Source organism: Bos grunniens, chromosome 9 (genome assembly GCF_055505025.1).
Source record: "Bos grunniens cultivar Pamir isolate PY7600 chromosome 9, Bosgru_T2T1.0, whole genome shotgun sequence".
Classification (NCBI taxonomy): domain Eukaryota; kingdom Metazoa; phylum Chordata; class Mammalia; order Artiodactyla; family Bovidae; genus Bos; species Bos grunniens.
Window position 1 is genome coordinate 69,946,774 of NC_141173.1, and position 278,590 is coordinate 70,225,363.

A 278,590-nucleotide genomic window follows, 5' to 3' on the forward strand; every position below is an offset into this window, starting at 1 on the left:
AGAATTTAGAGCAAGGTCCTTCAGTACTTGTCTCAAGCTTTATTCTTTAGGAACTTTCTCTTTTTACCAGCAGCAGACCCAGATAATGCAGGTCTATAGCATATATGTTTTGAAAGTCCCCAGAGAAAAGAATACAAAATTGCAAATACAAAATACTGGGTGAAAGTGAATATTTCATAGACTGGGAAATGAGATAAATTACAGATTTTAAAAAGCTAACAAACTTTGTTTTTTTTTTTTTTTTAATATTCTGAAGCTTCTGTCAATCCTTCACTTTTTTTTTTTGGCCTTCACTGGGAAGCTTCCTTTTCATCATATTTGAATTTTGGTATAATCCATCATTTTGAAACACACAAAAATAATCTGAAAATAAGGCTTTCCATGAGGAATTAAATGTGCTTTTAAATTGCCATTATACTGTGCTATATAATCATATAATCAAATTTCCTTATATTACATACTTTGAACTTTCATGAAGATATATTTTTGTTATTGGATATCTAAGGTTTCCTTAGATCCCAATTCAGTGCTCTCTTTTGACCCAAACTGCCACACTTTGTCAAGATAAGATCTATCATACACCCTAAAATGTAACGCAATGCTTTGGGATCTTTAAAATGTACAATATCACACAAAGATGCACTTACTGTTTGTAGTACTACTGCAAACACAGGAGCTCTGGCAAATTCTACTCTCCTCAATTAACACCAAAATGTAGCTGAATACATTGCACGAGAAATTTTTCATTTTGACAGAGCAGGAGTGAAATTCAATCTTGCACTTATAATTCTACATGCCTGAGGTTTGGAAGAATTTTCTACAACAGAATCTGACTCCTAACATTTCAAATCTGATTGCTCTCCCACTTCCCACACACTGATGAAGTTGAATGCATAAGACATGTTTAAATTGTGATACGACCTTTTGCCCCTGAAAATTTGGGTCACAAGGTGAATTATAGTACAGGCAGTGGTATGAGTATCCCTGAAAGTCATTGCTGCCCTAAGACAACTAGTTACAACTTAACTATATACAGAAATGGCTGCAAAACACACAAATATTCCCCTAAATCAAAATTAAATGTCCCTAACTCATCTTTCAGAGAAGGCAATGGCAACCCACTCCAGTACTCTTGTCTGGAAAATCCCATGGATGGAGGAGCCTGATTGGCTGCAGTCCATGGGGTCGCTAAGAGTCGGGCATGACTGAGCGACTTCACTTTCACTTTCACTTTCATGCATTGGAGAAGGAAATGGCAACCCACTCCAGTATTCTTGCCTGGAGAATCCCAGGGACAGTGGAGCCTGGTGGGCTGTCGTCTATGGGGTCACACAGAGTCGGACAGGAGTGAAGCGACTTAGCAACAGCAGCAGCAGCAATGCATCTTTTCCCTAGATCTGCCACCAAAATTTCCATGACTGCTCTAACACTTCCTGACACAAAGAGTGTGACAGACAGGAATTTGAAGTGGAAAGATATAAATTACAGTTAATATATCTTTCTTTTGCAAACTTGACAAAACATGTGACCACGTGTATATATTTTCAGTGTCCCTCCCTGGGTCTTGGAAGGATCCATGAAAATAAGGGGTGCTGAAATGTAAACTTCACTAGCTCTCAAATTAGCATAAATCAGTCTCTATTCTTATCACTTATTTTATAATTGTGTTGATTGACCAAAGCATAATGGATGAAGGGAAAGAAAAGCTGCATTGAACAGAACTTTCATCTCTTATGCCCCAAATTTATTCAAGCAACAAGTAATTTGGGGTGTCAAAGTGCCCTCTTTTCCCTGGAGACCCTGGGGTGCAAACATTCACCCTTAAACAATTCCCAGAGAGCCACTCAGTCCTGTCATAGCCTGTTAGTGACCAGAAACATCAAATTGTTATCACCATCCCAGATATGATGGGATTATAGGGAATCTATTTCAAGGACCATTTTCCTGTGAACAAACTAACCGTAAAAAAAAGTTCATGAATGAAACAAGAACATTTCCCTATCAACAAAATAACTGTAAAGTAGGGTGGGCTGGGCTGATACTTGGAGAATTTAATGAATAAGACATTGTTGATGCTTCTTGAACTGCTGGGGTCAATCTTTACTAGTACAATCACAAAAACAAAAGCAAAAAAAAAAAAAACCAACATACTTTTTCAGAATAATTTGATTCCTATCTATTGTTCTGTACCTAAGAATAGCAATCCTGTGTGATGATACTTGGGCTTTCCCAGTGGCTCAGCAGTAAAGAATCTGCCTGCAATGCAGAAAACGCAAGAGACACTGGTTCAATCCCTGGGTTGGAAAGGGTTCCCTGGAGGAGGCCATGACAACCCACTCCAATATCTTGCCTGGAGAATCCCATGGACAGAGGAGCCTGGCAGGCTACAGTCCATAGGGTCACAAAGAGTTGGACACTACTGAAGCAACTTAGAATACATGCACAAATGATGCTTAGGGGAAGGCTTTATGTTCAGAGCGCCTGGAAAAATCTCCTTACCTGGTGGCCAATACCCAGAAGCATATTCTGCAAGCCATAATCTCCTGAGATTCTTCTGGCAAAAAAAACCCTCAATGGTCCAGTAAGTCTGAAAAGACTCATACTGTATCCCTCTTGGAGATTCACAATGCACTCTGTTGAATTAAAGTCTCTAAGAAACCTTGCAGTAATCTACTTACCCGACTGAGCTATGAGGAAAGCCCCCAAAGTGTATCCTCTACCAGTTTCCCCCTTTCTCAGTGTGACCCAGCCACAATAGGTCTATTTCTGCACCTCCTTTCAAGCTGAAAACAGTCCTAACTCAGGGATTTTGTACTCAACGCTCCCTCTGCCTAGAACTCCATGCTTCTACGTATGCACACGGGCTCCATCTTTCATTTCATTCAAGCCTCTGCTCAAAAGCCTGCATTTCAGAGACATCTTCTATAATGGACTGAATTGAGTACCCCACCTAAACTCATATGTTGAAGCCATAGCCCCCAGTGAGTTTATTTGAAGATAGGGCCTTATAGAGAGGTAACTAAGGTTAAATGAGGTTGTAAGGGTGAGACTCTAATCCAATCCTTATAAGGAAAGGAAGAGACACATCGGTTGCCTGAGCTCAGAGAAGAGGCCATGTGAGGACAAAGCAAGAAGACAGCCAGCCATCTACAAGCCAATGAGAGATCTCAAGAGAAACCAGCCCCGCGGGCACCTCGGTTTTGGATGTCCAGTCTTCAGAACTGAAAAGATTAATTTCTGTTGTTTAAGCCACCCAGTCGGCCGGATTTTGTTACAGTAGCTCTAGAAGGCTAATACTCCTTCCCTGACCGCCCACCTAATTCTCTTCTCTCCTTGTCCTGCCTTCTCTCTCTCTTTTTTTTTTTTTCCTGCAGAGTGCTTATCATGACTTGACACTATATCTCTAGGAGGTTGAGAGGCAGTAGAGTATAGTGGATAAGTGTTTGGGGTCTGGGTTGAAATTTCAACCCTACCACTTCATAGTGGTGTGGTCATTGATGAGTTATGGAAGTTTCATGAGCTTTACAGAATTGATATTGCTTCAAAGGCATTGTTATAAGACTGTAATGAGATAGAACATGGGAGGGAATTCCCTGGTGGTCCTAATGGACCCCAGGCTTCCACTGCAGGGGGCCTGGGTTCAATCCCTTGTCTGGAAACTAAGATCCCACAAGCCATGCAGTGCAGCCAAAAAAGAGAAAAAGACAAAATACAAGTTAAAAAAAAGAGAACACAACTACTATTCTCTGGAACAACACACATGTTCAAAAATTGTTACCTACTTTGCTTATGGTCTGTCTACCCTACTGGAATGTACAAGGACAGGGAGTTTGTCTTACCCATGGTTATGCTCACAGTGCCTCCAAAGCACATATTAAGCCCTCAATAAATATTAGTTACATGAAATATAAATAAATGAAGTCCTATGGACCTTGTCTCAAAGTTCGCAAAGAATTTAAATTCTTTATTGTCACTTCCATGTCTATCTTTTTTGCTGAATGAACACCTTATAATCTGCTACTACCACATGATTTCAGAGTCCTTATTTTGTGTTGACTGTTGTACTGGTGCCAAGTGACACTACTTTAATTGACATGCACTAATGAGCCAAGTTCAGAAGGGCAGTTAACAAGGGGCAGAGGCTATAGGCTTTCCAACCCAAAAGACTCACATTGAAGTAGTCATGACTACATTTATAGTGAGTGATGCTTCATCAGCAAAACATCACCCATATAATCAAATCAGAGCACTTCATTTAAAGTGTGTCCGTTTCATTTGTATTTAATTTTTTTGTATTGGTTTTGCTGCTCTATGTAATTGGATTCTCTAGATATCAGCAATGGCACTTTGGCGTCCTCCACTGATGGACTTCAGAACCTTCACTGCCCTATGGCATGTCGTTGAAATGAGTCATCCTTTATGACTTATTCAGATGAATGCCGAATTCAAGTCAGAGGCCTGGGGGGTTTGGTATCACCTTCAGTAGGTCACAACTATGTAAAAAAGGCTTTGTCCATCTGTCACTAAGTCATCCTCTAGAAGTTTTATATCAACATCTGCGATCACTTGTGCCTGAAATTGTCAAGGAAATCAACAATGGGCTCATTTACTACTAAGGAAATAACAGGAGAATTTAACCCCTAATGTAACATGTCCCTCTGTTTTCACAGATATACATCTTCCAATGACATTAATGATTATTCCCACCACATGCTGAAAAGAATTTTAAATTGAAATGTAAGTAAAGAATTTGCTCTCGTTATGGTAGTTAATTGAACTACCATATTGAACTACCCATTGAACTGGGGTAGTTTATTGAACCCCACCCCAGATTCTGGTTAGTAAAATAGGCTGATTACCAGTGTTTCATCTCCATCCTTCTATCTGCTAGACCTACTTAGCATAACCCAAGCAACCAGAGTGAATTTGGAAAAGAGCCTTTATTGAAAAAAGTTCTTAAGCTCTAAAGGATGTTTAACAAATCCTAATATCTAATCTTCTAAAAGTTCCCAGTGATGTGGTATTTTTCATAAATGAAGAAAACTGTTAATACCAGCCACAACCAGGAATCAAAATTTTAAAAGCAATATCCTTTATAATAAAATATGAAATACTCAGGGAGAGGTCTGTCAGAAGTCTATTTACTGTTTACTGCTTAGGAAGCCAGCTAAGCATCCCAGAGACCCTCCCCATTCTACTGTTTTATAGATCAGGGTGAAGACTTTACAGCTGTGACAGAGACTCTGCATAGCCACATGAAACCCTTGGTGAGATAATTCCGGAAGCGGTGACAACAGCTTGTCCTTGGTAGAGTCTGCCAGCCACTCACTAAGGCAGGCACCAAGTGGCCATGGGGAAGGTTAGAACATGAAAAGAGAAATCACCCCAAGGAGTGGCTACCAATCTCCCTCCCCAAATTTTCCACATTCTCTAGGAGACTTTTCATTATTGAAGTGACTTTTTAGTTGCTTTTAGTTTAGTAGACCGGTATCTTCAATTTTTTTTTTTTTCCCACTAAAGCTTCAGTTGATGGCAACTCAACTCAGTGTATGAGCCAATGTCAACACAGTCTCCTACCCTTGCCCTTTTAGTCTTTTCTGAGAAACTTGGTAGTTACCACATAAGCCACATCACTGTCATTCAGGGGGCACCTTCTACTGCCAATGGAGGGCCACAGGAATGTGCGAGCAGAGGACAGCGGAGGGTGCCAGCTGCTAAAGCAGCAAGCACAAACTGATGCACCAAGGGGAGAAGGACCGGGGACCGTACTGCCATCCATTCCATCATCGTGTCTTGTGGCCATTCTCTCCTTCTGTGTCCATCTCCACTCTCAGAGGGCAGGTACCATGATTTTTTCTTATACATCCAGCATCTAGTCAAGAGGTTGGGTTATAGCAGAATTAAGTATTTGTCAAATAACTGAACAAACCAGTGTACTGCTTGGAAAAGCATTCAGAGCAGGACATACTGGGAAGAGTTTTTATAAATGGAAAGAACTCTGTATGAAGGAAATTTCAGGTTTTCTAGACACAGGTATATTGACATGGTGATTTTTTTCTCTGAAATTTAGAGAATGTAGGAAAAGTTCTTTTCTACATCTGGGAATTTATTGGTAGTGTAAGGAAATGGCAGTATTCCCAGTATTCTTGCCTGGAGGATTCCATGGACAGAAGAGCCTGGCAGGCTACAGTGTAGGGGGTTGCAAAGAGTTGGATGTGAATGAACAACTAACACATACACACACACATATATATACACATATGTATAACAAACAGGTTTGCTTGAAGTCAGGTACTTTTCAAATCAAATAAACTGGCTACAAAGAAATTTAGGCCTCCTAGTGTCATTCCCAACCTCACCAAATAAACAGTCATCTCTGGAATGGCCTGGGAGAATCAACTCTCAATTCCACTATACTTTGAGTTACAGAGTAACCTGCCAGCAATCCTCTCAGAATTCATGGGGCTGTTTAAATAGAGCAAAGTCCACAAAAAGTTCCACCGAGATGTGCTGAGCAAAGGCCAGAGCCCCAGGAGAAAACAAGTGTAGCCTCTGAGCGAAGCTGACCTCACCTGGAGTGCAAACCCCACTGGCCCGGGGTAGGGGATCTGTGTGATTGGCAATGAGCCCTGTGCTGTCAGAGCTCCTGAGCAAGCTTCCAGGCTGGTTCCTGTTCTCTGGCATCTTCCTGCCTGTGACTTTGCTGCTGCTCCTTCTCATTGCCTACTTCAGGATCAAGCTGATGGAGGGTAAGTGAGAAGCCAGCCAGGGCAGGGGTTAGAGGTCCTTTCCCACGGCACACATCTGAACAAGTCCATGGACTATCCGTCTTTCTGGGAGGCCTGGAATCACATCTTTTTTGAGTGTGCAGGGACCCCTCAATAAATGCCCTCTTAAGATACCTTCACGGGTGAACATGGCAAGTTTGATCTCACCAGCAGTGTGGATGGTACACTAGGCCCTGAAGACTTGATGCAGGGATCCTTCACTGCAGCCCCTCAAAGACAGATGAACTGTGAATCAGCAATTTGGACACATGACTGCTTGTCTCTCTCAGGCCAATAGATTCACAAACAATACACGGTGTTACATGGTCTGCTGTGTCTGCCTGACAGGGGTGCATGTATGTGTAAGTCCTTGTGAGTGTGTGTGCACACACTTCTTTCTCCATTAAACTTCTATTAAGGAAACATGCCATCATTGTGCTATCAGAGTGTTAGTAAATGTCAAGCTCTAATAGATATCTGATGGCTTGGTGTGACTTTACTATGAAACTGTGGTCTTAAGGTGGGGAGAAAAAAGAAACCTCAGGAAGCTTAAAGTGGTTGGGCCACAGGCTGCTGGGTCCTGGATTGAGACTATTTATTCTGCTGTAACTGAAAAGAATGAAACTGCATTATAGTTTGACTGACTAAGCGTTAATAATGTACCCAAATGTTAGACTAATATGAGAGGTTAATAGTTATTTTAGTAATATCAACAAAAACCAGTAATATTCCTTAAGTTGGATGATGTCGTGTTAACCAAAAATCAAATTTGAAGTACGTCTTCCTACCCTCCTTTGCTTCTCTCTGCTCCCATTTAGGATCTGCATATCCTTTTTTGGAGTCATTTCTGATTACATTTTCCAGTGTGAGCAGACAACCTTAAACTAGGCATGCCTTCATTTTTATGTGGATCCAATCCCCCTAATTCCAAATTTCCCTTTCTTATTAAAAAAAAAAAAACCTCTGAGAACATATAGCTTTAAAAATTATAGTTCTTTCTGTAACTGTTTTCCTAAGGGCAGGCAGTTATATATCTTCTCTCCAGTTTGAGGGCAAAAGAGATCACTTGGCCCAAATAAAATATCACCAGTTTGAATCTCTATTTAGCAGCTCCCACTTAAAAACTGTAAACAGATGGTCAAATGTCATTTCATCAATCTTGCAACCAGGGTTATGGCAAGTGTAATCATTCCTATTTTGTCCTGTGAAGAAAGGGACATTGACAGATTAACTAGTGTGTTCACAGAACCCCAGTCTTGCATCCTGAAACAGAAACTTATCTTGCTTGCCTCATACATCCTAGTTCATCAGGCAAGAGATGCATTTTAAGATGTGATGGAAAGTATGTGGCGGTATCATAATCATTAATCCCACATTTCAAGCCTTAGGAGGTAACAGTGCATGAAAATTTAATTAGTATGTAGAGAACATCAATTTTTTCACAAAGGAAGAAAGGAAATTCCCTAACATCCTGCACTCTTCAATCTATTTCCATTGCCTTGAGTAAGCTCTTGAGGTAGAGGTCCAATTCTTGAACTTTCCATCACCAAACCCTTCATCAGCCTCTACCAGGGACATGTCACCTCTCCGTGGGTGAAAGTTTTGATGATCTTACCTCCCCAGGGCCTGAGATTTCTAAACTGCTAGTTTCAGTGCCACTCAAAATACCATCACCCTGATCACGAACAAACTGCTTGCTAAAATAACCAACATTGCCAAAAACAGTCACTATGAAAAACAAATTGTGTCTCTCGAAAGTCTGAAAGTTTTGTATGGAGTTAGATGTAAATAAGGTCAGGAAAAGTGACCAGGTTCTGACCTTCAGCAACTGACATTCTCAAACAGGTAACTGAAGTATTGAAAATGTGCAGTGTGTCTAGGCGTCTCTCACTGAACTTTTTGGAGAAGGAAATGGCAACCCACTCCAGTACTCTTGCCTGGAGAATCCCATGGACAAAGGAGCCTGGTGGGCTATAGTCCATGGGGTCGCAAAGAGTCCAACATGACTGAGCAACTAACACAAACACACACACACGTATATATACACGCTTTGGTGGTTGGCAATAGAAAAAAAAGAAAGGATTTCGAGAAATCAGAGTAAGTTAAGGGTTAACAGGTGAAACTGTTAAGATCTCAGGCAAAAGGGTCAAACCAAATGGGAGTTTAATTTCAGCTCTGTAACAATGGTCACACTACCTAACCTTTTGTTGTTGTCTTTTAACATATGCAATTTATCTTACAGGTTGGGCATTTAAAAATAAAACATATTTGGTAACAATTAGTTGAAGAAAAACATAGCTAAAATTGAGGGCTTTAAAGAAAAATTGTTAAGTATGTACTCTAATCTTCAATAGATCATAACATATACATTTGTCAAAAGATTCCATTGAGGGAGCGGTGATTCTTGACTGGTCTGTCAAAGCATGAATAAATCAACTGTGTAAAAGCTCTCTTAACATATCAAACAATCTTTACAGAAAGTGATTAGAGTCCTCAATCAGTTCAGTCACTCAGTCGTGCCTGACTCTGCAACCCCATGAACCAAAGCACGCCAGGCCTCCCTGTCCATCACCAACTCCCGGAGTTTACCCAAACTCACATCTATTGAGTCAGTGATGCCATCTAACCATCTCATCCTCTGTCATCCCCTTCTCCTCCTGCCTTAAATCCTTCCCAACATCAGGGTCTTTTCAATGAGTTAGCTCTTCACATCAGGTGGCCAAAATACTGGTTTCAGCTTCAACATCAGTCCTTCCAATGAACACCCAGGACTGATTTCTTTAGGATGGACTGGTTGGATTTCTTTGCAGTCCAAGGGACTCTCAAGAGTCTTCTCCAACACCACATTTCAAAAGCATCAATTCTTCGGCGCCCAGCATTCTTTATAGTCCAACCCTCACATCCATACGTGACTACTGGTAAAACCATAGCCTTGACTAGACGGACCTTTGTTGACAAAGTAATGTCTCTGCTTTTTAATATGCTGTCTAGGTTGGTCATAACTTTCCATCCAAGGAGTAAGCGTCTTTTAATTTCATGGCTGCAATCACCATTTGCAGTGATTTTGGAGCCCAGAAAAATAGTCAGCCACTGTTTGCACTGTTTCCCCATCTATTTCCCACGATGTGATGGGACCAGATGCCATGATCTTCGTTTTCTGAATGTTGAGTTTTAAGCCAACTTTTTCACTCTCCTCTTTCGCTTTCATCAAGAGGCTTTTTAGTTCCTCTTCACTTTCTGCCATAAAGGTGGTGTCATCTGCATATCTGAGGTTACTGATATTTCTCCTGGCAATCTTGATTCCAGCTTGTGCTTCATCCAGCCCAGCGTTTCTCATGATGTACTCTGCATAGAGTTAAATAAGCAGGGTGACAATATACAGCCTTGAAGTACTCCTTTTCTTATTTGAAACCAGTCTGTTGTTCCATGTCTAGTTTGAACTGTTGTTTCCTGACCTTTATGCAGGTTTCTCAAGAGGCAGGTCAGGTGGTCTAGTATTCCCATCTCTTTTAGAATTTTCCACAGTTCATTGTGATCCACACAGTCAAAGGCTTTGGCATAGTCAATAAAGCAGAAATAGATGTTTTTTCTGGAACTCTAGCTTTTTTGATGATCCAGCGAATGTTGGCAATTTGATCTCTGGTTCCTCTGCCTTTTCTTTTTTTTAATTTTATTTTATTTTTAAACTTTACATAATTGTATTAGTTTTGCCCTCTGCCATTTCTAAAACCAGCTTGAACATTTGTAAGTTCACGGTTCATGTATTGCTGAAGCCTGTCTTGGAGAATTTTGAGCATTACCTTACCAGCGTATGAGATGAGTGCAACTGTGTGGTAGTTTGAGCATTCTTTGGCATTGCCTTTCCATAAAATAATCCATTTACATTCACTGTCCCAGGGTGCTAGTGGTAAAGAACCCATCTGCCAATGTAGGAGACATAAGAGAAACTGGTTCAATCCCTGGGTTGAGAAGATCCCCTGGAGGAAGGCATGGCAACTCACTCCAGTATTATTGCCTGGAGAATTCCATGGACAGAGGAGCCTGGTGGGCTACAGTCCATGGGGTCGCACAGAGTTGGACACAACTAAGGCTGCAGTCCCTGGGGTCGCCAAGAGTCGGACAGACTGAGCGACTTCACTTTCACTTTTCACTTTCACGCATTGGAGAAGGCAATGGCACCCCATTCCAGTGTTCTTGCCTGGAGAATCCCATGGACAGAGGAGCCTGGTGGGCTGCGGTCCATGGGGTCGCACAGAGTCGGACACAACTGAGCGACTTCACTTTCACTTTTCACTTTCAGGCATTGGAGAAGGAAATGGCAACCCACTGCAGTGTTCTTGCCTGGAGAATCCCAGGGACGGGGGAGCCTGGTGGGCTGCCGTCTATGGGGTTGCACAGAATCGGACACGACTGAAGAGACTTAGCAGAAGCAGCATCATCAGCAGCTGCAGCAATGTGACTTAAGATGCATGTCCAATTAAGTGGCATACTACCTAACCTCTTGAAGCTTCAGTTTCTTCACTTGTAAAGTAGAATTAATAGCAGGATGTAGCTGTAGGGTTGGTGTGGGGATTAAGTGAGGTAATACATGTAAGGTTTTTAACAGTGCCTTTTCTTAACAACGTTCAGTCATTATGACCCCTGCTGATTTATTAATATGAATTCTCAGAAGACAGCGTTTGTGTCATTATAATAACCATCATTAAAATATACCTGCACTAAAAATACTGGAGTGGGCTGTTATATCCTCCCCCAGGGGATCTTCCTGACCCAGGGATCGAACCCATGTCTCTCATATCTCCTGCATTGGCAGGCGGGTTCTTTACCACCAGCGCCACCTGGGAAGCCAATAGCCATATTAAACTTCAAGACAAATTTACCTTTACTTAAAAATAAATTCTAAAAATTTTACTTAAAATTAAGTAAGTTTCCCAAGGTCACTCACTTAGAAAATGGTAGCGACAGGTTATCTGGCTCCAGAAATAGTCCTCTCAGCTAAAACACCACCCCTGGAGTATTGAACACAGAGTAGGTGTTCAGTAAGTATCTGCTGAATGGAGGAATACTTTCAGCCCAGGCAAAGAAGCTTATCACCAACGTGGGAGAATTTAAAGGCAAGAATTTTACAAAAATTTTGAGGGGATGGATCAACCTCTTTAACAGGGTAATTATTGATGATGGTGATTCCTCAGCATGAAGATTTATCTCTGAATCAAGGAGACTACATTTCTTCACCTGTGGCCCAACAGAGACAATGTCATTGCCTGAAGAATAATCTTCAATTACAAACTCCGATGTTCTATGTTCTCATGGCCACTTGCCTATTCTCACCTAATCTCTCTATGCTCTCCTAAAAGTTCCATTAAAACGAAATAATGGCCAAATTACAAGCTCTTTCAGTATTACGAGCTATTTCTCTTGCTCTCTGCATTGAGCCTGGCACAGACACTTGGTTTACAGGATAGATAGCTCATTGAGGAATGATGGATTTCCTTTTGGTCTCTCCCCACTAGTTTTCCATGCTTCTAGTTCTCTTCTTTCAGTGTCATTATTCAGATCACCCATTCTCAGTTCTAGTTTGTATCCTGGCTCCTCATTCAAAGCATCTTTGGTAATGAAGAATGAGGGAAGCAATTACTCATATTGCAATGAGTCTATAACCTAAGGCATGGGCTATCTGAAGCACTACCTTTGAACTAGCAATAATCTATGTGGGAAGGCAGTGAAACTGAGTGGCTGAGAGTATGGCCTCTGGAGTCAAGACTGCTGCTGCTGCTGCTAAGTCGCTTCAGTCGTGTCCGACTCTGTGTGACCCCATAGATGGCAGCCTGCCAGGCTCCCCCGTCCCTGGGATTCTCCAGGCAAGAGTACTGGAGGGGGTTGCCATTGCCTTCTCCGGAGTCAAGACTGCCTGGGATCAAATCCTAAATCCATCAGTTTCTATGATCTTGGGCAAACTGCCTCATTTTGATTCTCTACACCTTCTTTTGTTCATCTGTGAATTAAGAGTAAGTGACTACAACATAAGAATTAAATAAGACCCACAAAGGTCTTTTCACAGTGTATGGCACCAAAGTGATCAACAAACATTAGCTGTTAAAACTTGAGGCTTGTGTAACCTAAGACCTGATAGCCTCCAACTCAAACGTACCCTCTCTCGACTAAGATGACAAGCAATGTGGAATCACAGAAAGTCAGAGAGAGTGCTCATGTCCTGGGGTACATGGCATATAAAGTGCCTGGCAAGGAATAAATTGCTAGGATTTGACCTGTGGGCCAAAAAGAATATTTTCAGGTTCAATGCTATAAACATGCATTATCTCCTATGAGATTATAAACTCCTTGTCTCTGGCTTCGATAATTTGACTAATTATAATTCTGAAAATAAACTTTTAAGAGTAACAATAGTTTCTGTTATGCGTGTTGGTGGTAGTCAGAAAGAAAGCTGTTTTTTTTTTTTTGATGTATCAGGAAGATCTCAAAGGATAACTGTCAGGATTTCAGGGCTAAAGATCAAATGTATTATTGCAAGAGAGGTAATGGGTGAAAGTACCAGAGCAGATAAGGATATACAGAAATATGCTACATCATAAAAGCCAAGGGGAAGAGCCTGATTAGCGTGGGGGTCATGGGAAGGGAGCTCATGTCAAATGCTACAGAGGGAGGAAACTGGGGATTAGAAAATGACACCAGTTTGTAATTACGATGTCACTGATAAGTTTTAATATTTCTGTAGCTTTAAGTGAAGTTATATTTTAAGGGATTAAGGAGTAAGTGAAAATTAGCATCTCAGTTTTCAGTCAAAGGTACCAAAAGGTAAAGCGGAGACAAATATGATTTATCTAAAGACTAAATGCTGAAACACATTTTTGGTGGGGAGGAGCAGGACAGAAACCCTCTCTTACTCATTTCCATATCCCTAGGCCTTACATTAGACAGGCTTAATAAATGTTTATTGAATGTGGAAATCTTAATACATTTAATCAACATTTAATCTACTGAATATAAATATACTTAACATGTAACGATCTTTATTACAGTGGTAATTTGCCCAGTCTAACCATGACCATTCTTTAGAAATAAGCATTTACATTTCTTTTGGGAGAGGCTGAGAAGCAAAGGAGAGATCCTGCAGTAGTAGTTGCTCTGACGGCCATGACTTCTGTAACCGCCAGGATAGAAGTGCTGGCCAATTACATCTTAGGAGCTGTAAGTGACCAGTGGCGCTCAGCTGCCTTTGAAGTATTAACTAGTATTTTTCCTTTCAGTTAATGAAGAACTGTCACAGACTCCTGATCACCAACACAGTCTCAACGCTGGCTCTTCCCCCTACCAGAGAAAGAAGCGGACATGACTGTCAGGGACTGATCAGTGGCCAAAGCACAGTGGATTTCCGCTGGTCAGAGAGTAACAGTCAATGGCTTAGCAATAAAGTAGGTGAATAAACCAGATCCACAGCGAGATAGAAAGAATATTAAGATGCTTGGTCCAAACTATATTGAAAAGTGGCAGCTATTGTCCAAGAAGACAGCTATGAGACTCAGCTTAATCAGCAGTTCTTCAGAGTCCCAAGATTGTGCTGGATGGGTCCATGGACTGGATACTTAAAAACTTTTGTAACAAACTTTTATAGAACCATGTCTACTCTGAAGGGCATTATTTTCAAACTAAAATTCTTCAACATCATTATTATGTCATTTCGTGGAAGCTGGCATTATTCTGACTTTGGAGGTGAAGAAACTCTGGTAGAGAGAAAATGAATAGCAAAAGATGAGTGCCTGTGGATTCCCACTGTGAGTTCCCACTTCCTCTTCTTGACATTCAGCAAGGCATAAATGTCACCTTTTCAGGCATTATTTCTGGCTGTTGGTTTGCTTCTCCCCCTTTTCCAGTTGCTTTTGCAAATCACATCATCGTTGTGAGAACCCACAATAAGAGCCTCTCTTCACTGGATATGGATCATCATGAAGGTAGCTTTCAGCATGACACCACTTGGAAATACTGGCCATTTGGTGAGAAAAGTAAAGAACACAATGTTCATGGAACTCATATGGAGAATAACTCAAGACCTTGTCTCGAAAACCAAACATCAGGGAGCATTTCTAAATATGCAAAGAAGTCAACATTTCCCTAGCAGTAACCACCAAGCTGAGCCCCTGTGCTATACAGCAGCTTCTCACTAGCTAGCTATTTTACACGTGGTAGTGTATAAATGTCAATGCTACTCTCTGTGATGATCTAGAGAGGTGGAATGGGGGTGGGATGGGGTGGGAGGCAGGCAAAAAATAAAGAGAGAGAGAAATTTCACTAGCAGGATTCTTTCAGTGAGAGCCCCAAAGAGCCAATCTAGGTAATTGAGAAGAAACATTCAATTCAAAGTAGTAGTTAAAATTACTACCTTGCTCATCACAGTTTCCTAGTTAATGTTAGCAAAAGACACTTAACATGTCCTAAGTCTGGTTATATACCGATGTTTGCATATGAATCCAACAGGCTATTAGACTGATTATAAAACAATGAATTTGTTCACCTGAAAGAAATGCATTTATGTAGTGACACAGAAATCATGTGGCTGACGCAAAGCGAGAATGCTGTTCTCTGCTTCTCTCCCCTCGCCTCCCTCACTCTCCAAATCCTCATATACATCCAATGACTTATCAGTCTCCACTTGCACTTACTGCATAATATGAAATTCACTGTTCAACTGGAGACACTCATTTCTGGGTTTTATTGTATTTGATTACAAGGAAAATATCTGCTGGGACTTCCAGCCTGAGGTAATTTAGCATAAGTGTGCATGCCATCTGGAAGGAGTAACAATATTCCTTCAATTCTGGGAGGGATCTCGTTACAGCCTCTGGCGGAAATCAGCTTTTGTAAAAATGCTTTCTTTGACAGAAGGTGTAGAAGTTTCAGCCACCAAGGTTTGCTCCAACTTCTCTTGGCAACAGGCACTTGTGAAGCCTGACTGATGAGTCTGGTGGGTGCATTCCACCACCGTTGTCCTAGCAGAGAAAATGCATGTCAACTACTATGGGAACAGAGGAGCTCTAAACATACGGATTTTTAGCATAACCTAGTTGTGCAATGCAGGACCTGACTTCTCTGTTGCTGTTGGGTAAGATGAGAGTGCAAGGAATTTCTAAAGAAATCATGAGTCATGAATGCTTTTATATGCAGAGAGAAATAGAAACATTAGTCTTCTCATGGAGAGACCAAGGCCAAGCGTTTTACTACCATCTGCTTGAAGGCACTGTACTGGATTTCATGAGTCCCTCACAGACTGCAGCCAATCAGCTGCCCAGTCACATCTTTGCTCGCCACCTGCTAAGAGTCTAGCAGGTTCCTGTTCATGGCTGCTCTCCCCGAGACCAGGCTGGTGGTCTCCTTCATATTTCATTCTATATTGCTTCTTCCTATACACCAAAGCATTTCATTAGGGGCCAAACATGCTCCTAAGTGGTCTCCCTTCAATAGTTACTAACCTTATTTCTAATGTTCTAGTATCTGAATGAACTCTCAATTCTGTTTCCCCGACATGAGACTTTCAATAAAACAATGGATGCTGTAAGTGCTGTTATATTGCCACCTATTCAACAACAATGACAACAAACTTGTTTTACAGAGCAAATCTAAAGCTGTTGATATCATCCATCTTGTTAACTGTGTTGGTAATTTGGAAATGTGGCATTGGGACACTACAAGTCCATGACCGTTTCTTCACATTCTAAGCTTAGACATGTTGGTAAAACAGAAAATGGGGCAGGGAAGGGCACACATCATGTTCGCTAGTGTTATTCACAATCCTTTAAAGAAAAAACTTATTTATAAGTAGTGTGACCAGGTAACAACCTCCAGTATTTTCTATATATCTTATAGTAGCAACTGGAAAATAAAGAATAGATATACACTTTCACACACCAACAACAGTTTTTCTTTGAAATCTAAGTCCTTTGGCAAAACTATAGCTCAGAAATCAGTCATAACTGTTAAACACATTTTGTAAATCAATTTTCTGACTTGTTTATAAAAAGTTAGAATTTTTCCAAACAAATGTTCCTGAGTCTTGCTTTCTGAATTTATAATTAGTGTGCTCATCAGAAGCAGCCTCTGTTTATCAACATTTATGCAAAGGCATTCACCCTGGCAAATGAGTCACAGAACATAAACAGGAAGTACATATCTAAAAATTTTATTTATAATTAGGAGACCAAACCAGACGATCCTAAAGGACATCAACCCTGAATATTCATTGGAAGGACTGGTGCTAAGCTGAAGTTCCAATACTTTGGCCACCTGATGCAAAGATCTGACTCATTGGAAAAGACCCTGATGCTGGGAAAGGTTGAGGCCAAGAGGAGAAGGGGACAACAGAGAATGAGATGGTTGGATGGCATCACCAACTCAATGGACATGAGTTTGAGCAAACTCAAAGAAACACTGAAGGACGGGGAAGATTGATGTGCTGCAGTTCATGGGGTTGCAGAGTTAGACACAACTTAGCAACTGAACAAAAACCACCATCACCACCAGATTGAAATTGTTAAGAAAATTCAAATCTATATTCCAAAACCCAGATTGTTAAGAGCAGAAATTTCAAACCTCTATTGAGGTAACAGAGAGCCTTTTGAGAATTTAATGAGAGCCAGGAATAATTTTTTTAATCTCTAGGAAAAATGAGTATACCTGTAAATTTGCATATATTGGGAGAAAGCCTAGACCCTTGAAGTCCATCAAGGAGTCTGTGGTAAGGAAGCCTGTAGTCAAGAATCTTAGGAAAAAACTGTGTTGCCTCTTACACTGGCCACCTTACTTACGATGGATGAGTAGACCATATCGGGTTCCTGACATTGCAGGGCTCACAGGAAAGTTGCATCTATACAATCCGAAGTCAAAACTTTCCATACGGGCTTCCCAAGTAACTTAGTTCATAATGGTACAGAATTCTATCCTGCAAGTTCTCACAAGAACACAGCTCAGCCTGGCAGAATCTCCCATTACTTACCTTTGGTGGATTAATTCACACAGTGCTGTTAATACTCACAGCGGTAAACTTTTTGGAGGGCATTTTTGTGCCAGGAGCTCCACTAGGCACATTACACATTTTTACTTTATCTAACCATGAGAATCACGGAGAAGGCAATGGCACCCCACTCCAGTACTCCTGCCTGGAAAATCCCATGGATGGAGGAGCCTGGTAGGCTGCAGTCCATGGGGTCGCTGAGGGTCAGACACAACTGAGCGACTTCACTTTCACTTTCATGCATTGGAGAAGGAAATGGCAACCCACTCCAGTGCTCTTGCCTGGAGAATCCCAGGGACGGGGGAGCCTGGTGGGCTTCTGTCTATGGGGTCACACAGAGTCGGACACGACTGAAGTGACTTAGCAGCAGTAGCAGCAACCTTGAGAATATGCCTGGTGTGGGATGTATTACTACCCTCACTTCATAGAGAAGTACCTTCATTGAAGTCACATGGTTCAGTTACTCAGCATAAGGCACCGCAAGCCTGTGTTTCTGAAGCAAAACATTTTATACAACTTGAAGCTACTATTAACCCAATTTGGCATCATGACTATTCAGAGGGTCAGTGTTTTGGGCCCTGGCCAAGGATCAAGAGTTGGACACCTCAGATTTGTCAGCCGACTGTGTTCTTTTGGGGTCAACTCCCCGCTATGGCCTGATCCCAGCACACACATGAACAGGTGCATGCGAGGATCCATATGCAAACCTATGTGGACTCCTGCAAATATAGTTAAGCCTATGCTCACTGTGTCAGCAGGGACATGCATATGTCCTGTGCAAGTGTGTAAGACTCTACTGGAAACTGACCAGAGCACCATACTCAGAAGAGCAATGTTCTCATGACTGGACTTGTTTTAAATTATGGGGCTTTTACGGGATTTCTTAGTCTTTCATCATGGAATATTTTAACAGAATGAAATAACCAGCCCCTACTTACCACCTCCTGGCTTTAGCAATTATCAATTCACAGCCAATCTCATTTCACCTAAAGCACAACTCACTCCTCCCTATCCCCATATTATTTTGAATTCTCAGATAATTATATGATGTTTCACAGACATCATACAATTTTATCCATAAGTAAGGGGAAAACTTAAAAGTCCACCCTGGGCAGTAGTTATGCTACTTTGCCTTATGACTGGGGTCCTGGTGATGATCACTCCATGAACTGTGGTCTATGCAGTGAGGAATGCTGTGCGCATCACAAAGGGAAACAGAAACTACTCACAACAGCGATGTGCCCAAAATTCACCAGCTCTCTGCTGTTTTTAAACAAGATCATTTCCCATCCTGCTGTGGCCTGTGGAATATGCATTATTCTGTTTCCTGTGTTCCACACAAGATCACTGGAAGGTGCATGTGATAGAGTCATAAAAACCCTATATAACTAAAAGGAATTATTGCTTGTCACCCTCAAATTATATTGCTTTTTGACTTAAGATAAACAATTAGCACCTGGATGTCTCATAGCAATGAACCCTGTTGACCTACATTCTTATTCTACCTCTTGGGATTTTAGAAGCTCAGTTCACACAATGAAATTTTAACATTCTGAGAATTATTTTGCAAGAAACACAAAATACTAAAATAGAAGGTCTTGCTGCCATCATCACAGGTGGCATGATCAACATGATTCCCAGATGCTTCTTGGGTACCAAGCCCCCACAGATATTCCGAATATCTCTGGGACCCCAAACTCTGTCCTTGCCACCTGCTAAAACTGAGCCCTGACTGAACATGGCATTTCTGGAGCTGCCAGAGACATACTTAGTCTCCTATCACTGTAGCTATCATTAGAAATTTAGAAGGATGTGGTTCTCAAAAAAACTCTGGCAAGTTCAACCTCTGCTTTAAATAAAAATGCTACATATACATACTTTCTGATGCAAATTATATTTACAGAGTCGTATTTGGTTCCATTATATCTCTATGGCTTGGCTTGCTGAGACAGGTTTCCCCAGAGAGGAGGAGTTGTTTATGTAAAAATTCTAGAGAAAGCAAGAAAGATCTTTCACAAGGTGAGAGAGAATTCCGTGGGAACTGATCCCAAAGAAGACAGCCACGCAAATTATATTTAACACGCTCACTTTAAGTAACTAGGGACAGACATTCTTCAGAGTATTTTGAATGAAATATACCATACTCTGTTGGTCATTTGCTGTATAATGCTTTTAACATTTGAAAGAAAATGAGTCTGGGCAAAAGCTTCACAGTGAACCATCCTGCTCAGACACGGGTGCAGCCCTCGGCAGAGCCCGTTCTGCCTGATGCATTAAGGGTCAGTGGACTGTTAAGCAAAACTGAAGCAGAGGACCAGATTTTAGACGGTGCAGCTAAAACATTTCCTGAAACAAAACAAAAAATACACAAAGAAAACAAGCAAAAATATGCCTTGGAGAACTTGTACAAGCTGGGGGTGGATTATGTAACCAGGCAGAAGGAATGGGCATTCTAAAGAGTAGATTTACAAACATTTGACATTGTTTTAGCCATTTGAAATTGGTGAAGCTGGCAGCAGCATGAAATTATAAAATATCTGAATAACAGATTTAAAAAATGCTACATCCCACAAAATACTAGAACCTCTGACTGACAGGAGGACTCGAGCTTATTTTTTAAAACCTTCATAAAAAGAGAAGTGATAAGTTTAGAGAATAAACAAACTTTATTTTATAACAGTATTACAGAAAGCAAAATATCATTTAATACAACTTGAAGCTTCTAGAAATCTAATCTGGCATCATAACTATACATGGGGGCAAAGCAAAGGAAAGAATGTTCAATACAGTTAATACGTCCCTATCAGGTCTCTGGCATCGGCTTTACTGGTGTAACTTTCTTACAACTGTCAAAAAAAAACCCCACCATGGCCCTACTCCTCCATCCCAGCATCCTCACACCTGTGAATCATCACGCTATCTGAAAGAGATAACACCTGCTTGATAAACAAAAGGTCAGTTTTTACATGGAGACAAGGGGGTTTAATACAAAGCCAAGTGTTCTACACAAGTGTTCAAATAATAGAAAGTATGGAAATTTGGACATGTTAAGAAAGAAAGCACTAAGGTTTTTAAGCTGCCTGAATATTTTAGTAGGAGGGAAGAAATCACTCTCTCTCCCCTCCTGTTTCTGGAATGCTGCCGAAGAGCCCGTGTCTGAGGAGGATCGGCACTGTGGTGCGACAGGGTCTCTGAACACAGTGCGTGGTCAGTGAACTTCATCGTAGTTCTCCAGTCTGCAGATTCCTGGACTTTCTGCTCCAAAGTAAAAAGTCACAGGACTGGAAAGTCAAAAGGGTTCATCATCAAAAAATAGCCCCAGTGAAATTTTCAAAACATTAGAAAATTTTCATAATGTAAGAAACACTTTTAAATCTGCATTAACGTTTTCTCATACAGTGTATTTACCGCAAACTGAAAACTCTGTAAATATTGACTTCTAAGAACCCAATGGGAAGCATCCGGAAGAAGGAAAGCCACTATCAAAATTAGTCACAGAGTCTCCTTTCCGCACAACAGCACCTGTTCCAGTGAACAGCACCTACCAGCTGTGGCTGGCTTTGTTCACTATCATTTGATCAAAATGAGTCACAAAAAGCAGGTAGTTGTACACAAAGTAAACAGGAAACAAAAAACAAAACTCTCTAACTGAAAAAAAAAAAAAGGAAAGAAAAGAAATAATATTTAGAAGTGGTTATAAAACAAAACAATATATTAAAATGCAAGGGAATGGTATAGACCAGAGCTGTTAAGGTAAGGTTTGGTGTTGGCATTTTAATTCTTCAGGCTTCTGGCCATTGTAACCAGTCGTAGTATAAATTCGCTGGAGCAGTGGTGTGGCATTAAGACTTGGAATGGTCAAAATTCTTCAGGTTCACAAAGTTGAATGTTGTCTATAAAATGAATTTCTAGAAGGAAAATAAAAGAGAAAGAGAAGGCTTAAATATTCCAAAGACAGAGGCTTGGGGAAAAAATGTAAGATTCATTAAATTCCAAATGAAGTAACCAGACAATTCCTATCTGCCTGGTTCTATAGTAAATAGTACTTTACCGGAAGATAAGTATGAGACTCTGATTCGCTCTTGAGGGCCTTAAAATATCTGGAGGATTGACAAGCATGCTGGAAACTACTTGAGAAGTTGCCCAAGAACTCAACGTTGACCATTCTATAGTTGTTTGGCGTTTGAAGCAAATTGGAAAGGTGAAAAAGCTCTATAAATTGGTGCCTCATGAGCTGACCAAAAATCAACAAAATCGTCATTTTGAAGTGTTGTCTTAATTCTGTGCAACTGCAATGAACCATGTCTCAATCCAGTTGTGAGATGAGATGAAAAGTGGATTGTATACCACTACTAGCTACTACTACCTCAGTGGCTGGACAGAGAAGAAGCTGCAAAGCACTTCCCAAAAAGCCAAACTTGCACCCCCCAAAAAGGTCATGGTCATTGTTTAGTGGTCTGCTGCCAGGCTGATCCACTACAGCTTTTTGAATCCTAGTAAAACCATTACATCTGAGAAATATGCTCAGCAAATTGATGAGATGAACCAAAAAGGGCAATGCCCGCAGCCAGCATTGGTCAACAGAATAGGCCCAATTCTTCTCTACTACAATGCCCAACCATACATCACACAACCAGTGCTTCAAAAGTTGAACGAATTGGCCTACCAAGTTCTGCCTCATCTGCCATATTCACCTGACCTCTTGCCAACTGACTACCACGTTTTCAAGTCTCTTGACAACTTTTTGCAGGGAAAATGCTTCCACAACTAGGATACCGAAAATGATTTCCAAGAGTTTGTAGAATCCAAAGGCACGGATTTTTATGCTATAGGAATAAACAATCTTATTTCTCATTGGCAAAAATGTGTTGATTGTAATGGTTCCTTTTTTGATTAATAAAGATGTGTTTCAGCCTAGTTATAACAATTTAAAATTCAGGGCCTGAAACCACATATTACTTTTGCACCAACATAACAGTTGAGTATACAGATTATGGGGTGGAGGACAGGAATGAATGAGGTGGGCGGTGGGTGGGGGAGACAGGACAATGGAGAAATGGAAGTGATGGAGGCTAAGCATTGGTATGGTGAGTAATCAAAGGCAAGAAAAAAACATGAGATCTACTTTTTTAATAACAGACTGAGAAGTATGAGCTTGATTTACTGGGTTGGTGGCAAAGTTAGTTTGGGTTTTTCCAAAAAGGTACTTTGTGGCCAATACAATAAAACATAAAAATAATGAATTCAGAAACAGCACTCAGACAAAAAATAAAAAACAGTCAACTGTCCATCTACTGCAATGACTTCAGTATGAGTCAGGGAACCAGAAGAGGAGGAGCTTGGATCTGACTGCAGACACCAGAGGAGACTAACAGGTGTGGAATCTGGGACCTCAAAAATGGGAGGATGAGAGGCCTGGAGCCTGGGCGAGGTCATAGGATTAGGGATGTAGATCCGCAAGTTGGCACCAACGGACGCACGAGACCAACAGACGGAACTAGTCTCACGTGAGCATGTCTTGAGGAAGCCAACTATCAGAGGCAGGTAGGTAGGAGAGTGGGCTAAAATAGAAGTGGACAGGGAGGCAGACAAAATGTAAGGATGGTGCATTGTCTCTACAAGAGAAAGGAGTTTTAAGAAGGCAATTGTTTCACTTTCTATTTCAGCTTGGTTGAAATTTTTCGCAAATGGTAGGTGATTGGAGAGGGCAGTGGAGAGCAGTAATTAATGTCCTTTCCAAGCGGCATTGGTCCAAAGTCAATTAAATTGTACATTCTTTTGATTAGATAAAATTGCCTTGTTTAATGAAAAAATTCCCCACCAATTAGATTTATCACAGATATTAGTATAGCCTCTTGATTATTCAGGACAGATTGCCTAATCGAATTCACTGTTTCCCACCTTGCTGTCTGCTCTAGGCTATTTCATTACTCAATAGGACTTCTGCTCAATTCTAGGCAGGGGAAAAAAAAATCAATGGAGAAAACAGTCTTCTTTTTTTTTAGGTTAGTAATCATGAACAGAAATGTGGGGGGCGGTAAAGGGGTCAGCTAAAACTACCAATCAAACTTATTAGAGCGTAATGTGACCTTTAGTTGTGCGGTTTGTCTATTCCTATTTTTTTTTTTTTTTTGAGAGCTTGTAACTCTGTTTTGATAGTGAACATGTATCATTTGTTGAACACAACTTCCACTCTGCCTAGCTTATGTTACAGAAAATGAACCCCTGACTGGACACTACTTGGAAATCTTCATAAAGAATGAGAAGTAGTATTGTATTCTCCACTTCCTTCACACATTTCCAGGACACTTTATTTCACTGAATCTGTTTTCACCAAAGATTAAATTTTTAATTTGTAAAAGAAAGCTAAAATTAAGTCTGCTTCAGTCATTAGCAGACAAATAAGAATCTAGGAATATGGAGAAACTGCATCAAAGAGATCTTGGTTTCAAAGAGCTTCAACATTTCTTAAAATATATGTAGATAAAATTAGTTACCCATGTAAATCCAAATATCATGTACTTTCATTTATTCACAATCAAACCATTAGAAAGTAAAATAAATCCATTTTTTTCTGGTTAATAAGTATTACAAATGACAGCCTTAATGTACTCTTAGTGTTCCCAACAACTTTCAGAATCAAAGAAAATTATTTTTATTGTAATTTTAATGTTCACTATATTTTTTTCTCATTCTTTAAAAAACTATAAATTGAGTAACTGAGTTAATTAGATATTCAATGTATCAGAACATCCCAGTTCCTTACTGTTCCGGATGAACAGGAAGTAATTCATTTACACATTCATCTATCTTTTTAATAATTTTATTTATTCATTTTTGCTGGGTCCTTGTTGCTGCTTCTCATTGCAGTGGCTCCTCTTATTGTGGAGTGTGGGCTCTTGGGCACTTGTGACTCCTGGGCTCTAGAGCACAGGTTCAATGGCTGTGGTGCACTGGGGCTTAGCTGCTCCATGGCATGTGGGATCTTCCCAGATCAGGGATCAAATCTGTATCTCTTGCACTGGCAGGTGACTTCTTTACCACTGAGCCCACCAGGGAAGCCCTTGTTTATCCTTTTTTATTGTGTTTTGCATTTAAACACAAGAGAAATATATTCCCAAGTACTGAACATCCAGCTATTGAGCTGGGAAGGAGGAAAGGTGGGGATCACCAACGCCATTAATACACAAGCATCTGACATTTAAATTTTTTCTGTCTTTTTAGCAGGGGGGAAAAAAATATCATATTATTTAGCCATTTTAAGCAAACTACATTTTGGGTCTAAATAATTTATTACATAGCCCAATCAATCTGAAACTAGGCATGGTTCTTCATGAAAACCTGTACAAGTTTTAAAAGCTTTCTTAATTTCGACTACCTCACAGACACAGAATTCTGGTTGTCAATGCAAACTGACACACATTAATTACAGCATTAATTCAACCCGCTTTCACTTTTTGACAGTGTCATAACATTCACCTTGAGTTTGGATGTGGTTCTAACAGTTAAGTATGAGCTATACTTTATGTATTTGAATTTTGGTCAAGTAAAAACAAAAAACCAAACTGCTATTTCCTTGCTTCAGTTTCCCACCCCTGGACTATACAATGTCAGTGAACATGTCTAAGTCACATTCCCTAGCCTGTGTCCCCCTCTATCAGGCAATGAGAGAATAGATCAATACAGCCTTTTCACCTGATTACAGGTCTAATTCTGCATCTCAATTTTTCAAGCATACACACTGGTTGCCTACTTTACCTTAAGTCTTCATGTAGGGTCCAGAGAATTCTTAAATTTATCTTTCTCAGTGTGCCTGATGAGTGTGGGCAATCAGTCAAGCATGGTGCTACAAAATTATCTGAAAAGCACAAACTTAAGAGTTTCCAGAGACGGGGGTTCACATGGCCTCAATCTTGAGCACGTTCTACTCCAGAAATGGATTCAGTACATAGCAAATATGCACTTTAAAAAGATCATCCTAAATGATGGGCAGTAAAGCACTCATCCAGAGGGGAGTCTTAATAAAAATGCAAAACTGTGGCTTTTATATAACACAAAATAATGCAAGAAAATATAAAACCTTTCAGGATAATGATGATTCAATTATTATACCATAGGGCAGTAATACAGCTGAGATTTTAAAAACATGAGTAAATTATTTCTGTAAGGTACATGCAACTATTTCAATAAAAATGAGGTGCATGTACTCAAGTGTGAAACAGTTTTAAATATGATAGTTTATGAATTTCAGTTATTTCTAAAGTTTCATTTTAGTCTTCCTTGGCTCTCAATTTGCATTTTTAAATTTTAAAACAGAATTTTCATTGTAAGACTATAAAACCCTAGAGCCAAAAAACACAAGTATGATAGATAATCTATTTGGTTAGACCAAGAAATAGTCAATTCTTACAATGCTTGTATTATCACTATAATTTAGACCCGCCAGTTCTCAAAGTGTGGTCTGTAGACCTTGGGGGTCACCATGATTCTTTCAGAGGGTTATAAAATCAAAGCTATTTCATAATCATCCTAAGACACTATTTGCCCCTTTCACGGTGTGAACACCTCCACTGATGATGCAGAAACAATGGTGAGTAAACCTGCCGACATCTTAACACAGGTCAAGGGAGTGACACCAAACTGTACCCAAAGTCACTGCATTCTTTACCACCAAGCATTCACAGTGAAATAAAAAGCAAGCCAGTCAGTTTCTCTCAAGGTTGTCCTTGGTGAAACGGGAAAAAAATATCATTTTTTCTTACATCTCCACCCGAGAGTACATCTTTTTAATATTCTGTGTGATGAAATGGGAAGTACACATAATACATTCCCTCTGCATACAAACGTGCAGCGGATGTCGAGAAGGAAACTGAATTCATATGAATGCATGAACTGTGAGCAGAAACCACTCTGGCATTGGATTTCTGGCCCGTGTTTGCTTGAAAATGAGATGAGCCTGTCACTTCAAGAAAAACAGTTGACAGAACTTGATACCAATGATAAAATTCAAGTTTTCACGTGAAAATGATAATTTTGGAAAACTGTATTTTGGGCCCCTTGAGCTTGATAGCTTCTCTACATTTAAAGACTCTTCTAATGAGATCAGCGGCAACCACAGATCTTTTTACTGTCTTAATCATTTTGCCTTTTCCAGGATGGCATATAGTTAGAATCATACAGTCGGAGAAGGCAATAGCACCCCACTCCAGTACTCTTGCCTGGAAAATCCCATGGACGGAGGAGCCTGGTGGGCTGCAGTCCATGGGGTCGCTAAGAGTCGGAGATGACTGAGCAACTTTACTTTCACTTTTCCCTTTCATGCATTGGAGAAGGAAATGGCAACCCACTCCAATGTTCTTGCCTGGAGAATCCCAGGGATGGGGTAGCCTGGTGGGCTGCTCTCTATGGGGTCGCACAGAGTCTGACACAACTGAAGCGACTTAGCAGCAGCAGCAGAATCATACAGTACATGGTACCTTCTCAGACAGGCTTCTTTCACTAGGTGATTATTTTTAACTTAATATTTTGAAAACTATTTGATTTGTGAATGGCAAATTTTAATCAATAAAATTCACATAAAACACTCTTTGGACTACTTTAATAATTTTTGTGTGTTCCCGAGACCTTTGCTTGAGAACTACATCTATGGAATCTGCTTCCTGACCTACTGCTGTTTCCTCCTCTCACAGATATTTGTGTGACTGCTGAACAGAGAAGGAAAAATGAAATCTAGTGTCTTTTCCTTTTCAGTCAAAGGGTGCAAAATACCTCTTCCACAAATAATTTGCATCTTTTGGTTTGCCTGAATACATTAATGCTGTGTGAAGGCCACTTTTCTCATGAGGCTCGCATGAGGGTTTTCTTCAAAGCTAACAGTAATCTTCTGTTAGAGCCTTTATGCACATTCCAGTCACTCTCCCTAAAGAATTACTACACATGGCAATTGTGGAATATCCTCTCAAATGAAAGCAACATCAATTCTACCTCATTTCTAAACATAATTATTCTATAAAATCTATAAAAGTTTTACTTGTGCACTTAGCTACATATTGTAGCTGCAGCCTCAAAGAAATTCTGTCCAAAATATATTTTTCTAAAATGAGGTATGCTTCAATTACTGAATCAGCCAAAAGTTCATTCAGGTTTTCCTATGACATCTTACGGAAAAACTCAAACAAATTTTTTGGTCAATGCAATCCACTGGTGGGAGTCTATACTTCAAAGATTCCCATGGTGAATCCCTCAGAGCACAGCAATATGCAGTGTGGAGTCAAACTGACTGAAGATCAGCTCTGGCTTTGCCAGGCATCGACGGTATGACTGGGTGAGGGACAACCTCTTTAGGCCTTAGTGTCATCATCTACATCCAAGTGACTGTAAGAACTAACTGAAATGATACATGGTAAAGTCCTTCAATAAAGCTCAGCATAGAGTAGGCCCTCAGTAAATGTGAGCTAATAATATTACTATGGATTTTCACATATATCTTATTTCTGGTTTTACTTTCAAACTTAATTCAATTCTACTTTTTTTTTAATATAAATTTATTTATTTTAATTGGAGGCTAATTACTTTACAATATTGTATTGGTTTTGTCATACATCAACATGAATCCACCACAGACATACACGTGTTCCCCATCCTGAACCCTCCTCCCTCCTCCCTCCCTGTACCATCCCTCTGGGTCGTCCCAGTGTACCAGCCCAAACCAACCAGTATCATGCATCGAACCTGGACTGGTGATTCGTTTCATATATGATATTATACATGTTTCAATGTCATTCTCCCAAATCATCCCACCCTCACCCTCTCCCACAGAGTCCAAAAGACTGTTCTATACATCTGTGTCTCTTTTGCTCTCTCGCATACAGGGTTATTGTTACCATCTTTCTAAATTCCATATATATGCATTAGTATACTGTATTGGTGTTTTTCTTTCTGGCTTACTTCACTCTGTATAATAGGCTCCAGTTTCATCCACCTCATTGGAACTGATTCAAATGTATTCTTTTTAATGGCTGATTAATACTCCATTGTGTATATGTACCACAGCTTTCTTATCCATTAATCTGCTGATGGACCTCTAGGTTGCTTCCATGTCCTGGCTATTATAAACAGTGCTGCGATGAACATTGGGGTACACGTGTCTCTTTCCCTTCTGGTTTCCTCAGTGTGTATGCCCAGCAGTGGGACTGCTGGGTCATAAGGCAGTTCTATTTCCAGTTTTTTAAGGAATCTCCACACTGTTCTCCATAGTGACTGTACTAGTTTGCATTCCCACCAACAGTGTAAGAGGGTTCCCTTTTCTCCACACCCTCTCCAGCATTTATTGCTTACAGACTTTTGGATAGCAGCCATTCTGACTGGTGTGAAATGGTACCTCATTGTGATTTTGATTTGCATTTCTCTGATAATGAGTGATGTTGAACATCTTTTCATATGTTTGTTAGCCATCTGTATGTCTTCTTTGGAGAAATGTCTATTTAGTTCTTTGGCCCATTTTTTGATTGCGTCGTTTATTTTTCTGGAATTGAGCTGCAGGAGTTGCTTGTATATTTTTGAGATTAGTTGTTTGTCAGTTGCTTCATTTGCTATTATTTTCTCCCATTCTGAAGGCTGCCTTTTCACCTTGCTAATAGTTTCCTTTGTTGTTCAGAAGCTTTTAAGTTTAATTAGGTCCCATTTGTTTATTTTTGCTTTTATTTCCAATATTCTGGGAGGTGGGTCATAGAGGATCCTGCTGTGATTTATGTTGGAGAGTGTTTTGCCTATGTTCTCCTCTAGGAGTTTTATAGTTTCTAGTCTTACGTTTAGGTCTTTAATCCATTTTGAGTTTATTTTTGTATATGGTGTTAGAAAGTGTTCTAGTTTCATTCTTTTACAAGTGGTTGACCAGTTTTCCCAGCACCACTTGTTAAAGAGATTGTCTTTAATCCATTGTATATTCTTGCCTTTGTCAAAAATAAGGTGTCCATATGTGCATGGATTTATCTCTGGGCTTTCTATTTTGTTCCATTGATCTATATTTCTGTCTTTGTGCCAGTACCATACTGTCTTGATGACTGTGGCTTTGTAGTAGAGCCTGAAGTCAGGTAGGTTGATTCCTCCAGTTCCATTCTTCTTTCTCAAGATTGCTTTGGCTATTCGAGGTTTTTTGTATTCTACTCTTAAAGACAGATGTCCAGTTCTGTTTTTCCATTAATAATTGCCTGAACCAATATAATGATTTCTTTACAGAATATTTCATTCAGTCAAATATTCATTCAATCTAATCCTGCACACCACTGATAAAGGATGGTGCTAAAAATGCTCTTCTTCTTTGCAAACGACCAACAGAGCAAAGTCTAAACTAAGATACTCACGTGTAGTACCCTTGTCATTTGCCTTTGACAATCTGTCCAGCCCCTGCTGGGAACTCAACCCCCAGCCACAATGCAGGATCTGCTTATCCTGATGTCTGGCCCATGGTTTTCCTACGTGCTCTTTCCTCTCTGCCCAATACGTGTGCCAATCGTCCCCACACTCAGCACATAGGAAGTGTCCCGCTGCCTTCAGGGGGAGGTCTTCCCTGACCTGCCAGTCAGAAACAGTTTCTCCTGTCAACTTTCACAGCCCTTTCTCAAGGCTTCTCTTAAAACACTTTTTTTTTTTTTTATCATGTATGTTATTTGCCTACTTGTTCCTATGCGTTTACTTTTCTCACAACTATTACAGTCCCTTGAATGTGGTATGTTCCCAATATACATTAATGAATCCATGAATGAAGTAACAGGGACTAACCCACAAGGCAAGGCTGAAAGGCAAGAGCTTGGGAGGGAAAACACAAACAGAATGGTATTATATCTCCGGGAACAAAGCATTACTGGCCTGTCCTCACCATCAGTTTCATCTGCTGACTTAAGTGGAAAAATTTCAGGCTCATTTTCCTGCTCTCTTTTGTTGAATAACTACTTCTGAAATATCCCAGGAGGACTCTCAGTTCTTTAAAAAATGGTGTTCCTGAATCTCTGAAGCTTTGACAAAGATTTCTAAGAGTAGTTAGTATTTGGCCCTAAAGGGAGAGGCAGGTCTTTTGGTTCACTCTGCCGACTTCAAATCTTGTAAGAACTTGATTTGAAAGCATTCCACAAAATCTTAAAGCTTCTTTTAAATAACAAGTGGACTATGGTAAGGTTACATCAATATTGTCAATCATAGGTTCACAAGTGGGGATGAGAAAAATTTCTCTAATCAAATCAAACAAAATAAAAGTTGTACTTAAAAAAAAACCGTAACAAAACTCTTTTATTGTTTAGAAAAACAGTTTTGAAATATATATGACTAAAACTCACTCAGTATTTGTTTTGTATTTTCCTTAAATAGGAAAGTTAATGGGAATCAAAAGAATTCATCTCCAGACTCAACTCCCTCATTTACTAACATTCTTTTTTTTTTTTTACCTTTTCAGCATTCCGTCTGTTATTTTACACTTACAGGACAGCTCAATTGGGAATAGCCACATTTCAAATGCTCAAGAGCCACATGTGCCCTAGCAGACAGAACAAGACCAGATTCTCATTTTGCTCTAATGCTAATAACTAAAGTATTTTGATGTATGACAGTAAAATAAATGTAGGGCCAACATGTCCTGGGAATATAATCCTCATGAACACAGGAATATCTTAAGAACATACAGAGACTTATTAATTTATCCCCCCAGCAAAATTCCCTCCTAAGCCACCCACAAAATTACATTAAAATTTAAAATTACTATTTAAAAACTAGTATCTGGGATGTCTAACATTAGACAAATGAAAATATACTCAGCTCTACACATGATGGTATTTTATGATTCTTGCCTAGAACTGACCTATGACAAATTACTTCAATCTCTAGGGTTGTGGGGGAAAAGAAGATGCTCTATGTGAAGTTTTAGATTAAATATTCTTTTAATTTCTATCCTCTACAATACACCCCTGCACTAGGGTATAATAAAGTCACCACCTCCATATTTCTCAAAGGCTGGGTTGGGGGTGGGTAACATCTAAGTAGGGAGACAGGTACCAGGACCCCAAAATGAAGAGATGGGAAGGAGACCTGGAGGGCTTGTCCTCCCCCTAAAGTGGCAGCACCTACTGAGCCACTGTGGCCTTGAGAGAAAGCAGGCTCTGATGTTTTTAGAATCACTGGGTATCTTCCCATTTTAAGCATCAATAATTCAAGTTCTATAACATGCTAAACATTCAAGTTTGTTTGGGATGAAAAACAAACCAAAACTCTGGATATGGTCTGTGTGTCTCCAATTTGTTAATTTTGTCTTGTCCTCACCCTCTCTTTTTAGAGCCATTTAAAATTCTCAATTATAATGAAAAACTGGAGAAAACATGCAGCATTTGTGACTAAGGGATTAATATTCTTAACAGTTCTGTAAGAGATCAAAGATGATAAACACTTGAATAGAAGGGAATGCCTATCCACTCCAGTATTCTTGCCTGGAGAATTCCATGGAAAGGGGAGCCTGGTGGGCTACAGTTCATGGGGTCACAAAGGGTTGGACAAAGGACACAAAATGGCAATTCAAAGAAATGCAAATTGTGTTCATGTGCACATATGTATACACATATATGTGCAAATACGTGTATTCCCTAGCAATGAAAAATAGTGATTTAAAAATACTCTATCCTCACAGTTTAAAAAAGGGAGGGCACAAATGCTCTTTCCTCACCAGGTTGGCAAAGACTTTTTAAATATCATACAATCTTTAGTGTTGGTGAGTGTGCGGGGAAACCGGGAGACTCTTAAGCTGCTAATGGGTGTCTAACTCTGCAGAACCTCTAAGGAAGACAGATGGGAAAGATGTCAAGAAGAAACTTGGTGTTTGGTGGCACACCAACTCTAATTTCTAAAAATTTGTCCTAGAGAAACAATGAAATTAATGGCCTCAAAATGTACATACAACTACAATATTTGTAGCTGTGCATTTACTCATGAAAACTGAGAAATTAGTCTAAATAGCCATTAATGAGGGTCAAGGAAGCTGTCCTGTGTCCATTCGATGGCTGTTGGAAATTAATAAGATAATGATGGGCAAAGTTACCTACAATGTACTGTGAAGACCCTGTACCATGGAGAAAAACGCCAGATAGATAGGATAGACAGAATCAACAGGATTGACCTAAATGCACAGAGACATGAAAACACACGAGCGAGTGCATCTGAGCGTGTTCACACACATATACACTGTGGAAAGGGACTGTGTCTCCAGGAGCGGAATGATCATGGGTCACTTACATTTTCTACCATCTTCCCCTTTCAAAAAATTATGATTGCCTCTCCTTTTTTATTACCAGAAAAAACACAGAGCTTCATTTGGAAAAACAACAGTCAATGATGATTCTGTCCTAGAGCAAACCCTGGGGAATCAAGACTCCCAGGTGCTAATGTATGCACAGTGGCAGAGGCACCCACTGCCCCTCTGTGGGGAAGTTCAAATATACTGCAAGTAACTCATTGGTAGCACCTGCCGGATTCACAAATGTTAAATGGAACATTCTACAGCGTTCCACAGTGAAAACTGGCAGTGCCTGAAACACACTAAATCCAAACTGACTTTTCATTTCTATGTAGAAGTCTCCATTTTAGGTTTAACTTGCATTGAAAACTAAGCTGTAATAAAACGCTAATTTGGGGGTGTAAGACTAGTACAACTAGGTAAACAGAATAAAATAAGAACGCAATAAATACAATGGAAACTGATATGCCTGAAACATCCCTGGCTCTTGAACTGAGAAGAGTCATCTGGAAGCTAATAGGCTGGTGCTTCTCTTTCAAGGACAGAGAGACACTCACATGTAGGTGAGTAGCTTGTGATCCGTTGGAGCTCTGTTCAGCCAGCACTGTCACTCTCTCCTGTCCAGGTAGTTAGACACTTGATGCTAATTTCCTGTTTGGATTTTCAAGTTCATTTTGAAACCGTGAACATCACCCTGACTCTGAAATGCTGGTTGGAACACAATATCATCTTGCTTAGAAACTGGTGTTCATGGATGCATGCCAGCCCAGAGAGCAACACCGCTAACTCAGAGTTATTTATTGTGGGTCGGTCGGGGCCTGGAACTCAGGGGCCATCGGACAGGCTCAAAGGAATGAGGCATGTGCCAGGTTTTTAGTGAGCACCGCACTAGCTTTGGTGGCTCTGTCAGACCGACACTCTCTGGCTTCTCAGATGAAGGCAGGCAAGGTGGATGGAAAAGCAAAAGGCCCAATTACTGAGCTTTCCCACTTCCTGAAATCACTCTGTGTAAATCCTGTTTCCTCAACCTGTTATCGGCTCCCTCTCCACTACGTGACTGAAGTAGCGCTGACAAAGCCCTCAGGCTGACTCTGGACCACCAATTCCAAAGGAACATGTATGTGCCTGGTTTCTTTGCCATATTTAATGCTTGGTTACGCTCTCCTTCTTGGAGTTAGCTTCTCTTGCAGCTTTTGTGGCACCCTTTCCTCCCTGTTCCTATCTTCTTGCCATCTGATTCCTCCTCCTAGAGCTCCTCTGGTCCCCAGGCCCCAACTCTCTGACCTGGTCCTGGGTAGCGACACTCAAACCAAAGGCTTCATCAGTGGACGACACATTCAGATGTGTCCACTTCCTGTTTTGAAGCCTGCAGTGGTCTGTCTCTCTCTGAAAGCTCTTGGCTACTTCCTGGACCTCTCCATGGAGATATTCCACATGCATCTCAAACTCAGCATTTCTGGGGTTGAAAATTCTAAATTGTTATTTGACTTTTTAAGAACAAAAGGATTCATGGCTGGCCTTCTGCATTACAAAAAGTTCTTACAATGTGTCTTATTAACAAATTCTACATCTGTAACTTCTATTGTCTCCCCCAGTTTACAGATGGCAGAACTGAGACACAGTGAAATAAAATAAGCTGTCCACATCACACAACTATGATTGGATTTGAGCCCTGCAAAGCTGCTGTTACACTTTCTCTTGACACTCAGACTATCTGGTAAATTTCCAATTAAGCATATCCTATGTGTGTACATGTAAATCGGAGCCTTATACATTCACATCCAAGCTTCCACTATAATTTCCATGACAGTTGGCCTCTCCTACAGTACCCGACAATGACAACAAGAACATACGCTTTTGCTTTAAGACAACTACATGGAGAGAACCGGCCATATTGCACATGACAAATGAAAAATAAAACTCATGTGTTCTATGACTAAAATTACAGGTACCACCAACCACGCATTTGCCCAAGACAGAAACCTGGGCATTATCTGGGATTCTCCCCAGCTCCTGCATCCTCCCAACTCACTAACTTCCATATCCTCATGCAGTCAACAAGTCACAAACTTTATCTCCTTACTGTTTCTCAAATACAAAGGAATACCCCATAGCTTTTCAGGATAAACTTCAGCCTCTTCTGATTGGCTACTACGACTATTTATGATCAGGCCTCTGCCTCTCTGCCCCGCTCATCTCCCATGACTCTCCTACAAGTGCCCTGCAAGGCAGCTGCACAGCATTTTGCACAATTCCTGGAGTGCTGGGTTCACAAAATCAGATCATGCTGGCTCGTGGATGGCCCCCTTCCACTCCTTTCTTCATTGGGCCAATTCTGATTCACCGTGACATTCAAGAGAAGCCATCTCTGATGCCCCATCCTGATTCTGAGATCTTGTCTCTGTTCCCACCAAATCCAGTGCAGAACCTATCAGAAAACTTGAGACTATTCTGCTGTGAGTGCAGACCTTGTTTGATTTGAAATCTCCATGGTAAAACAGCAGTTAACACTAACGAGCCTTCCAGCATATGTGAATAATGAACAACAACAGAGAGAACAAAATGAGTGAATAGATGAGAGACAGCTCCATCATTTCATCCTTTGGCTATCCACTGCTGTCAGCAAAAAGGAGGTGTCATTCACTTTTTCATCCTACATCAATGATTACTCAAGGAGTCTCAGAGGCTCATTTGAAGTCTGAGTTCACAGAGCTGATGGTGCCAGCTGAAGCAGGATTGGGAGCTCCCCCTCCTGGGGCTCATTCTTTCTGAGTCCACACAGATCACCCCACCAAGCCTGGGTTCTTCTCCCTCCTCATTAGGACCATTTTCGGACATCATTCTAGTGGAGACAAGGTCAGTAACACTGTGTATCTATCCGAAACCTCATAAGTACGCAGTTAGGATAAGATGGTAAGGGAGAGTAGTCCTTAAGAGGACATAAAAACAATGCAAAGATTTAGGGAAGTGCTCCTCTGAAGTATTTTCTTGTTCATGGAGCTGCATTTAGCTCCTCAGCCTCAAATGTCCGGCTAGGGGAGGCAGACTGGGAGTTCTGTCTGCATGTTGTTCTTTGACCATCTTTCCATCCTCCACAGCCCATTTTCAATGCTTGATCAAGAGGTCAGACTACTCCAAAGGAAGAGGTCAGGTTAAATCAGGAGGAGAGCTTTTCACACCTGAAAAGGGAGACGGGGCCAATACATCACAAACAATACTTTCTTCTTCTCTGATGTTGAAACACTGTCTTGGTCTTGCTCTTTGTCCCCACTGACCTGCTGCCTCTGTGGGATTCTGGCAGGGCAGCCAGAGGGTAGCTGAAGCAGTGGAAACACATTCTTCCCAGCCCCGACAGTCATCAGCAAAGGAAATTGTTCAGGAACAAGTGGTGTGGCCAGTTGGGAATGGAGGTGCTAAAATGACTTTGAGACACACTGAGGTAGCTCTCATTTGTCCTTCAGATTTCAACTCAAAGCTGAGCTTCCCAAGTAATTGCCTAATCTGGTAACAGTTCAAACCCTCTACTTTGTTCCCTCATATTATTTCCTTCAGAGCATCTGTGAGATATGCAATTACACTTTGTTTATTTGTTAATATTGATGCCTCCCCTCCTGGAGTGGACCCTTCCGAAGGAAGGGGACCATGACTCTTGTCTAACAATGGACAATCCGAACTCTCACTGCCTAAGCTACCCTAGCACCTTTTGGCACTTGTTAAATATCTTTTCAATGACTGAATGAATCTTCCTAAATTTGTCTAGCTTACCCACCTTACATGTGAATTTATACTTTAACCGCCTAAATCTGTTTAACGAGGATGCTTATAAAAGATGACCTCTGAGACAGGCATACTTCAAAGGCTGTGTGTGTGTGTGTGTGTGTGCAGTGTATTCACTGCACAAGTGAATACAAGGTACCAAGAATAATCCAGAACAGCCAAGATATTCTTGAAGAAAAAGAACTGGGGGGGTGTTATCCTACCAGATATAAATTCTAATTTTAAAGCTATATGGCACTGGAGTAGGGGTAGGCACAGACTGATGGAAATGAGTGTGCTCAGAAACACACCCACGCTTGTAAAAAACCTGCTCTCTGACCTGCAGACTACATGGGGGCAAGGGTCGGCTGTTCAGTAGAGGGCTGGACCATTGGCTACAAACAAATCAGTTTTCTAATCACACAGAAAAAATTTCAGATAGATTAAGGACTGATTCATGAAAGGCAACATTGAAATTTCTGAATTGAAAATATCTTTAACACCTCAGGGTATGCAAAAAGCATACGCCATAAAGGAAAGTGTGATGGCTCAATTACATTAATATATTAAATGCTACATTCAGTATATTAACATATTGACCTCTATTAATAATAAAAGATAAACCACAAACCTGAAGATTCTTGCAACACATAAAATTGATGGAAGATTAGTATTCAGAATCTATTCAGAAGCAGTAAAACCAAGAAAGTTATATGGCATTAAGTTACACGTCACTATATGTCGTAAGTTGTACATCGTTTCATATCTATCTACCACATTGGCAAAAATGAGTAAGTCAGAAGGGAGGCTGTGTTCTGGTAGGACCCCTCACTTCCCGCGATGGGAGAACATTTGGCCTTGCCACGATGAGGAAGACGTGGTCTGTGACACGCCCTTCCTGTGGGGACCTCTCTCTCAATTGATCAGTGTATGGATCACTTTAAAAACAAAAATTCAATCTCAGTTATATGTGCTGTATAATAAAACCTGTTTTTCAAAATCCTAATACATACACAATTAGGAACACTTACCCCTTTTTTAAGAATTCTTTAACACTGCTTTTAATGGCAATATGCATTTTTGTCATCACATGGAAGCAGCACAATGTATAACCACGCCCTACTGCTGGCCATTTAGATGGCTTCAAATTTCTTGCTAGCATATATAAAAATGTGATAGTCCTGAAGATAAGTATTTGTATACATCCCTGATTATTTAAGAAACTCCTCACAGTAGTTCAAGTGGTAAGCAGGTTTAATATAAGGTTTTGTCAAATTGCCCTCCAGGAGATATTACTAATTTATACACCAGCGTAAGTATAGTTTCCCTCCCACAACCTCCCTAACTCTCGCTAATATAAACTTTGCCACATTTAGAAGTGAATTTTTCATTTGTACTGATTTAGGAAATAATGAGACTAAACACTTTTTGCTTATGTTTCTACATGGTTTACTTGCTTAATCCTCTGCTCTTTTTTTTTTTACTTAAGTGAGTGAAGTGAAAGTCACTCAGTTGTGTCCAACTCTCTCTGACCCCATAGATTATACAATCCATGGAATTCTCCAGGCCAGAACACTGGAGTGGATAGCCGTTCCCTTCTCCAGGGGATCTTCCCAACCCAGGGATCCAACCCGGGTCTCCCACATTGCAGGCAGATTCGTTACCAGCTGAGCCACAAGGGAAGGCCTTTTCCCCTAAGTGTTGACATTTTTTGATGACACATAAATGACAATATGTTCCTTTCTCTGCCAAGCATACTGAACTGTATCACTTACCCTTTACTTTTGTTTTTGCTGGTTTGGCTCAAATTGTACATATTTCTATAGTCAAAGCAAGCCTTCACTTTATGGTTCCTTCTCTGATACACAATTATTCTTAATGTCCACATTTAAAAGACTTAACTCATCTTGCCCTTGGGCCCCTACAATAAAAGTCCCTCATCTAAACAATGGCAATAGTGTCTTTCTCAGAGGGTCACTGTGAACATTCAGATAACTTATACTAATGTGCTTTACAAAATAGGACAGAAACATATAAATGTTGACTATCAGCAGCTCTCGACACATGGCGGTTATCAACACCACATGATGCCCATTGATCCCCAGAGTTTATAATTAACTGAATGCAGGTCACCTGAGCAGGTGAACTTGGGGACGATTAAGACTGAAGGAGTGGACAGACTGTAGGAGACAGGCACCGTGATGCAAACAGGCCTTCGGCATTACTCAGCAGGGACACAGCACAGGCGACAGGCTCTTACCTTACTCTTCCCCCTCCTCCAACTCGGTTTCTTTGTGCACCACCACCCTCGTGACCGACATGTCGGGGTGCTGCTCCCTGGCTTCCCTGATGGCCTGGGCCAGCGCCTGCAGGGTCAGGAGAGAGCGTGGTGAGCAGAGAAAGAGGTTCTTTTTCGGGGTAGCAATGCACGAGCATACCCATCACCTGCGTTCCAGCCTCCAGCAAAAAGCGATGCTTTCACTGCTTTATCTGAGGAAGCAAGAAGATCTGCAATGGCCTCCTTGTTCATTTTAGAGAGTCCATCTCATTTCCCCAGATTTCCCATTTCTCCCATCCATTTCCAGATAACAATTCATGGAGGAGAAACACTCAGGCCCTGAATTCCACCCAGCCTGGCATTGACAGCATGAGACATGGAGAAAACAGATCTTCTCTGACCTCAGAATTTTCATCCATTACCTGACACTGACGCTGAGATTGTAAAGATCACGTTAAGGCCTGCTGTATGGACTGAAGGAATGAGGTAAAGCCTCCGGCATGCTGTCTGCCCTCCACACTCTAGTGATACTTGTAGTTATCTAGTTGCCTTACCCACCCACCCACCCACCCACCCCCAACACGCCCCCCAGCACAGGACCAGGCTCAGCTCATCTTTTCCCTCTTAGGCTCTCAGTAATTGCTTGAGGAACGTTGTGGGAAAAATATCTATCAACTTCCAGGACACAGAACGATTAACACTGCAAGCAACAATGACAACAATCAGTTAAAAGCTAAAGAGAGAGACTAATCTTTAGATAAGAAAATATGGCTCCCTCTTTTACATGCAAACAGCGAAGGTGCAAAGATTAATCGGCTCTCTCAGGGCCATCCTCCTGGGGGGCTGCAGGGCCGGAGAAGGACCTGAGCTGCCATTCCATTGGTTCATGGGCTCTTTCCTAGACCTGGCTATGAGAACGCAGACAAGGTTTCTCTGTGCTTGATCAGAAAGTAAACTGTATATATACATTATATACAAAGTGGAAAGATCCTATTTTTCAGAGGGAAAGGTGTTTAAAGAGGTCTTAGGGAGAAAGTAAAAGAAAACCCACACAGAACAGTACTCTTCTAGCACAGAACTGGAAAACAAAAAAAGAAGTCCTACTAGGAGAGAGAGAGTTGTATCTCATCAGGAAAACAGGCCTTTGAAAAAAGCAGCAGAATTTTCTTGTGACTCTGTCACCTGCCTTCAAGGACAACTGCATTTCTTGTTTGCAACACTGTTTCTGTCAGCTGGAAGGTTACAGAACAAAACCCTGAGCCTCTGTCCACAAAGAAAGATAAAGCTAACAAAAGATTGTTTTTCACTCTGCAAATTTTTACTCAGCTTGGAAGGCACTTGAAGGTGCTTCAGTTCATACTGGGGAACAAATTCTGGCAACTCACCTGTGTTGGGACAAGAGAGAACTAAGGGGATCAGGCTTCCATTTGAGCCGCAGCACAGCTGCTTGTCACATGGGGAGAGCAGGCAGCTGGGAGGGTGAGAGTGAAGTGGGGACCTGGTCTCAGAGCAGGACAGAAAGTGCTGCCGTGTGCCGACTGCCATGTGAATGGGGAAGGATACCCAGTACAGCAGGGGGCCTCTAAGTCTGTGTGCCTGTGCAGAGGGAAGGGAGAGACTCAACAATGAACACCTGATCTACTCCCGGCTGGTGTGGAATCCCATCTGAGAAAGGCCAACTCTGATGGGGGCCAACGTGGCTACAACCAACTTCTCAGACACTTTGAATTTATGTTCATTACAAAGGTCTGTCTGGGCTTCCCTGGTGGCTCAGATGATAAAGAATCTGTCTGCAATGCAGGAAACCCAAGTTTGATCCCTGGTTCGGGAAGATCCCCTGGAGAAGGAAATGGCAACCCACTCCAGTATTCTTGCCAGGAGAATTCCATGGACAGAGAAGCCTGGAGGGCCTCAGTCCATGGGATTGCAAAGAATCGGATGCAACTGAGCAACCAACACTTTCACTTTCTTTCACAAAGATCTGCCTACATTAAACCAGTGCACTTGTTAAAGAGGAAATATACATGATACCCAAGAGAAAGTGGAATACACGAAACACACTTTAATTAGCCTAAAAGAATGGAAAATGGAAAACTGCTATTATCATCTTCAAATGCATTTGAAATCAGTCTTCCTTTAGTTCCTTTCCTTCCATAACATCAGTACATATAATAAAGTACTGTAAAATGTTAGTGTATTATAGCAACAATCAAGACTGAGAAAGCTATCACATCACATTGCCAATTTGAGAAGTTATTTTATTAGAAAGGAAACTCTGCCATCTTGTTTCTCTCTCCCTGGTTCAGAGCTGAGAGCCATCAGGTGTAGAACTTGCAAAGCGAGTTTCTATAGAAGCATGCCTCTTTCATTTGCCAACACAAAAAAAGATTCCTTTTTTTCCTATCTTGCTCAGATGAAGGATTTCCTTCCACTATTAAAATTCTTCTAATGTGGGCAAGGAACTGAAAAAGGTGCCAATGACATGAAAGTCACTGCATGATCAACCTCAGTTTTTGCCAGGGAAGTGATTTTCCTCCTTTACTTTTAAATAGCTTCTCAGTCTCATTCACAGGCTTTAAGGGGAAAGCAAATACACCATGAGCTTTGGATAACAAGCACAGCAGAAGCCACAATTACATTTACTCAAAAAAGTTTAAAACTTTTAACTTTTTCATCAAAAGTTATGAAAAGGCTAAATTTCTCTTCATTTGGATATCTGACCTCATTTTCAGGGTTTTTTTTTTTTTTTTAAACTGGAGTATATAGCTGGTTTACAATGTTGTGTTAGTTTCAGATGTACAGAAAGTGATATATATATCCATTCTTTTTCAGATTCTTATTAGTGTTAGTTTCAGATGTACAGAAAGTGATATATATATCCATTCTTTTTCAGATTCTTATTTTTCAGATTGCTTATTACAAGACACAATATAGTTCCCTGTGCTATACAGCAGATCCTTGTTGTTTATCTGTTTATATAAAGTAATGTGTGTGTGTTAATCCCGACCTAATTTATCCTTCCCCCTCCCTCCTCTGTTTTAAAATGGGCTAAAACCGAACATCATACACACAAGGTGTGTGTCCTCAGAGCAACATCTAAAGCTGTGATGCATCATCAGGACTCTTTTTTAACGGAAGAGTTAGGAATGTGTGTTATTTTGGAACTGACATTTCATGCTGTGTTTTTAATATCTGCTGTTCAGAAGCAGTATCATCTAGATTTTAGTTTTCAAGTTAAAACAGGACAAAGAAACACACATAAAATAAAACCTGAGAGTAATCTATCACGAGAAAAAGTGGCATTTTAAAGCCTGAAAGGCCTAGTTCAGTGGAGAGAGAGCACAGAAGAAACAAAAGCTGAGAGAAGGCACGGATTCCCACCTTCCATCATGCCAAAGAATGTAGGCTCCTGCCCAGCACACATTCAGCAAAGGCTGAGTAGGAGTCCCAGGGGGAAACAGACTAAGCACAGGGTTTATTCAAACTTAAGGTCAGAGCAATTCAACACTATCCTAGTGAAGAGAAGCAGAATTAGTCCTCTATATAGGAAACCAGAGGCTTGGTCTCCACACAGGTAATTCAATTCCCAGTAATGAAGAGACATATACGGTCATATACGAGGAATCCCCACTACTAAGTCAAAATAAGAGTCAGGGCCTCTAAGAACTCTCATGGAATTTTAAAAAATACATTAGGAAATATGTAAGTAAAATTATGTATACAGTAGTTTTTAAAAAAAGAATAATTTTCTTTCTAGGCATAGAAGAAAACCTACTCCTCTTTTGCCACATACAGTGAGCCCTTCTTAAACGAGACATTTTGTTCTCTAAAATGCTCTTTCCCAAGTCCAATAGTGTTCAAAGCTGGGTTAACTATCATTTGTTCCTACTTCTCAACTGAGATGGCCAATTGAACATTTCCTTTTCCTCAAATTATTGTAAAAGGAAAAAAGCTTGGTCTCCTCTAAAGTTGAGATAAAAATCACTCAGAATATAATAAGACAAAAAATTCTCAAAACCACTTGGCACTGCAGTCTAAAATTAAAACAACTCTCCAAGTCACAGTGGTTCCATTGACTGCCTGCTTTTTAAAAGCATGCATTCTGCTCAACAATAGAACGGAAGCACTATGATTCTTTTAAAAAGTCTTTTCTGAGTACATGTAAATTTTTACTTTGTAAGAGACCTTATACTACCTTCTCCTACCCCTCAATAATGGTAATGACTAGAGGAAAACACCTAGAGGTAAACAGCCCAACTTTTCTAATGCTATTTAAAGTGTTTGATAAGTTCCTAAAGACAGGCATAAGTCAAACTTAGCAGCTTTCCTTATTTTTTGAAGCCAAGGTCATGAAAATGCCATTTATTTTCTTATAACTGGTGACTTACCGTTAAATCAGGCGCACATGAATGCCTGAAGGTTGCCAAAATTTTTTAATATTTAGACGCAAAGGTGTGTGTAAAGCTAGTGGGAAATGAAAAAGCAACCCATGTTTTATGCAATTCAGTGTTAGGAAGGCTGAAAGGACAGGCTGTGTCTAGGCTGTGAGGTGTCCTTATGCCAAGCTTAGGAGGTGGATTCATCCAGGAGGTACTGGGAGAAGGGATGTGACACAGGAATGTGACATAACAGAAACTCAGAAAATAAGCATGGTCAAAGAAGCAGATACTGTGATCTTTACCTGGTCATGATCAATATCTGCATCTCCTGTGATCACGATGCGTTTCTCAATTCTTGTTTCAGATATTCCACCTTTTACAGTCTAGAGGTCATAAAGGAAAAGGGAGGGGGTTAGCAATCACTAAAACATGTTTACACAAAATGGAGCACACCTAGACCTTCTGATAATCATTAGGCAATTGACACTGAGTGGGGAACACTGATGCTCCAGAAATGTCTTTATTTATACGCTCAATGTAGAATTCTATCATCCAATTTGAAAGCAACCTTAAAAACTCTCTCAGCATAATTCAGGTGAGATCAGGATGCAATAGATGTCATTTAATCCAAACAGTTCCACTGGAACATTTCAGTACAGTTTCCTGAGTTTCTTCATTTCCCATTGGCCATTATTTTGAAAAGAAGCAAGCAGGGAAGAAATAGTTGTTTGCTTTATGTAGACTTTACAGGGACTCCTAATCATTTAGACATCTGGTTTAGTTAGGTTTGGAAAATTGCTTGATGTTATAGCTCTGATTGTTCTACTGGATTCATACAAATCCATAGCAATTTTGTTCATTTAGTTTAGTGCAATAACAGAAAGAGAACTTGGATTTGCTTTAAGATATGTAAGATGGGTGAGGGTGATAGAAAGACTTCCATCCAATGTTTGATTTGATTCCGCATGTGGTTGTGACATGAACACAGAACGTGGCTGAACAAAGGCTGGAGGGGACCCGGGAGCAGGAGCTTCTGGGTAAACTGCCGAACAGAGTCACTGGCTTGGAGCAAGGTGACAGAGCCTCAGGCATGATAGAGGCTGAGAGATCATATGCTCCGACACTCTAAACCATCAGTAAATAGCACAGTCCTGAGAAAGCACAGACCCAACCTCTACAACACTGATAAATTTACACAGTCACGGGTGAGTACACCTAAGTATAAGACACAGGGCTGACCACAGAGATCATTAGGTTTTAACAGCTAGATACACTTTAAAATGAACACCAATACCATCATGCATTTGGGGGACTTTTTTAATTTACAAAGTTTTTTTTGTTGTTGAAATATTGAGTGAGGAGGGCAAAAGGGATACATTTGGGACCTTCAGTCTCTAGTAGAAGCAGCAGGCATTACTGGAAAATAATGCTTGGTTAGAAATGTGGTGACCACAGCATACACTGGAATCACTTGGAGGGCTTCCTAAACACTCCTGGGGTTTAGAAGATCTGGACCGGGGCCACAGTATTCACACTGCTAGCAAGCCCCTGGATGAGACCGTTGCTGCCAGTGCAGAGACCACATTTTAAGAATCACTGGTCATCACACGTTAAACGCTTAAGAGAATGATCTGGAAAAAATGCCCCAAATCCACATACTAGAACCTTAAATCAACGGGGGAAACTTACATTATTTGAATAAGTTGGTGAAAATTTCCAATGGCGGTCTCCACTCATTTGCTTCAGTCAGGAGAGCTAACTGGTACTTACCAAACCTATGCTTATATTTTATTAAGTTTCTTCTGCTCTTATAGCTCTCTCAGGTATAGCTATTTTGAACATATTTTTACCCCATGTACTTTACAAATTTGCAATTTGGTTTAAATACAAATGTCAGTGGAGCCCAATTTCTTGCATACTTTAAATCTATGCATGTTTATTCCAGAGCACTGTGTGTAAAAATTTGAAGAGTGAATAGGAACAAAGAAACAATTCAGAAAAGATTTTGTTGGCAATGTACATTCTCTGGATTGCTTTACCTTGGTGATGTGTGTGGTTGTTGTTGTCGACACGGACTCAGATGTGATGGTCTGTGCGGTCAGTAACGTGCCTGAGTCACCACCAGCCCCGCCATCAATCTTTGGAGATTTAGGGGGAAAATACAAAGTAATGCTTAACTTCCGTTCTGTTTTCAGAGAAGACCCCTCCCCGTCAAACACTCATCTTTTAAGATTTATGCAGTTGGCAGAAAATGCTAGCTGCCAATCCCCTGCATGTTTGTAATGGTGATTTACTGATCATAGATTGGCTAGCATTTAAAGAGTAAAGGGAAGGATTAAATGCACATGCATGAGCAGAGAGAAAAAAGAATGGAAGTAGAAGATGGGACTGAGAACGACAGGGGAGTCATGAGAAAATCTGACTGAGGGCCATTTGCAGAATCTAGAAGAAGAAACCAGAGAACCAAGCAGAGAAGTTTCCACAGTGACCAGAAGTACTGGCTTTGTTGTTTTTAAGCACAGGTGGGTAAAAATAAATGTTTTCTCATATTACTAAGCAACAGAGCCTGCCTAGCATAGACTAAGCTTAAGTGATTTGGTTAATTGCTTATCTTTAGATTTCTTTTTTAAATGACACTGTTCCTGTAATAGTTTGTGCATATACACAGCTACAATGCATATGGCACACATGCACACCTGCGCATGCACTCTATGTGTGTGTGTGCATATATCGCTCATACATAAATCTTATATATATATGTATATAGATACATATACATAGATACACAGATACAGATACATATATGGACATATACATATGTCTATATATGGTTTAACTTCTTTGCTTTGATACTAGAAAATTCTAGAGTTTACTAGGGGAAATAATGAAGCACATTAATGGCCTACAAGTTTATGCTAAGACCACCAAACATATTTGTCTCCAGTTTCCTGAAACTGACACAGGAAATAACTGGAAGGTTCAGAGTCTTTCTTACTATAAGTTAGGAGGAAATCTTTCGAGGTTAGGTCATGTTCCTGTATTTCTTTACAAGGGCACTTACCACAATAGAAACACATGAATACAGGCTCTCCCACCACACCCATTCGTAAGAAACCTAGTTGTGCTTATAGGGGAATCTATGCACATTTACAGAGAGCATATCTTAAAAAAAAATTTTTAAAGACTGTTTCACACATAAATGCATTACAGCTTGGAAAAAAATATTTTGAGAGGACAATAATCTGCAATCCTCTAGGATGGTACCTTCTAGAACACTAAATTTCTCAGTTGAGAAAAGAGTTGTCTGGGTTTCTAAATGGTTCCACTTTCAAATGATGACTATTTCCCCCTTTTCGTTACTCTTAAGGTTAAATATCTTAATTCTTACTTCAAATCGTTACAGAATCAATGTGTGAATACCAAAAATCAAACACACAAATGTGATATTTAGACGCACAGTATCATATTTATGTAAGAATGGCGACATATGTTTTCAGAAAATAATCAACTGTGAGGAGAAGCACAGATGTGTACGTGAATACGCAAACAAAAGTGAGTTGATTGGCTCTGTCTTCATGAAGTCAGGGGTGGGAGGGTGGCAGGGATAAAAGCCTAATTCTATGAATCCACAAATTACATCAGATCCAATCAACTTTGTAAGATGATGTATTCCCCAAGTATACATAAACATTCCTGGATATATCAAGCCAGAAATGGTTTATAAGAATAATAAGAGCAACACTGGTACAGCCTGTCCTAAAAAAATCACATATACTCTTACCCCATAATTACTGGGTCAGCAATTCAATTGCAGCATGGTATGTGGCTAAAGTACAGTTACAAAATGAAAATATAAAAAGCTATGTCAAAGTCAGAAATGTAAACTAGGAGCAGACAGAATGAAAACAGAAACAAAGTAAAAAAGAACTCAAACTGTCCAAGTCTAGAGCTTTTGTACCTGTGGAGACTCATATGTGATGGTTTTGGTCTCCGTTTGGACAATAGGGACTTCCTTGGTGGAGATTTCTGTCCTTTGTGAGGCATCAGAAATTGTTACCATCTCTGTTTTTACCACTGGTGGCTGAAGTGAAAAGGAAGGGAAACATAAATTCTAGAGGTAATAAAATAAATGTGCTTAATGGAGCCTTCAAAAATAACTGAAATATATCCAAACACACACTCATACACAAATGAAAAGAGCAAAAGGAAATAATAAGAATGACACAAAAGAAAAACACTTTCCTTCAAAATCATATATATGTGTATAGATATATATATGAAGAATAAGCTAGCATAATGGCTCCTGAAATTGTGGTAGGTTTCCAATTACGACGGTCCCAAATTACTTACGTGTCAAGCCTGGCGTACAGTGATATAGAAACTTTAGCTTTAAGCAAGTAGTGATCAAATTGAAAAGAAAACAAAACAGAATTAATGATGAGAAGTGACCTGCCTCTGTTTTTATTACAGTTTAAAGAACCACATGGTCTGTGTGAAGGCTCATGGTCTTTAATTGGCACACCCGGTCGGTAGACTAAGCAGCACTCTGTCCCCAAAAAGCCCTTGCTGCCCTGCTGATACAGAGATTTCACTTTCAGAAAGAATATCTTCAAGCAGCATTGTTTTCAGTTATACTCATCTAAATCTTACAGTGTTTCTTCTGTATTACATAAGTTAAAATGTGATACATCTCTAGAGTTACTCCACCACTGATGCATTAATGCTCTGAACTATTTAAAACATCCAAACAGAGGGTCACAGGCTGTTAACACTGGAGTCTGCCGAGCATGTATGCTTAATACAGACTATACTGCTACCAAAACACTAGAGTGCTTTCCTTGAGAGAAAATTCCCAAGTGTAATAATTTAAAGAGGAAATCTCTGCAGAAAGCAATAGTTCAAAGCATTCAAAGACTTTCAAAATGTCATCTGCTGAAGTGAAATCAGAAATTTAAAAGTAACATAAATCCAGTTAATTATTTCAAGACAAAGTCAGTTCAAAATTTTCCACCCCATGAATGAGAGCAAACATGGAAAACCCCCTACTTTCGGCATTTAACTTTAGAATCGAGGAACATTCACATAGAAGTAAATCTTTCCTCAGCATAACTTTAACTCCCAAATCAGGAACCCTGCATCTAAATGGCCAAGACTTTATCTCAGAGGAGTGTGGAAAGTTCTGTTTCTTGAAGAGAAAAAAGGGAAAGCCTCATGCTTGATCGAGACAAGTCACAAAACATATAACCAAACTTGCAAATAATCCAGAATTGACTAAAGGACAGAATGCAAAGCAAAGGGTATCCTCTGCTTAGCTTTTCACTGCCCAGAAGGAAAGCTAAGTCCCTTGACCAGACCGTACAATCCCTGGAATCTAAAACCTGAAATGCCAGTGGTATTCAAGAAATAACGTTTTCATCATTGCTAGATGCTGAATTCTGAGCACCACGGTAATAGGAGCCTGCTGCCATTCCTGAAAATCTTATATTGAAGAGAGAATGAGCCAGAAGGTCAAACCCAGTCGTGACACCAGCAACACTCACACTGATCATTTTTCAACAATACACACACAATTTCCTAATGAACAGAATTCAGGCATTTAGTATGAGGAGGCAGTGCAACTTAAAGATAAGCCTTGAAAAAAATCTGAAAACGTGCAAAGAAAAATTTCAGTATGAAATGAGAAGGGAAAAAAAAAAAAAAACGAAGTGGCTGCTGTCGGAAAGTTTACTCTATCAATCAGGAGATCCAGTTGCAGTAAAGATGCCAGAAACTGTGACCCCAGAGGGCAGAAAAATCGACAGAGCAGGGCCATCCCCCTTCCTCCCTGAAGAGATCAAATTCAGAATCTTGTCGGAAAAGCTGAAGGAGAACGGGGAGGACAGGAGGAGGAGAGGCAGGTGCTCTCCACCTGAGAAACAGCTCTAGAGTTGAGCTCCCATTTACCTCTGAACAACAAATAATCTGTGGCAAAACATCAGTGTCAACATGAGCCACCTCTCCGTTAACCTTCTGCGGCTCCTCCTCTGTTTCTTCGCCGGTGTCTTGCTTAACAGCGCCTTCGTTTACACTCTTCTCAGCAGGGATCTGGGGGGCCACTACCTTTTCCTGGGGCACTGTTTCTACTGGGCCGACACTGGCCCCTGCGTGTGTGACTGGGCTGGCTGCTGGCACTGGGTCCTCCCTGTCTACTACCTTGGCTGCTTGGCCGGGTGCCTCCTCCACCTCCTCTTCGTCCTCCTCCTGCTCCTCCCTGATGGTGCCCTCAGTCACCCGGTGGTGGGGCCGGTACTCCCCCACGTCCTCCTCCTCCTCGCTCTCGCTGCTGCTGCTGCTGCTCTCAGAAGACAGGGAGGTGGAGTCTTTCTGCGTCCCTGGCTCCACCTTCCGCATCTCCCCAGGACCACGCCCAGGGGACAGCTCTTTACCGTTCATTTCTTCGGGGATTACTCTTTCGTCTTTCCCAACCTCTGCCTGCTTCTTCTCCTCCACTACATTCAGAGTCTCAAGTGAACTCTGCACAGAAACAAAAATGGATGAGGGGAAACAAAAATAGATGAATAAATCAAAAACGACGGCAACCCAAATTAACCGATGGCAGGTTTCATGTCATGGAGAAAAGCAAAGATGATGATGATGATGGCGGACTGAAAGGGAAGCGGGGGGGAAACGTGAGCAGGATTGGAAACGTCGAGCAATGGTGTTAACATGGTAAAGGGGAGAACCTTAACAGCATCAGTGGCTCCGGCGCAAGGCCCTTCGGACTCAGGAGCACGTCTCTGCGGAACAAAAAGCAACCGAGGACACAAAATCAATAAAGGTTTACCTCGACACCCACCAAGACAAACATCTGACACTGCAAAGCAGAGCAGCAAGAATCAACAGCTTTAAAAGCCTTTTGTTCAAGGTCACGTGAAGGACAATCCAGACAAATGCAAGAAGCTTAGGGAAGGAAACAAAAACACAAAAATAGCCAGCATCCTCCCAAAGAAATGAAATGCTTTTATTATACTTAGATCTATAAGCTCCTTCCTGTTGAAAAGGTGTGGGGGAGGGGTGGGGGTGGGGAATGGAATTATACCAAAGCTTACTCATTATTTTAAAGTTTATATGTTAAGACTTTTAAAATCTATTGACAGCTTGATTTTAATCAGACTTGAGGGAAAAAAAAAAACACCACAGCATGGCCTGAACATGATTCCTAAATGAATTATCAATAAGATGATATTTTTATATTTTGCTGGCTTATTTAAAAGTCAGTTTTAATTGGCAAAATTATAGTTGGTCTCAGATAGTTATTAACACAAAAGTGTTGCCATTTCAGAAATGGTTATTAGCATCCCAAACTGTGTTATAGATTAGCAAAAAGGGATATTATAACATTAGGGTGGGTGTCAGTGATGGCTCCAAGTGTTTTCGCTTAGAATTTAGCTCCTCCATTTGAAAATTGAAATGAACCAAGTTTATTATCTGAGATGCTCATTGCTGACCCCCTACAGATATCTACTTTGGGGGTGTAAATTTACTTTCGCTAAGTACAGCACCTAAATGTTCAAATAAATGCTTGAAGATCATATACATTAGAAATATAACTTGCTATACTACAGAATTGATACTCAGGGTAGAAACTTTCTTTAAAAGCAATCTGTTTTTAAAGATTAAAATTTTCCTTATTTTTTGAAAAGGTAATTTATACTGATACAAATAATTCCTAGCCAAGTTTTTGGCATTCCAGTAGCACTAATGCTTTGTGCTCTGACTTTACAAATTCAGCTAGAGACAGTAGCCCTACTTATTTAGGAAGGTATCTCAGTGCTGAATGAAGAGCACTGCACCTCTGAACCCTCTGGGCAGAAACAACCACACTGTGAAGCTGCCAAGACACTAACTGGACTGGAGCTGCTTCCTACAGTAAATAACACAAGCTCATGTTTATCTGCTCCAGCAACATGGAAAACCATGAGCAATAGATCCTAAAAGGTTACCTATCAACATATACTCACAGACCATCTTTGACCTGCACTGTTATTCTTACATGTATGGTAAGGGAACATTTTCAAAGCTCAACATTAATACCATGTAAATCATGTCACTGACAGAAAAGCTGAGGTTTCGCATGTTAAACTGGAAACCTCTAAATAGACTGTGCTACTTAGGCAACATTCAACTGTAACTCCTTACAAACTTCTTTATAAATAAAGATATCCAGTGATCAGAACATTTCTAAAGGAGATATTTCACTATTATTACTTTTATTACTGAACCTCAAATGGCCAGATGGATTCTGCCCAAGTTCAGGGAATCCCTTAGGGGTCATTCCCCCCAAAATCAAAACTGACTATGGCAAGCACTTCAACTTTTTCCCTATGAGCAGAATTTTTAAAATAATAAGCCATCTGAAGATGTTTAAAAGACATTTTGGCTTTGAAAACTTCTGCAAAAAATGCTTTAGCTTCTACGTGGTTGAGGGTTTCCCTCCACATAACACCCCAGACTCTGTACCTTTGTGACTGGTTTAAATGATTCTCTCAATTTAGGCAGACTGGACAGGGGAGAATAGAAAGCAAGAGAAACATCCAATCGGTATCTTTTCCTCGTGTTCAAATTCACTCATTATTTCTTGAATGTTTCTCCCAGGAAGAGTTAATTTCACCAATGAAAGCACTGGAGGAAAGGGTTCCTTAATACTCAAAAAATAAAAATCACTCTTAAATGTGACTTTTAAAAAATGGGAAACAAATCAAAATGCACCTCAGGCAACCGTGAGAAGGGCGAGGAAAGCTTTTCAGAAGGTGCATTAGAGTTCACAACAGTGCCCTCTGCTGTCCAAGTGGTGGCTGAGCTGAAGGAGGCCTTCATGCTATCAGAAAAGCCCTTTTCACTAAACAAAATGGATGTTATCTCCTCTTCTAGGCTCTGGAGAGGTCAGAAAAGGAAGAGCAAAGAATTAGCAATGAGTCAGAACAGACAGCGGTGACCTATTGAAAGAAAGGGAAGGTTAGGCAAGAAAGAATCACAGAGCAGCATACATTGAAAGAAAGGCAAGGATTCTAAAGATGCTGCAGCAGGCATCTGTGGCCATTTGCCTGAATGCTGGCTTTCCACCCTGTTTGAGGGTTGTTCATAGCGCTAACCTCCAGAAATGCACTAAACTCTCTGGTTTCTCACTGAAACTTTATCACAAGCTGAGCATGACTGACCCACCTGCCCATCAAACGCTACTTCATATAATCTTGAGGGAGCTTCTGGGCATGGGCCTTTCTGAATATAACAGCCTCTTCCGGGGCCCCTCCACTTGCTACACTTATTTCAGTGTTAGACCTTATGTCCCTAACCCCTGCCTCCAACGCTCTTAACTAGGCACTCTGGGCCTTGCCAATTCTGTCGTCACTCTGAGGTCCACTCCACGCTCTGTGTATGGCCTTCATGAACTATTTCAGCTCCTATGATCTCTCCCTTCCGTATACCTCTTTGTCCATACCACAAGCACTGTGACAGTAACCCACTGAAGTTCCCTCAGATATGCTAGATATGCTGTGGAATAAAGAAACAGTGTCTCTTTTTCTTTCAGTAAGAAATGGGTAAAGGAAAAAATTCTAAACAGGAAGACAAACCTCAGAGGGTAAACACTAAGCAATGTGAAAAAAATCTGTCTCTGAAAAGCTACTAAGGTGAATTTAATCTTCGCCTTTCTAGCCCTTAAATGATGGTCCCTAATCTGCCTGAGGGTACAACAGGGAAGCTGGGGACTATCTCAGATATTATACCTAGAATACCGATGGTAAGGAATTATCAGGTAGCTCCCTCTCACGTTAGATGTGTGCAATAATATGTCCTAACAAACCCCACAGCTCAGAGATCAGAGACGAATGAATGAATAAATGAATGGCACTCTGGGGTGCTTCGTGGGACAGTGCCCTAACCGGGATGAGTGGTAGCTACAAGGAGATGCAGAGCATGCTAAATTGTTTCAGAGATGAGGAGAGCAAGGTGCATAAGCAATTACAATAGTCAGGAGAGAAAAAAGCTTCTGGACAATTTCAGCTGAATTAACAGTCTCCATAATTATATCATCCCTAGGGTCAGATAGGTGGAGATGGTGTCCTACTAGGTAAAAGATCACTGGGGAATTTAAATAAGTATCATGCATCTAAGTATTCAATAAAATATCTCCAAAAGTACCTTAAAACTAGTCTGTGTAATCTCTACTAGACTCTTGAGAGAAATTTTATACAAGTTCAAAGAAAGTGAAGTCATTCAGTCATTTCTGACTCTTTGCAACCCCATGGGCTGTATAGCCTGCCAGGCTCCTCCATCCATGGGATTTTCCAGGCAAGAATACTGGAGTGGGTTACATTTCCTTCTCCAGGGCATCTTCCCGACCCAGGGATCAAACCTGGGTCTCCTCCACTGCAGACAGGCTCTTTACTGTCTGGGCCACCAGGGAAACCCTATACAAGTATGTCATAATTCTCACAATATATGAGAATATATTTATACCAAAAAATTAATAATATTTAATAATAATAATTAGCCTATATGTATGTATGCCTGTCGCTCAGTCATGTCCACTCTTTGTAACCCCATGGACTGAAGCCCATCAGACTCCTCTGTCCATGGAATTCTTCAGGCAAGAAGACTGGAGTGGGCTGCCATTCCCTTCTCCAGGGGATCTTCCTGACCCAGGGATTGAACCTGGGTCTAACTGCATTGTAGGCATCTTTACCATCTGAGCTGCCAGGGAAGCCCCAATTTGCCTATTAAAGACTAAGTAATTTGATTTCAAATTTTCTGCCCTATTCTCAAAATCATTCATAATATACTGAAGTCATTTTGAAAGTTTGATGTATTGATTTCTAAACAAGAAACAATTATTTTTTTTTAATCTATAAAACCCCTTATAGACATTTGGAAATCTGGAGAAAGTATACATATGTATAATTTTTATTTTGCATTTTATTAAGGACTGCAATTTAAAGAAAATCAAGAAACTCTGAAAAATTAAGTAGCAAAATGAAGTTGGAAGAAAGATAGCAATTTAAAAGATACTCTGTTAAAAGTCAAAATACTCCAGTAGACTTACTTAACTTTCAACTAATAGTAATGATGTGTTGAGGAGTGGGAGAGGAAGTACATTGTAAGTGGTCAAAAAATGTTTATTGGGTGAATGGATGATTGCAGTTACAACAACCCATACATGTGTCAAATAAGTGCACATTTTCTATCATGTGCTACAGAGGAGAAGAATAAGAAAAAAGCAATAACTTCAATTGCAGATAAACCATTTAGGAGTTTAAGAGTGGGTGAATTCCAGATGTAAATTTCACATGACATCATTTTAATGTTAACTTCTACAATAATGGATAGTTTTCACTGTACACGGTTTATATTGTACACTCCTAAATGATGACATCCAGAAAATATAATGTTAAAACATCTTTACCAAAATCCCAAAGTTTCCTACTGTAAGGACATCACTTTAAATTGATCAAATGATGTCATCTGACTCACTTCTCAGGAGGATACATTTTCAAAACTATATAATATTTCAAAGCATTATGGTATTAAAATAATCATTTGATACAGAGTCTGATTTGCTTTAGATTTCAAACTAATCTTTCAAGTATATAAAGATGCTACTTGGTTTAACTTTATGATGTTATCTTTCACATCTGTGGCGTTCCAAAAATATTTCATCTCACCTAGACCTCAAATCCTTTTAGCGCAAAGCTTCATCTTCTGCTTATTCTGCCTCCTCCACCACCCCCAGTGTACGTTCTGATGAGTAATACTCTCTACTGATTAACAAAATCAGATGAGGTGGGAGGGAAACACATTCTCCTTATTCCAATCTGTGCTCTCATTCACATCCCCTATAATCCATTCCTCATTCAGTACCAGAGGGATTTTGGTCAGACACGTGGGATTATATCACTACTCAGCTTCAAGCTCTCCAATGGCTTCCCCTCACTCACTCCTGTAACAATTCCAAATTGTTACTATGCTCTTAAAGATCCTGCCAAGATCTGGGGTCTGACCTCTATGACTCTTCTAAGACCTTGTCATTTGGTCTTTCAGTCCTTTAAAGAAATTCCTGTCTTGGGGCTGTTGCATCTGCTCTTCCTTACACATGGAAGAAACTTCACATGTCCACCTTCTTTTTCATCATTAAGGCCTCAACTCAAATGTTATCTCTTCACCTGCCTTCTCAATCCTCCTATAATATATAATAAGTATTTCATCTCCCTAATACTTCTTTGTACCCCAAATTTTCCGGTCACTAATTTGCATGTCTGCTATCTCCCACACTAGACTCTAGGCATTCTAGTCCCAACAAACAGCAGGTTGATCAGCTGGCTAAACAAACTCAGAAACAGAGGAATAAGAATGGAAAAGCAACAGAAAGCTAACTTCTCTAGAAATGCCAGATACTTCATATACGCAGGAGCACAGAGAGATCTGAGGGGCTGCTTGTCTGCACCAAAATCTTTTGCCCCATTAAAAATGGGTCTACCTATGGCTGATTCTTGTTGATGTATAACAGAAAACCACAAAATTCTGTAAAGCAATTTTCCTTCAATTAAAAAATTTTTTTTAAATCTTAAAAATAAAAATTCAAAAGGATTCCAAATGTAGTAAAACAGTAATCTAAGTCACACAGAGTTTGTTATTTTAACACCACCACAGTGTGCCTTCTGCAAACAGTGCATTTTCATGAAATCATGGTTTCCCAACTGCCAGCCACATGCATTGAAATTAGGGGTCACTTATCACCTAAATCGGTTGAGATGTCTGCATTTCAAATTGTGGAGTTTCAAATCAAGTCCTTCTGCAATATGGTGATTCTCATCTAATAATCCCATGTTTCTATCTTACATGGAGTTACCTTTTCAAGCACTCAAAAATTATTTTTAAAAATTCATGTTGATACACAAGGGAAAAGACCTATCTCATGGCTGTGGACAGAAATCAAGGAAAAGAGGGAAAAAGCAAGAGTAGATCCAAGGATGCAAGGTGAACACCTTGTCTGCCTCCTGGGTCTTTTCTTCAACTGTCCGTGCTGCCACCATCTGATGCTTCTCCTTCATGGATAAAATATCCTTGAAAAGATGGTCTCCTTTGCTCTATTGTTTTAAACAATAGACATAATCAACAAATAAGACAAACACGTTACACCTACAGCAACACAAACATAAAATGGCGGTGTGGGTCAGCGAAACAAACCAGACGAAGCGGCACATAAAAGGGGGACCCAGTCTCAGCACATCGTCAGTTTCCCCAGAACACACAACACTCTAGGATTGATTCTGGAATATGGACATTAATATCTTCAGAAAAGCTGAAAACAAGAACGTAAAAGTAGTACAACTTCAGAAGATGCCGCTATGGTGTTTTAAATCTTAATATTGTCAAAAATCTTTGCGGTTTACCGGTTTTTCTTTTGCTCGTCTGCTTTAAAGAGATTTGTCCCTTCCACTGTCACACAGAAATTTAAAGCAAATAACAGCTTTGCTTTTTAAGAAAAGGGTGAATAAAAAAGCATGAGAATAGCGAATTCAAATGCCTACAATTTGGCAACATTCAAAGTCAGACTAGATGATGAATTTAAGGAGAAGAGAGGGGTGAAAGGAAAAGGAGAGAAACTGTTGGGTAACACCTGAACATACTTTTAAAACTGTGTATTAAACATAGGATGATCACAATTTCCTCAAGCAAAACAGATGAGCTGATGAAGTTCTTGGTTGACAAAAGGAGAGACTTTGGAGCATCAGAAAAGAACAGATGCAGACGCAAATGAAGAAACATTGTAAGAATGTATTTTAAGGGCAATGCTTATGTTGGTGGCGGAGAGAAATAAACCATGGAAAGAAAAAGGATGAGTTTGGAAAGACGGGTGAAAATATTTTTAAAACATTAATCTGGATTTTATTACTAAGAAGTTTCAATGTAAGTTATATAATTAACATTTTGCCAGTTTTCAACAGAGCTCAGCAGTCTTCAAAGCTAAATTTAACTCTTTATCCTCACAGTAATAACCTTAAACCATTCTAAATATGGTCTACATTACTACATCCCTTTAATTACTAATTCTTTAATTATTAAACAAACTCTTACTTCAGACGTCAATAATTTAAAAACTTATTAAATACAGTATACATTGGTTTTTAAGTCACTTGATGTAACAGCTCATTACTACCAATTTACTCGAGTAAAATAGTGAAATTATTTTGAAGGTAGTTGAAAAGTGTTTTGAAACTCATACAATTTACCCAAGAACTATGTCAATAAGTATTACACGCTGTTAATAAATATTTAGTATTTAAAAAATTGTTAGCAGTTACATTTTAAAAACGGGAATATTTTCTAACTTCTCATAAGAATCAACATAACAGATTAACAACCTAAGTTTTATGAACAGCTGGAGTGAGACATACAGCCAACAAATAGCTAGTCACATACCCCTTGTGTCTGTAGGGACAGAGGTGTGATACGTCGTTTTTCCCATTCATTAGGGCGTGGTTCAGGTGTGGATTCCATAAAATTGCGCTTGAGTTCACTAATGCTAGCCTGGTGTTTCAGTATTTCCTCCTGGGCCTTATCCAGGTCCTAGCAGTATGTAACGTAATAAAAGGGGGAAAATCCAAAAGGAAGAAAAAAAAAAAAAAACCCAATAGGATAAAAATAAAAAATGAAACCAAAAATAAGACAAAGCAAACTTATGATTAAAAAAACATAATAAAGCAAGAAAAATGCCAAGTCTCAAAAGCCATATCACCACCTACAAATATGAGTTTGTCCAAATTTGAAAATTAAAGCCAATGTGTAATTTTTTTATGATTCACGCCTTAAAGGGTTCTGATTTCTTTGTTCAGAGTTGTTTAAGAAATCATGAAGAGGAGGCCATGGAACTCAACATGGCCAATAAACCTTCTTTCTCATAGTTACATTTAAAATGCATTTTGTTCCTGCAAATTCACCTTTCAGATTTGGGCTACTACTAGAGTTGCATTCTGTGAATATAATGAAGAAAGTAAAATTAGAGAAAGGTGGACTCAGAGCATATTGGGCCTCATGGGAAATCCGGTCCAGGATCATATAAAAAGAGGAGGGAATGGTGGTAGGGGAAAAAACAGTTGACTTTTTTCAGGAAATTCCAGCAATGGTTTTTAATCCTTATAGAATAAACATAACAGCTGCCAGAAGCGGCTTCTATTTGGTCTTTCTCTAAAATAAATGAACGTCATCTTGGTTTCACGTCCTTGCCAAGCATAAATGTGGGACCCAGCCACCCACATATCAAATGGTCCTTAAAAGAAGATGTGAGAAAAACTACCAGGTCAATTTTCATTGAAATAGGCCCTGACAAATGTTGCTTGTGGGGTTTTTTTTTAGATTGGTCCTGATAAATGGTATTTGTAGGAATAAAAGGTAGTATTCAAAAAAGTTTTAACTGAACTTTAAGTGCTTTCTTACATTTCAAAAATCATAGGGCCACCTGTGGATTATAGCTTTCAATTACACTACTCCTTGAGAAATAGGTCATGCATCTGAGTAAATGAAATATTCCATATGCATGCACAAGCATAGTACGGATAGCTCATCTAGGAGCTTCTATTGCCATCTGCAAAAACTCAGGAAAATCTAAAAATCTTTGCATGGCATGGAAAAATGACTGTGGCTTGAGATCAGGCACATTTCTTGCATTTGTTCAAAGCGCTGTTATGTATTATTCTTTAGAGCATTTTAGTAAGTTATGCAAAAATACATCTCCAACAGTTATTAAAGCTGGCCAAAGCAACCCAACAGATTAGTCAAATTACTGAGGACCGGAGTTTTCCATTGAATACATTGCTATATCCTATCCTAAAAGAAGGGGGAAAAAGAAACAAAAAACCATTCTCGTGTGACATGGGGAATACATTTCACCTTCCTAATTGGGCAGCTAGGCTTCTTTTTCCTCTTTTCTTTCTCACTTTATTTCACTGCTTCTCTCTTTTTAATCAAAACAATCCCATTAATTAGCATCTTCTCAAAAGGAAGATTTTTAAGTGGACCACATTCCTAATTGCAGGGATTTTGGTACTTCTTCACTTTACCAAAAAAAAAAAAAACAAAACACGGACACCTATCTAGGGCCAAATGAATTAATGCCAGATTGACAAATATTTTTTGCAGTTTAATATATATTAAGGATGGATCATGTCCATTAGGAGAAAACAGGTTTACTTGCAGAACCTTAAGATTAATGAATAAAAACTTTATTCATTTGATTACACAGAATCTTTTCTTTTTTTCCCAGTTGTCACTTTGAGAACTTCTCATAGACATATTGCTACCTAAGCCACTTTAACAGAACAAAGTCAGAATGCTAACATGCACTCCCACGTTGAATTTTCCCCATGCATTTCGTGCACCGTGCTTGAAAGCTGCCAGCCAGCCAGCCTGTGCGTGACCCCCCGTCCACAGCAGCCTGGGCAGCCATTCGGACAGAGTTGTTTTCTTAAATTATACAAACCTCCAACATTAAATTGCTATGTCTGACATAAATATTATCTCCTTCTACTCTCAAGGAATTTTTCTGTGAAATTAAATCACACATAGGGAGGGAGGGGGAAGGCAAATAAACATAAGTGTATCAATCAGCAAGCACCAGAAATGACCCAGAGTTGGACAGTCTAAGACATTAAAATAAAAGAGAAATAAAAATCTTAAGAACCTAAAGCCACAATGAGCAAAAGTCACAAATAAATCCTAAATGTGCACCACCCCACCCCCGTGCAATCATAATGGCAGGCAGCAACTACCAGGAATTTAATTTGGGGGGAATAGTATCCACCTCCTCCAGCTGTGTTTCGTCCTCTTCCATCTTCGCCTGAAGTCACCCAGCAAGCGGCCAGAGAGAAGGGGAGTATTATTGGAAACGCTATCACCGGTGCAAGGAAGCTGTATTTGAACTTAAAATGGTGAACCAGCATTACCAACCTTTATTGTCTGGCCCTCAGAAGATGCAGAATATTAAGCCACTTTGGTCTTTCTTCACCTACAATGTTGTACAAATGATGGAAATGGTCCTTTGCAAAGGTGGAATAGAGAAGGGAAGCTTCACTCTTTCTCAGTCACCAGATATGTGTTGCTTTTTAATATGTTTTGACTCAGGAATGAAAATATGAGAGTGTAAAAATGGCATAATTCAGTCTGTTCTAACCTGAAATATTTAAGTCAACTGGCTGTGAGGGCAAAGTGTAATGATGCAAATTTTAGCTTTCACTTTCTATCAGGGACAAATGTTCACCCTACGTAGATTTCTTTCCTTGGGGAGGAACCGGTTTATTTTGCTACTTTCATTTAAAATGGTGGAGAGTAAAAACTATTCTTGAGTTTTATAGTCACTTTTCTGTCATAAAATTTTTCAAACAAGCATATTTATTCCTAGTTGGACAATTCTCAGTTATCTAATGATCCAAAGAATAAATCTGTGTATTTGAAACTAACAGAAACACTGATGACTACTGACTCATGGAAGGGAAGAGCGTAAAAGAAAAATATTGATTCAGATACCAAAGGAAAATAGTTTAACTTTCACATCTTGATTTAGAGCAGGATCATATACATTATTTTTCTTCTTTACTGTGCTTTTTTTTTTTTAACCATTCAAGCATTTTTGAGAGGTAAACCGGGAACTCAGAGTATCTTTTGATCAAGAGGGAAAAACAGAATACAACCGCTCAACAATTTGTTAAGAATAATCTTCTAATTCCTTGGTCAACATTTTTCTAAAATGTCAATCTTTGGCATCCCTTGGGTAACCTTTAGGAATCATGGATTCTCCCCCTATGCTTAATTATCTTCACATTTTTCCTTAGGTTTGCTCTAAATTTTGTGATTTATTCTATGTAGGAATAGTACCTACAGGATATGGGACCCTAGGTCCCCAGACCACATTTAGCAAAACAATAAAAAAAAAAAAACTACTGCACATGTGAGCACAGCTTAGTACTGCAGAGGTAGCCTTATAAGGGGCAGAAATCCTCAAACCAGATACTTAATGTTAAATAAAAGGACACTAAGAGGTCTCACCCAACCTTAGGGCTACAGAGTCTAAATTTTCAAAACGCTGAGGTTCATTTTTCATAAGTATTTTTTAAAGATAACAGAAGAGTATCTTCCTTAAAAATACCTGACAGTGACTCCCAGATATGATTTTGAGTAAAAAAAAAAAAAAGTAAAAGAAAATAAACTACATGCACTTCATATCTGGGTCCCAAATGCTATAATAATAGGGAGACAAAGAGGTTCTGAGATTAGACCTACACACACATCAGGAGTAACTGTCACAGGTGCATTCTCCTAAGTGAAGAACAAGCTTGGCTTTCTAACAGTGAAATAGTAACACTAAGGAATTCTACTAATATATATCAATCAGTTATGTCCACTGTATTCGAAATTCTATACCAAAATAAAGTTTCCGTCCTAAAGGAACAGCATTCACATGTATGTGCAAAATGGATAGACCCAAATCAGACTATTAAGGGCAATGGAGGGCCCCCTCTCCTTTTTTTGTGGCCTAGTATGGTTCAGATATTTATTTTAAAAACCTATAACTTTGCACTCAACGTAGACTGTGTGGACCTAGTCAATGAATATCAGTGAGGGGAAACGCTTAATTACACTTATTTCTCATGCACTAAAGCTGTGTGTGTGTATGAAAGTGTGCAGATCATACTGTTTTGAGGGCAACCCATGATGAGATTTATGCACATGTTTACACTCTACATTAGGAAGGGTATTAGATGAAGTGGAGCTTTGTTGCCCGCACAGATTTAAAGCTTATGGAGGAGAGCTAGTAACTGCTTCCTCTTCCTCTGTTTTGTCACTCAAGTCACAGTCGTAAGAAACAGTCAGGGAGGCAGCTTTCGCCTCCAGATAGCAGAGGGATAGAGCCAGAGGAAGGGAAAAGGTGAGAGAAAAAGGCACTGACTGAGAAGCAGAGAGAAGGAGCCCAAAGATGAGGATGAGAGAGGGGAAGAACGAAGGGGAGGTGATGGGAACGTAATGCTGGACATCTGCGGGCAGGAAGGAGACCCAGACCTTGGGGAGGCTGGGGAAGGCAAGGTACCCATTGTCACTGAGGAACGAGGGGAAGCGAGGCAGAAAGCACCTGCAGAAACTGAAGGAGAAGGACCCACACTCGGAATCTGTGTGGTCAGCCTCTTTTAGAGGCTTCTCGGGTGCAGGGGGGCAGTCAGGCTCAGGAGGGGCTTCAAGAGGACCCAAGCCAGGATCACAGGGCCCCTGCTCTGACGTCTCGCCTGTGGAAAGGCACTCTAAGCTGTCCAGAGTGATACGATCGGCCTCCCCAAAGGGGTCTTCCTCTGAAATGTCAGAAAGGAAGTCCATTTCAGGGACTGGCAATAGGTTTGGGGAAAGAGATGAAGCACAGTGGATGAGTGGTGAAGGTGGGCACAAGGAAATAGGCTGTTCTCAAAAGCAAACCCATGGTTGAATGTGAAGTTACACAGCGGATACAATCAAAGGAGAAGCAAAGGTAAAAGAAAGAAAGAGGAGAGAAGAAGAAAGTTAGTGAAAACTTTTACTCAGAAGTAACGACTGTATTAACAGTATCATTAGAAAATTAATTAAATGATCCATTTTTAAAAGAGGAAAACTGGACTACTTTCATCACATACAACTTAACAGGTATAGCCTGATTCAATTAGTATTTCCTGACTGGTTGCAAATGGATCCTATGAAACTCAGATAGCATTATTTTTAAACCTGGTTGCTGCCAAACATTGAAAGCATCAGTGAAAAGGCACACTGAGTCATTTGCCAAAAACAGGCAGAATTTCCCTTGGAATTTAAGAGAACTTTTCTTTTGTATCATATTAACTATGCAGAATGGAATAGAGGCTTCCCATGATGCTGAGCTCTCCCGTTTCTGATGGAAGTAGCCACTCTACTGGGTACACTGGTGTTGTTGTTCAGTCGCTAAGTCGTGTCTGACTCATTGAGACTCCGCAGACTGCAGCACGCCAGGCTTTCCTGCCCTTCACTATCTCCCGGAGTTTGCTAAAACTCATGTCCATTGAGTCGGTGATGCCATCCAACCATCTCATCCTCTGTCACCCCCTTCTCCTCCTGCCTTCCATCTTCCCCAGCATCAGGGTCTTTTCCAATAAGTTGGTAGCATAATCATAAACTCTCCTGACAACTATTCAGTTATTGATGGATATTGTTTGATGTGATATCTGTTATTTTTAGTAAATTTTTAACCAAATCCTTTGTAGAATATGATAATTAAAGATTTTTTAACAAAGCAATGAAAAGGATTTCATGGCTCGCTCTGCCTGAGGCACTTGTTCCTGCCGCATAAGGCAGGGCCCCCATGGTGCCTGAGCCCTTCTCTCCGCTGGGGTTGGGAGCTATCACTGCAGGAATTCCCGGGACCCTGGCAGTTATCTCTTCTAGCAGGTTCTTTATAAATTCATGTTACACATCTTTAACATTTTCAATGTTAAAAGTTTTAAAACATTATAAATTTTCAAAGTTAAATTTCTGGAAATATTATAAACCCACAGGATGATTTTATTTCTTTTTCATGTTTACTTCCAATGTTACCTATTCTAAAGTTTCTCTGTGGGATATGGAAAAGAGATCTGAAGGACTCAAAGCCACTTCAGATCAACTTCTAAGTGACTATACTTACACTTGCCCATGGTAATATAAAATAACCCAAACAAGTCTGAAAACACAATATAGGTTACTTCTCCATCCATTATGGCACGTACACCAAATAAGACCGAAAGCCACACACCATCTTCTCACATAGTATTCACAAAACAATTACTTTTTGCTTGAGAATTTCTTCTTCAGTAACAGACTATTAATGAAAAACCATAAAGACCATCTTTCTTCATTTCAAAATATTCAAGTCAATATCATAATAAAATTACCAAGACATAGGCTACATCTTAAAATTTACTTGAAACAAATCAAATATGAATTTCAAATCATAGCTTTTATAATTGGGGGGCTTAATGAAATAGGATGATTATAAAGATGGACAAAAGGTCAATAAATTACTTACTTGGATTAAAGTAATTTATGTTGAAATATTTTGCTTTGAACAACAACCAGAAAAAGGTTAGCGACTCAGTCTAAAACAGCAAGAGTCTACACACATATGAAAGGCGGAAATTTTTATCAACAGAGAAATACAATGACTGGTTTTAAATGATACTTGAGTTCTGAAACAAATGCAATAGACAGCCTCTGATCTAAGTACACATTTAAAACCATATATTCCACTAATTCACCATACCTTTCCTTCAATGAGCGGCATATGCGGGACTTTAGCTGGGCTTCTCAGGTCCCTTCTGCCATCACCATCTTGTACCACGGCAGTGCTCACAACTCCAGGGCCTGGTGCTGAAACCTCCCCAGCAGGGCCAGGAAAATCCTTCATAAGACTTTGGTCCACAGCATCAATCGGAGCTAGTGACGAGTGATTATAGGGATCACGTTAGGATGTTTAAACAAGAAAATGTTATGAAAACCTCCCTTTCCAGATAAATAGGCAGCTTACAGACAATTAATAGAAACCGGAAGATTCTTTGATCATGAAAATAACAAATCAAATAAACTCACGATTATACTTAAAAAAAAACAAAACTCTGAATTGTAACCCATTAAGTCTCTCAAGTCACAGATATTTGAAGGAGAGATACTGATCATGGAATTGGCCAGTAGGAGGAGCTCTAAGACCAGATGAAACACCAGAGTTAGGGAAGTACAGCAGAATTACAATGTGAGCAGTACTTCAGTTCTCTGGGGTTTCTTTAATCTTGCCTGCACTTATTTCTGAATCTATCTATTGCAACAAATAATTACCTAGTTATTAAAATGGTTTGCTTTAATAAGTTTTAATAATTCCTCCATAAAGGAACCTTTAATTAGAACACTAGTCAAAATTGTGCCAAGACAGGAAAGGTAGATTTTAGAGAATTAACTTCTGTATTTATGTTTACTGTTTTTTATTTTTCTAACCTCCCTCCTGAATGCCTCGACTTGACCTGCAGCAAGCCTAATACATAGAAACCTTCTGCCTTAGCAAATCTGGCCTTTTGGGTCCCTTCATCTATCATACAGATGGGCAGGAACATGTACTGTGTTGACATTTCTGTCATATGCCAGAGCAACCCAAGATGGCCTCAGATCTCAACAAGGCCAAGTGAGCAGCAACTGGCAAAAGCCTCTATCTTTAGATTCTCCCCCAAAGAGTGGGACAACCACTGCAGTCATTTCACCTGCATAAAAAGCATCTTCCTGACACAGTAGGGTTGGCTCTGGTCCCAGGCTCCCAGGGAAGCACAACAAAGACAGGCCTTTAGGCTGCAAGCTCTTGAAGGGCAGGAATGTGTGTGACCCACCACACTGAACTTGGGCAACCTCTAGACCCCTAATTCATGTGTTACAAGAAGCCTCTTAATCCATACCCCTCACACACCCTGTCCAAACTTCCTTTTCTAGTCTCACCATTCACCAAATTACTGAAGTCAGAAACCTGGAGGTCTTTTCCTTTACCCCTCAACAATCAGTACGTCCAACAGAATCCTCATATGTATTTCTAAACATGGCAAATTTCCTTCCATCTCTATTTTACCATTCAGGTACCTTTTAAGAGTTTCATGGATTTAAACACTCATACTTTGGAAAGCCTGCACCAAATCCAATTAAACATTAAAACAAATTCACATCATACATAAAGTATAATTATTTTCTACAGTTTTTTTTTTTGAACTTTTAAAAAATTTTAATAATTCTTCCTTGAAAAGTATATGGCTTGAGTTTTTAGCTTTAACTTAAGATTATGGTCCCTAAGCACTCATTATGCATACTCAGAAACTTACTGCAAAATGAGAAAATCTGACCTAGAAATGGTTTTAAATATAATGATATCAAATTTTAATGAATATCAAATTTAAAGTTACATAATGAAGTTGGCAAGATGTTCACACTGCATACTTTTATTAAACAGTTACTGATTTCAGTTTGCTATTAACTTTTGTCAGGTCTTACACCTTTGTAGAACCCTGAGATTATAAGCCCAAGGAGCTGAACCTACAGTGCCAAATGGCTAATTGGTCTACCACCATCTGAGACAAAACCACCATGACTCTCACCAGGACTATGCCTAACCAGTTGGCCTCAACTTCTTCCCTCATCCTCTCCAATTGTTCTAGACACGGCATTAATCAAGTGACTGTTTTTTTTTTTTTTAGAACAGCACTGTACACTTCATGGCGTGCCAAATAGATGGGGAAACAATGGAAACAGTGAGAGACTTTTATTTTCTTGGGCTCCAAAGTCACTACAGATAGGAACTTCAGCCATGAATTTCAAAGATGCTTGCTCCTTGGAAGAAAAGCTATGACCAATCTAGACAGTATTAAAAAGCAGAGACGTTACTTTGCTGACAAAGGTCCCTCTAGTCAAAGCTATGGTTTTTCCAGTAGTCATGTATGGATGTGAGAGTTGGACCATAAAGAAACCTGAGCACCGAAGAACTGAACTGTGGTGTTGGAGAAGACTCTTGAGAGTCTCTTGCACTGCAAGGAGATTCAACCAGTCCGTCCTAAAGGAAATTAGTCCTGAATATTCATTGGAAGGACTGATGCTGAAGTTGAAACTCCAATACTTTTGATGTGAAGAACTGACTCATTGGAAAAGACCCTGATGCTGGGAAAGATTGAAGGCAGGAAGAGAAGGGGATGACAGAGGCTGAGCTGGTTGGATGGCATCACCGACTCAGTGGACATGAGTTTGAGTAGTAAGCTCTGGGAGTTGGTGATGGACAGGGATCCTGGCGTGCTGCAGTCCATGGGGTCGCAAAGAGTTGGATACAACTGAGTGACTGAACTGACCTGTAAACGTGTGCTGGCACAAGTGTGTACACATGTGTACATATGAACACATACAGTCTTCAGTGCTTCCCTAAAATAAAAACCACATTCCCCACAATAGCCTGCAAGCTCCTGTGTGATCTGTTCCCAGCCTACCTCTCCCCATCACTAATCAGCTCTGACTACATTTGCCTTCCTTCTGTTCCTGGAATGTATCAAGCTGTCCCCAAACTTATGACCTTCAGACTTGCTACTACTACTAGTGCTACCTGGAATCTTTATCTCCTGTTCTACTCTTTCTCATCCCTTAAGTCTCAACCCAAATGGTTCTTCCTCAGACAGACCTTACCTAGTCTGTAATGTCCTTGATTACACTTTCCACTTTCGGGAAATCACGAGTTCCCTGTTCTCACATGCATCCTGGGTGTTAGCACTCTCAATGACTGATTTGTCTCATTTCAGGTTTTATTGTGCAATCCTAGAATCTCACTGTTCTAAAATAGCTATCTAGGTTGATTTTTATTTGATATTTTATCTTTAGATATCACATAGAAAGTAAAAACCAATGTAATCACTAGTAAATTTAATTTTTCAATCCTTAAATTGAAGAATATTTATATATCTAAATAGTCTGTTTAAAAACAGAAAAAAGAAACTACAATACATGTAAACAACAACAACAACAAAAAAAGGTATATTGATGGTGTGGTGGGGAAAATAAAGCTCAGTACCAGGTTACAGCCTAGCTTTGCTCTGAAGGGGAAAAAAAAAGAACATAAGCCCTCACCAAATAGTTCCCTAGCTGTCTGGTCATGTATTGGCATGAAAAGCCTCCTATTTTTCACAATAACACAATAATCCTTTTGATGACTTGCCCATCTGATGAATTACAGTGTCCAAAACACAAAAGGAAAAATAATGGATTACTGTGCCATGTTTGTTGCTTTTACTTGTGAAAATCATTGTTTTCAGATACAGACCCACTATAACCCACTGCGGTAACTGCCCATACAAGACGGTGGGTTTCCTCGAGCACAGTTTATATACCTCCAAGAAAAGGCACTGCTTTACTGCTCTTTTTAAACTCTAAAAACTCACAACATATGAGTTATAAAAACCTCATAGTTCGAAAACAAAGGCTGAAACAGACAGTGTTACAGAAAGAGGAATGATTTCTCTCAAGGCATGAAATAACACTGATCGCATTTATTCAGCACTTGTATAAATTCACTGTGGCAAGGGGCAAGGCTTGTGAAATATTTACACAAGCGGGCACATTCTTCGGATTTACTTGGAAAAAAGTGCTCAGTTGTTGATGAACTGAAAGATACTCTTAACAACTATCATACAGCAATAATTCATTAAATGTAAATCACTACATTTGGGGATGTGGACATTTATTCAAACCACAATTTATGATCCCATTGCACATTTTTTCTGTGGCCTCATAAATTGTATGAAAGATTCTCCAGAAAATTCAGTAACTATATATACCAAAATGTCCACTAACAAATATTATTAACTATCTCTGTGTGTCTGCCCAGATCTGTTTCCTAAGTTTATTCCAGGAAAAATAGATCTAAGGCATGAATGTCAATCCTTCACTAATGAGAGAAGATTTTCTATCTATTAGCATATCCAGCCTGCTTTAGCTAATTATATGAAACATAAGCCGTTCGAGTTTGTATTTCAGAATGATTAACAGCAATATTAATAACAATGAAAAATAGGTTTTTACTGATAAACAGCAGTAAAATAGAACTTATCCAGTTCAACATTAAAGGATCTTTTGCATGTATGTTTTGAGATTAAGCAACCAAAAAATGTTGGGAAACTACTTTAGGTAGAAAAGCATCCACACCAGTTACTTGCTAGTAGGTAGAAAGGAAAACATTTTTTTAAATATCTTAAAAAAAATAACCTCAGCTCTTTTATAGAAAACCTGCTATTAACCCAAAATTAGGGTAATAAGATATACACATATATATACGTAAAATGAAGGGAAGCAACATCAATTTATTTCCATGTGTAATTTATTTAAAAACTACAAATATGTAGCTAATTAGAATTCGAATAGAAAAAATGTATACAAATTTATAAATGTCTCTCCTGGGGTGTAAGAATAGATGAATACATATTTCCTTTCTTGTTGTTAGAACACTGTCCTTTAACTAATCCTTGAAGCTGTGAATGGTTTCCTATATGCTAGAATGTCTGTTAAGCTTTAATAAGAGTTTTTAAACCTAAAATTGTGATGATGCAATGAAGTTTTGCATTCCTTTGAATAAAGGGTCTATGTATACTGCTGCTGCGGCTCCAAAAACCCAAGTTTGCCATTAATTAGTAAGTTCAAGAAATCAAATCACATAAAATACATCACAATTAAGAAGTCTGTCCAACATCTCATCAAAAACTCTAACATCTGTGTGTTTTGACAGTGCCAAGAAAATTTAGGTTCAGAACGACAACTTCAAAACACTATAAAATGATTTTCAAGTAAGTGTAATTAATAGTATTTTATTTACTCACGGAAAAAAAATATCTAGAGGCTATCCCTCTAGGTATTTCTAGGGGTCTTGTTAATAACTAGTTCAATATTTTCTAATCCCACTGGATTAGAAAAAGACGACTGGAATCCAGAATCCTAATACAATAAATGTGTTTACCTCCATCTAGACTCCTGGAGACCCGTTTACTAGAAGTGCGTTCGAAGTGTGGCGCCGGCCGGTCAATCAGGCTGCTGGCCTGGCGGGTCTGCGCCTGTGTACGGCCACTGTAGCGGAATTTGGACCCTAAGGTCAAGAACTTGGCCTTTGGTGGCTGCTCTGGAGACACAAGCCTATGAAGGTGGGGGAAGGGGAACAAAATTAGACTTCAGGGATGTTTTTTAACTTTGAAACTATATAATATCTCACTTCATTACGTATGATTATTTGGTCCAAAAACGCTGCTTACACTAATAAAAGTGAACACTGTTTATAAACCCTCCTATATACAGAGCTTTATGATCATGATAAGATGAATAACTCCTCATTCATATATTCATGAGTAATATGTTTTCCTCAACCTGAGCAAAAACGCAGCTGTTCTTTGTGTGTACCAAAGGTTATTTATTTGTATTAACTTAAATCATTTATATAAACACATATGCCTGAATTCTTGCTCCTAGCTTTAAGTGCCAAGCAGCAATCCATTACCATTAGCAATTCTTAATATTTATGTCTATTTCTCTGGGAAAGAACATTAACTCAAGAATCTGTTCCATCAAGTGATGCTCTCGCATGAAGTACACAGCAGATCTGCAGAGATGACTAACACCCTTTATTGGCAGCGCGACTGTACTGCTTAAACCCCGGGTCTGTAATGAATGAGGTAAAACTTTACTGATGTCAAGTACTTCCAGACTTATGTGAAAACACATTTTTAGTAAATGAGCCAATCTTGTCTGGTATACAACCGAAATGATCTTGCTTTCACTGCCTGATCAAAAGCTGTCAAAGCATTTTAACAAAACAGATAATCCCAGAGCTCTCAGAGAATGTATTAAATAAGAAGACTTCAGTTGACAGTTTCAGAATATGGAGAACTCCACCAAAACTTTTCTTATTATTCTCCAGAGAAGCGTGATTTCTTAAAGGGTTCTTTACCATATCAAGTATGTCAGGCATTTCTGCTCAATTTTTAGAAATCTTGTGCTTAACAAGCAATGAAGAGAGATTCAAGTCTAGGGTAAAGCCACATATAGTAATTCAAGAGGTGGCTTCCCATCGATTCAGAATTCTCAATCGTATTAACCCAGAAATACAATGAGTTAGAATGAAACTGATGAAAAAAGAACTGATACATTCTTGGCTTGAGTCTTGTCGTGGAGGGTGGCAGAAGTGTTTCTTGAGAACATCCATTTTATGCCAACAGATCTTCAAAGGAGACACAGATGATACTGCTGAGAAAGCAAAATCTGAAGACATCGGTGCCTTAAACTATACTTTGGAAAAAGCTCTATATCCTTAAATTAGAAAGCCAGAATGTTAAGACATTTAGACAGGAAATGAACTCTTATCTGTGCTCTGTATTCTCTTTCTCTACATGGAAGAAGCTGAGGCTCTGAAAGTCTAAACCAACCATGAGGACCAGAGGCAAGGTGAGAAAGGCAGTCACTTACCATGTACTGCCTTCTGACTGCCTGAATATGGTAGGTTTCCCTACCTTGCAATCCACCTATGGTCAAAGAACGCTATGTAAGAAAGCAGTTATGTATAGAGAAAAAGGGTCATTGACAAGCTCATCGGTGCAGTAATTAACAAATGCTCATTCTCCTTGAAAAACAAGTTGACTAAATCGCATTTATTTTCATCATCTATTCGTGAAGTATGCTCTGTAGGTACTGAGAGACCAGTACCTACAAAAAAAGAGACATTTCTAAAAAATATCTCAAATAAGAAATATGCATTGATGACCCCAAAGGAAATACACCCTGCTCCACAAAAATTGTTAAACTAAAGACAACCAATGCTGGAGAGAATGTGAAAAAGCCGGGACCCCTCCATACTGTTGGTAGAAATACAAAATGGTGCAGAAGCTGTGTAAGACAGTTGGGAGGCTCCTTAAAAAATTAAAAATAGAAATATCACATGATTCATCAATCCCACACATGGGTATTTTTCTAAAAGAACTGAAATCAGGATCTCAAAGAGGTATGAGCATTCCCATATTCAATATAGCAACGGTCACAATAATTAAGATGTGGAAACAACCTAACCATCCATTGATAAGTAAACGGATAAAGGAATTACAGGATACACATAAAATGGAACACTGCTGCTGCTGCTGCTGCTGCTAAGTCGCTTCAGTCGTGTCTGACTCTGTGCGACCCCATAGACGGCAGCCCACCAGGCTCCCCCGTCCCTGGGATTCTCCAGGCAAGAACACTGGAGTGGGTTGCCATTTCCTTCTCCAATGCATGAAAGTGAAAAGTGGAAGTGAAATCATGCAGTCGTGTATGACTCTTCACGACCCCATGGACTGCAGCCTACCAGGCTCCTCCGTCCATGGGATTTTCCAAGCAAGAGTACTAGAGTGGGGTGCCATTGCCTTCTCCGAAAATGGAACACTATTCATCCTTAAAAAAAAAAAGAAGGAAAGTCTGCATTATGTGACAATAGGGATAGATCTTGAGAAAATTATGCTAAGGTGAAACAAGCCAGACACAGAAGACAAGTACTACACAATTCTGCCTATATGGGGTATCCAAAATAGTCATATTCACAGACTCAAATACTTGAATGGTGGTTCCCAGGGGGTGGGAGAGGGGGCAATGGGGACTTGTTAATCACTGAGGAAAAACTTTCAACTAAATAGGATAACATTTGCTCAGTCATGTCCAACTCCTTGCAACTCCATGAACTATACAGTCCATGGAATTCTCCAGGCCAGAATACTAGAGTGGGTAGCCTATCCTTCTCCAGTGGATCGTCCGGACCCAGGAATCGAACCAGGGTCTCCTGCATTGCAAGTGAATTCTTTAATAGCTGAGTTATAAGGGAAGCCCCACTGTACCTACAGTCAGTAATAATACTTAAAATGTGTTAAGCGACCCTGCCACTATAAAATAAAAGTATTTTAAAAGGAGAAAAAAAGACTAGAGGCAAAGAGGAGGGTGAGACTGGACTATCTGGCAGCCTCTGCAGGTTCTCTTCTGCTAACTGTAATTCAACCACAGGCCACATCTTCCCAGAATGAGCAGCTCCATTTGAGCATTTTCTCTTATGTCCAGTTTGCAAAAAATATAAATTCAAGAAATATAAGAAAAATATTTTAAATCTAAGAAATATAAGATATAAGTCATAATGCAAAAGGGGGAAAGTCATTAACCAGAGGATAAAAGGGCTTTCTTGCCCAACTAACTGACAGCTGTGACCACATACGCAAAGTATTAGCTTACAGACTAATTTCCTGATCACAAAGAAATCTTTAAGCAATTAAGCTACAATTAAACAGAAACAGAAATCAAAACAAAACAAAACAAAAAAGAGTTGAACACAAGCATTTATGAGTTTTCTCCAAAAGAATTTTTTGGTGACTTAAGTCAGTGGTAATGTGACTCCTCTGAAATGAGTGTATTAGAGCAGTCTTGAAAGTAGATAAACAGCACACTATGCTACCAAACTAAGAATAATGATAAGAGTGACAAACATTATTACATACCAGAAACAGTTCTGAGTTTGTTTCATGCGGGCTATATATACTCTCAAGGCAGAGGAATGACTCCTCTTCCTTGAGACAAGAGAAGAAAGAGGAGAGGGAAATGATGCTTAGGTAAACACAAAAAGAGAAGATCATGAAACCAAGAACACTCATGACCCACAGTGTCTACTATCAGCATACCCCATGATGGAGGGCATCTGAGCAGTAGGGCAGGGGGCCGAAGAAGACCATGCACATTTGTGATGGTGGCCCTGAGGATCCAGCCAATGTAGGCAACGGTCACTCTGCAATAGCATCAATCCACAGGGTTGTGCAAGTGTGTCTATGAGAATAGTTATGCTACTGAAGGGACTGTGTGGCAGCACAGGAATAGAAATGATGAGATCAGGACACAGGATTAACCCAGAGGCAGGAGACTAGAGGCTGATGTGCAACAATGACCAGGGCTAAGGGGGCTAGAACACTCCTGACAAACTAGCAAAGGGGCAGGTCCAGAGCTGGTTTTGTTGGGGAAGAAGTGAAAGCAGAGGGAGCTGGTAAGAGCAATTAAGTGAAACCTAAGGTGAGTGACAGCGGAAGAACAGCCAAGGCGGGAGGGTAGAAGGAAGAGCAACTGGAGTTTTGGACCATGGCAGAAGATCAGTTCCAAGCCATGAGGAGCACGGCCAGGTGACAGAAACAGACACACGAATGGGGAGCCCGCAGAACCGTAAGGTGCGGCTGTGTCTGCCGCTCTATGCACTGCCACCGCCTCGGATCTCGAGGGTACCCAGAGCTGCTCACATGAATCCCAAGCTGTTTTCTCAAAATTACCTGTAGAAAGTATGATGTTCCACACACACCTTCCATAGCCTTTTTGCTGCCCGATGGTTCGGCAGCTTAAAGCCAATGGTGCTCTCGAACTGTTCCAGCTAGAATAAATCCATAAGACAAATCAGCCATGTCTCCTTAAGAGCTGATTGGAAGTTACTAAAAATCATGGGCTCAGATATCGCACTAAAAACTAATTGTTCCTCTTGAAAAAAAGGCAAATATCAACCACTGACATAAACCAGCTATCCTTTAATGTCCACTAAAATTCATCTTCCCACCTGCCCATCCATGGATCTCGCCCACTTAGCTGATTCAAAAGAAAAATGAACCCCCATGGTGTGGCAGGCGCATAGTACTTTCTCTTTTCTGTGAAATTGTGGCTGATACTGGTTTTCTTACCAACAGGAATATATATGTAAGTTTATCATCAAAACCCTGACTTGACTTTTTTTTTTAACCACAGAGGAATAAATAATAGTTCATTTTCTTAAAACTCAATGGAAAAGAATTCTGCTAGCTCACAGCCATAAAAGAGAACACTGACAAAACCCAGTTAGACACGCCCAGGGCTACGTGCCTTTGCTTACCTCTGCTGGCCTAACTTTAATGTAGAAGTTACTGCGCTTATAGGAGATTTTCAGGATTTTCGGCCAAGCAAAACGATTGATTCTCAGCCTGTCTTTGTAGATGAGGAGTCCATTAGCACATACACCCAGCTTGATGTCCACGCCTTCTGAGTCCTGCCAAGAGAAGGCCATTTGACCATGATTAAAGCTGTGGAAGTTACACAGGTTGGAAAACCTACTATCTCCCTCAACCCATGATCAAGAATGCCAATCTAACGGGTCTGTGTTTCAATTTCAGCAACAGAACATGTGTTAATAGAAGCAGTAAGATACATGACACCTCTTAAATCTAGATACTTCACTCGAGGGGCCAGATTTTAGGTATAGCAACATGACTACAGGACGCAGTATTCTTCAAAAGGCCTAACTCATATGTTCTCAAGCTTGGCTGCAAAACCCAAAAGGGAGGAAACAGACCTCGATTTAGACATCCTGAAGCGAGGGAGATAAAACTTGTTTTGTGAGAGGCTATTTCAGCTCCGGACAGCGTGTCAGCCTGCCCTAAGGTGCAGTCAGCCATTTTACTGTAGGCAAATTTATCTCAGATGGACTATGCCAGCTAATGGCTGTTAAATAACGCCTATATTCTGCAAAACACTAACCTCGCAGACAGTTTCTATTCTAGGATGACAGTGTTGAAATCTTTGAATTCTTTCAAGCAGTTTTCCAATAACTCTTAAGTGCTGACATCTAGTTCTCATTACAACATTCCTTCAGCTGCATGTTTCAAAGGATGGTAGACTATTCTTAAACTTATTAATACTGTTTTCTTCCCTCAATGTTTTAATGTGAAAAAGATAACCATCTAGAATAATTTTCAGCCTGAAAGACATTTTTAAAGATCAAATAAATTTACAGACAAAAGTAAAAAAAAAAAAAAAAATTGTCTCCTCACATTTCAAGTAGGGCTGGAAGATCTAATACATATAATACTCAAGGATCTTTAAGAGAAGAACTAGATCTCACTCAAGATATGAAAAATCATTCAGAGATATTCACATATTCAGAAATCATTAATAACATAGAAAAATTCTCACAAAATATGCTAAAACAAACCTCATACAGTCTAGGTTCAAATCAATAAATGTGTAACATTTCAACTGCCTTGTTACTGAGAACAATTAAATGCAATTTTTATCTGTTTTTTAAAAACAGAAGTACAGTACTAGGGGTGTTTGTGTGTGTGTTTGAGTCGCTCAGTCGTGTCCGACTCTTTGTGACCCCGTGGACTGCAGCCTGCCAGGGTCCTCTGTCCACGGAATTCTCCAGATAAGATTACTGGAGTGGGTAGCCATTCCCTTCTTCAGGGGATCTTTCCAACCTAGGGGTTGAATCATGCTGCAAGCAGATTCTTTACCCTCCGAGCCACCAGGGAAGTACATAGTGCTAGGTAACTGATGCCAACTGTATTCACTGCTGTGATGTGTGAGTAATTCATGTATAAAAATAATATCACATTAAACCATCTGAACAGGTTTAAAAATCTCATCTATCAGGTGCTTTTATTCACCGATATCCAGACAGTCACAGTTCTCTCTAGGAACAGAGTGAAAGGTGGAGTGAACCAGTCACAGGCACCCAAGCAATGTGGCACCAGACACAAAAGATGCATCTGCTCAAAACATCACTGACCAAGGCACAGGGAGCGGGCCGGAAGAGTGCCCAAGACAGCATGTACTCTGCACGAAGAGGGAGGCACCCTTCATTTGAAACATTCAACAAAGCCATCACTAATGTGAGGTAATCTTTCAACAGGACACTGAAGCTATTTTATCTGACTTAAAAATAAACACAATCTGGATCCAAGTTAATCAGTTGATTTTTGATTGTTCCACACATTGTTTTAGAATTATCAGTATCTGTATGAACAGAAATTACAGATAAAGAAGCTGAAGGGAAAAAAGTCCTAGTTCTCCATGGTTGACTTCTGCCACTCAGCAACAAAGTCAGTAAAATAAACTAATAAAAAGGGAGCACTTTGCTTCCTTCCTTCCATCCGCTGTGCTTACTGCCTCAGGAAGCCGCCCCACGAGGGACATCAACAGGATCCCACGCCCACCGACTTCCAATGGGTTCGGCCAATGGGAAGTTCTCAGATAAGATCAGAGAGGAAGAAGTTGGGAAGGTCTGGGGTTTTAACACCCAGACTCCCTCCCCGTGTAGTCGCATGAGGGTGGCTCTGTCCTCGACAATCGCAGCTCCTGTCAAGCCCTCTCCACACAGATCTCTCCCCTGAGTTCTGACAGCTACTCTCTGCCTAACCAATCCACACCCAGGTTAGGAGAGCTGCTGTTAACAGCTCACAGGCATCATTCTACTCTCATGCTTTCCGTCTGCCTTTGTCCAGAGCCCTTTCATTCAACATCCCCACCTTGTCCTGACATAAGTGTGCCGTTAAAAACTCTTTTGACAATAAAATATTAATTAAAAACTTTTAAACATGATCTCAAGGCAATGAAAAATGTGTAAACACACAAAAGTTTAAACTACATGAAAGGTGTTTTTAAATTGCTACAGACTTTTTTTTCAATGAGCTACAAATATCTTGCTCATCAGGTATTATCTAACAAGTCCACCAGATGATATATTGAATATATGCATGTTATTCTGACTTTTCTAAAGTGATCTACTCTTAACCACACAGTAAGAACTGAAATTATAACAAAACCAGCAACTTTTTAACTTTTCTAACATCAGTTCAGTTCAGTTGCTCAGTCATGTCTGAATCTTTGAGACCCCATGGAATGCAGCACGCCAGGCTTCCCTGTCCATCACCGACTCCCAGTTTGTGCTCAAACTCATCTCCATCAGGTTGATGATGTCATCCAGCCATCTCATCCTCTGACATCCCCTTCTCCATAACTTCAAAAACAAGAATCTGGAAACCTTCCAGGATTACCATCTAAAAACTGGTTTCTCACTAATGATCAACAAAAGCAGCAGATGGAAGATTCATGTGTGACAAGAATAACAGGGCTTACAGGAGACATGGGCTCTAGGGGCCTTTAGGATACCAAACATCTCTTTCCTCGCTCCCTTAGTTCGGTGTGTCTGCTGACTCCGTCTGTCCCCATCATACAGAGAAATGAGCTACAAGACACTGAAGTGTGGAAAAGATCTGTTTCACTTCCTAGCAGGATATATCAGCAGACATCACACAGATGGGACTGCTTTACACTATGTGGCTGGAGGCAACAAGCCAGTTAGTGTAACAAGCCATCTGCATTCTGTTTTATGTAGTTTTTGTAAAAATAAAAACATCCAAACCATAAATAAGATAGTATATGTGGAAGTGCTTTTAAAAATTAAGAGTATATAGCATTTAGCAGTTAAAAATGTTGCTGTCAGAGACTATTTACTAACATGGAGCAGTGTTTTCTAAGAGCAAGTTAAAAAAATTACAAAATAATACTCATAGTATAATCCCATTTTAAAAATGTGACATTGCTCAGATTTTTTTTAATAAAACAAGAAAATTTAAAAAAAATCAACAGTGCCTATTTCTGCATAAATCGATTTCAGTCTTTTTACATTCTATTCACCTCTATTTTCTATGATGAATGTGCACTTCTCTCGTAATAACAAAAAGCATTTAAAGAATGGAGGAAGACACAGAGGAAAAGGCAATTCTTTGCAAATATGAAGTACTATTAACACAAAAGCAAGAATTCATAATCTGAGGCCAAGAGAGAGAGGATATCTTTGAGTGAGGGGCTTTCCTAGAGATTTCTCAAATCCTATTAACTCCTATAACTTGCACTTCCTAACACGGAAGGATTAGCAGGGTGTTTTAAAAACAGACAATAGGTTCCCGACTCATGTTGAGTTGACTCTGGACATATTGCTCAAAACCAAATACATCTTTCACCTTATCTTTTGTACCCCCAACCCCACTCTCCATCCCGACTCTTCCTACTACCTGATCATGAAAACTAGAATCATTAAGTAGGAGATGTTTTTTTAGACACGAGGCAGCACTTGGCAGAGCAAAAGCTGGGACACAGAATAAAGACAGGATGAGGAGTAAAGAAGGCTGATCAGGTGAGTCTTATAGTAAGTATATATGAGAAGGGATCAACTCATAACATTGAGAAAAGAAGGAAGAATTCGGGGAGAATCACTGGTCCCACCCCACAACCAGAAACCCCAAGGAACTATTACAGAGCCCCTCAGGTGAGGAGGAGTAGCCTTTGCTAAAAGTGAAGTGGGTTCATTTAAAACTGAAGCCTTCTCAGAACTGTAGCCAACAGACCAGAAAGAGGCACCTCCCCGTCACACTCTCAGTACCTTGGCATGGTGCAGGTCAACACCGTACATGGAAAGCCTCTTGGCGTTTTCTAGGAACTGAGAATCAGCTTGTGCTGGAGATAAGCCCCTAAGGATCAAACGAAACAACATTATCTTATTGGTGGATGCAAAGCAGATATAGCCAAAATGGGGAAAGGAGTACATAAGCTTAGAGTTTAGGATGAAGGGATTGGTCCAGCTAAATGCGCAGACAACAAAGAAACAGGTAAGAAGGCTCAACCCTCAACCTCCAGCAATTTTTTTCTTGTTGTTGTTCAGTCACCATGTCATGTCCAACTCTTCAAGACCCCATGGACTGCAGTATGCCAGGCCTCCTTGCCCCTCACCATCTCCTGGAGTTTGCCCAAGTTCATGTCCATTGCATTGGTGATGCCACCCAACCATCTCATCCTCTGTCACCCCCTTCTCCTCCTGCCCTCAATCCTTCCCAGCATCAGGGTCTGTTCCAATGAGTCGGCTGTTTGCATTCTCATTAGGAACCTACTCATTGCAAAGAGGTGTCCCTCCACCCCTCACCCTTTTTATCTTAGAAAGTTGCTTTCATTTTTTTTCTACTAGGGAAAAAACCCCAGCAGTAATGGGTACAATATAAATTAACTTTAAAAATAAAAGAATATAAAGTCATTGTGTCTTTCTGAATAGACAAATTCTCTCATAAATTTGATTTCACTAGGATTGATCACACTAAAGATCAGAAGTACCTGTACTTGATTTTACAGCTGACATACCCCAACTAAACAAATCTTAAGCTCCTAGAAAGCAGGCTTCCATTAATCTTCATATTCCCCATGGCATTTCAGCACCTGATATTTCAGTTTCAAACTATATGATACATGTCTACTGAACAAAATTGGAATAAAGTTAATAAGAAAATATTTAAAGTCAAATATTGCATTTATTTTTTTAAAGACAAGTCAGTGAAGGTGGTTTTTTAAAAGCCTCTAATCTCTTAAATTTCCTTTCAAGTCACTTCAATCAAATTTTTTGAAAAATTCAATTTTGCAATATGGGACAAGTTAGAACTTGGTCACTGGGAGTTTTAAAAACTTGTGCTTAAGAAAGCCATTTGTTTTCACACAGATGTAAACATTCTCAAAGTGCAACATGGTATTTAAGTAATTAATAATCCTCAGCTAAACCAAAGTCATCTTCTGTGGACAGAGAAACCAACTGTAGATTCATTCCTTTTGTGTCCATTGTCACTCACATTTCTGATCCAAATCCTGATGCTTCATTATCTCCTTGGCTTTCACAAATATGGTGATAAAAACAATTAAAAGGCAGAAGAAATGCATAATAAATGCCAAACAAGTACATATGTTTGTGTCAAGGGTGTGTGTGTGTGTGTGCATGTGCACACGTGTATATGAAGGGAGAAGACTGGGATAGGGCAAGGAGATGTCATAGGGAAATGTAAATTTTTCTAATAAATGAAAACAGTTAGACCCGTGAGCACAGTTCCTCGTATTATAGTCATAAAGACAATGAAAGGATATCTCAGTGCTCCATGCTGTCTTGACCAATCCTAGGTGAAGCTTCACAAGGGCAAACTGATCAACCCTGTCAGCTATACTCAGATGTCTAGCCAGCGCTAAGGGAAGCAATTTGAACCCACCACGGCCACTGTCTCCCCAATAAGCAAGTCTACAGACCTGTGGGTCTTATGCAGCTCTGCCACCTTCTCTTCCAGCTCTTTTGTCTGGGTGGGGGCAAACTGGAAGTCGCTGAGGTCATGACTGGCATGCTCTTCTGGGTCATAGTCCCCAAGTTCAGCCTGCAGTGTATAAGACCCCAGGAGGGCGTGAGTCACAAAAGAGCAGGGCAGGCGACCTGAGGCAATGTCCTGCCGGAGCTGAAGGCACAAAAAGTATCTGTGAAGAACAAGGAAGAAAGAGTAGAGAGAACAATTAGTCAAGACTGTAACACTCATAATTCTGATATTCCTTTGAAAAAAAAAATGTACAATATGGCACTCTTCAAATCCAGAGCAAAAAGTCTTCTGTAACAAGAAGCCTGCCATCCTCCATGGATTCCTAATTTTGTGACTTATTTACAGAAACTGAATCAGGAGGGCAAAGTAATAGATGGAAATTCTGAATGGCTATTCTGGCAACAGTGTATTTTTACTATTACAATAAAGAGTTTTGTGACTGTAGGTGAAATTCTAATCACTTAGTCTCCTTGGATTTAAAACTAATCAAAATTAGCATGCCCTTCAAAAGTTGTAGAGCTTAATAAAATTTAAGAAATAGCTGCAGTTTTTAAGCATTTGCAAGAAAAGCTAAGGTCAGCCACCCTTTATTCTCTCTACCCTTTTCATACAAATTTCTTTTCCTCAGATCCTTTAATAATAATTACAAATTAGTCTATACTTGGAAGCCCTCACCTGCCCATTTACCCCATCCAAAGAGGCAACTAACTCAGTTTACAGTAGAAGGGGCATGAGTTTGAGAGTCAGGCAGAGCTGACTATTAATTTACATGCCTAAGACTAACTTCTGGTCTGTAAAATGGGAAGAACTTCAATTTCCCTTTGAAGGTAAGGGCAAAAAATTGGATAATGTAAATAAAACACATGGCATGGTATCTGGGAATCAGTGACTAGTAGCCATAATCATAATATTGTATCATTCAAGGTTCCAAGTGGATTATTATACAGTTATAAAAAATGCTGGCTTTTACAAAATAACATGCAGAAACACGTTATTTATACTCTGTGAGGATCTGGGTTGGGGAGGGGGGTATCTCCCTATCAACTCTTTGTGGTAACATTTTAAAACCCAATTTCTACTCTTAAATTTAACTACTTGCAAAGGTTACCACCAACCCCACCCAACAAAATGGCAGGATCCTCCCTCCTCCTTGAAGATGGTTGAGAGACTGCCATTCCTCAGGGCTGCTGGCTTCTTCCTGTGGATTATTTTGCCTGGCATGAGTGTCATGGCCCTGCCCTCCTCTTGCCTCTACCCAATGCATTCAGACAAGCCGCTTCCGATCCAGGATTCTTGTTGAGTCGGAAAACATGGCCCAGTACATGGAATCAGCCATCCCCCAATTCAGTGACACCTGTATTACCCCCTAATCTCCTGTCAGGCAAGGCAAGGACTCTGTTTATCATGATCATAATTCCATAGTAAACAAAGTACTTGTGCTCCTTAATTTTCCAGGAATGATAAGTGCTCCATAATTTTCTTAAGGATGAAAGTCAGCTGACTATCAGTGTCAGCATGGGATTCAGGACAGGGTAGAGGGGGAAGCTGGGCTGTCCAGAGAGAAGGGCGGGGTGGGGGTGGGGTAAAAAAAAATCATAGTTCAACAGACTTCCAAAACTAAATTTTAAAAAGTTTTTCATTTTTCTACCTTTGCATCACCTTTGTAATATAAGATCATTACACAGGCACACATGGGTTACACAATAAAAACCATCTTAGTGTTAAAATTTAAAATATTAAGTACCAGTAATTTTTGACAGTATAACATAGGAAACAAAATTGCTGCAGTTAAAAAAAAAAATCCATTACTTGAATGTAAGTGGGGAATTACAGAAACGTGAACAAAATTTTTGAAACTAGAAACATTTCAAAGTATTTTGGAATATTCACTTCCCAGGAAACTTCTAAAACTCTACTCAAGAATAAATATTTTTGTTTTAATGCTGAAATTACCACCATTCCCCCAGGGCACAGAAATGAGAGCTATAAGTAAAGAATCATTTTTAATATAAACATAAAGTACCTGGTGATATCTTCAGTCAATTGAGAAGGATCAGGAGGATAAAACTTCACATTAAAGCTGAACAGCCAAGGAAGATCTGTGATTATTAAAGATTATGATTATTTTTCTGACCAAGACAATGATGATTTACAGATAAAACTTAAAGGTCAATCGGCATTCATATAGTATAAATCAGTCCCAACATAAATCAGTTTGGAGAATTTTGGTTTTAATTAAAGAAAATATCATTGACAAAGCAAAAATGAAGTAAAAAATAAAATAATTTCCATAAATAACCCATCATTAAAGAATAATAAGGTTCATTTTTTTATAAATGTTCACTGGTACCCGCACATGTGAGGTACCTTTACATGGTGAGCTAGAATGCAAAAATTTTAATATAACCTTCACATAATAGTTTAAGATCTGTTTTAACCACAGAATCTCTAGATGCCAAATCTCCACACTTAAAAACAAAAAGAAATCTAAGATTTCTACATTGTTGGGGTTTCAAATGATCAATGTAACCATTCAAGAAATGATTTGGGCTATTTGAGAGAGTGATAAAACATCATAATACTTAAAGATAATAAAAGTATTTCCCAGGTTTTATAAAGTAGGCTTAAAAATATGCATAGATAATAGAGGAAAACAACAGAATGGGCAAGACTAGAGATCTCTTCAAGAAAATTAGAGATACCAAGGGAACATTTCATGCAAAGATGGGCTTGATAAAGGAAGAAATGGTATGGACCTAACAGAAGCAGAAGATATTAAGAAGAGAAGGCAAGAATACACAGAAGAACTGTACAAAAAAGATCTTCACGACCCAGATAATCACGATGGTGTGATCACTCACCTAGAGCCAGACATCCTGGAATGTGAAGTCAAATGGGCCTTAGAAAGCATCACTACAAACAAAGCTGGTGGAGGTGATGGAATTCCAGTTGAGCTATTCCAAATCCTGAAAGATGATGCTGTGAAAGTGCTGCACTCAATATGCCAGCAAATTTGCAAACTCAGCAGTGGCCACAGGACTGGAAAAGGGCAGTTTTCATTCCAATCCCAAAGAAAGGCAATGCCAAAGAATGCTCAAACTACCACACAATTGCACTCATCTCACATGCTAGTAAAGTAATGCTCCAAATTCTCCAAGCCAGGCTTCAGCAATATGTGAACCATGAACACCCAGATGTTCAAGCTGGTTTTAGAAAAGGCAGAGGAACCAGAGATCAAATTGCCAACATCCACTGGATCATGGAAAAAGCAAGAGAGTTCTAGAAAAATATCTATTTCTGCTTTATTGACTATGCCAAAGCCTTTGACTATGTGGATCACAAGAAACTGTGGAAAATCCTGAAAGAGATGGGAATACCAGACCACCTGATCTGCCTCTTGAGAAATCTGTATGCAGGTTAGGAAGCAGCAGTTAGAACTGGACATGGAACAACAGACTGGTTCCAAATAGGAAAAGGAGTACGTCAAGGCTGTATATTGTCACCCTGCTTATTTAACTTCTATGCAGAGTACATCATGAGAAACGCTGGGCTGGAAGAAGCACAAGCTGGAATCAAGATTGCCAGGAGAAATATCAGTAACCTCAGATATACAGATGACACCACCCTTATGGCAGAAAGTGAAGAGGAACTCAAAAGCCTCTTGATGAAGGTGAAAGTGGAGAGTGAAAAAGTTGGCTTAAAGCTCAACATTCAGAAAACGAAGATCATGGCATCCGGTCCCATCACTTCATGGGAAATAGATGGGGAAACAGTGGAAACAGTGTCAGACTTAATCTTTTTGGGCTCCAAAATCACTACAGATGGTGACTGCAGCCATGAAATTAAAAGACGCTTACTCCTTGGAAGGAAAGTTATGACCAACCTAGATAGCATATTGAAAAGCAGAGACGTTACTTTGCCAACAAAGGTTCGTCTAGTCAAGGCTATGGTTTTTCCTGTGGTCATGTATGGATGTGAGAGTTGGACTGTGAAGAAGGCTGAGCGCCAAAGAATTGATGCTTTTGAACCGTGGTGTTGGAGAAGACTCTTGAGAGTCCCTGGGACTGCAAGAAGATCCAACAAGTCCATTCTGAAGGAGATCAGCCCTGGGATTTCTTTGGAATGAATGATGCTGAAGCTGAAACCCCAGTACTTTGGCCATCTCATGTGAAGAGTTGACTCATTGGAAAAGACTCCGATGCTGGGAGGGATTCGGGGCAGGAGGAGAAGGGGATGACAGAGGATGAGATGGCTGGATGGCATCACTGACTCGATGGACGTGAGTCTGAGTGAACTCCGGGAGTTGGTGATGGACAGGGAGGCCTGGCGTGCTGCGATTCATGGGGTCGCAAGGAGTCGGACACGACTGAGCGACTGAACTGAACTGAACTGAACATGTACTTTGCTGTAGTGTGCCTAAAGAGTAAATATAGTAAGCAACCACGTGATAATGACTAACAAAAGTTAAAACACTGCTATCTATATTACCACTTAACTAATGTTTGATTTATCATGCTTCAGATGGCTTTAAAAACAAATCAACAACAACAAACAGACACACACAACTCTGGAGACAACACAGGTATTATTTGCCAAAAGGGATCAAAATAATTCCAGTGGCCTGAATTTAGAATTATACTCAAAGTTCACGGTATTTCCAAATAAAAATCAAAAAAAGGTGTGTGTCTGTGTGTTATTTCATACACTATTTGCAAGCTTTACAGTTGCTTTAACTTTGGACTTAAAGGAAAATTTCTTGAATCCTATTCTCTTGCTCCAGGGGTCATTTTGTTCTTTTCTCACCACAGACACACTGATTTTTCTCCCACTCAAAAGTCAATGAACCTATTTGCAGGGCGGGAACAGAGATTCAGACATAGAGAATAGACGTATGGACACAGGGAAAATGAGAGGGTGGGACAAACTGAAAAAACGCACTGAAATGCATACATTACCATGTGTGTAACAGGTAGCTAGTGGGAAATTGCCGTACAGCACAGGGAGCTCAGCCTGGCGCTTTTGTGGCAACCTTGAGCGGTGGGATGGGGTGGGGGGAGGTTCACAAGGGAGGGGACACGTGTGTACCTATGGCTGATTCATGTTGATGTACAGCAGAAACCAACACAACACTGTAAAGCAACTATCCTCCAATTAAAAATAAATTTTAAAAAAGTCAACGAATAGTTACTGAATGTCCACTGTGAACACACAGCACCACGTAGCACCCTTGCTGAGTCTGGGCTGAATACATCATTACTCTACTAATAAAGTCAGTCCTGCTGAATTTAAGGAACAGATTTTGCTTTCCTCTACACATTTAAAACATCATAAAAAAAGATAGGGAACTATTTTGAGTATTAAGAAACATGCCATTTTTTGGCCAGCAGCACCAGGTTGGCCGTGATATATATGTACTTGTTTGAGGTCATTCCTAACCCGTAATTAAGCAAAATCATCACAGGATTATCATATCATTTTTTAATGGATCCTTATTTACTTGTCTTCTAGGTATTAACACTAGCATATGCTAACCTGGACAGACAACAGGAATAAGTTTCTAATAGAACACATATTTCAGGATCTATTTTTAATTTTAAAGTTGATAAAATGCACCAATAATGCTAAATTTTTTGTTTAGTTCTGTACTATTGATATTATCATTTCTACTTAGCTATATAAACTGTATGTCTAGCTATGGATTGTTTAGATATTAATACAGGCAAGCCTAAGATACATATACATAGTCTTACGTATCTATATAGTCTTATTTGTGTACATTTGAGAAAATACAGATTTTAAGGCAATTTTTACACAGGAACTGATAGGTTGTTGGTAGTTAGTATTAGTTGCTCAGTTGTGTTCAACTCTTTGTGAACCCCATGGGCTATAGCCCCCAGACTCCTCTGGTCCATGGAATTCTCCAGGCAAGAATAATTGAGTGGGTTGCCATTTCCTTTTCCCGGGGATCTTCGCAACTCAGAGATCAAACTCGGGACTCCTGTATTGCAGGCTGATTCTTTACCATTATGTAACCCAAAGAAAGGCAATACCAAAGAATGCTCAAACTACCGCACAATTGCACTCATCTCACACGCTAGTGAAGTAATGCTCAAAATTCTCCAAGCCAGGCTTCAACAGTATGTGAACCATGAACTTCTAGAAGTTCAAGTTGGATTTAGAAAAGGCAAAGGAACCAGAGATCAAATTCCCAACATCTGCTGGATCATCAAAAAAGCAAGAGAGTTCCAGAAAAACATCTATTTCTGCTTTACTGACTATGCCAAAGCCTTTGACTATGTGGACCACAATAAACTCAGGAAAATTCTGAAAGAGATGGGAATACCAGACCACCTGACCTGCCTCTTGAGAAATCTGTCTGCAGGTTAGGAAGCAGCAGTTCGAACTGGACATGGAACAACAACTGGTTCCAAACAGGGAAAGGAGTATGTCAAGGCTGTATATTGTCATCCTGCTTATTTAACTTATATGCAGAGTACATCATGAGAAATGGGGGACTGGATGAAGTACAAGCTGGAATCAAGATTGCCAGGAGAAATATCAATAACCTCAGATATGCAGATGACACCACCCTTATGGCAGAAAGCAAAGAACTAAAGAGCCTCTTAATGAAAGTGAAAGAGAAGAGTGAAAAAGTTGGCTTAAAACTCAACATTCAGAAAACTAAGATTATGGCATCTGGTCCCATCACTTAATGGCAAACCGATGGGGAAACAGTGACAGACTTTATTTTCTTGGGCTCCAAAATCACTGCAGATGGTGACTGCAGCCATGAAATTAAAAGACCCTTGCTCCTTGAAAGAAAAGCTATGACCAACCTAGACAGCCTATTAGAAAGCAGAGACATTGCTTTGCCAACAAAGCTATGGTTTTTCCAGTAGTCATGTATGGATGTGAGAGTTGGACTATAAAGAAAGATGAGCACCAAAGAACTGATGCTTTTGAACTGTGGTGTTGGAGAAGACTCTTGAGAGTTCCTTGGACTGCAAGGAGACCCAACCAGTGCACCCTAAAGGAAATCAGTCCTGAATATTCACTGGAAGGACTGATGCTGAAACTCCAATACTTTGGCCACCTGACGTGAAGAACTGACTCATTGGAAAAGACCCTGATGCTGGGAAAGATTGAAGGTGGGAGGAGAAGGGGATGACAGAGGATGAGATGGTTGGATGGCATCACCGACTCAATGGATATGAGTTGAATAAACTCTGGGAGTTGGTGATAGACAGGGAGGCCTGGTGTGCTGCAGTCCATGGGGTCGCAAATAATCGGACACAACTGAGCGACTGAACTGAATTGAACTCAAAAAAGATTAATGTTTACCTCTGCTAGTTGTCTCTTAACTGAATAAAAAATCATAGCAGAGACTGGTCTAAGATAGAATAAACAGTTCTTTTGTCCATTTTAACACAAGCAGAAAGAAAGAGGTAAAACTTCATTTCCTCAGCCTACTTTCATGCTCAAGACGGTACAGAATTTCATTCAGGAAACCAGCTCCAATAGTTTGGAAAAGCCAAATCCTATGTGTTACTGTTATTCCTCTTGCTAAACCACAAGGGCAAGAACTGAAATAACTCTTTAAAAGAAAAAAGAAAGGAAAAAAACCTTAAAAACAAATAATCAAAATGTAAGACTGTGATTCATAATTAGCAAGAAAGTCTTGCCCTCTGAAAGTTAGGATAGCTCCATGACTCTGAAATGAGTAGCACATAAAAATAATCCAACAAAAGCCAGAACAAACCATAGGAAACAAACTCAACAGAACATCAATCGTGTTTCAGAGGTTATTCTGTTCTGTTCATGGTCTGGGTCATTTGGCAGGTCTGGCTTCAGAGAAGTCAAAGAACCAAGCATCTGTATCTTTTGCGAATTAATGAACTTTGCCAAGTTTTAACAACTGTAGAAAGGACTAGAAAAAGCTCCAAAGCTTTCTGGTACAGTTTCTTACATAATGTAAGCATAATGTATCTATGTCTAATTACTACTTTTCTTTATTCTCTCCCTTTTCTATTATGGACCAAACATAATTGGATAAAACATCAAGCTGATAAGTGCAGGGCAGAGGAATGGATGGAAAGCGAAGGGTGATAGTCAAAAGACGGGGTGACCCCAGATGACACCTAGGAGTCAAAAGCCCCACAGCCTGAGAAACCCATCAGGCCCTCAGTCCTGGGCAAATCAGGAAAGTCACTCTAATCAAAGATATTTTTAAAACTTGAAAAGAAAGATGAGTATACAAGGAGAGGAAATGGAAAAAATAAATTATACACCCAGAGTGGAAAAGGAGAGTACAAAAGGAAAGAAATGACAGGGAAAACTACCCAAATGATCAATAATTTGAGAGACAGAGAGAAAGGAATGAAGAAAACAAATGTGGAGCGTCAAAACTGAGACAGAAAGTAGATGGAAAGAAATAGAAGGGAAAAGCAGAGATGTGTTTCAGTGTTTTAATGCTGGGAAGAAATACGTAGGGAATAACAAACAAGAAGGGAAAGGAAACCAGCAGTACTGAGGGTGCCCTGCAGGCCAGCACCCAGCTTCTCCCTGGATGACTCTGGGGCCTACCATCCAAAGGGCTAGGAAGAAAGCTGTTGTCTTGTCTAAACATTCCAGCTGTTTGTGGCTCCCTGCCTTTTCTGCTTCAGTTTTTCACAGACCCTGAAGTAAATGAAGTAGCCAGATCCTCTATCAGAGATTCCTGTGTGGTGCTAATGATTCCTGACACAGATATCACGAAACCAGTCACAGGAGGGGACTGAAGCTGGTTAGAGAGAGACACATCAGTCACTTACAGAGACGACAGAACAAATGGGAATATGGAAGTCAGGGACAAGCAGGACCAAGAATGAACCGAGAGTCAGAGCACAACAAGCAGTCCAAGGAGGAGAGAAGGCAAACACCTCAGAGGGCTGGAAGGATGGTTCTGTATGGGCTTCACCCCTCAAACCCTCACTCCAGGACATCTAGGAACAGTGTATCCACATGCCTCTAGGGCCAGAGGTCAGCTTATCAATTAAACTAACTGGCTGCTGCTGCTGCTAAGTCACTTCAGTCGTGTCCAACTCTGTGTGACCCCAGACCCCACAGACGGCAGCCCACCAGGCTCCCCTCTCCCTGGGATTCTCCAGGCAAGAACACTGGAGTGGGTTGCCATTTCCTTCTCCAATGCATGCATGCATGCTAAGTCGCTTCAGTCGAGAGACTCTGTGCAACCCCATGGACAGCAGCCCACCAGGCTGCTCTGCCCATGGGATTCTCCAGGCAAAATACTGGAGTGGGTTGCCATTTCCTTCTCCGAAACTAACTGGACACACTACCAAAATCAAGTAGACAAAGCAAGGGTAACAGGGCTCCCTTAGGTACATTTTATAAAAAGAGCAAGTTACAGAAGAGTGGCTTTCCATTGTTTTCCCCACAGATAAAGATCAGCTGTTGCTTCACAGTGGTAGACATCGTGAGGAAATATTTAAGATTAGGGGTCTAGAACCTCTTGACCGGTAGAGAAGTCCCTAAACCATCGCCAAAATAAACAGTCATAATTCTACAAAATAGTATGAGTTTCAACTTGCTATATGATATGAAAACAAACTAGAGTCTATCATTCTATCACTATCTTATTCTAGCTTACACCCCTATGAATTTTACTAAAGACAAAAACAGACATAAATATTAACTTAATAACTTCAAAAGTATGATGATCTAATACTTACTTCGCAGCTGTCTCTTTATTTCTTTTGCAGGATCTAGCCAGTTCTGCAAGGGGAGAGAAAAAGGTTACTTAACCCATAAGAAACAGTCTCCATAGTCCAAAGTGAAACAGTTGACAGTTCACATACTTATTTAGGTATAAACGTATTTTAACAAAGTCCTATGCTATTGCTGAAACTCCAGTACTTTGGCCACCTCATGTGAAGAGTTGACTCATTGGAAAAGACTCTGATGCTGGGAGGGATTGGGGGCAGGAGGAGAAGGGGACGACAGAGGATGAGATGGCTGGATGGCATCACCGACTCGATGGACATGAGTCTGAGTGAACTCCGGGAGTTGGTGATGGACAGGGAGACCTGGCGTGCTGCGATTCATGGGGTCGCAAGGAGTCGGACACGACCGAGCGACTGATCTGATCTGATCTGATCTGATTGGCATTCCACTAGGTTTAGTATTGATTTGTTTTTGAAAGTGTATGTGTATGTGTATGTGTTATAAATAAAATATTGAAACAATTTAAGGTGGATCTCTTGGGCTTCATTTTCTAGGATGTGAAATCAAAACCTACCCAAATGAGGAGACATAATATATCTACATATAGTCTTTATTTTGCAGTAGAACAAACAGCAAACAGCCCCTGCAGACACTGAAATGACAGCTCAGTCAAGGACAATGATGAGCTCTTATTCATGAAGGATAAAATGTGAACTGGAAACCACTGATTGACAGCACATACAGCCCAATCAAATAGTCATCTCAACTCCTAGTGCCAACTCCTCCTTAGAGTTTTGCTTTTCCCTGCCACTGTACAAGGCCATGGAGAAGCACGGTCAGACTGGAACTGGTATTTCCTGTCTGTCTTCATGTAATATCTTTTAAAATCTTCATTCCAAGTTAACAGTCACAATCGTAAGGAACTTCTTTCTACTTCTCCTTTATTTCCACACTTGAAGAAAATTTAAAAAGATTCCAGGAAAACATTGTAATAGCTTAAAGGCAAAAAGACCGAATTGGAACTAGTAGGTTCAAATCATTTAAGGACATTAAATATTTGTCTTTCAAAGCCAGAGGTGAAAGGCGTATTCAAAAAGAATTATATATACATATATATACACATACATATGTTTATATATGCAATATGTTTATTTTTTATGTCTCCTATCTTATGCTCAAGTCATTATTAAAGTTTACTTTATCCTCACTAATAGAATAATTACATTTTATGAGATGTATTAAAATGATTCAAATAATTGGCTTTACAAAAAAATGTTTCATGCATTCTAAAAGCATCTCAAATAATGCATTATAACGTTAGTGTTTTAAATATTAATAGAACTTTATTCGCATATATAAAGCAAACAGTTAAAACATTTATCATTATAGAGAAAATTAAAACCTACGATCTTAACAATACACTGAATGGGTACAACAGAACATCATCTTACACAGCATTAAGTCGTAGTAATAACAGGATGCTTTGAAAGCAAAAGCATGGGTCTTACTATGCCATTCAGGGCTTACACTCAGGGCAGCAAGGATCCAAGGTGTGTATGGCTCTGTTCAAACACTGGTTATATTCAACCCTCTCAACAAAGAGCTACCAGAGCTTGGGCTAAGTTTCACAGGACTGGTGGCCCAGCTGTGTGGCCCGCTCAAGTGAAGGGCCTGCGGGACCCCCTCGTGGTACCTCCAGCGCCGTGTTAGGGAGCAGCTCTCATTCTCCCCCGAGAAGACAGCCTGGCATTCAGCTTCCTGGCCCTGCAGCTGCTGTCCACTCAACAGCTGGCTCACAAATGGTGGGCTCTCATGAGGCACAAGAATGAGAAAACACATCATTCAATCTCCAGCCCAGCCTGAGGAGCGGCTAGGGGAGAAGAGAGAAGGAGGCTGCAAAGTGTTGTGGCATTTCATCCAAGGAAGTAACTACCAGATCAAGGAAAACTGAATCAGAGACAACTGGTGCCAAGCTGAAAAGGAAAAATCCCTCAGAACATGAGCACAGAGAAAGAAGAGAAGGGGGAGGGAAAACTACTGGTCTCCCAGGCCTAAACAGATCCTTCCAAATCCCCAGCTTCACTGTGTGACAGTTGGTAGAGATGCCTCCCATGGAACAGACAAAAACAAAAACACCTCTGTTCTCAGAGGAAAATGGGGGGGGGCGGCGGGGCGGGCAATACCATCTTCTGGGACCCCCAGGAGTAACCCTGTGCCCCAGCCATCTGGCACCGTCCATTCCCACCTGAAGCACCAAAGCCATGGAGGAGTAACCTGACAGTTTCTGTACAGCATGGAGACGGTCAATACCAGCTCCACAGACCCAGGGGTGTGGCTGACAAGTTTCAGCGCACCAGCCAGCCACGGTCAGACCGACTCACTCTTGGGCCACTTTTCACCACACTGTCAGGCACAATATTAAGGTCAAAGTGGCTTCTCTTTATTTCAGAGCCCATTCAGAGACTAAGTGGGCAGAGTGTTCCTCATGTGATCAAATAGGGGCAGCAGAGCAGACTCCCTGCATCCACCAACCTGGTTTGCCCCTTGCTCACCATCAATTAACCTTGACCACTTCCACACTGTGAACTCCACTCTCACAAGGAGTAAGGGGGTCTCTGCAAGGCCTGGAGAGACCCCCCATTTCCTGTATCCGTCATAGGACTTGGCAGCTCCAGGCAACCAGTTTAAGTACTAAATTAACACACTATTGACCAGAGACATATTAACAAGTCTTCTGTTACCCGAATGTTACTCACTGGAAACAGTTCAATATTTACTTACACAACAAATCGCTGGCCACCGGTGTTAAGTTTCTGCAAAAATCCCCCAGTCAATAATGAGCTAATACCTGTAGGTGAGTACCTGGCCTTTGTTGGCCTCCTCCTTCCTCATGCTGTGGTCATCTTAAAAGACTACAGATTATTTTTCTTAGGTTTATTTTTATTTGAATAATTAGCTCCAATGAGTCCTTCAACCATGATGACTGGGATATAATTTTATTGCCTAGAGTCATGAGTTCATAAAAAACCAAAGCAAAAACAAAGTGAAAAACCCAAAAATGCCTTAACAGGACTTATTTTCTGCATTATCAATTACAAGTAAATAGCAGACACAAAACTCTTTAACAAAGAAATGATAAATTCTTGGTTTTGATACTTGAGATATGCTGGGTAGATCAAGAACCAGATGCAAAAAGATGGGAAAAGCCAGGAAAAAGACACGAACGCACACACATGCACACACCATGACAGACTATGGTGTACCATTCACATTTTTTAAAGATTTGGCTGCCACATAGATTTTCGAATCAGAAATTTCTAGAGCAAAATTCTGGCCTCCCACCAACTCTGTGATCTTGGGCTTATTAATCTTCTTCTTTAAGCCTCAAGTTTCTAAACTTTAAGATGAAGATCACATCATCTACCTCTTGGGGTTCTTCTTTTCAACCATTCATTCAAATGTTTCCTGAAGAGTAAGGACACATGCAAAGACTTTATCCAATGCTTTTAACGTAGATGTTTCCCAGCAATGATAAAATTAAACTGGCCTATCACCTTTCTGTGTATATCCCTTTTCATGTAATTTTTTATTTCCAAAGGTGATGTATTATATATATTAAAGAAGTTAATATTTATGTGACTATTTCTACCCACAAAAAGTTAATAAATCAGACTCTGGATTAAAAAAATATAGTCTCTGCAGTCATGGGCCAGATGAGATAAAAAATCAGACCCCTCCCTCCTTAGAGAATCCTATCACAGGCTTCCAACAAGAGTAAATTAAAATTAAACTGTGGTCCTAGAATGTCTGTACTATTAAAATTACCTTAATGAAATCAAAAGTCTATGAATCTGGGGAAAAAGTGTTACATCTCTATCTTCATTAACCTTTAGCTGAAATCTGACATTACAATCAGTTATGAATGTAGAAGGGAAAAGTTCTGGCTAATATCAGCAGCGTTCTTAGCTTTGTCACTCACAGGAATCAAAACTTTTTCCACAGCACATTAGAATAGCTGCAGATCTTAAAATATCACTTATGCTAATCAATATTTTGAAATCACAGTAGGGGTTAAATATTGATGATGACTTCATCTCAATTTTTAAAGTAATATGTTAGAATGTTATTTACTGGTTTCCTTCATAGACCTGTGTACTTTTTTATAATCATATATTTCAAACACTGCTCTGAGAAGCAGCCCATATACAATTTTACATAAAATTATTAATAGCTTAAATCATGTCTTATGGTTCAAAGAGGCAGTGGATTGGAAAGAAATCCCAATTATTTGTCAATGTTAATCTTTCATTCAGTGTTTAAAACTTAAATTGTGAAACACGCTGAATTATGAGTAATGAATACCAAATATTTTGAAATTGGCAATTAGCCCACTGAATAAAACTACTTCTTGAATACAAAAAGAAAAAAGAAGTAGTACATAGCATTCACCAGACTATCAAAGGAATCTACCACACATAAAAATGTTAAAACAAAAACGGGCCTTGGAGGTTATAGAAAAAAATTTTTAACTAAGAAGCAAATAGCTATACACATATTTTTTCTTTCACACTTAAGTCCTTCTGCCACTTAATTAGGAGAAGCTCCGTAATCGTTGTTGTTGTCGCCAAGTTGTGTCTGACTCTCCAGCCTCATGGACTGCAGCACACCAGGCTTCCCTGTCCTTCACTTCCTCCCGGAGTTTGCTCAAATTTGTGACCACTGAGTCGGTGATGCTATCCAACCATCTCATCCTCTGACACCCCTTTCTCCTTTTGCCTTCAATCTTTCCCTACTACTTTCTTATCCACTACAAATCTGAGGCTGTAGAACAGTTTTTATTAATACCAAGTCGTTTGTCATTTCCCTATAACATTTTCAACACTGAGTCTCAGCAAAGTGTTAAATAAAGTGATTCTCATTTATTTTCTAACAGAAACACCTAGATCCCAGAGTTAGAAGTGTTTCAAAATGGCTGGTCATGCCTTAAAAACTGGTGCTTGTCAATTCTGCCAGTGAGAGAGATTAAAGTTAACCTAACACACACCATATCACCAGATGGTAAAGAGTAATTTTGTCTGAAATCTGCATTTTCCTTTAAGAATATACAGCACTGAAGCAGATCTACTTTACTGTACATACCTCTGTCTAAATTAAGTCTAATAGTACACTGCCATCATGAAGGTGTTAGCAGAAACGTCACAGGCCTTCTAAGCTACAGTGAAATACTCACTATGCATCTGGGAGAACGTGATTCCAACTCCTATCTGTGGTATTATAAGGTGTATCTGGATTGAATATAGAATTTTATTAAAGAACAGTTTAAAAATGACAAATAGTTTAATACTAGAGTTTTTAGGTCTCATTTTGGTAGGGGGAGGAAATGGTCTGACTATCAGAGAAATGCATTAATCAATTTTCATAAATGTAGCTGTGGGTATCAGCTACACTTCAAACAAGCTCCCCTTTCAATATAGCTAGAAGCAAAATGACAATAAAATCCCTGGGCCAGATGCCAGATTCTATTAACATCAAAAACTCAAGGCAGTATTTTCCCTTTAAAGACAATCCAAAACTCTTAATGATGGTTCCATTTAGACCTGAATACAAGAACTATATAGACTTGGATTCTGTGTATAAAAGAATAACACATTGCTTGATTTCACATATTTTTAACAAATTTTCCACAATAAAGTGTATATGAGTTCTCTGCAGACATTAAAAGGTTCTAACATTAATAATGATAGATTTTCATACTCAAGAGTGAAGTGAAAGGCTTCCAACCATAAGACACACAGCACTACACTAAAACAAAGATTAGACTTTCCTCTCCTTGGAAAGTGTTCATACAAATAACCACAGCTTTACCTCACCTTCTTATTATAATATGTTACAATGATAAGTGACTGAAATATCTATAAACACAGATACTATTCAGCATAAAAAAAAGTAGTTTAAATTCCTATATCCTGTAGCATCTCATTGTTGAAACTGCATGAGGTGAGTTAGTGCAACAGTAATAAGCTTCTGTGGGGGAAAAAAAGGACATGATACAAATTTATCTTGGGAAAAATAAAGATTCTCTTGCCCAGGTGTCTTAAGAACTAGATTTGAGCTATGTAAGCAAGAAGGAATAAGAAAATTATACAACACAAAAGTTACATAGGAAAATCAGATTATATATGAAATAATTAAATATTGGCAATGCCAATTACATGTGTGCATTCATTTTCTGCAAAGTAGTTCAGAAAGGACACCCCACTGTTTATTCTCCCACTGTTCTATAGTTAAGGTCTAGATAATAAAGTGTGTGCCTAATTTTGTGAGCATTTTCATCCCACATTTTGGAAGAGAAACTATACACTTAAAAACACGAGATTATGAGTTCTTGGTTTAACAGCTTTTCTTGTCCATGAGAACCCTATGGAGAACCCCTCCAAACTTAACCTTACCTTAATCCTGCCTTAATGACCTTAGCTTCTCTTTGATTTCAGCCAAACCTTTTCATGGCTGAACACTCAGGCTTGTCACCACACAGAGTTCTCCACCTCATTAGAAGTCATCATTCCATTCTCAGATGCAATCATTTCTTCTCCTAAGTCTTCTCCCGATTTATTCTCACCATACCTGCCCTTCAACTTAGAACTTTTATCCCTTGGTCATTTTCTCCCAGCCTATCAGCCCATTTCAGCTTCATGGGCTTTCAGCTTATGTTCCTTCCTTATGATTGATCTTATGAATCAATCAGCTTGATTACCTATGCATCAGGATCTCCAGCTTTCTCAACCTTTTGCCCTTTTACCATAACCACTGTGAACATAACACCCCATTTCTCCACTATTACGCCCAGAGAGCAATTAGAGAAGCACAGTATATTCTGCTGCCATCACAATTTTACGATCCCAGCTGGACTGTCAACAGCAAGCAATCCATATCTCTTTTAAATCATTTGCTTGTCTACTTTCAACTACCATAACCTCAACTGAGGCTCCTTTTGTGCTTTGGGTGAACAGTCCTGCTCACACTCTCTCAGATCATTTAAAGGCAAGACTGGTTGTCTCATATCACTGCATCAGCTTATCAATGCCATCATTTTTCTGAGCATAAAGGAGATCTCCCAAGCCTTGATAAATAAATATACAGCCTAGATGGCCCTGCGTAACCTGACCCCTATCAACACTCGGTCTCCCCTCACTAGCCACAAGAGATTTCTTTTCATTTTGCAAGCGGTCAGCTGTTCCTACTCAGGGCCCTATGTGTGTGGTTCCTAAGTCCCTTGGCCCAGCCAAAGCCCACTCAAACTTCAGGTCTCTGCCTAAGCATAATCCTCTCCTAGGAAGCCTTCCCTGTTAGTAACCTGAACTCCTCCTATAGAACAGTAGTCAAAATTTATTAACAGAGTAAAAAAAAAAACCCAAATTACTCAATCTTCTCAACTGAAACTAAGTGGGGACATTCGTGAAGGCAGAATTTATGTCTTAATTATTCACTGCCAGAGTTGCAGATGCATACTAGTTTGCACACGGGTAGTAATTTTTTTTAATGTGGTAAAAAAAAATCATAAAATTCATCCTCTTAACCAACATTTACTGTACAGATAAGCAGAACTAACTATATCACATTGCTGTGCAACAGATTCTAGAACTTTTTCATTTTGCAAAACAAACTCTATCCCCACTGAACAACAATTTTCCATTATCTCCTCCCTCTAATCCAGGTAACCACCATTTTACTCTGTTTTTCCATGGGCCTGACTAGGGAATACCTCATACAAGGGACTAATACAGTAATTGTCTTTTGTAACTAAACATTTCATTCAGTGTAATATCCTCTAGGTTCATCCATGTTACAGGATTAACAAGACTTCCTTCTTTAATGCTCAAAAACATTCCATTCACTATATTCTGAATATGCCACATTTTGTTTATCTAATTCATCCATCAAGGAACATTTGGGCTGCTTCTACCTCTTGGCTATTGTGAGTAGTGATGAAATGAACGTGGGTGTACAAATACCTCTTCAAGATCCTACTTTTGATTCTTTGGGATATATACCCAAAAGTGAGATTACTAGATCACTTGGCAATCCTATTTATAATTTTTTGACTAAACTTTACACTGTTTCCCTAATAGCTGCACCATATTACTTGTCCATCACCAGTGTACAGGTTTTCTAATTTTTTCACCATCCTTCCTTGCCAACACTTGTTATTTTCTATTTTGTTTTTTTTTTAATAGCGGCCATCTTAATGGGTGTGAGATGGCACACAGGTATGACCAACTTAGATAGCATATTCAAAAGCAGAGACATTACTTTGCCAACAAAGGTCCGTCTAGTCAAAGCTATGGTTTTTCCTGTGGTCATGTATGGATGTGAGAGTTGGACTGTGAAGAAAGCTGAGCGCCAAGGAATTGATGCTTTTGAACTGTGGTGTTGGAGAAGACTCTTGAGAGTCCCTTGGACTGCAAGGAGATCCAACCAGTCCATTCTGAAGGAGATCAGCCCTGGGATTTCTTTGGAAGGAATGATGCTGAAGCTGAAACTCCAGTACTTTGGCCACCTCATGCGAAGAGTTGATTCATTGGAAAAGACTCTGATGCTGGGAGGGATTGGGGGCAGGAGGAGAAGGGGACAACAGAGGATGAGATGGCTGGATGGCATCACTGACTCGATGGACGTGAGTCTGGGTGAACTCCGGGAGTTGGTGATGGACAAGGAGGCCTGGCGTGCTGCGATTCATGGGGTCGCAAAGAGTCGGACACGACTGAGAGACTGAACTGAACTGAGACATACAGAAGCTACACAGTTTCTAGAACAATGGGGAGAAAGACTGATAAATAAGGTGTGTGCTAAATGTCTAGATGGACATTTGTGCTAAATGTCTAGATGTCTACCTGGAATCAAGATTGCCAGGAGAAATGTCAATAACCTCAGATACGCAGATGACACCACCCTTATGACAGAAAGTGAAGAACTGAAGAGCCTCTTGATTACAGTGAAAGAGGAGAGTGAAAAAGTAGGCTTAAAACTCAACATTCAGAATACTAAGATCATGGCATCCTGTCCCATCACTTCATGGCAAATAGATGGGGAAATGATGGAAACAGTAACAGACTTTATTATTTTGGGCTCCAAAATCACTGCAAATGGTGACTGCAGCCATGAAATTAAAGGATGCTTGCTCCTTGGAAGGAAAGCTATGACAAACCTAGACAGCTTATTCAAAAACAGAGACATTACTTTAGCAAACAAAGGTCCAACTAGTCAAAGCTATGATTTTCCCAGTGGTCATGTATGGATGCGAGATTTGGACAATAAAGAAAGCTGAGCGCCTAAGAATTGATGTTTTTGAACTGTGGTGTTGGAGAAGACTCTTGAGAGTCCCTTGGACTGCAAGGAGATCCAACCAGTCCATCCTAAAGGAAATCAGTCCTGAATAATCATTGAAAGGACTGATGCTGAAACTGAAACTCCAATACTTTGGCCACCTGATGTGAAGAACTGACTCACTGGAAAAGACCCTATTGCTGGGAAAGATTGAAGGCAGGAGGAGAAGGGGACAAAAGAGGATGAGTTGGTGATGGACAGAGAAGCCTGACATGCTACAGTCCATGAGATCGCAAAGAGTCGGACATGACTGAGTGACTGAACTGAACTGAAATGTCTAGATGACAGAACTATCAACTCTCCTTGAGTTGGGGCCAGGAAAAATGAGGGTGGAAAACAGCCAAGGAAAAATCTCATAGAGTAGGGTACCTAAGCTGGATCTTAAGGAATAAGAGACATTCAGATTCAAAAAAAGAAAAATAATGAGAAGGATATTCCAAATACAAGGGATAGTATGTTCAAGCAGATATACTATGGACTGGCAAAGCTTCCCTTATGAGAGAAATATGGTGTGAATTGAATAGGAATTTTTGTGAGAAGTTACTGAGAAATGAAGACAGAGAAGCAGACCACAGTCACTTGACCAAGAGCTTTGTAAACCACATTAAGAGGGTTAGATTGCATCCATTAAGTGGTTTTACGTAAGGAGTGCCAAGATGGGCTATTTCCCGAAAGTTCCATCTAGCGGTAGGGAGAAGAATGATCACAGAGGTCTGGGACTGGGCAGTTAAACCAGTTTGGAGGCTAATAAAACATTCAAAGCAAGGGACGACAGGGGCATAAACCAAAGCAAGAACACTGGACAAAAAGAACCAGGATGTCAGCAGGTAGAAGACAGAACTTATTGACTGACAAGCAATGAAAAGAGGTATAAAAAGTGGAAGCAATCTATTCCACTCTTCAGGGAATAGATGAAGTTCAGAAGACTAGTTGGCTTTTAGACAAATGAGTGTAGTGTCCAGTAGAGAGTGAAGTATATGAGTCTGAGATTCAGGAGAAAGACATGGATCAGGCACATATATTAAGAGTCAGCAAAATAAAAAATAGAGACTCCTACTATCTAAATACCACTCTTTATCATGCAACTCTAGTTTTGCAGAAATACTGTATGTCTTAGTACAGCATATCATGTTTCTAAAGAAGTTATTCTACATATTTTACAACATACTGATGGTTTTCCTTCTTAAGAAAGATTAAGTGCTCCTAGCCAAATTTCCATCACTTTCTCTCTAACAGCTTTGAGGGCCAACAGAAGGGCACATGGTTGGAAACATTATCAAGACTACCTTATAATTTAAAGTCTGAAAGAGCGCCTAGTTTATTTAGTTGAATGTCTAATATGTTATTACTTCTAAGAAAAATATTCTAAACAGAGTTCTAATAAGAACGCTTACACACTATTCAGTGGGTAGGCATGCAATTTAATTGTCTTCAGTTTCAATGTGGAATTAAACCACAAATTAGGTATCAAGGATTTAAAATGCAGCAAGTTGAGAAAATTCAATTTATATATAATCACCACTGTTTGTACCCTGCATTTCATTACCAGGATGTATAAATACAAATAATGAAGGCCTGCGGATAAATAAAACTTACAGTCTATATTCACCTACCAACTGACTGTGAGATGAATATTAGATGTTGGGAGGTAACTGCAAAGGTCACACTGTGACCAAGCATTCTGGGCATCCTCAAAACCATCACAGTGAGTCTGCCCATAGCCACCATCTAACAGATTCCAAAGGGCTTCCCTTTAGGGCATAACCCTGGACCCAGCCTTCACTCTTCACCCTACATCAGTATCTTCTCCACCAGAGTTAAAATACTCAGAAAGTAAAGTAGAAAAAGAACTTTCTTAACAATGAGGAGAGTGACAGACACTGAAGGCTTGTGTCCTTCCCCAAAATTCATATGCTGAAACCTAATCCCCAATATGACAGTATTTGGAGTTGAAGCTTTTGGGGTGATTAGGTCATGAAGGTGGAGCCCACATGAGTGCAATTAGCGACATTATAAAAGAGGCTTTGGAGAGCCTTTCTGCTCGTTCCACCATGTAATGATACCACAGGAGGTCCATGAGCCAGGAAAGGTCCCTTACCACACACATACTGAATCAGTGGGCACCTTGCTTGGCTTCCCAGGCTCCCAAACAATGAGAAACACAAGTCTATTGTTTATAAGTCACTCAGTCTACAGCACTTTGTTAGTTAATTTGTTCAGTCGCTCAGTCGTGTCCGACTCTTTGCGACCCCATGAATCGCAGCACTCCAGGCCTCCCTGTCCATCACCAATTCCCGGAGTTCACTCAGACTCACGTCCATCGAGTCAGTGATGCCATCCAGCCATCTCATCCTCTGTCGTCCCCTTCTCCTCCTGCCCCGAATCCCTCCCAGCATCGGAGTCTTTTCCAATGAGTCAACTCTTTGCATGAGGTGGCCAAAGTACTGGAGTTTCAGCTTCAGCATCATTCCTTCCAAAGAAATCCCAGGGCTGATCTCCTTTAGAATGGACTGGCTGGATCTCCTTGTAGTCCAAGGGACTCTCAAAGAGTCTTCTCCAACACCACACTTCAAAAGCACCAATTCTTCGGCACCCAGCTTTCATCACAGTCCAACTCTCACATTCATACATGACTACTGGAAAAACCATAGTCTTGACTAGACGGACCTTTGCTGGCAAAGTAATGTCTCTGCTTTTGAATATGCTATCTAGGTTGGTCATAACTTTCCTTCCAAGGAGTAAGCGTCTTTTAATTTCATGGCTGCAATCACCATCTGCAGTGATTTTGGAGCCCCCAAAAATAAAGTCTGACACTGTTTCCACTGGTTCCCCATCTATTTCCCATGAAGTGATGGGACCAGATGCCATGATCTTCGTTTTCTGAATGTTGAGTTTTAAGCCAACTTTTTCACTCTCCACTCTCAGTTTCATCAAGAGGCTTTTTAGTTCCTCTTCACTTTCTGCCATAAGGGTGGTGTCATCTGCATATCTGAGGTTATTGGGATTTCTCCAGGCAATCTTGATTGGAGCTTGTGCTTCTTCCAGTCCAGCGTTTCTCATGATGTACTCTGCACATAAGTTAAATAAGCAGGGTGACAATATACAGCCTTGACGTACTCCTTTTCCTATCTGGAACCAGTCTGTTTTTCCATGTCCAGTTCTAACTGTTGCTTCCTGACCTGCATACAAATTTCTCAAGAGGCAGGTCAGGTGGTCTGGTATTCCCATCTCTTTCAGGATTTTCCACAGTTTCTTGTGATCCACACAGTCAAAGGCTTTGGCATAGTCAATAAAGCAGAAATAGATGTTTTTCTGGAACTCTCTTGCTTTTTCCATGATCCAGTGGATGTTGGCAATTTGATCTCTGGTTCCTCTGCCTTTTCTAAAACGAGCTTGAACATCTGGAAGTTCATGGTTCACATATTGCTGAAGCCTGGCTTGGAGAATTTGGAGCATTACTTTACTAGTATGTGAGATGAGTGCAACTGTGTAGTAGTTTGAGCATTCTTTGGCATTGCCTTTCTTTGGGATTGGAATGTCAGTAGGTGCCCAATATGCTACTGGAGATCAGTGGAGAAATAACTCCAGAAAGAAAGAAGGGATGGAGCCAAAGCAAAAACAATGCCCAGTTGTGGATGTGACTGCTGATAGAAGCAAGGTCCGATGCTGTAAAGAGCAATATTGCATAGGAACCTGGAATGTCAGGTCCATGAATCAAGGCAAATTGGAAGTGGTCAAACAGGAGATGGCAAGAGGGAACGTTGACATTCTAGGAATCAGCGAACTCAAATGGACTGGAATGGGTGAATTTAATTCAGATGACCATTATATCTACTACTGCGGCAGGAATCCCTCAGAAGAAATGGAGTAGCTATCATGGTCAACAAAAGAGTCCGAAATGCAGTACTTGGATGCAATCTCAAAAATGACAGAATGATCTCTGTTCGTTTCCAAGGCAAACCATTCAATATCACAGTAATCCAAGTCTATGCCTCAACCAGTAACGCTGAAGAAGCTGAGGTTGAACAGTTCTATGAAGACCTACAAGACCTTTTGGAACCTTTTAGAACTAACAGCACTTTGTTAGAGAAGCTCAAACTGACAAAGACAGAAGGCTAGAGGTTAAGTCTGGTTAATTGCCAGAACTGGTGAATATTTCTTTCTTTAATATGCTTAGGGAATGGCAGAAGCCCTGAAGGTCCCTGGAATTAGCATCAAGCATTACAGCACTCTGAAGGTCCTGCTTAGCAGCGTCTCAAGAAAGTCCTGGAGCAGAAACCATCTCAGTACACTCTAGGATCAGGCAGATCTTCACAGAATCTTGGCTGATCAAACCTACCACTTCAGGGGACTTCCCTGGTGGTCTAGTGGCTAAGGCTCCCGATGCAGAGGACCTGGGTTGGACCCCTGGTCAGAGAACTAGACCACTCGTCCAGCAAATGAGGAGTTCAAATGCAGCAATTAAGGATCCCTAACTGCTACAACTCACAGAATGCAATGGCACCCCACTCCAGTACTCTTGCCTGGAAAATCCCATGGACGGAGGAGCCTGGTGGGCTGCAGTCCACGGTGTTGTGAAGAGTCGGACACGACTGAGCAACTTCCCTTTCACTTTTCACTTTCATGCATTGGAGAAGGAAATGGCAATCCACTCCAGTGTTCTTGCCTGGAGAATCCCAGGGACGGGGGAGCCTGGTGGGCTGCCGTCTATGGGGTCACACAGAGTCGGACACGACTGAAGTGACTTAGCAGCAGCAGCAGCAACTGCTACAACTAAGACCTTGCTGTTGTCGTTTAGTCCCTCAGTCATGTGCAATTCTTTGCAACCCCATGGATGGTAGCCCGCCAGGCTCCTTTGTCAATGGGATTTCCCAGGCAAGAATACTGGAGTGGGTTGCCATTTCCTTCTCCAGATATACCAAGTCACCTCTACTCAGAAGACAGTGGGCTCTGGCAAACTCCACTCCCTTCCGACCTGCAGTTCGATTCTTACACCCTGGACGTCTATGTCCAATTCAAGTCACCATGGACAGGGTCCAGAACGCACCATGGTGGATAAACACCACTTTGAGCTGCAGACACATATGAACAGGCTTTCCTTTTACCTGGAAGTAGGAGAACTAGGTTGTCATAAATCTCTTCCCTTCCTTGGAAGGTTCCTTCCAACCAGTGAAGACTGACTCTTATAACTGAGAGAAGAAGCCCTCAGCTAGACAGACACTGGCACAAAACTAGCCTGTCTCCCACCTGTTCTCCCACAGGGCCCTCATCTTTCCCAAAAGCCACTCATTTTCCATAAGTGTCTTCTCCTACCTCTTTCCTCTGTTAAGATGCCCTAACCACTTCCTGCAGTCACAGTTTTCTGTGAACTCCCACTTACTCACATGAATAAAAGTCATCTTTTGTCAGTTTAATTTGCGCACCTCCAGAAAACAACTTAAAAGAGTGTATTAAAACATTTTCCTCTGACTCCATGGGAAAATATGAGAGTGAGAAAAGTTTGTATTATTTTTTTTTCTTGCCATTTGTACATATAAAAAGCAGGCTATTGTGGGTTGTTTAATTAATTTACTAAATCAAATGGGACAGACAACTTAAGCACACAGTGAGAATAAACCCATTTATATCATCATCTTATGATAAAAAGGTTCAGAAACAGCATGCTAGAAAAACAGAAGTGCAACAAAATTACAGACAGACAATAAACTGATCACAAATCTACCCTGGTACAGCCCAAATCAATTAATCAATCAATCACTCTACCACTTGAGTCAAGCTGGACTCCGCGTTCTGTTTTGCTCCCAATAACCCACACAACAGGGTAAGGAACACCTTCATCCCTACACAATCACTAATGTATTCAGCAAGGCCAACACTCTCCTGAACCTCCAGACAAGTATTGGGTATTCCAGACAAGATGGGTATTCCTGATATTTCTTCCAATATTCCTCTTTCCCTGCTTTTTGGGCGCCCCTGGTAGCTCAGACAGTAAAGAATCTGCCTGGAATGTGGGAGACCTGGATTCAATCCCTCGGTTGGGAAGATCCCCTGGAGAAGGACATGGCAACCCACTCCAGTATCTTGCCTGGTGAATCCCCATGCTATGCTATGCTATGCTATGCTAAGTCACTTCAGTCGTGTCCGTCTCTGTGCGACCCCATAGACGGCAGCCACCAGGCTCCCCCGTCCCTGGGATTCTCCAGGCAAGAACATTGGAGTGGGTTGACATTTCCTTCTCCAATGCATGAAAGTGAAAAGTGAAACTGAAGTCGCTCAGTTGTGTCCGACTCTTAGCGACTCCATGGACTGCAGCCTACAGGCTCCTCCATCCATGCGATTTTCCAGGCAAAAGTACTGGAGTGGGGTGCCATTGCCTTCTCCCAATCCCCATGGACACCTGATATTTCTTCCAATATGCCTCCTTCCCTGCTTTTTGGCAAGCTTAACTCCTAGAATACAGGTGAATTCAAGAGCTAAAAATTCAAAATAAAAATTTTAAAACCAGTTCTTTCAGTTTCTAATAATTCATGTAGGATAAGACATTCCATTCTGTTTAAAATACAAGTGGAAAAGCATACACACCCACCCACAACAGCAAAAAGTTATACATGAAAACAAAAGTTTTCAACATTTCCAAATTCCTGCAATGAACACTGGGGATTCCCTCATAGCTCAGTTGGTAAATCATCTGCCTGCAATGCAGGAGACCAGGGTTCGATTCCTGGGTCGGGAAGATCGCCTAGAGAAGGAAGTGGCAACCCACTCTAGTATTCTTGCCTGGAGAATCCCATGGACAGAGGACTCTGACAGGCTACAGTCCATGGGATCGCAAGAGTCAGACACAACTTAGCAACTAAACCACCACCACAATGAATATAAACTGTCACAATAAAAACATAAAATAAGTTATCTGAAAACTAAATTTTACACCAGTTAAGAGAAACACACAGATTTTTTTTTTAAGACAATATAAACAAACTTAAGATAACTTCACTTACTTTCTGCTCAGGGTTCTCCTGAAACATAAGTCCAAAGTAGTCCTTTTCCAAGAGATTGAGGTGTTCACACACTTTGTCAAATAACACTTGCCCCTTTGCACGTTTCTGAGGAAAAAGAATAACATCCTTACTTTTCAAGCACTAAAGGTCCATGAGTGCTATAAATCAAGGACATCATATCAGAAAAATTATCTAGCATAAATTAATATGATATTTATTTTCCAATCCTCTATTAAAACAATACCCAAAAATGACTCATAACTTTTTCATTTTAAACTCCCCACTCCCACACAAAACATTAAGTTCTAAAATGAAAGCATGATTAGCCAGATGGTCTAGGCTTTACTGCTACTCCGTGTTAATATTTCAAAAACTAAAAAAAGTAAAATGCTTAAAGAGTTCACTTATTTGTTTTTAAAATAGTACAAAAGTATGTCTAAGCTGCCTCCCTCAGTTCCTCAAAGTGGCTCATGCACACTCTCCCCAGGAAAATCATTAAGCTCCGTGTACCCTAACACGAATCATCCCATCACCACTTAAGTTTGATTTTTATTCCCAAGTATCTGTAGAGTAGAAATTATGTTTTTCAATACAAAGTTACACTTTTTCTGGAGGATAATATGGCATTCACTCCTTAGAACAAATCCTAAAAATAAAAGAGAATGAAACTGAGACAGTAAATCAGCTGCCTCCAAGGATTTAATTTACTATCAAGATATATAAAAGCCTATGACAGCTTCAGAAGAAAATTTCACTATTTAATCAATGTCAAAACAAAGTGGTGACTCCAATTAAAAGGCACAGCCCTGGGAACCACCAAGTGCAGAGCTGAGTCACACACACACTCCTTCCCCTGCATGGATATAAACCATCCCTGGACTGCAAGTGAGAAAGGAACAAGCCAGAAGATAGACATGTTCATCCTCGAGACAAATGCCTCACATTATCGAAATGTCTACTAGTTAGTTCATCCAGAGTGTGAAAATGAATGCTTGCCACACAGACATCTTTAAAAATGGAGTAAGATATAAAAGACATTTCAATTTCAAATCAGGACAACTCTGATAAGGGTTTTCAAAAGATAAAGCCTTCACAGAAACTTGATTCAAGTGTGTGTTTCTCTCCTCTATTTATGGAAGCAGAGGTAAGAAATCCATGCCTGAAACACTTGTGAAGGAGAATCTACAACCTTTATTATCAAATTTTTATAGTTAAACACTTTTTTTTTAGGAAAAGAATTACATTAAATAGTAGAGGGAAGAGGGAGAAAAGCCACACAGATTACGTGATTTCAACATTACAAGCAATGTGCTATCCACCTCGCTACAGATTCAAACAATGATAAAGTATACATGAAACAGGTAAGTGTTTATATGTCCACACATTTAAAGTACACACAGATATAGTGTAATAAATGAGAGTACTGGGCTCCAGATTCCAAATTCCAAAGTTCTAAATGCCTTTTCACTATTTATAATCTATGTGACCAGGGACAAGACACTTAAGTTCTATTTGCCTTAATTTGTACATCTATTAAATGATAATGGAATCTACCATACAGGATGTGGTTAAGTGCTAAATGACTTGTAACACATGATGAGAGCTCAGAACAGTGTGTGGATAGTGAGGGCTTAGTCAATATTGGCTCTTATTAAAAGCTGGAGAGTTTTTAAACATGAAAAATAACTAATTTCACTTACATGAAATTTAGCATTAAGCTTCTAAAATGAAAGTTTCTGAATTTCATTATCTGCAAGCAAGTATTAATCTATATAATCAAGACTCTGAGTTTGGAGGTATTTTAATTGACTTTACAAGGAGAAGGTGACTCATATCATGATAGTTACTTTCTTAAATGTGCAGTAAAATCCATTATCTCTTCATAAGTGCCTGGAATAGATATGAGATTTGGTTGCAAATAATAGCAAAAAATATTTTAAAGGTAATCAATAAGATAGAATTCAATTCCTCTGACATTAATTTCAACAATATTGTTCAGTCTCTAGAGAGTAGAAGATTGCCCAGCATAATAGATGCTTGTTGAATCAAATGAAAATACAATAATACAGCATACTCTATGTGACATACTTATTTTAAATGTAGTGACAGCTACCACTCAGGCTCACAGTGACTGACCACAGTTGTACTGATAATTCCAGTGACTACTTTATAATTAGGAAGTGTTCTTATCTAAGGTAGCAAAGGGAGAAAACTGTTAGAGCTCTCGCCACATCTGTCTACTTGTTCATCACACACTACGCACTTATAAGGAGGTATAAATTAGGTCACAGAAGATTTCATAGAAAGACACTAAGAACTCAATGGATGCTTATATAGGCAGTCGGCCTGTAATCAAATACAGTTTCCAAGCAAAGGTGTTACCTCTAGGAAACCTCTGGCAGAATGACAACTCCTTTCAAATAAGCTAACTACTGAAACGGATTAGCCCTAAAAAATCACGGTGAAATGTGACAGCCTCAAAGGAGATTCATGCTATTTTATTTGGTTGGAATGTTATTTGAAATTAGGGTAAAAAGGATAGTTAAGACAACTGACGTCTATAAATAGTAACACATACCTCAGTTCAAAGAGAAAACCACATTCCAACATTGCCTTGCCATCAATTTTTATTAATAAATCATACTTTCTCACTGCTTTCCATTTCAAAAATAGAAACATGCTCTCATGGACAGAATTCCCCTAAAAGATTAAGAGCAAAGTATCCACAAAGCTCATTGCCACAGTCTGGTGCTGGCACGCTGGGCAGCACAGGGAGGCATTCACACAGGGGTTGGAGTCAGACCCAGTCCTTCCCTCATTCAACTTTCTGTAAGCACTTTACTATTATCGGACAAGTCTAACAATGGATGAACCACTTTGTCTCCTTAACTGTAAGATGAGATAGCAGCTCTCTCACAGCTCACCGTGAGGGTCAAATAAACCCAGGAAGATGGTGTATATTAAAGTGCCAAACCAAGTGCCTCACTCAATCGCAGATGAATTCTATTCCCAACTGTCTTTCATTAGCCCACATCCAACAAGCACCAAAATATCTTCTAGATGCTCAGATTGCTTCTCCACGATTCTCTCCTTCCCGTCGCCAGGAAATAGATATTTTAAATGCTCGATAAGATCTTAATTGCACACAAGTATTACTTAAGCTTTCATTCAGCATCTCCACCCTGAAGGAGAAGACAAAAAAGCAACAAAGCCAAGAGGCATGTGCTGAAAGATGCATATACAAAAGTGCATGGGAGAAGCACCAAGAATGGAATGAGTAAAAGCGGCTGAGAAATATCGTAACCTCACCATGTTTGTGGCATCTGAAATGATTCTTAAGGAAATGGAAAATAAATGATTCTCACAGATAAAATCCCAACAAGTATAATCAAAAAGATTAAAGACACATAAGGAAACCAGCTACTATTATTGAGCATTAGATATGACATCAGTCAGAAATTCAGAGACAGTAGACAATGGAAAAGTTTTCACTTTTCACTTTCATGCATTGGAGAAGGAAATGGCAACCCACTCCAGTGTTCTTGCCTGGAGAATCCCAGGGACGGGGGAGCCTGGTGGGCTGCTGTCTATGGGGTCGCACAGAGTCAGACACAACTGAAGCGACTTAGCAGCAGCAGCAGACAATGGAATTATCAAGTACAGAACACAAAATTAGCATTTTTATGTGTTTAAAGAAATAAATATTTTAAAATACCAAGGAAAAAATAACTATCAAAAAGCAGAACTTCTGAAAAGAACCAATTAGAATACTTAGAAATAAAACTAGAATAATTAAATTATAATCCAAATGGGCATGGTTTGATACAGTTAAAAGGTGGAAGACAGATCTGAAAAAACTACACAAAATGAAGCAAAGACAGATAAAGACTATGAAAGAATTTCAGACCTGTAAGCTAGAAGAGGGGATCTATTCTATATATACCTTCCCAGAATTCTAGATGAAGACAATAAAATAAGAGTTTTCATTTTATTAAATTAAATTTAAATTATTTTATTAAATTAAAATCAAAAGAGTAACGGATGATAAATGCTACAACTCTCAAACTAAGGAAACCCAATGGATCTCTAGTCAGATAAAATAAAAACCATTAACCTACAATCACTTTATTCCATTAATTATTTACACACATCAACATTCAAAAGATTTTGACGTGTATTTAAAAAAAAATAGATACTACAAAGCCATCAAGACAAGAGAGGAAGAAACAGGAGCTGGAGAATAAGGAGTAGAGAAAGAAAACTGTAATAGAAAACTCAAGAAGTTACTCTTAAAACACCTAAAACTGATCTGCCTTGGAACCTAATTTAAAAAGGCAAACAAATTAGCATATTTCTTCTAATCTCATAAAGAAAGCATACCAAATTATCAGAGACATAGTAAATGATACATATTTACTGTACCAAGTTATTACATTTCATAAATATTAATCTGTAATCAAACTTGCCTGAGTGTGCTCTGACAGCAACACGACCCAGTGGCTCACCACTTCTTTTTTGCCTTCATGCTGTTCACAACTCACTCCATAAGTAATAATCCTCATCGTTTGGAGAAGAGGAATCAAGATACATTTCATAATACAAGTACATGAAAATGTTGAGGGTGGGATTCACAGGAAGTCCAGGAATGGTTAGGAATCCATGCTTCCATTGCAGGGGGCAAGGGTTTGATCCCTGGTCCAGGCAACTAAGATCCCACATGCCACGTGTGTAACCAAAAAAAAAAAATTTGTGTGGGGGGCATGCAAAGTGAGATTGTTCCTTCTCCCCTCCTAGATTCTGGCATGCACCACCATTCACGTGAATCCTCAATCTCAACAACAGGCCAATAAGAGCATCACTACCAGAGCAGAACGGGACACGGATCTGAACACCAGCCCTGCCTCCTACCTGCCGTGTAACCTCAGGCATGTCCTGAGTCACCTTATGGTGGGGATCAAAAAGTTAAATGTACTGAAGTACTTAATAAAATGTTGCCACATTGTGTGAATGCGTTAAAAGGCAGCTGAAAGCACAGAAACTTTTTGAACTATTCTAAAATAATAACCAATTTTAAATATCATTATAAAAAGCTTTCCATTACTACACTCAATCTCACTTCACAATCAGAAAACTGAGGTTATAGAGAGTTTAACTGATCTAACTTTTTCAGTCTGATTTCCTGAATTTCTTTTAAAGAACTGAATTCCTATGTGTGATGTCCATAAACATTAGTACTCTACATCTGTAACCAGGAAGGCAGTTTTCCCATATTATCATTGTTTTGATTTTTCTATAAACAACTTGAATTATGGTGCGTGAAGGGACTACAAACACATTTTTCAACCAAGCGGAATACACAGATAGTTTGCTTTACAATGTGCATTAAGATACTAGTATATGTGGCTGGTTCATTAGCTGTAGTAACTATGGGCAGGTGCTGCCAGTCCCACATAAAAAGGGCAGTTAACTTGCCAAGGCAAGCTCTAAATTTCTTTTCTACCTTAATTTCCAAATGTAAAACCCTACCTCTAAGACAAAGCTCCAAATTCTCCTCCATGAAGCCTATTCCAATCTTCTAATATTTTTCTCCTTTAAGTACTTTATTTTACACCTATGGTACTTACTCTTTAGTTCTACTTCTTTTGATACTTATTACTTCTGAAGACTGGGTTCTTTAAGTAATAGTGTGTCTCACTCACTCCAGTGTCTCCAATAGCAGCGCTTCATTGAGTAACTCAGCTCACTTATAGGCCAGAAGATACATTGGGGGCAATGGCTTGGCACTTAAGCTGGCAGAGTTGAGTCCAGAAGCAGGTCTTCTGGCTCTCAGTCTTATGCAAGCTCCTGGCTCTAGAGCTCATGGACTACCAACCCATAGATATTCAAGGAACTAAGCTAGACACACACTGCCAACTAGATTCTAGAACAGCCACAAACCTACATTTTATTTTCACAATGTACAATTTTCTACATTGTATTTGACTCTTCCTTAGTAATTAGAGCACTTCCAAATACTTCTTGGGAACTAAAGGAATGACGTCGGCAGAAAAACCAATGTGCTCCTTTCTCTTAAGAGCCAGCCATGCACCACCTTTATCCAAAAGGAGACTGGGGTTTTGCAGTCTTTACACATTCCTTCCCTAGGACATCAGTCGTTGTTATTTCTTCTTGCTATCTGAAGCGTGCTTTTGCTTTATATCTCTTCTTACACTAGAATCTTTATAGAGTACAAACTGTGTTCATCTCTATTCTGATAATGTAGCACCAGTTAACAATTAAAGCCATACAACAGTTAATCAACTTGGCAAGTACACTTCAAAAAGAAATCTTACTTCCTATATTAAATGACAGCAAGCTTTACAATCAACTTTCCCCCCATCTACCTCTACCTAACTCCAAGAATATCAATGAACAGAAGTATAAAATCAATGGCTTGAAAATTTAAACCAAAAAAAAAAAAAATTTAAACAGTCCTTTGGTCTATATCCAGGTATCAAAAAAAAATTTTTTTTTCTTTAAAAGATGACATAACCCATGAGAGACATCCAAAGGACAGAGACAAAGCAAGACAATTTAGGTAGGTTTAAAATACATATTCTTCAAGGATTAGAAGACTGGCTTTGGGGAACTTCTTTTGGGAGGGGTTGGGAAGGCTCAGCAATCTATAGCAAGCCCAGCTGAAGAACGGCAGGCTGGAATCTGAGACGCGGAGTTCCCCGGAGCCTGTGCTGTTATTTGTGGCATTCGCTATTGAGGCCAAAACATGACATTTCTGGAGGCCTCTTGACTTGGAGGAATTTGTGCAACTGCTTACCCGGCAGATTGCAGTTGATGCCACACACCACTGGCGTTCTATAAAACACCATCACTGTCTCCGTGTGGGCCCCTCCACACTGCAGTTATTGTGCACCCAGGAGACGGTGCTGGGAAGCATACAATGCAATCCATACATCCCAGCCTCGAGCTAAGTGTTTTGCGCTAGCTCACAACTACACTGTGCAAATATAAAAGGCCAAGGAAAGAAAGGTATACACAGAGCAAACACAACAACGGAGACATTGTCATGGGGGTGGAGGAAATCAAAGAGAACCTTACAAAAGGGGAAAGGAGTGTCTTAAATAGTTTCAGGCCATCATTTTATCAGGTCATTCTTTTCCTACCCATCTGAATGACACACCTCAGCCCCAAAGTGCATTCAAATCCTGGAAAAAAAGGAAGAAATCACATCCAACAATTATGTGTGTGTATGAAAAATGTAATTCCAGAGTAAATATCATTATAATGAAGATTTTTAAGTTCTGTTCATTCCCCTTATCATTAAACTTGAAAAAGGATTTGACTGCTAAAAAAATAATATGTATATTATTCGTATTTTATATAAAATAAAATAAAATAAATTTTTTATAAAACCTTCACATATGATAGGTTTCTTATAAGACACTACCGAAAATAACAAGAAAAAAGAATCCGCCTGCAATGAGGGAGACCTGTGTTCAATCCCTGGGTTGGGAAGATTCCCTGGAGAAGGGAAAGGCTACCCACTTCAGTATTCTGGTCTGGAGAATTCCATGGACTGTAATAGTCCATGGGGTTGCAAAGAATCAGACACAATTGAGCGACTTCCACTTTCCCTACACAGTATTCCTTGAAAGTGAAGTCGCTCAGTCGTGTCCAACTCTTTGCGACCCCGTGGACTGTAGCCCGCCAGGCTCCTCTGTCCATGGGATTCTCCAGGCAAGAATACTGGAATGGGTTGCCATTTCCTTCTCCATTCAAGTACTCAGTAGCATCCAATTCTTTGTGACCCTATGGACTGTAGCCATCCAGGTTTCTCTGTCCATGAGGTTCTCCAGGCAAGAATACTGGAGTGGGTTGCCATTTCCTCCTCCAGGGTATCTTCCCAACCCAGGGATCAAACCCATGTCTCCTGCATTGGTAGACAGATTCTTTACCACTGAGCCACCTGGAAAGCCCTCAATTCCTTCAAGAACAGCCTCCAAGGGAGGAGGGAGAAAAAGTGAAAAATCCTCATAGTTCATTACAAAATCTCTATTTCTTTCCATTCCACAGTATCCAAGGAATCGTGACTGAACAAGGGAAATTCTGCAGTGCTGTTGACATGAATGACATAAAACACTATTCAGTGTAGTTTTAGGAACTAGAAATAAAAATTAAAAGGCTGCTACAAAACAAAGCATATGCTAGGCCAGAACACACTGAAAAATATGCTCAAGTAACTGTATCCTACAATAGTATTAAAGGAAATTCTAGTGTAGACAGAAGCAGCATAGAGGCTCATCTTTAATAAAATCACATGCATGCCTTAATTAACTCCTCAAGAACAGAGGAGCTTGCCTTTCCCCTATGTTATAAAGCCCTATTTCATGATTCAGTGATTCCAAGTCTATCCAAGTCTACATGCAGTACTGACATGGAATGCTTCTCTACTCCCATCTGTTGGGTTTTGAAATGTTTCATAATTCTTAACAGAGCACACAAATCATCTCATAAGCAATCAGATAAGTTTAGATGGCAAATAAGATAGAAAAATGTTTCACCTTTATGGTATACGGAAAATGGCAAATAAATGCTAATTTTTAGTTTTAATAAAAGAAACAAACTTCTTTTGTCCATAGCCATACATCCTTTATTTCTAATCAACTAATTCAACTACAGAAGAGGAACAACTCTGAGGGATCAGAAACATGGAGATTCAGCAAGAAAGTTAAGGAGTGTCAGGGCACGCCTCCCCAAAAGGCCACCTCGAATACAGCCTTCTACCTCCTTCTCAAACTGCCTTCATTTTTCATTTCCCTTGGTGTCATGAGTGAAATCCAACCACTTACGAACCTTTAGCGTGAACAGGTTTCTGTTAAAATGCTAATGTCTCCTAGAAGGCAATGTAAGCAATCATCCACACACTGGAGTCATTCACTCAGGCTGCTAATTCTCTCGTTACTTAGCTGAGAGATCTGCTAACATTTGGGATTAGAAGAATTTTGATTCTGCATGGAGAAACAGTAGGCAGGTAGCATAGCACATTTTTGTATTATAATTCTACAAAAAAGTAACAGGATATCATCATGGAACTAGCAACAACAAGAAAGTCTAGGTGGCAAAAAGGACTAAGAAACAGAAAAATAATATGGGGGAAAAGGGGACTTTAAATTTTGGCCTGAATTAGAAAAATGAGGTAGAAATTCTGTCCTTTTCCACCTGTTCCAAGATTTAGCACCCAGAACTCAGTTCAGAAACTTATATGTATACTTTTATAAATTGACTTGGAAGTCTAATCATTTGTATATTACTTCTATAGAAAACATACACTCCAGATAAATAATTTTCTGAAATATGACGTACATATATATAACCTGTTATAAGCTGGAAACATCCTTTATAATACTTCTCTGCGCACCTGTATTCACATATTCAGATGGTCAACTCAAAGCCCCCCGATCTTACTTCTGCCCTAAAATGCAGACCGTGTGACATGTGACATCTGCTTGAAAATCAGAATCTTTTCCAACAGAAACAATATTTTTACATGGTAAGTGGGTTTCCATCAATCATTCCCTATCTTCAACTCCCATGCCCACACTGTGAGGTCTGTAACATGTCCAAATATAAATACTAAAGTCCATCATAACTTTTACAGAAGAATTTGGAGTTAGTTTAACATTTCCTGGGAAATCTTAAGTAAAAACAACATGTGATTGATGAAATAATCTAATTGCAGGAGACTCAGGAATAAAATGTCTAAAATGTTAGTGGAAGAAAGGGCAGGCGGATTGGTGCATGTATGTGTATCCAGCAAATCTACGATCCAATCAGGCTTCCTGAAGGGGGAAGAACAGGGATAACTAAAAGTGGGAAGAAGCAAGCAGTATCACTAGGAAGAAGGATATCTGGCCTGAAAGCCTGTGGACAGACGTATTCACCCTCCAGAGTGGATCAAGCTACAGGAGGCTAAAGACGCCTGCTGTTATAATACTCCGTACTCTGCACTGCATGCTCATAAAGATCTCTTAAGATGTAGCATCTGAAATCACCTCAAGGCTTTCTTATTATGAAGGAAATAAATCTAAATGTTTATTCTTCCTAGCAGTTATCTCTCACAGTAAATTCATTTCCTGGCATTCTTATGTCTAAATGTAGGACTGGTCAACAAAGGCAGTTTTCCTCTGCCCCACTGTCTCACGCACAGTGAATGAAGAGTTAAAGTGTATCTTACTGCCGAGCATCAGATCCTCCAGTGAAATTCTCCCAAGTCCATTCTTGTTGAAGGACGCCCCCCACACCCAACATTGTCACCAATGTCCAGAAATGTTTGATGAACAAAGCCACAAACTTTATATAATAAGTACCTAATGACCCAAACCAAGTGAATAAAAACTAAATCATACCTATCATTGCCAAAAAATAATGTATTTTAAGTGGAATAGCATTTCCATTCTTTTACTTTGACCTCCGCTCTGCCCAATTAGAAACATACAAACAATAAAATGGACTATCTAGACACCTACCGGAAATAATGAGGCAAAAAAATGAAGACTAACAAAAAACGCCTGCACACAAACAACAAACAGGATCAAAACAGATGCCACTAATGCTGCTACAACCAAGTCAAAGACTTTTTATAATGAGATATCCAGAAAACTTCCGGGCAACTTTGATATGTGCTATTCTAAGGGGAAGAGCTCACTTCACTTTATCCTGAGGATAACACAGGCTCATTGTTCAGATTTTCCTAAGCAGAAAATGGACTTCTAATTAGAGACAGTACACTAAAATACACATTTAGCTCTGCTCCCTATGGAAGCTACTCTAAAATGATGTGGTGTGTGCACACCAGGGCATATGCACATATTCTTCCCCTCTCCCCCGACAATGGAAAGGAGAAAGAGAATGGGATTAATGCCAACAAAATTTTGGAAAGTAGACTGGAAAAGGGTAAATGATAGTCTCCATGAAGTTTTTTTTTTATATTTTATGCTCTCTTTGCAACCTCTCCTATGGGTGGAAGCCCACCTCTTCTTAATATTTGGCAGAAGTGAAGAGATGAATCCATTTGAATACCGATGGTATTCGGGCTCTGCAAGATGAGAGAACTCCTAGTGAAAGCCAAACCGCAGAGAGCCCAGGCCAAAAATGACAACACTGGCCAGGCAAAGCATGGCTTGCCCTTAACAAAGTTTAATTTTATTATGTTTTCTTGACATAGAAGGAAGTAGGCATTTAAGACTTTTCCTATAACCCCAAAATTCTGGTTGGCTTTTATTATTTAACCATTCTCAAGTAAAAAAATGTATTAGGCTAGGTATTGTTGAGATTCCCTAAATATCATTGTTGTTTAGTCACTAAGCCATGTTGGACTCTTCTGCAATCCCACGGACGGTAGCCCACCAGGCTCCTCTGCCTAGGGGATTTCTCAGGCAAGAATACTGGAGTGTGATACCATTTCCTTCTCCAGGTGATCTTCCCAACGCAGGGACTGAACCCACAACTCTGCATTGACAGGCGGGTTCTTTGCCACTGAGCCACCAGGGAAGCCCTTCCTAAATAATGATGTTGTTGTTCAGTCGTGGCACCCGACTCCAGTACTCTTGCCTGGAAAATCCCATGGATGGAGGAGCCTGGTAGGCTGCAGTCCATGAGATCGCTAAGAGTCAGACAGGACTGAGCGACTTCACTTTCACTTTTCACGTTCATGCACTGGAGAAGGAAATGGCAACCCACTCCAGTGTTCTTGCCTGGAGAATCCCAGGGACAGGGGAGCCTGGTGGGCTACCGTCTATGGGGTCACACAGAGTCGGACACGACTGAAGTGACTTAGCAGTTCAGTCGCTAAGTCGTGTCCAACTCTTTGTGACCCCATGGAGTATTGCACACCAAGTTTCCTGTCCTTGACTATCTTTCGGAGTTTGCTCAAACTCATGTCCACTGAATCAGGGATGCTATCCAACAGCCTCATTCTCTGTCACCCCCTTCTCTTCCTACCCTAAATACTGGGTTGGCCAAAAGTTCTGTTAACTTTTTGGCCAACCCAATACCTCATTCTTCAAAGTTAAAGAGTCTTTCTCCTCAATGTAAGATTTTCTTACCAACTCCAGCCCATAATAACTTGGCACTTCTGCACTTGTATTTATCTAAACCAAAAACAGTATTTAAATCAACTATGCATGTATTTTTATTTCACATGAAAAGTTTATCTCTGAAAGTAAAACCTATAAGCAATTTAAGAGGACAAGAAAAAAAAAACAATATTGGGGGACAAAAATTACTTCTAAACTCACAATATGTATTTAAATGAATACTACTCGAGACCAAATTCATAAACACTGTGGAAATATGACATCCTTGACTTTCTATTTTTCTTAGAAATTACATATCATCACTAATGGAGGTCCCTGGAGGAGGCAATGGCAACCCACTTCAGTATTCTTGCTGGGATAATCCCATGGAGAGAGGAGCCTGGCAGGCTATAGTCCACGGCAGCACAAATAGTCAGACATGACTAAGCAACTGAGCACACACAATGGAGGTCAGTAACCAGTCAATAAAATAACTTTTAAGAAGTGAAAGCTTTAAAATCTTTTTGTCCAGCTTTTCCTATTATTCATTTTGAATAGGCAACTCAGCATAAATCTGTGAAAACTATAACTGCTTAAAAAACAACAGTGACTAAAACTGTTAGATTATAGAAAGAGGCTGACCAGAGAAGCACACCACATTTTTCTAAGTATTATTTTAAGAAACTGCCAAGTACCGTTTGCATTCAAACTTACTTCAAAAAGTGTAAGCAGCAAACTTCTGTAGGTTAGCAGATTCTCTGTAAACTATTCGCCTAGAATGAATTTTGACATTTGATTCAGACAGGCTTTCTGTGCTATAGAAAAAAAAAGCTTATTAGAGCATTCCTATCTGACTCAGTTTAAATTGCTGCTGACAGAAATATGAAAAGAGATCAATGGATATAACAAGCAGATCCTGGTAAGACTTAGATGAAGTTTCCTTCCTATGTTAATAACTAAATGGTGCACAAACTCAGACAACTTCAAAACAGGTTTAAAGGCCAGAATCTGCAAATATAACACACAGTTATGAAAAGTAGTTCAGTTGGTAGTTTTGAGGCTGTCTCTCCAGAGTATAAAAAGAAGAAAAAAAAAGAATAATATTCTTAATCATAACTGTTCTAACAGAGTTTATGTAAAACTCTGCTACAGAATATAACAAATATAAAAATGGCAATCTGAAAGATCATCTACAAGTACTTTCATCATTCAGCCACTTTGCCTGACTAATTCAGCAGCTTTGTATAGGCCACATTTTATTATGTTACATTGCCTTCAACCCCTTTAATATGCAAATGCTAGCATACTTTATTGTGTGTGTGCTCAGTCACTGAGTTCTGAATGTAGCCCACCAGGCTCCTCTTTCCATGGAATCTTCCAGACAAGAATACTGGAGCGGGTTGCCATTTTCTACCCCAGGGGATCTTCCTGACCCAGGGATTGAACCCACGTCTCCAGCTTGGCAGACGGATTCTCTACCACTGAGTCACCTGGGAAGCCCAGCGTACTGTATCGCAGTGCTGTAAATAGCGATGATAAATTCTGCGCATGTTTCCCCTTAGTCACCGAGTTGTGATCCTGCTGTGGAAAGGATGGATGGAAAGAACAACCTCAGCTCGAGCTTCTGTGAAATAAATTAAATGCTCATGGGTAAAGGCCAGATTCTCAAATCTCTGTTCCCCTATTCAAGCTCCTGCACTCAATCTCCATCGAAATCTTAGTGGGAGTGGGAATAGGAAGATAGGATCAAGGAGGAGAATATTTGGCAAAATTTCCTAATGGCTGAGAAATAAAAACTCTGTCAGAAACATCTTTAATTTGCTCAGGAAAACACTGGAAAAGAGATTGGAAATAAGAGAGTAATGAAAACAGAGGGATTCTGAACAGAATCGGTTTAACAAAAGATACTTTGTTTTTTGTTGAATGAGAAATAAAATTACCCCTCATTTGATGAACTCTGAAAAGGAGTTAACATTTTTTAATACCTACTTACCTGAGAGAGCGAGAAAATGTATCTGAACAGATTTTAAAGTGCAAAACTTATTCTGAAAATGATTTCCCCCACCATTTCAAATGTTATTCAACTATCAAATAACTGTCATTCCAAAACAGGAGAAACAAAAAAATTTCAAAGATCTGTTGCCCAGTAACTATCACCCTTAGGTGAAAGGAAGAACTTATTAAGTAGTAAATTACCTGTGCGTCAGCTTGCCTGGCAGCACGTGTGAGAAAGGGGCAGAAGTGTGTGCCGCCCTCAAAATTACATCAGGATGTTTACTCATCGTGAGCGGTGAGCTTCAAGTGTCAAGTTTAATACTTTCAGAAACCACCGACACAAGGGCAAAAAAGGCAATCCCCCGATTTTGAAACCACAAGTTGGGAAGACAAAGGAGAGAGCATGTGGTTGAATTCTTGACTACTGAGAAATTAAAACCATAACATTTTTTTTTAGTTTACTCAACAGAAAAGAGGAGCATTAGAGAAAAAAGAGGCAGGGAGTAAGGTGTTAACTTCACTCTCCTCTTCAAGCCCAGGCTATACCCAGCCAGCCAGCCATCTGACCTACAGCAGTTCAGATTCACATGAAAAACTCTGGGAGTCTGCTTTCCCTCTAGGGCCAAGACCACTCCTTATCCACTTCGGCATCGCTCTCACGCCCAGTCAGTTCATAGCCTTTATAGAAATTTGATAAATCATTTTCATTTATTTAAGCCCATGAAGTGTTTCTCCAAGAAGTTAGCCTACTGTTTCTAAGCACTTAAAAAGCAGTGCAGCTGTGAACAGAAGTAGTAATATGAGAGGGTGGAGGATTATACATACATACAACAGTGATCTTTCTTTTCTAACTGGAGAGGATGGAGAGGAGAACTGGGAACAAGCAAACACAATCGTTTAGCTTAGATAAGAAGGATAAAAACTTTAAATAGTACAGGAAAGCAGAGAGAAATAAAAAATTAACATTTTATGAGTAGCGCTAGAGGCGAGGCAAAGTTCTGTGTTAATGCCCTATGGAGAGAGAAAAGAAAGTTATTTTTCTCAAGGAATTAACAATACAGGTTAAAAAACAACACAGCAATGAAAAGAAATCAAAAAGTAACAAAGAGTTTAACTGATGTTCAACACAACAATAGAAGAGACTCTTTCACAAGGCAGCACATGATTAATTGCCCAATTATTGGTGCAAACAAGTTCAGAGGAAGAAAAAACATCCAGAAAGCTGGATTTAAGCTAGACATTAAAAGACAGGGAAGAAGCGTGCGGATGGGGAAGTGAAATGGCAGAGATGATCTGGGTCAGAAACCAGAAGAAAGGACAGACAATTCAGTGCCTGATTAGAAGACCAATTTGGCTGGAAGGAGAAAGCACAGAAAATCCTGTAGTAACGGATCTAAAGACAGTCTGAGGGCGTAACAGTGTCCTGAGGCCCAGCTAATGAGCCTGCTTTGCACCTGTGAACCCCTGTGTCCTTCAAGCTAGGCCAAAGCATTAAACTACTCTCAAAGCATGGAAGCCTGTTCCCATTTACTAAATAAAAATTACTAGATAGAATCATTGCCTTAAATTCCCTTTTTGAGCTAAAGGGATAAATGAACAACTAGCCAGAGACATTCCATCTGGACCTATGTCACTGGAATTTCAAATTGCATACAATATATGCCAACTAAATTGTTCACGGTTCTATTTAAGTCATATTTAAATCCAATACTATTTTACAGGGGTTTAGAGAGGAACACAACTTCCAGATCTTCTCCAAGGATACTACTACTACTACTACTAAGTTGCTTCAGTCATGTCCGACTCTGTGCGACCCCATAGACGGCAGCCCACCAGGCTCCCCCGTCCCTGGGATTCTCCAGGCAAGAACACTGGAGTGGGTTGCCATTTCCTTCTCCAATGCATGAAAGTGAAAAGTGAAAGTGAAGTCACTCAGTCATGTCCGACTCTTCCCGACCCCATGGACTGCAGCCTACCAGGCTCCTCTGTCCATGGAATTTTCCAGGCAAGAGTACTGGGATACAGATAGTTAAAACTATTTAACTAGTAAACCTAATAAGGGTCAATTATAGAAATCTGAAAGAACAGCCTTGAAGGATGTCAGCAGACATAAACAATCAAGTAAATAAATAAAACATTTAAAAGCAATGATATCAAATTGCATTTCTGAGGCCAGTACTCTACACAGGAAAGGCAAGAAGACCTTGACACCATTCTGCTGCCTGATAAGTAGTTTTTATCAACAGAACACTGACGAAGAGAGCCTACATTCTGATAGCTTTATTCACAGCACTGAGAAAAAATGGCACTCACATTCCTATGTGGGCAAGAACAATGCCCTCAATTCTCAGACAAAATCAACACGTGGGAACGACTGTCAGATGCCAGAGGAAAATGTGAGCAACTCGAACTCAGAATGCGTATTCACTCATGCTTCCCAAGTATTACAGGCACTTTCACATTTATTTTCAGACTTCTTTTATATATATATATATATATATATATATACACACACACACACACACACATCAGCTGTAGTAAAGCCAGTTCAATCCTAGAAATAGAGGAAACAAATACTTTCATTCTTAATCTGCAATCTTAGAATAGAAGAAAAAAGAGGAAGTGACTTCTCCAAGACATCCAAAGAGCCAAAAGAAAACACAGATCTCCTGATGCTATACCCATAGCTCCAACTAACTCTTATTGTACTCTTCCTTAGAGGAAAGAGCCCTGCTGTTTTAACACATCAAGTATGTAAATAACTTCAGTGGCAATATCACAAGAGTCCTTCTATAAGGGTGTCTCTGGAACCAGCATGCAGAGTATAGGAGACACCCCAAAATTCTTAAAATTTAAATTCTGATAACAAAGGAGTTTCTCACATAGCATTATATTTCTCAGTGAGATAAAAACAGACATATCAGAGAACAGAAATTATAAATTTTCTTTATGAGAAAATCATAATCTTCAATGAAAAGATTTTTTTCAAAAAGAATTTGAGATAGTTTATTATCAGGATGATAAACTAGTATAAAATGTAAATTATAATTTTTACTAACTTTAATTTAAAAAATACTTCACACAAAAATTTGGAACAAATGCACAGACTCAGCCTTGCATCAAAATTAATGCATGGCCTAGGCTGCAGAAATAACATTAACTGAACTCAAGCCATTTCCATATTGTTTTACACTTAAGTAAAATCATTCTCCAAAAATGCACCATTATCCAACACTTATGCTCCAAATATTGTGTGTGAAGCATTTTTTTTTCACATAGTATTAGCACACACTCTCTTTCTTCAAAATAATACAGACTTCAAAGATAACAGTGTTTGAAAACGATGCTGCCATGGCTCCCTGGGTAGTCTTCACTTTCCTGAGGTTCGAGAATACATTCAGATGGCCCACAGGAAAAAAAATACAGAAGCAGTGAGCCAAGAAAGGAGGGGGCAGGGAGGATAAAAAAAAAATGCATATGTGGAAAGAAAGAAACTGAAGTCGCTCAGTCGTGTCTGACTCAGTCGTGTCTCATGGGGGTCCATGCAACCCCATGGACCGTAGCTTACCAGGCTCCTCTGTCCATGGGATTTTCCAGGCATGAATACTAGAGTGGGTGGGTTGCCATTTCCTTTTTCAGGGGATCTTCCCAACCCAGGGATCAAACCTGGGTCTCCTACATTGCAGGCAGACAATTAACCGTCTGAGCCACCAGGGAAGTCCTAGATATGTGGAGATCTCTCTATTTTAAGCAAATAATCTGAAGCAGATATGATATTAAGACACCAAACAAAAATACCCCCAAGAACTATGTTTCTTGATTTTAAAAATTTATTCAGTTAATACAGTAACACTGACATTAAATGATATAACAGTGCTGCTTTCGTTAACCAAAGGTACTGACAGATACAAAAACAGGAAACTGTCTAACTTTCCCAATGCTCTAATAACATTGATTAAACTGTATCTATAAAGACTACTATGGTATACATCATAACCAATGCAGTGGATAAAAAAAGTCTCCCTTAAATTATTATAGTCATATTCTAAAATCAAGCAGCATGCTTAATTTTGCTTATATATTAACAACTGTAAACGTCTGGTCCATTTCTTCTCAGCCCCTTTTCACTCTACTGGTCAGTTTAAATCCTCTTATTCTGACATTTGTGGCCTTGTAGAACCTCATCCTCCTCTACAAGGTTCTTATAAGTTAGAATGTTCCAACTCAAGACTTCCTAAACAGGCCATGCTTTCCTCTACTGCTGCAGGTGCCCTAAGTGAGGACATTAAGGCCATCTTCAGTGGGTGTGCTATAATCTAAAATCCTAGTTGAAAATTAGATACATGTACATACAGAAAGGAAAAAAAGCAAGCAATAACTATAGGCATCTAAAAAGCCATGAAAGACATAACTATCATCTTTAATGACAGTAAACAACTGGAAACAAATCTAATCTCCCCGGCCAAAGTAAAAGTATTTATTTCCCACAATGTGTTCATTTCCTTAAGTACTTTCAAGTTCATTAATCGTTGCAGTTTCCCACAACATACTTCCCCCCAAGCAGTCCTCAGACACCAATTTCCGGTACAGAGCTACAGAATGAGAGATAAGCAGCATCAGCACATCACCCCATCCGTCTGAGGTCAGTGCTGGAACTGGGGAACAGAGCATGCTCAAGCCACGTGACAGCTGCCTTCAGGCTCTGCTCCTGAAGAGGAAGTGACAGCAGTGTGATTCAGGATCGGACACATTCTAAGGATACTAAGAACTCACAAGAACCAAGATAGGAAAGAGAACTGGATAAAACAGAAATTAATCAGAAGCGGGAATGCCACTTATAATGTTGGCATGGTTACGACAACTACCGTGACACTGAGGAACTATGCAGCCTCTGGTCACATATAAATTTGCTGCCTAGGATTCCAGTGAACTGTCGGTACATAAAATCTGCTACGGGGTCACATCACTGAAGTCTATTCAAATTCCATTTCCTTTGTACTTGACAGAAAAGAAAAAGTTTACTCAACATTTATATGCTGTAAGCTTTTTCAGATTTATCTATTGTCCTCAAAAGCTCATTCTTATGATGGTAATATTTACTAATTAGTTATTAGCTGAAAAGACAATCTATAAATTAATACAGTCATTGAAATAAAGACTCCTCTACTTCTCTAATCAATTAAGCTGACCCATAATGGGATGAGAAAATATTAGGAACTGAATGACAATTAAAAGTACAGTATTTTAAAACTTGTGCACCCAAAAAGAGATACCTGAAGGGAATATTAGAGCCCTGAAAACATACATTTTTTTTTTTTTTCCAAATACTCAATTCAAGAAATTGGAGATAAAGAGCAGAATAATTCCAAGGGAAAAAACCAAGAATAAAATTTACAAAACAGAAAAGAAACAAACAAAACCAAGCTGTTTCTTTGAAAGAAAAGATTTAAATAGTTAACTCTATATCAAAAATAATCAAGAAAATGCAAATAACACAAGAAATTAGAAAGAAATCAAAATCCAAAATACAAGGTAAGAACACCATGAACAACTTCATAGGTTTGTCAAGTTACATGAAATGGGCAGTTTCCACTAAAAACATGAATTACTACAACTGATTAAACCAGAAATAGACTACCGGAAAACCAAATCAATGATTTAATAAAACAAAAAAACCTCCCAAATCCATTTTTCCCAGAAAAGGGTCACCAGCCCAAGACAGTTTTAAAGGCAAGTTCTACCAGATCTCCAAAGAACAGTTAAATCCCTAATTTACCAAAACTTTTTTTTAGAGAATATTAAAGGCAAGCAACTCTAAAAGCTAGTACATAATCCAGATAACAAAATCTGATGAAGACGATTTGATAAAAGAAAGTTAAAAATAATATATGCAAAAAACATAGGTTAAAAATACAAAATCAATGTCAAATGATCACAAGTATCTATGTTAGGAATTCAAAGATAGCTTCACATTAGAAAACATTAATATGTTACATTAACAGATTAAAAAATCATGATCCTCTCAGTTGATACAGAAAATACATTAGAAAAGATTCACTACCTAGTCATGTCTTTTACCATCTATTCACAAAACTTTCTAGTTTAATCCTGCTGCTGCTGCTGCTAAGTCGCTTCAGTCATGTCCGACTCTTAGCGACCCCATGGACTGCAGCCTACCAGGCTCCCCATCCATGGGATTTTCCAGGCAAGAGTACTGGAGTGGGGTGCCATTGCCTTCTCCAGTTTAATCCTAGAAACTAAGAAAAGAATATCCTGAATCTGAAAAAGAATGTCTATCTTTTTTTTTAATCCTAGAGCAATCCTAGAAAACTACACTTACAAAAAGATGCTCAGGCTCTTGAGTAAATTGTAGGATCATTTCCATGTTTTCAATTATTTACCAAGCTCTTCCTGTGATGGGCTCAGGCTTGCCCACCTACCTATTAACCACAGGACTTACTTGGCCAATGAGATATAAGTAGTATATCTTATATCTATATATATTAAGATATACTACTTCCAAGCAGAAGATTCAAGGACCACAGTGTGGTTCCACTGTGTTTTCTTTCCCTCTACTGTGAGAGCATTGTTTCCCATGTAGAGGATACACATTTAGTCTTGATTCAAAAATCAAGACGACATGGAGCAGAGCCCACACCCAACTCATCAAGGGCATATAACACGAGCAAGAATAAACCACTGTCATTATACATCCAGAAGATCTGGAGGCTATTATTGTAGTATAACCTAGTAAAAGTTGACAGTAATCAAGTAAGTGCTAATTAGATATTTGGCAAAACTAATACAATTATGTAAAGTTTAAAAATAAAATAAAATTAAATTTAAAAAAAAGAAAAAAATTTTTTGAGATATTTCACATCACTATGATAGGTTGAAATTAATCTAATAACAAAAAGTGAAGATGACAATGTGGAAAAGTCAAACAGTGGTTGCTGGTTGGAATTTAGACTGGCACAACCACTTTGCCAAATCTAGGAAAACTGAAGAAGTAAAACTACATCATACCAATTCTACTCCTAGGTGTTCTACCTGAAAAAACTCTTGCACAAATAAACAAGGAAACATATATAATAATGTTCACCGAAGCACTGATTGCTAAAAATATATAAAAGAGATAGTTCCCCAGCAGGAATGGATAAACTGGGTTAGTCATTCAAAAGCACACTATATAGCAGTTGAAATGAATAAAGTAGGTTTACACATGATAAAACAAGAAATGCATAGTAACAAAGAGATGGGACACTTTAGCAACATCTTTAGTGTTATTTATTTTTACAATATCTAAAACACATGGCTAAATGATGAATCTGGTTAAAACTTTTATGGTGAATATACAACTATTATTACTATATTTTTGTATTTTTAAATATGTCATGACTTTTTAAAAAGACAGAGAACAAAAATAGATTTAAACCATAAAGCACACTGGTCAATCACAAGGTTTGGTGATATAAAGCACTTCAGAGACGACAGGGGCCTTCTAGACTATCTAAGTAACATTATATTCTAAAGATGAAGTCAATTTCTGGGCCTCAGTTTGACACACAGAGATGGAGTAAATGATTCAAGGTCACAAAACAAGTTATCAACAAGTTCATTCTTAAAATCTAGACTTCCTAACTTCTAGGATAGGTAGGAAAAACGAGGGACATGTGATCAAACAGTGCAGCTGAGTCAAGTTCAGAACACCATTCTTTTGTTTTTTATTGTCCCTACCCTTACTCTTGAGACATACTGTATTATTCTCTCTGTGAGAGCTCTAAGGATTTTTAATCATCTGTTGCTATTCCTTTTCTCAAAACAACTAAAATATGAGAACAACTGTAGCTAAATGAATAAAATAAGTTCTACCTAACACTGGCACCCCAGTCCAGTACTCTTGCCTGGAAAATCCCATGGACGAAGGAGCCTGGTAGGCTGTGGTCCATGGGGTCGCTAAGAGTCGGATACGACTGAGTGACTTCACTTTCACTTTTCACTTTCATGCATTGCAGAAGGCAACCCACTCCAGTGTTCTTGCCTGGAGAATCCCAGGGACGGGGGAGCCTGGTGGGCTGCTGCCTATGCGGTCGCACAGAGTCGGACATGACTGAAGTGACTTAGCAGCAGCAGCAGCAACTAATACAAAGATAAGTAAGGACTATCAAGCACTGATCTTAAGAGTTCAGTGGTCAGGTTCAAAACTTTCACAGTCAAGGTCTGGAATCCTGATTCAATCACTAACTAGCTATGAAATTTGGGTAAGTTACTTAACCTCTTTAAAGTCTTGTATTCCTGATGTGAAGAGCTGACTCATTTGAAAAGACCCTGATGCTGGGAAAGATTGAGGCCAGGAAGAGAAGAAAATGACAGAGGATCACTTGGATGACCTCACCGACTCAGTGGGCATGCGTTTAAGTAAACTCCAGGAGTTGGTGATGGACAGGGAGGCCTGGCGGGCTACAGTCCATGGCATCTCAAAGAGTCGGACACGACTGAGCAACTGAACTGAACTGAAGATGGGGAATATCCATAATAATACCTATCTCATATAGAGTCTTGTCAGTATTACATGAGACAACCCATTTAAAGCTCTTGACATAATTCTTCAACAAACATTAGCTATTAGTATATGCCATAGTAGGCCCTAGTAGCTCAGCTGATAAAGAATCAGCCTGCAACACAGGCAATCCCAGTTCGACTCCTGGGTTGGGAAGATCCCTTGGAGAAGAGAATGGCTATCCACTCCAGTGTTCTTAGGTTTCCCTGGCGGCTCAGATGGTAAAGAATTCACCTACCATGCGGGAGACCTGAATTCGATCCCTGGGTTTGGGAAGATCCCTGGAGGAGACATGCCAACCTACTCCAGTACTCTTGCCTGGAGAATCCCCATGGACAGAAGAGCATGGCAGGCTACAGTCCATGGGGTCACAAAGAGTTGGACACAACAGAGCAACTAAGCATAACACAGCAAAGTACACATCATGTAAATAAAGTAATTAGGCTATGAAAAGTAACAAACTTTGGATTATCATAAAATTACAGGCATTAAATGCTTTTAAAAAATTACAATGACTTTGGTCAGCATCAGTACTAATCAACTATATGTTTTGCAAATCAAGAGTGTCTTTTAATTAAATGAGCTAGATTTTAAATCATTACCTGACTCAGGATGAAAACACTTGAGGTTAAACTGCTAAAATTTCATTACCCTGAAATTTCAACCTACTGCAATGTTTCTCAAGTGAAACGCTTATGGCCACAGGTAATTTCAAGCTATATAATGCCCTTTCGGAATGGACACCAGCCAATACACATGATCAATACAGCCTGACAGAACATCGGTCCTGCTTACCTTAAAGGGTCAGGAACTACTGTTTCTAATAGAAATAATGACCCTCTCCTGTGTTTTCGGAGAAGGCAATGGCACCCCACTCCAGTACTCTTGCCTGGAAAATCCCATGGATGGAGGAGCCTGGTAGGCTGTAGTCCATGGGGTCGCTAAGAGTCGGACACAACTGAGCGACTTCCCTTTCACTTTTTACTTTCATGCATTGGAGAAGGAAATGGCAACCCATTGCAGTGTTCTTGCCTGGAGAATCCCAGGGACGGGGGAGCCTGGTGGGCTGCCGTCTATGGGGTCACACAGAGTCGAACACGACTGAAGTGACTTAGCAGCAACAGCCTGTGTTTTCTTCGTTTTGGTTTTTTTTTTTTCCTTTTTAATGTTAAATTTTGACAACCAGTTCATAGGAACACAAAACTCTATTCACAGTGCCAGGCCACAAATGAAGGCAGAGGATACTTTTGTTGCCATCCCACACATCAAGACAGCTCTCCGCCCAGCACCTTGACTCACCTCCAGGTCGCAGCTGTACTCAGAGCCATCCAGGAGGGTCACTTTACACTGGACAGTTTTGGTCTTCTTGGGAGCTTTCAGAGAGGCCTTCTCTGCTCTTAGCTCATTGGTCTGCACTTCCTTTGTCTCCCTTTTTGCTGCTTCATCCATAAATTCTGCTTCCTGTAATTCCTTCACCTTCTCTTCTTCTCTCTCCTTACTTACTTCTTCAACAAGCTGCTGAGGGGGAAAAAAAAAATTAAATCCATAGTAAAGGTGACCAATTTGCAGAAGATGACACACACTAAAAAGAAAGATCTTTAGTAAGAACTGTGATTTATGGTAAACACTGTGAACCTGAGATTTTAAAAGATTTTGAAACTTTGTCAGAAAGGGTATTTCACCACATCTCTCCCCCAATCCACTGCCGATTTTCTTATTTTGCCACTTTGGCAACATCAGAATTAAATGAGTAAAAGAAACTATGTCCCAGCAATGACATTTAAATACCATGTTAAATAATAAAACTCCTAATTATAATTACATAACCATGGCAAAACTTAGGCTTCAACAGGCAACCAAAATGCATACACATACAAATCTACTTCTTCCTACCCCTTAAACACTTAAATAAATCAAAGATACAAAAGTGTGTATTATTTAAGAAGCGAGGTGATCCTTGCCTGAGAGTACTTGTCTAACCCTAAAATGAATAAATATGACTTTTTTATGATCTGCATATACAGGGGATTTTTTTTTTTTTTTTGCTTTATTTTGAAAGCTTTAAAAGGAATAACAGAATGTTGTGGTAGACCCTCCAAGATCCATATTCCAGATACAGTAAGCCAAAGCAGTATCTGAATACAAGAAATCTGGAAATGGTTCAAAACAAATCCGTTCCGTTAACCTGGTTATGCCATCAAAGCCTTCACTTCCAGACAATCACTTCTCAAAATACTTGTGTCTCCTGACTGCTCACCAGAGGTTTCTCTTCCTTGACGTCAACCTTAATCTCCTGTTGTTTTCTCTGAGCTGTTTCTTCAGCATCACCCTTGGCCCGCCTTTCTTCTTCAGGAAGAGATTCCTCCTTGTCTAAAACCTGTTCTCCCACAACAGGTTGGGCAGGCTCTTTTTTATCTCCTCCATCTTTGGCCGCTACTAAGGTATAGGACTTTTGTTTCTTAAGCCAAGGGGGTATGAATCGAGAAATCCCCCGGCTCTCAGACGGATCTTTCTCTTTCTTCTGGCGGCGTGGGCTACTTTGGCTTTCAGCTGGAGGAGATGATTGGGAACCTTTTTCCTCCTCTGGATCAGATGTCTGATTCTGCTGATTTTCTGCTACTTCTTTCGGTTTCTCCTTGGTTGCATCTGCTCCTAACTGGTCAGATTCCTTCTTCACTTCAGATGCGGAGCCCACTTCAGTAGTCATGGTCACAGCTTATTCTATAAACAAAACAAAACCACCAAGAGTTATTTTACAAACTCTCCCCATTTTAGTTTGGAGGCAAGGGGCAGGGTAAAGAAGGGTGGGGAGGGGAATGGCAGAAAGATGACAGGGAGAAAATACATTTTAAAAAAAAGGTTAAGACGCACAAGAGAAAATGGAGACTGCCATCCTTAATGTTTAGAAATCTCTATCAGAATCGAAGAACCAAAATAGCATCACAATAGACTTAACTGTGGTTAATTCTACAGTACAGAGAAAACTTCAAATCGTCAAGAGTTCTAGAAAAAGTAGTTATTGCTCAGTTTCATCTAGGTATGAAAAAATAATCCACTCCCCAAATTTTTAGGGAAAATTGCTTTTCTCTATACTTAGTTTTCCTCATTCACAATATTAAAGCTACTGATATTAAGCTACTCATAATGCTAGAAGACCCTGAGACATATTTCATTGCAATTTCACAAATTAAAATCAATATCTAAAGAAATGTTAGGTATAATAAAAATGAATTTTAAGTACTGGGTACCTAATTGTGAGAAAATTAAAATGAACACAAATATCTTTTTTGTTCCAATATTAAACCCCATAATTCACCATCACTATCCCAATGTAAGTTAGTCTTTAAGAAAGGCACTAAAACTATAATCAAAACTCCAAAATTCCATACCACCCGACCTCATACACAATTTTCTTAGTATATGTGATTATAGAAAAATATCTAGGGGTCCCAACTTAAACCAAATAAAGACATCATAGGAGTGAAGGAAATGCATCTAATATTCAATCCTTTTACAACTAATGAAAACAAAACTGAAATTAAATCTAAAAGTAACTCTTGGTCTAAAATTTACATAAAGAAAGAGGGACTTTCAAAGTATCACAGCACCACTGACATAAAAAAAAATCAGGCAGGCACAGGAAAAGATGTTCAACATCATTAATCAAAGAAATGCACACTAAAACCACAATACACCTGTCAGAATGGCTATCTTCAAAAAGAACGCAAATAACGAATGCTGACATGGATGCTGAGAAAAAGGAACTCTCAAACACTGATGCTAGGAATGGAAACTGGTGCGACCACTGTGGAAAACAGTACAGAGGTTTCTCAAAACTCTGAAAGAATTACTGTGTGATTCAGCAATTTCACTTCTGGGTATATATCAGAAAGAAATAAACAAACACACTAATTTGGAAAGAAATACACACCCCAGTGTTCACAGCAGCATTATTTACAATTACCAAGTCATGGAAGCAACCTCCATACCCATCAATAGAAGGATGGATAAAGATGCAGTGTATATAGACAATGGAATACTCAAGTCACAAAAAAGAATGAAGTTTTTCCATTTGCATCTGGAGGGTACTAAGCTAAATGAAATAAGTCAGACAGAGAAAGATAAATAATGTATGATATCACTTATATGCGGAATCTAAAAAAATAGATTAGTGAATATAACAAAACAGAAACAGATTCACAGATACAGAGAACAAATTAGTGGTTACCAGTGGTGAGTGTGGAGGGGGGACGGGCAGAATAGGGGTAAGGGATTAAGAAGTACAAACCACAGGGTACAAAATAAATAAGCTACGAGGATATATTATACAACACAGGGAATATAGCCAGTATTTTATAATAACTGTTCATGGAGTATAAACATTACAAATAGTGAATCACTATGTTGTACACCTATAACTTACATAATACTGTACATCAACTATACTTCAATAAAAAGTTTTTAAATTAAAAAAATGGGCAGGGACAGCAGACACTGCACGCTCTCCTTGCTTGCCCATGATGAAAGTACTCAAAGGCCTGGCGCCCTGACCAATGGAAAATTTCACAGCTATCTTCAAAAGTGGTACAAACTTGAAAAGTTCAAAAACAAAGTACACTGGATTTTTATTGTTTTAAGATTTATTGAAGTATAATTCACATACCATAAAATTCACCCTTTTAAACTATACAGTTAGTGATTCTAAGTATATTCAAAAACCGTTCTCTAATCCCAGAACATTTTCATCATCCCAAAAAGAAGCCCTGTGTCATTAATAGTTACTCTCCAACCCCCACTTCCTGCAGCCCATTGAGATCACTAAACTACTTTCACTTTGTATAGATTTGCCTATTTGACATTTCAAATAAATGGAATCATACAATATGTTGCATTTTCACTTAGCATAATGTTTTTAAGCTTCATCCATGTTGTAGTACGTATCAGTACTACACTTTTTAAAATTATTCACCTCTTTTGCAAATTATATATCTGAGGAGTCCAATATCCAAAATAAACAAAGAACTCTTTTTTATGTATACAAAATATACAAATAGGAAAAGGAGTACATCAAGGCTGTATATTGTCACCCTGCTTATTTAACTTCTATGCAGAGTACATCATGAGAAATGCTGGGCTGGAGGAAGCACAAGCTGGAATAAAGATTGCCAGGAGAAATATCAATAACCTCAGATATGTACCTTTATGGCAGAAAGTGAAAAACTAAAGAGCCTCTTGATGAAAGTGAAAGAGGAGAGTGAAAAAGTTGGCTTAAAGCTCAACATTCAGAAAACTAAGATTATGGCATCTGGTCCCATCACTTCATGGCAAATAGATGGGGTAACAGTGGAAACAGTGGCTGACTTTATTTTTCTGGGCTCCAAAATCATTGCTGATGGTGACTGCAGCCATGAAATTAAAAGACGCTTACTCCTTGGAAGGAAAGTTATGACCAACCTAGACAGCACATTCAAAAGCAGAGACATTACTTTGTTAACAAAGGTCTGTCTAGTCAAGGCTATGGTTTTTCCAGTGGTCATGTATGGATGTGAGAGTTGGACTATAAAGGAAGCTGAGTGCCAAATAATTGATGCTTTTGAACTGTGGTGTTGGAGAAGACTCTTGAGAGTCCCTTGGACTGCAAGGAGATCCAACCAGTTCGTCCTAAAGGAGATCAGTCCTGGGTGTTCATTGGAAGGACTGACACTGAAGCTGAAACTCCAGTACTTTGGCCACCTGATGCGAAGAGCTGACTCATTTGAAAGGACCCTGATGCTGGGAAAGATTGAGGGCAGGAGGAGAAGGGGACAACAGAGGATGAGATGGATGGATGGCATCACCCAGTCAATGGACATGGGTTTGGGTGGACTCCGGGAGTTGGTGATGGACAGGGAGGCCTGGCGTGCTACAGTTCATGGGGTCGCAAAGAGTCGGACATGACTGAGTGACTGAATTGAACAAAGAACTCTTGCAACTCAACAGTAAAGAACAAAAAATAATAATTTTTTTAATGGACAAAAGGCTTTGAGTAGAATTCCTCCAAAGAAAAAATGACCAATAAGTACCCGAAATGATTCTGAATATTATTAGTCATTAGGAAATGCAAATCAAAACCACTATTAAATACCACTTCATATCCACTAGTATGGCTATAATCAAAGACAAGAACACATACTGGTGAGGTTGTTAGAAAATTGGAACCCTCAACATTGCTGGAAAGAATGTAAAATGGTACAGCCACTTGGAAATCAGTTTGGCAATTCCTCAAAAAAGTAAACATGAAGCTACTGTATGACTCAGTGACCCCACTCCTGGGTATACACCCAAAAGAAAAGAAAATATATGTTTACCCCAAAACTTGTAAATGAACTTTTCTAATAATTCATAACAGTCAAAAAATGGAAACAACCCAAATGCCCACCAACGGATGGATAAACAAAATGTGGTACATCCATACAACAGAATATGAAGCAGTTTTGAAAAGGAATGAAGTACTGATACATGCTTCCCTATGAACTTGAAATCATCATGCTAAGTGGAAGACTGCTGCTGCTGCTGTTAAGTCGCTTCAGTCGTGTCCGACTCTGTGCGACCCCAGAGACGCAGCCCACCAGGTTCCCCCGTCCCTGGGATTCTCCAGGCAAGAGCACTGGAGTGGGTTGCCATTTCCTTCTCCAATGCATGAAAGTGAAAAGTGAAAGTGAAGTCGCTCAGTTGTGTCTCTTCGAGACCCCATCGACTGCAGCCCACCAGGCTCCTCCGCCCATGGGATTTTCCAGGCAAGAGTACTGGAGTGCCATTGCCTTCTCTGGCTAAGTAAAGAAGACAGATACAAAAAGCCACTTGTATAAAATTTCAAGAATAGACAAAGACAAGGAGCAAACTAGTGGTTGCAAAGGGCTAAAAGGAGTAGAGAATGGGGAGCAACTGTTGATAGGTACAGGGTTTCTTTCTGGGGTAATGAAAATATTTTGGAACTCGACGTGATAGTTGAACAACCTTGTGAATATACTCAAAACCATTGAATTGTAAACTTTAAAGGGGTGATTTCTCAATTAAAATATAACTTTTAAATTGTCATATACTTCTAATGCTGCTGCTAAGTCGCTTCAGTCGTGTCCGACTCTGTGCGACCCCATAGACAGCAGCCCACCAGGCTCTGCCGTCCCTGGGATTCTCCAGGCAAGAACACTGGAGTGGGTTGCCTTCTCCAATGCATGAAAGTGAAAAGTGAAAGTGAAGTCGCTCAGTCATGTCTGACTCTTAGCAACCCCATGGACTGTAGCCCATCAGGCTCCTCCATCCATGGGATTTTCCAGGCAAGAGTACTGGAGTGGGATGCCACTGCCTTCTCCATATACTTCTAATAGGCAAGCATAAAAACATTCACTTAGTCAGCCTGTATTTCATGGGCATAGGTCTTCCCTGGTGGCTCAATGGTAAAGAATCCGCCTGCTATGCAGAAAACCACCTACAATGCAGGAGAAGTTCAGTCCCTAGGTTCAGTCCCTAGGAGGGGAAGATCTCCTGGAGAAGGAAATGGCAACCAACTCTAGTATTCTTGCCTGGAAAATCCCATGGGCAGAGGAGCCTGGCAGGCTACAGCCCACAGTGTTGCAAGAGTCAGACACAATACAGAGACTAAGTCACCAACCACCACCACAATGTACCAAATACTAAGCACATGAATAAAGACTAGCTTCAAGGACAGTGGGTTATAGATGAATCAAAAGCACGCTGCTCAAAGAGCACAGGATGAACACTTAACCAGGATTAGGACAAGAGAGTTATCAGACAAATCTTTCTGCAAAAGTCAACATTTGAGTTGCTTTAAAATAATGGGTCAAATGGGAAACATGTGCCAGAAATAGGCAAGTGTGTAGAGACATGAGAATACTCCTCCCACAGGAAACTCAAAAGTACTGAACAGTAACACACTGTACAAGTGAAGTGGGGCCTTGTGAGTGGAAGGAGGAAGGTGAATTGGTGATGATGAAGTAGGAGAAACAGGCTGAAGCCAGAACACAAAAGGTTTTGCATGTCATGCTAAGAAAGGTCTGGAGGTGGATTTAAAAGCAATGAGAAGTCATATAAGAATTTTAAGTAGAGGAGTAAAGTAATCAAATTCATATTTGGATGAAATGAGAGAGAAGAATGAGATGAGAGGATGAGATACAGGATGAGAGAAAAGAATGAAATAGAAAGGTATCTAGGAGGTTGATACTATAATCTAAGCATGAGAAGATAATGGTCTACACTATGGTGAAAGCAGTTGGGTATAGGATAAGAAATGAATCTGATGGTCAAGACAAAGATGGAACATGACGTGGCATCTATCTGAAATCTGCAAGTCCATGAGAAGAAAGAGTCCAGGAAAAGTCCTAGGTCATGAGAGACTGAGATGATGTTAGAACCATTCATGGAAATAGGCAACACAGGAGAAGAAGGTCTGGCTGACACAAACTTGATTTTTAGTTTATTGTGACTACGAAGTCTGTGGAGGTGTTCAGCTGGCCACTCGACACCCAAGTCTTAAAGGGAGACCACATACACACTAGAGATACAGATGTGGGAGCTGTCGTCATGTGAGAGATGACTGAAAGCACAAGCGATAGGGACATCACCGAGGGGAAAATGTAGTTTGAGCTCCAAGGGCTCTGAAGAGAACCCTTCTAACCACCGATATTTAAGGGACAGGTAGAAGGACACAGGTGAGAAGAAATACAAGGTAAAACAAGGAGATCAGAGCACAGGAATGTCCTTGAGGGCAATGCTACAGAAGAGGGAATAGTTAGGTACCTATATTAAATACATGTCCAATCTTACATCTTATTTTTACGTGCATAAAGTTCAAAATCATGTCTTCCAGTAAGGCTCTTATATGAGTACTTGAACTAGCTCCATATTGCACAGAAAATCTTTTTTTCCTTCTTTAAGGTACCATTTTCCAGGTACCAATTAAGTGGAAAATACTATTTACATTGATCATGAAATGAGCAAAGCTGACTTTTGGCAATATTCTCTCATTACATTTGAAGAGCCAAATCAATGCCTTAGTAAAAATTAAAACAAAAATGCCTCATACTTTTCTAAGCCAACCAAGATAATTGGCAGTTCTCTAACTACTTTAGCTGTGAGAAACAATCTGGAGACTGATCAACTAAAGCTGATTTGGGGTCAAAATATTTCAGAAGCAATGAAATATAAAACTAAAGTTTCCACTATTATGTTAAAAGTATTCAGTTCAGTTCAGTCACTCTGTCATGTCCAACTCTTTGCAACCCCATGCACTGCACTATGCCAGGCTTCCCTGTCCAACACCAACTCCCAAGCCTTGTCCAAACTCATGTCCATCAAGTCAGTGATGCCATCCAACCATCTCACCCTCTGTCGTCCCCTTCTCCTCCTGCCTTCAATCTTTCCCAGCATCAGGGTCTTTCCCAATGAGTCAGTTCTTTGCATCAGGTGGCCAAAGTATTGGAGTTTGAGCTTCAGCATCAGGCCTTCCAATGAATATTCAGGATTGATTTCCTTTAGGATTGACTGGTTGGCTCTCCTTGCAGTCCAAGGGACTCTCAAGAGTCTTCTCCAACACCACAGTTCGAAAGCATCAATTCTTCGGCACTCAGCTTTCTTTATATTTCTTTATATTTAAAAGTATTACTATTTGCATTTTAATAAAAAAATCTATTACTGCTTAACGGGTCAGACATCACGTATATGATTTCTGCTTCTCAGAACATCCTACAGGGTAGGTATTAGCCCCATTGCACAGTAATAAATGGAAGAGTGACTTGTTAAGTTACTTGTTAAGTGACTTGTCTAAGACCAATGAATGGAGGACCACACAGCTGTATACACCTATATTCTGTAATGCAGTCACAGCTCCATTGTATATCAAAGACTGAATCAACCAGAGCCAAGGACTTAGTCCTCAAAAGAAGATTCACATCAGTCTATCAAAATGACTCCAGAATAACATGAATCTTTTCTGTGATTTGCTATGATTAGCCCAGCATGCATGTGTGTGTGTGCTCAGTTGTGTCTGTCTCTTTGCGACCCCATGGAATATAGCCCACCAGGCTCCTCTGTCAAGAGGATTTTCCAGGCAAAGAACACTGGAGTGGATTGCCATTTCTTTCTCCAGGGGATCTTCCCAATCAAGGAACTGAACCTGCATCCCCTGTGTCGGTAGGCGGATTCAGGTTCTTTACCACTACACCATGTGGGAAGCCCTCCCCTCCCCCAAATAAGAAATGTACAGAGGCATTCTCACCACAATGAAAACCATATCTGAAGGCTACTACCTGGCCATGTAGCCAGCATTGAGCTGATGGATCAAAACCAAAGACAAGGTGCTACTACAGCCACAAAGAGCACAGATAAGCCACACTGCAACACTAAGCCTCACAGAGCAGTCCTCTTCAAGCACAATGTACTCCCAAGACTTGTTTTAAGAATTTCAAAGCCGAGCAGTGTTGCCCATCAAAGGGAAATTACAAGATAAATTACAATGGAAACAGCTAATTGGATTGTAAATATTCAACAATAAGAGTGGATATAATTTATGTAAATAAATACATTCTTAAAATAGTTTCAAGAGATCGTGTTTAGATCAAACCTAAACACTACCTTCTTTGTTGATAAAAGTTTCTTGAACAAATTACCACCATCAAGAAAACATGATTATAGCACATCCATTCACCATAATTATCATGCCTGTACCACTCAGAGTTCCAAATGTGGATAAGCCTTTAAATACCACTGCCCACTAAAATGGAAACTCCTGCCATGGAACACAAGCCCTCCAACTAAAATGAAAGCCCCCTGAGGGTTGGGATCTTGAGATCTTTCTTTTAATTCACTGCTATGTTCCTAGCATCTAGACTGGCACATAAGGGACATCAGATAAATATGTACTGAATGAGTGTTGTCTGGACTAATACCTTCATTTTATCTTATCAACAAGGAAACTGAGGCTCAGCAAGACTCAGGCTGAGTCTGAGACTTTGCCTGAGATTACAAAGCCAGGTGGGCAAAGCCAAAACCAGAAAGCACTCAAACTCAAGCAATGCTCATTCCAATAAGCTTTAATTACAAATACCTAAAATCCATCATTAATATAGTTACATAACATACTAAGTAAAGACCACCCTACTTATCAGCAACCAAAAAGAACACTGCTGTGAACAGTCAGCCCATTAGACAGGCATGAGCTTTTGCCACAATTACCATGTTGGCAAGCTCCATCTGGGTTGATAAAAGCATTCATTATTGTAATAGCTCCATGAGAAAAAACACACATCATTTAACACAGAACCAAGCAGAAAACTATCATCAACAGAGGAGCAGCACAGGTTAGGTAAAGAGCTGTGTTACATGAAACTACTCTTTTTTCTGATGTTTAAAAAAGGAGGCAGGCTCCAAGGTGCTGTCACTACCACTGGCCTAAACTGTCTACCCTGTTATATTATGCTAACACCATTAGCAAAACACCAGCCCTTAAACAGTGGACAACAGTAAGCAAAGCCAAGCAAGAAGATACACGATCTAGACACTCCTACAAAGAACTTCAAGCTGAACTTCATGTTCATTATTGGGTCCAGATGTTTCCTTAAAACCTTTGGAGAACCAGCGCTACTCTAAGAGCCCTCACTGTTAATAAAATCCCTGTCCAGGAGGAAGAGGGCAGGAGCTGCTGCCCACTGAGTAGCTCCCAACCTTGGCTGAGATCACAAGCAACAGGAGGTCTTTGATTTCTATCGTTATCCCATTCGTTAGGGAAGTCAAGATTAACAGAATGGGGAATATGCATTTCTAAACTTGAAAAATGGGGGTACAAGTATGGAAAGAGGCTTTCCTTTGAGACAGGAACAAAATTGTGCAAGAAAGACAAAATTTAAAAATATTGGCAACGTGTACACAGTTCCAATTTGGTCACTTTCCAGTGTGACAAATCCTGTTTTTAATCCATCACTGTGACTGGGCAGAGGATATGGGGAGCCACTTTCTGATATACACAATCACTTTCTTATGTTCATCTCCCCAAACAGCCTGGATCCCAAGAAAAGGTCTTTTAATACACCTACTACCTTCCTTTAATGCTCTGAATGTGAGAAAAACAAAACAGCAATCCAAAAAAAGGAATGACCAAGCAGTCACCTAACTCTACTTAAGAAGTAATAAGAACGATGCTTCTCAAATAATTGTCAACATTTTTTTTTTTAAGGGGAGGAGGGAAGATGAGGAGGAAGAAAGGGAGCAAAGAAGAAAAATATCTGGAGAGGGAGAAGGAATAACAAAAACGGGCAGGCTGAGAGCCGACTAAAATTAATTCCTCTCCTTTGTAGGTTTATTTTTCTTCCGTGTCAAAAGGTCTAGAAAATACTATATCCCATATCCAAATACATACAACTACATTTCAAAGGGAATATTTGTTAAATTATCTATACAGTGAGGGTAAACAAGAGTTATTTTTTAAATAATTCAATGCTGCCCACCCTAGTTACCTTAATAACACATTACATCGTTTGTTTGGTTTATTTTAAAGGGATAAAGGGCCCATAAGAGAGACAGAACTATTTCTATAAAGATATAAGTAAACATCTGGTTTAAATTAAACCCACATATACAAAAGATATGAACTGTAGCCCTTTGCTAACTCAAGTCTAGGCAGGATCGGATTACATTCAGAGCATGAATTTCCTCCAGCCTTCCACTACTTTTTAACAGAACTCAAATTTTGTTCAGCTTTTCTCTTTTCCACATGCGTGCCAGTAAAGGCTGGCTCCAGGTCAGGCCACAAGGTAATGGCATTCTGGTGTAGGGTAATCATGGTAGTTCCCCATCCCTTTGCCAGGAAAACATGTAAAAGTCTGTTGGTGGGCTCCTGGGGAAGGACGCCTGTTTCTAGAAAGAGCCACAAGAAGAGAAGGCCCCTCTCCTAAAGACTGGGTATGTGATTCCCAGAAATGCTGTTACCATCTTGAATAATCCATGAGTGGGGAAGGCCTGGAGACAAAGTGGCATATAGCAGAAGGCACTGCAAAAGTTACAGAGAAGAGGACCAGCCTACTGTGCATGCTACTGGTGACCAGGTCCTGCATTTGAGCTTCCCATTACATGAGATAACATACTGCCCCTTGTGGTTTAAACAATTAAAGCAGGGGGTACAGTTACTTGCAATCACTATTAGTTTCTGCATATTCTGAGGCAAGCGTTAGAAACTAAGACCTAAGAAACTAGGGATACATAATAGTACCAGCTCAGACAATTTACTCCCCACTGGGTTTTAGAGCTCTCATGCCTAAAAGCCATGGTTGTCCAAACGTTCCACTTTTTCCAGATGTTCAATTTTTTAAAACCTAGTATTAGAGTTAATGGCCTTCCCTGGTAGCTCAGCTGGTAAACAATCTGCCTGCAATGCAGGAGACCCCGGTTCGATTCCTAGGTCAGGAAGATCCCCTGGCGAAGGGATAGGCTACCCACTCCAGTATTCCTGGGCTTCCCTGGTGGCTCAAATGGTAAAGAATCTGCCTGCAATGCAGGAGACCTGGGTTCGATCCCTGGGTTGGGAAGATCTCCTGGAGGAGGACATGACAACCCCTCCAGTGTTCTTGCCTGGAGAATCCCCATGGACAGAGGAGCCTGGCAAGTTACAGTCCAAGGGTCATAAAAAGTCAGACACGACTGAGCGACTAAGCAAAGCACGGCACATTGGAGTTAATATTAGAGAGATAAGCCATTAATTCGTCATTCTATCAACTCTACATAAAAATGAAACAAACTATCTTAGAGTTCAAAGTATGATTCCCCTTATTCATACACTGGAGAGGAGGGTATGTGAAAATCAAGGCATTATTCTCCACAATGTCCAAGCCCCAAAACACCTAAGATAAGTGCTAACAATCTGATTTGTTAAAACCAAGTCTCTGCTGTTCTCATTAAGAATCAAGTCAAGAAAGAAATCTGAGCAAGGCAAAGTCTTTTCCACAGGCAACTAGAGTCATCCTAGGAACAGCTGCCCTTTCCTGGAGCTCAGTATACCAGAGGCTGTGCATAAATCATTAAGGATCCCAAAGCTACATACCATCATTCTCATAATCAAAATGCACATAAACCTCGTCGTTTGGGGCGCTCCAGCCTCACACCCTCATCAAGGCGATAGAGACATTCAGAACGCTGCTGGCTCCTAGTTAATCAATTATGCACACTGAGTTGAGGGGTCAGAATTATCGATGAACTGTGTTTGCTTCAATTCCTTCTTTCAGGTTGGGCCCTGAATTTTTGTAAAGGCCAGAGCCGGAGCTACATTCCTTGCGTGCAAAACCAACTATAATCTTTGGATACAATAACATGATGGTTTGAAGATCAAGTCTAGGAACTGAAGAGACCGAGTTAGGGTTCCAGCTCTTGTCTCATACTAGCCACGGAACCACAGACAAGTTATTGAGACTCAATGAGTCTCAGTTTCCTCATCAGCAAAACAAAGATATTTATACATAAACACTGGGTGACTCTAAGGGTTAAATCAGATGCTATACATAAAGTGCCTGGCACAAAATAAATTCATAATAAATGCTGGGTCACAGTCATCACAGGGGGATTCTAAAAACGAAGGGACAATGTCTGTATCTTCACTAAGGATATTAATAGTAAGAACAGAAATAACAATACATAATGATAATATCAGCTATTGGCTGAGCACTCTTCTAGAGATTTTACATGAAGCAATTCCTTTAATACTCACAACCTTTGTGGGAGAAACTAAAATGACTTCCATGCTGCAGATGAAGAAGGTAAACAAGAATCAAGAAGGTAAATGAGGATCCACGGCGAGAGCAGAGCCACACAAGCAGTAAATGAACAGAAGAGCCAGGATCCAAACCCAGGCCATCCGGCTCCAAAGACTTCGGGCAATCCTGCCAGCAATCTCAAACAACTCCACTGTAGTGTAACCAGCATCTAGCACAATCCCTTAAAGTTCGTGATTTGTTGAAAAACAAAAATCCATAAACTATTACTACCATTCGGTGGTCTACAATCCAAAGCAACATGTTTTAACAGAGCCCCTGCCAAGTTTTACCCACTTTCAGGATGTGGGTTATATCAGCATCTTAGCTCCTTCTTTCAAAGGTTTTCTGAGGACTGTCATAACCTTTGTACCAGACATCAATAACAGAGATGAAAGAAGCCTGCTCTCAGCCTCATGGGGCACAGAAGTAGCGATATTAGCAGCAATACATATTTAAACCACTCGCCATTAGTTCAGAACGTTTGGTAATTTAAATTCAGAAATCACAACCAGTTTGAAAAGCTGACCGTGGTTTTCTTTACAACCACTGTTGTCATCTCTTCAGGAAGTCACACATGGGAAATCTTGGTTAAAGACTCATAAAACACAAACAGGTATCACGCTTTTTAAAGAGCACTTAATTCTCATTCTCAATTGTATTTGCTAGAAATATATTTGCTCTCTAGCAAAATTTAAGTAATTTGAATACAAAGCCTAATAAAACAGCCCTGGTTATAAATTTCTTCAACATCAAAACTCCAAAACAGGGAGTTTAAGGGAGACTGGACACAGGTATATGTATGGCTGAGTCCCTTCGCTGTTCATCTGAATCAATCACAACATTGTTAACAGCCTATACCCCAATACAAAATAAAAAGTTAAAGAAAAAACTTCCAAAATAAATTGTCAGCTGGGCTGACCAACCGTCCAATAGGGAAGTGACTGAAGGATGAGTAAAGAGTTAAGAGGAAAAAAAGAAATACAAAGGACCCATGAAATGTATGAACCCGTGAAAAGATGCTTACCACACACTCATAGTAAAATAAATACAGGCTAAAAATTTAGCACGGAAAAATCCAAAAGCTTAATCATGTAATCACTGAGCAAGATTATGGGAACAGAGGCCATTCTCAGATAATTGCCAGTAAAAGAGTAAATTGGGACAGATCCAATGGGAGTCAGTTTGCCAACAGCTATCAAAGTTCCAAATGCGTACACATTCTAAACCAGTTACTCTGCTTGTGGGGATGTATCCTACAGATACATCCGAATATGTACAACACTTACGCACTGATGATTCCCTATCACACTGCTTGTAACAGCACCAGATCAATGTCCATCAATAGGTGATACTATGCGACCTTCATACAACAGAATACTATGCAGCTATAAAGAAAAAGAGGAAGGTTTCCCCCTACTACAGAAATATCTCCCAGTTACACAAGTCCAAAAAGTAAGATTCAGATAGCACATTAGACATGCTGCACCTTGTGTGCTGAAAGTAATGTGTGCTGGAGGTATAAGTACGTGAATCCACATGTACATATCTGCCTATTTAAGCGTAAGGAAAACAGCAGTGATTATGGGGAATGGATGACGACCAAGTAGATGAGGTGCAGAGATGCAGATATGGAGACAAAGACACCACTGGGTGGACGTTTGCAAACTGAAGACTTAAATACTTTATTAAAGGAGGACAATACTTATGCATTAAAATATCGTATGCATTAAGTGAACCCAGCACAACTGGTCGGCTTTCTTGGAGACAACCTGAATGCCATACTGCCACAAGTGACGATGTCACCTTGACCTCTCACATAGCTCTGGCCTCATAAATGAACAGTCTGGGTGCAAAAGCCTTCCGATCTATTCCAGCTCAGCAGTAGCATTAAGACAGCCTAAAATAAAATTGATTTCTTACCATATGACCTTTAAGATTATCTCTGCCTTCTCAAAAGAATGATTTTTCCTAGCCTCCGATTCAGCATACTTTACAAACCCACACCTTACCCTGTATAGCCTGTTCTTGAAAGCAGGAAAAGCTCAAACACCTAAGCTTTTAGAGCAGCCAGACATCTTTTAAGAAGTACATCAAGTATTCATTTCATAAAAATAATAATAGCCCCTAGAGTTCCTTAGGAAACCTTGCCAGCTTTTTATCCTTCTCAGAGTGAAGCTAAAACAAAAATCTGTCTTTGCTAACAAAAATATTGGTGCCTACACAAGTAGGAAAAAAAAAAAAAATTAGTATTCCTTATTCTCTGCTGGAGGAGTTGGAACAGAGAACTTGGAAATAATTTCTCTGAAAGCTGAGGAAATGTTTTCAAAGGAGAGTAAAACAGCATGGGAAGATTCTTATTAAATTCCTAAGCTGGTCACACACAAATATCTCCAATCTTGGTCTGCAGCTTCTTCTTCATTTAGAGGGGAAGGCAGGAATAAAACTGGCTTGAGCAGCATGAGGATGTCGTGTTTCCTGTCCACCACTTCCCCACCCCGCTTCTGCTCCTGTGCTTCCATGAAGGGGGTACTGTTGTGCAAATAAGTAACTGCATGTTCCCAGTGCACTGGTAGGCAGCCGGTATCTTCTTGATAAATGTCTTTTGTGATGTTCCTAGTGTTCGGGGAACACTGCTTTGGACCACCATCATTAAACAGAATGTTCTATAGAGAAGAAAAATACACCTACTTGCAGTTTCTTCCAGTAATGTCATAACTAGGCTCCCAACAGCAAAAACACCACCAAAATTCTCATCTTGTCATAAGCGATATCAGGGAATACACGTCTGAGTCATCCCACAACCACCTTCCGCGAGGGATCCTTACGCAGCCCCAACGTAAAACTCACCTGGTATCAAGCAGTCATCTACAACCAGTCTAATATTATTTCTGTGTGAAGTAAACTCTAAATTCTTTAGCTAAAAAATAACAGTGGTTCAGGAGGCTTTTCCCAAATAAGCTAACAACAAATCCACCAAGGTTAACTGCACAGGATAAATGCACAGGCTGCAGACGCTGCATTTTAATAGGTCATAAGACAAAAGCCTGTCAAACTCAATCAACTCCCCACACTATGACAAGGCCACCAGGCTGGAGCCTACACTGATCTCGCACTTTCAAATCCTCTTCTCCATAAGCTTTGGAACGCTGCAGTTGACAGGCATAAATACCTAAACCTTGTCAAAAAATGGAATTCACTTTTGCAGTTTTGGTCGTTAGCTCCTCTATCATTTTACAATATTTACAGCACTGCCAAAGAGTTACGTCAATGCATAGCATGTATTCTTAAAATATGAGACTATAAACGGAACGATTTTTCTAGCTTAGGTAAGCAGATCCCAATGTGAAGGCCAGTCCTCCAGTTGGTCGGCTGAAGGTGCCATAGACCGTTAGCATATGGACCCTCCAAGCGTGATAAAAGCAACTTTCCCCAGGCGGGAAAAGCTGTAATTACAATGGAATTACAGACATGCCATCTGGAATGCTTGAAAACTTTTTTCTTTTCCCCAAGTAGTTCTACTGTGAGCATTAGTACATTCAAAACTACTTAGTCAAAGTTTTAAACGACTACTTTTTAGGTCATGCTGGCAAGGGACAAGCTTTCACTTTGGCTAAATATATTTGTTTCTTTGGAGGTAAGATTCTCAAAATGCAACATCTGTAAACGTGATTTGGTAGAGGAATCTACTGGAGAATATGCTAGGTATTCCAACCCTTGGAACCCACCAAAAAATTTCAAGCCAACACAATTTCAAAGTTTAAAATTTCCCTTTCCAACTTTCTTTGTGATCCAGCTATGATGTTAAACAACAGGTCATCAATATATCATACAACGTGCACTGGAACACTCCAAAAGAGACAGTCCATAGGGAAGGTGGGGGTCCTATGAACGACTGTCCAGGTCATCAGCATCAATTCCACAGACATTTATTCCTTCATCTGAGGTGTCAATAGTTTGAAGAGACAATTCTTTGTTAAACCTAAAAACAGAAAGCTTAAACTTCACAAGTATATATGTACCGCCCTCCCTCCCCCAAACACTCAGTAGTTTCCTCAAGGGTCTAAGAACATTCTGGGCAATGTCAACAGTAATGAAGGAACTTACAGATGTAGTCTGGCTATCACAATGGTACTGCTTTTCATTTTGTTAGAAAGAAGCAACCTAACAAGTTTCTTTTCGAAGGAAGGTTGTTAGGCAAGTAAATTATATCAAGAAGAAGCATGAAGAAGACTTTCTAAATTTGGATGTTTGAATCTGGGCAATATGGTGGGTTTTCACATTTCTTCAATGTGACAACATATTAAATATTCAGTAAAAGAAGTTGACACCTATTATTCAATTAATATTTACTTAGGCCGTGACAGCATTAAAACAATACATAATTCTTGATAGATCTTAATGACCATTAATCTGTAGATATCAAAAGTAAAAAGCAAATTCAAATCTCTGCTAGCTGTAATGTTCTTTAATCAAAGGAGGTAATTTATAAAATGTTTCATTTTCATGCTAATTGAAATCTATCATCTTTTAACATGTTAAAAAATAAGTGTATGCTATTAACCTTACATAGTCCTCACTGTGCTTTAGGAATGATTCATTTCTGTACAGTATATAGTACCACTGAATAAATCAATTGTGAAAGAGTAGAACAAATATCTAAAATCAGCTGGCTCCACTATTCTCATAAGTCAAACCTAAAAAGGCAATTATGGCAAAGATAACTTGACAAAACTCAACATTTGCCTTAGAAAATGCAAACAAATAGTCTAAAAATACATACACATTTTTCACAGGGCTTGGTTCAAATATAACTGAACATAATCCCTTGCCAGATAGTGCACATAATCAGATTCCATCTATTCTGTACTCTGTACATGAGTACTGTCCAAATTTTCAGTCTCCTAGATACTGACAGTCCAAAAGGCAAACTTTTTTCAAAAGCAAAAACAAGTATATACCCCCACAAACCTAACTGCTACAATAGAAATTTCCTAACACTCCCCGCCTCGAAATACATACGCAGTTTTATAGAAGTACATGGAGTCCGCTGTCTGCTGTTCCCTGTCATTAGAAGGCTGTGGAAAGAGGATGGAAATCCAGCTTCCAACTGCTTAATGAGCAAGACTGGCCCCACCCAGGCCAGACGCCGCTGAAGAAGGGCATGCTCAGTAGAAAAGCCCAGCGTGGTTCCAAGTTACTTCATTCCTCAGCTAGAAAGCCCACATGGGTCAAAGAAAAAGTCATCCTCTTGCTGTCTGTTCTATCCACTAAATGAAGAACACTTTACATAAAGAACAGTTCTAATGGCACAACTGTAATCCTATGATTATAACTGTTTACAATCCTACTACTGCTAGGCAATTTTTCCCTCCTTTTTTGTATCATTTTTACATTGCTTTGAATTTGCACCCCTCAACTTTGTTTTTATTTCTTGCTATTTTAATCCACCCTATAAATAGACACCAAAAGTACATGCATATAACATATAGTCTACTCATCTTTCTTGATAAAACTGGTATATATATTTTGATATAGAAAAGCCATTCAAATACATATATATTTCATTTTTATATACTGAAAACAGGACTATTTTGATTGATTTGTAGGAAAATTTCCTTATTCATTCACACTGTATTTAAAGGAAGGCCTGTTTCAATCTAGAATTATAGACACCATCATATTGTTACAAAGCTGATGAATTCTTATTTTATTATTATATTGCTATCCTAAATTGAGCAATGATGGATACAAAAGGTGAAATCCTGCATCCATTTGTCATATGAATACAAATACATATGGAAGCAAGGTAAATTTATAGTCACTAAAGGGAAATACAATTATTCTAAGATTCAGGTCAGAGAGCTTTGAAAAACACCAACCTTCCTTAATTCTACATTACCATCCCCCTACTCCCTTACATTTCCACATTAAATTCTGGTTGGTTTTTCCCATAGTATAGATATTTACATTAACCAATGAGGACCAAGATAGACTCTGCATCTAGGTATACATATTTACATCTTGACCCTGTTACCATACCACACTGCTCTCCTACCAAACAATTCTTAAGTCAATGAGTATTTTATGTTCACATTCACCTACAGCAGTCTTTTTAAAAAAAGAATTATTACAAATAAAACATTAGATAATTAAATGAACAAGATATCACTCATACCAACTAGGAGAGAAAAAGTAAGTTTTCCTTTAGAGGAACTTAATGAAAATACGTTTCAGTAGCAGCTCTGAAGAGATTAATCTGTCAAAATGAACAAACACAAACAAAGAAACTCATTCTATATAATGGAAGTAAACTTCACTATCCACCCACAAAGCTTTCCCTGGTTCACAAAACGGCAATTTGGTGAGTTTTTTAGTAGAGCATTATTGACTATGCCAAAGCCTTTGGCTGTGTGGATCACAATAAACTGTGGAAAATTCTGAGAGAGATGGGACTACCAGACCACCTGATCTGCCTCTTGAGAAACCTATATGCAGGTCAGGAAGCAACAGTTAGAACTGGACAGGGAACAACAGACTGGTTCCAAATAGGAAAAGGAGTACGTCAAGGCTGTATATTGTCACCGTGCTTATTTAACTTCTCTGCAGAGTACATCATGAGAAACGCTGGGCTGGAGGAAGCACAAATTGGAATCAAGACTGCCGAGAGAAATATCAATAACCTCAGATATGCAGATGATGCCATCCTTATGGCAGAAAGTGAAGAGGAACTAAAGAGCCTCTTGATGAAAGTGAAAGAGGAGAGTGAAAAAGCTGGCTTAAAGCTCAACATTCAGAAAATGAAGATCATGGCATTTGATCCCATCACTTCATGGTAAATAGATGGGGAAACAGTGTCAGACTATTTTTCTGGGCTCCAAAATCACTGCAGATGGTGACTGAAGCCATGAAAGTAAAAGATGCTTACTCCTTGGAAGGAAAGTTATGACCAACTTAGATAGCATATTCAAAAGCAGAGACATTACTTTGCCAACAAAGGTCCATCTAGTCAAGGCTGCGGTTTTTCCAGTAGTCATGTATGGATGTGAGACTTGGACTATAAAGAAAGCTGAAAAAAAAAAAGAAAGAAAGCTGAGCGCCAAAGAATTGATACTTTTGAACTGTAGTGTTGGAGAAGATTCTTGAGAGTCCCTTGGTCTGCAAGCCGATCCAATCAGTCCATTCTAAAGGAGATTAGTCCTGGGTGTTCACTGGAAGCTGAAACTCCAATACTTTGGCCACCTGATGCGAAGAGCTGACTCACTGGAAAAGACCCTGATGCTGGGAAAGATTGGGGGCAGGAGGAGAAGGGGATGACAGAGGATGAGATGGTTGGATGGCCATCACCAACTCAATGGACATGAGTTTGGGTGGGCTCCAGGAGTTGGTGTTGGACAGAGAGGCCTGGTGTGCTGCTGCTCATGGGGTGGCAAAGAGTTGGACACAACTGAGCGACTGACCTGAACTGAACTTAGTAGAGCCAAATTTGTTTAGTCCATCTTTTATTAAGATTGTGGTTTTCCCACATTTGTTAAATGTATATTTTAAAACATAGAAATGGCAATAGAAACCGCAGTAGGATGGCAGACTGACTTCACTATATTGACTTAAAAAAATACTGGCTCCAAACCTTTTTCTAAAATGTATTGCTCCATAGGGCTTCCCTGGTGGATCAGACAGTAAAGAATCCACCTACAATGCAGGAGACCTGGGTTAGATCCCTGGGTTGGGAAAACCCCCAGAGGAGGGCATGGCAACCCACTCAAGTATTCTTGCCCGGCGAGTCCCCGTGGACAGAGGAGCCTGGTAGGCCAAAGTCCATGGGGTCGCAAGGAGTCAGACATGACCGAGCAACTAAGCACAGCATTGCTCCACAGAATTCAGAAGTCTCAGGACTACTGACGTACAGCACTGGACCCAGTGAAGCTGACATAGGGAGATCTTTACCATCTTTCCCAGTCAACTCTCAACACCACCGTGCCTGCCTTACTTCCTAACTCCCCTACTTCCACCAACTGAATTATATCTCCCCAACATCCATACACTGAAGCACTAACCCCCAAAGTGATGGTATTTGGAGGTGGGACCTTTGAGAGATAATAATTAGATTTAGGTGAGGTCATCAGGGTGGAGCCATCATGATGGAATTAGTGGCTTTCTAATAAGGGACACCAGTGAGCTTGCTCATTCTCTCACATTCTCACTCTTGCTCCCTCTCTCACCTTGCTTTGTGAGGACACAGATTAGGCAGCCATCTACAATCCAAGAAGGGAGTGTTCACCAAAAACAGACCATGCTGGCACTGGATCTTGGCCTTCTGGTCTCCAGAAGTGTGAGAAAATAGACTTGCAGTTTAAGTAAACAAGTATATGGTATTTTGTTATGGAAGCCCAAGCTGACTAAGGCATCTACATAGAACCCAATGCCATTGCTCAAGCTCCTCTGCTTGCTTCAATCCTGCCTATGAGACATCGGATTCTCATTATTCAAATAAAGGTTAAGAGAATTAAGATAAGAGGTGAGTTTTGTGGCTCACTGATTTGGAAGAAGAACAAGTCATTAATAGAGTGGATAAAAGGAGAACCCAGAGAATTTAAATGAGTTTCCAAAACTCATATACTCAGTAAGTGGCAGAGGTAGAAATCACATGTTTAGTCTGCTTCAAAACCAACACCAGTGGCACTGAAGGCACAGTGGAGAGCAGTTTCCTTTAAAGCCAACGCACTTTTCCACCAAGGCTGCATTATCTCAGTTTCAACACCCTTGTTTACTAGATGAGTAAACTAAACCCAAAGAAGTGAAATAACTTACAAAAAAGGTTACTCTGTGGGCTCCTGGCACAGAAGTTACAAACTAGGTCCAGTATCATTTAAATTCTTTCCAGTAAGGCTTTAAACACATTAAAATACATAAAACACATATGCTGTAAGGTCTTAAATATTAAAAATTGCTCATATAAATGTGTCTCTATTGCATCTGTCTTAGGAAGATCCTAAATAGCCTTGCTTTGACACTGTTTTATTGCTTCATGAAAAGGGGAAATTAGAAGTTCATCCTCAGAATACTACTTCAGTATTCAAGGGAGTTGGTTGGGCGTAGGGTGGGGGATATTTTTCCTATATTTGTATAGGTAAGTTGATGTATAAATAAAATTAAACCCAGTAAAATGACTTCTTGACTTGTACAAAATGTCCTATTTCCTGACTTTGAGGAAAAGGAATGTAACTGAATAGGATGCAAGGATGCAAGAACCTGATGGTGACTCAAAGCTCCAAGACCATACAGGACACAAACTCTGTACAGAAAATAAAGTTCTCAGTGTCACAGAAAGACAGTGAGCAGAAGAGATCCTTTCAGTCTCCCCTCTCCCCATTATTCATCTAGCCTCCATTGGAGAAGCATATATCATCTATCAAACTAGAAAAAAAGCAAGTACAGTTTTCTAGCAAAACCCTAAAATAACCTAAAAAGTACTCCAAAAAATAAAAAATAACCCCTCTGTTTTTGAACTCTACTGATTTCACAGAGAATCCAACTTTGCTATATACCAATCATCATGCAAGACTATCCTTCCTGAACAAAACGTGGAGAAAAGTTTTATGATTCTCTCAATCTGGATTAATTTCAACTTGTCTATAAAATTTTCTAACAGTCCACATTTCACAGGATCATTGCCATTTGATGCCGACAAAAAGAAAAAAACCAAACAAAGAAAAAAACCAAAACAACTACGACACTAGTTCCACAGCCTCTGGCTAAGTTATCTTTTGACCACACACCACAGTTTAACTTTTCTCAGGCGCTGAACCCATAATAATTTGCACAACTGCACGTAAGTCACTCACAAAGTTTCTTTCCTACCATGTTTTGTAAAATGTAACATTAGAAAGTACTACAGATTTATGAGACTCTGGGCAAGAAAAATTCCATATGACCCCAGATTTTTACAGGGGGTTTGGAGAGAGAGAGCAGGAGCAGGTACAGGAGGGAAGCAAAAGAAGAAAGGGATGGCAGTTGGGACTCTCTAAACAAAAAGTTAATGTTCTGAAACCATCTAAGAAGTGTTAGGACAAAGCAGTAACAAATGCCCACACACCCCCTTTTTTTTTTAAACTTCAAAAGTCAAAAGCATCCCTATCAGAATTACACATTCAGACCAGTACATACAGTAATTCAGCATTTACTTTAAAATGTATTATTTTCATTTCACTTACATCTGAGAAAACTTTGCTGAGTTCCCCCTTTGCCCCAGACACTGGTCTAAGCCCTCAGGACTGGAAAGTTCTTCCCCACACCAGTCCTCAGGGATTTCACAGTCTAGAAGGGAAGTCAGATACATAAACAAATAATTATACCACACGGGACAAGGACTGTAGCAGAGGTACAGTCAGGACACAGCAAAGTGGACAAGTTCCTTGGGGAGGACAAGGAAGGCATTACAGGCTTACAACGTTTAGGCTCATTCGTCTCTCATTTGAGATGAACAAATGATTCTGCTAATACTGTGGTAATGACTCTCCTTGCCTTACGGATTAAAAAAATAATTATCACAAAGCCCATCACATACAAAGCAGAAACAAAGATCTTGCTAGCATCTGGGCAATACCATCCACGTGACCAAGCAAAATGGGATTCTTATAAAACAAATATAGAATCAAAAGAGATCTCAGCTCTTATGTACCTCCTGTCCTTGCCTTTCACAGATGGGGAACCTGAAATCCAGAAGTTGGGTCACTTGTCAAGTTACACAGTAAATCAGGAGCAGAACCCAGGATGGATGTCCGATTCTGCCTAATAACTCTATTTGCCTTTCCCCACTGCAGACTGTAGTGCCTGGACATGACGGTAAGGGCCGAGACACTCTTGAGAAGATACCCAGCAACAGAGAGCTTTTATGGCTGTCCAAGGGCCAGAAGAAACAAAGATCCGGCTGACCCCCCAAAAGCTCCCCAACTCTGCCCTATCCTCTGGATCCAAGAAAAACCCTACACTTTCCTGCTCCCCCAAAAAGTATGTTTCCAAAATAAAGAAGTCACTGTCAAGAAATTATCTAATCTCCCCAATCTGCAATAACATTAAATTCACACACGAACAGTCTGGACATTACTCCATGTTGTCACTTAACTAAGTCTATAAAATGAAGGTACCAGCAGATAAACTACCTATATGATGGGATTCTTGTGGGCATCACAGGAGAACCTACATGAGAGCTACTGCTGCTACTGCTAAGTCGCTTCAGTCGTGTCCGACTCTGTGCGACCCCACAGACGGCAGCCCATCAGGCTCCCCTGTCCCTGGGATTCTCCAGGCAAGAACACTGGAGTGGGTTGCCATTTCCTTCTCCAATGCATGAAAGGGAAAAGTGAAAGTGAAGTCGCTCAGTTGTATCCGACTCTTAGCGACCCCATGGACTGTAGCCTACCAGGCTCCTCCAACCATGGGATTTTCCAGGCAAGAGTACTGGAGTGGGGTGCCATTGCCTTCTCCACACGAGAGCTACTAGTCAAGTGCAAAATGTCACATGAATGCAAATGACTATTAAACACACAATTTCAATCATCAAAAAATTCACCTAGGCTTTCTCCTCAAAATGGTTGAATATACCATTACACTTATTCTTAAGTCAAACATTAACCTACAGTAATCTACCACCATTTAATTTTTCCTCAACTTGTAGAAAGAAAACTGCTCCCCAACCCTAGGCTACCCTCCATAGTTTCCCTTCTTTTCTTTCTTTCCCTTTAAAACAAGCACTACTATTTCCAAAACCCCTACTAATGCTACTGCTAAGTCACTTCAGTCGTGTCCGACTCTGTGCCCCATAGACAGCAGCCTACCAGGCTCCTCTGTCCCTGGGATTCTCTAGGCAAGAACACTGGAGTGGGTTGCCATTTCCTTCTCCAATACATGAAAGTGAAGTCGCTCAGTCATGTCCGACTCTTTGGGACCCCATGGACCACAGCCTACCAGGCTCTTCCGTCCATGGGATTTTCCAGGCGAGAGTACTGAAGTGGGGTGCCAGTGCCTTCTCCAAGACCCCTACTAGAACCACATAAACAGGAAACCTGCTAACATAAGGCTCTTATCAAAAAACATGTTGTAGAAAGTTCAGCACAGCAGACAAGCCACAGAAATGTTAAGGTGCATGCAACATACAGTGCCCAGCTACTCGTCAGGCTCTGGGGACACACAACCCAATCTGGGGTCCTCTCCTCACGTTGCTTGCGTCACTATCTTCCTTCAGCCTGCCATCTGCATGGTTTGGGCACTTGTTTGAGGATCCAGTGTACTTCTAACCCTCCGTATCTTTATTATCTCTGTATTCTGAAACTGTCCCTCCACTCACTTCTTTCTTTCATTTCTACAGAAACTTACCTCTTCAAATCTGAATTATGAAAGAAAACCCTAAGCACAAGTGCTAATACATTCTCAATCCACAGCCCCTCCCCACCTGAAACAATAAATATCCAACATTAAGCTAGAGTGGGGGCTTCCCTGATAGCTCAGTTGGTAAAGAATCTGCCTGCAATGCAGGAGACCCCAGTTCAATTCCTGGATCGGGAAGATCCACTGGAGAAGGGATAGGCTACCCACTCCAGTATTCTTGGGCTTCCCTTGTGGCTCAGCTGGTAAAGAATCCGTATGCAACATGGGAGACCTGGGTTCTATCCTTGGGTTGGAAAGATCCCCTGGAGAAGAGAAAGTCTACCCACTCCAGTATTCTGGCCTGGAGAATTCCATGAACTATATATAGCCCATGGGGTTGGAAAGAGTCGGACACAACTGAGTGACTTTCACAAGCTAGAGGATTCACCATTATCTGTATCTATGAGATCCTGAATTCCGTAATTTTAGGTTTTGCTAAGATCCATTTATTCAATGAGGAATTACCCTTTGTCTACTGATAGCTGTTCAGGATACACACCTGTATAAAACTTGGCTCCAGGATACACACCTGTATAAAACTTGGCTCCAGCCAAAGAGTATCTAAATAAATAATAACACTACAAAGAGAACCGAGCTGAAATATAGGCATAAACATTTCAACAGTAACTGACTTGATGAGGGAAGAATGCTTCCCAAGGTGACGCTGGCGCTGACCTTGAAGGAGAAGGAGGGCTGATTGTAAGCGGGTTAAAGCATACTCCTCACCGTGGGAATAGAGACTGAAGACACAGAATCACCAGAGATAAAAGCATTGCTGAGAACGGCGAGTCCACACCTCATCTGCCCGGAATACGGGGTGGGGAATGGAGGAAATGGGACGAGGGAGGTAGTAGCCAAACAGTGAGTGATGAGTACGCTAAGCTCAGATGTTTCAACTCTGTCCTGTAGGCAATGAAAAATAAGATTCCTTTTGCATTTCGGGAGGATGGCTTCGGCACTTATGTGATAACAGATGCCGTAGTAAAAGGAAACTGGTTAAGCAGAGGCCCCGGTGATCCAGAAAACAGCATCTGAACTGACACAGAGGCAACAGGGAAGCAAATGAAGAGATGAAGTCAGTAAATATTTAGTAGTTAAAATGGACAGGATTTGATAAAAGAATTGAGCAGTGGGAGTCAGGGAGAACAAAGTTCCCAGGTTCCTGGCAGTCAAAGGTCAGACAGCGGGAACATGAACCTAGAGATAGATTTCCAAAAAGAATATGAAAGACGGATGAAAGAAGCCCAAGCTTCCACTTTTAACACATTTGGACTAAGTGACTGTGTGACATCTGGGTGGAAAATCAGGCCAGCTGGAGATATGTGTCTGAACCACAGAGCCTAGGTTTCCATGCTAAAATCTGGAACTACTTGGTCAATCAGTGTAATCTGAAGCTATAGAAGAGATGAAGCCCAAGGCAAGACAGAGGTTAAAAAAAAAAAAAAATGCTCATAGTAAATAACCAGGCAGGGAGCAAAGAACCTATGAAGGAGGGTGGGAAGGACCAGAATAAGATAAAGACATCAAACCAAGCAAGCATTACCCCAAGAGAAGAGCTGGGCTGGGAGCAATGGACAACAGGCGAAGGGCTTCTAGAACCAGATAAGGCTTTGCAGGCATCATGAAAGACTGCTGATAACCTCAAAGAGCAAGTCCAGTGGACAGTAGAGAAAAAGACAATTGGCTAAAGGAAAAATACTGAACAGAGGGGAGTATGAAAAAGGGGCAAACTAATCTCTGAAATTTAGTGCCAGAGAAAAGGCTGGCAGAAACGACAGCAATAACTACAAGAAGTACGGCTGCGAGACAATCTACCCACACAGGAGAAGTATTGGTTATTTTATTTCATGCAGGCTTTTGGTGGGAAAGACAAAGTAGGGAGAGGTTCAAGATACAAAGGAGAGAAAGGAAAATGAAGGCCAGGAAGTTCAGAAGAGAGAAATGAATTTAATCTGGGATGGCATGAGGGACATCTCTAGCCCAGAGACCAAGGAGAAGGGAACTGGAAACATACATGGACTAGAAGAGGAAGTGGTGTAAGGAAAATGAAACCAAAGAGGAAATATGGTCCATCTCCTAGAATATAGTCAATGATAATCCTCTCAGCATTCATTTTAACACAGGATTCAAAATGGGTTAAACTTAACAATTTTCAATATGGAAAGTTATTGGCTTCCAAAGTTTTTCAAAATTGGGGATGCCACGTATAATCTTCTACCTTAACTGACTTGTAAATCAGTATCTATTAAATTATCAAGAATATCATGAAATGAGTGCCATCTTCATATCACTATAGATGCCCAGAAAAAGAAGCTAAAAAATAAGTCACTGAAATCGCAAGGTTTGGAGAAGGGTATTTTGTTTTGCTTTAATCACAGTGCATGCCAAGGGCTTGGTTAAATGTATTTACAAGATACAATAACCGTAACTGTAATTCCTGTTCTCAAACTGTGAAGCCTGTGTCTCAATAAAATACCAGTTTAAAAGACAAGACAATAAAGACCACGGTCACCACCAGAACCCCATAAGAATATGTGAAAGGTTATAAAACAAAACTCCTTTTATAGAGTTGAATCCTTTCCAGGGTGGGCCTTTAAGACATTCTGACAGTACACACAAATACTATCTCTGGAACAAAACCAAAAAGGCACAGCTGCGAGACATCTTCCACTGAAGTTGTAACTGACTCAATGGCAGTCCTTCCTTTGAGCAAGAGAGTCTATAAAAACCAGAAGCAGAGCTATTTTCCCCTACAAACTGCTGAGTGGAATCACTTTCTCCTGACCCAAACTGCAGCTTTACTAAAAAGCTAAAATAGCATGGCCAGTACAACTCCATAATAAATTTGTAAAAGAAAACATACATAAAACTTGAAAAAAGTGTGTGTATATATATATATATGTTTTTCATTAAGAAAAATCCCCAACTAAACTGAAACTATAATACATGGATATACACATTTTTTAACTTACAGTCCATCAGCACCACAAACAGGAAATTTGGATTTGCCTTAATAGAAATTTTTCCCCAAATGCCTTAATACAAATTTTTCCCCAAACCTCTAAGGAGTAGTACTAACCAAAAATATTTAGATGATTATTAGTGTTAATATCCTCAATACTGACTTGAACTTTTGATACCTAGATATTTGTGACCAAAAAGGAAAAAAAAAGTCAAAGACATTTTGAAATCAATTAGATATAACTCCAACATATGAAAAACAATTTAAATAGCCAAATCAATACTTTATTTGTGATGTTTTCCAAGCTGGATTTTTACTGTTTCTATAGCAACATCAACAAAATACTCATACACATACTTCCGCACCCAAGATGAAAACCAGTAACCACTTCTCTAGTTTATTCTTACTATGGCTTCCAACCAAAAAAAAAAAATCAGCCTTCCTAAACTTCACTCCTAAGGTTTGAAGTTGGAAACTTCAAAACCTAAGGTTTTAAATAAATAACAGTTGCGTTAACCATAAATGTCAAATATTCTCAAAGTCTTCAGAAGGGAGGTTAATGATAATTTTGTTATTTCTTTGACAATAACTCATTCTGAACAACAACAACAAAGATGAGAACGGAAGAAATTGCTAACAAATGACTTACTTGGAAAATTATCTAAATTCTAGAGAAATAAAACACCAAAAACTGTGCCAAGATGTACAGCAAAGAGTTCAATATTCTAAAGCCAAGAGATAAGCAACTTTCTCTGTGTCAGATATACTTTCAAAATCTCTTTTGTTGGAATTGTTTTGAAAGAACAAAATATTTCACTAGGATTAATAGGCCTGCTTATTTTGTGAGCAAGCTCTCTGCCTTATTCTTTACAAACATTTCTATTTATGTCTCAAAACATCTCTGCACAGTAAGTATTATCAAGTTCATTCAATAAGTAAATAAACTAAGGCTCAGAGAAATGAATTAACTTGCCTTAAAAAGCATGGAATGCAAAATACTAAAGTGGTTAACTGTCAGTCTTGGACCCAGACAAACCTGAACCTGGATCCTGACTTAACCTCCAACAACCATGTATGAGACAGACGGCTGAGGCTTCCACCTAATTCTATTTTATTTGAAGCATGTTCTTTACATTACACCACTAGGCTTATGCACACTCCCAGCTATACGTCACCACGTGCCAAAATGCAGTCTTGACATTAACAGCCTCACTACCTATGCCTTACGTTTGCACATGGACTTCAGACATTAGGACTTACTGTAAATACACGTTCTACTCCAATACATGTCTAGCGTTTAGGATTCATGGTTTTCACCCAGGCAGCCCAGGTTCTACTCCTGGTGTGGGGAAGGAGATTCTTTGGGCTTCCCTGGTGGCTCAGATGGTAAAGAATCTCCCTGCAATGCAGGAGAACTGGGTTAGATCCCTGGGTTGGGAAGATCCCCTGCAGAAGGGAAAGGCTACCCACTCCTCCAGTATTCTAGCCTGGAGAATGCCATGACTGTATAGTCCATGGGGTCGCAAAGAGTTGGACACAACTGAGCAACTTTCACTTCACTCTGAGACATGTTCTCAAAAAATATTTTTTAGAAATACATAAGGAAAACTTCAAAGAACAAGTGAAAAGTCTTGATCTTTCTAATTTCCAAACATATACGTATATTTCAACAGATCCTTACCCGGGACATAATGTTAATGGGTAGGTATACCACATCATGGGCTTCCCAGGTGGCTCAGTAGTAAGGAATCTGCCTGCAAAGCAGGAGATATGAGTTTGATCCCTAGGTTGCAAAGACCCCCTGGAGGAGGAAATGGCTACCCACTCCAGTATTCTTGCCTGGGAAATTTCATGGAACAGAGGAGTCTGGTGGGCTACAGTCCATGGGGTCACAAAAGTGTTGGAAATGACTTAGTGACTAAACAACAACAAAAATACCACATCGTGCCTTTCTTCAAAGCACTAGGAACCATTTGAGAAGACCAGAGAAGTGCAAATAAAAAGCCATCCATATACACCTGTGAAAGGTGAAAGTTTAGTTGCTCAGTCGTATCCAACTCTTTGCAACCCCACGGACTGTAGCCTACCAGGCTCCTCCATCCATGGGATTTTCTAGGCAAGAGTACTGGAGTGGGGTGCCATCTCCTTCTCCAGAGGATCTTCCCAACCTCGGGATGGAACCCAGGTCTCCCATATTGTAGGCATATGCCTTACTGTCTGAGCCACCAGGGAAGTCCTGTAAACTTGTGAGTTAACTATAAATGCATAAAGTGTATACCTATTGATACTACAAACACATATACAAGATTTCTCAAAATAATTTTGATTTCAAAGATTCCATCCCACTCTTTGCATAAGCAAACTTACACGTAATTCCAGATCACACATTACAATTTTTTAAGTGAGACAACAATCATGTGATGTAGGCATTTGGGACTAAGATAATTGCAGGCTAGAGTTGTAAACAGAAGAAATTTGAACAGACTTTGCAAGAAAGGATATATTGTCATTGGTGGGAAAGAGGGACAGTGATATTCAAGACAAGCAGGAACAGTCCTTGGGCAGACTGAGGCAGCAAGATGCACAAGATGGTTTGGACGTCTGGCAAAGCAGGAAGCAGTGAGCAGGACAGTGGGCTGACCACTATCACTGGATCAGTCACATACAAAGATAAGTCAGAAGTAATGCTGAAATATGATAGCTGGAAAGACTGTTGAGAGCTCTGAAGATGAAAAGGCCTCTGGGTTAAAAAAGACAGGTCACCTTGCCTAAAGTTTTATTTTGGTGGGTTTTTTCCCTGCAGAGTAAGGGGGCTAATAACAGTTTGTTGTTGTTGTTTTTTAAATAACATACAAGCTACCCACTTTAACCATAAAATTCAATGTTTTTTAGGGTAGTCAGTTGTGCAACCATTACCACAAACAATTTTAGAACATTTTATCAACTCAAAAATAAATCCCAAACCTCCCAACTCATTCTACGAGGTCTGATACCAAAGCCAAACAAAGATGTCACAAAAAAGGAAACTATAACCAATACCCCTAACTGAGGCAGAAGTCCTCAATAAAATATTAGCAAACTAAACCCAGCAAGGTATTAAAAAGATCTTAGACCATGATCAAGTGTAATTTACTCTAGGAATATAAGGATGATTCAAAAAGTGAAATTCAATCAATATAATAGAAGAAAAATACACGATCCTCTCAATAGAGAGAAAAAGAATTAGACAAAATCCAACATCCTTTCAAGATAAACAAACTAAAAATAATAAAAATAGAAGGAAACTTCCTCAACATGCAAAGAGCTTCTACAAAAACCCACAGCTAACATCATACTACATGGCGAAGACTGAAAACTTTCCCCCTAAGATCAGGAACAAGACAAGATGCTCCCTCTCACAACCTCTTATCATTCTATTCAATGTTGTGCTTAAGTTCAAGCCAGGGTAATTAGGCAAGAAAAATAAAAAGCACTCAAATAAGAAAGGGAGAAGTAAACTACCTCTACTTGCAGATGACATGATTGTAATAAATAAAAATCCTTAAAAATACATTTAAAAAGCTAATAGAGGGGTTCAGGAAAGCTGCAGGGTATAAAATGAATATGCAAACTTGAGTTGTATTTCTATACATAAGCAATAAACAATCCAAAAATAATAATAATATCTCACTTAGCATCAAAAAGAGTAAAATACATAGGGTAAATTTAGACAAGGAAGTATAAGGCTTGTACACTGAAAAGTATGTAACACTATTCAAAAAAAATCAAACACCTAAGTAAATCCATGTTTATGGATTTAAATACTTAGTATTGTTAAGAGCCCATTAACCATCAAACAACTGTGATAACACAGACATGATAACACAGACATAGAGAACAGACTTGTGGACACGGGGTCGGGGGAGGAAGGAGAGGGAGGAAGGAGAGCTATGGAGATAGGAACATGGAAACTTACATGACCATATATAAAATAGATAGCCAATGGGAATTTGCTGTATGACTCAGGGAACTCAAACAGGGGCTCTGTATCAACCTAGAGGGGTGGAAGGGGGAGGGAGATGGCAGGGAGGCTCAAGGGAGGGGACATACCTATACCTATATGACTGATGCATGCTGACGTTTGACAGAAACCAACAAAATTCTGTAAAGCAATTATCCTTCAATTAAACAACAATTTTTTTTTTTTAAAGATACACGTAAAGAATCAATTGGAGTGAGGTATATTTGACAGCGAGGAAAAGGCCCAGTGAAAGGAAGAACACAGAAGAAATTATATCTAAATATTACAGAGGAAGTTATATCTAAATTGAGACCTGAGAATAGAATATTGCTAGCAACATGTACCAAAGTCTAGACATGACAGAAAACCTGATATATCAGCTAAACTCAGAGAGGCAACCTAACATCTGAAACTCAATAAGTAAGTTAAAATCCAAAACAGCAAGGATAAAAGAGATGTTACAACATTTGAGGCTCTTCTGAAAAGTAAAGTGGTACCACGAAAGGATTTTAAGCTTAAAATTAAAAGACTTTAAAACTATAATTCTGACTACAATATGAAGAACAAAAATTTTTTAAACTGTGGGGGGAGGGGTGGCAGGAAAACCAGACAGACCATTATATATCTATAACATAGATACTGCATATCTAAGAAATGCTGCTGCTGCTGCTGCCAAGTCACTTCAGTCGTGTCCAACCGTGTGCAACCCCAGAGACAGCAGCCCACCAGGCTCCTATGTCCCTGGGATTCTCCAGGCAAGAACACTGGAGTGGGTTGCCATTTCCTCCTCCAATGCATGAAAGTGAAAAGTGAAAGCCAAGTCGCTCAGTCATGTCCGACTCTTCGCAACCCCATGAACTGCAGCCTACCAGGCTCCTCCATCCATGGAATTTCCCAGGCAAGAGTACTGGAGTGGGGTGCCATTTCCTTCTTCATCTAAGAAATGACAGCCTCATTAATGTTTAAAAAATAAAATATTAGCAAATAGGTAGCCAGTCTCTGCTTCCTCACCTCCAAAGAGAATTTTGCCATTGTAATTTCAATTTTGAAAGCAACTTGACTGATTTATTGTGGAATGGGCTGAGTCACTAAAGAACAGATCCATAAAGAACACAGGAGAGACTCAAACTGAAACTGAGAGAGTTGGTGTTCATTGTTTGGGAGGAAACTGGTTGAAAGGAAAGAGTATGAGAGCTGTTTTTAAACTGTGTAGAAGAAGAGTAAGAAAAATTCATAAAGTGGTATAGAGAATTTTTAAGTTTTGCAGTTATTATAAAACCACATTTGGGTTTTTCAAGAGACCAGAGTAAAAACCTAAGTGGTTTGTCAATTCTTTGTCAGCAGTAAGACTTGTATTTCTTTGACTACCAAAGTTAAAACTGTACCCCAAAAGAGCTCAGCTTTGTGCAGTTTATAGTATCTGACTAGAGAAGGTATCAGCGGAAGGAATGGATAAATTCAAGTAATATTCAATTGGCAGAATGATAAGAATTTGGTAACACATCAGAGTTAAGAGAGAAAAATAAAGAGCAATTAATAGGGCAGCAGAAGTCAGTCACTGAAACAGTTATAAAAGGAACCAGAGGGTATGGAGACAAATTTAATGAGTTAAATTAGGTAACAAAGAGGTACATAAAAAAAGAAAAAAACAAACAAAAAAAGAGATGTAGATGAATAAGCCAATAGTAAAGACAGAATGGACTCAAAGAAAAATAACTCAATCCAGAGGAAGACAGAAAAAGAAAGGGGAAAAAAAGAAAAAGAAAGAACAGATGGAACAGAAAACAAAGAAAATGGTGCCCAGCAACAATTAATTAAATGTAAATGGCCTAAATGTACCAATTAAAAGACAGAGATTGTCAGAGTAGGTAAATAATCCATTTCTAAGTAAGCTGTGTACAAAAAAATCTACTTTAAATATTAGGAATGTAGGAATACCTACATTATTTAAAACAGCAATGTCCAGTGTTATTTGAATTTCACCACATATACAGACTGCAGCCATGAAATTAAAAGATGCTTACTCCTTGGAAGGAAAGCTTTGACCAACCTAGACAGCATATTAAAAAGCAGAGACATTACTTTGCAAACAAAGGTCCATCTAGTCAAGGCTATGGTGTTTCCAGTGGTCATGTATGGATGTGAGAGTTGGACTATAAAGAAAGCTGAGCGCCTAAGAATTGATGCTTTTGAACGGTGGTGTTGGAGAAGACTCTTGAGAGTCCCTTGGACTGCAAGGAGATCCAACCAGTCCATCCTAAAGGAGATTGGTCCTGAATGTTCATTGGAAGGACTGATGTTGAAGCTGAAACTCCAATACTTTGGCCACCTGATGCGAAGAACTGACTGAAGAGAAGAATCAGAAGAACCTGATGCTGGGAAAGATTTAAGGCAGGAGGAGAAGGGGACAAGAGGATGAGATGGTTGGATGGCATCACCAACTCAATGGACATGAGTTTGGGTAAACTCCGGGAGTTGGTGATGGACAGGGAGGCCTAGCGTGCTGCAGTCCATGGGTTCGCAAAGAGTCAGACACGACTGAGTGACTGAACTGAACATATATACTTCTTTCTACCAAGTTCTAAGATTCAAAATTACAGCCAAAAATTCTCAATGAACGTTTTGAGGTGTTGTGATAACTACAAGGAAGGATGGCAACAATATGAATACCCAGTATATTCAACATGTTATCTTTGCTTTACTCCTCTCTTTAGAAAAGGATATTAGTATTTGCAAGAGAGAAGCATAAAAATATTTTTTCAAGCTTTTACTTTGAGAAGACTGTGAAAAGTTCACATCCATGGTTATAATTTGTTTCTCTTGGATCTAAACATACACCCACCCATTGGCTTCAGAAAAGTGCTTGGCCAGAAACCCTAGGACAGTGATACTTCCTGGAAATTTCAACTGGAAAGAAAAAGTATCCTATCCATGAAGCGATCGCCAGTAGCAAATAATGCAAATGTTCTTTTGTGTTAATACCAATTTGTAAAAACCTATTCTTACACAAAAGATACATTCATTCATTCGACAAATATTTCCTGTACAACTATTAAGAAGGTAATTTACAAAAAGATTCTCACTTATTTGATACATGGTATGATTTTATTAATTATTAAGCAAAACAGTTAAAAAATGTTTTATTTATCCAGTTTTCAGGGGCAATTCCCAGTCCCCAAAATGTCTCTCTTTGCTATTGACTGGCTGTCTCTCCATGTGAACAATAGATTCCCAGAAGCAAAGACTGCAGTCTTACATCTATATCCCCCACAACCCAATATAACACCTGTCATACAGTAAAGGAAGCCAAAGGAATGTTTGATGAATGAATGGACTGATGGGTCATACTCAATTAGTAGTACAAACAAAAATCCCAGTAAAAAATAAATAAATTCAGTATAGTTGTCACTCCTGACCCTTTCCTCACTCTTCATCCAGGTTCATAGTGCTGTTCTTTTTTCTATAGGTACTTCTACTGCTGAAATGACCGTTTTTGAGTTCCTGGCATCAGTCTTCCTCACTGTGAAGTTATCTGCAGCTCAGCCTTCGTCCTCATCTTTGAATGCCCAGCTTGGTTCACAGTAAGACTGGGCACAAATTTATTTCATAATAAAGAGCAACAAATACCACAGACACCTACTTAAATCAGTACTGCCAAGCTTCAGGTTATTACTCCGTAGTAAAAACAATGTACTTAACTGGTAACGGTGAGATTTACTATTAAAATTAGGTTAAGTAAATATTTGATCCTAGTCACCAGTACAATAAATACCACCCAAAAACCTCAGCACCAGATTTTATTGCACAGAAATACAAAAGTGTTACTGGAGTTGGCAATTTCACCTAAAGCCATAAATAAAAGAAATACAAAAGGAGGTTTCCTTGGGTAGATGCCTTTAACTGAGGGTAAAATTCACCAGCACAGATACCCAGGGAAATCTGGTTAATTCCCCATAAAACCTGGCATGTAGTATTTCTGCAATACAGATATTTGCAATTATGCCTCTTCCTTCAAATAAAGAATAGCAATGAAAATTTCGGAAAGGCTTCCAGTGGCTCTGCAGGGAGTACGGAGACCAAACTGCTCAGTATAATCTCCCAGGTTCCGCACTGACTGACTCCAGTCCAGATACGAGGCTCATCTTCTGCTTCTCATGCTCTCTCACACATCCCAAGCTCCAGCCACACCAGCCTCCTCAACAAGAAATGATTCCGTGTCTTCATTAATGCTGACTCTCCTCTGTCTAGACCGTCCACTTCCCCTGTCTACACTTGAGGAAAAAAAAAAAAAATCTAACCCCAGCTTCCAGGTATAAGGTTAAAAACAAGCAGTTTGTAACCAAACCTAACAATAGCTCTGTTACTGACTTTTAGAAAACAGAATAAAACATGGGGGCGGGGGAGGCAATCAAGTTATTTGTGAGTTTATGGTACATACACACTCTCACAAATCACAAGGCTCTCAAAGGGAAGTCTGGTAAACCAACCCAGCAGGGAGTGTCTACCACTCCAGGAGGACCCACTGGGAAAGGAAGCAGGATGCCAAGAATGGCGAAGTTAGACTTAAATGGAGAGTAACACAGCCCACGCTCTGAGACGGCCCTGAGGTATACATAGTGAGTGAAGGCAATCCTCCAAATGGACAGAACCAGGGGCAGTAAGATCTGATCAGGAATTACACTTCAAGGACAAGCTATCCTCAGAGCAACCACTGCTCTTAACCTACCTAATCATACACCCCACGAACCACACAACTTGGTGATCCAAGAGGGTAATTTACAGCTATACGACAGGATAGGGCAGAGCAGAGCACTGTCCAGGGGGAAATCTCAACAATGCAGCTGATCGCTGACATCTGATCTGGATGGAACTGAAGCCAGAGGAATGGACATCACCAACCGGTACACGGTGTTCTGAGACTATACTCTGCCTCTAGATGCAGCAGGCCAACAGAACTTTATATGGTCTGTCCTTGGAAGAGGGAAGGCCTGTACCTGCAGTTGACCTGTGTAAGCTGAACTAAAAGGATATACACACAATTATACATTACACTTAAATGTATGGAACTGTGTGTATACATATATATATCAGACAAATGGTGGAATGTAGCACTCCTAATAATCTACTTAGCAGCCACATCTAACTTCCCCTTCTGTCACCATCCCCCTGATATTTTCCTCCCACCCAAGACTTTGCCTGGATCTATTCAAGCCATTTGGGTTCAGCCATAATTGGAGTGTCTCATATCTTCCTCAATCCCTTTTTTATCTCCTCCCATTATCATCTATAATTCCATGTTAACTATACCAGAACATCTAACTCAGTAAGTGTTGAAACAACAGCACAGATATAACAAGATATAGAATTTTGTTCCTGCTGGCTTATCATCTATATATCGAAAGTAAATATTCTTCCCATTGGATCCTAGAGTAATAAGAGCCAGGCTTGAGATGCTTTTCTCTTCTGGAAGAAGATTGGTCGAAGTATCTACCAATCCCCTGGAGAGGATTTCCTCTCACCTCAACCTTTAATGTTGCTGTTGTTGTTTAGTTGATCAGTCGTGTCCAACTCCTTGTGACCCCATGGACTGCAGCCCACCAGGCTCCTCTGTCCATGGGATTCTCCAGGCAAGAATACTGGCATGGATTACTATTTCCTCCTCCAGGGTATCTTACCGACTCAGGGATCGAACTGGAGTTTTCTGTATCTCCTGCACTGTCAGGCAGATTCTTTACCACTGAGCCACCTGGGAAGTTTATTTCTGCCACGGAGTTTAGTGTAACAGGATCTGTCCCATACCAACTGTATATTTATCTTTAAAAGAAACAGATGGGATGGTATGGCACAGGGCTTGGTATCATTGTCTAAAACCAGCCCAGCTGATGGCTAAACATATACAAACACCGTAATCCCTGGGTACCTCTGCCGCAGATGACAGGAGTCAGGCCACCACAGAATCAGCTCTTGTTGGAAATCAATGAGCCAGCTGTCCAAGACGAGCCAGGGCTTATGTGATAGGATCTTTACTTGTTTTAAAGGCTTCTTAACAGTTCTAATATAGACCTATTATGCTTTTATGATCCTGGAAAACATCCAAAATGATTAGCCCATCCTTTTCTGACTCATATATCTTTAGGCAATAAAGGTACACACTTTCTACTAATTGAGAACTTTCAAGTGAGTCCATCTAATGAACGAATGCCCTATGGAGTAACATTTCTAAAATTAAGCAGTACTATCTTAAAATTTACAGATACAGAAAATAAACTCACAGTCACCAAAAGGAAAGGGAGGGAGGAATAAATTGGCAATATGGGACCAACAGATGCACACTACCATATATCAAAGAGAAAAACAACAAGGCTTTACTATATAGTGCAGAGAATTATATTCAATATCCTGTATTGAACTCTAATTGAAAAATAATATATGATCGAATTACTTCGCTATACACCTGAAACTAACAATGTGCTGCTGATGTGCTCAGTCATGGCCGACTCTTTGTGACCCCATGGACTGTAGCCCACCAGGCTCTTCCGTCCATGGAATTTGCCATGTCCTTCTCCAGAAACTAACAATATGGTAAATCAACTATACTTCAACTTAAAGAAGAACAATTTAGATATACAGTCGCCAAGGGCAAACAAGCACGTTTAAAAGGAAAACCCTGTTGTTCTACCTCATACGTAAATTCACAGATAAAACACTGGAAATGCTCAGCCGTAATGGTAACAATTGTTGTTCGTGAATGTGGACAATGGAAAATTTTGCTTTATTTGTATTTTTCTATATTAACAAGCTTTTCCCACTAAACATACAATAATTAAGAAATGTTTTAATAAACTAAAATCCACTTAAACAAAGAAATATGAGTTTCCCCCCTTCATTTCTGTACCCCTACTTTGGCAGTTTTAAAAGCAGTACAAAACAAGCTGGCTAAGTCCCAGCAAAGTTATAATAAACTGGTCGTGTGCCATGGGGTATAGATTTACCTGAAACACAGGAATACATTCATGCTACTCCTCTTTGAGCTTGGCACTATCTATAAGAAACTACTGGGCTCTAAGAAGCACATGCTTGCAGACACTGTTACATCAGAGGCCTTTTTTAAAAGTTAGATTTTAACTGGATTTAAAAGAATGAAAGGAATTTCCTGGATTTTATCAGGGCAATTTCCCAAAAGATTTTTGCCCCCACTTCTTAGTACAAGGATTAAAGCCACTTAGCAAATTATAGGGTATACTTGCCACTTAAAATGCTATTAAGAACATATAAATTAAGAGATCTTTAAAAAGCAGTACATGTTGGAAGAAGCTGTTTTAACAGTTTTCTATGAAGTTAGTCAAAAAGTATCAAATGTCTGAATAAAGGAGGGATCTACTTTCCGACCACACAACACTATGGAGAGATGGGGACCACATATCTACAGTCAAGAAAGAGCCTTTCTATGTTTTATCATCACGTGACAAGTTATCACTGTCAAGTTTTCACTACAACTTCATTAAAATACCAAGCCATACACACACAATGTAACACAGCACAAGGAGGACAGCAACATATTTTTCAGAACTGCAAAATGGCATCTGCGGAATGTCTCAAAGGAATGACAAAGGCACTTCTTTAGCCCAAACAAAGAGAACAATGTTTCCACTAGGACACTACAGGACTATTGCATTTCAGGGGGGAAAGGCAGTAAAAATTAACACAAAACAGAGCTGAACGTGTAGAATGACAGTCTGTGGGGAAGAATTAAAAGAAACTATTGAGAATACAAGTTTCATGTGTTACAGTACACAAAATTAAGAGGGCTTGAGGTTTTAAAAGTTGGGTGATTTCATTAAGTTTGAAAAGAAAATTACCTTTAAAATTCAAAATGTAAAATTACTTATCGGTTGAATCAATTAAGTGTTTTAGATTCACAAGCACCAGGCATCTATATTGTTTAGAAGATGGCTTACAAACAACCTATGCCAGCACATGGGATCATTTCACTTCATTTCCCATGATCACTCTATTAGAAGTGTACTATCGATGCCTCCATTTTATAGATAAGGAAACTGAGGCCTGCAGATATAAAATGATTCAGTAACAAGCAGATCTGAGTTTCAACTGTAACTCTTTCACTTATTAGCTATAAGACTTTGACTTTCTTTCCAAGATACTTTGACTTGCAAGACTATCAACACCAAATAATGTTCACAAGGATTAAAGACAAACTATTGTCAAAAACAGGACAAAAAAATTCCTAAAATAGCATACTAAAATGGAACTAAACACTTGTTAAATGGAGGTGAAGGTGAAGTTGTGATATACCCACTCAATCATGTAATGTCTTTAAAACACTGATATGAAAAGGACTTAAGAAATGCCCTCGGGGTGGGGGGGGGGCGGGGGGGGGGGAAGGCTGTGAGAGAATGCCAAGAGTAGTCAAGGTTAATTACAAAATACAGTAAATAGCTGAGTATACTTAATGGAAAAAGATCACAACAAAGACAAATTGATTGTTCCTCACTTTTATCTGAAGGGTATATACTTAGTTATCTTCAGTGGAGAGTACCCTAAAAAAACAATTTGATGACTTTTGTACTGTAGGAAAAAAACAAGCAGTAGACTCTGATTCAAGTCAGTAAAACCAGTAAATAAGTTACCAAAGGTGTTTTTCTCATAACTAACATTTTCTCATAAATTTGTTAGCCCTACTGTGCCTCTCTATCCACCTCATCTTCCTACACTCCAGTTCTGATCACATCATTCACCTGTTTGGAAAACCTCAGTAACTGCAGAAAGAAAACCCAAATTCTTTCACCTGAAATGCAGTCCTCTAGGCTCTGGCCACACCCTCCTTTCTAACTTTTCTGCTCAGTAGGATGCATGATGATTTCTAGTCTTGAGGGAGGAAAAAGCCAAGAATCTCCAGGCTTACTCCTCGAAGCATGCCCATCACAACCACCACCATCAGGCAAAAGCCATCCACCGGCCATGCCCTGTCCAAAGAGTGCCATCCCTCTCTCCTCCAAGTGCCCACGACACTCCCTTACCCGCTTCCAGAGCTCTGCACATTCTGCAGTACTGATCCTATGAGCACATCTTAGCCACCATACTTAACAAGTCTGTCTTATCTCTGGATCCCCCAAAGCAAAACACACACTCCCTTGCACAAAGTTATGCTTACTACATTTGAGGAGAAAGAGATGAGATTATAAGAAAACACTTTTTAAAAAACAAACTGTGCACCTGTTTTTTCAGACAATTCCTGGCACTGTCATCTTATTTTTCTATTATCCAAGATAATCACCTTAACGATTCAATAAAGTAAGCCTAATATTAAATTAAATGGCCCTCCAGTGGAATAAACACTATTTTGGCACATTTATGGCAAGAAATGTCATGCCATCTTTTAAGATTCATACAAGGAAAATGTGAGGAGTGTGAAACAACTATCTTCACCTGTATGATTGGTTCTCATGGGTTAAGACTAACCTAAAGGATCATCACCTTCAAAAAGGTACTGAATTCTAAGAGAAGCAAGAAGAAAACAGAAGTGGCTCTGAAATAAGTCCTACAACAATACGTTTGGGGATATACAGTCCTCCTGAATCATGAGTCTGCGAGGGGCCTGAAAAAATAATGTAGCCAATCCTTTGCATCACAGACACGAGAGAATCTAAGAAATTCTGAGCTAAGTGAGGGAATTTTTATTTTTTTAAAGAATATTGTAAGAAAAGGCAGAAACCTAACTTCCCAGCCAGGTTTGTTTTTCCAAAACACGTTTTCCTCTTGGTTTTTCTTTTCCCAGTGTACCTTCAAAACTTCCAATTCCCCACAGGTGTAAAAACAGTACGAAAATGCAGGCTAGTGGCTTTTTTTTTTTTTTTTTTAAACCACAGCATTTCTATAATCTCTCCTTCATGCAAAGCATTCACCAGAGACAAGTATGGAAGATTTTGCTCCTTTCTCCACTCAGGGTAACACAGAAGATCACAGGAGAAAGCAGGAACAAGGGAAAAGTGCAGGAGAACGTGCAGGAAAGCAGCAGCTACGGCTCTCAGAGCCAAAGCCACAGACAGGAGATGTACTATTTTATTCTGGAACACTCAAATACAACTGTATAATTACACAGAACCTTCAGGATGTATCTATGTAAATACAATATAAGCTTATCTTCCAGGAAAGCTGGCCAACCCAAACACCCAAATCTGGACCATACCGCAACCAGCTCCGCGGCTGGTACCTCCCTGGCCATCATCCTCTACTTACTTGAGCTGCATAACAGGGCCCCGTGAGACAGAATTCAGGGCTATTCAGTCCATCCCAGGAGAATGACACAGAAGTAACTAAAATACCACGACCCCTCATGAGATCAAAATAGAGCATCTAAATAAAAACACCAACTCAGGTTCACCGGGACTGGACTCACCGGGTGATCACTGAGCTCCTCGGAGCTCACACCAGCAGCCCAGCTCTGCGATCACTGCCACCACTGTGTGCTCGTGGGCACAATCCAAGGACGCCTGGATTAAGATAAACGCCTTACGGAGCAGTGCTGACACAATTCAGTTCCTAACGCTTATGTCAGGCGCAGCCCAGCCCCGGGTCAGGATATAATACGACTGATACTAGAACCCACCGGTAAACATCAATATCTTTAGGAGGCAGTGTTCCTTTTCCAATCATAAAATTCATCCCTAAATTATTTTCCTCTTTTCACTGACCTGAACAGAAACATATGGAAAAACAATTCCCCATAGCCTGGAGAGTATGCAGAGCCATTAGTACTTAAAAATAATGAATAAAAAAAAAAAGACTTCAAAAGAAATAAGATCACATTCTAGCATCACAAGACTTCTTTAAGGAAAAAGAACACGTGTGTGTGCACATAAACGTCACACACATGTACTGGGTCCCTTGAATGATGTGGCTGCTGTCCTGCGGTCAACTCTTGGAATCAGTCTCCTTTTGCAGCATATCTTCTATGTCCTGACAGTTTTCCATAGTGAACAAGCTGAAAGAGAGGGAGAGCTCGACACCTATTCTAAGGCAAGCAACCCCACAGGAAAAAAAGGAGTTGACCAAAAATGAGACTCTTTACACGATACTGAAAACCTTTTTGGAATAAATTAAGCACAGTATTATAAGAAATGCAGAGCACTGCCAGGAAAAAAAAAAAAAAAAGTTTCTTAATTCTGTTTCTTCCTACTTCAGTCACTCAAGCTATTTCTGTCATATTCCTCATCCAACACTTAAGCTGTCATCTCTAGTGGAGTTTCCCCACCCACTACAATCATCGAAAAACTTTTGGGAAGAAACCAAAAGTATAAGCATCCTTGCCAAATGACATTCAGATTTTCGTCCCCACCCTAATAGTTGGCTGTTTATCCTTATTTCTCGATCTCTTTCCATTCTTACTCTTTCCTTCTTCCTCTACCTACAAATGTATCCCAGCCATTATTCCCTTTCTTCTCCACTTCCTATTCCTACTTCTTCTCCACTTACTCAACACTAAGTTTCTTCACGCCCTTCATCCCATCTTCCATTTCTTCCCTCAAGATACAGCAAGTTCAGAGATATACAAAATCTTAAGTTCTTCAAGATGCAGAATTTAAAATATGCTGAAGACTTCCTGTGGAGGAATTTTTCCAAGAAAAACAAAAACTGAGGATTCTCCGTCACCTATTTTTCAGACAGCCCTGCAGTAGCCCACCCATCAGCTGCTTTATACAGTTTCTTCTAGCCTGAGTTCAAACAGAGGTGAGGGTGAGTCTGAGGCTATGTGTGCCAGTACACTGTATGAATCCATAACAACTGCCTCAAAAATGACATCTAACTACTTGCTGACCAAAACAATATGCAAATCATACTAGACTCGCTTTTTCTGCAGAGATATTCCTGAAATCGGCAGTACCGGCAGGACTACCAAACTCACAGAGAGGAGGCCATGTTCTCTGATTTGCCCTCAATGTGCTCAGAACTTTTTTAACAAGTTACAATAATAACAGAGTGAGCCCACAGGTGCTCTGCTGGTACTATAGCGAGGAGGCAAAGTGAAGGGGAGAGAAGTGGAAGGAAGGAAAATAACAAGACAACATCCTGTCCTTGAGGAGCCAAGAGTCTTATGCACACAACCTCATGCAAAGTTAACATTCAGAAAATGTTACTGTTTTCAAGACAACAGTAGAAGAAATGGACTCACACAACCTCATGGAAAGTTTAAGGTTCATAAAATGTTACTGTTTCAAGACAGGGGTAGAAGAAATGCATTAAGACTATGTGAGTAGTTGCCAAAGGAATTATACAGCCAAGAACTCTTATGGGAATTCAGCAAAATAAGGAAAATAGAATTCCAGAGAAGAGGAAATTTAGCAAAGGAGATGATAATTAACAGTTTGGCAAGACCACTAAAAAGTTTGAAGAGATTTATTGGTTTTAACATGACAGAAAGAAACACTTCAAATATGCTTGTGCTAAGTGTAAAGCACACATTTTTAAACTTTACTTCTTCCAGGTTCACATCAAATAACCCTAAAATAGCAACAATCCAGCCATCTCATAATGGTTTCTAACATCTCCAAATCACTTGGGGCAAAGTAATTTAACTACACAGGTGTGTTTGAGTAGTCTCAAAGTTTCACTTTTTTTCATACTCAGAGTGAGATGGATTAAATTATCTGGGGCAACAATCTCTAATTTATCCTAGAGATAATTATTCACACATTTTTGCCAGTAAATAAAGTAAAATAGGCAGAATGGGATAGTTAAAAATATACTGGAATAGATGGAACCAGTTCTAATTCCAGTTCTGAAAGTAACAGGAATTTAGAGCAAGTCATTTAACTTCATTTTATTAAATTACCTAATTATAAAATACAGGGAGGATTCATTACCTCTTAAAGTACCTCATAGTTCTAAAATTCTGCATTCTAAAAAAAAAACTACTTGGCGCGGCAAACATGACACAAAGTTAAATGAAAATAAACGTCAAAACCATAGTATGAACCCTACTTGTGAAATGTACATAAATATGCATTTACTGAAGTGGTTATCCTATAACCTCTGAATGTATTCTATCACCTCCAAATGCATTTTTTACAAAATAAAAATATAATATAAAGAAATTATGTCTTAAAGTGGGAATGAGGCTGGCTTTTACTATTTATGTTTCCCTGTATTGCAAGTTTTATTCAACAAACACATAAATTTATCATTAAAAAAAAAAATCCAATCCCAAGCTCTTCGGCCTCTGTGAAATACACTGGAAATCAGAGTTCTCTTGGAAACACTCCAGGCCAATCTCGGATCAGGGGGAAAGTAGAGGGAGGAAGCCCCTCAACCTTGTTTTATCACAGCTCCTTTTCTCTTCTAGTCTGAACCCCCTCCTCCGTCCCACCCTTCCCCATCAAAATCTCTTGGGAGTGATTGAACGCAAGTAACCTAAAACTGGAATTTCTGGGACTGCGTGATCTTCCAAAAGCACTTTATTTTCATCTCTACCTACACACATGCACACACACACACCCAGAATTGGATTTCATACTTATTCTGCAACAAATCCTCACAGCAGTACATAAACGTTCTTTAAGAAAAAAAAGGCGTGGGCAAGCTATATTGGAAAAAAAAAAGAATGATCTGGCACCTGCGGTGGTGATGTCATTACCAGCCAAGGCTCTGAACTGTCTCTGGAATGCAGCTGTGGCTAGAATCCCTTAGGCCACCCAATGCTATTTAACATAAAAACACAGTCTTTCCTGGCACAAGAAAACCTCACAGTCACACGTGACTATACTCTGCTTAGGAATCCTACACTCAGAACTTTACGGCTTTAAACACTTTGTAGAGCACAGCCATCACTGTGCAGGACCATCCCTGAAAGTCAAACTTCAGCAGCTCTAAACCGTTAACTTCCAGCAGGCCTGAGAAGGACTAATTCTGCACGCCTGTCTATAGGCAGTCCAGAAAGAACTGACTCATTGGAAAAGACCCTGATGCTGGGAAAGACTGAGGGCATGAGGAGAAGGGGATGACAGAGGATGAGACGGCTGGATGGCATCACCGACTCGAGGGACGTGGCTTTGAGCAAACTCTGGGAGTAGGTGATGGACAGGGAAGCTTGGTGTGCTGCCGTCCATGGGGTCGCAAAGAGCCGGACACGACTGAGGGACTGAACTGAACTGACTCATGACAGGCCAGATTTTGAGTCACTGCCTTGGAAACAGGAAAAAACATACATACACCCCAACCTCAAATGAAGTGAGGACTTTGTTGGGGAAGGAGTGAGCACAGGGGGGAATGAGATAAGGATGACACAAGTGAAGCTGGGGATGGGAGTGCATGCGGTCACAGAATCGGACATGACTTAGCAACTGAACAACAACTCTAAGTAAGTAAACGTTAGTTGTTATTATTTTTTCCCCACAGAAACAGCCACTAAAGGGAGTACTAACTCCCCAAGCCTACTTCAGATGGTCCAATTAATCCATAAAGCTTAACTGCAATTTTTAAGGAAAACACACATAAGGAGTTTCCCCTAACACACATTTGCTCCCCAGAAGAATGAGTAGGGGCGGACCTTTTCTGTCACCCTTCATTCACACTAAGACAGTCCAGTGAAGAATCCCGACTCTACCACTTCTCCAGCAGGGACCAACCCAGAGATGTGGTGCCTGACCAGGGGGTTGACATGGCAACTCTTGGCAACTGGAGATGAAGAGCCACAGGAACCTGGGCCTCCACCCAAACTGCCTAAAACTCTCCACTCCACCATGGCTTGATCCCTTTTTTAAAAGCCATGGAATTTTTAAAAGCCATGGCCTGCTTTTTACCACCAACACCCGACCAACATGGCCCCATAGGAAGGGAAACAAAAGTCTCCACCTCAAGTTCAGACTAGAAAGCTACACAAGGCCTTACAATTTACTGTCAAGATTTTACTACTCAGAGCACGTGAAGAGGGACAAGGAACGTCCAGATGCGTTCGTCCGTTCTTACTTACATTCCAAAGGCAGAGCCAAGATCACATGGGGATGCTAATGATCATTTATTTTAAAGTCAACAAGACAGCCAAAAAAGAAAGAAACCAGAACTTCTAACTCACAATTCCCATGACTGTCCACATAAACTTTTACAGAGCTTTGTCACCCTCACAACCCTCTAAAAATCAATTTTCAATTTTCTACAACTGACTACATGTTATGTAGTAAACCTGTGACTCTAAGTTGCAGAAAACTCTCTCCCTATGACCCAGAACACATCAAAAGCCCCCTCTCCTTACCACTTAGCTTTTACGAAATCACAGGATCTCAATTGTGACCCACACTTTGACTTTTTTCCAGTGTATTTCCCTCAGTCGGACAGAAAAGCTCCCTAGACCCAGGGTTGAGCGAGAAGCTCAACTAGTGTCTGGACCATATTTCACCACCACGCGACCATGTATAAAGCCTCTGCTAGAAGAGAGGGGGCTGAATCCCCAACCTAGGATGCATTCCAAATCGAAGTCATTTTCTCTAACAGTACTCCCCACTCCTTTCTGTAAGCCACAGAGCGGTGGGGGCGGGGGGGGGGGGTGGGTCCTGTGTGTGTTGTTTCCTACTTTAAAAGCGAACCCCCTGATCCTGCCCTCTGTACCCTGTTACCCGTTCCCATGTTTCCCAAACACTTTCAATTTTTTTCTGTGACCCAGTTCACAAATATACAGTAAACACACCCAGTTTTAATGGAAACACAGTTTTCAAGTGGCCACTCTGATCAGGCTTAAAGCATAAGCGTTTTGTGCTAAATCCAGCCCCAGTCCCAATGAGCCTTCTCCCTGCCAGCGGGCTGCCTCAGCCAGGAAAGGGGGCACCTCTTTCTTCCCACCTCCCTTTCTCTCCCCCTTCCCCAAGGGGAAGCTCTGCGCAGTGGCAAAGCTCTAGTCAGTGAGGTTTGTCCGAGGTGTGATGATTGCTAATGGAAAGCTTTTCCCAAAAGGGAAGTCTTTTTGAAATTCACATAAAATTCTGTATAGACTAGATAAGGCCCCAACTTTCACGTTGTTTATGCCATTTCACTTTCTAAATGCCAGTTGTGGCCTTCTGAAATGATTTCTTGAAAAATCCTGCCCTAGACCTACCATTATCTCATTTTCATTCGTCCCAACCTCTGATTATCTTCTGTCTTTCCTTGTGAACCACAACTCCAACAACTCTGTGACCCTGAGCAGCCTGTGCCCGCAGCTCCATCTTCACAACCCTCTCACAGCAGCCTGACTTCCGTGGGCCACCAGCAGACCTTTACCAGCCCCTCTCTCCTCCAGCATGTCCACGGACTCTCTGGCTCCACCTAAGGTACAGTCTTACTTCAGACTTGCACCCACGCCACCGACAAAAATAAGTAACGATGGTAACTTTTCTCAAGTCAAATTCATGGCCACAAACTTTAACTAGACTCTCAGAGAGCTTCAGAAATCCTAAGACAGCTCCCTAGTCAACCCACACCCCCACTCTCCCAGACATAGATTTCACATTTGTGCATAAAGCCCCAAAAATGACAGACCCGAAATATATGACACTGGATACTGGTTCTTCCTATGATCTCAGCCACAATCTAACTCTATTTGTCCTCCAGTAGAGAAAACCAGATAGTGTTCAACACACTCAATGGTGTAAGTAAATAAAAAAAAGTTACTAGCCATTCATTAAAACAAACAAACAAACAAATCTGCCTGGTACAAGACTGACTTACTATTATTAAGTTTAAGGACAATTAACTGTTAAAGAATAAAAAGTCTTTTTGCTTTCTCTTATAAAAATGTTTGGTAATACTCTCTCCTCAATTCTCTTACCTAAGTAATTCATGTGCAACTCTGCCCTGCCTTTCTAATCACTGTCAGGCATAACAGTTTATTGTCCAAATATAATCTGTTCAACCATGCAAACACCTGTGCAATCAGGCATGTTCAATTTGCAAGGGGCAAGTCCAATGACATGGCCACAGTGGTAAGCACTGGTGCCTGGCGAGTGAGCCTTTCACTGAAAGAGACAGCTTTTCTCATAATTATCTCTATTTTGAATCAAAATGTCTAATGCTTTTATGTAATTCAATAGAAAAACAAAACACATGCATTACAGAGTTGCTATTTATTCCAACCCAGGCCACTAATGGTGACACTCAGGCACATAATAAACCCAGAGTAAAATAAAGCTGTGGCTCTTGAAATTCAAGGGCCAGAAGAGAAAGCAAAGGAAGCAAATATGCCCAAGGAGACAATAAAAGGTTAAGGCCAGAACTCTATGTGCCCTAAGAGAGCAGCCACAGCGAAATCACTGCCCGGTTTCAGGGGTCATTTCTATCACTTTAAAACTCCGTTCTTCCTGGAGGGGGGCCGGACATGACCTAACACAGTTGAGAAATCCAGATTGAAATAACATATGCCAGCAAACAGGCAGATTTGAGAACATGCAAAAGCTATAAAAGCCCTTCAGAGCAAGAGGGTAACATAGCCTGGAGGAACTTCAGGTAAAAGACATGAACACCACTTATACCAGCAGATACGCAGAAAGGGCCAAGGCCACAGACTAGCCTTCCCACCTCAGCCACCTGGACTGCTAACGTTTAAAAAAGAAAAATACGTGCCCAGCACAAAAACCCAACAAGGTGATGTTAATACAGTTCCTACTCTTCACTTACTTAGGCTCCTTTCCCAGCACCCTGAGTTTCAAAAGCTCTACCAACCGTTTTCTGTTACTCAGTTTTCAGATTAAGGTGTTTCCTCCTGGCTCTGCCTCCTCCATTCATCCACTCTATGTGGAGGCGATGGCCACTGTATACCCAGCACTGTGCTAGGACACATAACCCAGTAAGGGAGCAGGGGAGGAAGCCAATGATTACAACCCACTCTGAGAAATACCTACTTAAAGTCATCTGCAAAACAGTAGATGAGCAGAGAATGACTGTAAAATTAGAACCATCTCTGAAACTGTGGTGCTGGAGAAGACTCTTGAGAGTCCCCTGGACTGCAAGCAGATCAAACCAGTCAGTCCTAAAGGAAATCAACCCTGAATAATCATTGTAAGGACTGATGCTGAAGCTCCAATACTTTGGCCACTGATGCAGAGTGGTCAAAGTGCACTTTGGCCACTCACTGGAAAAGACTCTGATGATGAGAAAGATTGAAGGCAATAGGAGAAGGGGGCAGCAGAGGATGAGATGGTTAGAGTGCATCACCGACTCAATGGACATGAATTTGAGCAAACTCAGGGAGATAGTGAAGGACAGGGAAGCCTGGCGTGTTATGGTCCATGGGGTCACAAAGAGTCAGACACCATTTGGTGGCTGAACTAAAGGATGAAGATGCAAAGAAAGGAGGGACAGCATCCCAAGAATTTGCAAAGACTTCAAGACTAGTACAGGTTGCTCCTTTCAACTTGTTACATTTAATTAAAATCACAAAGGTTAGGCCCAAGAATTCACAAGGCAATAAAATACAAAAGTCAATTTCCCTACTAATATGGTAGGCTAAGTGACAGTTATTGGACCTAAAGATTGCTTCTTTTTTAGCCTGTCTGAAAATTTCATTCATCTCTTGTATTTGTTCTCAGTTTACAAAAGCTAATCAATAGTTGCCACGGTAGTTATGTGTGGACCTGTGAAGATCACTCATAGTTGCATCTCCTGAACTAATATGTTGGCAAGAGGCACATGACGACCTTCATCCTAATCCAAACTTTGGTGCACATTCCTTTCATTCTTTTGCTTTTCTCCCACCTCAAGTCAAAGTATTTCATGTACCATTCTTAACAGTCAACTAATTGTAACTAAGATAATGGCAGATAATAATTGAATGTGTGATCTCATCTAGGTCAGGAGAGGAGATGAAGGTAGAAAAGAGTTAAAAGAATCCAGTGTAAGGTCAACTTGTGTCACCTGGCTTAGGGCTGGGTGAGCAGACTGGGAGCCTCTTCCTTGACCTGTAGAATGGAGAATAAAAACTTGACTAGTTACCAGAGTTGTTTTGTTATTAAAAAAAAAAAAAAAAAACTTACAAAGAAATGGTTTCCAATTAATAAGATTTGGTTTGGTCTATGCCCTGTGTTAGCTGGGGTTACCTGGTGGCTCAGACAGTAAAGAATCTGCCTACAATGCAGGAGACCCAGGTTTGATCCCTGGATAGGGAAGATCCCCTGGAGAAGGGAATAGCAACCCACTCCAGTATTCCTGCCTGAAGAATTCCATGGACAGAGGAGCCTGGTGGGCTACAGTCCATGGGGTTGCAAAGAGTCGGACACAAATGAATGAACACTTTCACTTTTTCTTTCTGGGTTAGCTAGCTCAGGGTTTTTCAACCTCTGTACTCCTGACATCGTGGCCAAACAATTCTTTGTCATCCAAGAAGCTGTCCTGTGCATTAAAGGATTTTTAGCAGCATTCCCTACCTCTATACAGAAATACTAGAAGCAGGTCCTTCAGTCATGGCAACCAAGAAACCAAATCTCCAGACATTGCCAAATGTTTCCTAGGAGACAAAACTCACCCATCCACCCCCATCTCAGTAAAGAATCATTGTGCTAGATTATGAGCACCAGCCTATTTACTAAATAAAGAAGACACTGATGTTGATGAACAGGGCGAAATCTTGAAAAGGTCATGCCTCAATCAACTATTGTCTGTAGTTTAATGAAAAGCTAACAGATATCCCCAACAGAAGAGGAACATCAAAATTAAGGTCAAAAAAAGTAAAGCCTGGAGCATTTAAGCAGTAATAAGTATATAGATGCTCAGGAGTGGTAAAAGCTGGGACCGAAAAAGAGCTTAGTGAGAACACTTAAACTAAATCAAACCAAGTCTCAGTCAGTTCAGTTCAGTTCAGTCGCACAGTCGTGTCCGACTCTTTGCGACCCAGTGCACTGTAGCCTCCCAGGCTCCTCTGTCCATGGAATTCTTCAGGCAAGAATACTGGAGTGGGTAGCCCACTCCCTTCTCCAGGGATTGAATCAACGTCTCCTGCCTTGCAGGCAGATTCTTTACTGTCTGAGCCACCAGGGAAGCCCGTTAATCTTTATACAAACCCAACCAAAAAAAAAAAAGAAAAAACATTTTAATTCTACAAATTAAGATCTGAAATAGTAACTATTTTGACATCATAAAAAAGCACAAACCAGACTCCAAATCCTGGCCCATTCCAACCATTTTCTAGCTACCTGACACTTACCCTAAGCTTTTCCCCTCTTCTAGAGAAGTAAACAACATAGCCAATATAAGAACATAAGCATGGCACCTGGCACACTGTCAGTACCAGTAAGTGACAACTGCCAATAGTTTCACATGGATATTTTATAAACATACATCTAATACAAAATGGAACACGACACCCAAGTTAACTAAGAAAACACACACCTAATATGTTAACTAAAAAAAAAAAAATCCATTACTGTAGAAACACTCCATAGATGCCAAGATTTACCTGCACTTTTTAAGGCAGGAGACAAATGAGTAACTCTCTCTAGACCCACGGTTACAATAAAAGCAAAATATAAATGCTGCCCTTTTGTAAGTACCAAATAATGCAGCGCTTGGGCTGCCTCCAAATATATTTCCCCAGGTTTTTATGCAAACCAGCCAAAACACCATTTTAAGCGTTTGAGTTTGAAAATTCACTGTACAAAATTTCTATAAAGGCAAACAATCAAGTAGGAAAGAAGAGCATTTTCTCACACACACCCAGAGCCAGTTTGCAGTTGCTGTTTTTGCTGCACAGAAGTTGTTTTCTAGCCACAAGCTACTACAAATTGTTCAGACCTTTTGGCAGCAACACAGGAAACTGCCCTTTTCACCCGTTCTCCCACAAAAATGTAGTCAATTTCTAGGCAGGCCCATCTCTCAAGGCTACTTGCTTTATGGAGCCAAATGCACACCATTTTTCATTTAGCAATATGAAAGGGCCCCAAATATTTTGCATTTTTGTGAAGAAAGCTAAAAGCAAGTCACCAGAAGACCTGTGGGCAAAGCTCTCTATTAAGTCAGCTCATAAACTGTGCTAACACCGCGCTTTACACCAGCATTTGAAATTTATAGGGCATTTGGCATTACAGCTGTTTCTGTTTTATCCAAATCATCCAGGACACAACAGGCAACATGTGAAGCCATTTCCTGATGCTTAATTGTCCTTGGCTCCCCACTATTCTCAACTTGTCATGTTCGAAATAAGTATTTAAAGTAGGCACATCTGCCTTTTGATTTAAAAAAAAAAAAAATCTCCTATCTTCTCTTTGACTCTAGGCTTTTTCCACAGTCTTAAGGATCACATACAGGTACTTGGGCAAGCTACAAAGATGAAGCTGAATATTCAGCTTTATATTCAGGTATACAAAATCAATCTGTATTTTTCTCCTTCAATTATTTAAGCAGAGGTGAGAACAGGAGGTGGTGCATTACTCAACAGCTGTAACATATTTAACTTCTAAAAATAAAGGCAAAATTGCCCTTATTTTTTAAATTTTAAATCTTTAAATTTTAAATTGCAAAATTAAAGAAGAACCTTTGAAAACTAGGAATTCCTTTGTATCCCATTTGGCTTAAAATTTCACAGACAGATCATTTATAAATAAACAAACAAACCCAAATGGCAAAAAGGCAACTGCAGTTACTCACAGAATGAAGCTGGACACTACTCTGCCCTGGAGAGTCAAGTTCCAAAATGCAGTCTGGTGAACCAAGCTCATAATTCATAAACTGAAAATCAGTCCAGTATTTTCCAGGGAACACTTCTGTCTCCCCAAAACGACATGCAACCTCAAACAAGTTCCAATCATGACTCAAAGGTAACTTCTCCAAAACGGTACAATGTCAAGAAACTCCAGAAACCACACAGACAAAAATGATAAGCCAAGGAAACTCCATTCAATTACATACACTCATTACTTTAACAACAGATAATTTTATTTTTCAGAGTCCAATACTGACACTAATTCAAAATATTTCAAGTTCAGAACCCCTTTCCAAAGGCACCTGAATTTTTCCAGCAAATAATATATACTGTGAGAAATATAGTATATATACTATATACTGTGAGAAAACTAGATGGCAAACCAGGGAATCAAAACTGAAAATTCAAAGGCAAAATCTTCCATGTCGAGTTGGTAAAGGGACCTGGCTTGCCTGAAACTAGTAAGCACAGAAGGCATGCTCTGTTACTGTAATCTTTCCGATTTAAATAGATAAATTGCACATATCAAACAAGCGCTAACTGCAAGCATGCTTCATTCACTGCTTGCCTTAAACTTAACGAGTAATAAAACATCTTTCATCTCCTTCAAAAGAATATCAAAAAGATTTCACATTACTGTTTATCAGCTTAACAACATCTTCAAAGTAAATATAATTGTTAATATTTCTGAGAAAGGGTCTATAGAAGAAGCAGGAAGATATGGCCTCCTTGTTAAAGACTTCTTTACTCCAGGTTGGGGGTGAGGGGGTGTCCTGAGATAGTCAGCATCAACGTGAAATAGCCTGTAAGACAATCACCAAGAAAGAAGTGTTAACTGTCCACATCTTCACTTGACTTTCTTTCAAATAAGTAAATAACAACAGAGGACCAGCTGCCCAAGGTTATCCAGAGGTCTGGCATGAGAAGTCAGAGCACTCAAGTTCACTGTTCAAACATGGGTTTTCTGGCCCACATTAGACAAGTTTGGCCTGGGAAAGTTTACTTCAAATTTGAGCTAAATGGGTAATTAAAGAACCTCTTTGCTACTGTTACATTTTTACATTTCTCACACCACTAGAAAAACTCATCTTAAGGACTTTTTTAAACAACAAAAGAGATGAAAAGCGTAGACTTGGTTCTCATTTCTGTTGGTTTGCATCCTACTTTCACTGTGTTCAATTAGTATTTATTCTGCAATTACAATGTTAAAAAGTACAGCTAACACTGAGACGGACGGGTAAAGAATGCGCAAGACAGAGGTATATTTCTTACCAAATAGGTGGTGTCTGCATGTGCACTGATACACAATAAGTTTAGGGTGTTTTGTTTGCGTGTTTTTGTTTTTTTTTCAAGTATCTCTATGTGGTTTACTTTCTCTATGGCAAGAGTGCTGGAGGCCCTTCATGTGTCTAAATGAAAAACTCTATACACATTGGCTTCAATAAAGCCAGCAGTCTCTTGAAGATAGGTTCCAGCCATGAATCGTCTACGTTTGTGTTCTGGAAAGGGTGAAAAGGGCAGTTTTCTGTGTTGCTGCCAATGGGCTGAACAATTCCCAGTAGCTTGTTAGAGAACTTCTCTAAGGAGAAAACTTTCAAGCTGGCTTGCTATACTTGTGCAAAATAACATGATTTTTCTCCAATTACTCTTATTTTGTTACAACTTTTCCAGTAAAAACCTTCCCTCGCCTTTTATAGTCATGTTTTTAAATGATCTTGCTAAGGAAAAGTGTGTTTGAAAATAATACTTAACAAGTTACCTGAAAACCAATTTCAGCACACACCTAACTTCTGAGTATTAAAATTCTTTTAGTCTTCTCCATCCACAATTAATACAGTACTAAATTTGTCCAAGTATTCACTTTTGGCAAGTGCTTCCTGAATTCATCCTACAACCATTTATTAAGCACTTCATAAGGAAAGATACTGTGGAAAATTCTGAAACAGATGGAATACCAGACCACCTGACCTGCCTCTTGAGAAACTAATATGCAGGTCAGGAAGCAACAGTTAGAACTGGACATGGAACAACAGACTGGTTCCAAATAGGAAAAGGAAAACGACAAGGCTGTATATTGTCACCCTGCTTATTTAACTTCTACGCAGAGTACATCATGAAAAATGCTGGGCTGGAAGAAGCACAAGCTGGAATCAAGATTGCCAGGAGAAATATCAATAACCTCAGATATGCAGATGACACCACCCGTTATGGCAGAAAGAGAAGAGGAACTAAAAAGCCTCTTGATGAAAGTGAAAGAGGAGAGTGAAAAAGTTGGCTTAAGCTCAACATTCAGAAAACAAAGATCATGGCATCTGGTCCCATCACTTCATGGGAAACAGATGGGGAAACAGTGGAAACAGTGTCAGACTTTATTTTTGGGGGCTCCAAAATCACTGCAGATGGTGACTGCAGCCATGAATTTAAAAGACACTTACTCCTTGGAAGGAAACTTATGACCAACCTAGACAGCATATTAAAAAGCAGAGACATTACTTTGCCAACAAAGGTCCGTCTAGTCAAGACTATGATTTTTCCAGTGGTCATGTATCGATGTAAGAGTTGGACTGTGAAGAAAGGCTGAGCACCAAAGAATTGATGCTTTTGAACTGTGGTGTTGGAGAAGACTCTTTGAGAGTCCCTTGGACTACAAGGAGATCTAACCAGTCCATCCTAAAGGAGATCAGTCCCGGGTTTTCATTGGAAGGACTGATGTTGAAGCTGAAACTTCAATACTTTGGCCACCTGATGCGAAGAGTTGACTCACTGGAAAAGACCCTGATGTTGGGAGGGATTGGGGACAGGAGGAGAAGGGGACGACAGAGGATGAGATGGCTGGATGGCATCACTGACTCGGACATAAGTTTGGGTAAGCTCCAGGAGTTGGTGATGGAAAGGGAGACCTGGCGTGCTGCAGTTTATGGGGTCACCGGAGTCGGACACGACTGAGCAACTGAAGTGAACTGAAGGAAAGATACACGGGTTTTCCTGGTGGCTCAGCCGGTAAAAAATCCACCTGTGTGGATGGATTCTTTACACGAAGAATCCAATGTGGAAGACCTGGGTTGATCCCTGGGTTGGGATTATTCTCTCGAGAAGGGAATAGCTACCCACTCCAGTATTCTAGCCTGGAGAATTCCATGGACAGAGGAGCCTGGCAGACTACAGTCCATGGGGTTGAAGAGAATTGGACATGACTGAGTGACTCTCACTTTCTTTTCATAGAAAGACACACAACCCCCACCAGGCTGTTGATATACCAAAACGAATGAGAACAGCCCTTAAGAAACTAATCTAGTAATGCAGAGAAAGAGAAAGGGCAGAATTCTGAGGCTGGGGGCAAGGAGGGAGGTGTCAAAGAATTTCTGTAAATTTACTGTAAATTTTCTGTAAATTCTTGTGTATATTAAGATTTAAGAACTAAGGTTTAAGGTTTAAGAACTATATCAGCCCCCCAAAAGCAATAAATCAGCAAGTCATTATTTACTTAAAAAAATAAAGACTCTACACTAGATCACTCCAAATAGACAGTCATTACAGTTATATTTAAAATATCACTTGTTATGCTACATAAATGAAATATACCTAGATATTAAATTATATATTGGAAAAGCTATAGAACTATGATAAAAAGAACTAAACTAAAAATCAGAAAGCTAAGACCAATTAATGCCACTTAATTTGAATAAGAATTAAAATCCTGCCCATTAACTCAGAAAACAATTACTATAATTAAGTGAAAATACACATGCAAATATTTTGCAAAGGGCTTTAAAAGCTTAACAATGTATCATATCATAGGTCAAGGAGCAGCTCTGGTCATAATATCCTCAGTAAAGAAGACCCTGTCAGGAATAAAAGAGACAATGAACTGATAAATTGGTTGGATTTTAAAAATTTATTTTAAAAAATTTTTTTAGGCATCCAGAACCTTTACTGATGAGTAGAAAATATTTGCCAAGGTTTGCATCTTTCAGTAGCCAGGTGGTGACATTATTTGGCATAGTTTCAATAAGTGTGAGTGTGTGTGTGTGTGTGTGTGTGTGTGTGTGCGCGCGCGCGCACGCACTCAATGATGTCAGACTCTTTGCAACCCCATGAACTATAATGGAATTTTCCAGGCAAGAATATTGGAGTGGATTACCATTTCCTACTCCAGAGGATCTTCCAACCCAGGGATCAAACTCGCATCTCTTGTGTCTCCTGCATTGGCAGGAGGGTTCTGACCACTAACGCCACCCGGGAAGTGCATAGTTTCAATACTGCTTTCATATGTTATATATCATCATCATATTCATAGTCATTTGCATTTTAGTTCAAGACTACATTTTCAGATTTCTCTATGCTCATATATGTAACTTTACACTCACGTTTGTAAGTCATAACATCTCAAGGACCACTTCTTTTGCATCTCTGTGCAAAGGTACAAGAATCTCTAGGACACCTATCTAGTGCAATGCTGGCTAGTGTAACAGTCGGTTTTACTTGATACTGCTAAAATGTTTTCCCAGGATGGTTCTCCCAATTTATATTCTCACCAACAGTGACTGATGATAACAATTTATCTACGTGTTTGCCAACATTTAATATTTTTAGTCTTACAGTTGTGGTTATGGAAAAGCCTCTGTTTTAACTTGCACTTCCTAACTATTAGTGAGAGTCATATGCTTACTGGCAATTTGGTTTCCAGTTCTGTGAACTGCCTACAGTTACCCTCAATTTTTCTATTAGGTTGTCTTCCTTTTTCTTATTGATTTATAGGAATTGTTCACATATGCTAGCTTTTAATCCTTGCAGGATACAGGCTATTTTCAGTAACCCTACCTGAAAGCCCAACTACAACGGCTAGATTAGACCATTTTTCTTATATTACTAAAAGTATGGGAATAGGCGATTCATGACTGACATGTCTAGCTGAGAATATCATCAACAAACTAGCCTTTTAACCTCCTGCTCTGCCATCCTTAACCAGTACCTTCAGCTTCTTCGCTGCAAGACAGGTGCTGAAGCTCCAGACATTATATCCACATTCTAGGCAAAGGAGGAAAAAAAAAAAAGGAAAGAAAAAAACTAGACCCCCATATTCAGGGAGCAAAGCTTTCTTAGAAATTTTTAGCTAAAATTTAGCTTAAATTTCATTTGAAGGACATCAGAGAAGACAGTCATTTTTAAATGGGTACAAAATTAGTAAAGTTAGAAAGAATAAACAAGCTAGGCAACTAGTAATGTCTTTCACATATCCATTTAAAACATATTTGTAGCCTTGTCTTTCTTCTGCAGTACACTTCCCTGGTGGCTCAGATGGTAAAGAATATGTCTGCAAAGAAAGGAGACCCGGATTTGATCCCTGGATCAGGAAGATCCCCTGGAGAAGGAAATGGCAACCCACTCCAGTATTCTTGCCTGGAGAATTCCACGGAGAAGCCTGGTGGGCTACACAGTCCATGGGGTCACTTAAGAGTTGGACACAACTGAGTGACTAACACACGTCACATACTTTATGGAGATTTAAATAGAGTAAACTTCTCAATTGTTTTCTTTATCACATGTACTTTGTTTCCTACTCCCAAACAATGCTTACATCTTCTAAGAATTTTATTAAAGACTGACGTTCAACCTGAATTTGGGGGATGAAGTAAGTAACAAAACTTCATTTTTTCCATATAAACAAACAAACATACCAATTCTTTCTTTCATCTCTCCACACTGATTGAGACCATCTCTATAACATAACAAATTTCCTTATACTGGTTTATATGGAGTTTCCGGTTTCTATCAGGTCTTATTATTACTGGCCTAATTATCTATCCTGCCCACAGAAGTGTGGTAAGGCAAGTCTTCCCAACGTTTTAAGATTATTTTGACTATTCTTGAACACCTGCTCATTTCCACAGATATTTTCCAATCAACTGTTCCATAAAAACCTTGCCTGGATTTTGAGTGGATTTTCACTAAAACTACAGATGTATTCAGGGAAACCTGCTAGGTTTATAATAACAAGCATTCCCATCCATGGACAATGAACAATTCTCCATTCTCTTGGCAGCCATTCTTTTACATCCTTTCGTGTTCCATAATTTACCCAATACACATCTTGTTCGATTTGTTCATAGATATTTTCCATTATTAGGAGCTAGAAATAAGATCTTTACATAGCATTTTTAAATCGGCAATCCATGATTCAACTGAGTTCTGCACACAGAATATTATATAAACCATGAAAAATAATGTTGATTCTTTTCTAATACTTATATTCATTTTTTTCCTTATCATATTGTATTGTTGAATTTCAAGAACCACACAAATGACTAAAAGTAATAATTTTTTACTTTGAACTTAAAAGACTGTTATATCATACTGTTAAGTATAAAGCCCAATATTATTTTGAAACAATAGGGCTTATTCTTGGTTCTTTTTCTATTGTCTTAAATGTAATGCTTAGTTCATTTCAAGGTTTTTCTTTTTCTTTTCCCATTGAATATGACAGTAATTTAAAGCTATTAATTTCTGGTTAGAGTTTTTGTGGTCTTTCTCAAATTCTGCTGTGCAGTGTTTTGCTCATTACTATGTTCTAAATAGTCTGTAATTCTAGCTTTTATATTCTCCTTGACCCAAGGTGGTTTCCTCTCCCTATCTGTTGCTTACACATATTCCAAGATGTTACCAACACTGGAGTTTCATTCACAGTTAAATGAAATGACAGCAAAGAGACCAGTGAATTGATTTTCCATGCTAAATATCTCTAGTATATTTGAGAGATGACAATCAACAATTTAGGCTCACTTTGGAAATTAGTCCTGAATATCACTGGAAAGACTGATGCTGAAGCTGAAGCTCCAATACTTTGGCCACCTGATACGAAGAACTGACTCATCGGAAAAGACCCTGATGGCTGGGAAAGATTGAAGGCAGGAGGAGAAGGGGACGACAGAGCATGAGATGGCTGGATGGCAACACTGACTCGATGGATATGAGATTTGAGCAAGCTCTGGGAGTTGGTAACGGACAGAGAAGCCTGGCTTGCTGCAGTCCATGGGGTTGCAAAGAGTTGGACAAGATTGAGCGACTGAACTGAACTGAATATATGGCATCAACTAGCCCTTCACTGATGATTATAATCAAAAGTGCTCAGATTACTGACAGGATTTCCATAAGCCCCTCGCGATTCAGCTCTCACTGTGCTGCTCACACTCTTGAAACAATTTTTGAGCTTACCTCAACCCCTGCCTTTCTCACCCACCGCACGTAGTGTTCCTGGAAAACTACCCTTGCACTAGTGAAGCTCACCTGAAAGAACATCACTTCAGCAAGCATCCTCTCAAGATTGGAGGACTGTAATATACCAATGGTTCAAACTATCTGTTAGAAGGGAGAGAAAGCAAGAATAAATGAAAAACACTAAAAACCCTACACAGACTCAAAGAACCACATTCAATAGCCTCCTAAGCAAAACCCTGGTGAATACCACCAAACTGATACAAAACAGACAAATCAGGAAAGTATGGACGACATGCACTCAAATATAGAGCAACTTTTTTTTCTAAAAGAAAATCAACCAACCAACTCTCACGAAACAGGGAATAACCTTTAAAAATGGTAATAATAAGAGCATCAACTAATATGTCCACGCACCATGCATTCTACTGAGAGTTTCTGCATACACCAATGGGCAAAGAAGCAGGACGACCAGCCAAAGAACTCATGTCAACTATGAGCACACAACAACTTATTAATGCTTTAATAACCAAGTTCCCAGACTAGACTGAAAGGTCTCTGATGTCTTATTACAGCCTATATCCCAAATATCTACTGCTGCAATTCCTTTACTTAACAGATATTAAAGGCCTATAATGCAATAGAAATTATAATAAGCACTGGATACTCATCCCAACTAATCTCAGGACTTCTCTGAGAAAGTGATATTTCAGATGATACCCAACACTGAGAAAAAGCCAGCTTGTAGGATTTTCAGTTCCTATCCTCTACTTATATCCTCTGCTCCTGTTTAACAGTAAATCATCTCCTTCTGAATACACTTGTTTGGATTCAAAGCCATCTTGGAATTCTCCAGTTTCCTGGTCCACTTTCTCTATATTCCCAAAATGAGATATTATTCTAAAACCTCAATCCAAATCATTTCTTTCTCCATTTCCTCCTCCGCTGTGGTCTTATTCTATTCTGCTTATCTCAACTTTGTTTTGTCTTGAAAGCCTTATGCTTTTTTGATTGCTTTCATATAAATTATCTAATTAAGAGGCAATATGATATAGTGGTTAAGAGTGTAAGCTCAGCAGTTAAACACCTACAAGTTCCAACTCCACCTTTGCTATGATTTTAGGTGCCTCTCTATGCTTGTTTCCCACCCCCATCCCCGCCCATATGACAGGGATAAGTATCTAATTCCTACTTGTTTTGAAGATTACATGAGATACTGTACATGGTAAGTAGCATTATACCACAGTTAGAAATATTAACATTGTTAATCATTAACCAACATTCTAAAGAACTTAAGGAGCTTTTTAAAAGTTCAAGATAAGACAGCCACTATTTCTAATGGAGATTGCCCAAATGTACATTTCTGACCTTAATCAATCACTGGAGTCACAATATCAAACCACTGACCCATGCTCATCTCTACCTGGATGATCTATAGTGGCTTTGTCAAAAATCAATCATCCTCCCACAAAATCAACCCCTTCTTAGGCTTTCACTTCTAACTCCACCTTCTCCTTCACTCATGTTTGTCATCATCAGAATATGCGATTTATTCTTTGCAAAGGTCAGTAGCCTCATCCCTTTGTCTTCATTCCCACAGCCAACCCTCTCTTCAAGCTCTCTAGGTTGTGGAAATACTGTGTAAGCAGCAACATAGCTCAGAGCAGGAATACCACTGTGAGTAAAAGCTGAACCCGAGCTGACCTCCTGGTTGACTTCCCTGGCAGCAATCTTGGCATATTTCATACTGTATGTAGTTCATGGGAGCTAAAGGAGACCTAAATATAAGACTGTCCTTTAACAGCACACACACACACACACACAAAATTATCATAAAATGAATCAAAGCTGTGCAAAGTCAACTAAAAGGTACCAAACAGCCCCCAGGGCACTAAGACTTGAGTATGACAAGTCTTGACAAAGCAAAAGGAATTCAGAGGGAGAGAGTATGTGATCAGACTTACCCACATACTAAATCCCTCCTAGCAAGAACAGCTTTATTGTGAGGATGGATGAGCACAGGGACTGGATCCATTCTGTTGACGCTGTATGAGTTAAGACAGCATCTAGCCCAGGAATAGGAAGGTTAACAGATACAGAAAATATTAATGACTTCCCTGTAAGCCTTCTCTTACCATTATAACCAACCTTCCAGTTCTTTCTCCACACTCACCACTCACTACCTGACAGCTGCATGACCAACAAGTAGAAACTCACATTAGACAGAATGATGCAAATTATTCCTCTTGTCCATTATATTTCCTTCTATAAGTTAATAAATTGGCATTCTCATAATCCAGAACCTTCCCTCTCTTAAAAAAAAAAGTTCACTATTTACTCGTTTGTAGGTACTAGGTTTGGGATTTTTAGTTTTCTTGCTTGGCAGGGGGAAGGAAGAAAAGCCTGGTTCCTCTTTCCCAAGCCCTGTTTTTATTAACAAGATACTGACTGACAAGATCAAATTTGCCTCCCTAAGGCAGAGGATCAAACTCTAAGCTGAAGAGAAGTGAACAACATAAATGTCATGCCATGAGGGAGGCCCTGTGCATCGATAAACTTGTTTCTCTTGGTGTTTAACACGAATGCAGGCCTTTCACACACACCACCCAGCACATCTCTGCCAAGTCCTGTTCATCTTTTATAAATCTTATTTACATCTTGCCACAGTTTAGCAGCTACAATGGATCCCTACTGTCTTTCAGATCAAATTGTAACTCCTCCGGTTTCACTGAAGGCCTCTCCCGGTCCTCTGGCCACAGTCTGGCCTCTCTGCATTCAGCCCGGTCTCAGCGCAGGTCGTACCCCTTTCACCTCCATTCTTCTCCGCTCCTCCCTTACAATCTGGTTTATAAACTCTTCCCAAACCTACTCCCTCACTATCAGTTCCTTTAGACACCTTATGTAACACATAATGCTGGTCTTAAAATTACTACCAGTCTTCCCTGGTGGCCCCATGGATGGAATCTGCCTGCCAGTGCAGGGGACTCGGGTTTGATCCCTCGTCCAGGAAGATTCCACACGCCTCAGAGGAACTCGGCCTGTGCACAACTACTGAAGCCCAAGCTCCAGGAGCCTGTGCTCCACAACACGCAGGAGCCACCACGGTGGGAAGTCCACACACTACAACAGAGTTGCTCCTGCTCAGTGCAACTAAAGAAAAGCCCAGGAGCAGCAAAGAAGAACGACCCAATACAGCCAAAATTGCACATATAAAATTTTTTTTTAATTACTGTCTTATTTTATCTAATTAGCTCATTGTTAATGCATAAGTTCAAGAATTCTTATTGCTTTTATATCCCTCATTTGAAGTATGTATGGGCTAAAATACATAGGAAAAATGCATGTTTTCCTAAGGAATTAAAATACTTGATAATAACCAAATTCTAAAAAGTTAAATTTCTTGTCTCTATCAGGTTTGGGTTTGAAATTTATTTTTTCTTCCCTCTGTAAGCCAGAACCATTAGGTGTAAATGAATTTTTTAAATCTGAGATACACTTAATGCCTACAATTCAGATTCTCATCTAAATGTGTATCACTCACATTCAAGTATGAATTTTAATACAACAAAAGTTGACAATAAGGCAAATACGTCACCTCCTTTCCACACAGCCAGGCTATAACCATCAAAGCTCCCTCTGGAACATGACACACTGCGTCTGAGCAGGCTGTTGCCTAGGAAGTCAAACAATTATTACCCATTACCTCACAAACCTGCAGAGATCCAAGTGTTTGCCAAAAAGATACAAGGCCAATGGTGAATGCAGCCAATGACTAACAGCAGCTCCATGAGCCAAACGTCACAGCAGAAGAACTGGCATCACTCTGAGAAGTTTATATGGACGCAGTTATGTCAGCAAAAATGAAATTCCAATGTTTATCTCAAGATAATACTTCACGAAGGATAGCACATTGTTCATACTTTTAAAATAAATGAAGCATAATCTCGGGGGACCATTAGCCCTTATTTTGTTTCCAGGCCCTGCAGTGACCAATCATTTCTCCATCAGATCAGGAAACCATGTAAAACAACTCTGACGATTTCTCATAACAATTGTTTACAAAAGCTGTGTCTATACATGCAATTTCCTGGGTAAATGTACATTTAAAATCGTCATTGCCTTCATATAGTCCCCAAAGTCTGAAAACATCAACTTATTAAGCCTCCCAACAACAACAACCAAAAAACCATTCATTCAGCAAAAAAAGGACTCAGTTCCTAACCTAGGAATTAGAAATTTAATGATGCCCATGATCTTGAGTTCCTTAAAAATTTAAAGAAGAACTATCTAAAAAGCATGTTTCTAAGAGTCTCACATTTCAAGGCCAATTCAACTTTCTGCTGAATTTTAAACAGTTTATCCAACACTGCCAGGATCTGAAGCATTTCCAAGGAAGGCAAAGTGAAACTTCTACATCATCATTTATGTCGTAAGTGCCTAAGCAAAATACAAGCATCCACCATGTTGTATATTTATTTGGTGGCTGCTGAGATAACTTCAAAAGATGGGACAAAAAAACCGGTTAAGGGTAAACAGAAAGCCAGCATTCCAACATGTTTTTACAAATTAGGTATCTGAGTTTAAAAACTCTTAGTCACGAAGTAAATTTGTCCTTCATTACTACCATGAAAAGAGATCATATCAAATCACCAACTCATGTAACCTGTCAGTCTAGAGCAACATCAGACTTATTGACATCTTTGGAAAATTAATAATCCTTTTAAAAGAGAAAAAGCAATTATGAGGCCCTTAAGAAAAGTAAAAGCCAAACAAGTCCTTCGTGAAAGGCACAACGCGGCTTTCGGTTCTGCGTGCAGCATTCATTTTCCCGTTTTGAGATTACCCTTCTGAGCCATGTGCCATTTGTCACTAATGGATTGCGTCATCCCTCAGTGTGATGCTTTTGCTCTCTAGAGAATAAAGCAATGAAGTAAAAACATCCCATTGTCTGATGCTCATGACTTACCAGACTACACAAGTTGACTCTACTGATCTATTATTTAAAAAGGGAAAATATTAACTATAAATGTATGATGGAATCCTCATGTCTGATCCAGTACTCTGAACTTTAAAACATTATCTCGTCTAAAGTACATGTCCCTTCTCAAAGTCACCCTCAGACAAATGAATTTTTTACGTCTCCATAATCAGAAAAACAGAAAAGAAGATCATACAGTCTCTAAATCATATACCAAATTATCCAAAGGGATCAAACCTGGGTCTCCCGCATTGCAGGCAGATTCTTTACAATATGAGTCACCAGGGAAGCTCAAATTATCCAAATCAGATACTAAATTACATCAGTTTCATGGAAAAGTCTTCAGGGTACATTACCTACTACAGATAAATACATACTTACATATATATTTTTCTCTTCATTACTGCTCTCCAATCATCCTTGAGTAATCAGATCACTCAAATATTATAAATAATTATTGAGAGTAAGTTTCTCGCTCTGAAATAATCTGAACTTGTTAGGTCTTTATTCCTCGTGGCCCCACTTCTCCAACCATCTGAAAAAAGTCTTGTCACATTTGTGAATGCTCGAATTACTGAGAAGACACCATAATGACTGCTCAACTTGACTAAAGAAGACTGCAAAGCAGAAAGAGATGTCAGGAGGAGCAAGCTCTCCTTGGGAGTTTTGAGGATTAGTTGCTTTTGTTGCTGCTGCTGTTTCATGCACTCAGTCAAGTCCGATCTTTGTAACCCCGTGGACTGTAGCCTGCCAGACTCCTCAGTCCATGGAATTTCTCCAGGCAAGAATACTGGAATGGATTGCCATTTCCTCCTCCAGGGGATCTTCCCCACCCAGATAGGGTCTGGGCCAAACCAGCGTCTCTTCCATCTCCTGCATGGCAGGCGGATTCTTTAACACTGCACCACCTGAGAAGCCCTTCAAAGTGAAGGCGCTCAGTCGTGTCCGACTCTTTGCGACCCCATCCTCAGGCTCCTCCATCCATGGGATTTTCCAGGCAAGAGTACTGGAGTGGGTTGCCATTTCCTTCTCCAGGGGATCTTCCCAACCCAGGGATCGAACCTGGGTATCCTGCATTGCAGGCAGACGCTTTACCCTCTGAGCCACCAGGGAAGCCCTGAGAAGCCCTTAGTTGCTTTTATCAAAGAGCAAACGTTTCAACCTTCCAATCTTCCAATCAGGATTCTCAAACGAGAATATTAAAAGGAAAAAGAAAATCCTAAACATTCCATATTTACATGGGAATTTTCCTCCCTGGAAGTTTTCCTTTCCAAAATTCTGATAAGGGGATATAAAACTTTATCTCCTTAAGATTTACTTCCCTCTTTGGTGGTCTATATTTGGGAAAAGCCTCCAGTGAATGCTGAGGGCTGTTGTTTAGGACTGAAAAATCTTTAAAGTTTAGTGTTTACTTTGCCAAAATCTGAAAATATCACATCTCACTCCTCACTTGAGCGTTTGTGTAAAGGCATTTTTAGTAAATTCTACTAATCAAATTCTAAAGAGTCACCTGGGTAAATAGTACATTAATCACGTTTTTCAAACTTTAAATTTACATTCTATAACTTCAATCTATGCAAATATTTTTTTAAACATGCAGAAAGGATTGGTTATCACAGCTCTATTTTTAAACTGCCAAATTAATTCTAAAAGTTAAAAGGGCATTTCCTTCCATGGAATCCTGACTACGAGTCCCATGTCAAAGAACGACTTAGATTTTATACATTTACTCTGGAAAATCTGAGATGCCTGTCAAATTACAAAGCAAGTGCACAAGCATTCCAGTGACATTTAACTGCTACCAAACTGCTGAAAGTTGATCTTTAATGGGCCACAGCTGTTGGTGGCCACGCTGCCTAAAAGTCTGAACCAAGCTTTGACTGTTCAGAGCCCTTTATCCAACACTGAAATCCTCAGGGGAGGATTTGCTTTGTTTTGTTTTTCCCACAGAGCACCCGGAACCCAAGGAGGAGAACATGCGGACTGCAGTCATCAACAAACACACACAACATGTGGACTGCAGCCATCGACAGAACACACACACACACTATTCAGAACCACTGTTTGCGGTTCCTCAACCACCTTAACAAAAACTATTTCTCCCTTAACTAAACAGCCAGGAGTTACTTGCATAACACTCTGCTATATCTCATATCAACAGAAAGCGGAAAGTAAGTGGCAAGTAATTTGTTTTCTATAAGTTTTTTTTTGTATAGCAATAACATCAAAGTAAAATATACAGCCTCCCCTGCATATCTTAGATCCACAGATATCAACAGTATCACTTTAAAATGCACTGCCTTTCTAAATAGGCAATTTCTCAAGCACTTACCTCAGTGGTCAATAATTTTCTTAATCTGGATCATTTATATAATGACTCTACCAGACTCATCTTATAAAAATACACTTGCAGTCAAATACAATCACATGTATATAGCAACAGCTGCTAATAAATTAAATGACATCCTGTGCCAAGAGGCACCAAATGCTCTGATTCAAGTTTACAAAGAGTGATAGAGAATATTGAAATGTAGCATAGTGTTAAATATCTACTGGACAACTCAAAAAAAAAAAAAAAAGGCAAAAATGATTGAACTGTCAGTGTAAGTACTTCAAAAGCAGAATTATCCAACTGTTCATTTAGACTACTAGGTAGAAAAGTAAAAAAACAAGAAAGATGAGAAAGCATGCAAAGATCAAACAAAGAAGGTACAAGGGTTAAACAAATTTTAACCAACAACAATGGACAAAATAAAATAATTCCATAGAGCTGACTAGGTAACCAAAGTGGCTCCAAAATAATCAAAAATACAGGCAGCAAATTCAATATGTTGTGCCAATAAGCAAGTTGAAAGAATAGATGCTAAATTCTAAGCATTAGAATCAGCTGCTTTAATTCACTGGAAATCTTACTGGTTACAAATTAAATCCAACTTATGGCCAATGTTAAACTTTCTAATTTCTTCATTCAGCTCTTCCATTATATGAATTACCACACAAAAAAAGAAAATAATTTATAAACATACTAAAAATTCAGTAGAATTATAAACATTCATAATCAAAAGAGTGAATAATCCAACCCATGAGTTATTCATTATATCAGCTCTAAAACGAACCATGGAAATTATGGATGTGTTTTCCAGAATTCTGACAATGACAGTCTGATAATACATCTTCTGTCTCAACCTTTCTCCAACTCTGAAGGCAGCATTTAATAAAATATACCAATGAGAATTAGAAAAAAAAAATTCTATTTGAATATTCACATTGAAAGGTCTATTTTCCTCTTTGCTGTTGCCGCACTGCACACTCCTGTCCGACTCTATGTGACCCCACGGACTGTAGCCCACCAGGTTCCTCTGTCCATGGGATTCCCCAGCAAGAACACTGGAGTGAGTTGCCATTTCCTACGCCACAGGATCTTCTTGACCCAGGGATCGAATCCGCATATGATTTCTTGAGGAAGAAGAGGGTGTAACCACATCCACAAATGACAAGGTCATTGACTCCAAGAGAATAATGTGTACAGGGGAAGAGGAAACCAGCATCTGTTTAAACTATTCAGCAAATCTCAAAACGGCTTCAACTCTGAGAAAGATGTCCTTAAAAACACATCTGAAAAAGAAAACCACTCAAAGAAATGTTGACCAGATAAACTCATCATCAAATGGTTTTGTATATGTGATCACATTAGGAACAACAGGAGAGGTGGTGCCTTAGGACAGCACTATGAAGTCCTGCTTAAAGAGAGTTAAGCACCAGCGGTTTAGAAAGCTGTGGAACAGCACAAGGGATTTATCCTTCCTTTGTTTTCTTTTATGCATCAAAATACACTAGTGTTCATCTCCTTTCAGCTCCTGAGAGTGTGAGGGGAATAAAGAAAGTAATTTGGGATCCTTTGAAGAAACTGCTTAGCCACCTTCATTTTTTTTTCCTCTCATGCTTCAAAAACTGGCTTCCACAGATTGCAGAGTCTCAATGGGCCAAAAGTAAAAACTCATCAATGGAAGTATCCACTTTACAAAGTACATTCAGATTCATACTTCAGTCTCAAGGACCAGTGGTGAGGCAGCACAACCCCTCAACTCAGCTGGTCCTCCTGCCAGGCTAGCTTGCCCAAGGCAAGGACTCTGGTCCTTAACTTTAAAACCCAAGTTCTGTTTACTTAATATCACTTAAGATCCCAAAGCACAAAGAATTTGTATTTGTGAGAAACTGTATGAAAGAGGATGCTTTCTTATCTACCAGCCAGGGCAAAATAATAACATAACGAAGGAATGATGCTAAAGCTGAAACTCCAGTACTTTGGCCATCTCGTGCAAAGAGTTGACTCATTGGAAAAGACTCTGATGCTGGGAGGGATTGGGGGCGGGAGGAGAAGGGGACGACAGAGGATGAGATGGCTGGATGGCATCACTGACTCGATGGACATGAGTCTGAGTGAACTCCGGGAGTTGGTGATGGACAGGGAGGCCTGGCATGCTGCGATTCATGGGGTTGCAAAGAGTCGGACACAACTGAGCGACTGAACTAAACTGAACTGAACAACCTAACATTACCAATATTGAGATAAGTATCATCACCACCACGCTTAGTCATTCAGTCACGTCTGACTCTTTGAGACCCCGTGGACTGTAGCCTGCCAGGCTCCTGTGTCCGTGGGATTCTCCAGGTAAGAATACTGGAGTGGGCTGCCATTTCAATGGTGGCTTCCATATTCATATTAGGTTTGAAAGTCAAGGTCTAACTACTTAACAGCTACAACAGCAAAACATTAAAAATAGGCAAAGGTATGGAACGGAAATTTCCCCGAAGATGCTCAACTTCACTCAGTCCTTAGGAAAATGCAAGTTAAAACTACACTGAGACCCATTAGCATGGCAGTTATAATCTTTTTTAATGGAAAAAATATGCACAGAAAAGGCTGCGGAGAAATTGAACCCTTTGAGAATTGCTAGTGAGGGCATGTAAAATGGTACAGTCACTGGAAAAAACAGTGTGATGGTTCCTCAAAAGTTTTAGGAATTACCACCTGACACAGCAATTCTTGAGGTATACACCCAAAATAATTGAAAACAAAGACTCAAACAAATATCTGCATATAAATATTCACAGCAGTATTAGGCACGATAGCCAAAGGGTAGAAACAACACAAATGTCCATCAATCAATAAATGGATAAATAAAACGTGGCATAATTTCTAGAATAAAAATGCAACCTTAAAACAGAATGGAATTCTATCACATGACGCAGCATAGATGAACTCTGAAAACATGCTAAGTGAAATAAGCCAGGCACAGAAAGACAAACATTGTACGATTCCACACACATGAATACCTAGAATAGGCAAATTCAGAGACAAAGTAGAATAAGAGTTTTCTGGGGCTGGGAAAAGGGGAGGAGGAGGAGCTGCTGTTTAATGGATATGGAGACACTGCTTGGGAAGATTGAAGAGTTCCAGAAATAAATAGCAGTGATGCTGACAAGATTGTGAATACACTCAAAGCTACTGAATTATACACTAAAAAGTGGTTACAATGGTAAATTTATGTGCATTTTTATGTATTTTAATGTGTATTTTACCACAATAAAAACTCAAGGGCTAAATTTATACTCAGCAACCATTACTTGAAGACATAAGCACAGAAAGGACTCATGACCATCAAATCACCCCCTAATGAATATGGGGAACCATAAAGCCAGATTTCCAGCTTCTGCATACAAGTCAGGATTAATACTGTTGCAAATTGACACTAGAGTTATATTTTCCCAAATAAATAAGAATATTACTTATGGTTTCATATCTATCAGAAACAAACTCTGAATCTGACATCTGAAGTGAACGAACATGATGGGGGTGGGTGGTATATACTCCAACTAACTAAAAATGAGAAACGAAAAAAATGAAGCTCAGAGTTATTTTTGCAAAACCATGCCACTGGTTAATGATAAAATAAAGACCAGAACAAGTCAGGTGTCCTATCTATAGTGTTCTTTCTACACTTGGTTTAGCTTATTTTACTTCTCTTCCCTCTCAAGATATGGATAAGCATTCATTTTAAATAAGATTATTCAAATGTCCTGAAAATCGTACTTCACTTTTACACCCTGTAACCCTTAAATCTACCTCCCTTAACTGGAAGCAGTTCATTCCCATACTCCTGATCACTAATGAATTAAGCTGGCACATTTTTCTATGGGGGAGGGAGTGGTATTTCAAAAGAACAAAGACAACTAATAACCTCAAACACTAAACAATAGAAAGCCAATATGCCTGAAAGCTTAAGGGTGTCACTTTGCTAATAGGAAGAAGGCGCAAGAGATTTTTCACACCTAACTGCCTGACTACAAAAGGGCAGTCATTCATGTAACCCACATCCATAATCAAAACGTACCTGCACAGTTTAAGGATCCCACAAGTTCGGAAGTTCTCAATTGAGAAGACGAAGTTCAAGAAATTCTTTGAAAGAAGAGCCAGAGACATCTTGTGTTTTTTTTGTAAATAAACAATCATATTTGGAAAGATATTTGCTCATATCCTGGTTGAGAGAGAAATTCAAGACTATTCAAGAAGGCAACACCCAATACAGAGAACAAAGCCAGAGAAAACAATATGCCACTGAGATGCTTTTGCAAAATCTCACAGGTAGATAAAGGTATAATATCTCATTACAGCCACTAAACATGGAAAGTTATAGAGCTCTCTTGTCCTCATCATTCCATAGAACCTTCAGTCAACCCCACACCTACATCCCCTTTTTAGATCTGGGGCCTGAACTTGAGAAAAGCTTCACAGGTCGCCTGTTCCTCCCCACAGCACATAAACACTTTGACCTTCTTCTGAAGGTCATAGCCACCCAAGTTATGATGCTCCCAACTGAAATCAATAAGTATTTACTGAATTCTTCTATGATAGATGTTTTAGGAAATACAGGACAAAGACATTCATGACCTGTTCCTTGTTATCAAGAAATTTATGATCCAGTGAAAAATAAAAGATGTTTACCACCCTTAAGAAAAAACAGATGTTTACCAGTAAAAAAGACTACACACACCACAGATGGGCTTGGCTTTGGGACAAATAAGCCTTGACCTTTTCATGAGATGGTTGGATGGCATCACCGACTTGATGGACATGAGTTTGAGCAAGCTCCAGGAGTTGGTGATGGACAGGGAAGCCTGGAGCGCTGCGGTCCACGGGGTTGCAAAGAGTTGAACAAGACTGAGCGACTGAATACCTCTGTCTCTTCATTCTATAATGTGGTTAACAATACCTACCCTGTCGTGTGGTTGTAAAGTAAAAATGAAATAAGCACTGAGTTAACTAGTTGACTAGTGTTCACAGTTCTTCAACTAGTAAGCACTAGTAGGTAAGCACTCAAAGGTCAGTAATGTCATTGTTAATTATTATAAACACAGAAGCACAAATGCTGCGATGAGACAATAAATAGCACTGAAGATTGGAGGCCAGAACAGACCCTCTAACTGAGGTGATCAGAGAAAGTCTGAGAGAAATGCTAGAATGAGCTGCATCTTAGAAAAAGGTCTTGAGAAAAGTGAACAAAGAAACCTGAAATATAAACCGGGTCTGAGGCTGATTTGTTGTGTGGCCTGGGTGGTGGCAGTAATTGAACACTTCAAAGTCTCAGTTTCTTTATCTACAAATTACAGATCTGAATCAAATGACTGCTAAAATATTCAGAAACAAAGATTATATGATTTGGTGTAGGAACCAATGGGCAAAATGAAAGAAGTAAATAAGTCTAGGTACCGTTTATGGAATTTTCTTTTAAAAAGTCAGATATGTGACTGTACAAAAGACAGGGAAGAATCCTCTGGCTAGAGCATACGATCCAAAGAAGGAGGGTGGTGGGGTTGAAAAACTGCTGATTTCAACTTCGCTTATAGCAAAGGGGAACTTACTAGAGGTGCCTGAGCAGGAGAGCAGCATAAGAACAACAAATAGTAAAAGAACATGGGAAATAAAGGACAGAATAAACTGGGAATTGGAGATTAAGGGTACAAAAACCAATTAGGAGACTGAAAGTGAAAGTGTTAGTAGCTCAGTCATGTCCGACTCTGCAACCCCATGGACTGTAGTCCATCAGGCTTCTCTGTCCATGAGTTTCTCCAGGCAAGAATACTGGAGTGGGAAGCCATTCCCTTCTCCAGGGGATCTTCTCAACCCAGGGATCGAAGCTGGGTTTCCCACATTGCAGGTGGATTCTATACCAGCTGAGCCACCAGGGAAGTCCTTAATTAGGAGACTAAATAGATGGAATTCAATGATTCTGGGGTGGAGAGATGGAAAATGGCAGCCAATGAAAGGATTTACAAATCCCTGAGTTCTTGCCTCATCTTTAATTAGAAGTATTGGGCTAATTAATTAAAGTAAAACAAAACTTTTATTTCTTTCAACTCTACGATTCTAGGATTCAAAGATTCTAATACAATTGATCTCTGTTGGAGCCCAGGGTTTTTTTTTCCTACAGGTCCCTAGGTGACATTAATGTACAGCCAAGGTTGAGAACCACTGTCTAGAAGAAGGGAAAACAGACACAGAACAGGTTAGCAGTTAATTCATAGAAGGGTATCTCTGAGACAGCCAAAAGTGATGGGGATAGGATTCTAGGGTGCAACTTGGAGCTTCCTTATCCACAGAATAAAAGGAGGCTATCCTTTCCACTGAGGGGCAGGAAAGAGGAAAGGATGGGTAAGTCAGTGCTGGATAGAAAAGCAGTTGTTACCAGCTGACCATCTTCATCTTCTCCATATAAGAATCTGTTTCAAATTCTCTCTAAGTCAATTCACATTACTATTGGCACTTCAGAGTTTTCTCTACCTTAGAAAGATTATCAAACTCAGTCAAAATATTCACTTCTTCCAAAACAAGAAAAATATTTAATAGTATAAACTCTATTAAAACTTTAATTTCAAAGAAAAAAACTTTAATTTCACTTACTGGTCTTCATTCAATCCACAAACATCTATATAATGCTTTCCTCTATGTCGCTCACTGGAAATACACAAGTAATATAGGGTTGGTTGCCCAGGAAAAATTTATATAAGAAAAACTGACCTTTTTAGGATTTTGAAATCCAACCTGGTAATTGCCAACAGATTTCTTGGGAGAGACAGGAAAAAGAGATATTATTAACTGTACTTGTGGAAATTAGAAAAGACTTCACAGAAAATCTGACATATGAGCTGTACCTTGGAAGAAATGACTCACTTTCACAGGGACCAGGGTTTAAAAGAACTGTCTCTCAAGAATATAAATGCTTGTCATTTTTTAAAAACTTAAAAAATATCAGGTTCAGCTATTAAGTATCATGACTTCCTTTTTTCAAAAATGTTATTCATCTTTATACTTTAAAATGCCAAAACATTTAAAGATAATATTCATGGAAAAGAATCTTCAATAATTTCCAGTAGACATTTCAGAGAAGAGTAATGACTTTATCATTATATTCTTTAAAAATACTTGTGTAAAAACAAAACATATACAAATATACACAAAAACAAAACATCAATAAAAATGCATGCCTGTTGTTGCTGTTTAGTCACTGAGTCCTGTCAGACTCTTTCGTGACCCCGTGGACTGCGGCCTCCCAAGATCCTCTGTCCATGGGATCTCCTAAGCAAGAACACTGGAGTGGGTTGACGTTTCTTTCCCCAAGGGATCTTTCCCACCCAGGGATGGAACCCACATCTCCTGCATTAGCTGGCAGATTCCTTACCACTGAGCCATCAGGGATAGCTACAGGGATAGGAGGTGTGTGGAGGCAGTTTTAAACACACACACACTTTTTATTTTGGAGTACAGCCAATTAACAATGTTGTGCCAGTTTCAGGTGAACAGCAAAGGGACTCAGCCATACATATTTTCATTTTGACATTTTCTTTTTATTTCTAATTTACCAGACTTCAATTTGTTTTTTACTTCAGCAATTTAATTATACATACTCCGTATAAGATATCTCAAATCCAGTTACAGTGGTGGAGAAAATAACTAAATCCAAATACATACACTGGGTATTTCTCATGCAAGTCTCTATGGTCTTATACAGACAATCCAGTACAGATTACAACTGTACTAATTCACAATTCATTAATATTACGAATGAGAAGAAATGTATCAAATTCTTCCAGTTGCTCTCACCATCTGGAAAATTCACAGAATGAACTCAATTTACTAGATATAACAATAGTCATAGTTTCTGCAATTAAAGCCACTTAACACATTTTTAAAGGGTTAGCTTTCTTTGAAAAAGTTAATGATCTTCTCATACATATAAAAAATGATCTATACTAAAATACAGTATAGTCTTTTATTTACGTAAAAACTAAACTCATTGATGAATAAATACAGAATTCCATAATACTTCTTTCTAGGAGAAGAAACTGTTTTTCAAGGCAAACATTTTGTTTTTATTAGCATGGTATGCAGCTGTATTATTTGTACTTCTGCCCAACATTCAGTATGTGTTCAAAGTATTCAAAAAAAACTGGCAATTCATATCCAATTCCTAACCAAAAGTCGTCATAGTGACTACTAGGGGCATAAGGATAAAACTGAGCCACACTTATTCTGAAAAAGAAAAATGAATGGAAAAGAATGACTGCTTATGGGATGACCATTATCCACATTACACTGGGAAAAGGCAATTTTCAAAACCCAAAAGTTTTTTTTTTTAATGTCAGATGGTATCTTCCAGAGGTTTGAAAACATGATACAAGTATTATGATGTTGGTCCTCACAAATTCAGTTATACATTTAAACTCTTGATAAAACCTCTTCTGTTTACTCAAATGAGAGGAAATAAAGCCGTCTGCAGGAAACAAGACAGCAGCTTATTGATCGAGCATTATAAGGTTGACCTTCTCTATGTGGAATGTTTAGCCACATTTTATTTGAATAAAAGGCAAAGGTTAGTATGCAAACCCCTTCATGCTTCCTCTGAGGATGGACTTTATAACTGTGAAACATGCGTGTGAAACCCTCACATTTCCAATTTACAGTCCTTTAATCCATGGCCCAGGAAGCTGACTATCAGAAGAGGAAGAAAGTAATAAAGATGTTATTTAAGGAAAAACCTAATAACATTCAAACTCTTGAAATATTTTGTTCCAATAATAACAAAATGGTAAAACAACCTTATATATGGTAAAAGATCACACAATATAAAATGAGAACAGGCCTTAAAAGGTCTTCTAACTTCACCTTATTTCTCCTTATGTTGATGAATTAGGACCTTGGTATTTTACTCTGCTCTATGGATGGCACTTTTCTATAATAAGGATGCTATTTGTGCTTCGGCTAATACAGGTTTGACCCTGTTCTCCAAAGAAAACTTTAGTGCCTTTAAACAAACATATCCCTTACTTTCAAAGCCTGATAGGGTCATGCCAAAAAGATTTAAGAGCCACTTTGAAGGGACTCCCACTGGCCAAGCTTGGGACAATTTGAACATCAAAAAGAATGACTGTGCTTGATGGAAATACATTGAATATATAAAAATCCACAAACCAACCAAAAAACCTTGAGATTACTATTATATATTAATGGCTTGTTTTAAAATTTGATAAAAGGAAAAATTAAGTTTTTAATTGTTTACTCCTATATTTTAAATTAAAAACTATTTCAGGGTAATCAGATAGCCTACCTTGATGAGAAAAGGCTATTTTTCACAGAAAATTGCAAGCTTACAAAGCTGAAAGCATGAGAAAACTCTTAGGGTATAGAGTTCCAGTTTTGCAAAATGAAAACAGTTCTGGAGATTAGTTGTGCAACAGTGTCAATTTATTAACACTACTGAAATATACACTTAAAAATGGTTAAGATAGTATATTTTCATTATGTGTATTTTACCATAATATTTTTAATCCCATTTTATCACCATTTTGAAACTCCCTGTGATATAATTGATTCAGGACCATCAACAAATATTAACATTATTAGATGAACGACTGATAAAGAACTAAAATATTTGTATGGTGCTAAAGTCTCACTACCCTGGGATTATTTGCCCACCACAAAGGGAAAAATATAACTCTAAATGAGGAATTTAGTCACCATCTTAATCTTAGCTTCACTAATAGTGGGATAACTATATTATGTGGGTCTTGATTTGATATGATATGAAATATACAACTTTGCTATTAAGTGCTCTTACCAAAAATGTTTATTCTGAATCTAATCATGCCTTTAGATTTAAATTCTACTTTGCAGAAAATAAAGAGTACTGAAGACTGAGGTAAATATCACCACATGGAAACAATCGGACAAACCCAGAAAAAAAGAAAGATTCTACAAGTCCTTAGGCAGCCATCCTGCATCTTTCCAACAGGTCATTGTCAGAAAAAGTCAGTGAAAAGAGAAAGGAGGAGGACTGTTTTAAATCACGAGACTTAAGTGACATAACTATATATGTGCTCCTTCAGCATCCTAGTTTGATAAAGGAAGTCATAGGGATGATGGGAGAGATTTTCATATAAATTCAATATCAGATAATATTAGAGAACTATTGGCAGTTGTTATATACGATACTAGTGTCCCAGTTAAATGCAAAAACTTTCATTTTATACAAATACATAATGAAGACATTGGGGCAAAATGTTATGAGTTCCATAATTTAGGTAATTCGGAAGAAAAAATACATGCTTAGAAGTTAATGCAATGAAACAATTTATCTAGGCAAAGATTATCAGCAGCAGCTAAAAACCACTAGGCAAAAGCTCCATAAGAAACTACAATGGATGGATTGAGCTGGCTGACAATACCTGAGCCTATTGATCAACCTTCATCTCAGAAAGCGAGCCAACAATCTACGGTCATACCACCCTGAATGTGCCCTGATCTCAGAAGCTAAACAGGGTTGGGCCTGGTTAGTACTTGGATGGGAGAAAGCGGGCCAACCATATGTTGCCATACATCTTGAAGTGGTGCAATAAGAAATAAATATCAACAACTCTGATGGATTCTTCAACAATACCACCAAAAATCAACTCTGAGTCTTATTAGGCATCAGATCTAGCTAACAATTTACAGAAAACTCAGACAAGAGAAACAAATTAAGCACTATCACAGGAATGCAATCAACAAAATTCAGAAGGTGGGAAATTCTAAAGAAACAACCCAGTTTCTTCAACAAATGAACTGAAAAAGAGGAGAAAGAAACTACATATTGAGATATTTAAGAGACATTATCAACTGTAATGTGGACCTTATCTGGGTCCTAACCTGAAGAAACCAACAAGAAAAACATTTATGAAATAAATGGGAAGACAGGAACAGTCACTGAATATTTGATGTTAAAGAAGTGTTAAATTTTTTAGATGTGACAACAGGATTGTGGGTTTGATCTTTTTTTTTAAAATGCTTACCAGACATACAAAAAAGCATTTATGGGTAAAGCAATATAATGTCTGGGATCAGCTTTAAAACAATCCAGCATGACAGGGTGGGAACACAGGGATTTGCAGGCACATAAATGAGACAAAACTGACCATATGTTGATAATTACCTAGAAGATGGGCACATGGGAATTCATTATTCTACTCTCTCCATCTCTCTACATTTATGTTAGCTTCCATTATAAAAAAAAAAAAATTTAAACAGAAGTCAAAGAATAAAGCCTAATCATAGCATCTTCATCAAATAGAATCTTCTTCACCTAAGACCTAACATAATAAACATGAACCAAAATAAAATAAAATCCAGCAAAAGATTTACCAACACAAATAAAACAAAGAAGAAAAGATGTAAGGCCTATGCTACAAGTCTTACAACAAATGAAACAAAGATTCTGCTGAATTATATAGCATGACCCCCGACCCAATTTTGGAAAATGTGCTGAACATGAGGGGGGTAGGGGAACTATGTAATGGAAACATGGATACTCATTATACTATCTTTTCTATTTGTACATTTGAAATTTTCCATAATAAAAAAATAGGAAGAAGATTACCAATATCCTTCAAAAGGATCACCAAAGAACACAGTTATTTGATTCCTCACATACATACCAACTCACTGGAAAAGACCCTGATACTAGGAAAGACTGAAGGCAGGAGAAGAAGGGGATAACAGAGATGAGATGGTTGGATGGCATCACCAACTCAATGGACATGAGTCTGAGCAAGCTCCAGGAGATGGTGAAGGAAAGACACAGGAGCCTGGTGTGCTGCAGCCCATGGAGTCACAGCGAGTCAGACACGACTTAGCAACCGAACCACGATACACTCCTTTCTGACCTGCCATCTTCCCATTTTTATTCTTTTACTTCCAACCGCCAAGGAAGAAAGGGATGGGGAGTAACCACTGACAATACTTGCTTACTGAGTGGGAAATTTAACCAGCAAAACTGCAAGGTTTCCATAGTGTGCTAGAATAATCAAGACTGACTTTACTGTAAAATGTCTCACTTTAGCTGAAAACCTGATTTGCGGTCTGTAGTAATTACCAAGGCATCTGCTTTTTCCCTTTCTTTTTTGGAAATGAAGCTGGACAAGAAACTTGTAATTTGTATTTGGATGTGGTGTTTGTAGGATTATCATCTTCCCAAACTTCTAAATGATTCCATCTGTTTTTATGGGGAACTGGGCTTAGGATGACTTTGAAAAATGAAGAACTAAGAAACCAAACCAATCATCCTTACAATTAAATCTGGTATACCCTGAGCAATTTTAAGAAAGAACAGAACTAATGAAATATTCATGCCAAAAAATATTTTAAAATTTGAACCTCTACCTGATAAAAGCTTCTGGATATGACTACCAATTTATGGGACATGGGAACAGGTCAAACTAAACCAGGGATGGAATCCGCAAAATCAAAACTGTAGGGAACGAGAGAGGACAAACAACCCAAAAAATATTTTAAAATTTGAACCTCTAGCTGATAAAAGCTTCTGGATATGACTACCAATTTATGGGACAGAGGAACAGGTCAAACTAAACCAGGGATGGAATCCGCAAAATCAAAACTGTAGGGAACAAGAGAGGACAAACAACCCAATTTCTTCAAAATACTAGATTACAAGGAAATACAAAAGAGACAACCTATTGATTAAAAAGAATCACTAATTGCAATGTGTGATTCCTAACTTGGATCTCCATTTCAGCAAAAAAAAAAAATAAAAATAAAAGAAAACAAGAACAAATGGAAACTTGAATGGAGTTAATATTTGATATTAAAGATTTGCTGTTAACTTCTTAAGTGTAATAATGGTATTGTGATTTTTCTAAAAGTCTTATATTTGAATGATCAGATGCCTGGGATTTGCTTCAAGATAATACAGTTGGGGTGAAGGCAACAGAAATGTAGATAAAACGAGGCTGGCCATGAGCTGATAAACTGTTAAAGCTGAGTGATAAGACTGCATGGGTTGGGATGAGGGGTGTCATTATACTATTCAGTTTACTTCTATATATATTTAAAACTTCCCAAATAAAGCTCTTCGTTGAAAAAACATTGAATAAAGTTAGCTTATCAAATAAAAAATTTTATCAAAATGGGAACCAGAAAATCTTAGACTTGGGGGACACCTTAATGGTCACAACGTCCCATCCCTCACCCATTGACTCTTTCCCACACCTTTTAAGAGGTGACTATCAGCCCTGGGGTCTTTTTATTTATTTATTTATTATTGACAGATAATTGCTTTACAGAATTTTGCTGTTTTCTGTCAAATCTCAACATATATCAGCCATAGCCCTGGGGTCTTTCAAACCCTGGAAAAGTCACTGCTTCCTATGGCAATCCATTCCATTCTCTGCCTGCTTCAACTGTTAAAAAGTTCTCATAATGGGTAGGAAACTTCTCTTCTCTGAATCTCTTATTTTTATCCATGTAAAAAGGATAAACAGATCACAGGTCACTGGTGAGTTGTAAAATCTAGTTAGTGGTTTGTTAACTGACATTTTATCATCATTATTTAGAAAAGAAAATCTGAGCATACAGCACATAAGTAAGGCTAAGAACTAAATCTACAAAACATGTCTGTTATTCACATATATACACACATAGGTCAAGGTTCAAAATCTATTGTTATAGTGGATTTTGTCCTAAGAAAGTTAGAAAGCCAGTGCTCAAAAGACAGTCTCAACAGGCCTCCCACCCCAGCAAGTCTTGCTCTTTCAGCTGTTTCAACATCTAGCTCCTCATTTGCTGTGTTTTCTCCTAACTTGATCATTCCAGGAACCCTTCCATGGACATGGACTCAGTGTATCTATGCTTCCACTCATTCTTACTGAACAAAAACATACTTAGTGCATACAACATATCACTTAAAATGTAGTATCTAAAAATGAACAAATTATTCCAAGTTAAACACAAGATATTTCACATATTCACTAAAAAAAAAAAAACCTTTGAGATATTGGTAGATTCCTCTAAGTCATATAAGAATTCAGAGCTGAAAAGAAAGACAGCCTGGTGAGAGACTTGAGTTAACAAATTATGATTGTAGGTGAAATCATGGGTGATACGAAATTAGTCAAGGCTAAGAATCAAAGACTGAGAACCCTGGAAGACAGAAAATAAATGAAGGGGTAGTCAGAAGAAAAGAAAGAACGGAAAGAATATATAAATCTTGCAAAGAACAGAAGGAATATAGAAAAAGAGCCCTAACATGTCAGGAGAGAATTTCAAAGACAATATGGTTGGCCACTAATATCAAAAATAATATAAGGAAAATGCGTTCAGTGGACTTGACGACAGAGCAATCTCTGTTGTTTCCAGGGCAACATGGAAACGAACAATTCCACTGCAGTGGTGAGGCCAGAAGTCAATAAAAGGAATAAAAAGATATCTACTACTTTTCAAGCAAAAGTATTGAAAAGAAGATCAAGCTATCCTGTTTCTCTTTCAAAAACCTTATAATAGACAACCTTTATTTCCAACAACTTTCATCTTCTTTATTTCAACCCATTTTGTAGCTAATAAGACAATCTATATAAGCCTTATATACAACCAACACACTTATTTATAAGTGTGTTGGTTTCCCTACACACTTCCATGAAATCTGTAAATCTGATTAGCAGTCCTTGTTTGTCATCAGGAAAATTACAGGCAAAAATATTTTGGATAGAAGATGACAAAGATTAAAATTTCAGTAACAAACACCACCATAGATTCCCCCTAACACACAGTTTTTCCCTAATGCTACCATTCAGACAGCATGAAAACATTATCAAATGTTTTGCCAAAATTCTATGCCTATGTTTTTCCTATACGGAAAGGCATCTTAAATTACTTTCTCTACAGAGACAAATAAATGAGCCACAGACAATATCTTAAGTGGATCTGGACCTATGACAACTGAACCACTTAAAGAGAAAAACAGACACAAGAACAATGTCACTTGCCCAATGTCACACTTAGTAATTGGTGAACTATTTTCTTTCTATCCTCTGCTACTTTCAGAAGAGGAAAAAAAACAAAAGTATAAGGAGAGGGGGAAGAATATCAGATACCTGGTCTGTTAAAATTCCAGTCACTGTAGACCCAACACAAACCCCTGACAAAAGTCTACACTTCTCAGGAGAGCCCAACGAAGACCAACGTTCCACCAATACACCTACACTTCAAGGTACTCAACTGAAGGCTCAGCGGTACTCTGAAGTACTGGCTTCAACAGCTCCTTTGTGACCTGTCAGCATTCCAGATGGGCTCCACGTTCTATTGGGGGTGGGGGTGGGGGAGGAAGCCACTTCAGTGGTTACCACGTTACTTTCCACACGCTTCCACTTTTTCTGCCTTCTCCTTTATAACTAAAGCCAGGAAAGGAACATGAGTAGAACCACATTAACAGCTTTCAAGTTTCTCAATGAAAAATACCCACCCAGTAATCAAATCATAACCTCATACAATGGTGTAATTGGCTCTGGTTCAAAAGGGCTCCTCTGGGGAGGGGAACACAAGCACAGATAGGGTACAAAGAGGAATTTACATATTCTCTGGGATAATAGTAGGACAGTAGTCATGACTTTAGACTCAGATGGCCTGGCTCAAATCCCTACTCTGCCATTAATTAGCCAAGTGACCTTGAGCAAATTAGTTAATCTTATGGTGCCTCAGTTTTCTTAAGAGGCAAACCCAGAATAACAGTACCAACCACACAGGACTTCTGTGAGGATTAAATGCATAATATGTGTAAAAGTACCCATAGGGTAGTGTCTGACACATACTAAGTATTCAAGAAATGTTATCTATTATCTATCATTATCAGCATTCTCTAATTCAATATGTGATATCTTTACAAAATATATATTAAACTACGTTCTAATTTAAAACAAAATATAAAGTAAACTATCTCCAACATAAAAGGCATGCTTATTAATTAGGAAAAGTACTTCAACTATTAAGTGAGTGTCAGCTTTGGCTATTATGCCAATCAATGTTTTACATGTGATTTCTCAGCGAACATATGACCATTGTTTAAGGCATATACTTTCCCCACTGTACTGCCAGACAGAACTACACATATGGCAAGTTGCTATGATTTTATAACCACATAGTCCCATTAAATTTCAGTCAGCTAAAAAAAAAATGTTTCACCTGGTCTTATTCCAACATATTGCCACAAAACTATGCTAAGCAAAAGAATGAGAGGCAGAAAAAAGAACTGAGAGAGGGAAAGAAAAAAGAAAAATCTAAAAAGAAAATCACTGCATCACTTTGCTGTATACCTAAAACACAGCACTGTAAATCAGTCATATTTCAATTAAATAAATAAAACAACAGAAATAAAAATAAATAAGAACATTAAAATCTAGCATTAACATAGACAGGAGCCATGGAAAAACAATTCATAGAAGATCAACATTACCTTGAGAATGCACTAGAATTTGAAAATCCATTCAGATTTGGTTTAGGAATTACGTTTTTGAGCACTGGCTAAAGCATTTCCTTTATGTCCACGGTACTGCATTTGGATGAAACGGCTTTCACTGGTTAAAACTCAGATGAAATTGCTTTTACTGATCAAAACAATAAATATACAGGTATTTATTCCAAAAGCATGACAACTGAATATGACGTAAATGAACTAATTTCTGTAATTCTACAAAATCAGTAATGAACATGAACTTTATTTTGGAGACCACAGAGCACATGCCAGTGGAGGGGGAGGGTGGGAATCTTACCTACTTACAAATGAAATTATATAGTATCCAGAATTTGCTTCAAAGTCATGAGAGTGGGGTGTATCAACAAGACTGGCCGGCCCTGTGCTGGTAATTGTCAAAGCTGGGTGAGGCTTCTCTATACTTCTGAATATTTTTAATTTTTTCCATAATAAAAAATTTAAAAAAGAAAAATACTCTTCTATTGCTGATAATGGTACATTTTTTCTCAAAAAAAAAAAAATAACACTTCAAAACATAATCAGATACAGTAAAAACATGACTTTAAAAAAACCTAATAACGGCAACAAAAAGAGAAAGTCTTAAAGAGCCACACTGGGGAGTGGAGGAAAAAAAGAAAAAAGAGCCATATTATCCTTCACTGTTCCATGTGTGCTGCGCAGAGCAAGTAACACAGATCACAGATCTATAGAATGCTCTAGATTCCACCCTCAAGTCTTTCCATTTAAGTCAGCCGCACTGAGGATGAAAGTGAGCTGGCCTCAATTAGGAGAAAAGTTGGAGCCACGTCTGCACTACACATGCTGCCCACAGCGGCAGCCGCTCGCCGCAGAGCTGCTCTAGCGGAGACTATCTTCCCCGCACCTTTATTTTTCTGTTTGGGGGTGGGGAGAGAGGGCGGAAGGAAGAAAAACGTTCACGTTCCCTTCTGTGCGTAATTTAAAACAGACAATCTTAGCATTAAGGAAATTAGGACTCCGGCTTTGCTGATGTTGATTTTAATGGCCAAGATCCAAAAACAGTTCTGGTTACAAGCCCATGGATAAACTTTTGATTCCTTTGTCAGTGGAGAGACCCAACTCATTACTTGGCACTCTAACCTTTCCCATACACAATTTGGATTCATTTTATTAAGAAAAAGAAGTCTGCCTTTTTCTCCCTAAGAGAAGTGAATTAAAGAACACTTTTTAAGGAAGATGTTCATTTAGCAGCTTGCCTCCCAGAGTCTAAAAGCAATTAAACAGAGAGTACTGGGGAAAAGTAAAAGATTATCATATAAAAATGGGCTCCAAAATGAAGACTGAATATGCACCATTGTCTAGCATATGACCACCGAGCCACATTTGCTTTTCAAATTCTTGTGAAAGCATTTGGCACCGTTTTCCAATAATCCCATAGGACTTCTACTTCCTTGTTTTTTCAATAGTATTTCAAAACGTTGACACATTTATTGAACTATTTTTGGAAGACCTAGCTCTGTCTACCTTCAGGGCTCAAGATACAAATATATAAAAGCTACAGACAGCTATAAAACTTGGCAGGCTTCCTGAGTTCTCCAAGAAAACTTCAATTGGCAACTCCATTAACATCAAAAGAACACACACACTAGAGGGAACAACTCTGGACACTGGGAGACCTTGGCTGTGCCTGAAGCTCCATTACTAAATTGCTGAATGGCTTTGAGAACGTTTAACTCCTTCCTAACTCACTTTCCTTACCTGAAACAGAAGTCTATGCCACAGTCAGCATACTTACAGTTTTGTTATCTATTAGGAGAAATCTTATTTTAAACCTGGCCAAAGTTTATCAACCTTTAGTAATCAGACCGACTTTATAATTTTTGCCAAATCCAAACAGCCACTGTATTATTATTGATGTGACACTTCTCCTTATATCATCACTTTAAAATACCTACTTTAGCCTTATAGTACGTAATATCAATGAAATCATAGTTTTGAATACTTGGGTATTTTTCTGATAAACACTGACATGTGTATTTAACCATTAAAAGAAAAAGATTTATCTGTGTACCACCTCAAATCATTCTAACATACCACCACATTTTGGGGAGATACTGCCCTGATCTATTTGCCTATAACTTCCTCTACATTAATGTATAAAGTATTTGAATTAATAAACCGCTAAAACCCACTCAGCAACTTAACCAACACTAATCACATGTACTCATTAGCCCTGGGATCATCCTAGAGCTTCTCAGACCTTTCAGCCACTACCTTATTCAGAACCTCCATTTTTGTTTCACTTTTCCCAAAAGTCACACACAAAAACCCCTAATGTGTGTGTTCCCATTAGAATAAATCCCACTCTCTATTTATGCTCTAGTAATGAAATTTTTCACCCTTAAATTATCTAACAGAACCCCCATGAGTTCAAAGTTTCCTCTAATAACCAAAGAATATTCAAATAGTCAAAGAATATTCAAGTTTATATATGCCAATCATGTGTCAGTCTAAAGAGACACACTAAGATATTCAGTAAATTCCATAATAAGGTTGCCATTCTGATACATATACATCAAATTGGTTTCTATTGTGTATTTTTAAATCTAGATTCAAATATATAAGATTAAGTGTGTGTACTGAATTAATCCTTGAAATATCACAAGAAAAAAAATATAGTACATTTTCTGAGCTCTTCCTAAGAAGCACTTTCTTATTTAATGACATATCAGTCACCCACTCCCACCCACCCTAGAGGTTGACTCAATCGTGTGACTTTTCTGTTTTTCTCTCTATATATAACTGAAGTTCAACTCAGTTTCTGGCATGAAGAAAAAGGACAATTTTATTATGGCTGCAGTTCTTACCAACTGTGAGTACCACAATAATCTTGGAAATTTATTTTTATCAATTGAAAACTCTAAAACCAGTGGGTTGAACATGAGTTAATTTCTGCTCACTCCCAAAACCACACTAAATGACAGAAGGAAAATTAAAGGAAAAAAAAAAGGTACAAACCCACAAAAAGAAAGAAAAAGGGAGGGGACAGGCCAGCAGATGAGATATATCAATAGAATTTTAGAAGATGGAAAACAGATGTACAAAGTAACTGACTTAGCAGAGCAGAGAAAGTCTAAACTTGAATTGCTATTCTGGTGGGAACCTACCAAAAACAATGTGATTGTTGGAGAAGCCCTGAGAGCCTTAGGAATTGAAACTTCCAGAAACTTCTGAGGGCTGAGATATGAGAGAGAGTTGAAGACAGGGATCTGTTGGAAATAAGGGCAAGGAATGTTTAAATTACACATACACTCTCATCAAACCTTGGCAGCCAGAAGACAAGAGGTTCACTCTACAGAACTTAAAAAAGAAAGGCTTTGCATTCAGAGGGCAGAGGTGAGGTTCTACACAGTAAAACAGGGAGGTCCAGTCACTCAGTCAACAAATATTTACCAAGTGCCTACTCTGCACAGGCACTGCTGTAGGTACCAGAAATACTGGACAAAAGAAGACAGAAAGATTTGCCTTCATCCAGCTTACATTCTGCTGCTGCTGCTGCTAAGTCGCTTCAGTTGTGTCCAACTCTGTGCGACCCCTTAGATGGCAGCCCATTAGGATCTTCTGTCCCTGGGATTCTCCAGGCAAGAATACATTCTAGTAAGAGGAGATTCAATAAACAAAAAGTAAAATATAAGGGTATCAGATGACAGCAATACACATTGCAGAAGAAAGAAAACACAAGGGATTCAGGACACACTGGGGTAGAGGAGGTGGGAGCTGGGTTGTAGTTTCAAATAAATGATCATGGAAGCCAAACTCTGATGGAGCTAAGGCAGTAAGCTGTGCAGGTATCTGCGGGAAGAACATTTCAGACAGAGAGAAAGCAAAGGGGGACATCGAGATGGGCAGAATTGGAGAAACAATATACACGAAAAAAGAAACGGACATTATCAGAAAGAATATTCAGTAGTGAAGGAACAGCTTTGAAAATAGGAAAGCAAAAAAGTTCAATAGAGAGATTAGAAGAAAACACTGAAGTAATTTCCGAAAAGAGGGAACAAAAGGACAAAGAGATGACATCAGAGAGAAAAAAGTAACAAAACTGAAGGCAATGCAGGAAATTCAACATCCAAATTAACAGGAGTTCCAGAAAGAACAGAGAACAAAGAGGGAGTCATTATCATAGTGGAATATTTCTGAAAGACAAGAGTTTCCAGCTGAAAGGGCCCAGTGAGTGCTCAGCACAATGAGTAAGACTCCCAAATCATAGCACATCATCATGAAATTTCCAAACACCAAGTTCAAAGATAAAAATCCTGAAAACTTCTAAAGAAAGCAAACTAGGCACATACACTGAATCAGAAACTAGAATCCAGTCAGTCTTCTCAAGAGAACATTGGGATGCTCTAAAATATTAATACAATGAAGCAACACCTTCAAAATTCAGAGGGAAAGTAACCACTAACTTAGAATTCTATACCCAGCCACACTATAAATGCATTCAAATTGAGAGTACAAAAAGGCATTTTAAGAGCGGGGAAAGTTGCTTTTAAATAACAAGGTCTCAAGAAATTCACCTTTTTTGCACTTTGTTGGGAAACTACTGGAGGATGTACTCATGTAAAGTAAGAGATAAAGAAGAAGTCTGGCACCCTGAAGTTAAGAAGAAAGGAAAAGAGAAATTTCAATGATCCTATGGAGGGGAGCATGGCAACCCACTCCAGTATTTTTGCCTGGAAAATCCCATGGATAGAGGAGCCTGGCGGGCTAGAGTCCATGGGGTTGCAAAGAGTTGGACACGACTGAGGTGACTTAGCACACACACAGGCACTGCAAAGCAGTTCTAGAAATAAACCAGCCCAGGAAGGATGTCCTTAATAAAAAAAGAAAATGGTTTGCAATATGGTTTTCAACACAGTTTAGAGTTAAATTAAGGATAGGAACAAAGAAAACTAAACAAATGAGGAAGAAGTAGGCAATTAACTTCAGGATAAAGCAAAAAGTTGTAAAAGAAAGTATATGCAGCCAAAGCAGGATACACAGCTTGGCTGCTGACTGTATGTGTTGTAGAAAGAGAGAAAAGTGTGCATTTCTGTTGGGGATGAGGGAGTCAGTAAAGGAGAATAACCCCAACCAAGGTGGAAAGTCAATAGCTACTACTGTCTAAAATGGAAAAAGCAAGAAAATCATGGTTTTAAACAAAACACATAGATAATAAAACCAAAAGAACTGAAAGTAGTTGCCTCTAAGGAGCAGAAATCTGTCATGAAGGGACATGAAAAGCAGGCATCTGCTGCTTTTCTTTATAATCCCTACACTAGTACCTGACTTTCTAAATTATATACTAGCCCCCTGGGGAATGCCATTTGCACTGTGAATGAAGTAACAAAAAGTGTAAAACTGCTTAAAAAATAAAAACTGAAAAGGAAGGAGGCACACATTTTATTCTGATGTGTTTTATACTCTGGGACATTTTTCTTACATTGAAACATCAGCCTGGCAACATTACACTAATGTGAAAAGCAAGATGAGGAGGGCTCTCGCCATTCCAGCTTGATTCAAGAATCATGCAGCTAAAAGCAGGACTCTGCTTCATAATCACACCATAACAAAAGAAACGAGAAGGCAGAAACCAGTTAGGAAAACAAGTTTCCCTTTTGTTAAGTCAGATACTGTAGATACCAATAAATTTCTGAAATCTTCGAGTTCTACAGAGTAATAAGCATTAATCAATTAAAGCAAGTAACTCACCCTCCCCTGCAGAAGAAACAGAAGTTTTAGCAGCACACAAGCTGGGTGCCCTTGAGCAAATTATTCTGGTTTTAAGCCTCAAGTTTTCATCTGTAAAATGAGCATACCAGCTATTTCAAGGTGTTGTTATAAGAAGGATTGGGGATATTAACATGTATAAAGCACCAACTACAGTAGCTGGCTGTTGTTGTTCAGTCTGTGCTCCAAAGGTTAATTTTCTTCCTTTTTCACCTGTTTATTATCAATGCTTCCAGCCTTATCAGATGACGCACAATGAAACCTAGAACAAGGCTAAGCCACAAGCATAAAATGCACTTGTCCAGCGCAGACAAAGAAGACAACACAGCTGGTGGGACAGCACCTCCAGCCAGGATGAAGGCTGGATGGAAGGCAAGCAAGAAGTGTCAAATAGAAGCCTACATCATGGAGGAATAGTATAGAAACAAGAAGGAAGAAAATAAAGAAAGTGAATTAGACCGATTTCAGATATCCAACTACGTATTTAAAGAAAATACAAAGGAAAAGGAACAGGTTAACTACACTGCTGCTGCTGCTAAGGCACTTCAGTCGTGTCCGACTCTGTGCGACCCCATAGACGGCAGCCCACCAGGCTCCCCGTCCCTGGGATTCTCCAGGCAAGAACACTGGAGTGGGTTGCCATTTCCTTCTCCAATACATGAAAGTGAAAAGTGAAGTCGCTCAGTCTCTTTGAGACCTCATGGACTGCAGCCTACCAGGCTCCTCCGTCCATGGAATTTTCCAGGCAAGAGTACTGGGGTGCCATTGCCTTCTCCGCTAGAGGGCTGAAATCAGCAAAATTCACACTGTGAGAAACCACATAAAACAACTAATCAAATTTCTTCAACATACAAACTACTGCAAGGAGAAATAAAGAGATGAAGGGGAAACTAGAGCTTATCAGTCTTAGAAGATACACTAACCAAACAACCTAAATGGGAAAAGAATTTGAAAAAGAATAGATGCATGCATATGTTTAACTGAATCACTCTGTTTGTTGTACACCAGAACTAATACACATTGTTAACCAACTATACTCCAACATAAAATGTTAAAAAAGATGTACCAACCAATCAGAACATGAGGATCTTAAACCAATCTGGATTCAAACTAGCTTTTTCAAAAATTGATACTTAAGATAACTGGAGATTTGAATATCAAAAACTGAATATCTGATGAAATTAAGGAATTTTCAGTGTGATGATGGTACACCAGTCATGTCTACCAAAGAGTTATCTTCCTAGATATATATACCAAAATATTGAGTGATGAAATGAAAATAAAAGGTCCTCTAAAAAACCTGAATAACATACAAACAAGTTACAGCTATGGGGTACGGCAGTGTCACACTAAGCTTCAGAGAACCAGGCAATCTGCTTCTGAGAAGGAGTGACGAACTCTGGGAAGAACCTCGGAAGAGCGTTCTTTCCACATCTGACTGAGGATCTACTGCATGCTAGGCTCCAGAAACCATGACTGACTGTGAACCAGAGGTCAGTCTTTGCTAAGGGAGAGGTGGGGGATGACCTCTGGCCCTAAAGGTAGAAAAGCCCCACTGCCCGGGACACCTTCTTGAAAGTCACAGAGACTGGGTCCTTTTTGCATATTTCAAAATTGCTATTTAGTAAAAAGAGATTCATCTCATTTTACTGAATTTACATCTCACTTAGTGAAATTCATTTCATTTACTCAATGAAAACTCATTGAGTTGAGTTTTCAACTCAACAGTCTAAAGGAGCCAGGTTTTTGATGCAAATGAATGGAACGGTCCAGTGGTAATCTGAAGGAAAATGGGAGGGACTTGGGCCAAGTAGGGAGAGCATGATCTGTGCTATATGGGGCAGGACCTCCTCAGCACTCCAAGAGAGGAATGGGGGCCCAGTGTTGCCAAGGTCCTCCAATTTCCCCAGAGAAACCTAAAGTGAAGATATTTCTGTGACTTTCCTGGTGGTCCAGTGGCTAAGACTCCATGCTCCCAATGTAGGGGGCCGAGGTCAGATTCCTGATGTGGGAACTACGTCCTACACGCCACAACTAAGAGTTGGCATGCCACAACTAAGACCTCGTGCAGCCCAATAAATAAATAAATAAAATTTCTTTTTTAAAAAAGATATTTCTGTGAAACCTCCTGATTTCTTAACATTGTCAACTAATTGAAAGGTAAAACACTGTTATGGGGAGAACATGTCTGCAGATCTACTTCATGTAAAAAAGATGTACTGGATGTAAAAAGGTCATATTTTAATGCCATATGTAGAGATTTAAACACCATCAATAAAAATTTCATTAACAACTTTCTTGCACCAAGCTCACTGAAGTTACAGAGAAAGTTATAATATGATAGCATATACAAACAAATTTTACACTCCAAATCAGTTACCTCCAGCAACATAATAAAAAAGACTACAATCTGTCTGTGATACTGAAATTAGATCCAAACAGTTTTTCCACCTATATGCTTTTTAAACACTGCCAAAAGCAGTGGGTAGTTTGTTAAAAAAAATTCTAGAGATACTGTACTGAAACTGTGAAAAAAGTGGTTTTAACTTGTGATTACCATAGGAAATTACAGTTTCATATCAAAGACTGTACTTCCACATAGATAATTATTCCTGATCACTGCAAAAAAAAACAAAAAACAAAAAACTGCTTACACATATTCATATGAAACTCACTAGATCTTTTCCTAACCTAACAATTTTCACAGAGGCCAGGCCCTGTGTGAAGCATTTTATAAGCACTAGCTCATTTAGTCCTCTTCTAACTGTCTGAGGTAGGTTATGATTATTAATCCCCATAGTGAAGGAAACTGAGGCCTTGAAAAGTATTTCACCTAAGGTTCCACTGGCATAAATGGCAGTCTAACCAACACCAATGTGTGGACTTGTCACTGATCTCTTCTAATTAATATTTTCACCAAAGAAATTTGTAAGGAAATAACGGCACATTAAGTTCAAGGTAAGAAAATGACAGGCCAATATTATATCAGAATTTAGTTTAACCTTGACAATGGGCTAAAATGGGACAACTAAAAGAATTCAACTGAAAGGAAATAAGCACAATAGTGGGGGCATGAAAGTGCAATGGGGTAACACACACACAAAAAAAGGAAATCTCTTAAGACTTTGATTCTCTAATCTCAAAAATAAGAATAGAACTACATCAGCAGTTTTTAACATTTTCTGTTTTCCCAAAACCCTTTCAAAATCTCCTCCCGAAAATCCCTCTCTCTCTGACACACATACACACTTTACTTAACAGTCTCAGGCAGTTCGTGAATCCGTGGGGCCCACTCACCCCGGGCAATATCTTCCCCACTAAACCCACACTTCTCACCTCAAGGTCAAGAATCTAAATGATTCTCACCCTCCCTTCTGGTACCTTAGGGGGATGAAGTGAAGATGAAAAACAAGTAGACTAACTAGACAAAAAGGAAAAGATGTAAGAATTAAAGCCAAGTGTAAATTACATATTAATTTAGTACTTCAGGATACTGGGATGTGTACATATATTAATAGACTACAGGAAACTCAAAAACATGATTAAACTTAGCACTTTTTTATCATGGTGGTAGGTCCAGCTTCAGCTCTCATCAGGAGGTCTAGAAACCTGAATTCAGAGCTTGGAAAAAATGATTAGAGAGTTGGTAATCAGACTTATGCGAAAAGTTTTTAAAATCACAATTTTTCTTGGAAAAAGGCAATTAGAGGGTAACGTAAGTCTTCAAGTATTGAAAATTCTTTCACAGAGTAGACATAAAGGCCATAAAAAGAGCAAAGCAAGAGGAAGCTGGCTTTTTCGTAAACATATGAACAATTTAGTTTAAATATCAATACAATGAACTCCCCTAACTGACCTAGACAAGGTCCTACAGATGAACATGTGACAAAATCATTTTGGAACTCTTTCCATGCCCTCTGGTTCTTAACCTGGAAAGAACTAAAACCATCCCCATGACATTCAACTTAGTTATAAATGTGAAATGTCCACTGGGCTACGAAAGCAAATCTTATGATAGTTCTCAGAGCAAATAAAAAGATAATTCTTATTCTTCAAATTGATTTCATATTACTGTAAAGATTATTTCTGAGGCAATCGATATACATTTAGACCTTTATGGCTCTATCTAATACACTAGATATCAGGCTTCCCCGGCGGCACTAGTGGTAAAGAACCTACCCGTCAATGCAGGAGACATAAGAGATGCAGGTTCGATCCCTGGGAAGATCCTCTAGGGGAAGAAATGGCAACCCACTCCAGTATTCTCGCCTGGAGAATCCCCATGGACAAGAGGAGCCTGGCAGGCTACAGTCCACAGGGTCACAAAGAGTCGAACACAACTAGAGCTACTTAGCACATATGCACAATACACTGAAGTAAAAAATAATAATAATAATACCAAAATGCAGAGTATATGTGATATGAAAACATATTTCTATTTTAAAAGTAACTAAGTATATGAAATTAGTCCAAATTCAACCTTTGGTGGGGGAATAAAAAGCAGAAAGGACTTCCCTGGTAGTCCAGCGGTTAAGAATCTGCCAGCCAATGCAGGGGACATGGGTTCTGGGAAGACTCCACGTGCTTCAGCACAACTAAGCCCACAGACCACAGCTACTGAGCCTAAACTCTGGAGCCTGTGCTCCACACAGAAGCCACCGCGATGCCTGCGCACCACAACTAGAGAAAGCCCACAGACGTAACAAAGACCCAGCATAATCAAGTATTTATTTAATAAATAATTATTTTTAAAAGCAGAAGCAGTATGGATGTACTCATAAGCCACCTGAGGTCTACCCCATACAAAGGGGAAAGCAACATCACTTTAAAAAAAAAATGAGAAAATTGAGAAAAATCACTAACACTCTCATTTAAATCAATGATATCCCAACCATCAGATATTTAGGAAAATAAAGTACAGGTTATCTACCCTCCTAGACATGAGAAACATGCATCTAAGAAACCTATATAGATTAAGCCAACCACAGAACAAAAGGAAATAATAAGAGTAAGAAAACCAAATCCTCTATATGAAATATAACCTACATAACATTTCTACATGCAACCGTACCAGATTCTACAATGTCAATTCCAACTTTCAAAAAATCCTCACTAAATGCACTTCCAATATATTACATAAACTTTCATCAAATTATTAAGTACCAACAATGTTATAGGCACTTCACATAACTCTACAAATGGACTCCCTTTCTCCTATAAAATATATATACTTTATAGAAAAAAATTAAAAAAAAATATTAACCATCATCATTTATTTCTAGTTGACATTAGAAATTATTTCCTTCCTTTTTGGCTTACCTGTAACATCTAAGTAACAACAGTATTTACACTTGGAAGCCAGTCCCCTATATGTAAGGATGCCAGGCACTGACTCCATTTTTTATTTTAATCTGGGGCACTGCTCTGTCAGAGGAATGATAGAAATCTTATGAGTATCAGGTTGCTGGTTTATGCCAAAACATGGCATTCCCAAAGGGCACTCTGTCTGGAATCTGTGGGGGAATCATATACAAATCTTCTATGAACTGAGGCCTTCCAAAGAGGCTGGAAATGTTTGTGTGTTGGGAAAGGGCTGAGAGTGGATCTGCTGACTCCTAAAGGTCCGGCCCTGAGATTCCAAGATTCTATAAACGGGCAGTAAATTAGAGTTTGGCTAGTATTTGCTGAGTACTGAAGCCAGCATAAACATTTACTTGAGGCTTTTAAATGTGTAAGGGTAGCCAGTGGTTAGGTACAGTAATTCTGAATCTGAAAAAAACAAGGCCACTGGATGTGTTTCTAAATAAAGGTGGGGGCGGGGTGGGGGGGCGGTCAGCATATTTCCTTTGTTTTCTCTGAGTAAACGATACAGACTTTTAGAAATGCAAGATTGGATCCTCAGCAATATTGATCCCTAAAAACTATATTAATGCCTTATACAGATACTAGCAATTCGTACTTCTTCAGAAAGTCCGCACATAGTCTCTAAAAAGACTATGTCCGTTCAAAAAACAAAGGAAAAGGCCTATGCTTTCCTGTGGAAACAGAAACAAAACCAAATCTTCAAAAATATTTAGCATTCAGCTATATAAAACATAAAACCCCACATTCCTAAATAAAATGGCAAAGACAGAACCTTTGTAGTTCTCTAGTCAGTTATATGAGAGTGGTGATTCAGGGTAAAACCCGACCTTAAACATAACTATACAATATTACTAAATTACAGAGTAATTTTACCAATAAATATTTCAGTTAAGGACTGCTTTGTCATCTTTGCAAGTATTTTTAGTTGAAAGCAAGTGGTTGGCAAGTCCACGTGGACATGGTTCTGATTTTTAAAAAATCTATTTTTAAGATCTGGTGACTGGATAGGTTTTCTAAACTCAGTTCTTTCGAACGGGTAATTTGGAAAGGGTAAACCACAAGAACGTTACTTAAGAAGCAAAGGACCTAACAAGCTTACCAACTCAGATCAACATAAAACTAACTTAGAAACCTCCAAATCTAATGATGGGCCCAGTCATTAAAGCCTATACGTACACAAAACTGAACTGAAAGCTACCTCTCCAAATACAGCAAGGGCTATCTGAATTCTCTTGTTTTATATTTCCATAGTTGTTTGAGGGTGGGCTTCTCTTTGCATTTGTCTCCTAAATCTGCAAATCTGCTCCTTTTTACTTGGAATTAAGTTTCAGATTTTAACATACATACCCAGTTATATATATATGTATATATATACAGACACCCAGTTTAATATATATACCCAGTTGAGAATACTATATAGCAGTTTAAATTTTTTATTGAAGTTAGTAATAATTTTACTGAAATTCATTAAATGATTTTTTTTAATCACTTTTCATTGTTTTAGGCAATCCCCATCCAATTTAGGTATCAAGAATCTGAAGTTGGGGGCTCCACTCAACCACTTATTTTCTCTGGAAGGTCTAACTTTGACTAGAAATAAAAGATTAAAGCACTGTTATGACTAGGTCTTTCTTAAAGAGGGATGTTTTAAAAGGGAAGAAACTGTCCCCTCCTGTTACTCTAAATGAGCAGCCTCTTGTTCTCAGCAGTCCTTCTGCACACAAGACCACTACTGACTTCAGTGGGAATTCTGCCCAAGAAGTGAGGAAGACAGGGTAGGATTAAATTAGCCCTAAATCCACCCCATTGTTCCAAGTCATTACCACTTGTACAGTTCTCCAATAACCTCTATAAAGTAGACATCTGAGATTTGACGGTGATTTCTCCAATTGAATTTTAGGACTGACCCCTGGAGCTCTGACAGGTGACACAACCTAGCTCTTTAAAAGCTGTGTCAGCCTGATGGATGCACTCAGCTGGCCCTTATCACAATCGAAGATTGTGATTTCTCACAGCAGAGTCCTGCAAACGGAAACTGAATAGGATTAAGTACTATTCGTTTCCGAGTAAAACCTGTTCACAGACAGAATTTTAAATCCCAGTTCCTGCGGCCAAGGAACTGACTCAGTTTCCCAAGAGGAAATGTGATAGGACGCGAGTTAAAACTCAAATTCTCCATACAGTATTATAAATCGAGAATACAGAAATAGCTGACTCCGGTGAAAGAAGAAAAAAAAAAGGGAAAAATAAAAAGAGAACTGAAAAAAATGCAAGAATAAAGGATAAACTGTTATGATTCATTTTTTAAAAAAAGCTTTAACAGTAACAAGAACAAGATGCCTGGCATACACGTGCCATTTCAGACGCGAGAAGTTCAAAAAACTGAGGAAAGGATGTGATTCAGAAAAGAGAACATACATTCACAGATCCTCTAGGTTCTTCCTTCCCTCTCACCCCACTAGAGCTCTTAAAAACGGCCAGCTGTGCTGTTCATGGGGAATGCAATTTAAGGCGTCCTAAGTCAGAGGGAAGGATCCACACAGACCCCTTCCCAAAATAACAGACTAGGCAAGGGCTCTTCTAACCTCGTCAAAACACCCTGACCTCAAGGGAGATGAGAGATCTCAGAAATTATGACCGACCTCTTCCCAAGCTGCCCGGGGCAGGGACTCCTGCTGGGGATTTAGACTCTGATTCGAACCCTGCTCGCTCCTGGTCCTTACCCCAGCAGCGCAACTAAAACTGCTCCCAACTCTGCCGTCAAACAGAGGAGAAAAATAAGCCATCGCTGGTGAGATAGCCTGGGTGCCGGGACGGCAAGGATCAGAGAGCAAAACGTGCGTTTTTCTCCACTTTGGTCGGGAGGTCAGCGTCTGGAGGGACGGAGCGAGTGACGCCGCCCGAACCCAGCTACCCGGAGTGCCCAGGCGCGCGGCCCGCCCCGGGACGCGTGGCGTCCTCCGCCCGCGTTTCCTCTTCCAAAACCATCATGCTGAAGGGCAACTCTGCTGCCGCCGCGTGCCCCCGGCCCGGAAGGAGGGGGCCGCTCCGCATCTGGACAGGCTCGCGCGCCGCGGCCCGCGCCCAGGATGGAGCCGGATCCCTCCTGCAGCCGCGCCGCGGGGCCCGGGACGCGTGACCCTGAGCCCACTGCACCCCCGTGAGGCCGGCGCAGTCCTCCCCGTGCCCCCACCTCTCTCGGCGCCGACCAGACGCGGCCCCCGCTCTCACGAAGAGAGAAGCAGGGGGACCGCAGTGGAGCGGAGAAGCAGGGATCCGGCCTGTAGCAACAGGACCGGTCCCCGGGTCGGGAATGGGGAGGAGGGCAGACAGGGAGCCGCAGAAAACCCCAACATCGGCAGCCCTCCCCCTCCCGGTGGGACCGTCCCGCCACCGCTTCCTGCCCGGGATCAGCTTCCCAGCTGCAGCCACAGGAAAAATCCGAGCCGCCCCTGCAGATCCGCAGAGACCAGACGCTCGGCCCCGGGATTTCCCCGTCCCGGGCCAGCCATTCCGCAGCTCCGCACGCCTCCTTACCCGGACGCCGCACTCAGGAGCTCGCTCGCCGCCGGGACCAGTCCCGCTTCAGCCCAGTCGCCGGCCCGCCGCGTCCGCCTCCTCCCTCCGCTAGGTTTCAAATTGAAATTCCCTGGCTGGGGCCGTCAGAGGACTAGCGCCCCAGCCCCGCCCCCTCGCGGCGGAAGCTCCTCCCGCATCCCCGCCGGACGCGCCCCCGGTGCGGAAACCCCGCGGGCCACGACACGCCCCCTACGGCCAGGCCACGCCCCGCCCCCTTCCCCGCTAGTCCGACCGACTCTTTCAGCGGGATTAGCGGCTCGCGGTCGCCGGGTACCCAGCGCGGAAAGGACGCGTCTCGCCCTGGGAGCTACCCTAGATAATGACTGCTGATGCCTGTGTTCAAGCCGCTCTTACCCGCGCATCCAGATATTAAATGCCCTTTTATCAACTTCCAAAAGTTATTTCTTAAAAGTGAATCCACTGACTAAACCTTTCTTGAGCACCTATTCGGGAGCAGACCCCAAGCTAGGCCCTGGTGAAACAAAAATAAGGAAAACTAGATTCTCCTCTGTCTAGAGTGGAAGAAATGCTTTCACAGAGAGAACAGGGAAAGGGAACCGTTTATTCCTCCTGTGGGAGGCACGGGAGGGATTGGGGAAGCCTCCTGGAAGAGGGGCTTTTATACTGAACCCAAAGTGTGGGTAGATCTCCAGGCAGGGGCCTAGGAGCCTGGACTGCAGAGCAGAATGTGGCGGGGAAAAAAAGAAACCCGAGGTTCAGGCCAGTTGTGGAAAGACACACAGACGATTTCTTCCGGTTCTTTTGTATAATTAAATCGCTTTCTCTCAGATTCTACTCCTTTCTTCTCTGAAAGTTGGCACGTCGGTGGGGCTTGTCCTGGTCATTGCCTCCAGCGTCGGCCACACATGTACCTCTTGTTCTTTGCCTCCTCCCACCTCGACTGAGATCTTTAAAGACTCCACCTCGGCCAAAGTCAAGTCTTTTCTTTCCTAAACAGTCTTTTCTAAAATTCCAATGTCAAATGAAACACCAGTTACAATACCTTCACGTGTATGATATTTTCAGTTAACAAAGCATATTAACATTTTATCTTTTGATCCTCACAGGAGGTTTATGAAAAAGGCAGGGCAAGTGCTATCCTCATTACATCAAAGAAAAAAAGTAAGAGTCAGGAAGATAAGTTACTTGCTAAGGTCCTGCCAGTGAATAATAAAAATAATAAAATCTAACATTTATTGCTTGCTTTGTATGCCAGGGATTGTTCTCTGTCCCACACATGAGTTAACTTACTTAATGCCCCCTATGCTAAGTACTCGAGTAAAACTTAATAGGGTATGTTAACTACCACAGAGAGGAAGTCTGACTAGAAAGCAGTTCTGGTAAAGAAGACCAGGGAATATTATGAGACAATACTATTATAAACTTTCAGGCAGATTTACAATGAAATGAGGACTTGAAACTACACAGGTCTTGAAACTATGCAGACCTTGAAACTAACTTCACATGTGTCGTTTTATTCTTTTAAAGAATCCCTAAAATTATATAAGATTTAGGACCCATAGAACCTTAATCTACCTGTGATGAAACCCTTTTAAAATGTTAATGCAATGTAATAAATTAAATGTAGGCATAATTTATAAAACATAATGTCCTTATCAGAGGAAATTATGTCCCTGCTATATCATCCGTTAAAGTCTGCAAATCACTTCTGTATACCACTTTTTAAAAAAATAATTTAATTTGTTTATTTTGGGCTATTCTGGGCCTTCGTTGCTGCACAGGTTTTTCTGTAGTTGCAGTGAGTAGTGGCTATTCTTCATTGCAGTGTGCAGGCTTCTCATTACGGTGGCTTCTCTTGTTGCATAGCACAAGGGCATGTGGGCTTCCGTAGTTGTAGCACATGGGCTCATTAGCCGCAGAGCCAGAGCACAGGCTCAAGAGCTGTGGCACACAGTTGATCTGTGGCATAAGGGATCTTCCCAGACCGGGGATCTAACCCGTGTCTCCTGCATTGACAGATTCTTTACCACTGGGCCACCAGGGAAGCCCTGCACATCACCTTTTAAGAGGAATATTGACAAGTTAAATTATATCCATAGATGGGTAACCTTGATAATGTGGGAACCAGCAAATCTTAGCCTAAAGAGACAATTAAAGGTGATGGAAAGGTTGTTATCAAATATCTAAAGGCTATTATGTAGAAGAATTATACTCCATTTTGGACACAGCCTTACTTGGCCCCAACATCTCAAAGGAATGAAGCAAATTTAGCAAAGACCTAACAGGAAGTGAAGGCAGGAAGATCACAACGTGGGAGCTATAAGGAAGTAAAGAAAACAGGTGGAACATGGTACCATACAGATGTCAGTAAACAACAGGTGGTAGTCCAGGCAAACAGAGAAGTCCTAACAGGGCAAGAAGAAGGGACTGGACAGACAGCAGGACAAGGTCCTGAACAGGTGATATGCAGAGATATAAGCAGGCTGGAACACTGGCTACACAGACAAGGTGATAATATTAATCCCTCAGAAAGCAGACTGATAAGAGTAAGTCTGGGTTTTCCCACTAGAGAGATTGGAGTAACAGGCGAAACTGACACTGAGAACAAGACAGGAGTAGATACCAGATCTGAGATTCATACTACATCCAAATTTAGCATCACAACCTTAATTCTGGGCACCATCTGCAAGCAAACCCAGTCTGGCAATTTGGACCATAAATTCACCCAGGACTTCTTTGGTGTTCTTATTTACCCACTCACTCACACAGGCATGCTCCTGAGAAATCTTGATCTCACTATGCTGGTGATTCATTCTTTTATCTTTTGCCTTCTGGGTACCAAGCCCAACCAGGTGGAAGTATCTGGGTGACTCTGGATTTGAAACCTGCCCTTCTTTCCATGATGCACAGGCAAGAAGACCCGGCACTGCCCTAGCATGCTGTCTGATGGAGACAATCTCAGGCTTCCCTGTGAATGCATGCATCCCAGTTCCACTTCCAGAAGCTACAAGGACACCATGCAAATGCCAAGAGGAGTCACTCTATCACTTGGCCACTCATTGGAGCAGTTTCATCTATCTGTGACTCCATAACTCCAAATTTTAATGACAACCATTTTATTGCTTTTGATTCTTTGGGGCTGCCATTCAAGCAGGGCTCAGCAAGATGGCTCATCTCTGCTCCATGTGGTGTCAGCTTGGGAGGCTCATCCATGAATGAAGGATCCAAGATGGCCTCACCCCCAGGTCTGGCAGTTGGTGCTGCCTGTCACATGGGGAGCTTAATTTCTCTTTTACATCGTCTCTCATCTTCCAGAGCCTCTCTCTCTCCATGCAGCCTCCTAGCTGGATGACCCAGGCTTCCTTACATGACACCTGGCTTCTGAGAAGGTAGAAGCAAAAACTGCAAGGCCTTGCAGGCCTAGACCCAGAAGTCCTACAGCCTCACATATGTCCCATTCTGTTGATCAAAGCAAGTCAGAGAGCCAGCCCCAATTTGAGAAGACTTCTTTCATAGACTTCATCTCTTCTTCACAGACTTCATCTCTTCTTCACAGACTTCATCTCTTGCTAGGAGGAGTGGGAGGTGTATACAGTGATAGGAAGAATTGTTGGCAGTCATCCTGGTAAACAATTCATCATAGAAGCCAGGTTTTTTAAGCAACCACTCTCTTTCCATGTATAGTAAAATTTTCCACAGGTTTTTCCTCCAAAAGCAACACAAGGCCCCTTTTCCATCCAAGACACATTGTGAGATGATAATCTCCTTTTGAAAGGCCATTCCCAGCTATTACTAATAATGCAAATAAGCATATCAAGCCTGCTAGAGCACAAGGAACACAACTGATACTAATGGAGAAGATTGCTGTTTCCCAGAGATCCTGGACATTGTGCAGGATTCCATGATAGAATGAGACTTTGCATCGTTTCCCTAGTGGAGGAAAGATATATGTTCTTTGTGTGGAAAGAAGGATAAAAAAGGTATTTGCTGACAGAATAGATAATGGCAAAGACAAGGCTATGTGGTTACCAAGCCATATTCTCTTTTCCTCTAGAGCACAAAACTATCTGCATCTCTGAGCCTCCTTTGCAGTTAAGTGTGGCCATGTAAGTGGGTCTGGCTAACAGAATGTGGTTAGAGTTGATGTAAACTGCCTCTAGGAATAGTTCCTATTCAAAAATCTCCTGTATGATATTTCATGCCGCTTCTCTCTCTTCATTTGCCAGATGCAGAGGACCCAGAGAACTCTGAGCCCTGAGATGATAGATTCTCTAGTAAGTAAAGCCAAGATCCCTGAATGACTGTATGGAGCAGAATCCTTCCTCAGCCCCATCCATAACCCACATTGGATTATGGGCAAGAAGTAGGTGCAGAATAAACCTTTATCATGGTTGCACCAATAAGATTTTGAGGTTGGTTTTTTTAAATAGCAATTAGCCTGTCTATAGGACTTTCCCAATGACTCAGTGGTTAAGAATCCACCTGCAGTGCAAGAGATAGGAGTTGGATCCCTGAATCAGGAAGATTCCCAGGAGGCGGGCATGGCAACACTCTAGTATTCTTGTATAGAAAATTCCATGGATAGAGGAGCCTGGTGGGCTATAGTCCACAGGGTCACTAAGAGTCAGACACAATTGAAGTGACTGAGCACAAGCCTATCCTGAAATTATAGCAATGCTAAACTAATTCTTCCAGAAAATAGGAAAAGAAGTAACATGCTTCAAGTCATTGTATAAAATCAAAACTCACTGAGAATGATACAACAGGGAAGATCTTGAGGTTAATCTCAGAAAACAGGCAGAATAGTTCTAATAGTTCTAATTGAAGATACTAGTAATATAAGGAAAAGAATGATAAATTCTCATTAAGGGTATTCATGGAAATTGGACAAAGTGGGTAGGTAGCTTTTAGGAGGAAACACATGACCAAAGGCATTAAGACTTTAAAAAGGAGCTTGAGTTAGGATTCACTGCAGGTTTTCATAAGATTGTTAGTTTATTAAATGTTTTATCCATTTATCATTTTAAACTTAACTTTCCCAGAAAGCCTTAGCAAAGCAAAAACCCCAAAGCATGCTAATTCGATTTATTCAAATTCAAACTCAGTCAACATGAGGAAATATTTTCATCTGATGCACCATGTGCTACACAGACTGGCGAGCCACCCCATTCCCAACCCCCCACCAGAAAAAAGAGTAGCACTTGACTTACAACTGTTTAACCTATTGTTCAATGACACCTAAGTAAGTAGTTGCTTAGTGAAAGTATTATATATAAAAAACAATGCATACTTCATCTGAGAGCCTCATGTACCCTTTGTAGGAGTATAACATTCACCCTAATGGGTTGTACGTGTCAAGTACTTAATTAGAAAAAAAATGTAGGTGAACTAAAAGAATATGACTGAGTAGAATCTTCCAAAGGTGGATGGACATGTGACTTTGAGGTAAGATCTGATTATTTGTTTGAGCTCAGTGATGTCAAGCAAAGCTGTCTTGGCAAGTTAAACTAGGTGCTCTATTGACCAGAGTAGAGTAGGGATTTGCAGGAAGAATTCCAGACACATGGGAGTTTTTCAGAGAACGAAAGTTTAAGATGTGAGAATAGTCTGATTGGAACACCTATTAACTAAACCACCAACCTTGATAAATCTTATCAACCACGTCAAGCAGCTTTCCTGTTTCTGCACTGACACCTGTTTGGACTTCCAGAAACTCTGTGACCTCAGAGTACAGGTTTCCCAGTTGGTTTCAGTTATAGCTTTAATAGAAAAAAATAAAAGGTTTTTGGTATGTCTTAGAAAACACAAACTGACAAGGATAGACTTTGAAAATAAGAGTAGTGTGTAATCCTTACACCACAGAGAAAATTAATAAGGTTGTCTGGTTGTCCAGTGGGCTGCCGTCTATGGGGTCGCACAGAGTCAGACACGACTGAAGCGACTTAGCAGCAGCAGCAACAGGTTGTCCAGAGTTAACCAAGGCGTGGGGCGGGGGAGAGGAGGGGGCGGCGGGGGGAGGGGTAAAGAAAACCCATAGCGAAAAATTAAAATTTCCCCAAGGGAAGGGTCATTTATAATATATATGCAAATAAGACAGAGTGAAAGAAACCTATCAATCTGTGTTATTTTTTTTTAAAGCTAAATGTTTAGGTTAAAATGTATGGAACTTGTCTCTTACCAATGGACATGTATATATTCAAAATTTTTTGCTTCTATATGCAATACCTACAACAAAACTAATATCCTTGTACCTATGTCTATGAGTACATGTAGGAATCTTTTGGTCAATATCCTTTATCAAATTAAAAATACTTTTTAATCTTAAATTGCCAAGACTTTGCTTTCTCTCTTTTTAAATCATGAATACTTGTTGAATCAAATAATTTTTTCTGATTTTATTAATATGATCATAAATAATTTCTTTCCTTTATCTGGTTGTGAGGTAAATTACATTAAATGATCTTCAAACATTAAATCAATTTTGCCTTCCAATAATAAAACTTGATTTTGAAGTAGCATCCTTTGTATACACTGATCTGATACATTCAGTTTGCTAGTATTATAGCTAGAATTTTTAAATTTTCATTCATGAGAGAAATTGGACTGTAATATTTCCTTTTTAATAATACCCTTTTCAAACTTTGACATCAAAGTGAAATGAAGTGAAGTGAAAATTGTTCAATCGTGTCCAACTCTTTCAGACTCCATGGACTATAAAGTCAATGGAATTCTCCAGGACAGAATAATGGAGTGGGTATCCTTTTCCTGAATTTGGCAATAAGGAGTTTATGATCTGAGCCACAGTTAGCTCTTGGTCTTGTTTTTGCTGACTGTATAAAGCTTCTCTGCTTTGGCTGCAAAGAATATAATGAATCTGATTTCAGTATTGACCATCTGGTGATGTCCATGTGTAGGGTCTTTTCTTGTGTTGTTGGAAAAGGATGTTCGCTATGACAAGTACGTTCTCTTGGCAAAACTCTGTTAGCCTTTGACCTGCTTCATTTTGTACTCCAAGGTCAAATGTGCCTGTTACTCCAGGTATCTCTTGACTTCCTACATTTGCATTCTGGTCCCCGGCAACCCACTCTACTGGAGTGTAGATATAATGGTCATTCTTGCCTGGAGAATCCCATGGACAGAAGAGCCTGGTGGGCTACAGTCCATGGGGTCGCAAAGAGTCGGACACAACTGAGCAACTTCACTTTCACTTTCTTTTCTAGAAGGTCTTATAGGTCTTCATAGAACCATTCAACTTCAGCTTCTTCAGCATTACTGGTCAGGGCATAGACTTGAATTACTGTGATACTGAATGGTTTGCTTGGAAATGAACAGAGATCATGCTGTTGTTTTTGAAATTGCATCCAAGTACTGCATTTTGGACTCTTTTGTTGACCATGATGGCTACTTCATTTCTTCTAAGGGATTCTTGCCCACAGTAGTAGATAATAGTCATCTGAGTTAAATTCACCCACTCCAGTCCATTTTAGTTCACTGATTCCTAAAATGTCAGTGTTCGCTCTTGCCATTACTTGTTTGACCATTACCAATTTGCCTTGATTTATGGGCCTAAAATTCCAGGTTCCTATGCAGTATTGCTCTTTACAGCATCAAACTTTACTTCCATCACCACTCACATCCACAACTGGGTGTTGTTTTTGCTTTGGCTCTGTCTCTTCATTCTTTCTGGAGTTATTTCTCCACTGATCTCCAGTAGCATATTGGGCATCTACCAACCTGGAGAGTTCATCTTTCACTGTCCTATCTTTTTCCCTTTTCATCTGTTCATGAGGTTCTCAAGGCAGGAATACTGAAGTAGTTTGACATTCCCTTCTCCAGTGGACCATGTTTTCTCAGAACTCTCCACCACGACCCATTCATCTTGGGTGGCCCTACCTGGCATGGCTCATAGTTTCATTGAGCTGGACAAGGCTGTGGTCCATGAGATCAGTTTGGTTAGTTTTCTGTGACTGTGGTTTTCATTCTGTCTGCCCTCTGACAATAAGGATAAGAGGCTTATGGAAGCTTCCTGATGGGAGAGACTGACTGTAGTGGAAACTGGGCTATGTTCTGATGGGTGGGGCCATGCTTCAGTTCAGTTCAGTTCAGTTGCTCAGTCATGTTAGACTCTTTGCAAACCCATGAATTGCAGCACGCCAGGCCTCCCTGTCCGTCACCAACTCCCAGAGTTCACTCAAACTCACATCCATCGAGCCATCTCACCCTCTGTCGTCCCCTTCTCCTCCTGCCCCCAATCCCTCCCAGCATCAGAGTCTTTTCCAATAACTCAACTATTTGCATGAGATGGCCAAAGTACCTGAGTTTCAGTTTTAGCCTCATTCCTTCCAATGAACACCCAGGACTGATCTCCTTTAGAATGGACTGGTTGGATCCCCTTGCTGTCCAAGGAACTCTCAAGAGTCTTCTCCAACACCACAGTTCAAAAGCATTGATTCTTCGGTGCTCAGCTTTCTTCACAGTCCAACTCTCATATCCATACATGACCACAGGAAAAACCATAGCCTTGACTAGACGGACCTTTGTTGACAAACTAATGTCTCTGCTTTTCAATATGCTCTCTGGGTTGGTCATAACTTTCCTTCCAAGGAGTAAGCATCTTTTAATTTCATGGCTGCAATCACCATCTGCCATGATTTTGGAGCCCCAAAAAATAAAGTCTGACACTGTTTCCACTGTTTCCCCATCTATTTCCCATGAAGTGATGAGACCAGATGCCATGATCTTCGTTTTCTGAATGTTGAGCTTTAAGCCAACTTTTTCACTCTCCACTTTCACCTTCATCAAGAGGCTTTTTAGTTCCTCTTCACTTTCTGCCATAAGGGTGGTGTCATCTGCATATCTGAGGTTATTGAGATTTCTCCCTGTAATTAATCCCTGATTCCAGCTTGTGTTTCTTCCAGCCCAACGTTTCTCATGATGTACTCTGCATAGAAGTTAAATAAGCAGGGTGACAATATACACCTTGACATACTCCTTGCCCTATTGAGAACCAGTCTGTTGTTCCATGTTCAGTTCTAACTGTTGCTTCCTGACCTGCATATAGGTTTCTCAAGAGGCAGGTCAGGTGGTCTGGTAGTCCCATCTCTTTCAGAATTTTCCACAGTTTATTGTGATCCACACAGTCAAAGGCTTTGGCATAGTCAATAAAGCAGAAATAGATGTTTTTCTGGAACTCTCTTGCTTTTTCAATGATCCAGCAGATGTTGGCAATTTGATCTCTGGTTCCTCTGCCTTTTCTAAAACTAGCTTGAACATCTGGAAGTTCACAGGTCATGTACTGCTGAAGCCTGGCTTGGAGAATTTTGAGCATTACTTTACTGGCATGTGAGATGAGTGCAATTGTGCGATAGTTTGAGCATTCTTTGGCATTGCCTTTCTTTGGGATTGGAATGCAAACTGACCTTTTCCAGTCTTGTAGTTCCATGCTTCAGTTTAGTTCAGTTCAGTCACCCAGTCATGTCCAACTCTTTGTGACCCCACAAATTGCAGCACGCCAGGCCTCCCTGTCCATCACCAACTCCCGGAGTTCACTCAGACTCACGTCCATCAAGTCGGTGATGCCATCCAGCCATCTCATCCTCTGTTGTCCCCTTCTCCTCCTGCCCCCAATCCTTCCCAGCATCAGGGTCTTTTCCAATGAGTCAACTCTTCACATGAAGTGACCAAAGTATTGGAGTTTCAGCTTCAGCATCAGTCCTTCCAATGAACACCCAGGACTGATCTCCTTTAGGATGGACTGGTTGAAAAAAGAGCTTCATGACCAAGATAATCACGATGGTGTGATCACTCACCTAGAGCCAGACATCCTGGAATGTGAAGTCAAGTGGGCCTTAGAAAGCATCACAGAATTCCAGTGGAGCTATTTCAAATCCTGAAAGATGATGCTGTGAAAATGCTGGACTCAATATGCCAGCAAATTTGGGAAACTCAGCAGTGGCCACAGGACTGGAAAAGGTCAGTTTTCATTCCAATCCCAAAGAAAGGCAATGCCAAAGAATGCTCAAACTACTGTACCATTGCACTCATCTCACATGCTAGTAAAGTAATGCTCAAAATTCTCCAAGCCAGGCTTCGACAGTGAACCAGGAACTTTCAGAAGTTCAAGCTGGATTTAGAAAAGACAGAGGGATCAGAGATCAAATTGCCAACATCCACTGGATCATCAAAAAAGCAAGAGAGTTCCAGAAAAACATCTATTTCTGCTTTATTGACTACGCCAAAGCCTTTGACTGTGTGGATCAAAACAAACTGTGGGAAATTCTTAAAGAAATGGGAATACCAGACCACCTTACCTCCCTCCTGAGAAATCTGTATGCAGGTCAAGAAGCAACAGTTAAAATTGGACATGGAACAACATACTGGTTCCAAATAGGGAAAGGAGTACGTCAAGGCTGTATATTGTCACCCTGCTTATTTAACTTATATGCAGAGTACATCATGTGAAATGTTGGGCTAGATGAAGCAGAAACTGGAATCAGGGTTGCTGGGATAAATATCAATAATTTCAGATATGCAGAAGACACTACCCTTATGGCAAAAAGCGAAGAACTAAAGGGCCTCTTGATGAAAGTGAAAAAGGAGAGTGAAAAAGTTGGCTTTAAACTCAACATTCAGAAAACTAAGATCATGGCATCTGGTCACATCACTTCATGGCAAATAGATGGGGAAACAATGGAAACAGTGAGAGACTTTATTTTTTTAGGCTCCAGAATCGCTGCAGATGGTGACTGAAGTCATGAACTTAAAATCGCTTGCTGCTTGGAAGAAAGACCATGACCCACTTAGACAGCATATTAAAAAGCAGAGACATTACTTTGCCAACAAAGGTCCGTATAGTCAAAGCTTTATTTTTCCAGTAGTCATGTATGGAAGTGACAGTTGGACTCTAAAGGAAGCTGAATGCCAAAGAATTGATGCCTTTGATCTGTGGTGTTGGATAAGACTCTTGAGAGTCCCTTGGACAGCAAGGAGATCCAACCAGTCCATCCTAAAGGAAATCAGTCCTGAATATTCATTGGAAGGACTGATGCTGAAGTTGAAACTCCAATACTTTGGCCACCTGATGCAAAGAACTGATTCATTGGAAAAGACCCTAATGCTGGGAAAGATTGAAAGCGGGAGGAGAAGGAGAAGACAGAGGATGAAATGGTTGGATGCCATCAGCGACCCGATGGACATGAATCTGAGCAAGCTCCGCTAGTTGGTGATGGACAGGAAAACCTCATGTGCTGCAGTCCATGGGGTCACAAAGAGTCAGACATGACTGAGTTACTCAACTGAAGTGGCTCAGACGGTAAAGCGTCTGCCTACAATGCGGGAGACCTGGGTTTGATCCCTGGGTTGGGAATTTCCCCTGGAGAAGGAAATGGCAACCCACTCCAGTACTCTTACCTGGAAAATCCCATGGACGGAGGAGCCTGGTAGGCTACAGTCCATGGGGTCACAAAGAGTCGGACATGACTGAGCGACTTCACTTCACTTTTCCTTCTCCAGTGGAACTTCCCAGCCCAGGGATCGAATCCAGTTCTCCTACACTGCATGCGGATTCTTTACCGGTTGAGCCACAAATTATATTGGCCTTATAAAACAAAATAAAAAGTTTATATTCATCTTTTTACTTTCTGAAAAAGGTTATATAACATTGAAGTTATTTTTTCCTTAACTGTATAGGTAATTCACTGATAAAGCCATATGAGCTTAGAGTTTTCTTTGTGGGAAGAATTTTATGGGCTCATAATTATATTAGATAACGTTTTGGCAAGTAACATTTTCCAAGGAATTTAAAATTTCATCTAAATTTTCAAATTTATTAATATTTGTAGTTTATAATGCTTTTAATTACTCTTTGCATATCAAAATGTAGTGATATCCTTTACTTCATTCCTGATCCAGGTCATTGTGCCTATCTTTTTTTCCTTGGTTCATCTTCCCAGAGGCTTATTTTATTTATTTTAAAGAAAAATTTTTTGTTATCGATTTTTCTAATATGCAAGTGTTTTCTATCTTATTAGTATTTGCAGCTATTTATTATTTCTTTCGTTTGCTTGTCTTTTTTTTTCCTGAAAATCTTGAAAAAGTCATTCAGATAATTGATTTTTGGTACTTTTTTTCTAATATGACTATAAAATTCTCTTATTTATTTATTTTATTTTATTTTTTTGCTTTTTAATTTTATTTTATTTTTAAACTTTACATAATTGTGTTAGTTTTGCCAAATATCAAAATGAATCCACCACAGGTATACATGTGTTCCCCATCCTGAACCCTCCTCCCTCCTCCCTCCCCATACCATCCCTCTGGGTCGTCCCAGTGCACTAGCCCCAAGCATCCAGTATCGTGCATCGAACCTGGACTGGCATCTCGTTTCATACATGATATTTTACATGTTTCAATGCCATTCTCCCAAATCAATGAATTTCACCTTTTTCTCAAGCGCACATGGAACCTTCTCCAGGATAGATCACATCCTGGGCCATAAAGCTAGCCTTGGTAAATTCAAAAAAATAGAAATCATTCCAAGCTTTTTTTCTGACCACAATGCAGTAAGATTAGATCTCAATTACAGGAGAAAAACTATTAAAAATTCCAACATATGGAGGCTGAACAACACGCTGCTGAATAACCAACAAATCACAGAAGAAATCAAAAAAGAAATCAAAATTTGCATAGAAACGAATGAAAATGAAAACACAACAACCCAAAACCTGTGGGACACGGTAAAAGCAGTCCTAAGGGGAAAGTTCATAGCAATACAGGCACACCTCAAGAAACAAGAAAAAAGTCAAATAAATAACTTAACTCTACACCTAAAGCAACTAGAAAAGGAAGAAATGAAGAACCCCAGGGTTAGTAGAAGGAAAGAAATCTTAAAAATTAGAGCAGAAATAAATGCAAAAGAAACAAAAGAGACCATAGCAAAAATCAACAAAGCCAAAAGCTGGTTCTTTAAAAGGATAAATAAAATTGACAAACCACTAGCCAGACTCATCAAGAAACAAAGGGAGAAAAATCAAATCAACAAAATTAGAAACGAAAATGGAGAGATCACAACAGACAACACAGAAATACAAAGGATCATAAGAGACTACTATCAACAATTATATGCCAATAAAATGGACAACGTGGAAGAAATGGACAAATTCTTAGAAAAGTACAACTTTCCAAAACTGGACCAGGAAGAAATAGAAAATCTTAACAGACCCATCACAAGCACAGAAATTGAAACTGTAATCAAAAATCTTCCAGCAAACAAAAGCCCCGGTCCAGACGGCTTCACAGCTGAATTCTACCAAAAAGTTAGAGAAGAGCTAACACCTATCCTGCTCAAACTCTTCCAGAAAATTGCAGAGGAAGGCAAACTTCCAAACTCATTCTATGAGGCCACCATCACCCTAATACCAAAACCTGACAAAGATGCCACAAAAAAAGAAAACTACAGGCCAATATCACTGATGAACATAGATGCAAAAATCCTTAACAAAATTCTAGCAATCAGAATCCAACAACACATTAAAAAGATCATACACCATGATCAAGTGGGCTTTATCCCAGGGATGCAAGGATTCTTCAATATCCGCAAATCAATCAATGTAATACACCACATTAACAAATTGAAAAATAAAAACCATATGATTATCTCAATAGATGCAGAGAAAGCCTTTGACAAAATTCAACACCCGTTTATGATAAAAACTCTCCAGAAAGCAGGAATAGAAGGAACATACCTCAACATAATAAAAGCTATATATGACAAACCCACAGCAAACATTACCCTCAATGGTGAAAAATTGAAAGCATTTCCTCTAAAGTCAGGAACAAGACAAGGGTGCCCACTTTCACCATTACTACTCAACATAGTTTTGGAAGTTTTGGCCACAGCAATCAGAGCAGAAAAAGAAATAAAAGGAATCCAAATTGGAAAAGAAGAAGTAAAACTCTCACTATTTGCAGATGACATGATCCTCTACATAGAAAACCCTAAAGATTCCACCAGAAAATTACTAGAAATAATCAATGACTATAGTAAAGTTGCAGGATATAAAATCAACACACAGAAATCCCTTGCATTCCTATACACTAATAATGAGAAAACAGAAAGAGAAATTAAGGAAATAATTCCATTCACCATTGCAACGGAAAGAATAAAATACTTAGGAATATATCTACCTAAAGAAACTAAAGACCTATATATAGAAAACTATAAAACACTGGTGAAAGAAATCAAAGAGGACACTAATAGATGGAGAAATATACCATGTTCATGGATTGGAAGAATCAATATAGTGAAAATGAGTATACTACCCAAAGCAATTTATAGATTCAACGCCATCCCTATCAAGCTACCAACAGTATTCTTCACAGAGCTAGAACAAATAATTTCATAATTTGTATGGAAATACAAAAAACCTCGAATAGCCAAAGCTATCTTGAGAAAGAAGAATGGAACTGGAGGAATCAACCTACCTGACTTCAGGCTCTACTACAAAGCCACAGTTATCAAGACAGTATGGTACTGGCACAAAGACAGAAATATTGATCAATGGAATAAAATAGAAAGCCCAGAGATAAATCCACGCACATATGGACACCTTATCTTTGACAAAGGAGGCAAGAATATACAGTGGATTAAAGACAATCTCTTTAACAAGTGGTGCTGGGAAATCTGGTCAACCACTTGTAAAAGAATGAAACTACACCACTTTCTAACACCATACACAAAAATAAACTCAAAATGGATTAAAGATATAAACGTAAGACCAGAAACTATAAAACTCCTAGAGGAGAACATAGGCAAAACACTCTCCGACATACATCACAGCAGGATCCTCTATGACCCACCTCCCAGAATATTGGAAATAAAAGCAAGAATAAACAAATGGGACCTAATTAACCTTAAAAGCTTCTGCACATCAAAGGAAACTATTAGCAAGGTGAAAAGGCAGCCTTCAGAATGGGAGAAAATAATAGCAAATGAAGCAACTGACAAACAACTAATCTCAAAAATATACAAGCAACCCCTACAGCTCAACTCCAGAAAAATAAATGACCCAATCAAAAAATGGGCCAAAGAACTATAAAATTCTCTTGAAATATTCTGCACATTTTCCTGTTACAGTTTTGGTTTTATTCATTTAAAAATATTCTTTTAATTCAAACTTTAGGGTTTTTTTTTTCAGTATTTGATATCAAGATTTATTGCAAAGCTATAGAATGTGTGATAATTCTAGAAGGATAGAAAAATAGACCACTGGAACACAATAAAATGCCCTATAACAGTCCTACACATATATGGTCATTTATTCATGAGAAAGGAACCACTGTAGGGAAATGGAGAAAGGATGGTTCTGTCAATATATGATATTGAGTCTATTGAATAACCACACAGGAAAAGAAATAAATCTTGACCCATATTTCCCTCCATACATAAAAACCAGTTGCAGGACTTTCCTGGTGGTGCAGTGGATAAGAATCTGCCTGCCAGTGCAGGGGATACCGGTTCAATCATTGATCTAGGAAGATACCACACGCCATGAAGCAACTAAGCCCATGTATCAAAACTACAGAATCCATGCTCTGGAGCCTGCACTCAACAACTGCTGAAGCTGGCGTGTCTAGAGCCTGTGTTCTGCAATAAGAGAAGTCACCTCAATGAGAAGCCTCCACATGGAAACGAAGAGTAGCACCCCTGCTCTCCACAACTAGAGAAGGCCCACGTGCAGCCATGAAGACCCAGCCCAGCCAAAATGAATAAATAATTAAAAAAAAAAAATAGCTGTAGCTGGATTGTAGCCATGTGTAAATGGTAAAAACAATCAAACTTCTATCTACAAGATAATATAAAATAATGTCTTCCTCATATTGGAATAGGCAACAGTGTCTCACAGCACACTTACACACACACACACACACACACACACACACACCACTAACCATAAAGAAACAAATTGATCAGCTACATGAATATTAGGAATGTTTGGGATTTCCTTGATGGTCCAGTGGTGTAGAATCAGACTGCCAGTTCAGGGGACGCGGGTTCCATCCTACATGCAGCAGAGCTCAGACTAAGCCAGTGCACTGCAACTATGGAGCCTGTGCTCTAGAGCCTGTAAGCTGCAAATACTGAGCCCCTGAGCTGCAACTACTGAGGCCTGCATGCCTAGAGCCCGTGCTCCACAACAAGAGAAGTAACTGTGAGGGGAAGCCCAATCACCACAGCTAGCGAGTACCCTCTGTTCTCAGCAACTAGAGAAAGCCCATGAGGAGACTTGTGTCTCTTCCATCTCCTGCACTGTCAGATGGATTTTTTACTACTTCACCACCTGGGAAACCCATTAACCACAAAGTGAAGAGAAGTGAAGTGAAGTCGCTCAGTCATGTCTGACTCTTTGCGACCCCATGGACTGAGGAGCCTGCCAGGCTCCTCCATCCATGGGATTTTCCAGGCAAGAGTACTGGAGTGGGTTGCCATTTCCTTCTCCAAGGGATCTTCCCAACCCAGGGGCTGAACCCGGGTCCCCGACATTGCAGGCAGATGCTTTACTGTCTGAGCCACCAAGGAAGCCCCAACCATGAGGGGAATGCAAATTTAAATCACAGTGTTATACCACTTTATGCCCCATCAAAGTGACTAAAATTAAAAGAATAACATCAGATGTTAAGAATGGTGAGAGTTGGTAAAAGCATTTTGTAAAGCCATTTGGCAGTATATAGTAAAACCAGACATATGCATATAGTATACATTCAAAAGTTTACTCCCGGAGAAGGCAATAGCACCCCACTCCAGTACTCTTGCCTGGAAAATCCCATGGATGGAGGAGCCTGGTGGGCTGCAGTCCTTGGGGTCACTAAGAGTCGGATACGACTGAGCGACTTCACTTTCACTTTTCACTTTCATGCATTGGAGAAGAAAATGGCAACCCACTTCAGTGTTCTTGCCTGGAGAATCCCAGGGACAGGGGCGCCTGGTGGGCTGCCGTCTATGGGGTCGCACAGAGTCAGACACGACTGAAGCGACTTAGCAGCAGCAGCAGCAGCATGATGATAGCAATCAAAGATGATTTAATTTTACTGGTGGAGTAATGACCAAGAGGGGGTTCTGGGCACTACCAGTGATTTATTTCCTGATGTGGGTAGTGGTTACCCAAGTGTGTTAACCTTGGAAAAATTCACTGAATGATGAACCTAAGAATGCACACTTTCCTGTATGAACATTATACTTCAAGTTTAAAAAGTTTAATTTTTTAAAATTCTGAGAAAAAAATGTGTATCTATATGATCTCTCTTGTGTCTCTGCTTTTATCTTAGGCCTCCACAGCAGAGAGAATTAAGTAATTCCTCACTTGGTGAATGTGCTTCAAATTGTCTTAACTATATTAAAACCAGCTTTAAAATAGCATAGATATTACCCCTAACATTTGGTTGAATAGGATTGATTTGTCTCCTTAATGTCAACCTGTTATTTACCAAGTGAGTAATTACCAGTTTTTATTTTTATTTCTGAAAAAAATTTAAAGGAGCGTGGTTGTCAAAATTAAATATGCTTCTGTCCCTCAAAATTGTAGATAATTTTAGGCCTCTTGTTTAAATAAATATGTTTAATATTTATTTCTCAGTTTTGCTTTCTATTCAGGAATATCAATTGCTGACTTTAAAATAAGTACATGGTAGACTTCCCCAGTAGTCCAGTGGCTCAGATTCCAAGCTTTTACTGCAGGGAGCAAGGGTTTGATCCCTGGTCTGGGAAGTTCCACATGGTGCAACCAAAAAATAACAACAATATATATATATATATGTGTGTGTGTGTGTATGTGTGTGTGTGTGTGTGTGTGTATGGTATAAATTTATTTCTCCCTATATGACCTTGATTCCCAAGGTATGTACTCATTTTTTTTAAACAACATAACAATGTGAATTAGATGTGATTGCTCTTTTCAAGAAATTAGGGCAGTATTATAATTATGCTTGTGAACATGTGCTCATCTGAAGAAATACATCCCCCATCACATATAGGTTCCAAAGTGAGAAGTGTTTTTTTAAAAATCACAGAATATAGGACACATAGGTTGTGGGAGTATTTATTTAGGCAAAGAAACGCTTGCCTTACAATAATCTTGTTATCCATCAAAACCCAAAATGGGATAAAGACAAATCAAGACAAAAAAATAAGAGGCTAAGTAAACAGTTTATGTTTTTCCAGTTTGGCGGCATGGTTCCTTTGTTGGATTACAAAACAATTTCAGCAAAAAGAGAATTCCCAGGGGAAAGGATGTGAAAGAAGAGCCAGAAAACAATGTAATAAAAGCAACTGAAAACCACTTCTAAATAAGTATTTCACCAATTGTTCAGGATATAATGGAGTTAATTCTAAGCAGGTGGACTTTTCCACTACAGTAATATGTACAATATATGCCTCCTTCAAAGTTCTTTAAGCTACACTCTAAAAGTGAATTTACTATGAGGGACTTAGTGCTATCTTGTAAATCCTTCCGTAAAAGAACTGTTTTCGTACTCACACCAACTCAGATGGAAAGGATGGTGATGATCAGTAGAGAGAAGCAAGCAATCCAACGAAGCTGTATCAGAAGTGCGAGAGTAATGCTAGTTCACCTCACACACGAAATGACAGTGGCTACGTGTCACATCTCTACTGTGTTACCGCTTGTTTAAATTTCACGTCTTTCTTTTTGTTGTTACTGTCTTCAGCCTTAAAGCATTGTCTCTCTTTAAAACAAAGAAATCAACATTTTAAAAATCTCTCTCACACTGTCCCAAGCTTTTTTTGCTTTTATTTTTAAAATCAGAACTCTTTTTTTCTAAACTTCGGACTCCTTGAGATTTGGAGTTTAACCACAGTAGCTAACTAAGCATCTCATTAATATTTCTCCCTGGGGGCTCAGATGGTAAAGAATCAACCCGCAATGCAGGAGACGCAGGAGACACAGGACCTGTGGGTTCCATCCCTGTGTCCAGAAGATTCCCCCAGAGAAGGACATGGCAACCCACTCCAGTATTCTTGCCTGAAGAATTCCATGGACAGAGGAGCCTGGCGAGGTATAGTCCATGGAGTCCCAGAGAGTCCGACAAGACTGAGTGACTAACACTTTCAGTTCACTTTCACCATTTTCCCAATTGATTCCTCACCTTCACTAACTCGTCAGTATTCACATCTCCAGACTACAGATCTAGACTTTTGACTCCCCACTGTACACTGTCATTCGCTTTGACGTTATCTTAAGTAAACTGTTTGACTCTGTTACCAGTGGTCTGTGGGTTGACCAGGCGCTGCACTTGACCCTTTGTGCTAGGGAAAATATCCTTTGATGTCAATAAGACTTTTCAACATATCAACTTTGCTGGCCAATTGGTAAACATTGAAAGACAGAGATATGAACATGGGAAGTCATTTTGTCATTATTTCTATTTCATTTCCTTTATAATCTTACAGAAAAGTCTATAATCCTGTATTTATTATGAGACTATAACCATGTGAACGACTTTGAAGTTAGGACTTCAAAAACGTTTTCAACATCATGAGGTCTAACAGGGTAGAGAAGACATGCTTTATTATAAGTCTTATTTAATCAGTGAAAAACTTTGATAATATACAAAGTTTCTAAACAAAATTATCTAAACATCTGGAAGCTATTAAAGAACTGAGGAAGTTAGGCCACAGTTAAATTTAGGAAGGTATTTTTATTATAAATTCCTTATAAAGTGAGTCTATGGAAAACAACAGTAAATTAACATTACCATTTGACCTAAATTTCTCATATTCATTAAGCCTAGACATTTAAGAATATTGTGATTAAAATAAAAAATTACCCTTTGGGAGAGCAATGATTTAGTGTTTATCTTATGATGGGTATGTAAATGCTGATTTTAGTAATCATGTTAAGGTACTATTTGTATACATTTTGATGTGCATTAAACATATTGAAATATTATGGACTTTAGAGTTCAGAGTTAGCTTTAAATTCTAGCTCCACCACATATTAGTTACATAAACTTAGGCAAGATTTGTCAACTTGGAGCCATGATGTTCTTTTTTGTAGAGAACAGAAATATTTTTTTAGTGGAAGTATAATTGATTTACAATGTTATGTTAGTTCCAGGTGTATAGCAAAGTGTTTCAGTTATGCATATATATATATATATATATTTTTTTTTAAGATTCTCTTCCCTTGCTGCTAAGTCACTTCAGTCATGTCCGACTCTGTGTGACCCCATAGACGGCAGCCCACCAGGCTCCCCCATCCCTGGGATTCTCCAGGCAAGAACACTGGAGAGTAAAGTCGCTCAGTCGCGTCCAACCCTCAGCAACCCCGTGGACTGCAGCCTTCCAGGTTCCTCTGTCCATGGGATTTTCCAGGCAGGAGTACTGGAGTGGGTGCCATTGCCTTCTCTTAAAGGTTATTAAAAAATATTGAGTACAGTCCCTGTGCTATACAGTAAGACTTTGTTGTTTATTTTCTACAGTAGTGTGTATATGTTCATCTCAAACTCCTAATTCATCCCTCCCCTTCTCTTATTCTTTGTTAACCATCCATTTGTTTTCTATGTTTATAAGTCTGTGTCTGTTTTCTACATAAGTGCATCTGTATCTTTTTTTTTTTCAGATTCCACATACAAGCAATAGCATATGATATTTGTCCTTCTCTGGCTTACTTCACTTAGCATGATAACCTGTATGTCCATCTGTGTTGCTGCTAATGGCATCATTTCACTCTGATTAAGTACATAACGCCTGGAAGAGTCTAGCACAGTTCCTCACACTGAGTTCATGCTCAATAAATGTTCCCTGCCTTTCCCCCGTCTCTGCTATCTTGCTTCCTCCTCTTTCACCACCATTGCTAGTATGTTACACTGGCTTTTCACTTCAGAGTCTAAGGGGATGTTGCATAAATGTTTTTATAAACTTCCACATATTTCATACTTTTCCATTGTTACCAACAGTTTGAAACCCTAGAGCTCCTCGGGGACAGGAGTGTAGAGGGGAAAGTTGTGATTGTATATTTTGTTTGGCAGTGAGTCACAGATAAAAGAAGAAAACTCGAATCTATTGAGCCCGCTGCCGAGCATGTGTGTGTGCTAAGTTGCTTCAGTCATGTCCCACTTTGCGACCCTATGGACCATGGCCCGCCAGCCTCTTCTGTCCATGGGATTCTCCAGGCAAGAATACTGGAGTGGATTGCCATGCCCTCCTTCAGGGGATCTTCCTGACCCAGGGATTGAACCCAAGTTGCTTACATCTCGTGCATTGGCAGGAGGGCTCCTTACCACTAGCGCCACCTGGGAAGCCCAATAATATTTTACGTTTTATAATATTTACTCATTTTTATCCTCATACTAGTCACATCTGCCTGCCTCTAAAGCTCATGCTCTTTTTGCTCAAAAAATGCTGCCACCTGCTTTTACAGATGTGTCTGAGAGACAGTTTTTCAGTGTTAACAGAAAATGCATTTTGAGTTTAAAACACTGACTTATGAATAGATGTAGATGGTCAGGACAGATCTGGGTGGGAACGCTACTGAAAAACAAAAAACACGTTCGTGGGGAACTTGGCGCTAAACCATTCGTAGATGATGTGCTTCTGGGTCAGGGTTTCCTATATAGCAGAGCAGCTCCCTGGCTGCGATCTATTGAAAATCAGCCCTCGACAGAAGGGTTTGTAAAAGAGGAAAGAAAAAGAGGCGGGGGGGGGCGGGTGGTGGTGGTGGTGTGCTAGGGAAGTGGGGGGGGGGATAAAAAATAATAAAAAAATAAAAACAAAAAAACAGAAGGCATTTCTGGTGGTCCAGTGGTTAGGACTCTGCGTTGTCATTGCGGCGGGTCCAGATTCAAACCCTGGTTGGGGAGCTAAGGTTCTACAAGCTGTGTGGTGTGGTAAAAAAACAAAACAAGCAAACAAAAAACAGAAAGGGGAGTACACAAGACATATAAATAAATCAAGAGCAACATTACCTGAGAAACTGCTGATACCCTGAACTTTAGAAAAGAAACAAAAATAATAGCTGAGAATCAAAGCAAGGCCTGAGGCCAGAATGTACCAAAACACAGGGCAAACTGGATCAGCTTAGGCTGAGCTGTTCATGGAGAATGAATTGAAAACAGTTGAAAATACATCAAAGAGCAGGGTGTGGGGTGGATGAAGCCTGGTGATTCATGATTTAAAATCTCAGGATACAGCGCACCTCCCCAGATTGGGGACAGCTTCTGAAAGATCATCTATCAGGCTGTACAAATTAAACTAAGAGGAAGACATTCTCCTACTTATCATCTGTTCCCAGCCAGGTCCATTTTCTGTAAGGAGTGTTCCTACTCTTAAAAGCTCTGCCTATAAACTGGTCCCACTTTATTATGTGGTCGTTTTATGAATGATGATAGGAAACGGAGCAGATTTATAACTCAGTGTGCATAGCTTTCTTTCTCTTTCATATACCTTTACAATGACACTTGCTACTTAAAAAAATTCTTTTAAGGTAGATATTTAAGTTAACTTATTGTTCTTATGTTTGTCTAAAAGGTATATTACTAAGTAGTGATGGTTAAAATGATGGATTCTGATCAGACAGATCTGGGGTTAAGCCTTGGTTCTTTCCCTTACAAACTGTGTGACTTTAGGCAAATTACCTAATCTCCTTAACTTCATTTCTTCACCTGTAAATACTGGCATTATTGATAGCATCTATTTCAACTGGGGGCTTCCCTGGTGGCTCAGAGGTTAACGCATCTGCCTGCAATGCTGGAGACCTGGGTTTGATCCCTGGGTCAGGAAGATCCCCTGGAGAAGGACATGGCAACCCACTCCAGTATTCTTGCCTGGAAAATCCATGGACGGAGGAGCCTGGGGGGCTACAGTCCACGGGGTCGCAAAGAGTCAGACACGACTGAGCGACTTCACTTCACTAATTTCAAATGGAGAGGAACAAACTGAGATGTCAATATCTTGCAGAATATTTTAATCAGACAGAATCATCTCATCACATTTTTGCTCACCCTATATTGGATCCATAGGCATTGGCTTACTATCTTCACGATATTTTCAGACAGATTTCCTCTCATCACCTCCACTGCTCTTGTCTTGGGCCAAATTCCATCACCTTTCCTTGGATTATTGCACTCTCCTAACTGGTTTCACTATTTCTGCTCTTACCTCCTTCAGACTTGATATGTATCCAGAATCAGCCTTTTCAAATAAAAATCAGTTCATGTCAATTATCTGCTCAAACCCTCGCCCTCCCTATAGTTTTCCATGTTACTTAGAGAAGAACCACAAAGTCCTTGCCATGTTCTCCAAGGACTTGTGGGACCTCTCTGTCACCATCCCTTGATGCCCTCCCATTTTCTTATTCCACTGCAGCCTCACTGGTCTTCCTGTTCCTTCTGGAACACACCTTCACAACTACCTCAGGTAGATACTTTGCACTTGTTGAACTCTCTGTCTGGAAAGTCCTTCCCTTGGATACATGCAAGACTTGTTCTTTCTCCTCTTTCAGATCTTAATTCAGGTGCTACCTCCTCAGAAAGATCTTCTCTCACTACTTTAATACTGCACATTCTCTCTCTCTCTTCTCTGCTTTGTTATTATTTTTCTTGGTTCTTATCACCACCTGACATCTTTTATGTTCTTCAAGTTTTACTTGTTGATTTGTTACCTGTTTCTATTTCTATTTTATTCATGTAGAATATGAGTTCCACAAGAGCAATGATTCTCACCTGGTTTACATCTAGCCTGTAAAACACTGCCTGGCATATAGCAGCCATTCAGTAAATAAACATAGAAGTACACGTTGAATCAACAAATGAATGATTGGGACCCAAATCACATTGGGTCACATGGGATTGATACATGGTTGAGCAACATGGCTCAACCATGTATCTAGACTTATCCCTATGGGACACAGCTCCTTGGATGGCATTGCTTCTAAGCCAAAACCCATTCGTGACGTTCAACTCTGACCAGTAGGAAAATACCTCCCCAAAATGTAGCCCCAGCTACTCAGGTGAAGATTTTTCCAACGCCCAAAGGAAGCAAGGAAGAAAAGAGAAGCTTCTAAAATTCCTTAGTCAGGTTAGAAGAAAGGAACAGAGAGAGAAGGTCACTCACAAAAGCCTTTGAGCTCTGAGGCAAGCTACCTTGATGTGGGAGAGAGATGCGGAGGGGAATTTAATCATAGGAGGGCAGGACTCTAAGACATCCTGTAGAAGTCTTATAAACCTGAATGTTTTTGACTATTTCCATTTCTTCCCGCATTCACTCAGTCAACTCTAAACTTTTAACACAGCAAAAAATCCCACCTGCAGGAGGGGTTTGGTAAACAGCTTGAAGAAGCACTTCCTAATGCCCTGTTTACCTGCGCTCCATTGCCTCATACTGCTGATCTATAGCCAAAGACTTTTTGGCAAAAGCTAATGTTGAAATCATGAGTTACTTTTTATGCCATTACATTCATTATGATTTCTGGGAATATGTTACCTTGAGAAAAGATTTCGTATGGGAGAGAGGCAGAGAAATAAGAGAGAGAGAGATGGAGCTGTGAGAAAGGGATTAATGAAGTTAATAGCAAGCAAAGAAAGACACGTTATCTGAATTTGAGTAACATTTTGCATTCGTTGTCATGGAATAAAAAGGGAGCTGGTGACGGTTGATTTACAAGAAGGACATTATCTTATTACAAGCACTTCTTAATATCACTAAAAGAACTAATTATATGATTTTCTTTGGTCTGAACAAATCCCTTTTTATACTGCTCTTTATGGCAGACTATATAGCATGAGTCAGAAATTTCAAAAGCATGATAATCTTCATCCTTTATAGCACCTGTTCCAATATTACACTAATCATTGGTTGATAACCTTTAAGGCTAAGAACTATACACTTAATACTGTTGTGTCTAAAAATATAGTGATGCCAGATTAAGTTGATGACATTGTCATTGCTTTCATTTTCAAACGTTAATTTTGACTTCAAATTTTTTCAGAAAATATACATTCTAAACAGAGAAAGCATTATTTTTCTTTTAAAAGGCTTGGACACACATACTGATATTTAAAAGATTGAAAAATGTCATGTAAAGATATCATTTCCTAGTGACTTCAGGCTGTTGATAACATTCTACAAAACCCTTTTTAAACGGGATTTCTCTTTCACCATTGCTGATTCTTCTTTATACTATTAGTGGAATGGTAGCCTTCACAATTATGCAGCAGCTTCAATTTTCATTCAGAAGTATCACACCTATAAAGAAGAGGTTTTATTTTGTCTTGTTTTATTGTGATAAAAATATATATAATAAAAAAATTTACCATTTAAACCTTTTCAAGTGCCCAATTTGGGCTTCGCGGGTGGCTCAGTAGTAAAAGAATCCACCTGCCGATGCTGGACATGCAGGTCCAATCCCCAGTCTGAGAAGATTCCCTGAAGGAGAAAGTGGCAACTCACTCCAGTATTCTAGCCTGGAAAATCCCATGGAGGGAGGAGCCTAATAGGCTACAGTCCATGGAGTCACAAAGAGTCAAACATGACTGAGCGACTGAGCATGCACACAAATATCCAATTCATTGACATTAAGTATCAATATATTCACAGTGTTGTACAACCATCACCACAATCCATTTCTAGAACTTTTCCATCATCCCTAACAGAAAATCTGTTAAATACTCATTAAATACCAACTAACCATTCCCCCAAATCTATTTTCTTTTCTTTATGAATATACAATATTTGTCCTTTTGTGTCTGGCTTATTTCACTCAGCATATTTTTTGAGGTTCATTCATTTTGTAGCATATATCAGAATTTCATTCTTTTTTAAGGCTGAATAATATTCCATTTTGTGTATATACCACAATTTGTTTATCCATTCATGTGTTGATGGACCTTTGGATTGTTTCCACCTTTTGGCTATGGTCAAAAATGCCGCTGTGTACACTGGTGTACACTGTTTTGTTTTTAAATATGATAGTGTTTATTTTCTCTAGAGAGTCAAAGAGCTTTTTAAATTAACTATTGCTTGTCCCCTTGCTATAGAGCCACACATTAACCTTAAAACTCACAGCAGGTAGTGGACAATTTTGCATAGGCCAATGTAGGATGGTAGGACCATAGTCTGCACCTCTGAGGCTGCACATTACAATTTAAAAATACTGAAGCTTCAATCCTTGAACCAAAGCAACCAAATTAGACTCAGGAGGTGGGCTAAAGCATTGGTATTTTTCACCCTTTCTCATGCCCTACTCCTGCTCTATGATTCCATTGTGTAGACAAGGCTGAGAAACCCTGATCTACAGCAATCTGATATTAGTCATTGGAGCAGCAATCTAATCTAGACTCCTACTAGAGTCCTCAGAGAACTGAGAGGAGATCTTATTTTACAATCCATGTCCTCTACAATTAACCACAATAATATTACTCAGCTTCTACAAAGTAGTCAGTAGATGAATTCATTTCACTACTTATGCTGCCAATTGAGGTTTGGATCAGAGCATTAAAGGACGAATGGTGGCCTCTGAAGCCAGGAGTAAAAATAAGCAGCAATTCCCCAGGGGAAAGGTCAGTGTTCTACCCTGTGTTACAGACTAAATATTCACATCCTCCCCAAATTCATATATTGAAGCTCCAACCCCTAGTGTGATGGTCTTTGGAGATGGCGCCTTTGGGAGGTAATTAGGTTTAGGTGAGGCCATGCAGCTGGGGCCTGGGCCAATGGGATTAATGCCTATATAAAAGAAAGTGATTACACTCCCTCTCTGTACACACACCAAGGAAAGGCCATGTGAGGACATAGCAATAAGGAGACTATCTGCTGCTGCTGGTGCTACTATCTACAAGCCAGGAAAAGAGCTCTCACTAGGAACCAACCCTACCAGACTTTTATCTGGGACTTCCAGTCTCTAGAACTACAAGAAAACTAATTTATGTTGTTTAAACTACACAGTCTACTGTGTTTTGATATGACAGCCCAAGCAGACTAAGACATTGACTTGCTGACTGCTTCTCGATACTGTATATATATATATATATATACTTCCCTATTGCTTCTGTTACTCTAGGAAACCCCCTGATTAATATACAGGTCAGTTACTTAAACAACAATAACAATAACAAAAAATAGAAGCCAAGTACAGAGAGTTGTATGGGAAACAATTCAACTTCCAGACAACATAAGGCTAAGAACTATGACAAACCTGAAGGGATTGCGTCTTTATTTTCCATCTTTTCATACTCAGTTGTTCAGATTCCTCATCTACCAATTGCTGAAATTATCTAAGGAGAGCTAGGTCTGTTTCATCTAGACACACTGTATCATCTTCCCAACATTTAACATTTGAAAGTGAAAGTTGCTCAGTCATGTCTGACTCTTTGCAATCCCATGGACTATACAGTCCATGGAATTCTCTAGGCCCGAATATTAGAGTGGGTAGTCTTTTCCTTCTCCAAGGGATCTTCCCAACCCAGGGATTGAACCCAGGTCTCCAGCATAGCAGGCAGATTCTTTCCCAGCTGAGCCACAAGGAAAGCCCAAGAATATTGGAATGGGTAGCCTATCCCTTCTCCTGGGGATCTTCCCAACTCAGGAATTGAACTGGGGTCTCCTGCATTGCAGGTGGATTCTTTATCAACTGAGCTATCTGAGAAGCCCTATTTAACATTTAGTTTTAAATTTATTTTAATATTATATTGCCTGCATCCTTTGTAATCATCTATAATTGTAACTTCTTTCATTGATACTAATTTCACTGGTCAGAGATTGACAATTATGGTCTGTAGCCTGTTTTTGCATGGTATGCAAGCTAAGTAGGGTTTTTATATTTTAAATGGTTTTTAACAAATAAAAAAGATAGTATTATGTGACACATAAAATTAAGTGAAATTCTATAGACTGTAGCCTGCCAGGCTCCTCTGTCCATGGGATTCTCCATTGACTGCAAGAATACTGGAGTGGTTTGCCATGCTCTTCTCCAGATCTTCTTGACCCAGGGATCAAACCCACGTCTCTTATGTCTTCTGGATTGGCAGGCAAGTTCTTTACCAATAGCACCCCTGGGATGCCCTTATTGGAACACAGCCACATTCATTAACTTATCTATTATCAATGGCTGCTTTCACATTGTAATGGACAGTTAAGTAGTTGCAACAAAACACATTTAAAAAAGTGAGTCGCTCAGTCGTGTCTGACTCTTTGCAACTCTACAGATTGTTGCCTGCCAGGCTCCTCTGTCCGTGGAATGCTCCAGGTAAGAATACTGGAATAGGTAACCATTCCCTTCTCCAGGGGTCTTTCCTGATCCAGAGATAGAACCCGGGTCTCCCACATTATAGGCAGATTCTTTACCGTCTGAGGCCTTAGGGAAGTAGTTGCAACAAAGACCATATAGCCCTGAGAAGCTGAAAATATTTACAGTCTGGCTGGTTTTACAGAAAAAATCTGCCGACCCCAGTCCTAGATGGCAAAAGGATGCTTGTTTAGTTTCTTTTGTGTATTATCTATCCTTTCTCATCAAGGTTATGTGCCACTAGCGTTGCTTTTGACTAGGCCACTCAAAATCTCTTATACAGGAAAAGATGTAATAAGTTATTTCATATTCCTCACAAATCTAGCACATAGTGTATATATAATAAAGGTTGATCAGACAAATTAGTAAGTAACTCCAATGAATCTGGAAGCATGAAGCCTTAGCAAGAAGTTAAAGAAAGGCATACTTATTCTTGCTGCATATGTGAACAGAACTGGATGATGGATAATTGCAAGAAGCATGTCTATATCTGATATTATAACTCCTTCCCACCAGATTTATAAGATGTTAAAGTTGGGGAAATAAATATCCTGTTATTAGAGACAGTATCATAGAATAACAGAACTGTTACCTGAAAACTGGATTTGTCTTTTCACGAGTACTGAGCCAAAAGACATAACCAGGGACTTCCCAGGTGGTCCAGTGGGTAACACTCTGCATTACCAGTGCAAGGGGTCCAGGTTCTATCTCTGGTTGGGGAACTAGATCCCGCATCCATGCCACAAATAAGATTCCAAGAGACATAACTAAGACTTGTGCACGCTAATTCACTTCACTCGTGTCCAACTCTTTGTGACCCCACGGACTGTAGCCTGCCATGGGATTCTCCAGGCAATAATACTGGAGTGGGTTGCCACCCTTTCCTCTGGGGCATCTTCCTGACCCAGGGATCGAATCTGCAACACTTATGTCTTTAGTGCTACCTGATTTGGCCACGTGAGGCAAAGAGCTGACTCACTGGAAAAGACCCTGATGCTGGAAAGATTGAGGGCAGGAGAAGGGGACGACAGAGGATGAGATGGTTGGATGGCACTACCAACTCAATGGCCATGAATTTGAGCAAACTCCTGGAGATATGACGGGACAGGAAAGCCTAGCCTGCTGCAGTCCGTGGAGTTGCAAAGAATCAGGCATGACTTAGCAACTGAACAACAACGAAGTGCCACCTGGGAAGCCCCAGATAAATAATAAATTAATATTTAAAAAACAAACAAAAAACCCCGTAGGACACATCCAAACAAAAGACTGGGAGAAGGGAGGGTTTATTATTTGCAGCAAGCAAGGAAAACACTGGGGATCTTTCTTAAAACAGTGTCTCCCCAAACAGGAAAACTGAGGAAGTTTTAAACTAAGAGTATTTGCATATTCATGAGGGGACTTGAGCAGAGGAGAATTCAGAGAAGAATTGGGGCAAAGGTCAATAGGTCAAATCTTTAGTAGACTGAACTCTGGAGGGTCACTGTTTTTCTGTCCTCCACTGGGTAGGGGTCTTAGTTCCTGCAGAACTCAAAAACAGTATCAGATTGTTACGTATATCCCTTGAGGAAGAACTAGGACTTGTGTTTTAAGGCTAAACTATTGTCTCTTGACTGTTATTCCTTTGTTCTTGCATGCCCTTACTTTCCTTAAGATCAGTGATTACTGAGTCCTGTTTAAGGCCAAGCATTCTGAGTGACTTGAGCACAGAGCACATTACAGCCAAGCATCAATTCAGTTCAGTCGCTCAGTCATGTCCGACTCTTTGCGACCCCATGGACACAATGCCATGCACACCAGGCCTACCTGTCCATCACCAACTTCCAGAGTTTACTCAAGCTCATGTCCATTGAGTCGGTGCTGCCATCCAACCACGTCATTCTCTGTCATCTGCTTCTCCTCCCACCTTCAATCTTTCCCGGCATCAGGGTCTTTTCCAATGAGTCAGTACTTCACATCAATGGCCAAAGTATTGGAGTTTCAGCTTCAGCATCAGTCCTTCCACTGAATATTCAGGACTGATTGCCTTTAGGATTGACTGGTTTGATCTCTTTGCAGTCCAAGGGACTCTCAAGAGTCTTCTCCAACACCACAGTTCAAAAGCATCAATTCTTCAGCTTAGCTTTCTTTATGATCGAACTCTCACATCCATACATGACTACTGGAAAAACCATAGCTTTGACTAGATGGACCTTTGTAGGCAAAGTACTGTCTCTGCTTCTTAATATGCTGTCTAGGTTGGTCATAGCTTTTCTTCCAAGGAGCAAGTGATTTTAATTTCATGGCTGCAGTCACCATCTGCAGTGATTTTGGAGCCCCCCAAAATAAAGTCTGTCACTGTTTCCACTGTTTCCCCATGTATTTGCCATTAAGTGATGGGACTGGATGCCATGATCTTCGTTTTCTGAATGTTGAGCTTTAAGCCAACTTTTTCACTCTCCTCTTTCACTTTCATCAAGAGGCTCTTTAGTTCTTCTTCACTTTCTGCCACAAGGGTGGTATTACCTGCGTATCTGAGGTTATTGATATTTATCCCAGCACTCTTGATTCCAGCTTGTGCTTTATCCAGCCCAACATTTCTCATGAGGTATTCTGCATATAAGTTGAATAAGCAGGGAGACAATATACAGCCTTGATGTACTCCTTTCCCTATTTGGAACCACTCTGTTGAACCATGTCCAGTTCTAACTGTTGCTTCCTGATCTGCAAACAGATTTCTCAAGAGGCAGGTCAAGTAGTCTGGTATTCTCATCTCTTTCAGAATTTTCCACCATTTGTAGTGATCCACACAGTCAAAGGCTTTGGCGTAGTCAATAAAGCAGAAGTAGATGTTTTTCTGGAACTGTCTTGCTTTTTCGATGATCCAACAGATGTTGGCAATTTGATCTCTGGTTCCTCTAACTTTTCTAAATCCAGCTTGAACATCTGAAAGTTTTCATTTCACGTACTGTTGAAGCCTGGCTTGGAGAATTTTGAGCATTACTTTACTAGTATGTGAGATGACTTCAACTGTGCAGTAGTTTGAGCATTCTTTGGCATTGCCTTTCTTTGGGATTGGAATGAAAACTGACCTTTTCCTTCCTGCAGCCGCTGCTGAGTTTTCCAAATTTGCTGGCATATTGAGTACAGACAGCACTTTCACAGCATCTTCTTTCAGGATTTGAATAGCTCTGGCTCTAGGTGAGTGATCACACCATCGTGATTATCTGGGTCGTGAAGATCTTTTTTGTATAGTTCTGTGTATTCTTGCCACCTCTTCTTAATATCTTCTGCTTCTGTTAGGTCCATATCATTTCTGTCCTTTATTGAGCCCATCTTTGCATGAAATATTCCCTTGGAATCTCTAATTTTCTTGAAGAGATTGCTAGTCTTTCCCATTCTATTCTTTTCCTCTATTTCTTTGCATTGATCACTGAGGAAGGCTTTCTTATCTCTCCTTGCTATTCTTTGGAACTCTGCATTCAAATAGGTATATCTTTCCTTTGCTCCTTTGCTTTTCACTTCTCTTCTTTTCACAGCTATTTGTAAGGCCTCCTCAAACAACCATTTGGCCTTTTTGCTTTTCTTTTTCTTAGGGATGTTCTTGATCTCTGCCTCCTGTACAATGTTACTATCCTCCGTCCATAGTTCTTCAGGCACTCTGTCTATCAGATCTAATCCCTTCAATCTATTTGTCACTTTCACTGTATGATTGTAAGGGATTTGATTTAGGTCATACCTGAATGGTTTAGAGGTTTTCCCTACTTTCTTCAATTTAAGTCTGAATTTGGCAATAAGGAGGTCATGATCTGAGCCACAGGCAGCTCCCGGTCTTGTTTTTGCTGACTGTATAGAGCTTCTCCATCTTTGGCTGCAAAGAATATAATCAATCTGATTTCAGTATTGACCATCTGGTGATGAGCAGGTGTAGCGTTATCTCTTGTGTTGTTGAAAGAGGGTATTTGCTATGATCAGTGCATTCTCTTGGCAGAACTCTATTAGCCTTTACCCTGCTTCATTCTGTACTCCAAGGCCAAATTTACCTGTTACTCCAGGTATTTCTTGACTTCCTACTTTTGCACTCCAGTCCCCTACAGATCACAAAATGACTTAGGCTTAAGCCAAAACTGAATTCTCTTATGTCAAGAAGCCATTCTGCTTCTCTTTCTTCAGGGTCTCTAACCATCTGCTTACAGATCTAGAAGGGTTCCTCTAACTTCAAATGACTTTACACAGGACTGTATTTAAATCATTCTCAAAAGATGTTTGATCTATAATAATAATTCATAGACACTTTACAGCTTTCTGTGGTTAGGTATTTCAGAATGTCACAAATAAACTCTTAAAAGTACTTCCTTTTCTTCAGCTTTATTCTTCATGTATAATAGCAACTTTTTCTTTGCCATAAAGTTTTATACATATATAATTTTACTTCTTCATTTGTTTTTGGCTATGCTGGGTCTTGTTGCTGCTCGGGCTTTTCTCTAGTTGCAGCGGGCGCGGAGTGGGAGCTACTGTCTAGCTGTGAAACCATTAACCACAGATTGGGACTTGAACCCATGTGCTGGGACTCGAACTCATGTGCTGGGACTCGAACCCAGCCAAAACGCTGCTTGGGACTTGAACCCACGTGGCTGGGACTCAAACCCAGTCAAAACCCATGGTACCTGGTTTCAGAACCTAATGAAGCTCAGGTTCTTGAAGTCTCATCACAGAAAGAATTCACTGAGAGACAAAGTGATAGGCAAGAAGTGGATTTAATCAGATACAGAGAGAAGCACACTCCACAGACAAGAGTGTGGGCCATTGCAAAGGGCAAGTGCAGCCATGAAATATGACAGAGCTAGTTTTTATAGGCTGGGTAATTTAATATGCTAATGAGTGGGCAGGTTATTCCAACTATTCTGGGGAAGAGGCAGAGATTTCCAGGATTTGGGCCACTGCCCATTCCTTGGTATTTTAACAGTGCCTTGGAACTGTCATAGCACTTCTGGGTGTGTTATTTCACTTGCTGATTGAGGATCAAGATCTAGTCTTGTCTCCCGTCTTGGTCCCATTTGATTCTAATCAGTTTATGTTGTGTCCTTGGGCTCTGTCATTTTTTCAAAAGTTGTGCCCTCTTTCCCTCCTGTTACAGTTGTGGTGTGGGGCCTTCTCATTGTGGCGGCTTCTCTTGCTTCTGAGCACAGGCTCTAAGGCACATGGTCTTCCACAGTTGCGGCACATAAGCTCAGCAGTTGTGGCTCATGGGCTTAGTTGCTCCACGGCATGTGGGATCTTCCTGGGTCTGGGATGAAATCTGTGTCTTCTGCATTGGCAGGCAGATTTTTTTACCACTGACCCATCAGGGAAGCCCTGGCCACAAAGTTTTATAGTTGTGTCTCCCTTCTCCTAGTCATCTTATTCTCAATTTGGGGGCAGGGCTTGGTATACTTCTACGTGTTAAAAGTTATCACCACCACCACATAGCCATCCCCAATATTCATAATGATGGGACTTAATAAATTGTCTAGTAAAAATAGTAGACTTGGAGTCTAAAAATCAAGATGTGTTCTGGTTTAAGGTGGTGCCTATAATAGAGTGGATGCTTGGTAAATAATGTTCTCTTAGTTCCTTTTCTCTGTGAGGCTGGTGATTTACTGACTCTGAGCCTCAGTTTTCTCAGCTATAAAATGTGAGAAGAAAATACTTTCTGGGATGATGTGGATATTGAAAACACTAACCCTATGAAGCATTACAAAATTGCAAATTATATAGGGAAATAAGGATTTAAATATATATTTTAAAAAGGACAAATGGCAGTACAAATTAAAAGACCAGAGAATCAACATCTGCAATTGTCTTTTCACCACCTACATCTAGATTTTGGACCAGAAGTGTTAACTCTACTTAAACACACACCCCTAGGTCTCTACTGAAGACCAGCTAGCTTCTCTTCATTCAAGTCAAAAGGCATTTCAGCAGTGACCTCCAGTGAATTCTAAATGAGGGTTCTGACTTGTGCTGAAATTTGCATTGGAGCTTTTTCAAAATAGGCAAACAAAAAACTTTTTTAATGTGCTTCATTAGAAATACCATTTGGTTGTCAATCAAGTATTGCGAGTAACTTTGTTCAACTGTGTAGAGACTATACATAGATTTTTTTGCCCCTAGGACTTTAAAATTTCTTTACTTATATTTATGAATATATGTATGTATGTATGTATGTATTTATATTATTTATTTATTTATTTACTTTGGCAGCGCCAGGTCTTAGTTGCGGCACTCAGGATCTTTTAGTTACAGCATGAAGAATCTTTAGTTGTGACATGTGGGATCTAGTTCCCTGACCAGGAATCGAACCTAGACCCCTACATTGGGATCATGGAGTCTTAGCCGCTGGACCACGAGGAAAGTCCCCAGGCTTTTTAATTTAATTTAAATTTTATTTTATATCAGTGGTTGAAAGCAGCACAGCTCTATTTTATATAAGAATCTGAAGACTGAAAGTTCACTTAAAATAGTTATTGATTATTTCAAATCTCAGAAAAAAGTATTTGGCTTTAATTAGTACAAATACATTTTAGTATTTACTTTTAGAAGTAAACTCAATATTTTGCTGTTGTCTTTAATTTAAGGGCAATATTTTGACTGATCAGTAATGTCCCTGTTTCAACTTCTCAGTTTGCTGTTGGAAGGTCAAAGCATCCATAGATGATGTGCAAATCAATGGGAACTAGAAGGGATCCCATCAAACTTTGTTTACAAAACAAAAACATGGCCAGCCTGCAAGCTCCAGTTTTCTCTGTTTCAAGCTAAATAAGTGAAGACCAGAAACAGCTTGCTGCTGCTGAGTCGCTTCAGTCGTTCTGACTCTGTGCGACCCCATAGACGGCAGCCCACCAGGCTCCGCCGTCCCTGGGATTCTCCAGGCAAGAACACTGGAGTGGGTTGCCATTTCCTTCTCCAATGCATGAAAGTGAAAAGTGAAAGTGAAGTCGCTCAGTCGTGTTGGACTCTTAGCGACCCATGGACTGCAGCCCACCAGGCTCCTCCATCCATGGGATTTTCCAGGCAAGAGTACTGGAGTGGGGTGCCATAGAAACAGCTTAGTTTTACCCAAAAGTACACAAGAGTCCTGTCCCAGGGCAATATGAAATCTCTAGCTCTCTGTCTTACTCTGTACTGTGCTCAGTGCTCAGTCGTGTCCAACTCTGTGTGATCGTCTGGACTATAGCCCGCCAAGCTCCTGTACCCATGGGATTTTCCAGGCAAGAATACTGATGTGGGTTGCCATTTCCTATTCCAGAGGAATAATCCCAACCCTCTGAGAAATCTGTATGCAGGTCAAGAGGCAACAGATAGAACTGTACATGGAACAAAAGACTGGTTCCAAATTGGGAAAGGAGTATGTCAAGGCTGTATATTGTCACCCTGCTTATTTAACTTATATGCAGAGTACATCATGTGAAATGCCAGGCTGGATGAAGCACAAGCTGGAATCAAGATTGCTGGGATAAATATCAATAATCTCAGATATGTAGATGATACCACCCTTGTGGCAGAAAGTGAAGAAGAACTAAAGAGCCTCTTGATGAAAGTGAAAGAGGAGAGTGAAAAAGTTGGCTTAAAACTCAACATTCAGAAGACTAAGATCATGGCATCCGGTCCCATCACTTAATGGCAAATAGATAGGGAAACAATGGAAACAGTGAGAGACTTTATTTTCTTGGGCTCCAAAAATCACTGCAGAAGATAATTGCAGCCGTGAAATTAAAAGATGCTTACTCCTTGGAAGAAAAGCTATGACCAACCTAGACAGCATATTAAAAAGCAGAGACATTACTTTGCCAACAAAGGTCCATCTAGTCAAAGCCATGGTTTTTCCAGTAGTCATGCACATATATGAGAGTTGTATATAAAGGAAGCTGAGTGCTGAAGAATTGATGCTTTTGAACTGTGGTGTTGGAGAAGACTCTTGAGAGTCTCTTGGACTACAGGGAGATCCAACCAGTCAATTCTAAAGGAAAGCATTTCTGAATATTCATTGGAAGGGCTGATGCTGAAGCTGAAACTCCAATACTTTGGCCACCTGATGCGAAGAACTGACTCTGTGGAAAAGACTCTGATGCTGGGGAAGATTCAAGGCGGGAGAAGGGGACAACGGAGGATCAGATGACTGAATGGCATCACCGACTCAATGGACATGAGTTTGAGTAAGCTCTGGGAGTTGGTGAAAAACAGGGAAGCCTGGCATGCTGCAGTCCATGGGTTGCAAAGAGTCGGACATGACTGAGCAACTGAACTGAACTGATTCCCAACCGAGGGATCAAACCCGAGTCTCCTGTGTCTCCTGCACTGGCAGGAGGATTCTTTACCACTACATCACCTGGGAAGCCTAATCTAGTCCACAGGAAATTTTCTAGTCTTGCCACCCCACAGGACTTCACGCTGGTCCACTATATATTAGTAATGTAATGATGACCGGAACAAGTGAGAGGAATTCACAAGTACCTTTATGTTTCTTAAGGCATGAGCCAGAGTGTGGGAGATAAACTCCTAAAATTTCAGGGCCTGCTAACTTGGTGAAGTGTCTGTGAGTCCAGTGGCTCAAGGGATGGCAAGTTACCCAAGGGAAAGATTTAATTTCTGTAACTTACAACCCAATCACTAAAAAATAATCGCTAACTCATGCTACATTCAGTCTCAGAGAATTATCTGACTACCCTTAGGGTAATGAGTCATATCTTATTTTGTTGTTATTTAGCACCATTTCCACTCCCTTTGATTCTCTCCCTTTCTTTCATTGCAGGGATCAGATGAATGAGAACTACATTTTCCACATTGTTGCTTGCCAGAAGGCTTCCAAGTAGAGCTTAGGTTCTGTCAACGAGATGCACAAGTGCATGAATTAGAAGGTAGAAGAGAGATAGAAGCCGTTCCTCCTTCTCCAGCAGTGGTGGTGAACATATGAGTTTAAGATGGGACTTTTTACAACACCTTCCATATTTCCTGTCTACCCTGTCACCCCAGTGTGGGGGAGGTGGGCAACCACAATGATTGATTTCAGACCTTTTATCTTCTTGTTTCTGCATGAAAGCAAGAACTTTCAGATTCAATTTTTCAGATTTTTTTGTTGTTGTTGATGTGGACCATTTTTAAAGCCTTTACTGAATTTGTTACAATATTGCTTCTGTTTTTTATGTTTTGTGTTTTTGGCCATGAGGCATGTGGGATCTTAGTTACCCAACCAGGGATGGAAGCGGTACTCCCTGTATTGGAAGGCAAAGTCCTAATCACTGGACTGCCAGGGAAGTCTTCCCTCAGATTCGCTTTCAGTGAATCTGAAAACTGGTGGTAGTGGTAGGACTTTCACTCCTCAAACCCTTTCACAAGTTTATAAGTACTACCTACTTCTTGGTATTAAATACCTTTAGCTTTAATATTTAAATTGCTTTCTATTTTCTTGATGGACTTCCCTATAGCTCAGATGATAAAGAATCTGCCTGCAATGCATGAGACCTGGGTTCAATCCCTGGGTCAGGAAGATTCCCTGGAAAAGGAAATGGCAACCCACTCCAGTATTCCTGCCTGGAGAGTCCCATAGACAGAGGAACCTGGCAGGATACAGTCCATGGGGGTTGCAAAGAGTTGGACACAATGGCACCCCACTCCAGTACTCTTGCCTGGAAAATCCCATGGACAGAGGAGCCTGGTAGGCTACAGTCCATGGGGTCGCAAAGAGTCAGACATGACTGAGCGACTTCACTTTCACTTTTCACTTTCATGCATTGGAGTAGGAAGGGGCAACCCACTCCAGTGTTCTTGCCTGGAGAATCCTAGGGACGGGGGAGCCTGGTGGGCTGCCGTCTATGGGGTCGCACAGAGTCGGACACGACTGAAGCGACTTAGCAGCAGCAGCAGCAAGCGACTAACACATACTATGTTCTTGACTGAGACTTGATTGCATATAGAAATAGGATCTAATTCAGTTTTGTATTTTCTGTAATTCTCCGCAAGTATTTGTCAATGGAGTGAGAAGGATGAATGAAGAGATCTTGTTTATGTACCATATTCTAATAATTTTATTTGTCATAAAGTCTTTTCTGGTAGCATTGTATTTCTTACAATGGTGCAGATCATTATTTTCACATCTAAAGCTCAAGCAAAAGAGTCTTCCTAAGGGATTAGTACAGAGTATTATCACTCACTGCCATCTGGCTGTCTGAGATAAACAAGATCTTAACAGCCCTTGCCAGTTTAACATCATGTACAATGGGGCACTTGAGTAACATCTCTTAGTAAATAATTTCAAGAGCATAGGTAAACTAAAATAATCAGAAAATACTGTGTTTTGAATATTTACTATCTTTTTTTCAAATAAAAAGCTTATTGAGATATAACTCACGTACCATACCATTCATCCATTTAAAGGATACAATTCAATGATTTTTAGTATATTTTAGAGTTGGGCAACCATCACCACAATCTAATTTTAGAACATTCTCAACATTCCAAAAAGAAACCCTGAAACCACCATCCCTTCCCCTGCCTCCCAGCCACAAATCTACTTTATATTTCTATGGGTATGCATATTCTGGACATTCCTAATTTCTCCACATCCTCACCAATATTTGGTTTTGTTTGTATTTTGATTACAGCCATCCTAGTGGGTAAGTATCTCATTGTGGTTTTGATTTGCATTTCCTTAATGATTAATGATGTTGAAGAGCTTTTCACTCGCTTATTGGCCATTTGTTTATCTATTTTGGTGAAGTGTCTGTTCAAATTATTTATCCTTTAATTGCTTATTTTTGTTGTTGTTTTCATTATTATCGAGTTATAAGAGTTTAAAAAAAATATATTCCGGATACAAGTCCTTAACCAGATATATGATTTGCAAATATTTTGTGTCATTGTATAGCTTGCATTTTCACTTTCTTAGACGTGTCTGTGATGCAGTCCAATTTTAATACTTTTGTCTTCTGTCATTTCTCTTTTTCATTTTATATTTAAGAAATCATTGCCTACTCAAGGCATAAAGATTGATCCTTACTTTTCTAAGAGTTTTATACTTACTATCATTTTAATTTATTTGACTCTCATTTCTATTATTTTTAATAGAAGCTGGACTTAATCACCACCTTTGAAAATTCCTGAAGTTCAACAATTGGCTACTGCAATTTGGTATAAGCCAGTTCCAGCACACCATTGGTACTAAGAATGTACCTTGCTGGGTGGTCCTAGAGAAAAGACAAATTAAAATTGTGATAAAACTCACCCATGAAGGCAAGGGTGGCCAGGGAAATCTAACTCTGCTCTGAAAACTAATCTTCCTAAAGGTAACTAGAAAAATAATCTAAGGCTAATTCCATGAGAAGTCTCAGAATTCTGTAGTCTTAACTAAGAATGGGATTCCTTTGGACTAACTGGGAAGACAAGTTGGGGTGGTGGTGATGGCAGCATTAGATCAGCCTGTATTTTATAAAATTCCTCAAGAGGTTAGGAGACAGGAAAGTAGGTTTTAACTGCAGAGAAAGAGCACTGACAGGTAGGAAATAGATGTGGCAAGGAGCCCAAGTCATTAAATAGGGTTCAGAGCCAGCTTCCACACTTCATCACTGGATAGATCACCAGTCTTTGCAGAGTATGAAATCAAAGTCAAATGATACTAGATATTCTAAATTACATACACTGCCTGGCAAAGAATATGAAAAACTGAAGGAGATACCAAGAATACCAGATTTCAGAGTTAGCGAGAACAAGGACTGAAGGACATCTGGTTCTGATAGAATATCATTTGAGATACTTGGATGACTCCCCTTCACAACATCAACTCCTTGATCCCCTGCTGCCAAAAACAACTAGACTTACTGCATGAACTGCCTAGAAATATTTTCAATATTTCACGGAGCTGGCAAGACAGCAAGGAACCTATAGAAACAACAACAAAGAAAGAAAAAAGAAAAGACTCTGAAAAGGTAACTGATCTGTAAAACTGATTTTTACAGTTAAGAATCAACTTAAGGGACCTTGAATTTACATTTTGAAAATTACACTCTGAGCAGAGGATAGCAGATAAAGCCAAGGATCTATGGGAAATCACTGCAGAGATCTGAGACTCTAATGAACAATACTATCATTATAAGAATGAGCAAGGGAATTCTCTGGTGGCTCAGTGGTAAAGAATCTGCCTGCCAGTGCAGGAGACACATTTTGATCCCTGGTCTGGGAAGATCCCACATGCCACAGAGCAACTAAGACCGTGGGCCACAACTATTGACCTTGTTCTCTACATCCCCGGAGCCACAATTACTGAGTTTATGTGGCACAGCTACTGAAGCCTGTGCTCTACAAGATAAACCACCTCAGTGAGAAGCCCATGTACTGCAACCAGAGAGTACCTTTGCTTGCCACAACTAGAGAAAAGCCCATGGAGCAGCATAGATCCAGTGCACCCAAAAATAAAATAAATAAATAGAATTAAAAAAAAAAAGAATGAGCAAGAAATAAATCTACCTTAAAGAAGACACTGCAGATTTATCAGTCTCAATTTTTGCCCTGGGAGAATGGAAAAAAAATATTTTTTTTGACACTTCATAACCTTAAGCAAGCCCTAACATGAGTTTGAAGTCAATTTCAAGCTACTTATGTATATGGTTGCCGGATTTAGCAAATAAAAATAGAGGATGCCCAGTTAAATTTAAATTTCAGCTAAATGAACAGTTTGTTAATATATGTTCCAAATATTTCACTAAAAAGTATTTGTTATCTGAAATCTAAATTTAACTATGTGTCCTGTGTTTTGTTTGGCAACCATACCAACGTGGTATGAAGCATTCAGTAGCAAATGTAAATTGTTCCTGATTAATAGTGCCCTCTGGTGACATAGAAACAAACTCATATCCTTTTAAGAGGACTGTAACTTCAAGCCTTCAAGATTGTAATTTCAACTATAAAAAAAAGATCTTAATGACCCAGATAACCATGATGGTGTGATCACTCACCTACAGCCAGGCATCCTGGAGCGTGAAGTCAAGTGAGCTTTAGGAGCATCTCTACGAACAGCACTAGTGGAGGTAATGGAACTCCAGCTGAGCTATTTCAAGTCCTAAAAGATGATGCTGTGAAAGTGCTGTACTCAATATGCCAGCATATTTGGAAAACTTAGCAGTGGGCACAGGACTGGAAAAGGTCAGTTTTCATTCCAATCCCAAAGAAAGGCAATGCCAAAGAATGCTCAAACTACCAAACAATTGCACTCATCTCACACGCTAGTAAAGTAATGCTCAAAATTCTCCAAGCCAGGCTTCAACAGTACATGAACTGAAAACTTTCAGATGCTCAAGCTGGATTTAGAAAAGACAGAGGAACCAGAGATCAAATTCCCAACATCCACTGGATCATTGAAAAAAGAAGGAAAGTTCCAGAAAACCATCTTCTGCTTTATTGAGTACGCCATAGCCTTTGACTGTGTGAATCACAACAAATGGTGAAAAATTCTTAAAGAGATGGGAATACTAGATCACCTGACCTGCCTCCTGAGAAATCTGTATGCAGGTTAATAAGCAACAGTTAGAACCGGATGTGGAACAACGAACTGGTTCCAAACTGGGAAAGGAGTACAGCAAGGCTGTATATTTTCACCCTGCTTATTTAACTTATATGCAGAGTACGTCATGTGAAATGCCGGACTGGATAAAGCACAAGCTGGAATCAAGATTGCTGGGAAAAATATCAATAACCTCAGATATGCAGATGACACCACCCTTAATGGCAGAAAGCAAAGAGGAACTGAAGAGCCTCTTGATGAAAGTGAAAGAGAAGAGTTGAAAAGTTTGCTTAAAACTCAACATTCAGAAAACTAAGATCATGGTATCTGGTCCCATCAACTGAACTTCAAGCCAGGTTTCTAAGAATTCCCTTAGATTAAAATCTAACACAAGCTCATAATTTAAAAAAAAATCACAAAATATGTAAGAATAAAAAGGAAATATAAGTATGAATCAGAAAAAAGCCAGGAAGTATAATCAAATCCACAAAGACTTTAGAAATTATAATTACCACATTTAAAATATAAAATAACACGATTAATATGTCTAAAGAATTGAAGAGACCTGAAAACATGAGCAACAGCCTAGAAAAAAATATACAAGTAGATGTGAAAGAAAAACAAATAGAGGTCTATGAAAGAATGAGAAATATAATGCCTGAAATTAAAAACTCAATGGCTGGGTAAATGGCCTATTAGACAAAGCTGTAGGAAGGATTAGTGAACTGGAGAAAACATTTGAAGAACCTATCCAAAATGAAGCCCAGAGAGACCAAGAGATGAAGAATAATATACAGAGGTTAAAACTAATTGAAGACAAGCAGGATTTCTAACACAAGTCAATTAGAGTTCTAGAAGAAGGAAAGATTATGAGGAATAGGCAATAATACAGGAAACAATGGTTGGATATTTTATTGAATTGTTGAGAGATACCAATTCTCAGATTCAGGAAGGCCCATGTTTTCTAGAAGATAAAGAGAATAAATTCATGCCTAGATCCAGAAAACAAAGCTATAGTGCTCCAAAGACAAAGAGGTGATTTTTTAAAACTGTTGGAGAGAAGAAAGATTATTAGGCAATAATAATAGCATGTAATTGAGGTAAAGTCGTTGGTAAACTTCTTGCTTTTGTCAAGATTAGCTCAAAATCTTGGGGTCCGTTACTTTAAGATTCAACCATAGGAATTATGGAAGGCAAATCTGTCTAATGGACACAAGGCAAATATCAAGAAAAAGTATAACTACTCGGAGGTTTTGGTGAGGAAATCACTGCATCATCAACTCAAAAATATTGCTTAAAATTAGCTGGGGGACTTCCCTGGTGGTCCAGTGGTTAAGATCCCAGGATTCCAGCACAGGGGGTGTGGGTTTGATCCCTGGTCACGGAGTTAAGATTCCATATACCTTTAACGACTTTAAAAATGGTTCATACAAAAAAGTCTTTAAAAATAAAAAATAATATTACCTGGATATTGCCTAGATTTTCCATTTTTATAGCATATACGAGTAAGGCTTTGGTGTGTCAGTGTGGGTCAGTCAACTTGTCATTTATTTTGGAAGAAAAAAAAATCAAGTCTGTCTTAAGTATTAAGCGAAGTGCTCAGCTTCCTTAAGGTGCTAACTATCCAATAAGATGATTATCTATCATGGAAGGTAGAATATTTTAACTACTGCAAAAGAAAATAAATCTCAGAGTATTTTTAGCGTAGAGAATATTCCTATTTGGTTGGGAAGATCAGATAAAGAGGACATATGAGATGGACATTTAAGGAAGAACTGAAATAATTTCTACAGGTAACGAAGAAGACATTTTAGGTGAAGTTTACATCATACACTAGAAAATAGTTATTGGAAGTCTTCAAGGATACTTAGAGAATAGCCAATTATTACTTCACTGGATATATTTGAAAGACTTTTAAACTTTCTTTTTTTTTTCATTTCTTATATCATCTAATTCTTACATTAGTCATAGAAAATCTCATATTGTCATTATACTCTGATTGGCATGCAAATAAGATTAGTCTTGCTAGTGAAGTCTTATGTAATGTTGTTTTAAATATCAATTATGCAGCTAAAAATGAGAAATACTTATGCCAAGTACACCATGACTAAATTTAGAAAGATGTGAAATCTGCTAAGACAGAATATAATATATATTAATATCTTCCTGAAAATAATTATAGCACACATTTAAAGTTAAAAATAACAAATTTAAACATCAACTACATTAATACTTTCTAGCACATTAACAGGTCTTCCCGGGTAGCTCAGCTGGTAAAGAATCCCCCTGCAACAGGACAATGAAACCAACAAATAATAATATACAGCCTTTGTTGATATATGGCAGAAGCCAACACAATATTGTAAAGCAATCATCCTTCAATTAAAAAAAAAAACCACAGCCTTGATGACCCTGGAAAGTGGAATTTGACATAGCTCTTAACATTTTCCTTTTAGTATTTAGGAGGTCTTACTAGCGAGTAATAACAACAAATTAATGCAGAATTTTCTATTGAAAAGTAAAATGGTGGCTTACATAATGTGTATGATACCAAAAATAGCCAAGGAAACATACAGCTTCAAGCTAAGAAATCTTATAAACTATCAAATGAGAAACTAATCCCCAGCACTAATCAAATTCAGGAAGCATAATTAGAGCTGTTAAGTCTAATCTTCCAATTTGGCTTGTGCCCAAAATGTGGTCAGGAGCACTACTTTAGGGTATAAAAATAGACATGGTCTCAAAATCAACAATTTAAGAACATCATTATTTCTGAGAAATGATCCAAACTAGCATATTCATTATGATAAGTAAATGTTTTCTTTTCACTTGACTGAAGAAGAATCATGATCTTGAATTCCTTCTTACAATGATTCTTTCTTATCCTTACACAGAATGAAAGAAATGTAATAACTTGGGCTTCTCTGATAGCTCAGTTGGTAAAGAATCCACCTGCAATGCAGGAGACCTGGGTTTGATTCCTAGGTCAGGAAGATCTGCTGGAGAAGGGATAGTATTCTCCAGTATTCTGGCCTGGAGAATCCCATGGACTATATAGTCCAAAGAGTCAGATGTGACTCACTTTTTTACTTCCATGTAATAATCCAGGCAGTTGATGAAATGTATTTTAAAAAAATTTTCGATCATTATCACAAAGATGGTGAAAGTGTTTCAGTCATAGTTCCCCAAGTCCATACACTCTTCCTGAATGAATAAACCCATAGTTTCAATGACATCTATAAAACTTCCAAATCACCAAGATTCTTCCTTCAGTGTCATCTTCTCCTTCCAGCAAATAACTTCACCTATTTTCATTAGGAAAACTGACATCTTAGAAAGTTGTTTCCTTAACTACATTCTCATCCAAATACCTATCTACCTACACCAAATACCTACCTACCTACACGAACTTACTTCCCACCTGTCTCTCTTATCTAAGATCAATGCCTTCATTTTGTTCTGACTTTATACCCCTAATGTTACTCAATCGAATTTTGTCTTTCTTGCTTTTTAAATTAATTTTTATTGGAGTAGAGCTGATTTAATGTTGTGTTTCTGTTGTGTGCTATACAGTTTCTGCTGTATAGCAAAGTGAATCAGCTATACATGCAAGCTAAGTCGTTTCAGTCATGTCTAACTCTGTGCAACCCGGTGGACTGCAGCCTGTCAGGCTCCTCTGTCCATGGGATTCTCCAGACAAGAATAATGGAATGGATTGCCCTGCCCTCCTCCAGGGGGTTATTCAGAACCCAGGGATCGAACTCACGTCTCTTACATCTCCTGAATTGGCAGGCAGGTTCTTTACCACTAGGACCACATGGGAAGCCCACATATCTCCTTTATTGTATCTCTGTCTTTCCATAAGCATTTAAATGGAACTCAGTTGAATGGCACTCCTACCTCTCAAGATTCAGTGAAACTGGCTTTCACATGAAGGCATGTTTGAGAATTCAAATTCTTAGGTGCTTGCAGCCATAGAACCAACCCTTCCAGCCTCTGAGCCCAGGAATCCTTGTGTGCTCTCTGTTCCTCAGCCTTTTCTTTAGTTTCACAACAAATTCACTCACACTTAAGATCAGTGAATTCAATTATTGACTCTCCTGAGGATGTCTGAGGGATGGAGGACAGGTCCCATCAGCCAGCACACACCTGCTGCTATCTTGCTCACTCAACTCACCCCTGTGTCCATCAGCTCACTGCATGTCCTTTTCTGGGTTGCTTGGGAGCACCCAGTTCACCTCACTTCTACGTCTTTGTGCCAGCCAATCAATTTTCTCTTTCTCCACATTGCTGAAATCTCTTAAATCTATGACTTTTGATTTTATTTCTAGGACATCACCTTAGGTTGGGTTTCTGACCCTCACACGTGGATTACTGGAACTCCTCAGTAAACTAATGACATGGGGTTTGGACTCTGCTCTCCCTCATAAATCCTGCACAGACCTTAACGATGTGTCTTTCTAAAGTAACACTTCACCAAGTCACTTCCAAGGGCAGTTCTTTAACAAACTTCAATTCTTATGTAATAAAAATCCCAATTGCTTAGTCTGGCAAATAATTTAAGATCTTCAATAATATGGTCCTAAACTAACTGTCTCACCTTATCTCCCAGTCCTCTGATACCTGATCCAGTCAAACTGGTAGACCCACTGTCTTTTCCGTCTATTTCTACCATCTTGCCTCCCAAACGTTGAATGTGTTACTCACACAACCCCTCCATGCTCCAGTTTTCTTAATCCACTCATTTTCAGATCTGGTTTCAAACATTGCTTTGTCTTTCAAGACTTTCCTGATTCTCTAAGCCCATAGAAACCTTTGGACATATGATCTCATTTCTTTCCACTTGTATGAGAATGATAATTGTCTCTGTTTGCCAGGGCTGAGTGGTTTCCCAGGACATGGGACTTTTCAGTGCTAAAAATGAATAGTCCTGGGTACACTGGAACAGTTGGTCACTCTACATGTAATATACATGGTACTTGCAATATATGTGGCAAGGGACCTGGGGCAGGAAAGGAAGGCCACGCTTTTTGTACATGCCTACTGTGGAAATTTAGATGGCAGGGCTGGCCACAAAAAACTCCAGGGAGGGAAAAAGAAGGTGAAAAGGACACTTTTCTCTTTTCAGAGCATATATTTTTTGGCCATGCCCGCCACACAGCATGTGGGCCCTTAGTTCCCTGACCAGAGATCAAACCTGCACCATATGCTTTGGAAGCTTGAAGTCTTAACCACTGGGCCACAAGGGAGGTCCTTGATAAGAACATTTTTTTGGATCTAAGGATAGGCCAAGTGGGCTGAGACCTTCAGATAAACACACAGCCAAAGGGACTCCACTGCTGCCGTTTCCCTCATTTTCTCTCTCTCTCTATTTAAGGAATTAAGAAAAACAAGGAGGAAAAAAAAGATACATTCTGAGTAAATGAGTTTTAATAAGGAGCCAACTGGGTGGGAAAATCACAAATCTTAGAACTGAAGGGAAAA

At 39.7% G+C, this 278,590-nt stretch overlaps 2 protein-coding genes, 1 non-coding gene and 1 pseudogene across 53 annotated transcripts; 3 read left to right on the forward strand and 1 right to left on the reverse strand.

Annotated features, from left to right (window-relative positions):
* Positions 1-5,520: 5,520 nt before the first annotated feature.
* Positions 5,521-14,621, forward strand: SMLR1 (small leucine rich protein 1). Of its 2 annotated transcripts, none has more exons than XR_015132393.1 (2): positions 5,521-5,841; positions 14,036-14,621. XR_015132393.1 is itself a non-coding variant. In XM_086316531.1 (2 exons), exons 1-2 carry the CDS (start codon positions 6,623-6,625, stop codon positions 14,119-14,121), a joined length of 213 nt encoding a protein of 70 aa, XP_086172657.1. In that variant the 5' UTR covers positions 6,608-6,622; the 3' UTR covers positions 14,122-14,621. The 2 variants fall into 2 exon arrangements, 1 of the variants encoding a protein (XP_086172657.1); XM_086316531.1 differs by lacking the exon at positions 5,521-5,841 and adding an exon at positions 6,608-6,749.
* A 5,816-nt stretch (positions 14,622-20,437) lies between these two features.
* On the reverse strand, positions 20,438-231,408 carry EPB41L2 (erythrocyte membrane protein band 4.1 like 2). 50 transcript variants are annotated; one of them, XM_086316487.1, is made up of 24 exons: positions 231,305-231,408; positions 186,252-186,417; positions 182,836-182,879; positions 132,022-132,485; positions 131,064-131,279; positions 107,139-107,243; positions 90,765-90,807; positions 83,060-83,135; positions 80,978-81,196; positions 79,305-79,392; positions 74,979-75,131; positions 74,392-74,489; positions 70,041-70,213; positions 64,794-64,966; positions 59,988-60,050; positions 57,932-58,078; positions 56,494-56,595; positions 50,197-50,250; positions 49,418-49,987; positions 47,433-47,555; positions 45,514-45,612; positions 43,777-43,857; positions 39,078-39,183; positions 20,438-21,698 (listed from the first exon to the last, which is right to left on the reverse strand). In XM_086316487.1, exons 4-23 carry the CDS (start codon positions 132,469-132,471, stop codon positions 39,079-39,081), a joined length of 3,138 nt encoding a protein of 1,045 aa, XP_086172613.1. In that variant the 5' UTR covers positions 132,472-132,485; positions 182,836-182,879; positions 186,252-186,417; positions 231,305-231,408; the 3' UTR covers positions 20,438-21,698; position 39,078. The 50 variants fall into 50 exon arrangements, with proteins under 50 accessions (XP_086172613.1, XP_086172604.1, XP_086172656.1 ...); XM_086316478.1 differs by having other exon boundaries at positions 131,064-131,282; XM_086316530.1 differs by lacking the exons at positions 182,836-182,879; positions 186,252-186,417 and adding an exon at positions 52,223-52,387 and having other exon boundaries at positions 131,064-131,282.
* On the forward strand, positions 179,821-179,966 carry LOC147366101 (U4 spliceosomal RNA). The gene has a single exon (XR_015133538.1). It is a non-coding gene; the product is annotated as a U4 spliceosomal RNA (small nuclear RNA).
* On the forward strand, positions 230,662-231,410 carry LOC147366102 (uncharacterized; annotated as a pseudogene).
* Positions 231,411-278,590: the final 47,180 nt, after the last annotated feature.

Coding starts and splice junctions, on each gene's coding strand:
- SMLR1 (XM_086316531.1), top strand. CDS start 6,623: ATGAGCCCTGTGCTGTCAGAGCTCCTGAGCAAGCTTCCAGGCTGGTTC. Junction 6,750..14,035: donor CAGGATCAAGCTGATGGAGG/GTAAGTGAGAAG, acceptor TTTTCCTTTCAG/TTAATGAAGAACTGTCACAG.
- EPB41L2 (XM_086316530.1), bottom strand. CDS start 132,471: ATGACTACTGAAGTGGGCTCCGCATCTGAAGTGAAGAAGGAATCTGAC. Junction 52,388..56,493: donor AGACCCAGGAGGCAGACAAG/GTGTTCACCTTG, acceptor TGACCTCTCCAG/AGCCTAGAAGAGGAGATAAC. Junction 49,988..50,196: donor GAGCCACTGATGCTGTTAAG/GTTCTCCCCTTT, acceptor GTTTCTGTGCAG/AGTTCACTTGAGACTCTGAA.